The sequence below is a fragment of the Arvicanthis niloticus genome, chromosome 5 (genome assembly GCF_011762505.2).
Source record: "Arvicanthis niloticus isolate mArvNil1 chromosome 5, mArvNil1.pat.X, whole genome shotgun sequence".
NCBI classification, from domain to species: Eukaryota; Metazoa; Chordata; class Mammalia; order Rodentia; family Muridae; genus Arvicanthis; species Arvicanthis niloticus.
Window position 1 is genome coordinate 58,890,001 of NC_047662.1, and position 288,358 is coordinate 59,178,358.

A 288,358-nucleotide genomic window follows, 5' to 3' on the forward strand; every position below is an offset into this window, starting at 1 on the left:
GCAAAACAGAACAAACTCTGCTACAGTTTCTAGATGCTACCTGATGACATTCTTAACTTTTGGGTTGGCAGAAGGTATTGCTTCGCTAGTAACACATTCCAAAAATTAATAACACATTCAAAAATGACACATTCCAATAGATCAGACACAGAGGTAGGACAATGAATAACTTTTAAGCAGACTAAATGAAGCCATATAATGTTTTTTGGAGTGTTTTGTTTTGTTTTGTTTTGTTTTGTTTTGTTTTGTTTTGTTTTGTTTTGTTTGAGACAGGGTTTTTCTGTGTAGCCCTGGCTGTACTGGACCTCACTCTGTAGATCAGGTTGGCTTCAAACTCAGTGATCCACCTGCTTCTGCCTCCTGAGTGCGGGGATTAAAGGTATGGTCACATGGCATGGCTGGGTCAAGATAATTTGTCTCTGTAACTATAATATTCCAATTCTCCACAATCACAAAGTTCTAATCAATTAACCTTGTAGCCTCTTTAGCATGTACGTGTGTGTGTGTGTATTGATATATACATACATATACATATATATAAATATAATTTTGTTTTTTATGGAGGAAATGCAGTAAGGAAGAAAGTTTTTCTCCTTAGCTAAGCTGACTTCATAAGTATTAATTGCGAAACTTAGTTGACTTGGGAGCATTGGACTTGGAGATTGCTACAGTAATCTCTGCATCTATATGCTTACTGGTAGCTCATCAAGCAATGAGCTCTGGCCAGTAGCAGTCAAATTACAATGCTGCACTGTGCTTCTAAGAATTATAAAGAAAACACTGCAAGTTTTTAATTATTAATGAGCAAATTAATATTCATAATCCTGCTACAAGGACCTAAAACATTGTTAGATTCTTTTCAAGTTATTTTTTCCTGAAGTGATCCAATTAAATTACTCAAAAGTAGTCTCTTACAAGGCCCCAGTTGATCTTGATAGTGTCCTTAATACAGATTTGTGATACACACTAAAACTCCACAAAACGTTTGATATTTACCGTACAAAAATCTTAATGCATGTTTTCAGCGTGAGGTTCCACTTCCACGGAGTCTAATGAATAAATAAATTCTGTATTGACTTTGGCTCAAATGGCAGGGCTATGTGACCTGGGGAATAACCAAACGTTGGCAGAACAAAAGTGAAAAATCAATAGCGATTGATTATTTAAACTTGGAATTTCAGGGCACTCAGAGAGGATTTATTCTAAGCCAAGCCCCAGTAGGAACACTCTTTGAATCTATCTGATTTGTAAACTGTCTCCGATACTTCATCCTACACAGTTAATTTGCGATGAGAATTGCTGTTTCAACTGTGGGTACCTAATTTGTTGATGAATTTTATATAGTTCTTGTGATTTATTCTCATTGGTATGTATATCAGTGGTTACCCTGCTTCCACTACTTTTATCTTTTGAGACCTGGTATTTCTCTTCCAATCTTTCTCCATTGTGCTTTTTTTTTCTAATTAGGAGCAGCTGGACTCTAGGAACTCTGTGGTGTTATCATATTGGATCTGTGGGAAGGGATAGTCCAGCTGATTTCAGCCACCTATTCAATTGGAAAGCAGTGAACTCTACATTTTGTGTCTTACACCTGCTTTTGGAAAGGACATACTAAAAATCACAATAATCCCAGAAGCAGTAGTTGGCAGATGTTGGGGGTGATTAAAGGGGTGGTGGAAAACTGGCACATTCTCTCCATGAAAGTATGTCTGTGTTTATAACACCACACTTAGAACTTGGCAGGCTTTGGAAATCTGGTTACACAGCCAAAGCTTGTAGGACTTTTGTTACTCAGGGGTAACTTTTCCCAAGACATGTTGAATAATTAATAAGCTATTAAGTTTTCCAACATGTTACACACTTAATTTTTTAATAAATCCAAGTCCCCAAGAAAACTACCTTTATAAAAAGTTGTCGTCGTCGTCATCATCATCATCATCATCATCATCATCATCTTGTGTTGGAGAGTGTGACAAGTGAGTGAAAGCATACAAATGGCAAAGTTTATGTGTTGAGGTCAAAGTACCGCTTAGTGGAGCTGGTTCACTTTCATGTGGTTTCTGGAGATTGAACTCAGGTCCTCAGGCTTGCACTGCAAGTACCCTTACACAGCAATCTCACCATCCCTTCAGACACCAATTCTAAAAGGTAGAGACATTTGGTTTATAATACCATTATGACACCCACATTTGTAAATACTTTATGTTTAGCATAGATACTAAATGCTATGTATAAAAAAATTTGAAATTGAAAGTGCCCCTAATAAATTAGCTTCTTATAACTATGTTTATGCCTTTTCCCCCCAGAGAGAATCTGTTTATGGATATTATATTGAATGACTTATGAAATTGTAAAAAGAATGAGCATTTTTATGGACTTTATTTAGTATATCCATTAAAAAGGTTTTAACTAATTTATCCATAAGACATTTTGTTGGCTCAGGAGAGCCTGACAACCTGAATTCAATCAACCTTATTTTAATTCCCAATATCCACATGGAGGAAGGAGAGTAATTTGGCAAAGCGACCTCTGACATCACACATGCAGCAAGGCATGTGGGACACACTGGCACAAAAGCACTAAATAAGTGTGTGTTTAAAGAGACAAGTTGTGAAGACAAATGGTAAGTAAGGTATGTTCGGGCCCTCTAAAAATATAAAAGAAAATAGGTAATAAACTAAAGAATGAGCCATTCATAGATGATATTAGATTTACAATTTTTGTAAGGACTATAGGCCTGTAGAGTCTAAGCACTCTTATTTATGTGACTTTGTAAATTAATTATAAAAGTAAAATCTAGACTAATATTATAGGGAACTAGGTCTTAGAATGCAAGATTCTCTCCAGTATTTTTGAATATCTTACCCAGCATCCTTAATAAGGTAATTTAACTGAGTTTTCTCCGGTTGTATTCTCTACCATCCCTTTCATAAAATTTGTCTTTTTTGTTCTTACATTTCTGGGTGCTTGACCATACTATTTCTTCTGTGTGAATTATTTCTGCTGCTTAAAAATTTCTAAAATGTTGTTTCCAGTTTCTGGCTATTACAAACAAAGATCTTATGGACATAGTTGAACAAATGTGTTATTGGATGGTGGAGCATCTTTTGGGTATATATCTAGGAGTGGTATAGCTTGGTCTTGAAGTAGAAGTATTCCCAGTTTTCAGAGAAACTGCCAAATTGATTTCCAAAGTGGTTGTACAAGCTTGCACTCCCACCAGCAATAAAGAAGTGTTCCCCTTGCTCCACATCCTCACCACCATGCGCTATCTCTTAAGTTTTTGATCTTAGCCATTCTGATGGGTAAGATGAAACCTCAGAGTAGTTTTTTTCCTTGTTTTTTTCTTGTGAACCTTCTCCCCACCTTATTTATTTATTTATTTATTTATTTATTTATTTATTTTTATTGGATATTTTATTTATTTACATTTCCGATGCCAATTCAACCTAAACATAGTAAAAGCAATATTTACAGCAAACCAGTAGCCAACATCAAACTAAATGAAAAGAAACTTGAAGCAGTCCCTCTAAAATCAGGGACAAGACAAGGCTGCCCACTCCCAATCTATTCAATATAGTACTCAAAGTCCTAGCCAGAGCAATTAGACAACAAAAGGAGATCAAAGAGATACAAATTAGAAGGAAGAAGTCAAAAAGTATCACTATTTGCAGATGATATGATAGTATACTTAAGTGACCCCAAAACTTCCACCACAGTCGTTTTGATTTGCATTTCCCTGACGGCTAAGGATTTTGAACATTTCTTTAAGTGCTTTTCTCAGCCATTTGAGATTCCTCTGTTGAAAATTCTCTGTTTAATTCTGTATCCCATTTTTGAATTGGGTTATTTGGGTTTCTGGTGTCTAACTTCTTGAGTTCTTTGTAAACTTTAGCTATCAGCCCTCTGATGGAGGGTTGTTGAGATCCTTTCCCAGTCTGCAAGCTGCCAGTTTGTCCTATTGACAGGATCCTTTGCCTTACTAAAAGCATTGTAGTTTCATGAGGTTCCATTTATCAATTATTCATCTTAGAGGCTGAGCCACTGGTGTTCTGTTCAGGAAATCATCTCCTGTACCGAGGTGTTCAAGGGCATTTCCCACTTTCTCTTCTATAAGATTTAGTTCATCTGGTTTTATGTTGAGGTCCTTGATCTACTTGGACTTGAGTTTCATGTAGGGTGATAAGTATGGCACTACTTTCATTGTTCTACATGTAGACATCCCTCACCTGAAGAATGGATACAGAAAATGCAGTACATATGTACACAACAGAATACTATTCGGCTATTAAAATCAAAGACACCATGAATTTTGCAGGTGAATGGATGGAACTTAAGACTATCATCCTGAGTGTGGTAACTCAGTTCCAAAAATACATGCATGGCATATAGTCACTTAGAAGTCACCATGAATTTTGCAGGTGAATGGATGGAACTTAAGACTATCATCCTGAGTGTGGTAACTCAGTTCCAAAAATACATGCATGGCATATAGTCACTTAGAAGTGGATATTAACTATAAAATACAGGTCATGCTACACTCCACAGACCCATAGAAGCAAAGCAAGAAAGACAGCCCAAGCAAGGAAGCTTGACTGTGACTTAACAGGGTTCATAAGAGGTAGATGGAGGGAGATATCTTGGAGAGAGGAGAATGGGAAGAGGAATTGGGGATTCAGAATCAGGTGTGGGCAAGACAAGAGATATGGCTAGATGGCCAGGAAAATGAATGGAAATCTGCAACTCACAGAGGTGAGGTGGGGGCATCTCCACGACAAGACAGAGACCTGGGATAAGGGAGGCACCCAAGAATCAATAGGGGTGACCTTAACTGTGGAACCTAAAAAGGCCACCTCTGTAGCCAGGCAGGATCCCCAGTGGATTAATAAAGATGCCAACCCATCCACAAAACTGCCAAATAAGGTACAAAACATCCTTGGCTTCCTACCACCATTATGGCATAAACCCCACTCTGCTGCCATTACTCCCCTCCTCTGTAAAGAATTCTTGTGACTAGAAACAGAATTTATTTTTATAATTTTAGATCTTAGCAGATAGTATCCTTTCAAAAATAGTTCTTTATTTGATATGTAGATGAATGAATGCTGTTTAATTTAGCTAGAAAGAACATCCAGACCATGATATAAGCAAAAACTGAACAAGAGGTTTGTGTCTTTATTTATTTATTTATTTATTTATTTATTTATTTATTCATTTGAGATAGAATCATATATCATATAAGGAGGGGCTGACCTCAAACTTACTTGTTTTATGCTGGGGACCCAATCCAGGGCTTTGTAAATGCTTGACAAGTGCTCTACCCACTGAGCTAAGCTTTCACCCTTAAAAGGAATAGTAGGAACCTGAGCTTTTTACATAAAAAAAAATAAAAATAAAAAAACAAGTACTGATATAAATGTGCTATTACCAAAACAGCCATAATTCTCTACTTTATTAAAATAAAAATTATTAGATAATGCTAAGCCCAACTTTCCAAATGAGGACAACTTGAGGACCAGTGTGAAGAAGTAAATTTTTGCTTTGCATGAGGAGCATTGACAGGAGAATGTAAAACAAACCTTAATCTGCTCAATAACCTATGCATGATGCTGCTGCTGTTTGTGCATTTTACCAGGCTCAGAGCCTTTAAGCAAGGAATAAATATGTTTAAAATAGTAAAACTCACATTTCTTGAAAAATATTCATTGTTTACCACTGTCTATGCATCTTAATAATTGCAATAAAGCCAAGAGATTTTTTTCAGATGCCCATAAATTATTCATCTTTTTAATATAACATTAAGTGGGCAAAGGCTAAATAAAACATTTGATTTTTCATTCATTGGGATTTTATGGGAGCCTGTTCATTCTATAGTTGTTGTTTGAAAATAAACACATATGGGCCGGAGAGATGGCTCAGTGGTTAAGGGCACTTCTCGCTCTTGCAGAGGACCCAGGCTTGACTGTCAGCACCCTCATGACGGCTCACAACCACCCAGAATTCCGATTCCAGGGGATCCAAAGCCCTCTTCTGACCTCTGTGGACACCAGGCACTAAGAGACATAATGGAGACAAAACACTCAGGCACATAAAATAAAATAAATAAACCTAAAAATAAAGAGAAAGAAAGAAAGAAAGAAAGAAAGAAAGAAAGAAAGAAAGAAAGAAAGAAAGAAAGAAAGAAAGAAAGAAAGGAAGGAAGGAAAGAAGGAAGGAAAGAAGGAAGGAAGAGAAAGCTAACTGCACGTACACACAGCAGGATATGGGATGATGCACATATCCATGGGGAGGATCGTAAGGCTGATGAGATGTAGTAGGCCTGTTTATTGTAGTTTGTTCAGACCTTCTCTTTCCTGAGGGGGTGGTAGAGCAGTGGGGTGGATCTGAGGGAGAGAGAAAGTGCAGGGAGAGGCTGGGGGAGGGGAGGAAGGGGAAACTGTGGGCAGGAAATATATGAGAGAAGAATAAAAAAAATTTATTGATTTGAACTGTATTTTTTTAAATTTATTTTTTCTGAGTGAGTGGAGTCATTCTTACTTTTCACGAATTTCAGATTTGAACATCAGGCTTCTAATCACTATTCTAACAGGGTGAGTGTTTTTCCAGAACACAGTTCTCCGTAAATTTCACAGAATGAAGCTTCCGAAGGACTGTTTGGAAATACAGCCAACTGAAGAGTTTCGACAGGATAGTGATACATTTATTGTTATTCATGTTGTCTGCTAGCCAGTGCTAGATGCTTCAGTTGATGAAGTTTTCTTCAGAAACATTTAAGCATGTATTCATGTATTCAGTTCTATGTTTACACACAATCAAATAATAACTCTCTTCTGGTATTCTGAAACAGTACGAGATGCTTATGTGTGGGGCTTCAGTTCCTGATCTTTCCAAGACTTTTACCATGAAGGGGTGTTGTATTTTGTCAAAGGTTATTCAAGCATCTAGTGAGATGGTCATGTGTTTTTTTTTTCTTTGAGTTTAAGTAGTGGATTATGTTGATGCATTTCCATATATGGAACCATTGCTGCATCCCTGGGATGAAGCCTACTTACCTGATCATGGTGAGTGATCATCTTGATGTGTTTTTTAGATTTGGTTTGCAAGAATTTTATTGAATATTTTTGCATCAATATTCATAAAAGAAATTGATCTAAAGTTCTCTTTCTTTGTTGGGTCTTTGTGTGGTTTCTGTATCAGTGTAACTGTGGCTTTTTAGAAAAATTAGGTAGTATTCCTTCTATTTCTATTTTGTAGAATAGTTTGAAAAGTATTGGTATTAGGTTTTCCTTAAAGGTCTGATAGAATTCTGCACTAAAACCATCTGGTCCTGGGGTTTTTTGGTAAAGAGATTTCTTATGACTGCTTCTATTTTTTTCAGGGTTATGAGACTGTTTAGAAGGTTTATCTGATCCTGATTTAACTTTGGTACCTGATATCTGTCTAGAAAACCATCTATTTCATCTAGATTTTCCAGTTTTGTGAGTATAGGCTTTTGTAGTAGGATCTGATGATTTTTTTAATTTCTTCATTTTCTGTTGTTATATCTCCCTTTTTATTTCTGATTTTGTTAATTTGGATACTGTCTCTGTGACCTCTGGTTAGTCTAGCTAAGGGTTTATTTATCTTGTTGATTTTCTCAAAGAACCAGCTACTGGTTGTATAGCTCTCTTTGTTTCTATTTGGTTGATTCAGCCTGATTTTGATTATTTCCTGCAGTCCTACTCTTGTTGGGTGTATTTGCTTCTTTTTGTTCAAGAGCTTTCATATATGCTGTTAAGCTGCTAGTGTATGCTCTATCCAATTTCTTTATGGAGGCACTTAGAACTATGAGTTTTCATATTAGCAATGCTTTCTTGTGTCCCATAATTTTGGGTATATTGTGCCTTCATTTCGTTAAATTCTAAAAAGTCTTTAATTTCTTTCTTTCTTCCCTGACCAAGTTATCATTGAGTAGAGTGTTGTTCAGTTTCCACGTGTATGTGGGCTTTCCATTGTTTTTATTATTATTATTATTATTATTATTATTATTATTATTATTATTATTATTGAAGACCAGCCTTAGTCCATGGTGATCTGATAGAATGCATGGGAAGTTTTCTTCTGAAACATTTAAGCACATATTTATGTATTCATTTGTATGTTTACATACAACCAAACAATAACTATCTTCAGGTATTCTAAAACAGTAAGAGATGCTTATATGGTAATTGTGAATTCTAACTGAAAGGTGAAAAATTGCCTCAAGAATTTTGAAAAAAAAATCTGATTTTGGAGAAGTGTATAAAATTTCCAAGAATATTTATAACTATAATAATTAAAGTTGGGAGTTTGCAATTGTAAGGGATAGAAAGAATATTAAATAATAAAAACAAAAAACAATAAAAAAATATTCACAAATAAATAGGAAGTAACTGATATACTTGGTGAAAAGAAGTTTTGGAGACCCAGGCCTAGGACACGGTATTGTAGTCTAAGACCACTAGGTGAAGGCAGGAAAGTTACAAGTTCAAAGCCTGACTGAGATAGACAGAGTTCAAGTTCAGTTTGAGACACTTAGCTAGACCATGTCTCAAAACAAATTGAAATGCCTGAAGGTATGGGTTAGCACACAAGAGTTCCTGGATTTAATCTGCAGTATTTAAAAATATTTTAGGTAAATTTTTAAAAAAAAAAAAATCATGCATACACACAATATGCAAAGTTACATAGGGAATATTCATGAGTTACTGTTTGTTGAATCAAAATTCCAAACTCCATAAAAGTATTTATTTCTAAGAAATGTACTGATATAGTATAACCTGGAGAATTTAAAGCCAAAAGTCAAGACTAAAGGAATTACAATCTAGAACTGGAGGACGCTGTGCTGTGGGGCAGTTAAGCTTTTTTCCCCCAACACTACAAAGAGCTTTAACACACAAGATTTTTATTTATCTGCTGGTTACTGTGTGTTGTTACAAGTCAATCTGACATAGTGCTATGGAATATAGAACGTTTCTCTTTTGAAATAAAGCTAGTAAATTGGTCCTTTAGAGGTCACATTATAGACGCATTCTTTTACAATGTTTTAAAAATTGAAAATGGAATTACATCATTCCTTGGGGAAGCAGAAGGGCCTCACGTGATCGTACTGATTTCTATAGCTACTTTGGTGCCTAGCCACCTCTTTAGAAAAAGTATGCAGGAAGATGGATATTTTACTACAGCTTTGATAATAAGAAAGGCGAAAGAAAGAAAGAAAGAAAGAAAGAAAGAAAGAAAGAAAGAAAGAAAGAAAGAAAGAAAGAAAGGAGGGAGGGAGGGAGGGAGGGAGGGAGGGAGGGAGGGAGGGAGGGAGGGAGGGAGGAGGAGGAAGGAAGGAAGGAAGGAAGGAAGGAAGGAAGGAAGGAAGGAAGGAAGGAAGGAAGGAAGGAAGGAAACAGATTAAACTTTATATGGATAAGAGTGGTATTGTTGGGTCTCCAGATGGATCTATTTCCAATTTTCTGAGGAACCACCAGATTGATTTCCAGAGTGGTTGTACCAGTTTGCAGTCCCCCCAGCAATGGAGGAGTGTTCCTCTTTCTCCACATCCTCACTAGCATCTACTATCACCTGAGATTTTGTACTTCGCCATTCTGACTGGTGTGAGGTGGAATCTCATGATCGTTTTATTTGCATTTCCCTGATGACTAAGGACTTTGACCATTTCTTTTGAAATGGTCAAACTTAAGATTCTTCTGTTGTGAATTCTCTGTTTAGTCTTGTACCCATTTTTTAATTGGGTTATTTGGTTTTATGGAGGTTAATTTCTTGAGTTCTTTATATTTTCTGGATATCAACCCCCTAATGTATGTAAGGTTAGTGAAGTTTTTTCCCAATCTGTAGATTGCCGATTTGTTCTATTGACAGTGTCCTTTGCCTTACAGAAGCTTTTCAGTTTCATGAGGTCCCATTTGTCTATTGTTGATCTTAGAGTCTTAGTCGTTGATGTTCTGTTCAGAAAATTTCCCCTGTGCCAATGGGTTCGAAGCCCTTTCCCACTCTCCTTTTTATTAGATTCAGTGTATCTGGTTTTACGTTGAGGTCTTTGGTCCACTTGGACTTGAGCTTTATATAAGGTGATAGATATTGATCTATTTTCTTTTTTCTTTTTTTTATTAGATATTTTATTTACACTTCAGATGCCATCCCCTTTCCCCATCCCCCCCCTTAGAAAACCCCTATCCCATGCCCCCTTTTCCTTTTTGCGTTTATACATTTTTTTTAAAATAATGTTAATCATAGGCTTTCTAAGTTTGGAATTGGTCAATCAGAGGTGTGACCCACTGACCAACCTAGATATAACAACTATCTTTGACTGGTGGAGATACATGAATATCTGCCTCCCTGTCTCCCCCTTCTTTCTCTCTTTCATCACCTAGCTTCTCCTCTCCTTCTCCTCTTCTTACTCCTTTTCTTCCTCTCAATACTCCTCCTACCTTAGCTCCTCCTACACATCACCCTTCCTGTTAAAATGAAACTTTTCTCTCAAAATACAAGTAGAGCATAATTATGCCAATTTGTACCAGTGAGGTACAGGATAGTCCTAATACCCAGTCCATCCTTTTGTTGACTAACCAGCACCTCTGTCATCTATTCTAACTAAAATATTTAGTTCTGAACCTGGCTTTAGGATGAATGTCAGCTGCCAACCATCCACTCAAATCTTTTCTCTTAAGGTAAATAGCTATATGTTTTCAACCCTGTCAGAAATCCAGAATGACTGAGTTAACTATAATTGTGGGAAGCACAAAGCATAGCTTCTAAAACTTAGCCAATTTATAGAGACCTCTGAACCCCTGGACACTCGCTCTTTTTCATGAGAAGAATCTATTTTCATTTTTTTTTAAAAATTGAGAAAAAAATCCAATCATTTCTAAAATTGAAACTAGCCACTGTACAAGTACTTATAGCTGTCAAATCAAACTATCCAAGAGAAAAAAATACATGCAATAATAAATTATTTCAAAATCTCCAAATATTTCAAAGAATACAAATGACTCTAGACAATAATAGTCAGTCTGGTAGAAGAGGATATCTCTTATTAGTGGTGATGCTGGTTAAAGTGTTTCCCTCATCTGCTATTGTTACTTCTTGAAGACCCACTGTGTTGTTGGTTGCCTTAACTTTAGTGATAACACTCCTATTCCATGTTACATGTAAATGGCATATCAATACAGTAGATAGAAAAAGAAAAAAGCCAAACCTAGATATGAGCACTAACAGTGTTAGTATGATCCAGAGACTACTTTCCTCTTAGCTTTACGTAAACAACTACTTCACACTCTTGAAGACTGCTGTCATGCCTAGTCAGCCTCATCCTTATCAGATTCTAGGAGCAAGACTATCTAGAACTACAATACATAAACCGTTTGGCCTCTCCACTCACAAAATATGATAGCTGTCCAATAGGGGGAACTGTAAGCTGAAGTTTCCCAAACAAAGCCTCTCTTTGGTGAATGTGACACACTCACTGGCTTGTTAGAACTTTGTAAATTCAGAGGCTCAAGAGACAGCTTAGCAGGTAAGAGCACATGCTGCTCTTCCTGAGGACCTGGGTTTGATTCCCAGCATCCACACGCCTGCTCAAAACACTCTGCAACTCTCTACTTCCGAGGAATCTGATGCCGTTTTCTGGCCTCCACAGACACCAGGCATAATAGTCATGTACAAACATATATGCAGGCAAAACAATTATAAATTTAAAGGTTTATTTTGAGGAGCATGTATTCATTTTATATCTGCAAACCTTTCTGGGGTTGGCCATTAGTAGTCTACAACCTTAGAGATCCCTACTCTTACTGTGATTCTGTCAAATTTAATTCTATAAACTTTCTGTAGCTTCTATGTTTGAATTTAACCTTTTTGCATCCTGACTGCCTCTCTCCCCATGTCCACTTCATCCCTCCTCTCCTCCCAGGTCTACCCTTACAAATTCCTTTCCTCATTACCCCTTCCCCAAGAGGAAGTCCCCTTGGGTACTACCCCAGCCTGGGACTTCCAGTTGCACTAGGCCTAAGGGCATCCTCTCCCACTGAGGCCTAACTAGGTAGGCCAGTTAGGGGAAGGGGATCCAATGGCAGGCAACCGGGTCAGAGACAGCCTCTGCTCCAATTGTCAGAGGACCCATATGAAGACCAAGCTGGACATCTGCTACAAATGTTGGGGAGGGGCCTAAGTTCCAGCCCCTGCATGCTCTTTAGTTGGTGATTCAGTTGAATACAGACATTGGAGACTGTTTTCATAGTTTTAACATTTTTTCTCGTCTGTTTTCGATTCTATCCTTATGCTGGGCATTTCTTCGGTTCTTATTGTTGAAGTAACAGAAGCCAAAAGAATCAATGAAACTTCCGTGCAAAAACATCAGTTAGAAAACTCAGATTAGCACCCAGGCTGAGTGGTAAGTGACTTGCATAGCTTGCATATGGCCCTAGATTTGATTCCCAGTACTTCCCACACAAAAAGTTGAGCGCTCAGAGCTCCTACTTGAATTACTCATGACGTATGAGTTCCCACGTCAACACATTCGTTTCAAACACGGTGAATTTTATGTTATAGTGCCACTGTATTTGATATCCAAGAATTAAGTCATACATATTAATTTATTAAACTTAAAAAATGCCAAATCATAAGAACATGATTTTCTATCTCCCAAAACTGACATATTAATGTTAAATTAGACTTTCTAAAATTCACCATACATCTTATATTTCTATTGCAATTATTTTCAGAAAATTTAAGTTCAAGTGTTTGGAAAACAGATAAAATAATTAATTGCCTAGTGTTCCTTTTGATTGGCAATATATGAGTTTGCCAAAGTCAAAACCCCTCATTTCAAGACGCAGTCTTTAAAACAAGTTTAGATTATTATGGAATTTGTTCCTTTTCTTACCAACTAATTTACTTCTATATTAAGACTGACATTATGAATCACAAGATATTTTTACCAAATAAAAAATTAAATGATTGAATATCTCAACATTTCATTTTATAAATACAAAATGCGTTTTTAAATATAAATTCAACAGTGGTTTTTTTTGTAACTCTAAATGGTATTTTCTTTTTGATTTTTCAAAACAGGCAAAAAAAATTAAGTGGGGGTTTGTGTGACACACAAGTGAACACAATTAAGGAGACCCTCATTGTTGTCTTCTGAATAGACTTGTCACATAGCGATTCACAGCTTTGTCTAGTGACAGTAGAATATCAAAAAAATACTGAATACTATAGCAAAAATCTATTGTGCCTCTGAGATCTAATCTTTGTCTGAATGTAATTGCCTTATTAAAAGATTTGCAAGCTTACTCTTTCTGTGATTCTAAAATAAGCCAAGACAAACCATGCTGCAAAATTACAACTGCAGTCCCGATGCTATGACAGCAGCATGTAAGTCAAACCGAAATGAAAACCCCACTGCACAGTTCCACAGCAATGCCATGGATGAGTCTAGTCCTGCAATTATCCCTGGTGGTATGAGTGGCATTTGGAAGACTTTCTTCCCATGAACTTGGCTTAGAATGCCTGAGGAGCTGCTTATGTAAATATGAATATCTCATTTAGATTGTAATTTATGTTATGTGCCACTGTTTGCTTCTTAGTACCTGTTCATTATAGCTAATAGATTCAGGATGAGCTCTTTGGTTATCCCTACTCCCCTCACCCTCAAACATCTTGCTATAAGCCTTCCTAGGGAAACAGATTCATCATTCAGTAGGAAAAAATCATATACATACTAATGCCAATATCTCTTACCGATTGTCAGCTTTGATAGATAGAAATCTTCTGCCACTGCTACTGTGTTTGCCTTCCACCAACGCCTTTATTGAGCATATTGCAATGTTTTACTTTTATGATTTTGTGAAAGCAATGCTTTCTACTTCCCTCATTCCCTTGTTCATATATGGCAGTAAGATATGATGCCAGGCACTAATTCACTTTAGTTGGGAACTAAAGTTATTCTTTCCAAGAGAGACACAAGTAATACTCAATTTCATTTTTCCATAATTATCTTATCCTGGAAACAGTAACCAGTTCATTATAATTCTTCCAATGACAGTGTGCTTGGGTAGAAGAAGACAATGGTTTGGGCTGATAAGTCCAGATGTGTTTTAACATGTGTAAGTTACATGATTTTTTTTTTCTTCTTCCAAAACTGGTGACATTGGGCATATATTAAATCTGTGTAATATGTTATGTGTACACATTAGACAAAGGTTTCAGTAAGTACACTCTTGTCACTTCAATAACATAGGAACACTCTATTCACCTATGATGAACTTATGCCCATTTGTCTGTCAAAATGGAAGTATAACTTTGGTCTATTCAGAATTTATGACTTATTTCCATGACCACCATTAAACGTCAGGTTAATACCCAAAACTGCATTTGAAAACATCATAAAAATACATTTAATATGCCAATTACATAAGATGGGACTTGTCCAAAATGCTACTGAAATTCCAAGAAGGAAAACTTGTTTCTAAACCAAAGCTTTTCCGCATAAAACCCACTGTTGATTTTATGGTTATTCAACATTATAACTACATAATGGTCTTTAAAAGAACAATTTTACTCAAATTGTAGGAGTTGGAATTAAAAAGCCCACACACAGTTGCCAGTAATTGGCTTGTCTGTGGCCTAACAGTTAGTACTTCTCCGAAGGACATTTCGTGGTACTTTTTCCTTTATTCTTTAGTTTCTTTCCATTTCTAGGATTTTTGTAGCTTATAGGGGAAGATAGGAAATAACAAAAAACTAAATTGGATTGAGTTACACAGTGTGTGTCTGTCCAGTTAGTGCCCTTGAACAATGATGAAAATGCTGCCTGTAAATACTATTAGACCAAGACTATCAAGTGAATACACATTGTTCAAATGACACAAAATTAATGAAACAAAATATTGCAGCTCTAATTTTATAGAGTCCTAATACAATCTTCTGACTTAGCTGGAAGAGTATAAGAAAAAGAAACATTCATTCTACCTTATGTTATTTTCTCTCCATGTACCCTATCAGAATGATGCAGTCAAATGCATCACTCAATACTCTAAGGTTTCAGGTCAGGATGGGCAGAGTTCTGATCATGAAAGAAGGTGCTATTGGCAATTATAGCAAGATAAGAAGAGTGTGAAAAAAAGTGACTCATGAAAAACTACTATATATGGGTGCTACATACCTTTCTCCTAGTCTCCAGTATCTGCTTCCATGACAAAATATACTTGCTCAAGAAAGAGAAACTGGGAAAAGTGTGTAAACAGAGATAGTGTAAATCACTTCATATGACAAATTGACTGTTGAGACATCCCTTTGTTGACAAAGAGATATCTCTTTGAAGTGAAAGAAGGACTGAAAATGCAAAATAAAATTATTTCATATTTACCTAATATTACATACATGTAAGTATATGTGGATATATTTACTTATATTATATAGTGTTATATAGTGCTAAATGAAGTCTCACAACTTGGTTTGACAATGTTTCCCACAAGATACACAGACTAACAAAAACCCCAATACCAGTCATGAGAAACATACTGTCATGTTGTTGATGAAGGTAGTCCAAGAGACTTGCAAAACAGTATAGGTCATTGCTATTGCCATTACTCTTGGCTACAGCCCAAAGAATGGAGATAAGTCTCTTGCTGAAGACTTCATACACTTCAGACAAAGCACTTGAAAGATTCAAGCTGGATCTGACCTAAAAATCTCCTCCCTGAGGTCTAGCTTTTCATAACATTAGAAGATGATATGTAAGCTCCTAATGGAAGGGAGAAATCAATAGTCCTACTGAGCCGATGTTTATAACTATAACCATGACCAACATGGCAAGTTATCCCTAAAGGTACAATAGTGGCACTCAAACCTTGGCAGTAACCAACAGCTGTTTGATTGGATTTGAGGCCCACTCAATAAGAAGGAAATCATGTATGGCACTTGAAACATAGCCAGCTACCTGAATTATGGAGGTCATATGTCTTAAAAGAGAACCAACTGCCAGCATTTTACTATACCAGTATAATTCCTAAATGCATTAGACACAAGTCATAAAAGAATATGTAAAGCTAATTGCTTCTCCTAGTTCTAATTCTGTCATACATTTTTTGTTTTATCAGTGATTAAGTTCATAAAAAATATATTCAATACTGAAAATATAAAATTGAATGTGAAACCCCACAGATTCTGTTCCAAATTTTTCCTCTAGCTGTATAGAAGTTAACTGAAAAAGAAAAAGTTGTATAGGCTTTGCATCTGGTTAAGTTTGGTATGTGCTGTTTTCATTTACTTGCAAGGTTTTTTTATGCTGAAAGTTTTTGTTGTTGTTGTTGTTGTTGTTGTTGTTGTTGTTGTTGTTGTTAATCCAAAAGAATGAACACTAAAACTTACCACTTATCGTATTCTCACATATAAATGTAACTTTCACCCCTCATCACAAAAGCTTCTTGTTGCAGCAAAGACCATCACAGAAAAATCACAACTGGTCTAAATGCAAAGATCAACTAATTGTGTAGTGCTTAGCCTCAGTTGATACATCTACAGCACTACTACTATACCCAAGGATCAGGGGACATGACAGAAAAAAAAAAAAAAAGAAAAAGGACAGAAATATTGTAAGATCCAAATGATCAGGAAGGTTGTCCTTTCTCCTAGAAGTGACAAGGAAGTCCATCCACAATACCTTGATAGTATGATTGCATAATGAGACCTTGACAAGGACAACACCAATAGACATGCAATAGATGTGCCAAGATGGAAGGGAAAAAAAAAAAACTCACAGGACCCCACCCATAAAGAATCCAGTACCAAATAACTAACCCTGAAAAACATGCAAGCAACAGTAAACAGACTCAGCAGCTTATACTTACATATTTATGGATTTATATATATGTACAAATAATAACCAAAGGAAAAAAGGCAAAGGATTTAAAAGGGAGATAGGGTTGGGGCATGAGAGGACTTGGAAGGAGGGGACATAGAAAGGTTGGAGGAAGGAAAAGAAATAGGAAAATTGTAGTTATTTTTAAATTATATATTTTTTAAAAAGAGAAAGCTATAAAAATGCAATCTTTGAAGATGCTAAATTTTTCATCTTGAGGATAAAGATGTTGGAATTGATCTTTTCTACAGCCTCTTCCATATTTAGAATTTCTTTTCATAAACCTGAAGAATTGAAGTGTTAAGAAAGGGGGAAAACAGCAAATGTTGCTTCTTAATCTTAAACGGTTAGTCATATTAAACATAAGATGGTTCCCTGTTCTCTCCTCTTAAATGTGAAATATTTGAGGGTACTTTAGAGCTGGCACATAAAGTTGGTTTTTAACTACTGAGAAGGAGAAAATCATTTCTTTTACTAAAGTATATGAGCCAAAATTAAAAAATACATTGTAAGTGATATAAATATTGTCATAAACCTCTCAAGCTTTTAATATTTCAGAGGATGAGAACTGACAAGATAATTACACATGATTTTTATTTTAATCTCTTCAAAATGACACTGACATCTCTCCTCTTCTGGGCCTACTTCCTTTGGGCCTATTACACTTCCAGTGATTATTTTCTCCTCCTGGTTCTGAAATAAATTATTTTATCTTTAAGATTTTTAATATTTTTTCCTCAGCATGTCATATAGGTACCATGCAAGCAAAATCAGCTGGGTTAAAGTTTTACTTGAAGGAAGTTTTAGAAGAATATATGCGTGCCTTATAAATTAAGTCTTAAAAGATCAGTTCAATCATTCTAATTTTTTCCATTTATTGACATTTCTCCTTTTTTCAGTATTAATCTTATGCAATAAAAGTTAGCCTAAATGTCCTTAGAATTTGTTCTTATTCAAAGCACCTGTGACCACTCTCAAGGAACCCTAAACTCCTGCAAGCTGACTTTCCCTCACAGAAAGAACAAGGAAGTTATTAGACCTTCACTTGAGATTCTGGCCACTTCTTCCTGACACACATAATTCTTTTCCAGTTGCACATGGCCTCAACCTCAAGGTCTGAGGATCTTGGGATAGTCTTTCCAACATTTGCATTATTGTAAAAGCTGAAATGACTGTAGGTGCACTGTTGACATATTCTAATTCACATCTAATGTGGACACCCAGCTAATAGCCAGTGAATTCATAACAAATATATATTCTTTTAAAAATGAAAGTATGTAAAACATAAGTTGCTAATTACAATGCCTTTTTAAAAATGTATTCCTCTTTGTAATCCTGGAGCTTGCTTTTTTTTTTCATTGCTACATGATGAGTCACATTTACTTTGCCTTTGTTTTACAGAAGCAAGACGGTTGTATTACGTATTCACATGAGCTACAATGCAAAGCAGATACTTAGGGGAATGCTCCCTCACTGTAAGCTTTCTCCAGACATCACATCCTCTGACAGACTTATAATATATGTTGCTGTTGCCATAAAAATCTAATAATTTTATGTTCTCAGAAATCAATTTGAATTAAATATGAACACCACTTACATGTTTCTTAATTAACCTGATGATACTTATAATAATATTTTTAATTTTATGGTATTTTTAAATGAAAGCTATATGTAGAGCTGAGCTAAAATCACTTCTACTATGGCTTTTCCTTTTAAATGTTTTATCATTTTCATTATAAAGTTAACACACAATTATATCCCAAAATTATAAGATAGAGTGGTACAGAAATAAAATATACTACCCAGCATCATAGCTCATAAAAACAACCATAAATACCGTTTTGGCAATTTTCCTTCCAGTTTTTGTTCCATAGATTTTTTAAAGTGTATTACTTTAGAATTTTATGCATAAATATACTGCTCTTTGATAACGTCTACCACCTGCTTCCTGCCTCCATGTTCCCTCTGCCATCCCCCTTCCCAAATATACATAGCTTTTGTAACCCACTAAGCCCACTTAGTACTGCTTGTATGAGCATCAATGTCGGGAAGCAATTTGTTTTCAGATTTTTAAGAACTGCTACCAATTATATGCATAGCTGTATATCCTAAACTTAACATTCAGTAGCATGTAATGTTTCTCATGTCATACTACACTATTCACAAATGTCGGCTCTTAAGGAAACATGAAAATTACATGGACCTAGAATAGTAAGATCATAATACCAAATGACTACATGTTAGCAGATGTCTGCTAATATCTTCATCACTTCTTAATATACCCAATTATAAAGCTTTATCAATTTATAATTTTGATTATTAAAATAAATTTACCATCCCTTCTTTTAACCTTATAAATAAATAATGCTTCATTTAATAAATGTTATACATTCGGTTTTTGGTATGTCTTGCTATATTGTTAAGAAAAAGTTTCATTATTGAACCAGTGGAATGTTCATTGCACAAGACTTAATATTTTTTGAAGTTTTATCAACTTCTGCTTTTACTTAAAATGTATTGGAACATATTGAACAGTATTCTATTTGTTTTTGGTTGTTTTGGTTTTGGTTTTTCAGTTGTTTTCTTTTTTCAGACAGAATTCCATTTTTTTAAAGTTTCTTTTTTTAACTTTTTTTTTTCAACAATGTATATGCATTGGAGTGGTTTGCTTGCACATATGTCTGTGTAAGGGTGTTGAGTTCCCTGGAACTGGAGTTACAGACAGTTGTAACTGTTGTGAGCTGCCATGAAGGTGCTAGAAATTGAACCTGGGTCCTCTGGAAGAGGAGACAGTGCTCTGACCACTGAACCATCTCTCCCACCCTCCAATTTCAGTCTTTTCTTTGTACATTCTCTAATGCCATATTTTCTTTTTTTACTTTTGAAGAATATAGCTTTCGTAACTACCAGTGGTGGGAAAGAAACATTTCAAAGAATTCTGCAATACTACTTATCAGATTTTCAGAATGTTAACATGTAATTGCATTTACCTTATTTTTCCTTTCTCTGTAGACACAGCCATAATTTTTCCCTGAAATGTTTGAGAGTAAGCTGCATAAATGATACTATTGTATTTCACAAAGTGAAAGACTGTGCTTCATATTTCACACTGTTTGACAATTTGAAACCCCATTTATTCTGAATCTCTGCCAATTTAGTAGATAACAATAGCATCTTGTTTAAAATCACATTTCTCTGTTAAAAGAAATAAAGTATGCATTTCCTTATATTGACTAATTATGTCTGATCTTTGTTAATCATGAATCAGTAAGCACCACTGTCAATAAACTTTACTTACACATGTGTTCCCTTCCATGTAAGAAAAGATTAAAAAAAAACAACTCTTAAAACAATAAAGATCAAGCACTTGGTCACTGTAAAGTTATGACCAGCTGTGTGAGTAAAGGTATAAGATAGTAGATAGATATGATTCATATACATATACATATGCATATACATATACATATACATATATATATATATATATATATATATATATACTATAAAAACTGTCTGCAAATAAAAGTTTACATATAAGTACTAATAAAGAAAATAGATTTTAAAAAAGACACTGTCTCAACTCTTGGAGGGGGGACTGGTAAGGGAGACAACATTTGGACTGTAAATAAATAAAACAATTAAAAGAAGAACATTGTCTCTGGCAAAAGACAGACAAATAAAAGGATACTAATTCCTTTCCTCCACATTTCTTTTTACCTCCCGGTAGGGAAAAAACTCTACAATTAAACCAAGTGCATTAGTTTATTATTATTTATTAGTTTATTGTTATTTCTCATAGCTCTTATCAAATACCTAACAAAGAAAGCAAGTTAGAAAGAAGGGGTTTCTTTTGGCTTACAGTTTAAGCAGGGATGTAGTCTCTAATGAGGTAGTGAAGGCTTGCTGGCAGGAGCATGAAGTGACCAGTCTTGCTTTCAGAGAAAATAAGAAATAGATCTGGTCTATGAAACCTCAAAGCCTAGAGGACAGTGATGGTCCCCTGTTTAAAGTTACATAGCTGACCAAACCAGCTCCATAGCACCACCAGCAAGGGACCAACAGTTGAGACATTACATGTTCAAACCACAAACCCAAACATATTGGCACAAGCTTCCCACTGGAAGTTATTTGCAAAATATAAATAGAATCTGAGCTTTCTTTTTTGTTGTTGTTTGTTTGGTTGGTTGGTTTTTTTGTTTCTCAGATCGATTATGTAGCCTTGGCTGTAATGGAACATGCTCTGTAAACCAGACTGGCCTACATCTCACAGAGATCCTCCTGCCTCTGCCTCTCAAATCCCGGGATTAAGAGTGTGTGCCACTATACCCAGCCTGGCCTGACCTTCCTTGTTTTTATAGTGAAAATAAAAAGTATGGTTCTCTTTACCAAAATAGAATCACAAATCACACAGATTTTTTCCAATATTTTCATTTTGCTCACAATATTTCTAAGAATAAAGTTTATGGTAAATGTTAATATTTCTGAGAGAGTCATTATAGTTCTGCTTAAGAGCTGTCTTTTTTTTTTATGTTCTTACATCATGGTGTCAACCAAAATAATCTCCTATGCATATAAATTTCTATTTATGTAGATGCATATAAATGCATCTATATAAATAGAATTTCTATTTGTATGCATAACTATTTTTCCATTTTTTTCATCAAAAATGAATAAAGATAAGTAAATATTATTAGCTGGAATACCTCAGTCTTCTTCCCAAAATGGCTGAGAACTAGAGTTCACCTGGGAGTGTGAAGAGGGACATTCAAGTCACTCTTAAGCCAAGTCTGTGCTATTAGCATCTTTTTATTGAGGAAATAGTCTCAGTCTTGTGGTCTTGTCTTGGTCCAGGCAGCTTGTAACTTACCCTTCTTCCTGCCCTCCTGCCTATTCCTTCCTAAAGTAACTTTGCTATCCTATGAAGACTGTTTATTGGGGGAGAAATTCCTACCATGTGTTCAGATTACACTGGTTTTATTTTCTAGGAAATGGTTGCATTTTTCCATTTTAGTTTCTACGTTCCTCCTTCAGGGGTTGCATTAGTCTCTCTTGGAAGTTCTCTCCTAACAAAGCTAAGACATCCCCCCCAAAGTGATGTCCATTGGGTTCTGATACACTGAAAAGCTCTCCGTCATCTTCTTGATCTATTTGGTTTACACCCAGGTAGCACTTGAAATTCATCTTGTACACAAATTAATTTTCAGTTTTAATTAAATATTTTTTATATTATCTTCTTTATGGGTGTGTGTCCTAGTCTACATCTAGGTTGCTGTAATAAGACATTGTCCAACACCATCGTTGAGAGGACACAATTTATTTGGCTTATATCATCAAGTGAAATGAAAGCAGGAACAGAAACAGACCAAAAAGGAATGATCCTTACAGGTTTGCTTCCTCTGGCTCACTCAGTGACTTTCCTTCTACAACCCTGGACAACCAAGGAATGGCATCAACACCATGCACTGGGCCCTCAACATCAAGTAGCAATTAAGAAATGTCCTACAGATATGGCCACAGGTTAACCCAGTGGGGGCAATTTCTCAATTGAGGTCTCTCTCCTCTTCCCAAAAGTGTCAAGTTGTAGCTACTTATATGAAATATCTCTCCTTTGTATTTCCTAATACTACATATTTTTTATATTTATACTGACCATTCATTTACAATTATATTATTTTGTGAAGCAGCCATTTTTTGCTTGTTTCAATGTGCAGTTATATGGATTTTTTGTTTGTTTGTAGACATGTTTATATATTCTTAATATAAATTATCACATACACACATATACAGAGACCAACAAGGTGATTTTCCTCTGTGACTTTTCATTTTAATCTTATGATTTCACTAAAATCAAATTTATCACTTTTTTCTTTCATGTTTAGTAATTTTTGTTCTCTTTAAGAATCTTTGTCTGCTAGGGAGATGACTCAGTGGCTTGTCTAGAGATCTGCAGTACAGTTCCCAGCCCCCACATGGAGTGGTGTGTGTGTGTGTGTGTGTGTATACCATACATATATATGGTCTTTTATAACTCTAACTCAGGATCTGAGATGTGACATAGTCTTCTGGCCACCAGCACACATTTAGGGTTCACTCACATAGCTCATACTGGCACATATATACATAAATAAAAATAATAAAAATAAATATTTTTTAATCTCTAAAAATCATATCCTTCTCTGAGTTTATAAAGATGTGATCCTGTATTTTTTCTAGAAGCAATATATATATATATATATATATATATATATATATATATTTGTTTATTTATACTTATGTCTGTAATCCATCTGAAATAAGTACACTTTAGATTTGTGAGAAAACCAAGTTGAATACGTTGTTGTTGTTGTTGTTGTTGTTGTTGTTGTTGTTGTTGTTTCGGTTTAGTTTGGTTTGGTTTTTTTGCTGTAGGTATTTGTTCAGTTGCTTCATTAGCATATTCATTTAAAAAGTTTCTTGGTTGTGTTTGGTTCCCCAAGACCCATTGTCTAGCTGTGAGCTCACTCTTTGGTCCAGAGCACCCTTGAGGGACCCCAAGAGCATTTTGCTTCCCTATAGAAAGCTTCAAGGACCCCAAGACTAACTACCTTGGAACACAGCTCCACCAATTCCATCCCAGTCAGATGTGATGCCATCCCAGTTGGGTTGTGATACACACAGCCTGGAAAGTGAGGTCTTCCTGAGGCACAGCCATTAGAGTCGGGGAATCTGACTCATTATCTTGCCCAAAGCTCCCTTCTATTCAAACAGGTAGAGGCATTAAAAGCGAAAGCAAGTAAATAGAAAGAAATACAGAAAATTACAAACATTTAAATGATATGAATAAAACTAAGACCTAAAAATGGAAATAGATGCAATAAAGAAAACACAAATTGAAGCAATCTTGGAGGTAAAAAAACCTAGGAAAGAGAATGAGAACTACAGATGCAAGCATCACCAACAGAGTACAGGAGATGGAAGAGAGAATCTCAGGGGCTGAAGGTACAATAGAAGAAATCAATATATCAGACAGAGAAAATGCAAAACCCAAAAGGTTCATGACACAAAACATCCAGGAAATGTGGGACACTACAAAAAGACCAAACCTAAGAATAATAAGACTAGAAGAAGATTCCCAACTCAAAAGCTCAGAAAACATCTTCAACAAAATCATAGAAGAAAATTTCCCTAACCTAAAAAAAAAAAAAGAGAGATGCCTATAAACATACAAGAAACTTACAGAACACCAGATTGAAACAGAAAAAAAATCCTCCCTCCACATAATAATCAAAGCACTAAATATACAGAACAAAGAAGGAATTTTAAAAGCATCAAGAGCAAGGGCCAAGTAATATATAAAGATAGACCTATCAGAATTACACGCAATTTCTCATCTGAGGCTGTAAAAGCTAGGACACAGACAGAGGTCTTGGAGACCCTAAGAGCCCACAGATGCCAGCCCAGACTACTATGTCCACAAAAACTTTCAGTCACCATAAATGGGGAAACCAAGATATTCCAAGACAAAACCAAATTTAAACAATACCTTTCCACTAATCCAGATCTACAGAGGAAAACTAAAACCCAATGAGGCTAATGATCCTCAGGAAAACACACACACACACACACACACATACACACACACACATACACACACACACACACACCATATAGGTGGATCGATTGAATCGAATCAAGGACCCAGAAATAAACTCAAACACCTAATGACACTTGATTTTTTTGACAAAGAAGTCAAAACCATACAAAGGAAAAGGGAGAGCATTTTTACCAAATGGTGCTGGTTTAACTAGATGTCTGCATGTAGAAGAATGCAAATAGATCCATATTTATGGCCCTGCACAAAACTGGAGAAGGATCAGAGACCTCAACATAGAACCAGATATGTTAAATCTGATAAACAGAAAGTGGGGAATAGACAAATACTCATTGGTACCAGAGACAACTTCCTGAACAGTACACTAATGACTCAGGCACTAAAGTAAAAAATTAATAAATGGGACCTTGTGAAACTGAAAAGCTTCTATAACTCAAAGGATACTGTCATTAGAACAAAATAACAGCCTACAGATTGGGAAAAGATCTTCACTAACCCTATATCTGACAGAGTGCTAACATCCAAAATACATAAGTAACTCAAGAAATTTGACCCCAACAATCCAAATAACCCAATTAAAAGTTGAGGTACAGAGCTAAACAGAGAAATCTCAACAGAGAAATCTGGAATGGTTGAGAAATACCTAAAGAAATGTTCAAAGTCCTTAGTCATCAGAGAAATGCAAATCAAAATGACCTTACACCCATCTGAATGGCTAAGATCAAAAACTCAAAGGACAACACATGCTGATGAGATTCTGGAGCAAAGGGAACAAGCCTCCACTGCTGGTGGAAGTGCAAACTTGTACAACCACTCTGGAAATGAATTTGTTTTTTCAGAAGATTGGGGATAGTCCTACCCCAAGGCCCAGCAACACCACTCAGAGCCATATACCCATAAGATGTTCCTCTATCCAACAAGAACACTTGTTCAACTATGTTCATAGCAGCTTTAGAAACAGAAAACATCCTAGATGTCCCTGAACTGAAGAATGGATAAAGAAAAGGAGGTTCATTTACACAATGAAACACTATTCAGCCATTAAAACCAAGGATATCATGAATTTCCCATGCAAATAAATGGAACTAGAAAATATCATCCTGAGGTAACCTTGGTGGCTAAATAGGTTTGGCCCAAGGAGTGGTACTATTAGGAGGTGTGTCCTTGTTGGAGGAAATGTGTCACTGTGGACATAGGCATTAAGACCCTTGTCCTATAAGCTAGGTGATGAGAGAGAGAAAGAGGGGGGAGACAGGGAGGCAGATGTTCATGTATCTCCACCAGTCAAAGATAGTTGATATATCTAGGTTGGGTAGTGGGTTACACCTCTGATTGAGCAATACCAAACTTATAAAGCCTTTTATTAACATTTTTTTTTTTAAAAATGTATAAGTGCAAAAAGGAAAAGGGGGCATGGGATAGGGGTTTTCTAAGGGGGTGGGGGGATGGGGAAAGGGGATGGCATCTGAAGTGTAAATAAAATATCCAATAAAAAAAAAGACCCTTGTCCTAGCTGCCTCAAAGCCAGTTTTTGTTTGTCTTCGGAACAAAATGTAGAACTCTCAGCTCCTCCAGCTCCATGCTTGTCTGGACACTGCCATGCCTTGATGATACTGAAATAAACCTTTGAACCTGTAAGTCAGCCCCAATTAAATATCCTTGTAAGACTTACCTTGGTCATGGTGTCTGTTCACAACTGTAAAATCCTACAAGTATTCCAGACCCAAAAGAACATGCATGATATGTATTCACTTGTAAGTGGATAATAGCCATAAAACATAGTGTAACCATGCAATAATGAACAGACCCAAAGAAGCCAAATAACAAGAGAGGATGGTTGAATGTTTCTCAGAAAGGGAAACAAAATAGATATATGGAGTCAATATAAGGAGGGAAGTGAGTGGAAGAGGAGCTGCAGAGGGAAGTAGAGCAAAGAGAGGGGAGATCATATGTAGAGAAAGCAGGTGAGAGAGAAGAGAGATGGGGGTAAAATCTCTAAGAAGTATCAGAGACCTGGGAAGTGAGGAGGCCCCAGAGGGTATATGGAGGCAACTCTAGCTGAGAGACTCTTAGCAGTGGGGTATATGGATCCTAAAGTGGCCAATTCCTGTAGCCAGGCAGGACTCCCAGTAGATAGATAAGGACAGCAACCCACCCACAAACCTTGCAGCAAAAATATGTCTTGCCTATAAGATGTATAGGAACAAAAATAGAGCAGAGACTAAGGAAATGGCCAACCATTGACTGCCTCAAACTGAGATCCATGCCACTGGCAAGAACCAATCCCTGACACTATTAATGATACTCTTGCTATGCCTGCAGACAGGAACCTAGCTCCTCTGAGAGGTTCCACCTAGTAGTTAATGGAAAGAGATGCAGATACTCACAGCCAAACATTCCGTGGAGCTTGAGAAGTCTTACAGAAGTCGTACAGTTGGGAGAAGGATTGAGGGACCTGAAGAGGACAGGGACTATACAGGAAGACCAATAGAGCCAACTAACTTGAACCACTAGGGGATCCCAGAGAGACTGAGTCACCAACCAAAGAGTGAGCACAGGCTAGACCTAGGTCCCCTGCACATATGTAGCAGATTAACAGCTTGAGCTTCATGTGGGTCCTCCAACGACTGAAGCAGCGGCTGTTCCTGCGCTTGTTCCCTGTTTCCATGTGGATCCCTCACCTCAAAATGAATCGCCTTGTGTGGCTTCCAATGGAGAAGATGCACCTAGTCTCGCAGCCGCGAGATGGGGGATGAGGGCATGTTGGGGGGGAGGGGGTGACACCTAAAGGGGGAAGTTACTGGGCTACTGATTCTTCTGAAAAGGGGAAGGCAGAATGGGGGAGAATTTGCATGAGGCAGTACTGGGAGGAGAGGAAAGACTGGTGTTGAGTTGTAAAGTGAACACATAAATTTTTAAAAAGAAAAAAAATATTAAAAAGTTTATCTTTCTCCCACATGGAGGATACCTTGACACAAGACCATCCACACGTATAACTAGAGAAGCCTCCTTCCAAGTCAGAGGAAATGAAATGTCTACAGATCAAATTAAAGCATAACACAAAGAGAAAGATGGAGAAAGATGGTAGGATGAGGTGAGTATCCTAACATATCTAGTATGTAGACTTAGGCAGAATAGAAGCTCCACACTGCCTGCATCTTCATGCTCCACATCTCAGTCTCTGGGCCACATCAGAATTCTCTGTTGAAATTGAGCTACTAATTCCAAATTACATGGTTGGGAAAAAAAACTTCTAAAACCACATTTGGAAAATTAGTCTGAAGTACAGTATGTAAATTAAGTGTGTTTCTTGGAAAAGAATGCTGAAGTTATATTAGATGTCATCAGTGGGTAGCCTGTTTACATTCTCATGATGGCTGGGCATGGTGTCTCATGCCTGTAATCTCAGCATTTGTGAGAAGGTGGCTACCCTGAGCTTTGTAGTGAGTTCCAGGACAGCATGGTCTTAGACTAAGAACATGATTCAAACAAACAAATAAAAATAAAGAAAACTAAACATTTAGCATTTCAGTAGTCCCACAACTTGTGTCTGCCATGCCTACAAAAATACCACCTCCCTGTTGTCTTTTTTAGCTTTTCAATCAATAAGTTACACACAGTCAATTCCTCCATCTTTTTTATATGCATGACACACCACACACATTACAGTGTATTTATTTTATTTTAACAATCTTTGTAAGCCAAGTTGTTCTGTATTTAATTTCATCTATCCATTGTATTTTCAGTCCTTATGTTCTGATAGGCGGGATTAGCATAGCCTGCCATCTGGTTTTGTAAATAAATCTTACTACAATACAGCCGCAGTCATCCATTCCCATGTTTATAGCTGTTAGAAATGCTGAGTTAAGGAGAATCAGTAGAGACAGACTAGGTAGCAGTTCAGAATTATTTACTATATGGCACTTTAAGAAAAAGTTTCCCTAACCCTTGTTCTGTAGAGAATTGAATGCTGAGTAATCATTTGTTGCAAATCAACTTCACATCTGTGGATCCATTCTTGGACCTTCTGCTGTGTCTTGTTTCTCTGAAAGCCTACCACTCTACTGGCACCATATTGATATAATCACAGCAGCTTGAAAATAAGTCACTAAATCAAATGTGGTGAGTGACTTGCCATGGTTTTTCTTTCTACTAAATTTTTTGTGAATTCCTGAAATTTTTCATATGATGTATTTTGAATGTATTTATTCCCATCAGGTCCTCCCCTTAGTGTCCCCCAACCCTCCTATCCCTTCCCACCAACTTTGACTTTCTTTCTTTCTTTGTTTCTTTGTTTCTTTGTTTCTTTCTTTCTTTCTTTCTTTCCTTCCTTCCTTCCTTCCTTCTTCCTTCCTCTCCCCCCTCTCTCTCTTCTTCTTCTTCTTCTCCTCCTTCTCCTTTTCCCCTTTCCCCTCCCCTCCTCCTCCTTCTCCCCTTCCCCTCTCCTCCTCCTCTTCTTCCTCCTCTTCCTTTTTCTTCTTCCTTCTTTCTTCTTCTTCTTCTTCTTCTTCTTCTTCTTCTTCTTCTTCTTCTTCTTCTTCTTCTTCTTCTTCTTCTTCTTCTTCTTCTTCTTCTTCTTCTTCTTCTTCTTCTTCTTCCATCTTATTTCCCAATAAATCTAGTTTGTGTTGCCAAGCTAGTTTTGCCATTGGAGTTCATTGTAGTGTGTGATCAGCCTACTACAGACCAACTCATTATTTAATGTGTGTGAGTGTGTGTGCGTGCGCGTGTGTGTGTGTGTGTGTGTGTGTGTGTGTGTGTGTGTGTGTGTGTGTGTGTGTACTGACTCCCCATCCTCTAGAAACTACCAAATGCTAACAGTTCTACCCTCCACTAAGCTGGGATTTTGTCTGGATGGAATTTTTTGCAGATCTTATGCATGCTATCACAAACACTGTGAGTTCTCTGCCTTGTTATATCCAGAAAACAATTTCCTTGAAGTTATCCTTTCTTGCTGTTACAATTTTCCATCCCTTTTCTACAAAGCTGTCTGTGCCTTCCAGTGAGTCATGAAGGCCTGGTTTGGGCTGAAGAACACTCTGGCATCATTTCTTCTCTGCACCTTGAACAGTTGGGGTTTGTCTTAATGACTTTACTATGACTGTGAAATGACAACATGGCCAAGGCAACTCTTATAAAAGAAAGCTTCTGATGGGAGGCTCGCTTACAGTTTTACAGGGTTAGGGTTAGTCTGTGAGCATCATGACAGAAAGCAGGTAGGCATGGTGCTGGGGCTCTAGGGGGGAGGTTTACATCCCAATGTGCAGGCAGCAGAGAGAAAAACACTGGCCCTGGCATGGACTTTGAAAGGTCAACACCCATCCCCAATGACACACTTTATCCAACAAGGCCACACCTTCTAACCTTTCCTAAACAGTCCCATTCCCTAATGGCTAAGTATTCAAATATATGAGCCTATGGGAGCCATTGTCATTTAAACCATCATTTACTGGGAGCTTACAGTTTCAGAATGTGAGTCCACAAGCATCATGTGTGGAATACGGTAGCAGGCGAATAATGCTTGCAGTATATGAGAGATCCACAAGCAGGAGGCAGAAAGAACTAGAATTGCTATGAACCCATAGGGGCCCTTCTCATTCAAACCACCACAGAGGTCTCTGTGGTAATTACCATCTATTGCAATGAGAATTTTTTCTGATTAAGGCTAAGAGATGGCCTGATCCCATTGTTTTAGCCATTCTAAACATTTATCATTTTTATATGAATTTTAGAATTGATTTGTCAGTGTCTCAAAACAGGTCTTAGGCTTCTGCCTGGTACAGTATGCAATCTCTGATTAATTTATATAGAAGTATCATTCCAACACTACCAAGCCCCTTAGTATATATTATTTATGACTTGTTTATTTCCCTCATTAATGTTTCCTACATTGTCAGCATAGAAACCCTACATATATTTCATTAAATTGATTCTTACGTATTCTGTATTTTCTGATACTTTCATAAATAGAATCGGCTTTCTTTTTTATAAATCATTTAGGCCAAATGCGGAAATGCGATTGACTATGATGAACTTATACCTGCTCCCTTGTCTATTAGTTCCACTGTTTACTTTATGGATCATGTCCTCATTAGCGTTGTGTTGACATGTTCTCAGTGTCTGAAATCTTCATCTTTGGTTGTGGATTCATCTATTTTTCCCTTTGCTTCAATATTGCTTCTTTTGACTATTATTAGAAGTATACATATTTATGATTTCTGTGTCTTCTGACTGAACTCACCTTTTATCTTCTGGTGTAACTCACCTTACATTTATCTTAAAATGTATGCTTATCCCTAATAATTAAGTTTTGCAATATTCTTACCTAATATTAATATAGCTATACCAGGATGTCATAGTTATCATATACTTTTATTTATATAGTATATACTACCTTTTACCTTCAAGTAAGTAATATCCTTATAAAGAGCAACTGTTATTAATAGCATAAAGTTGGATCTTATCTTTTATCCAATAATCTCTAAGCCTAATTTTTCTATCTCAGAATTAGTATCTCTTTACTACTTTTCCTTCTAGTACTCTGTCACATTTTCTAATTTTCTTCAGAGGTAAGACAAATTTATATTGTATGCTGCACATGATGCATGATATGTTTCCAAAACTCTAAATTTTGTGATCTTCCTTTAAAGAGTTTTGAGGGGTTTGGTTTGTCTTCCTTCTGGCATAAAGTTAACTTGGTAAGAGATCCTAACATCTCCCCAGTGACAGGTGGCAGCTTCAGCATTCATTCTCTCTCAACTTCTCATTCTCAATCTTTCATTCTCCCTCTCCCTCCTCTCCCTCTCCCTCTCCCTCTCCCTCTCCCTCTCCCTCTCCCTCTCCCTCTCCCTCTCCCTCTCCCTCTCCCTCTCCCTCTCCCTCTCCCTCTCCCTCTCCCTCTCCCTCTCCCTCTCCCTCTCCCTCTCCCTCTCCCTCTCCCTCTCCCTCTCCCTCTCCCTCTCCCTCTCCCTCTCCCCTCTCCCTCCCAGTCCTCCTCTCTCTCCCTCTCTTTCTCCCTCTCCCTTTCCCCCTCTCCCTCCCTCCCTGCTCTGTGTGTGTGTGTGTGTGTGTGTGTGTCTGTGTGTCTGTGTGTCTGTGTGTCTATGTAAGTGTCTGTGTGTTTCTCCCTCTCTCCCTCCAATCGGATATCCTAACTACTTAGTTAATGCCTTCATTTAGTTCAGAAGCTGACCAAGCACATGAGATCTTTGTCACACTCTCCCTACTGCGAGCTCCAGCTCCTCTTTTTATTTCTTTGATGTCATTTAGCCCTTGTCATTTTTCTTTTTGTTTCTCAGAAAATATATCCTGATTAAAATTTCTCTTCCCTCTACTCCTCCAATTTTCTCCCCACCTCCCCTCCTGGATCCACTCCCTTTCTGTGTCTCATAAGAAGAAGAACAGGCTTCTATGAGATAATACAATAGAACAAAGTAATAAGACATAACAAAAATGATCACATCAAAGTTAGGAAGGACAAACCAACTAAAAGAATCTAGAGGATTCAGAGATACATTCATGCATATACTCAGGCATCCCATATAAATGTTAATTTTGGAAGTCATAATACATACACAAAGGACTTAGTGCAGGATTTGGCATGCTGCTTTAGTCTCGGTGTGTTCATATAAACTTTGCTCATGTTGATTAAGAGGGTCTTGTTTTCTTGGTGTCTCCCACTACCCCTTACAGTTTCAAGCTACTATGATGGCCCCATGTCCCATGTCTGACACACTAAGGAAATCAATCTATAGTTTTTTTTTACATTCTAGTTACTCAACACTGCCCAGACTAGACAGTCTGTAACAAACAGGTCGGCATAAATGTAATTGTTAAAGAATCAAGTTTCTTTGGAGTTTTGTTGTCACTACTATTCTTGTTTCTTCCTTTAACTAAACGTCATATTCTTAAATATATGTGGATTTTTAATTTGATCTATGGTTTATAATTATTACATGAAGAATGGTTTTTCTAATATTGTATCCTGGCTCTTTCTAGAACCAGAATTTAATCATTGGGTAGAGTCCATTGGAATGTAAGGCAGAATTTTCTAAAGTCTCTTTTGTAGGACACAGATAGTACTTTAAAGTAAACAACCCATAGAACACATTGCCAAATATTTCCTGCATGATGCCTCCTAGATATTTGCAATTCCCTATATACAGTGAAGGACATCCCAAGTCCATAAGTAAATAAAACCATTAAACTTCAACACAACATTTCACTGACTTAATAAATATTTATTAAGTTGGCATTTTAGTATTTTCCAAAAATACTTTATTTCTCATTTTTGTTTTGTTTTTTGTCATTTTTGATACTTCATAATCTAGTGTTCTTTGGAACACTTAATGAAATGCCACATTAAGAATATAACCTATATATGGAATCTTATTTTTTCCCCATAACTACATCTCAAAAAAAAAAAATCTCTGTTTCAGAAAACTGTGATAGTACCCCTCTGAGAAGGTAAGTAACGCAGTGACAATCATTCTAATTATTCTCTCACAACACCTAGCACTAGTGTGAGATTGCTTTTATCTCTCCCTTCAACTGTACAGGTCATTCGCCAGAGGCCACCAAATGAGTAGGTCAGAACTTACAGGTTGAAAACTCAGTGTCACAAATGGTCCCCAGTCTAAATACTAATCACAAGCCTTGGTTTGCTTTGTCTTCACTTTTTACCAACTAGCTGTAAATTATCATTCACAGGACCCCCGACTTCGAATGTCTTCATTTACTAGAGTCTCTCACAGAACTGGAAGAAATATTTTTATGTATCACATTATTATGAAGGATACCGATGAGCATTCAGATAGGAAAGAAATATGGGACAAACTATCAAAGAAGAGGCAAAAACTGCTACGCCTTTTCCCAGTATACTACCCTTTAAGAACTCCCTGTGCTCCAATACATGGAAGCATCTACACCTTTCTTTTGGAGAGAAACAACTGTACTGTTGGCTATTGGTGTTTTACTTAACTTAGACATTCTCTGTCCTACCTATGATTTATTGCTGCATCTAATCCTACAGTTGGTTTCCCCAGGTAACCAACTCATATCCTAGCTATATCTAGAGCCCCTGCCCCCAAGAGTTGTATTACTAGAACAAAGATATTCCTAGCACTTCTGTCATGTAGGAAATTACAGGAGATTTATGATCACTGGGCCAGAAATTGGGAGCAGAGATCAATATATGTATTTGTATTATTCCGATGACCATACAAATATCTGGTTTGTTTTCTACCTCCATGTTTTTGCATAGAAAGATTATATCAATCAATATATCATCTATAACCAGCAAATTTATATTTACCAATTATTTTACCACAAAGACCAATCCTTTTCATTGTTAATACTCAAACCAGCATCCTGCTAAGATCTAAGAAAGCCATAAAAATATTTTTCCCATAAGTAGAGCACATATTGAGAGAGCACGCAGAATAGCAATGAGACCAGAATTACACGGGAAATGAGCAGTCCTTTGTCTCTCTATGACTGAAATACCCTCTTAAAACTTTTGTGCCTAAATCAGAAACATTTGATCAGATGTCACAACTTTGTGACTTATCCCATGATTTGTGAGTAAAAATTTCAGGCAGAATTTGGCTGACCACTTCTTCTCCACATAACTCCAGTAAATGTTACTCAGGGATAGCCAAAAAAATGTGAAGCTCACGGCTTAAGTGAGCTCATTTTCTTCCCTTTGCACCATGACGGGTGTGACTGCAAACTGGGATCCACAGGGATTTTCTCTAACTCCAGTTTCAGAGCTTCTCTGCAAGAGGTCACTGGCCAAAGGGAGATTTTTCTTCACAATAGGTGAGAGGACCAAGGGTGAACCGCTGTTCCTCTTAGAAGCAAAGTCCAGAACCAGCCAGTACTTCTTTGACCCTGTCCTATCAAAGTTACTGTCCCAGATTACAAAAAGGGGGATGTAAACTTTACACACCACAGAGGGAATTTGGGTTCACCTGTAATCTACCACAGCATTCTCAGGTAGCTATCCAGTAGATATTTTGCAGAAAATGCCATGAAGGAAAGAGACTCCTGGTCTATTCCAGAACGAAAAAGATAGGGATATTGAACTCACAGATGCTGTTATTATCAAGAAAGAAAAAAAAAATGATTAGAGGTCATACAGGCACCAAACTTACATAAGCACATCATAGTCAAGTTCATGCCAAAATATTTGACAAGTTAGATGAAATTACTGATAATTTAAAGCAAAATTTATAAAATTGAACCAGTAAAAATGAATATACTATACTATTTAAAATGTCTGTTCAATTGCTTTTACAAAAAGATATCTGGCTACATAAAACTGTCCAGACGCAAATGGCTTCATGAATGGGACAGGCAAACAAACATTTTGGAATAGACCATTGTGATTGTGATTATATATCCAAGCCTTCCAAGGAATGGCAATAGAAAATATGACTCTATTAATGGAGTCACTTGAAAAGATTGCATTCCAGGTGTTTTTCTGTTAAAATGTTTTCTAAATATGCCAAAAAATAAAAGTTTGAATTTTGTTTCTTTAAACCCAGGGTTTTGAATATGCTAGTCCAGATCTCTCCCCTGAACTAAGCCCCAAACCCTGGAAACATAAAGATGAACTGTTTTCTTCTTTTGGGTGTTGCTATTAAAAATAATTTTTGTCACTGAATACTTGGATTCTTTCCCTTCTCATTTTCTGGTGAGAACTCAGGCTTTGCTGGAACTATTTCTTTGTGATGCAAAAGTGTATAAAGGGGAGGCCTAAAAGAGGTAAGCAAGAGGCCCAAACTACAGTAGTCGTGTTGATTTACATAACAAAGAACTGTGGAAGACAATAATGAAAGATTTGGGCTTCTGGGAAAGCTTAAAGACTTAAGTACCTTCAGCAGAGAGATTACAGGGTTAGTAAAGGCTATAGTATAGATTTCAAATTTACACTTGATTCTCCTATTTAATCCATAGAAGGAATTGTTAAAATTACTTTCTAGTGATAATCGTAGTAATAACTGCTACTACAGTGTTAGTCTTCACTGATTCTTATCACACCCCAAAAAATTAGGAATATCAAAGCATCATAACTATCATAATCTATCATTTTACAATAAGAAAATACTACTTATTAGTTAGAATATCAGCTGGAGGGCTCATTCTTGTGAACTGAGAAAAATCTGGCTTATTCTGAGTTTCAAAATTTAAGACTATCAAAAATGTAAACTAATCATTGGGGGTCATGCATTCTCAAGTACCCCACACACACACCTTCCTTGTCTTGATCGCTGCTGCTGCTGCATATATACAATGCCCATGATATATAACCTGAACCTGGATATAAAACTCAAGAAAAGTGTTGTAAAGGAATTTTAATCCAGCAGCATGGCTGCTATGGCAAGGGATCCAAAGGCCTTCTAGGTCTATGTGATCCAGATGGAATGACACACCTTTAATCCCTCTGGCTGGAATGCAGGCATGTCTTTAGTATAAACCTTTCATCCCAAACCATGAAGGTAATGTTAGTTTGTAAAGGGAAGCAGGCATGTTTGAAAAAGATATCTAATCGAAGGGCAAAGTGGTGAATCAGAGAAAGATTGACACAATTAGTCAGAGATAGGACATACCCACACTCATGAGAACAGACAGAAGAGAGAGGCTGCTTAAGAGCAGTGCAGTAAATCAGAGTGAAGGGCAGTTCAGTGAGTGAGTGAGGTTGAGTTCAGGCAATGCTGTGGAGTTCAGGGTAATTCAGTGCACTTCAGTTGAATGCCATAGAGTTCAGTTAAATTTATGCAGTATCATTCAGTTTCATTCAGTTCATGCACTCAGTGCAGTACAGGTCAGTGCTGCTCAGTTCATGGAATTCAGAGGCAATTTTTCAAGCAGAACAATTCAGTGAGAAGTTGAGAGAAGCCAGTTTGAACCAGTCAGCTTGGAAAGGAGATTTGAGTCAGAACAGAACTAGAGAGGGTGAGCTTATTCAGCAGTAAGCCTCTGAGATGAAAATTATATCTGGAAAATAAAACTTACTTTTACAGAGCATGTGCACTAGCATCAAGCAGTCATGAGTTTAGGGAACTGTATTGACTTTGGAAAGGATTTGGGAAACAGTACTCTATCTTTGAAGACTACTACCAAAGGAATCTTGATTCTGGATTATGTTTAAATACCTTTTTGCCACTTTTCTACTATAATATTTTTCTCCAAACCTCTAGAAGCCCCTGCCTGCTTCCTCTATCTGAATAGCTATATTTTAAGTTTCAAACACTGTGCTGTTTTATGGGTGTCACCATGGCAGTCAGTCAACCATTCTTAAGTCATTAACAACTAGCATTGTCATCCTATCTATAAATGAACAAATGAAAAGGTCTAATAATTTTTCCACAATCATACAGCTAATGATGATACAGCTGACATTTGAATGAATGCAGCCTGATCATAGGACCTAGCTTTTGAACCACTGTGGTCTCCTGCTTTCCACTGTAATTCCTATAACCTTAGCACCAATATAACGTATTCCAAATTAATTTTATCTAAAATCTTTTTCACTATGAAAAGAATTCTAAGTCCAATTATTAAGGTAATAAAAAAAAAAAACCCGTTTGTCATCTCATTACACTTTTTTTTGTCTGAAATTAAAAAAAAAAAAAAAAAAAACAAAAAGAAACATGGGATAAAACAGTGAGAAAAATATTACTTGATTGTCTGTTTATTACAATAATTCAAGTTATCACTCAAATCAAGATCATCTCCCTGAAAAAAATAGGGAAAGACATATGGAAAAAAGAAGAAGAGCAGAGAGGCTCTAAAGTTGTCATCAGTGAGAGGACAGAGCACAGATCTAAACTGCCACCCCCAGGGGCTTAAATAGTTTCCCTAAGATTTTAGTAATCACAACTCAGGGTTCATTGGTTTGAATGGAAAGATTTTCATGATTAGCCAGTGTCGCGCCCCGCTTGTCCAGCAAGGAAGACGCGACAAACCGGATTCTTCTCAACAGCCTTTATTGGAAGCGCTCTTTTAGGTTTCTGGGAGAGACTAACTGGAATGCTCAGAATGGGCTACTTATATACCCCCAGCCCTGGGCGTGGCAAAGCACATGGAGGTGTCCGATTGGTCAATTTGCAATGACTCATTAGCATACTCATTAGCATACCCCGCCCAGGCAGGGTGATTGGCCAGGTTCGTGGTACCCTAGTTGTACCTTATTTGCATGCCCCGTTTGGGAGGGGCTGGAGTCAAGTTCCTAAATGCACTGCGCATGCGCAGTGCACTGATGGTTTTCCCCGAAAGCCTTGAGTTAGCCGCCATCTTGGATAGTCGCCTCAGCGGCTGACGGGCGAATGTCAGCCCGTCAGCCGCTTTTGAGGCTGCGGCACTGCTTCTCTCGGCTGGCAGCCACAGCCGCTTTTAGTCTGTGGCGCCGAGAGAAAAAACGGGCAGCCGCCTTGAGTCGGCGGCTGCACCGTAAGAAAAAACAGGTAGCTGCTTTGAAGTGGCGGCAGTTCCGCCGCTTTTAGCAGCTTTGAATCGGCCCGATTTTCAAGCTGACATGACAGACCTGCGGTGCCTTCCAGCCGTCAGGTCTGTCAGGTCAGCTTCCTACAAGCCAGTTTGAATTTCTAAAATTTTACATTTTATTTTATGTACAGTAGTATTTTGCTATATTTTGGAAGCAAGGGTTTATTCTAGCTTAAATCTCAGTCACAATCTGCCATTGAGAGATGTCAGGCCAAGAACTCAAGGCAGAAACCTGGAGGAACATGGAGGAACAGCTGCCCTTTCTATATAGTTCAAGCCACCCTCCTAGAGATAGAACAACTCAGTGTGCTAGGCCTTCCTAATCAGTCAACAGTCAAAACAATTAGATTGGGCTACAACCGAATCTAATCTAGGTAATTCAATTGAAATTAACTTTTTTCAGGTGACTGTAGATTGTGTCAAGCTGATAATAAACTAATCAGCACAATTTGTGTGTGTGTACGTGTATATGTTTAATAATGATAGGCTAAAAATTATATAATATAAATGAAAAGGTGCATGTCAAAGGGCACATACAATCATAATTGAGCCATATGCACAGATTGTTGAAAGGGACATATGTACATATGCATAATCAAAATGTATATTAAAACCATACCCATGCAAATATAATTAATATGTACAAATGTACATAAAATAATCTAAAGGTTTTTTCCTTCTATTGAAAATAGATTTTTTTCCTTTATGTAGTATATCTTGAGTATGGTTTTCTTTCCCTCTACTCTTCCCAATTCCTCCCACCTCCCCCTTTATCCAGATCCACTTCTTTTTTGTCTCTCAAAAAAAGACAAACAGGCTTCTAAAGGAATTAAAATAAAATAAAACAAAAGCTAATATATCAGAATTGGACAAAACAAACATATAGGAGGAAAAGAGCTGAAGAGAAAGCTCAAGAAACAGAAACCCACTTAGTCACACAGTTATGGATCCCACAAAAAATACTAAACTGGAAGCCATGATATATACATAGAGGACATGTACAGACTAGTGTACACTGCCTCAGCCTTTGTGAGTTCATATGAGCTTTGAACATATTGATTTAAAGAGCCTTGATTTCTTGGTGTCCTCCATCCTCTCAGGCTTTACATTCTTTCTGCCTCCTTTTCTGCAGGGTTCCCTGAGCCCTGAGTGGAGGGTTTGATGCACTCTCATTCTTTACATAATGTCTAGATGTGAGTCTATTTGTTCCCATCTGCTGGAGAAAGCTTATCTGATGCTGACTGAACAAGGCACTGACCTATGAGTATAGCAGAATGTCAGTAGGAGTTGTTTTTATTGTTACTTTTATCTCTTTTTCAGAATAATAAAAATTTATTTTACCTTAGGTCCCTGGGCTATTTAGTTTCAGGTTTTTGGTGACCCAAGTAGTACTGGGTATGGGTTCCATCTCATGGACTGGGCATTAAGTAAAATCAGATATTGGTTGGTTGCTTCCACAAGCTTTATACCATGGTTGCCCTAACAGGTCTTGCAGGCTGGATACCAGTGTAGAGAAAAGGGTTTGTGGCTGTATTGGTGCTTACCTTTCTCTTTTGGTAGCATGTAATGGTACAGAAGATGCCAGCATATATGGGTTAAGGCTCTATATAGGCACTCAACTTCTCTGTGTTCAGTAGGTTATGTAGATGTTGTCTTTAACAATGTAGTCTTACTGTCAGTTTGTGGAGAGCAACCTATGGTCTTGGAAATAGCCTGGGTTGTTTGGAAATTTCAATGGGACCCCTTTGTCCAACAACTCAAGTAATGTAACCCAATCTGGGTACTGGAAGCTTCATTTGGTAACAAGAGATGGACAGTTAAGACTCTGTCTCCCCCATTCTGGGTGACATCATTTGGATCATCTTCATATATGGATATATTTTAGGAAGCTTTTACTGTATTAGTTTTCTATAGTACCCCTGTAATGGTCCTTGGTATTAACTGCCCCACCCTACATTCCTTTCCTCATCCCCCTCTCCCCTCTCCCTCTTAGCTTGACCTTCCTGTTTCACTCTCCTCCATCCATCCATAACTGTCTAATCTATTTGTAAGGCCCCCACGAAGGGAGGACCTTGGGAATTCACAGCCACCCATTAACTCACAAGACACCAAACTTGATGCGATCAGCAAGAGGTATATTTCAATCAACATGTTGAGGTCAAGACCTGTAGCCCACACAGGGGCAATGGGATCTGACCCTGGGGCTTTAGAGACAGGGAGAATTTAAAGCCAAAAACCACAACTCAGGAGGGAAACCACAACCCAGGGGGAGTAAAGGAGGGTTATTGGAGAGCACCTGTGGAAAGTCCCAGCCCATTATTCAGTTTGTGACAGGGTACAAGGAACAGTCATGGAGAACATTTTGTATGGACTATTCTCTAAGAGCCTATTTGTAACCAACCATCTATCTTGTGGTCAGCCAAGTTCCTAAAACACAGAGCTCATGACCAAACTGACCTGCACTCTTGGTTCTGTTCAGTCTGCTAGGAGGTTTTGAAAGTTTTCAACCCTTTCATATTTACCTATCCTAAGGAGATCTACCTCCACCCAAGTTATTTATTCTATACCTAAATTCTGCGTTCTATGGATTACAGCTTGGTTATCATTGATTTAACAGCTAATCTCCACAGATAAATGAATACATACTATATTCATCTTTCTGGATCTGGGATACCTCACTAGGATGATTTTTTTTTTTTTCTAGTTCTATTCAATTACCTGAGAATTTCATGATTTCATCTTTTCAATGGCTGCTGAGTCATCTATTCCACTGTATAAATGTGACTTCTTTTGGTGATGAAAAGCAATGTGGAAGTATACACTGAATAAACCCTTTCCTCTCCAAATTACTTTTTGGCCCTGGTGTTTCCTTGAAGCAATAGAAATGTTAACTAGCACAGCTGGTGGCTATGCACCTGGGTTTGGGAAAGTTGCAATGCTAGGTGCTAATTAATATCTGGTCTGGTCTTTGTTTGGTGGATGTTTTGTTCCTTGATTGTCCTCTCTAGCTCAAAGAAAAGTAAGGTGGCTGTGTGTCGCAGGAAATTCTTCTGGGATCTTGATTGGTGTGGCCACTGGAGTTTCTAGGTAAAATGTGTTTCTACATATTTGGAGCTGACACTTAAGAATTGAAATGAGCTGTGGGTGGGCTGTGGGGAGCCACGAAAGGAAGGAAAGCAGGGTGGTCCACCAGGATTTGCTTAGTGCCTTGCAATGGAGGCAGAAAATGAAGAGCTACAGAGTTGGGGATAAGACTATGGCACTGGACCTGAGGAGCAGAGAGAGAGGTGAAGATCTGCAGTTAGCCTCCCCTGCTTTTCTGTCTGGAGAAATGTGTTTGAATATTTTATCTGAATATATGTATGTACACCTCATTCATGCCTAATATGTGCAGGGTTTAGGGAAGGAACTGCAGTTATGGATGGTTATGAGTCACCATATGGGTGCTGGTGTAGAGTGAAAAGTTATAAAGGTCATTTTATGAAATATGTGTAGATTTCTTTGCCCTTAGACCTGGGCAGAAAAATGCAGGTCCCAGAACGCGGAAATGAAAATAAGATTTCAGGCCTTCACTACCCCAAGACACTTGCTGCATGGATTACATTCAAGCCTCAGGCAGTAGGCCCACCTATGGGTGGGAGAGGCCCAAGGCAGGAAGACACATTCCTGACCACAGATAAAGATGCAAGCCACCTAGGTGGGGCTATAGCTGGAAGAAGTGAAGATAGTTAATCTGAAATAGTTGGTAAATGACAGGGTGGGACACAGTGACATGGTAAACCCACATTTTTGAGAGGAATGAGTGTACTGAGTAATTTCCATGGCTATTAACCATCCAGGGTGGGTTTCTCTGGAATGTTTCCCCATTCTTATGTTATGTATCCTTGGCAAACCCTCACCCCCTCCTCACTCCCCTGGTTTTCGGTTTTCTTCTTTAAAAGATCCCTTAGCCCACCGCCACTCGAGATCAAACTCTGCTCTTGAGAGAGCTCATGGTTTGACCTTGGCCGGCCAACTTCCCTAATAAAGCCTCTGCTGATTGCATCCAGGTATGGTTTCTTGTGATCTTTGGGTTGTAGTGATTTCCTGAGACTTGAGGAAGGGTCTCCCGAGTTTGGGGGTCTTCACTGGGAACTGAATCCAGGGCTCTCCAGGAGCAACAAATGCTCTTAACTGCTGAACCATCTCTCCAGCCTTAGGACTATTGTTAAAGATGTTTAAAAATAGGCATAAGTATGAGGAGAGAGGGGATCGAGAGGGAGGGGGAGAGGAAGAGAGGGGGGATGGAGGGGAGAGGGAGAGGTAGAGGGAGAGAGAGAGGAAGAGAAGGAGGGGGAGACTCTGAAGAAAGTGAGATTCGGTGGAGTGTGTGCTTTCCAAGGGAGAATAGGAGAAAATATGACATACTGGAGTGTGAATACAGGCTCCTCCAGGGAGAGAAATGAAGTAATTAGCTTAGCATTAGCCATATGTACCATTTAGACTGCTCTCAGGTTATGTGGCAGCCACCAAATGATCTCACTAACCAACTGAGCCAAGAAGCAAGCATCAACTCAAAAGGTTGCCAGAAAACCTTCTCTCTCTCTCTCTCTCTCTCTCTCTCTCTCTCTCTCTCTCTCTCTCTCTCCCTCTCCCTCTTCCTCTCTCTCTTTCTCTCTCCCTCTCTCTGTTTGTCTCTCTATGTGTCTCAGTCTGTCTTCCTGTCTGTCTTTCTGTCTGTCTCTGATACGTGAGGTGACTCTGTGACTCTGTATGAGCCTTGGATGGAGTTACAATCTGATAAAAATAAAACTAGAAGCCATTAGGATTACACATGGAGTTTAGAGCATGTCCTTTCCCTGTAAATGGGGTTTCTGGTAAGACTCCCAGAAAATGACCAATTTGCAGTTGGGAAGGCCTTGTTAATTGTGCTGGAATTCTTGCTTCCCTTCTAGCAAGAGGCTTTGGCTGGATTCCAGGGAACTGGGCTTCTTTCCCTTTTCTTATATCCCCAAGATCTTCCCTGTCTTTCTATCCTGCCTCAAAATAATATGTGTATCTTAAAACAAATTAGATCCCAGGAAATTTGCTTTGGTTCCAAGTGGGGAACCATGGATGTAATGTTGAATTCTATCGAATATCTTTGATATGCTCAACCTGTTCAGAGGAGATCAAAACCAAAAAAAAACACAGAAGCATCCATAATTAGAGATAAGAGTGAGATGGAAGACTAGTAATATTCCGCTGTTTTATGTAAGAACAGCTGAAGAGCAGCAACTAGAAATCTGCGTTTGAACCATCAATCCAGGTGAGGCTGAAGTTCATACACACTGAACAATGACATCTGGGGAGACACTGAAGAGTGACAAATGCTTAGCGCAGCTAAAGAGAGACTAGACATTCCTAAACATAACAAGCTTCCCTCTCTGAAATGACAGAATGACCAACTAAACCTGAACCGTGTCACCCAGCAGAATGAAGACAAGCAACATAAAACAAAGCGAAATGATAGCCTAGATCTGCCAAGCAAATTTAATTTGAGAATAGCTATCTCCGAGCATACAAATGGAATCAGAACAAATGGCCACTGAAAGCCAATTCAGGATATGGCCTGGACCCACTTCCTCTCCCTGCATTTTCTTTCATTTGTTTCTGTTAATGAAATTGAAGTGTATCACAGAGAAACAGAACAAAGTAACTGCAAGGCTAAGTGAACAGTGTGTTCTCTGAACCCACTTTTCCAAAGTGCTGTTGTGGGCGGTGGGTGGGGCAGGAAGGGGGGCTGCATTCTTTTCTTTTTAACAAACGATAGGCCCATCAGTTGGAATGCCTTGTATGGAGTATAGTATCAGAATGCAAGCATTCAAGACAAGAGAAGCTTGGCGAAATTTTAATGGAATTACTGTTGATGATAGAGAAGAGGTCCAGACTTTCATCTTACAAAACAAACCAAAGAATGGCTACTGTCAGGTACCTTAAACACTTCATTTATCTACACAAGGAGGAAAATCAAAACCTCTCTCCTTTGAAAAGTCACCAATTTCATTGCTGCCTTCTTAGGACCTCCACCCAGTTTCTTACCATTTAGAATCATGAATTTTTAGAATCTTCTCTTCATAGGTGTCTTTGATATCAAATCCATTTACTCTTTCTTTATAACTGAAGCAACCCTGGTCGAATGTCTGCCAACCTGTCCTTTACAAGTATGAACAATGACAAACAGTGACCTCAAGACACTTGGCAACAGTTATTTGAGGGATCCCATGTTCTTCCCTCTAATATCCCAACATAATCCTGACCTCCATTCCATTTTACCCATTACCACGCCCACAAACAGACATAGTCGTCTACACACACAAAAGAACACATTTTTATTGGGTTTAGAGTAACGTTTTCTTCACTATGTAGAAGTAATTAACCTAACATGATGACTTATTTCAGTTTGTAACAAGAAAAGCCTGGATCGCTAGGCAGGGGGCGCATAGCTCTAATTCCAGCACTAGGGAGGAAGAAGGGAGACAAAAGTTAGAAGCCAGCCTGGGTGACATAGTAATACTTTGTCTCAAAAAAAAAAAAAAAAAAACCAGAAAGAAAAGAAAGAAGAAGGAGAAGGAAAGAGGATAAGGAGAAGTCGAGCTGAATTACATATGAAGTATGTTTTCAAGTATTATGAATTATCCCCTCCAAAAGGAGATACAGAGAGTATCCCTATCATGGCTCAGTGGTTGAGAGCATCAGCTGCTCTCGAAGAAGACCATTATTCACTTCCTGCAACTCCAGATCCAAGAAGACAACCCACCTCTGCCCTTGTTAGGCACCAGAGCCCACATGTACATACTCACACAAAGACCTGGACTCTTATTCATAATTTTAAATAAAATATTTTTTAAAATATGTTTGCTCTGTTTTCAGTGCAAGCAGGAAGGACTGAGTAAAGAATCCAGGTAAAGCCAGACATGATTGCACACATCTGTAATGATAACGTTCTTGATGAACAGCAGAGACAAGGGGATGCCTGGAAGTTCACAAGCCAAGGATGGACACCCAAAATTACCCTCTGACCTTCACACACACACACACATGCACACAGTGGCAAGTGTACACCTATGCAGACACACACACAGTGGCAAGTGTACACCTATGCAGACACACACACATACACACATACACACACACACACACACACATACACACACACACACACACTGGCAAGTGTACACCTATGCAGACACACACACACAGTGGCAAGTGTACACCTATGCAGACACACACACACACATATGCACACACACACACAGTGGCAAGTGTACACCTATGCAGACACACACACACACATATGCACACACACACACACGCAGACACACACACACAGTGGCAAGTGTACACCTATGCAGACACACACACACACACACATACACACACACACACTGGCAAGTGTACACCTATGCAGACACACACACACACACACACACACACACAATATACTCTTCTATTTTTTCCTGCTGTCTATATGTCTATATTAAAGGCATCTAAGAACATGGGAAGGAGAGGAAGGAGAAAATGCAATTTGTCATTAGAATGAGATGGATGTGTGTGGTGGATCACAGCCCAGCTTCATGGCTCCTCATTGCAAAAAGATTTTACAATAGAACCTCTCACAATTTCATTATTTAAAGTGGACATTCTGATTCTATCCCTTTCATTACCACATAAAATGTGTCATAGCCATTAGTCAAGACCTTCGGCAGTTTTCTATATATACTAATACCCCCAAATATCACAGTAGATAAGCAAAGTTAAATAAAGTTTACCATTATTTAAAAGTTTTATATCTATATTTTCAGGCTGCTCACTTACAAAACTATGGTTCCTAGAAATGTATAAGATCTTTAAGTAACGCAAAATTTTCCCCAAGTTTAATGCTATTTGCTATTATTACAAACCATTTATTTTTTTTTTTTTTACTGTTTGTTTTTCAAGATAGGGTTTCTCTGTGTAGCCTTGGAACTAGTTCTAGAGACCAGGCTGGCCTTGAACTCAGAGCTCCACCTGCCTCTGCCTCCTGAGTGCTGGGATTAAAGGCGTGCGCCACCACTCAGCTATTTTTACCAACTTTAACATGTTTCTAGTCTTACTGCCCATGGACGTTTTTAACTAAAGCATTATTCAGTACCATCTTTAAAGTTTTATTGAAAGTTAATGCAACCAAAGAATAGAGCTCATGATCTCATTTTCACACTATAATAATGTAGAGGAAATTTCCTTTGTATAAAAGAAATCTTAGCCCAGTCAAAAGAAACATGACTTGGCATCTTACCACTACTAGGGACCAGCTTTGTGAAGATGCAGAATTCACTTCTCTTAGCCTCTCTATTTTTTATAGAAACAAACCACTAACCACATCAACTATCTTATTCTATTGTTATAAACAGAAATTGTTTAGCTCAAATAATAAGTATGATTGACACACATAAGGCTCGTTAAATCATAATATTGTTATCTTTACTTTAGGAGGGGGATTTTGTAAAAATAAATAATTTTTTTTCAGGAAAAGTACAAATATTATCCACACTGGGGGTGTAGCTCAGTGGCAGAGCACTTGCATGACTGGGGCAAGAACCCGAGGTTCACATCAGAAAGGAGAAACAGAGTCGTGGAAGGGGAAGGGAGGGAGCAAGGGTTTGTTGGTTTTCAACCAGAGCTCCCAGGGTCTAAACCACCAGCCTAGGAGCACATAGGGAGGGACCCATGGCTCCAGCTGTATATGTAGGGGAGGATGGCCTTGTCAGGCATAGGTGGGAGAGGAAGTCCTTGGTCCAGTGAAGGCTGGATACCCCAATGTGGGGAAATTTGTGGGTGGGGAGGTGGGAGTGGGTAGGTGGGTGGGGGTACATCCTCATAGAAGCAGGAGGAGGAGGGATGGGATAGGGGATTCCTGGGTGGGAGGGAAATGGGGAAAGGGGATAGCATCTGAAATGTAAATAAAATATTCAAAAAAAGAGAAAGAGTTTGTTGGTTTTTATGCAGTTCTTTTAGTTATACAACATAGAAGTACAGGAGTATCACAGATTTAATTTAATATAAAATTCTTAAAATTATTACAAGTTTCCAAAGAACATTTTTTATGACAGTTACACATTTCTGTGGCCTGTGTGGCCTGTGTGTGGTAGTCAGAGTACAATTTTCTGGAGTTATTTCTTTCCTTCCATTTGGATTCTGAATTGGTGTCTGTATCCTTGGCCCATGTTACCAGGAGAGGCCATGTGAACATCCCTGGTTTGGGCTGCTGCCTGGGGTCATATTGATGTCTGAGGCTGTGTAGAGCTGGCCTGACCCTTTGTGCCTGGGCAGTGCAGGAGATTGCTGGCCCTGGTGACATGAGTGCATTGGGTGGGGGTGGAGGTGCTTCTTCCATTTGCCAGCTGCTGCAGCTGGGAGAATAGCCCTCATCCCTCACCTGGGTAAAGTGGGAGACCTGGCAGGCTGATCCACTCAGCTGCCACCCAGGCCCAGATCTAGGGCCTTGAGTTGTATCAGCCCAATGTCTACCCTATCTGAGAGGAGTCCTGGTAAGGATCTAGTAGTGATAGTGTAGCAGAAGGCAGAGACCTCAAACCAGACCAATGACTCATTATAGTGAACATTTTTAAAATAGGGTCTTACTATGTGGTCCTTCCTGGCTGTCCTGGAACCCACAATGTAGATCAGGCTGGCCTGAACTCACAGAGATCCACTGGACTCAGCTTCCCAAGTGCTAGAATTAAAGGCATGTTCCATCACACCATGCACATACAACTTTACCGTGGAGTTAAATTAATGATCTTAGAGATGTCCAGGCTAACACAGTGTTTTCTCATTCACATGTCTGAAGAAAGCAAGCCAATTGCTGACACTGTGTCAAAGATGCTATGTTAAAGAAGACCTAGTTTGGCTCACAGTTTCTGAAGAATCAGTCCTAGGACAGCTGGATCTTTGGTTTGAGGGCTGAGGTGAGTCGGAACATAAGAGTGACAAGAGTCTGTGCCTCATGGTGGCCAGGAAACAACAGAGTGAGAAAAAGCATACTTCAATCCACAAGCCTCCTTCTTCCTCTTTTGGTTCCTGAATGGCCTTTAGATGAGGCTACCCACATTCACGGTGAGTCTCCCCTCCCTCTTAATTAATCCTCTCTGGAAAAAACACCACAGGCTCACCCAGAACTGTATCTATCCCTTCTGCATCTCTCAGTCCAATCAAGTTAATGATCATGATTAACGGTCACAGATGGGTATCTTCCCTGACACCAAAATAAATTGTTATGCCTTTGTGATTCTAATGTGTATTATGTGCATTCTGCAAACTGACTCTGAAAGGTCTGGATAGAAAAGGACAAAAGAAGGTGACTCTTATCAGGCTGTCCATCTACAACTTCCAGCAAATGAAGTTTTAAATGTAGAAGCAGAGTCTTAATTTGGGAGGTAAAAAAAAAAAAAAAAAAACCTGCAATGAACAGGGCACTGTTTCATGATGTTAATATGAAATCTCATAAGTTTGCCAAGAAGAAACTCCTGGATATGCAGGTCAGACCCACTGTCTATTGAATTAGGTCATTCTTTTATGCCCACTCTGAAGAGCTCACATTCTGGACATTATTAATTAGTTAAGCTTATGAGCTTTAAAAGGTATTATCATGACACACAAAGAAAGACATGATCTTCCCTGCTCTTTGTTTTATTTCTATGAATATGCTTTTCATGTTACATATAATCAGAAAACTTGATTTCTGAGGCAAGGCTGAAAGTTAACAGCCTTGAACATTGATTTTTTTTTTTCTTCTTCTTCTTCATCTTGAAAGCATTTGTTACATTGTTCCTATTTCTTGTGCCGAACTTAAAAAAATAATAATTTATAGCAACCAGTTATAACCAAAGTCAGTTTCTTCTCAAACAAACTAGCTCTGCTTGTTGCATTTTTTAATGTTAAAGCTCAAAAAGATTTCACACCTAGTCACCAGTATATGCATTATAGTTAATAAACCATTACTCTCTGTGAACATTATGATTTTTCCACTATTATATATCCCTTAAATTAAAATATTTAAAAATCCCACTCCACTCGGTGCAAGTAAAATAGGCTTAACAGAGAGTAATTGCTGATCATTTTTGCCAGATATTTTTATTAGAATTACATGGTAACCATGAAAATGGGTTTGTGTGTGCTTCGGGAACCTTAATTTTCGGATTAAATAAAATACATGGTCTTATTTTAAACCAGGCTTGTATTGTACAATAGACCAATTTTTTAAATGAGCTACCCTACACTTAATGTCATTAGTAAACAATACATTTAGTCACAGAGGAATACCAGGCTCATACATTTAAAACACTTCAGCATCTCGTTATACCAGCTGAACCCTTACACAGTGATGTAACCTAACAATAGCTATTTACGTATCCAAATGGATACAGAAGCAAGATTTCCTAGCACAGATGTTGCCTCTTGTCTAAGAAAAAATCAAAATAGCAATTATTATTTTATATGTGAAGTCTCCTTAGCATCCTTCAGAGAAGTCAGAGATTGTTATCTTTTGTTTCCCCAGAATTCCATAGAAAGTCTTCCAAGGAAAGGTGTGCAGCTTCTTTGAGCTTCATTAAAGTATGTCACATGACTTATCCTGTTATGCATTTAAGGAAAATTCTAAACTATTAGTATAATTGTCATCAATAGCTAGGATTTATTAACCACACACAAGTCAATGTACTAAATCTTTTGCATGCTTAATTTCACTCAGAATTTGTACAAAATTTAAAATTTTATTTGTTTGTTTTTTTGTTTTTACAAGACAGAGTTTCTCTGTGTAACTAACTCACTCTGTGAACTCACTCTGTAGACCAGGCTTGGAGATCCAGCTGCCTCTGCTTCCCAAATCTAGGACTAAAGGTGTGGGCTATCACTGCAGGGATTTTTTTTTTTTTAACTTTGCCTATTCATAGGAGGGGCCTTTGTACAAGCCATGCTTTGCTTGGGCTGTGGAGCTCTGAGGACAACTTGCAGGAGTTGGTTCTTTCCTTTCATATTTGGGTTCCAGGGACCAAACTCATATTACCAGGCTTGATGACAAATGCCTTTTACCTACCAGCCCTGTACGACAAATTTTGTGTCCCCATTTTACAGGTATAAAAATTGAAACTCAAAAGAAATCACATGTAATGTGCAATAGATACACTGCTAAAAGTTGCCAAACTGGAGATTTAAACTAAATTTGTCTATAGATGTCAAATGACACCGGCCATGATTCTAGCCTTTAAAGACCCATGGATTGGTTTTTTTTTCTTATGCCTTCTAGTTTTCTCTAAAGTTTCTAAGACCTTGGCATTTGCAGACACAACAAATGCTTTGTCATTGACCCACTCTATCACACTGCAAGTATCTATGCAAGCTATCTGTTAAGTAATCTAGCTTTCAATATTTGAAACAAGCATCCAATTGTGAAGCATCCATAAGTCCTAAACAGTAGTAGATTCTAAGATTACACCACTATGATTCCTAAGTGCATTGTAAAAACTTTATATCCACAGATGAGTGTAGCTCTTGCCCCTCATCAGAGAAGGCACAACTGGTCAAAATGCAGGGATCAACTGACCATGGGGTGCCTGATTCCCATTTAAAGCATAAACCATATTTGCATATAAGCATAGGTTCACATGCAAAACCATGGTACAGTTTGCTACAAATGCAGATTTATCTTGTCTTATGAAAACAAGTAAAAGGAACACTAACCCTTTGTCCAGAACCTTTAAATAATAACTAAACTGCATATATATACATTTAACAGATAATGATTGAGTTTGTAGATTCATTATGTGGTTCAATGATAAATTAATTAATGGCATTTTGCTTGTGTTGTCATATCAAAATATATGAGGTAAAAGCAATGATATCTAAGACTTTCTTCAAAAGTATAAACATATGTAAATGATTTATATATACAATAGATATAAAATAGATATAAATGTTTTTAAATCTACATCTTTTTATTTATTTATGTATTTGTGTGTGTGTGTGTGTGTGTAAAAGAGAGGAAGAGAGTTGGTGGGGGAGGTATTAATATGCTATAGAATGAGTATGGTGGTGGGGTCAAAGGACAACTTGTGGCTGTTGGTTCTCTCCTACCCTGTGGGTCCTAGAGTTCAAACTTAGGTCATCAGACTTGCCACTAAGTGGCTTTATCTGCTGAGTTGTCTTGCAGCCTCTCATTTCAAAATCTATATTACAATAAGAGATTGCTTTCTTGTGTGCTTCTGAGAATTCTTCAGATATGAAAATGGTGAATAACTTTTTGAAATACACTTCACACTTACATAGCAGAACCTAAATGCTGCTACAGAGATAAAGGTACTTTGATAATAATAAGGCACAACTGATTTTCTGATCTCTGTTCATTTTAAATATTGGAAGACACTCATTGAAAATTCCATTAAATTATTTCAAAACCAGGAAGAACCATAAATACCAACAGTTCTATCCACATGTAATTCCACATAATTTTTCATTTGAAAACAAAAATGTACAATATCAGTAGAACAAATAGATATTAAGATATTTGTTACAAAAACATTAATATTTAAATTTTAATAACACTTCAAGTTATTCTTGATTAAACAAAACAGAAATACTAAAAATCATCAAAAAATTTACAAGGGACTTAGATGATTGCAGAGGAGCCAGGTTGGTTTCTAGTACCCATATGATGACCCCAGTCCCAGAGGATGTGACACCCTCTTCTGACCTTCACAGACACCAAGCACATATGTGGTATATAGACATACATGCAGGCAAAACACTCATAAATATAAAATAAATAAATCTTAAAAAGAGTTGATGAAAAACAAAAACTAAAAACATGAGACTTTCTGAGGTTAATGTTTTAAATAGTAGCAAAAATATAATATTTTGAAGCATTTATTTAAATTTTGATGAAAAATAATGTATAAAAATAGTTCATCAATGAATAATCCAATTTATAAGAAACTCTAAATATAATTAAATTATGTATATAAAGTACAGCTATTTCCTAAATTGTGTTAATTCCCTGACAACATGGAAAAGCATTTTCAATTAAGTGTTTTCAGCAGACACACTTAGAACTCTGAAAAATGGTGCTACACGATGCTAATTCAAATCTCTCAAATATGAAGTCACAGAAATACCATTGCAAATCACAATATTTTCTTAACATTTAACAGATGAAAGAGCCCCTGATAAACAACTTAATGTCATATTCAGAAAAAATTGAGTGTTTTCACAGTGGTGTATGGCCATAGAGCTAATGTTATCATCAAAGAAGAAGGAGTAAAAACTAAATCTAAAAGTTTTGCACTAAAAATAAAACATAGTGGAAGTAGTATGGAGACAGCAAAGTAGAAGAAAATCAACAATAGTTTCTTGAAAAGATAAATAGCTAAAAACTAAAAAAGCCCTTATCAAGATCAGTTAAGAAAAAGAGAGAAAATATAAATGAAATATATTATAATAGACTGCAATAACACACACACACACACACACACACACACACACACACACACACATCTACCAAAACTGAACCCAAAGGCAATAAAAAGGTAGTTGTAGTGGCAATATTCTGCAATCCTAGCACATAGGTGAATCATGAGCTCCTATGTAGCAACACAGTGAAACTCTGAAACAAAAGCAGGGAGAGGAAGAAAGAGAATATAGAGGAAGAGAAAGAAGAGAAGAAAGGAAGTGAGGAGGAGAAAAATGGAGTATCTGAACAGGAAGGAAGTTAAACCAATAACTAAAACTTTCACAATAACAGAAGCCCATGACCAGGTATCTCATGCTTGAATTCAAACATCTTTCCATATAAATGTCTTTCCAAAAAGTATAAGAGGACTGGAGAGATGGCTCAGAGATTGAGAGCACTGGCTACTCTACCAGAGGACACGGGTTAAATTCCCAGCACCCATGGGGCAGCTCACAACTGTCTGTAACTCTAGTTCCAGGGGATCTGATATCCTCACACAGATATATATATATAGACAAAACACCAATGCACATTAAAGTAATAAAAATAAACCAGAAAGTATAAAAAGAAATATCTCCATACTTGTTTATGAAAATTAGCATCTTCCAGCTAAAGGCAGAAAAAAGAGTTTACAAGAAAAAGAAACTGAAACACCATATATGTAATGAACACAGACCTGAAAGTCTCAGTTAAATGCTAGCAAAATAAATTCAGCTGTATTTTCAAAATATTATTCAATACAATCAAGTGAGGTCTATCCTGGAGATGCAAGGGTGGGTCATCACAACACATGGATCTACCATACTCCACCGAAAGGCTCAGTGTGTTATCATGGAAGTGGAGACATCAGCTCAGTCCATGGCATGAACAGTTCATGGCAGGGGATGTTTATGGAGTATGGACTAGGCCATAGAGAAAGTATCCAGAACCAAAAGCAGTTAGTGTCTGTACATGCCAGCCATGCCCTATCTTTTAAAAGCTTTGAATCCTTCAAAATAGTGCCACAAACCAGAGACTAAGTGTTCAGAACAGAAGCTAATGAGTGACAGTTTAGATTCAAGCATAACACACTTATCATAAAAAGACAAACCCCATATGATTATTTCAAAAGGAATATTTACAATTTTCAACATCCATATTATGATAACTCTGAAACAGAGCTAGAGGAAAACTTCCACAATGCAATTAAGGTCATACGTGAAAATAGAATAACTAACTAATAGATTAATAATAAAATAAAATAGCCAATAAAATAACTAATCATGAGTGAGTATGATCAAAATAAATTGTATGAAATATTATTATTATTTATTATTCTCACAGAATTAATAAAATATTATTTTCTTACAAAAGTTAAATGTAGCTGGGCAGTGGTGGTGCATACCTTTAATCCCAGCACCTGGGAGGCAGAGGCAGGCAAAAATCTATGAGTTCAAGGCCAGCCTGGTCTACAGAGCAAGTTCTAGGACAGCAAGGCAACAGAGAGAAAACCTGTCTCAAAATTAACAAACAAACAAACAAAAAGTAAATGTAATAATAATAATAATAAAATATAGAAAAAAATTATTTAAGCAGAAAAGCTGAAAGATTTTCCTTTAAGATATGGCACAACACCTCACTCTCAGCGTCCTTTGACCTTTTTCCTGGGGCCCTGCACGGGTCTGTACCAGCTTCTTGTGTCTATGTTATGCTGTTAGCTTGGTGTTTTTGTGAAAATTTCAACAGTAGGTGTGAGCCTGTCCCTAACACTTCTGCCTGTTCTTATACTCTTTTCCTCTGACCTATTTGCCTTGTCCAGACTTGATATGAAAGCTTCGCTCTGTTTAATTGTATCTGAGAGGCCTGCTCTCTCTGAAGGAAAATGGGGGGCGATTGGATCTAGGGGAGAAAGGAGGTAGGGGAACTGGAAGGAGTGGAAAGGAAGGGAGATTGTGGTGAGGATGTACTGTGTGAGAGAAGATTCTATTTTCAATTTTAAAATAGATATTGTACAACCCAAAGTTGTCTCTTCCGTTATCTCTACTCACCACAGCAGTGAAAATCTTCAGCCAGAAAAAAAAAATTTTTTTAAATAATAAAGCACCAGGAAAGGAGAATTCATGTCTGAGGAGAGCAAAGTAAGATCTGCAGAAAACTGGAGAACTTCAACTACAACAAAATATCAGGACTAATAAGTGAGTTCACTAAGGGCTCAGCGTATACAACTATGGAATACAAAAAACAGTGGCATTTCTATGGGCTAACAGTGACGTATCAGGAAAAAAATTAACCAAATAATCTTTGTTATAATAGAAAAATACAAAACACACTGGGATAAATTGAAGGAGAGAGGTAAAGGTCTTGGACACTGAAAATTATAAAGCACTGAGGACAAAAAATTAACAGAAGGCATGAGTAGCTTGGAGAGAGAGCTTTTGCTCATGCCCTGGAAAGATTAATATTGTTAAAACGTACAGAGTATCCAGAATGTTCTACAGACTAAACACAATCCCTATCAAAATTCCAATAATACTTTGTTTCAGAGATAAGAAAACAATCTTAAAATTCATATGAAAACACAAAGGGGCAAAGGACAAGTAGTCTCAGATATGCAAGATGAATGAGTCCTGGATATCAGATCTTCAGCACAGTGGCTGCAGTTAATACTGTTTTCTACACATAGAAATTGGGTATGAGTGTAGATAATAAATGCCTCAAGATAAAAAATGTGGTAGGTGGAAGAAGTTCTGACTGCATGTGTATTATGGACAAAGCACCCTGTGTACTTGGAGTACTGAGGCCTTGCCCTAGTCCAGGTACAGATAATAACAGTGGTGTGTGCAGAAAGTTTAACAGTGATGTGTGCAGAAAACACTACCCTAGATGACTGAGGCAATAGACTGACCCCCTCCTCCTAAATGACTGAGACAGGAGACTGAACCCCTAAGGAAAGTCCTCTGCAGAGATTAGCTAACCCACCTGCTTGTTTAGTTGAATATAATACACACAAGTATATAATAACCACACTGTGTTTCCAGTCTGCAAGTACATCTCTACCAGAAAGGACCTAGGAAGGAGAAATGTGCTGCTCTCAACTGTGGTCTGGGAAGCTTCTCTCTATGGAAAGTAGCAGTTAATGCAGAGTTTTGGAGGGAAATTGACAAAGTTCTGAGTATAAATAACTGAGTACTCAGCTGTGAATGGATGACCTCACACTCTCAGAAAGACATGGGAACACGAATGTAAAAACCAGCAATGGGAGAGGAGAGCCATGAAATGTCCACTTCTGAGCATGTTCCTGACACTAACTCCTAGCAGCTGTAGTTACCTGTATATGATCAAGCCAGCCAAAAATTCCTGCATGCAAAGGGGTGGGTCTTCTAAGGCCCTAGCCCTATTGGAGAAGCTATTGACAGTTGATAGTGATTGAGGGTGGGAGTCATGCTCCTTTCAGGATGCAGCCACTGGTAAGTTGCTCATCTCCCATTGGATAGCCACACTCCTGTGTATCGTATAAGCAGCATTAATTGCCCTGAGATGGGGGTGGGGTGTTGTATTAATAGCAAAAATAAATAAATAGAAATAAAAAGAGGACACAAAGCACGAAGGAAAAGAGGATGAATCAGCAGAGCAAGTAGGGGAGGTAATAGTGTATAGATAAGATCAATATACATTGTATAATTATATGGTATTTCAAAGGATAAAAATATTATTTGAAAATCTATAAATGAACAAAAATATAACCTAAAAATGAATTTCACGACAACTAATACTATTATCTTGATTTTACAGAGAAAAAAAAATAAAGCCCTAAAATTCAGAAAGTTTAACTAACAACTACTAACTAGCTTTTTGACTTATAAGTGAGTCACCAGCTTCTTTCTAGAATTTGTGTCTCAAATTGCAAGCCTAGACTCCTCTGTCTACTCAAAAACCAGTCTGAGGATAAATGGATGTCTCAGCTAGATCAAGGCTGTAGAAATAGCTGAGCATCAGGAAAGATGTGGAATTTTGAGAAACAATTTCCTTGGAGAGACATGTTTCACTGGTGTAAACAGGGCTTGAAGGATGGATCTCCTCTGACCCCAAGACAAAGCAGGCCCAGATGAAATGTAATATGGCCGTATTTGATGGTGAGGAATATCACTCTTGTATACATTCATGTGGGTATATTTGGGTGAATATAGTCTCATTTTTATTGAGTTATCAATGGCAACTTTAAAGTAATTATTGGTTGCTTATGCAGGCTTAGGGGATAAAAAGGGGAAGTATTTGCTAATGTAGGAGTTTTTCTGAGATTTATTTATATTTTTCCACGTATGAAAGAATGTTTTGCCTGCATGTATGTCTGTGTATCATATACATGCAATCCAATGTCCATGAAAACCAGACAGTGGCTCAGACTGTTGTGAATTGACATGTAGTTGCTGGTGACCAAGCCTGGGCCCTCTGGAAGAGCAGCAAGTGCTTTTAACCACTGAGCCATCTCTCCTCCCCTGCTAATACATTGTTTAGTGGGCTTATTAAAATGTTCTAAAATTCTGATTTTTGAGCCAGCAAGATGGTATGCATGCTTTCAGATGAGTGGGTCTAGGTTTCATCCTCTCTGAACCCAAACACTAGAAGAAAAACACAGACTCCTGCAAGTTGTCCTTTGACCCCCACACACACATAGCATGGCACACTTGTGCCTACACACCTAAGTAAGTAAATAAATAAATTTGGAAATTTAAAAGAAAAAGAAAGCGAAACATCCTTGAGAGCTGGTGTGATAGCTCAGTGGATAAAGACCTAAGTTTCATTCTTGGGATCAATATAATGAAAGGAGAGAACTTACTACACTGAGTTGTCCTCTGACCTTTACATACATGTTGCAGCATATTTACACAAACATGTGATAGGTGATAGATAGATAGATAGATAGATAGATAGATAGATAGATAGATAGATAGATGACTGATGTATAAGTAGATAATGATGGTAGATAGGTAGATAAGCCATACCATCAGACTGACAGACAGACAGACAGAGACAGTAATAAGATTCTGATAGTTAAAATTCTCAAACTGTACTAAAAGTTTAATTGTACACTTTTAATAGCTGAGTTCTATGGTGTCTGAATTATAGCTCAGTAAAGCAGTAATTGTAAAAATTCAAAGAGGTACCCCAAATATGTTAATAAAGATAAATAATAGTTTAATGCAAGAATTGTAAAAGTCAAAAATATTGTAAAAAAAAATGATGTTGAGTAAAATAGCAAAAGTTTAAATAAAAACAGTCTAGCTTATGTTTAAATTTTACCCGCCTTGCTGTACAATAGAAAAATCATTTCTACACAGTCCTGTTTTGGGGACAATACTCAACATTTTTTTACCGTGCCAAAACACCTGATAAAAACAGGTTGGGAGGAAGGAATTGTTTAGTTTGCACTTTAAGACCATTCAGTCTAAAAATGGTGGCAGTAGGATGGAGTTTAAGCAAGTTTCTTGCCTCATGACAGTCGGGGGGGGAAGAGAGATAGAGAGAGAGAGAGAGAGAGAGAGAGAGATATAGAGATAGAGAGAGATAGAGAGAGATTGATTGAGGATTAAGAGTCTGGGGACAATACAGGAGCTTCAGAGTCATACCGCAGTGACCCAATTTCTACGGACATTTACTGCTTTCTGTTTACCATCATTGCCCAGTAATGCCATCAACTTATGAACGAATTATTCTGTGCTGAGAGAGGCCATCATTCTGTAAATTTTAGGGTGAAAGATTTGAATCCATGGAGCAGTGCAAACTGAATAGAAAGACCCAAGTACTTCTCTCAGTTGTTCTAAGATGCTTGAGACCCAATCAGTGAATCTGATCATTGATGTATTTAGAGCCCCCAGGTTTCAGTCACTTTCCCCAGACCTCATCAGCTGGCAACTAAGCTCTCAGTACAGGAGTCTTGGACAAACTGCATATATAAAGCATGGTGGATATGTGTCTTTTTTATAGTGCATGGTTATATTGATTGACAAAATCATGTGAAGAGATTGACACTGTGCCTTTCTGTATAGTCATTTGATATATTTCCACGCTGAGATATTTTGACGTTTATTTATATAGTTCAAAATATGAGAAGTTGATGTTTTGTTTGGGGTTCTTTGCTTTTTGTACGTGTGTACAGGTATGCATTTTCCTTCTCCCTGGGCTGTTAATGTTGCTTACTAAGAAGGAGTTTTCCCTGGGAACCATGAGAGAGTTTACATTGTTCTATGCAGAGCAACTCTGCTCTGGATGATACTAAGTTTGGGTGGGGTGGGAGAGAAAAGTAGTAAATGCATGGATAGTAAAACTTAAAAAAAAAAAATTCTTGTGCTTGCTGAGAGAGGTCAGCATTCTGTAGATTGTAGGGCAAAAGATTTTAATTCACAGAACAGTACAAACTGAATAGAGAGGCCCAAGTACTCTCCATTGTTCTAAGAGACTTGAGAGCAATTGGCAAAAGATGAAAGGTCTCAGCCTTGAGTAAGTCCATGCCTGGGGAGAGGTAAGGTGAAATGAAGCAGAAAGAAGCCAGCTGATGGAAAACCTGGATGCTGATTTTATGTGGTAAGACTGTGGAAGGGATCTCCAAGAAACCCACTAGGGGGAGTTCACTTTAAACATATCAGCTCTACTGTGCAGGAAGGCATGACTCTTATAGGGATAAGGCAAGAGAATTACTAGTGTCAGGCCAGCCTGAGGTGTATACATGAGACCATGTCTCAAAAGGGGTGGGGTGGTATGGAATTAGGGACACTAGCCCATATGTCTTGTTTTTCTTCATCCTACTAACTATGACACTGGAAGACTTCAACACTGGAGCATTTTGAGGGGGTGCATGTGGTGGCAGGGGAGCAGCTCCACAGAGAAGGGGGGTTACTTCACACCAGAATGTTTCCACTTCCATCAACAGATTTCCAGGTTAGTTGGAGAGAAGGTAAGATTGTGTGTCAAGTCCACTTTGAATGGCTAATGTCCTGACTTTGAATAATTTGTGACATGGAAATTCTCATTTCTGAACTGAGTCTAGGTTGATAACAAAGTGACTATTGCCTCTTGTTTCCTCAAAGAGCTTAAAACAGTCACAGAAATATTCCCTATGGACAGACTATTCCACCGAGGGACAGAATAACAATATTCCAATAAGTAAATTTTAAAGGAACAGAGGGGGCAAGTAGATGGTATTTTTATTACATCTCATGAGTCAGAGTTACATATTTACATACCGACATAAAATGAAATATTAAGCACACTTGTTAAAATGTAGCAGTTGAATATGTACTTATATGTACTATCAAATATGTACTATCAAAGATAGTATTTTTAATATCATAAAACTGTGTATGCTGATGATATAATTTACATTAAAACTAAAAAGTGATATGGAAGTGGAACTGAGGGTAGAATTTGCCCAGGATAAGCAAACATAATGGATTTCTCGTTTTCCAGCTCAGAAAAAGCACCCCTTTGTAATGACTGTGATGGATGCAACCGAAGGGTGGGGTCTGGGTGGGTCAAAACTATTAATGACAGTATGTATCATTCTGTCTGTCCTGGAGATAGAAGCCCCCTGCTCGTTCTCTCTCTCTCTCTCTCTCTCTCTCTCTCTCTCTCTCTCTCTCTCTCATGCACATGCGTGTATGCGCACACACTCAGAGAGAGAGAAAGAGAGAGAGAGAGATCCAAAGAAAATCTCTATTGATGATAAACAGAAATGAGTGAAATACTTGCTTGTCACTTCATACACATTTGTATCTTTTGCATTTTTTTTTTACTGAGCACTGATCATTCAAAAAAAAAAAAAAGTGATGATTCATAGGTAAAGGCTCTTTGCACCAAGTCTAAGGACCTGAGTTCAGTCTTTGAGTTCCACATGACCAAAGGAGAGGATGGATCTTTACAACTTGACCTCTGACCTACACACACACACACATGCCATGGCATACATGTGCACACACACAAACACACAAAATAAAGTAATTTTAAATAAATAAATAAATAAATAAATAAGAAAAACTGAGTTTAACTCTACATGTAAATGTAATGAAAGTAAATTAAGAGATAACAATAAAATAGGAAAACAACCCTCGCCTAACACCCTCCTCCCTACCCAAACACATATAGGGAAAGTGGAATGAATAAATACTATTTAAAGAATATAGAAGCTTTGAGATTCATGAGATTGCTGTTGGCTGAGTGCCTGTTGCATATGCATGAGGACCTGAGTTCCTTTTGCCAGGTCCCAGATAACAAAGCAATATATGGCAGCATGTGTCTATAGGAAGGTTGCTAGAGTATCCTGGCTAGCCAGTTTAATTGATTGAACTTCAGGTTCATCTTGAGACACTGTTGGTGTTACCATTTCTTCCTAAATTGAAACATTACATCCTGCAGGAAAGCTCCTCAATCAGAAAGGTAAACAAATCTAAATAGCTTTAGGAAGTTCCTGAAACTGATCAGTTTGACTAGACTAAACAATAAAAGCTTTTCAGCCAAAAGAAGCTGAGCTGCAAAGAAGATGACAGAGGAGTAAAGCTGTAAACTCTTTAGATTACCAGGAAGAAGCAGAAATCATCCAGATTACCTGGAGATCTTAACAACAAAAGAGGCACCTGGAATGGACACTTTTCAGCCTGTTCAGCTGCCTATAGACTGTGCAGTGTGCTTCAGGTTCCCTGTTTTTGTGGGCTGTTAGCCATGCAGGGGTAAGCTTTGGTGATGTAGCTGCCTTTGAATCATTTCTTCTCCTTTAAGTAACCAAAAATTTATGGTTTACCAAGTTGGGCTTTGGTGCTGTCTCCACTTTGGTCCGTCATGGGTTTGCTATCTAGGGTGAGTAGACATGTGTTTTGCATCTCCCAAAGAAAAGATTTGGCACACAACAGACTCTGCTTCAAAAACCTAAGATGGAGAACAATATTTAACATCCACAGGCACACACACCAAGGAGCACAAAAGAGGTAGAGGAACCTAGAAACAGCATGAATGTCACACACACACACACACACACACACACACACACACACACACACTTCAAAAATAAAACAACTTGACCCAAATCTAAGGAAAAAAAGCATTATATGAGGAAATGAATCAATTCTTTACCTTTTAAAGAATGGCAACTTAAGACAAAACAAAAATTCAAAGATAAGTTGCAAAGCTGAAAATGCATTTAAAAGGGGCGGGGAATTATGGAGGGAAGGAACTAGAGGCCTGGCAGAATATTATTAAAGAATTAATAATAAACTTCAAATGCGAACCCCCCCCCAAGATAACCAGAGCTAGAGCAGATTTAGAAAAAAAAGACACTCATAAATGAAGAATGGAAAAGTTTTATGCAACATAGCAGTATCTATAGGTAGAAAACCCAGAGGAACATAGTTCAGAGAAACTCCTTTTAAATAAACTTACTCTAATTTAAATGTAAACTTAATGTTCAATGTTTGTATTGAAAGGGACAATTCAAAGTCATTTGATTGCAAATACCCATCTTGATAAGAACTGAGATCAGTCAGTCCTTATCAGGCCTTCATTCCCAGTAACACAAAGTGATTGAAGCCACTAGAAAACAGAAAAATATACTTTAAAAAAAGGAAATCTATCTCATATTATAACCTCAAAACGTGTGCTAAGTGTGACCTGAGTGGAACAGGCAAATGTCTTCACACTTCAAAGAAGCCTCAAGGACACACCAGCCTTACATTCCTCCTTCACTACAATCAAACCAAACCAATCCAGACCAAACAAGAGCAAACCGGACCAAACCAACCAAAAGCAAGCAGACACATACTGCCTGTTTGGTTAAGAAGCCCCACAAGAGAAAGTGTGCAAAAGCTGTCAGGTGAACTATGATATTGATTTTCTGTACACTTAATAACTATGTAAGATATGTTGGTAACATAGAAATACTACTAAATATAAGAGGTGGGAGGAATCAAAAGGCTAGGGTCGTTAGTGGGGTGGAGCTATTACTGACATATCAAAAGCTGTCGAGACTAAAATTATAATCTCAATATCTTCATATCTTTAATAATTTTTCTTAACTGTAGATGAGTCTACTAGAAAATAATATACCTGTTCTGAATACAACATTTATTTGAAGTTTAGCAATCCATTCCAACTTGTGCCTGCTTCATTTGTCTTCTTTCTATTTGAGTATTTATTTATAAAAATAGCATGTATAATATATTAATAGTGGTTAAAAATAAGCTTCACTGATTTTTTTATAACTTCTTAACTTTTCCGCATGACTTGAAATCATCATATGAGCAAATGTCGTATTTATAAAAATCGATGAAGTAATTTCTCATTTAGAAATGAGCGAGAAAGATAAAAACAGAGAGACATTTACTTTTTTTTCTTAACGAACTGATTTTGAGCCTAATAAGCACAGAGTTGTAATTTAATTATATCTCAGACTTAAGATTTTTCTCTGCTCTTGGACAGATCTCATCTCCAAATTCTAGACAAGAGTCTCCATTTGGAAATCCTTTGATTCTGTAGACAGACTTTAGCATGCAGAATAAGTCCCAGCATTTAAATGACTGGCTTGGCTGCTAAATCGGCAACATAGATGAGATCCGTGGTTAGAGACCAAGAAAATAATGAAGGTTTAAGACTGAGAATTATTAAACTGTTATAAAAGATTTTTAAAGGACTGCTCTAACCTTCATACACCCATCTTTCCTTTTGTTTCTTCTCTTAGTTCCACACTCTTTCATTTCAGTTGGTCCCAATTTCTTTTGGAGGTGATAGATAGATGGGCATTTAACCAATGCTTTCTTTATACATGGATGTGTGCTGATGCCTATAGGTAAAATCCAGTACCTATAGAATACAGGCTACTGAACTATGATGGTTTGTATATGCTTAGCTCAGGGAGTGTTAGAGTAGGTGTGTCACTGTGTGAGTGGTCTTAAGACCCTCACCCTAGCTGCCTGGAAGTCAGTATTCTGCTAGCAGCCTTCAGATGAAGATGTAGAACTCTCAGCTCTGCCTGCACCATTATCTGCCTAGACGCTGCCATGTTCCTGCCTTGATGTTAATGGACTGAACCTCTAAATCTGTAAGCCAGCCCCAATTAAATGTTGTCCTTTATAAGACTTGAATTGGTCGTGGTGTCTGATCACAGCAATAAAACCCTAACTAAGACATGAACTACATATGCTTTCAAAGTGGCATGCTCATACAGGCTATTATATATCAGTCTCCCCACAATCTCTTCAGAATCTTAGTATAGTTCATAGATTTCCTAAGGGCACAAGTCCAGGCACATTTTTATGGGTATGTTATACTCATGTAGCATGGGAATGGGTTTTCCTGCAATGAAAGTATGGGAAACAAATACCCTTCTCAGCAATGTCCACCTTATAATCTCATCTTTTTTGTAGATGTATTTTATGAATAAGAGTAATTTAGATCTCAGAAGGAATTAAAGTTGATGATTGATGAGATGACCTTGAGGAACAGAGATCACTGGCTTATCTGTGTGTGGTCAATGCTATTCTATTACAAGGGTCCTGTTAACATAGAAGGAAGACTGTCATGATGCAATAAAAGAGACTCAGACTTCTAGCTTTGAAGAAGAAAATGGGCATTACCCAAGCTGCCCGTTTTTAGAAGACATGAAATATCTTACCTAAAGACACCAGCAGAATCTTATCTCTAGTGAGAGCATGATGTCCTGAATGAGTGGGGTCCCAAAAGCTCATGTTTGAATGCTTAGTCCCTAGTTGATATAATTGTTTGGGAAGAATTAGGAGGTATGGCTTTGTTAGAGGAGGTGTATCACTGGGGTTGACTTTGAGGTTTCAAAAGCCCATGCCACTCCAGTTGTTTTTCTCTCTGTCTTGTGGTTGTCTCAGCATATAAGCTCTCAGCTACTTCTCCAACACCATGGCTGCCTACTCCTACACTCGCCACCATGATAGTCGTGAACTAAGCCCCTAATATTGTAATCAAGCTTTCAATGAACTCTTTCTCCAATAAGTTAGTTGCCTTGGTCATAGTGTCTTGTCAGGGTCAGAAAAGTGTTTCAGAATCCTACATTTAAAATGTGTCAAAGACAAGACACAAATGAATTCAGGACCTACACAAGAAAGTTAACAAAGTGGATGAACTAGGCAATAAATCAGAGAAACCACACAGACACACAGATACACACACACACACACACACACACACACACACACATAGAGAGAGAGAGAGAGAGAGAGAGAGAGAGAGAGAGAGAGAGAGAGAGACCCCCAAAAGTTGGCAATGAAATTGACATGCTAGAAAAGAATGAAACATTATAGAAACTGGACTAGAGAGATGGCTTAGCAGTTGAGAGCACTTGCATTTGAAGGAGCTGAGATAAAAATCAAGTGGCTCAAATAATCTTTTCAATAAAATCATAAAAGTCTACAGATTTGCAGAACCTCCCACCTATAAGAAGAAATAGACATCGAAACACAGAAGGTATTTAGTCCCCTAAATAGATCTGACCAGGGAAGAATCTCTCTGATGAGGTGCTCCACACAAAGTTAAGAGCCTTGCTGCTCTCCAAGAGTGTGGGGGTTCAGTTCCCAGCACCTACATGATGCAACAACCACCCTCAATTCCAGTTCCAGAGACTCTGACTCCCTTCTCTGGCTTCCATAGGCACTGTGTTCACATGGTATACAGACAGAGGAAAACGAAACACCCATACATATAAAAATAAAATCTTTAAAAAATAGATGAAAAATATAAAGAGCTGGAGAGATGGCTCAGTGGTTAAGAGAACCAGGTGTTTTTGCAGAGAACCCCGATTTAATTCCTAGCATACCAGTTTATAATCACCTATAATTCCAATTCCAGGGAATCTGGTGACCACTTCTGGCTCTGAGAGCACCAGGCACACATAGTACACATACATACAAACATACAGATAATACATATACAATAAACATTTTTTAAAAATTTACATACACGCCAGGCGGTGGTGGCGCACGCCTTTAATCCCAGCACTTGGGAGGCAGAGGCAGGTGGATTTCTGAGTTTGAGGCCAGACTGGTCTACAGAGTTAGTTCCAGGACAGCCAGGGCTGCACAGAGAAACCCTGTCTCGAAAAACAAAAACAAAAACAAAAACAAAAACACAAAAACAAAAAAAAAATTTTACAAACACACATGAAGCAAAGAAACAATAAATGCAAGTTGTAAGGGGAAATAGTACTAACTACTACAGTCTTATTGTTCTGTTGCTCTAGAGAACCTTGACTAATATATACACAGAGGTAGAAACATTAGAATAACATCAGCTCTGCCATCAGCAATCCTAAGAGCCTATCAATGGACTTTCAGAGATCCAGAATTTTCAAAAGTGGCTGACATTCCAGGTCATACCAATAGTCAAGGCAGATTGAATTTACAAGCAGAAAACCCTCAGCAGCAGCAGCAGACAAGTTTCAAGCTACAGACTATGCAGCTGTGTCATGAGCAAAGAAACAAAAGGATAGGCCATGCAAACACTGTACACCCATGTAGCTATCAGATACCCAGACAGTTTCTTCCTTTCCTCACCATCTTATAGAGATTAGCTTTCTTCTTATTCAAGTGCTTCATAAATGCAAGATGGCTGCACCTCCTTCAGACATCACATCACAATCCAGACAGGAAGACGGGAGTAGGGCAAACAGAAAAGCAGTAGAAACAGCCATGTTTATTCTTTCACTAGGAAGGCAGAAGTATTTCTAGGTAATCTTAGTAAATATGTATTTAACATGTCAGACTATGCTAAACAGCCACTGCAAGACACACACACACACACACACAAAAAAAAAAAAAACCTTGGGAAATTAAATATTCAATTTTGTAGACACTGAGAGTAAGACGGAGGAAGGAGAAAGTTAAGAATTCATGTTAAGTTAGCCAAATTATAATGTCTATCTCAACGGGCTGACGTTTTACTAGGCAGTGTGTTTTCACACTTCATATCATTAAATCATCACAACTGTAGGAGTTGGTCTTTGTTCTTTTAATTTTATTAAAGTGGCAAGTGTAATCTTAGAGTGGTTAAGAAAATTGCTCAGGAAACCCAGCTCATGAGCACTGGCATCAGTTTCAATAGGACTCAAGAAACACTGCAGGCTAATGTGGGTGGAGGAAACATAACAGCATGCAAACAAGTGCTTTCCCAGGGGCTGAGCACTGAGCTCCCCAGAGGCAGCATGCAGGCCTGTCTTTACATCCTTACAAACTGGTTCTGCCCTTACTTGGAGACAAACAAAGTCACTTGGGATTATCCACACTATTCCATTAGCCACCAAGCTCTTGCGACTCTCAACATTCCCCTATTGGTGAGAGATTTATAGACAGTAAATTATTGACTTAATACCTAGCTTATATATGTTCCAGACTTGATTTGCTTTTATTGATCATAATGTAGCCCTTGATATATGCCAAAGAAACTAGTTTGCCCTCTGTTTTTCCCTGCCATAGATAGAGAAGTACCTTAAATAAATATCACCAATCATGTCAGTATAAAGAGAAAATAAGACACAGATATTAAATAGATTCTTTTCAAAGTTGTTGTAATACCACAATATAGATATTACAGAATAAGCCTGGTGTTTTTGTTAGACTAAAGAATTTCATAGGATTGTAGGAGTGTTCGTTTGTTTGTTTGTTTTAAAGAAGAGATTATCTATTTTAATGTATCTGTGCTTTTTCCTTTGGTCTCAATATCACTTTTACCTCATGGAAAATTTTAAATTTGCATTCAGATGTATAATTCTTGCAAATTCAGTACAACTAAGCTCACACTATGCTCACATTCTCCTGTTAATGTGGAGTGAGTTCATAAATCTTAATAATCTCTAATTGTGTTAACGTCTCCCAGGTGCATCCTTAAGTTTCACAAAGTTAACATATTTAGTATGTATATTCAGTGAGGTTTTTTTTTAATGAAATTTAAAATTATTTAATAAAAATTCTAAATTCATTGTTCTTCTCTTTAGTCTAACTAGTCAAGATATCAAAAAAAAAAAAAAAAAAAAAGTATTCTCCCAGTAATTCCCATCCCTTCCATTTATTTATTTATTTATTTATTTCTCTCTCTCTTCACCCCAGCACTGGAACTCACTATGTAAAACAGGCTGGCCCACAAACTCACAAAGGTCTGCCTCCCTTGTCTCTGGAGTGCAGGGATTAAAGGCCTGCACAACCACACCTGGCTATTTTGGCTATTTTCTCTGTCTTAGTACCCCAAGGTTCTATATTTAAAGGACTGGGAATGGAGATTGAACAGAATGAACTTATCAAAGAGAACATTTTCCAGGAAAGCTTCAAATCTGTTGAAAAGTCAATTGCAAAATGAACAACAAAAATCATTTGCCTAAACTGATGGAACCCGAGAACATCATCTTGAGTGAGGAAACACGGAACCCATACAGACTCATATGGTAGGTACTTACTTATAACTGGGCATTAGCCATAATGTCCTCAAAGCCAAAGAAACTGGGTAATAAGGAAGGCCCAAGGGGTGGTGTGGGAATCTCACTTGGGGAAGCAAAGTAGTCATCAGAGGTGGATGGAGAGAAGGAACTGGGTGCAAGAGAGGGTGAGGAAGGGAATAGAGGTGGTGATCAAGTGAGGGGGAGCTGGGGAGAGGGCTGGGAGTGAGAATGGAGATGGTGGGGAGCATCTCTGGGACTAGCTGGAGACCTAAGATGGGGGTGGCTATCTGTAGTCTATAGGGGTGACCCTATCTGAGATTTCTACCAGGGGGAAATATGGAGACTGAAGTAGCTACCTCTTGTGGCCAGGAAGGACTTCCAGTGGGAGGAGGGATACATCAACCCACCCACAAAACCTTCCACCCAATTTTATCCTACCTATAAGATATGCAGAGATAAAGATGGAGCAGAGACTGAGGGAACTGGCCAACTAATGACTGGTCCAACTTAAGACCCATCCCAGAGGAGAGAGCCAACCCCGACACTACTGCTTTGTTATGCTTGCAGACAGCAGCCTACCATAACTGTCTCCCAAGAGGCTTCCTCCAGCAGTTGATGTGAACAGATGCAGAGACCACAGCCAAACAGAGCTCTGGAAGTCTTGTGGAAGAGTGGGAGACAGGACTGAGCCAGTCAGAGGAGTCAAGGACACCACAAGAAGACATACAGAGTCAACTAATCTGGGCCGGTGGGCATTCACAGAGACTGAACCATTAACCAAAGAGCATGCAGGAGCTAGACATACACCCCTCACACATTTGTAGCAGATGTGCAGCTTGGTCTTCATGTGGGTCCCATAACAATTAGAGCTAGGACTGTGTCTGATTCTGTTGCCTGCCACTGTATCCCTTTCCCCTTACCTGGACTGCCTAGTTGGGCATCAGTGGGAGAGAAGGTGCTTAGTTCTATAGGGACTAGATGTCCCAGGGTGGGGTGGTATCCAAGGGGGGCTTCCCCTTCTCTGAGGAGAAAGGAATAATGAGGGGAGAGATCTGAAAGGGTGGGACTTGGAAGAAAGGAGAGAGGGTTCTGTGATCGGGATATAATGTGAATTAAAAAAAAATTATGAAAAAAAAATCACTTGCAGAGTCGGCTAATGGTCAGTGTTCCAAAGATTTCTTTATAATTTTTCCTTCAGGAGACTTTGGTCTGAGAAAAATCTTTAGTATCTTGCCTAAATAGGTTTCAAGGAAATGGAGACCTTTGCTAATAACAAATCTTTCTTGTTTATTTTTATGCTTGCAATTAATAGTATCCATCCATTTCCTAGCTCTACTGCCGATTATTTTATAAATAGATATAAAATAAAATGTGAACAATGCAAGAGGAGATATTTGAAAATAAGAATTCACATATGCCCTAAAGATATGCAAGTTGGGTCTACAGAGATGGCTTGGCAGTTAAGAGTACGAGCTGTTTTATACAGGACCTGAGGTCTGTTTCCTGACATCCATGATTGATTAGGAAAAGGGGGCATTCACAACCACCTGTAACTCCAATTCTAGGGGATCAGCTCCCGCTCTTCTGGCCTTTGAATGTACCCACATACATGGACAAATGCAAACAACCGTGGGAACACACACACACACACACAGAAATGCAAATTAAGTCAAAAATTTTCAAGGGCAATTTAGTCAGGATCAGTGGCACCAACCTGAAGTTTAAGCACTTGGAGGGTGGAGGCAGGAAGATCTGGGATTGAAGTCCCACTTGGGCTCCATGAGAACTTGTCTCAAAGATAGAGGAAAGAATAATTTACATAAAAATAATTATTTTGCAAATTCCATACATTCTTAATCACCAAGGTATATCTCTAAGGATTTCTTCTAGGCAAGCTTTATTAAGTTTGTGTTACTGTTAATCAATAAATTAATTGGGCAATTTATTTTTATTTCTCAATAATTATTACTGATCTTCTTGTCCCTCCCCAAACCCTCCACTTCTCTGTTTCTGCTGCTACATTTAATTATTGGAAATACCAAAGTCTGGTACTAGTTTCAAAGCAAGAGACTCGGGGGTGGGGGGGAACTGTGAAAGTAATTGGTATCCAAAATGAGGAGAAGCCTAGCTTTAGAGATGGGTGCTGGCAGGTAATCCCAGAATTTGAGAGGCAGAAACTTCAGGTGTTCAAAATCATCTTGAGCTACAATGTAAGTCTGAGGTCAGCCAGAGCAATATGAGACACATTGACAATGAATGAATGAATGAATGGTTTTTTAAAGGGAAAGGTTTCTATGGTCTTACAGAGATGGGTGGGAAAATCACCTGCAGTCGATACCTCACCACTTCCGGAGGTTTGTCAGAATTTCTTGTTTCTGTTTTTAAAGGTGATTTCATTTTAAAGGTAATCAGTGGTATGTATCTGCAATCAGGAGACTGAGACAGGAGGATTGCGTCAGCCTAGGCTACTGACTGAGCTTGATGCTAACCTAAACTATATAGGGAACTCTTGTTTCAAACTAAGTTTTGTTTCTAAGTTTATGTTTGAAGTATTTAATTGATGTTTTCTCTTTCTGCGTGGAAGGAGGCCCTTTGAGGAGTTGCATAAATTTTTCAATGAATTTTCTGTGATCTAGAACCGACCAAAAAACCCAGGTACACAAAATTTAAATGGTTAATTAATAAATAAATAGCTGACATAAAGAAAAGGGGAGCCACCTAATTAGCCATATATGTTGTTCTCTCTGCTTCTTGCCGTCTCTGTTAAGGCATCTTAGATAAAAACAAGGAAGTCCTGTACTCAGAGGCAGAGAAGTGGAGGGGCTCCCCAAACTCTAATAACCAGGAATAGATTTTTCTCATGTGTTTCTACAGAAGGTGCTCAGGGTGCTTGGAAGGTGCTTGGAAGCCTCATCAGGAGCAGGCAGCTTCACAGTAAGTAAGAAAGTTGAGAGTAAAGCATTAAGTCTATTTGTTTACACAAGAAAATCAAAATATCACTTTGATTTTTTCCAGTGAGTGACAGCGGGTGTCTATGGACTGGGTCCTTGGGACCAGTAACCAAACTGAACGGAGAAGGAACTCTAGTCGGGATGTTTTCCACATGCCGGGGGGGGGGAGGGGTTTGGGGGGGTGGAGTGGGGGGCCGGGGGCAGATGGGAGGCTCAGAATTGCCCTGCCCTCGCGCCAGCACCTGGCAATAGTGCCTGCAGCACACCTGCGGGCCAGGGCGGTGCCCCAGGATGCACTCCCCGGCAGCTTGCGTGGGTTCCCCCTCGGGGATCGGCGGGCGGGGTGTAGAGTTGCTGGAGCAGCTTCTGAGCCCCCGCGTCTCCAGGGGGCCCGGGGCGCCTGAGTTCGCAGCGCGCGGCCAGAGCGGGCCGGCGCCTCCCGGAGGCGCGCGAAGTCTACCGAGCGCCGAGGACAAGTGCAAAGACTGGCCCGCTAACTCCGCTGTCCCCGCCCGTAGCGCCCCCCCCCCCCCTTTTAAATTTTAGAATCTTCGTTTGGATCGGGTCTCTCTTGTGTTGCGCTGAAAATGACCCGATTTGTGTGTGTGTGTGTGTGTGTGTGTGTGTGTGTGTGTGTGTGTGTGTGTGTGTGTGTGTGTGTTTTCTTTTGAACGCGGACTGAAGAAAATGCCTTAAAGGGACTTGGGTTAATAGGGAGGACAGACAGACAGACACACACACACACACATACACACACACACTGAGAAAGAGAGAGGGAGGGAGGGAGGGAGGGAAGGAGGGAGAGAAAGAGAGAGAGAGAGAGAGAGAGAGAGAGAGAGAGAGAGAGAGAGAGAGAGAGAGCGCGAGCGAGAGCGCAGGGGGTCTTCTATCTCCAGGACAGACAAAATGATACGTACTGTCATTAACAGTTTTGACCCACCCAGACCCCACCCTTCGGTTGCATCCATCACAGTCATTACAAAGGGGCCGCGCTGTCTCGCAGCTTGCCTGTTCCTGGGGCTCTCGGACTGGCTTAATGAGGTGCACCCAGCCGGGGCTATTGTGCAGCGCGACCGAGACAGGAGCGAGACTGCAAGGATCTTAGAAGCTGCTAGCAGCAGCCGGGGCTGCAGCAGCTACTAAGCCGGGACCTCAAGTGGACGGATGACTCTGGAAGTGTTTTCCTGAAGGAACCCGCCAGACTTTGGAAGACCGTGGCAGGGCTAGAGAACTTAGATGGGGCTTTCCTGTGGGGCACTTGAACTGGCTGGAGGCAAGTGCCGGTCGCTCGGGTAATCGTAGGGTACTGGGGGCGGGGGTGGTGCTGGCGGTTTAAAGCCAGTCTTCAGTCAAAAGGCGGCTAGGATCAATCTCCCCTCCAACCACTCAACTCTCTCTCTCTCTCACCTTTTGTTAGCTTGGCTTTCCCACCTCCCACCCCCCTCCTCCACCCTGGTGTGGCCTGAACCCTGCATCTTGCACAGGGGTTTGATTGTGCATTTAAATGTAATTCTGATTGGTGAATGCTCTCTCCTTTTTGTTGTGATTACTAGAGATACCTTAGTCCTGCCTTCCCAGTTCTGCGCCCAGCAAAAGCAGTTTTGAAAAATTAAGTGCAAAAAAAAGCATGACAAAGCAATATGAGGTTGCTGTGGTAAGTGAACTTTTAAACCAAAAACTATCATTCTTCTGGTGTGCTCTGTCTGTGGGTGGTGTAAAGGGATTCACACACAAAGGGTTGGGGGCTGGGAAAAGGGGGTGACTAAACGGACAGATGTAACCACTATTTCTGATTTGTTTTATTTTTTTTCTCGTTTTCTCTCTTTGCAATGGTCAGTAGACAAGTTCTGTGCTTTTTGATACTATTAGGTTGGCAATGGCCTTGATGCATTTAAAGTGAGTGAGAGTTGACAGTCAGTAGGGGTGGGGACCCAGAGAACTAGGATATTGTCAGTTTTTTAAAGACCCCTGAAACTTAACAGACTCTCTGGAGCATTCCCGATGATTCTAACAGAGAAAAGAACAATGGGGTCTTCCCCAGCCCCTGAAGCTACCTCAGACGCCTTCCCTGAGTGCACCCCCCTTTCTTCCTCAGGTAGCATCATAAGAGGCCATCATTCTTAGATTTTTAAATCCTGAATGAGAACCAAATACTGCATATAGGAAGTTGGGGAACTCAGAGGTAAGAAGAAGGTGTTTCTTACTCTCCTTGCCTTAGTAGCTTTCAGTGTTTCATTCCCAGTGATGGGGACAAAGTACAAAGATCCTTTCAACATGCTAGGTTGCTCTGTCTGTTTTAAAATTGGAGGTATATTCTGGGAAACTGTTCCTCAGTGTTACTTTTTGATCTCATTCATTTTCTGATAATAGCTATCCAATACAGTATTTGTGGTATGGCAAAGTTAGCAATTCTAAGTTGGGTGAAGGAAGGGCTCAACTTCTGTTCTGGAGGATTCTAAACTCTGGCTAGATCTTCTGGTATGGGAAAAATATAGCTCTCAGTAGTCTTGACCTACTATTATTATTATTATTATTATTATTATTATTATTATTATTATTATTTTGTGGAACTAGTTGTTCTTTTACTTATCTAGAGCTTTTGCCATAGGAATTCCTATATTGAAATGGAGCTGTACACTGTCTGATAAGGAAAAGCAATATATGAGTTTTCAAATGTGAATGATACCATAGAAACAAAGAGGCCCGTTGAAAGGAATTTGTTTTTGTTTGGTTGAGTCTCTTAACTTTAATTTCTGTGTGTGCTGAGGTGATTATTTCTATGATTCTCAAGATCCATTTTAAAGTGTTTTTTTTCAGTAATTATAAACAAAAAATACTTTTAGAGTATATTATGACACAGATGAATACATTTTTGTACACGTCTTTAATAACTATTTTAGCAAATGACCTATTCACTATTTTACACAAGTTGAGGTTACTTCTCAGTAATTCTCACAGCAGAGAGCTTTTTTCCCAAGTCAGCTTTCCAAGTGTCAAAGCTACTGTTTTCAGTAAGACCTTCCAAACTCAATAGCCAATTAAACTACTTCCTGTGTCAATAAAAAAGTCAGTTCAGTAAATTATGTTGGGGGAAAACGTCACAGAAGTTTAGAATTCAGTATTATATGTTTGGACCAGCAGACTTCAGTAGGGAAGTTCGCTTTTCTGTGAAGCTGTTCTTACACCATAGATAGCCAACTAGCAGTGTTCCAGGAACACAGGCAGCCAGCTAGCGATGTCCTATAGACATAGTTCATTTTGGCTCTTACTACTCCATTTCCTTAGCTATTTAACTCTATGATTAATCTCAAACTGTATTAGCATTACCTGGGGATTTTAAATAAATATATTGAACTGCATATATGTACACGATATTAAAGTAAGAATCTATTATTTTCCATTGTATGGGTAATTGTAATTAAATGTCTCCTGTACATAGATAAAAATAGATTTGTTTGAGACTTTAATTTAGAAAAATACCCTTAATTAACAGTTCTTTTAACCACATTCTGTCTCAAATCAGTCTCCAGCTTTACTGTGGCTTTTCATCTACACATTGAAAATAGTGTTTCAGTTAAAGATACTCACAAAAAAAATACTAACTTAAAAATTTAGGTAACTTAAATCATTTCTGGTATTTTCCCTCAATAATCCTGTAATTCTGTGTCAATGTTAAAGCTGCTAAGTATACATAGAAATTTCTTCAAAGCAGAATGTAATATTGTAGCTTTTTTTCTAAAACATTAAAATAGTTAAATTATACATAAAATATGTAAATACATACTTTAATAAAATATAATGTTCTTTTTAGGCATTGTTAGCATATTAGGCACATAGAGACCATATTCTGATATTTTCCTTGTTAGCATATTAGGCACATAGAGACCATATTCTGATATTTTCCTTCAACCTTAGTTTATGCAAATACACTTTAAAGTAGCAGAAACATCATCTCTCATAAGCAGAAACTTATTGCTCATAAGTAAAAAAATCCTTTTTTTTTTTTAGATTTGTTTATTTTATATATCTAAATGTTTTCCCTGCATGCATGTGTGTATGCTACATTTGTGGTTTGTGCCCACAGAGGTCAGAAGAGGGTGTTGGATCTCCTGGAACTGGAGGTATGAATGGATGTGAACCATCATGTGGGTGCTAGGAACTGAACCCCAGTCCTCTGCAAGTGCCACAAGTGCTCTGCACTGCTGAGCCATCTCTTCAGCCCCAAGAAGAAAACTCTTAAAAGTATCACAAATAGTCATTGCTTCCTTTAATATGGTTATTTAAGTGATTATTTATATAACGAAGAAGTAGCTAAGATGTGCGAAGTGGAGGTGGAACGGACAAGACAGACTACCTCCTGGTATGTCAAATACATAGAAGATTTGACTTCTTTATGATGCCTAGGGCATGACATGCTAGGGATTGAACCAAAGGGCTCATGCATGCTAGGCAAGAGTTCTACCACTAAGCAACACCAGCATTTTTCACACAGTTACTTTTTTCGTTTATTTACTTGTGTGTGTATGTGGATAGGGCATTCAGGAGAAAGACACAGTGTACATGTGGATGGTGATAGAGCAGCAGGCATGAGTCAGTTCTCTCCTTTCACCGTGTGGGCTCTGGGAATGGAACCCAGGTAGACAGGTTTGGCTACAAGCACCTTTAACCACTGAGCCATATCTTACTCTCCAACATTTGCATTTTTAAGGTAGAAAGGTAGTAATCTTTATGATTTCATTAGCATTAAATTCAACATTTACCTTATATATTAATTATTTAGTTTAGCTGTGAGGATCTAGTCATATGGGTGAGTGCTTTGTATATATGATCTCAGTTAACATACAATACTGTGAGTAGCAGGTTTATGTGGCTTCCACACTTGCATATTTAATGTCAGACAGGTCATAAAAATATGAGAGGATTTGAATTAAAAACTGTTATATTCTAAACTTAGGTTCAAAATGAAACAAATTGTGAATCAAATAGAAAAATATGAAGTAGTCTTCTAGACTTAAAAGACATTTAAAACCGACACACTCTCCAATAATTTTTATAGTTTGCATGACAAGAACATTTTTTCAAAAAAATAATTGAAATATTTTCAACAGCATCCTCCAGTTGCCTTTAGATGTAGTAACTTGGCTTGACTGGTGCTTTCTTCTCTGGGATATTAATTATGGAGAATTTGTCCTATCTTCTGTCCACCATTAAAACAAAACAGAACATGAGAATGACAACGCATTTATAATGGCACAGTATTTTAAAATAAATTTCCACAATTCCTATTTAAATAAAAGGAAAATGTAACTGGAAATTTAATTTTCCTTAAACTGAAACCTAAAACTAAATAAGGTATTTTGTGTTGCTAGCAACTTAAACAGGATTTAATTTTTAAGACTTGAAAATTGAATTATGATAGTGTTTTCTAAAGTAATAAAATCCCATATGATTTTATAAGTAGGAGACCAATGACTATCTCTCCTCAATCAGACTTCCTAAATTAAGCATTCACCTTGACGTGGTTGGTCTCCGAATCAGTTATTCAGTAACTCAGCATCCTCCATTTTATAAACTGTCCTTATTTCCTGAACTAAGAGAACCCTCAAAGCAGAAAGTTACACAAAAAGTTAAAAGTTTCAAATGGAACCCTAGTCAATAGTTCCTTTTTAAACAATAAAAGATGATAGATTCTTAGCCCAACATGCTGGGTTTCAAACCAGCCTGAGCTACAACAGTGTCTCAGTTCACCCCAAGGTCCTCTGTGATGAAAAACTCTTTTAACAGAAGCTTGAATATGTATAAAATTCAGTTCTTTTACATCTTGGCCATGGAGCCCATATCTTGAAAGACTGGTCAAATTTTATCCCCAAGAAATTAAGTTTGGTTGTTTGTGAGAAAACAAAAAACAAAAAATCCAATCAAACAACAATAACAACAAAACCCCACAAAACAAAACCCTCAATAAAGTTTTTTCTCTGTTTTAAATGTTAAAATGTTTTCATAATTTTACTATCATATCCATAATTTGGAAATTTATATTATGTACTAAAATAAAAACTCTGTGTCTTAGACATATTTTCTTTCTACTCAAATTCATCAAAATTAAAAAAAAATCTGTCCATATAAATAATAAATACCTATAACTGTGCATATGAAAGTCTGTGGTTATAGAAATGGATCAAGTGGAACGTAAAAGAGAAAAATTAAATTATTAAAGCCTTTTTCAACTTTAAACATAAGGGATAATAGGTATCATGAAAATTAATTTTATTAAATAATAAGACTATTTATTGTACTTAGTACTAAGTACTAACTAAAGACTGAGACTATTTTAGAGCAAGTCTATGGGACTTTTTTTTCTTAAGCTCTCCACTCCTGCATTCTCACAACTTCATCCAAAGTTATAATGTCTTGAAAACAAGAGTAGAAAAAATATTAAATATCTTTAAAGTAAAAAGAAAAAAAGCCAGAAGCATCGTAACGCCCTCCCTTAGTCCTGGGGTCCTTCAGTTATCTCTATAACTTCTTTGAAGAGGAAAGCATTACACATTGTCTTAGACGAGTTAGTTACATGTTGTGGATTTTCAATACCTCTGAGAATATGAAAGTTTTAACCAGGAACTCATGAAGTAATGCAAACTAGATGCCACTACCCTTGAAGGACACTGGGAAGGCTTGGAAAGGAAGTGGCAATGGTGGACATTCCTTGAAATAGAGATTATAAAGTTAATAAGACTGGAGATCATTTCCATTAAGAAGGAAGAGTCCAGCTTTCTTAATGTCTCCAAAAAAAGTCGTTTAAAGAGCTGATTAATATTATAAATGTTTAATACAATCTTAAAAATTAACATTATCCGTTATTAAAGATAATGAGAGCTAAGATTGCTGTAGACATTTAGGCTTGCATTTCTAACATCTCAGGGCTTAATCTATCAGCACCGAACCTGATTTTGTAGCACTGAGTTTTTGGGGGGGTATATGTTTGCCTGTTACTGTTGAGGCCACATTGGAGGCCACTGTATCTGAGGATACAAATGAATGAGAGACTTTGCTCTACAAAAATCAAGGCATGTTTCCTAATTACATGCAATGCTAGAGCATCCATGGTAATGCCCCCACTGGAAAATGAGACCATGATGTCAAACAGTGGACATCCCATCTCTGAGGTAGATATGTCACCTAATGTTTATCTGCAACGAGACCAACTACATCAGAAATTAGGTACCAGTTTCCTTTAGGGAGGCAGAGGGGGGGGGGTCTCATGAGTATGCCAACACTTGTTATTTGTGGAGGCTTCTCAGTTTTGCACATGGACTTTGTGTGTTTTCTTTCTGCTAAAAAAGTAGAATAATGGATTTTCAGATGATATTCAGAAAGATGGAAGTATACATTTCTCGTGTCATTACATGGTTATGCACTTATGAGAGAGAGCAAGCTTCCTGTATAGGATGTTGACTTTTCCAAGATTCATTAGTGTAATTCCTCAGACACACTGCCTTTGACAAATGTGCACGGCCAGGAAAGCCTTTAATATATTGATTATGTTAGTGTTTTGTTGCTGGTGGCATAATGGATTCAGCACAAGCTCCATTTTTATTCTTCTATGCTCAACCCCCCCTCCAAAAAAATAGATCTTGCAAACTGTACAAGAGACTCACAAGTGAAAGTAATTAAATACAGAAGTGCTGAGGAGACTGCCTATGAACAGGGCTCTGTAACAGGGGATGTAATAAAGAGGGTATGGGAGAGGGATTGAGCTACAAAATGGTTTAAACCAGTTTCAGTTCCTTTATGTATTATTGCATATCTGCCTGAGAAGAAGGAAGTGTTGCTCATGTGAAAGTTTCATTCCTTAGGGTTGATTTTCACTGTTGGTCAAGTTCAAACCATCCTGCTTCTCTATGAGGCTCGCAGATGTGTGTAGTTTTACTGTGGAAATTCTCTACTTCAGACTTGGTGTGCATAACATCATACAATTGCTCTCTGATACTCTTCTAACACACTGTAGCCCTTCCTTCTGGGGTTCTCTCCTGGCAACCATTTTTTTTGAATGTATTTCCCTGTGTTCCTTTTTAGGAAACCCCTCTCATCATTGTTACATGTATTACTTTACAGGCAGGAAGTATGTAAAATACTCTGCCCTCTCATCACTGTTACATGTATTATTTTATAGGAAGGAAGTATGTAAAATACTCCCAAACTCATTTTACTTGTGTGCTTGAATAGCATTCAGAGTAGACCGATTTCCCCAGAATTTTGTAGGCTTGCCCAATCCAGCTGTATATTTTATATGCTAATGTAAATTCTATTTTTGTTCCCCTTGGGGGTTTAAGTGATTATAATTGTTGCTCTTCAAAAGCCAAACAGATGATGATTGCTGCTTCAGGAGTGTACCAAAAGAAACTGGCTTTCATTAAACCTGCTCACCCACTTCATAATTATCTCCATTTTATCTAGCTAAGAAGCAGGAAAAAATGGCAAGTACAGTTCATTGAAGCCAGTTCAGTTATTTAAACATCGCTTTATTGAACTAGCAGGAGGTGTTAAAAGTAGGGGGAATGTTTTCGTTCTAACGCTGATATGTAGCCAGTGGCTCAACTCAAGAGTTAGTTAAGCATCAAAAGCCAGAGGCCACAGAGAGTGAGAGGAGTCCTCTAGTGGATACATTAAAGAGCACTGCAACGACAGCTTTTCTAAACTAATCTTTCACTTGCTCGTCTTCCAATATGTTCAAGATGAAATTATCTAGTTACTACCCAGTGAAAAGAATCCTAAAATTCATTCTAAATAATAGGAAAATGTCTTATATAATATGTAAAAAAAAAAAAAAAAAAAAAAACCGAAATTGACAGAATCTAAGAGAATGACGAGTCCTGAGCCTGACGTCAAGAATCTTGCACAGAATCCTTCCGATTCAGATCTGACAATAGGTAAGAAAAGATTGTCATCCATGGAAGGTGGTCCCCTCGGTAGGGAGGCACAGTGACTCTAAGTTATCTGCTCCTCAGTCCTTGGGTGGCCTAGGAGTTCGGTTGCCCACTGGATAACATTTTCTAACTACATATATTACTTGGCTGCTTTCCCCGTGGAACAGACAGTGTCCCGAACTCTAACCAGGAGACAATAGAGTGTCAGAGTGTACATTCAGCTGTTTAAAGCTTCCATCTGTGAGAAAACAACTCACTGCTGGTAAACTATTTCATTTCATGGGTAGGAACTGGAATATAGGCCTGTCGGCCCCTCTCATCTACAACTTAATCAGCATCTCCTTCATCTACAACAGATTGCCAATGCATGATGCTAAATTATTTCTAGACTGCAGAGTCATTCTTAAAGCCTGAAGGTAGATTGCCCTCAGGGAATAAGAATTTTCACAGTGAGCTCCTAGGTAATCTATGCAATTTGCATTCCTAAATCCAGGGATAGTATATCAATGGCCTGTCGCCTCCCCCCCCCCCCAGAAAATTTTGAATTAAAAACTGTTTGGTAGTGTGACTGCCGTGGAATTTTCCAGAATTCCTATGTATCGGTATGCCAAGATATGTATCACTTTGCATTAAAAGGCTTGAATCTGAGAATGCTCCCGCTGTACCCAGACCAGCCCTGACAAAGGCTGAAGGTTTTCTCACTTCCTCTCGGCCTTGTCATTGACCTCTAGGACCCGAGTAGCCTTTGTTCCTCTTAGGCTGTTTCCATCTTTATTAAAACCGTTAAAGCTCGAAATCTACTAGCAAAATATTTCCATTTCTTCCAAGGTCACAGGCAAGTTGCTAATCAAATTTTAAACTGCTGAAAAAGTGTTTAAGGATAGTCTTGCTGTGTTTAATAAAAAGTCACCGTGAGTCAAAAGTTACTGGTAGAAAATTCATGTCAGGCTAGCATACCGTGTGTGTGTGTGTGTGTGTGTGTGTGTGTGTGTGTGTGTGTGTGTGTATGCATGCATGTATATATTTCTTTATTGGTTGCTTTCTTAACTGAACGTCACCTTTACACCCAGAAGACTGCTTACTTATATTGAAGTAAAACAGTTATAAATGAACTAAATAAACTAACTGAACAGAAAAAAATAATTTGACTTTAAAACAATTTGGTAGTGTTGACTCATCTGCTTATGTTTATTAAATAAAAGTAAAGCTACAGACACAGCTGACACTAAAATATATCCTTGCCAGGAATGATTCTGTAATTTCCTGGGGTTATCACTCATATCTGTTCATTTTACTAGCAGGAGATGGTTCTTATTTCATACAGTCATATGATATAAATAAGACCTTAAGATATACCAACTAAATGCCCTTCAGCATTGTTAATAGCGTCACAGAGTGAGCAGAGCCAAAACTGTTCAAACAACACTTTACAATCTCCATTATAAGGGACCAGGGAGTTAAAATCTGTATTGATTTTTTAAAAAATTCTGCGTTTTTCCCTCTAAACCAATGTTTAATCATATTTTTATGAAGTTTCTCTCCTCTCCTCTCTCCTCCCTTCCCCTACTCTCCCCTCCCTTTACTTCCCTTCCCCTCCCCTCTCCTTTCATTTTCTTCTTCTTTTCTCTCTTTCTTTCTCTATCTCTCTCTCTCTTTCTTTCTTCCTTTCCTCCCTCTCTCCTTCCTTCCTTCCTTTTTTCTTTTTAAATAAACAGATGTGTTTAGAACTCACCTCACACTTACTCAGTTTCGGAATCTGCTAGGGTCAAGATCAGGAAAAAGAAAAACCCCTCCTCAAGTAGTAAGAGGTATAGATGCACAGACCTGGGAGGCACTTCAAAAAACAAATAGTTTTTGTCCCCTTTCCTTTCTTTTCTCTTCCCTTCTCTTCTCTTCTCTTCTCTTCTCCTCTCCTCTCCTCTCCTCTCCTCTCCTCTCCTCTCCTCTCCTCTCCTCTCCTCTCCTCTCCTCTTCTCTCTCTCTCTCTCTCTCTCTCTCTCTCTCTGACAGGATTTCTTCCTGTCTTAAAGCCCTGGCTGTTCTGGAACTCACTCCACAGACCAGTCTGGCCCCCAACTCAGATCCACCTGCCTCTGCCTCCCAAGTGCTGAGATTAAAGGCGTGCGCCACCATATCTGTCAAGGGAACAAGGATTTTTTTCGTTTGGTATATTCACTGCATGCCTAAAACAGTGACTCTTATTTCCAATACCCATTTTACTAATGAACAAAGCTGAGGCTTAGAACGAATAGGTAACTTGGGTCATAAAGCAAGAACTTGGGAAACGCAGGATCAGGATCCAGGTCTGCTTGAGGCTTAACTGCCACAACCCTGCACTTGAAAAGTCCTTTTAATATACAGACAGAAAATGCATCGTTCTGTTTTATAGCTGCAATTTCACACCCAGGAGCTTCAATTTTGGTGCTTTGATTATCCTAAAAATATCCAGATTGTATAGAATTGCCTTGTTTTATAGCCTTACAAGAAAGCCACTGTATTCATGTGAAAGATGGCCTGGTCTAATAGGTAAAAGATACCTTAAAATTATTCTCAAACTGTTTTGATTTCTTTGTATAAAGGTCACTTCTTATCTCAGCTCTTAATTCACAAATTCAAGAAACTGCTGTAATTTCACTGTTGACTTTATTAAGGAGGCAAGGCTGGAAGTGCATGAGCTTCCTTCCTGGTCAAATCCTCATTAAAATATTAACAATCATTTCTCATAAATGCCGTCTCCAGAGTGGACTGCACAACTTTAGGATCTTTCTGTCTTATTTTCTGATTTCAGGATGACACCAGTATTTTAAATAGTGATGACTCATGTCTAGGACTGAAATTTGTTTTTCATGAGTTTATACATTTTTTCCCCTTGAATTGCACCAAAAATGGTTTTTTAATTGGCTTTAACTCATGCCCAATAAATTGGATGAGAATTGATTGCTGCAGTCCTGTTTGGTTGAAAATTATTCAAGTCAGTTCTTCACAAAAATGAGTGCATGAATGAAGGCCAGGGCACTTCCTGTCCTCTGTTATGACAAACGCCACTTTCAAAAGACTTATAATTCATATTTAAAAATTAGTATAGATGTAGTTTATAAAACTTAATATAGTAACAGGGCACTTTAAAAATATAGTACAGAAATTTGTTTTTGCTAATTAGGAATTGTATGTTGATATAATTTTTCCCAGGCTGAACAATATCACAAATTTAGTCGACCTTCCTTAAAGATGCTTTTGTGGCTTTTGCTGAGAACCCTGCCATGGTTTTAAAATACTTCTAAATAGTGCAATGAAATAAGAGCTAAAGCAGAGACTGCGTCAGAGATACTGCATCATCCCACAAAGACAGGCCGTGAGCCACTTTTTCATTCTCTGAAGAGTGATTTTAAAGACAAAAATATTTAAACAGTATGAAAATTGAATTAACTTAGGTGACTGTTTAGGGCATTGAAATAGCAATTCACTAAATGGTGCCTGTCAGAAAGCCAGTTTTTGTTCAATCTCATAATTACTTAGGGTAATATGATTTACATTTACTTATATGCTATAGAAATATAAGCAAGTCATTTTATGGAGTTTTTTTCTGGTCAGTAAAGGTTTGTTTTATAATATTCTTTACCTATGGTAGGAAAGTGTATAATGGATAAAAGAAATTAATGAGAAAAGATATTTCCCTTGGTCATAATTTACATAGGCAGTAAATGAGGGAAATCGTTGGTTTTCTTTCTCCAGTTATTCCCAGTAAATTCCAACTAGACAGGATAATTATACATGATGCAGTCTTCAGAAAATGGGGAGCACACTTTCTTATATTGTGATTATATTGTTCTGTCATATTTGTTTCTCATCTGCATTAAATTTAAACATTTGTTTTTGTCAATAAATGTTATTTTGAATATAAAGCTCGGGGCTGCAGGTCTGACCTCTCTAAGAAACAAAGTCCTAAAGGACTTTCCTGGACCTTACCACTCCGTATATAGCAGCTGCCCCCACCTGGTGGCTATAAAGGCAGAAGCTTTCTTTTTAATTTTATTTCTTGTCAAAATCCTAAGCTATCTGTTTGTCTGCTCTGTAAAAGATAATGCCTACTTAGAATTTTTCCAAGTACAACAATGCAGAAAATGTAATGAAAGAATTAACTGTAAATCTAGTACCTTCTTGCTCAAATTAGTTTTGTTTAAGGTTGTACTGAATATCCTCTGTATAAAATTTAATAAGGTCAGTATTTCAAGAAAACCCTCATATATGATTAAGCAATAAATATATACTGTCCTTTCAATGGCTTTATAAGTTAGGGAGAAGACTCTTTAAAATTAAAACAAACAAGCAAAAAACCTAAATATTCCTTAGATTTCAAAACAATAGTACCTGAGGCTCAGAACATCCTAGGACAGCTTATAGTTTTTAAAATTCTAGTAATTTCTCTGACCCACTCTTAAAAAGCAGTTATCAATTTTGTTTCTTTCCATTTGTCAGCAATAGACAAATTATCACGAATCTGAGACATATGAGTATAATTACTTTTGATACAAAATAGCTTTTGTCTGTTCATGTTAATTAAATATTATCTATTCCTTATAATTTGCTTTCTTTCAAGTGTTATGCCACCTGTAATTTTTGCTATCTTTAAAGATGTTGCATTTTATATATAAAATTTAACGTATGGGTATTGTACTAAACTGTGCAAAAGGACTTAGGTGCTAGAGACAGACTTTCTGTTTCTATTTGTATGTCTTGGGCAAATTGCTTAACTTCCTCAACGGCATCAGAATCACCTAGCACATAGCTCATGTTACCGTTGCTATCATTGCTAAGTTAGTATGGGAATCATGATGAGGTTTACGTGGAAGGCCTTGCTGAAGGGAAGCAGCTAGTAGGAAAAACAATGCTAAATACTCGTGTTTCCTTTTGCTAAGTCCAGGAATTTTTGGTATACAATGCGATTTGTGGTTTTTATAGCCAAGTTTTTAATGACCTCCACAGGCACAAAGGTGTCCTAAGGACATCCGAAGTGAAGCTGGTTGCCAGCTACACAGGCTCCAGCTCTGTTTCTCTTTCATACAGCCACCTTTGGCTCCTTGTTGCAAACATTCTCTTCATTCACGGTCCTGTCACTTTCGAGGCAGACTTATTTGACCATCAGAACACAGATTCTTAGTAGTGCCGTGTGCCCCTCTTGTATACCTGTCACTCTTTCCCTGCCCTCTGTCCTTCTTTGATCCTGTCTCTTCATTCCAAGAAGTTTTGAATTACAGATGAACCTCAGTGTATGCCATGGGGTCACATTTCTTCCCTTCTTGTTCAGCACTTTCCCAAATTTGTGGTAGTCAATGGCATCTAACTTGTCAGGGTACTTTTGTATCTGTACTTCCTCAGTTGAATTTTATAACCGGCTTTTGATGTAGGCGTACTAAAACAACCTCGCAGCTGTACTTTCCAGCCCACTGCAAACACTGTAGGTAGTAACCTGGTCTTCACCACAGTGCTTTCATTGTTAACTCTGAAACATCTTCCATTTGTCCTGAACAACACTCTCCATCCCCTACACACATATTGGTAGATTTGTATAAAGATTCTTCAAATTGAGGCTGAACACTTGTGATGTCTATAAATGTTGTCCCCTTTATACAGACCTTATAAAGAGACTCGAACTTTCATAAATCCTTTTGATTAAAACAGAGACATGCCTCTGTTAATATTCCTTCTGCATCTAGAAAATATTAGTATTCCATAAAACACCAGTGCTCTATGAGTTAAATAATGAACACTGACATAAAAGAAAGGCTTTTTCTTTTTTATTGTCTGCACAAGGAATCCAGAAATATCAGCAAGAGAAAAAAAGAAAAACCCCTCAAAGTAAATTGTGTCAAAATAATTCAAGAAAACGTCTATTTGTTACTCAAAAACCTTAAACAGTCTGTACATCATTCATTTATGTTATAATTTCCCACATGTGTTTATAGAATCTGATATTTTAAACAACCATGTTCTCTAATTTTCTGATGCCAGGATGACAGTGACCGAAGGAATGGCACTTTATTGTTTACTGCAACAGTATCCTTGGCTTGTTCAAAAAAGCAGATTTTTTTTTTTATCTAATCAGAGCAATGTGAATCTTTAAGAAGAATTAGTATGAAAGAGCAATACGCAAGAGCATTAGCTACTCTGTGTATATATACATGTACATACGCTTTTCCTTGTGCTAATTACACCACCAGGAAATCTGTTAGTCACATGGCTAGGCTTGGCCTTGAATGGGTCAGTCTTATCAAGTTATACCCACTGAAGGGTAAAGTAAAACCACTGTGTCTGCTCTCCACTGTGACCTACAGTGAAATAAGACCTTCAGACATTTACATCCATTCTTCTTTTCAGGCTGCAGAATTTTTGCTGCCTTCTAATTAACGACTCAGAATCCACACCTGTAGCTGTATCTTCATCAATCCATAGCAAAGAAAGCTGGAAGGAAACTGAGAAGCCATGAGGCATAAGCCAGTTCTTCTGACAGTCTGGTTTACCACATCAACTTGATATCAATTCTCCACTTTGTTTTATTTAAAACAAACAAACAAACAAACAAACAAACAAAACCTTATTATTCAAAGCTGTTTATACAGTCTGCATTTATATTCCTTTGGATATTTATTTGATAGATTTTTAAAGCACAGGCTACCTAAGAAATCATAGACTAGGGTAAAAGTCCTATTAGTCCATGGAAATGGAAAAAAATATAACAGCATATAAAAACACATGTGGAAAGAGAAAGAGTCTAGAGACAGCTAGGACAAGGGCATTGAATCCAATTTTTTTTTCCATGCCATAAATAACTATTAACTTTTCAAATCATGTTTTGGAATTAACAAAGAATAGAAAATAAGCACATATCAAATATGCATATACATATATGTATATATAATTGAATAATAAAGTGTTTCCACATTCAATCAAAATATTTGAATTTGGCTAAATTTCAGTGGTGTATATTTGATTAAGTGTGATTCCATCAAGTAATTAACTGAATTATAAGCTATGCTGAATGCCAAACACTAACATGAGAGCCTAACCAAAGTAACAATAGCCATAATTAGTGCCAAAGAGAGAACAAACTGCAGGAGGATCAGCATTCAGGAACCCTGCTCTCTGTTTCTATTAACCTTAGAAATGTTACCTAAATTCCTCATGCCTCAGCAGTGCTCCTGAAAATGAGACGTAATTTATTTCCCTCTCACCTCCGGGGGTTACCATGATAAATATGTAAAAGTGCATTGAGCCTTTTGTGATAAAAGATACTATAAAAATCTAAGGTGTTTTTATTATTATATCAGTCAAATGGGATCTCAGACTCAGTTCTTTTTCGAAGACCCACAACTTTTTATGAGTGAATCAAGAAATTGTATTGGGAAATATAACAAAGTCACATAACAGGGCAGATAGAAGATTTTTATGTCTTCTGGGGGCCTTTAAAACTTGGTTACAATTAGAAATATGAGAAGATATTTATCATAGAATACGTCAGGTAAGACACTAATGAGAGCAAATGAAAAATCTTTAAGAGACCACATACAAGGTAGGAATTCTAATTCTGACTTTAAGGAAATAAACGTGCCCCTGGTTGTAGTTACGGTGTGTTGAGCACTTCTTCCAGGCAGGAATCTTGATTGTTCTGTGCTCAGGACTGTATTTAACCTCACAGTGCTATACATTGATCCTTGCTATCATTGCTTTAGAGATCAGGAAACCAAGGGGTAAGTGGACGCAAGACTCCACAGTGCCAGAGTCAAGTACAAATTGACATGTGCTGAAGCCAGGGTCCAAGCGCTTAACAGTTTGCAAAACTATCGCTCCTAAAAGGGTACTGTTATGATATCTATCTCCAGGTGAAAATGTTGACAAACATATAATAAGAAGTCAAAGAGCACCAACATTTAGAAGACTTAACAGCACCAGTAAAACACAAACGGGCATACCGTGACTGTGTTTTATATAACACATTTACTGAGCTATTTAGATTTTCTAATTTTCTGTTTTCCTAGAGTTTCCTAAAAGCTTAATCTGATTTCCATTAGACACTTACAGTCTATAACCCTGTGCTGTTACTGTGGCGCACGGTGGCCACTCAAAAAGATGCTTGAATCAAATTGAAATGAGCCTCTTGTTAAAGAAGAGGGATAAATATTTAGGCACCGGATGGAGTGTGATTTATTTGGCACTTACCGTATGATAAATGGTATAACCAGAAAGCGGTGATAGCTCCATCTGATATTTTTGGTAACAGATTCATGATCAGTTATAAACCAAAGTATTACAACGCTTGGGTGTTTTAAAAGCTTCAGGAGTTCTGCTTCTGGAGTCAAAGAAAGACTCTCAGCCTTTAACTGTACATTATTTCCTACAAGGAATTGATTCTAGAAAATCCTTAAAAAATTATTATTTTTTTCACTCGTTACTATTTTGCCACTTTTCATCACTGATAATGAATTGCTAGCCCTTTAGAAACAACAGCAGCAGCAGCAGCAACAACAACAACAACAACACACACACACACACAAACTGTTATTATTAATCAGTGGCAAAAATAAGACAGGAATGGTTTTCATACTAATTTCAACATTACAACATTTTTTCTATTCAATGAAAAAAGTTATCTTTTAGTCTTAAAATGTTATAATAATTTAAATTTATGGAATGTCTCAGCTTACAAACTTGAAATGCATCTTTTAGCTGTGATGCAAATTCTTATCTTTAAATAGTTTTACCTATATCAATAAACAATAGTTAAAAACCTCTGCTGTGTGTATATTTTCAATTTGCTTAAGAAAAACAACAAAAATAACTGTAGCATAAATAAATGTTCATTACATCTGATAATTCAAAATTGTCTTTTTTGGGACAAATAAGGCACTATTTTGTTCATATTGAAGTTAGTACCATAGTGCAGAAATGTAGGGATTTATGAAAAGAATTTTTCTTAGCATGTTTATGCATTGCCATTATGTAAAGTTCTATAAGTTTATAGAAAAACATGATATGAAAAAGAATTGTTTATATAACTATACATTTCAAATCCTTTAATCATTCATGCACAGACTTGGCTTAAAAAAAAAAACCCAAATATCTTTTGTGTTACATGATATATATATATATATATATAGTCATTTAACAAAAATGTCTGTGCGATCCCATGACTGATAATGTATTTATTTGCTTTTCACTCAGGAATCAGATCACTTCCAAGTTTAGAAGAACTCTTTTTCATAGAGGAAAAGAGTTTAATAATTCCCAAAACGTGTAATAAAATCTTAAGTTTTTTTCCTAACAAATTTATCTGTTTTTCTTCACCTCAGAAGTGATTAAAACATACTTTATATTTTCAGTCATCTGTATTCTGGCATTTGAGGGTTTTACAAAATAACAGCAGATTGACTTTCTGAATCTGGAATTAGCTATGCACTGTAGCTTGAAGGTACTTTACATAATGTGTCTCTGACAGAATATAAATACTGGCAAATGTGCCCTCTTGTAGACATCATAACTGGACACCCATGATGGGCTTACAGTTAAGACACTTAAGAAACAAAGCACAGGGTCCAGTGTCAAGCTGTTATTGAATCAAGACAATAAATTAGGGGTTTTATGTTAGTCTTTATGCATATTAAATTGTGAGGTAGCATTTATTCAAATAATAAGTTTCAAACCTCATAAACAGGCAGAGGAGTGTAGAAATAACGTGTGCTCTCTGAAAAGCTGGAATCTGTTACAACATACACCTGGAGTGGAGTTTCCCCAGTTATCCTAGTGTAATGAGCTGTGTAAAGTGGGAGGGGGATTCAAATACAACTGTTATTTCTACAGATAACTAAGTGGATTCGTTACTGTAGTTGATGACTTCTCAAACTATTCTAAAAGCAAGGCTGGTTTTCTCTGGAGCAGGGAGGAGGCCCTTTCAATTAGAGACCAAAGGTCAGGTTACCAGCTGGCTTTAGAAAGTCCTGTATCCAGGTTGATGTGTTTTTCTTACTATGGAAGAAAAACTTGGGAGCCTATTTGGAAGCCAGTCCCTCTGCCCCGCACCCCCCCCCCCCCCGTTCCCTGCTGTGAGCTAGAGCCCCTTTTCATACCAGGTTGGCTTCAGTTGTTACTTTAGCTCTTGCTCACCAACTTCATGCCTGAACACCAAGTCCCCTTTCCAGTATTCACCACATCCCTTCCCAGATAATTGTAAAACCTGTTGGGCTTTTCCCTTCCATTGCCCCCTACACAGTATAAAACAATAAGCAAAAAAACAAAACCACAATATCCCACTCTAGGCGCCCCCTCTCTGCCTGCCGAAAGCATTTTAATGTCAGTTTGCTTTCGGAGTCTATCAGCAGCCGGCTGCTTCTGCCACCTGAATTTCAATTTCTTAATTCACAGCCCAGATGAAACAGAATGGAGCAGGATCCGGGCTGCCCTCTACATTGGGCTGGGCTTATCAAGCGTGAAGTTTGGCGCTTTGCAAACCTATTCAAGCGATTATCTGTTGAGGACCTCTCTAGCCATCTCCATCTCTGCAGCAGGCTGATAAGACAGCTGTTTCACTAGCCTTGGTCTCTCCGGGCCTCAGTCTTCAGATACAAACCCCGCCTTTGTCACCGTGCCCCGGTGCTGTCGCTTGCTCTGTGGGGCAAGGGTTGATCTGAACACACGTGAGGGAAATGTGAGTGTTTGTGAGAAAGAAGGGGGGGAAAAAAAAGGAGGGAGTGGGAAGGGTGTGGGGGTTGGAGACCTGAGGGAGCTGGGGGCAGGGCCCTCGCCGGGCATAGTTGATGGCTGTGATTGACTGGTTGATCAGCCCGGCTTTATTATTTCAAATTAGACGTGGCTCGCACACAAGTGGAAACATAAATCTTCAGTGTAAGAAGGAGCCTCTGAGCATCGGAAGCAGAGCAACCGTTTCTTCCCAGGTCCGGGTAAAGGGGCGGGTGAAAAGACTGATTGCTACCATCTGAGACAAATGGTTTCCTTTAACTTTGGAAACTGCTATTTTTAATTACTTGTATTAATTTTGCATGAGCTGTATCGGCTGCAAGAGGAAGCTTAGAGAAGGCTGTTAGCATCACTGAAAGAAACGGACACCAGGCTCTGATTTGCCCTGTATCACCTCTAGTTTTTACCCTCGCTTGTTTGCGTGGATGTTCCCCTTTCCCCTAGCAGAGACGCGAGTTTATCCTCCTAAAAGTTTCTACAGAGTGAACGACGGAAGAAAGTCTGAGGATATTCGTGGGAGCGTTTCTGTAAATGATCTTTGATCGCAGGCTGAAACACAGAGGGGCACGTGCGACAGATCTTGGTCTGAAACTGGCAGCAAAGGGCTTAAAGAAGAAGGTGACTCATACAAGAATTTTTCCGGGCAGAGGGAGACAAGTGTGTGTGTGGTGGTGGGGGGTGGGGGGTGGTGTCACAATGTAGGGTCATCTCCCAAGACTTACTGGAAAAAAATATGAAATAATTCACAATTCACATACCTCTTTAGGTAAATCAGAAACCCGAGGAATTCCTCTTGAGCATATTGTATTTTATAGCCTTTCCCTTTGTAGATGAATTTAAAGATGTGAAAAGGCTGCTAGTAGTCTTGCTTTCTGCCCCACTAAACACTGTTCCTGCTCCAGTGTTTGCAATATAAAGGGTCCTCTGCAAAACAGTCTTGAGGTAGTACTCAAGGGCGAAAGACTTTGCCAGAGAGTGAAAGCATCCCAGAAAAGAACTAGGGTAGTCAAGGGTGAGCTCTTGCTGCTATTCCCACTGGAAAATTTCAAGATGAAAAACTCTGAGGTAGGCTTGCCAGACTTTTCCAAGATTACTGGGATTTGCATTTATTTTGCAAGAACACCTTGATGAAAGGATTGCTCCTCCAGGCAGTGGGGGAAGGGTGTGGAGTAGAGGAAGAGGACACATCCAGGCTCTAACTATGGGGTTTGTCACAATGGCCTGGCTATAACAAAAGGAAGCTTAATTCTAATCAAACCTGTTTCGATGGAGGACAGTCTTTGGCTCAAATCCGTGGTATAAAAGGTTTCACCAACGAGCTCTAAACCGAGTCTCAACGGGAGGAACAGGAAATACTTTGCCAATCTTGCTATGCAAACTTTACTCTGTCTGCTAGGCTGGTCTCTGTCCATGGTACTAATTCTCCTGTGTGCTCTCAGGACCTAAACTCAGAAGTGTGCAATATTTCCATAACTTTTTCTGTTTTTCAAGCTGAAAACAAAAAAGCTCATACACTCCTTTCAGAAGGGAAAGTAAAAAAGGTAGTGGGCAGGTTATATAATATCAACACTTCTTATGCAGGATTTAAATACCATACTTTCAATATTATGAACACAAAAATCTCCCCAAAGCTCGACAATCAGATAATAATTCACTTGAGAAGGAATACTATTTAGAATTTCCAAGCCAAGTTAAATAGTGATTCACGCATAGCCGAGCTGCATTATTCACTGTTTTAAAAAGTTACAAGCACTTTGCAGAGCCTTTAATTATGCTCAAGTCACCCCTTCTCCTCCTGAAGAAGGGCTTGTATAAGAGAGTTATTTATCTTAACAACACCGTCCACAATGGCTGTAAGTATTCCTGGGAGGGACATGTTCTTTTATGAGAAAACTTCAGTAATATAGCCAATTAAATTCTTTAAATTTCAGCTTTGAAAAGCACTACTTTGCAATTTTACCAACACTCAACTTGTCTCCATGCTTCTGGAAGCTCCCCAAACTCTCGTCCCTTTCTGTCTGTCCCTTTCTGTCTCCAGTCAAAGTACTGCGGAGGCTCCAGAGAGAATGGCAGACCTAACATGACTTAATCAGAATCTGAATTATCATGAAAAGACTGTATCTAATGCAAGTTCAGGTGCTGAGGATAATTCTTTTTTCTTAACTATGAATCAAGAGGTGTTGATTAAAATTTGTGCTTAATTTAGGTGAGATGTTTGCACATAGTCTTCATTAATCGCTAGAAGCGTAGTGCACCTTAACGTTTCAGGGTATGGCACGTGAATTCCACAGTGAGCTCTACATCCTGATATCACTTGTCATTTTATTTTTAAAAGTAAGAAAAGCAGATGTAGCTTATCTATTTAAAGGTTTTAAAATTTAACAACTGTATCATTTCAGGAGCAAACTACCATTTAAAGATATTTTCAACTTCCCAAGTAATCTGTGCTATCTACAAAGAAAAAAAAACAACATGTTGAATATAGCAATGTTTTAAAAATATTTTCTCCTCTGCCAAACTGAGAAAAAGCATATATACAGAATGTACAGAATTTAGTATTTTCTTTTTGCATGCGAATGAACAGTTTTACTATTTGCCATGGAATGTCTTTATTAGTTTCCACCCATAAAAGGTATTTATGCATTTACAAATGTAAGAATCCTCAACAAAGTGCTACAGTTATATGAATGTATGGAAATAATGCAATATTAAGGTGTGAACATGGCCACAAGGAGAAAATACAGTTCATTTCATGCATAAGTGAATAAATCAAACAGTAGTATACTTTTGTCAATTTTTTTCCTATACACAGAGCTGGTAGGTGAGAGGAGTTGAAGGTATTTGGCAGGAAAGCCAGTCTCCTGCTATTCATATTTCTACTTTAAACAGGGATGCAGTCTTTCTTATATTTAGGCTTCTTTTCTTCAAGCTACTGCTTTTTTTCCCTTAATTTGTTTTCAGCTTCACTAAAGACTAGTTAATAGTTTTCCATTGAAATTAAGCCCCAAGGAGAGCTATTGTTATATAAAAAGTAGGAGGTGGGAGCTATGAAATGATAATTATAAGTGGTAATTATACATATAGATTCAGGCCCTCTTTCCCAAGCCCAGTTGTTGTTATGAAAAGTAATATAACTTAGACACTGTCACACAGGTTAAATGGGAGATAAACAAGTCCCCAGTTCTTTACATTAATCATTTATCAAACTCAAGGACACGCTCAAGGGACACCGATTTCCTTTCCACTTCCAAGACACTTGCTCTCAGACCATCTTTCTCTTTCTCCTCTGACATTCCGTCTTCCTGCAATCTTTAATTCTCATCGGTGCCTTCCTTCTCTTACATTATCAAGGACAGTGACTAGTAGCAAATAAACATAGTAGTAAAATAATTTTTGAGAGAAGCTAGATTATGTAAGAAATATATGTACTCTTTAGGAAGCTGATGCCATCTGCCAAAACTGAAAAATTCCATCTGGAAAGGAACTCAGTTAGATCGATATTGTTTCTCATTATAAATAAATCGAGGCAAATTTAGTAATCTCACTTTCACTTAAAGGAAAAAGTAAATATGAATAAACCTGTACTTCAGCCTCTTGAATATTAATCAAACATGGGGCTGGAATAAAGGAATCTTCATCTATAAAGCAAACATATAGACAGCACTTGGTCTACTGATCAAACTTTTGAATACTCAAAAAACCCTGGTAAAGGCTGAACTATCTTTACTGTCAGCAATCCATGTGTGATTCAAGATCTCCATTGCAAGTAAATGCAGAGGAGTGGCTTGTTTTAATTTTATATACAGCTGTTCTTTTTACCTTCAAGTGGAGGACCTTATTTCACTTCAGTATCTTTTTTTTTTTTTTTTAAATAGGATGTTTTTGCTACCCCCTTTTTATTCTGACATAAATTGAAAGCTAGTTCAAACTGTCGAGATTCAGTTGAAACCATTTTTATTTCATTCTTATTCTAAAATGAGAGAGAGAGAGAGAGAGAGAGAGAGAGAGAGAGAGAGAGAGAGAGGTGGACATATTAAAATAGAGAAACATACACACAGTTACCTACTACCTAATACAGATGTAAAGATTACTGGAACACAAACCGAAAAAGGCATGCGGACAAGTCATGGGTGTACGTTCATCTCTCTCAAATCAAAGAGAGGCGCTCTCGATGACTCATACATACCGGACAGTTTACTATTACAAAGAAATATGCCAAAGATGCAGCCGTGAGGGCAAATAAAACGAATCTTTCGGAAGCAGAAAGACTTAAGAGGAAAATAGACGGTGCCATATCGCAAACTCTCATAGTACAGTTCCACCCTCCCACGTTGCTCTCTCTCCCATCTCCTTTTGCTTCTTGCATTTCCCTTCGCCGCCAGTGTTAAGTGTGTACCTCCCGGCACAACTTACCTTGAAACGGGACTCCATTGAGCTCTCAAGAGTGACATAAGTCCCTAGCCAATCACCTAGCAGAGCTTCGCCTGGGCGGCCTTAATAGAAGCGTCTCGCCCAATCAGAAACCTGGGGCGATGAGCATGTTGCGTTGTGGCGCAACTCGGCGTATACTTCCGCGCGTGCTGCCCGGGATAGGACTCTGGCAGAGCAGCTGCACACACGGCAGTGCGGAGGCAGAGAAGGGGTTGGTGATACGGTGCTATAAATCTGTGGTCCAGTCCACCTCCCTTTTAAGACGTCCTCCCCCCTTATTTCTGTTCTCACTTAGAGATGCGGCAGCTTACTCCTGTAGCGACCTACTAAAAAGCAACACGGAGAAAGACATCGTCTTTTTGAAAAAAACGTTCTTTCGTCTCTTTTCTTTGTTCCTTGGTTTGTTTTTCTTGCACCTTTTTGTTTAGTTGAACGGCAATAGGAGTAGTCTCTCCGTCTTTTTAAACTCTCTTTTTTAAGTTTCCCCTCCCCTTTCATATTTTTTTCATCATTTCTTTTAGCATTGGACTTTGGGGTCGAAGGCATTTCTTTTTATTTGCTTCTTTTAAGCCGAGCACAGTTTAGGTTTCGTGCTGTCTTAAGAGAACTATCCAGCAGCTTCTTGCTCATCCTTATTGGGAGAACTGCACCGTTACTTTAAAAATACACATACACAAAAACCTTAAGGGAGAAAGGTAAGTTTCGGTTTGGTTTCTTTAATCATTAGTTGCAGCGATGCGCTGGCAAACCCAGAAAACCTGTAAGTGAGCGGAATACAGAATGTGAAGTTAATTGCACATGTTTGCCTCATTTCAAAGCTCCTGCTTTGCTTTTTTTTTTTTTATTTTATTTTTTTAATTCTTTAGAGCCAGACTGGAAGACAGTGGACGCATGCTTAACGTACTGAATTTTCGAAAATGTCACTGATAGAAACTTAAGTGGTAAATGTGGTCAGGATACCGCAGGCTACAATGGGAGGCTAAGATGTTGGAGTGAGCTTCGGGGATGAGGTTGGAAGTTCATTTCGTGGGAAGAGAGGGATAACTTGAATGTTGGAGGGAATGCATGCCTCTACTTTCGCAAAGGAATCGGAGGACTGGGGAAATCAGAAGCCTGGGCTTACTTGCAGATTAGACCAGTGGGGAAAATCCTCAGCTTAATTGCATTAACCAGATAGCATGTGCTGGGGAGATGGGATTGCCAGATGGAATTTAGATGCTGCACCAGGCAGCGAGTTGTAGTTGCCTGGAAAAAGTACATACAGCCTGAGGGCTGGGGCTGGGCTGGGGCTGGGGTGGTTAGAAGCTGTCAAAACTCATCATTGCCAGAATTGAGGACTCTGATTCACAGATTTCAACGATCGTAATTCAGATTTAAAAGAAGATTGCCAATTTGGGGCCAAATCTTTGAGCCTGTACCGGATATGAGATTCCCTTTGTTCAGAAAAGCGTAAATAAGATCCTTGGAGCTGTGTGTGTGAAGTGGCGGCTGCTTGGGAGCCTCGCGGTGCTGGGCGCTGGGCAGTGGATTCCAAGCCCTGTCCTTGGTCCTACGCAGCGGAGCCCGCCTTCCGGGAAAGGGGGACCCACTGGCAGCCGCGAGGCATCACAGCTACCCAGGGAGCTGAGTCGGCTGTATAGCCCTCAGCCCCTCCTCACAACTCCCCTTCCTCGAGTAGCTATTGTTAAAACTGACGCCGGGAGAGAGATGGTTGGGGACGAGACGCTGGGCAGACAGGCACACGCTTCATTTTAACTTTTGTGATTTCTCCGGGTGCAGGGGAAAACAGCCGGCTTTCTACTGTGAAAGAGCGAATCCGGGTAGACGTGGGAAAGGGGGAGGATGCTCGCCGGGCGGTAAGGGCGGGGGAGGTGGTGGCGGACCGAGGTGCAGGCTTTGCCTGGGAGAAGTTTAAATTATTGGCACGAGGGGGTGTGGGCGAATGTGTGCGTGCGAGCTCCGAGTGGTGCTCGAGACGCAAAGTATGGGGGCAAGGTACAAAGCTGGTCGGGCTGGTTCATCTCTTTTTGCTCCTTACCCCACCCACAGGCTGATTCCAAAAGCTAGCGCTCTGCCAGCACCCCCCCCCCCCCACACACACACACAGCCTAGGGCGTGGGGGGGGGGGCAAGTAGTGATGGCAAGGTGGCAGTGCCCACCCTGTAGCTCTGTGGCAGACAGGACTTCTCGTGGCCATTGTTGCTTAATTTATGCCCAGCACGTTGCTACGTGCCCACCTATTTCACGTCTATAAAGAATTAATAGAAAAGCTGTACAACTGTGGCAGATTGGAGGGTGGATACGTTCCCCATTTTCTATTTTCAAGTATCTGTTACCAAAACAGACCTGAAGATTGGTTATCTTCTCTCCCTCCTAACTACAGCTCCAGGTTTGGTTTTATTGTGGTGAGGGTGAGAAAAATAATCAGCCATTTAGTGTTTATGCTAACACTGATGGACAGGGATGAATGTCCGAGCACGTCTTCCCTTAAATGAACGGCTTCTGCCCCTTCCCCCACTCATGTACACACATTCCATTTGGCTAAGATTCTAAACCTGCAACCTTTCTCCACATCCCTGTTTATTAGAGCGATTCCCAAGATAGTGGGAGTAGGATGTGCATATGCTTTATTTTCCGGGCCTACTATTAATTGCAACCCAAAAAGATGGGCTTAAAATAAAGGGGTTGCAACATAGACAATAGTAGTCCAACAAATTATCTTCCTAAATGACAACCACTTCCAAAAGGTCAGGAAAGGGAGCTTGTGTTTTGTGGGGAAAGGAAGGTTGAGGATGTTTGATAATCCTTGTAAAATGGCTTCTTAAATGGGACATCTGAGAGATTTATCAAAACTGAGCAAACAAGTCTGTGAAAAGGAAAAATGTTGAATGTTTCAAAGTCATCTTTTAAGAGTTTAATTAAAAAGTGGTTTCCCTCTGTTATGTCTGCCATTCCATGAACCTGTCTTAACGGACCTTTGAAGCTCCCCCCCCCCCCTTGACATCTTTTAACCAAGGGCTTGGACATTCCTTTTATAAAGCTAACCCGTTTTGCAGTTCTGTAGGAGAAGGAAGATTGTGGACTGATGTGGTTTAGCCTACTTGGAAAGTATCTGTTGAGAGAGGTCTAACTTCAAGCAGACATCTTCAGAAAGTAGAGTGAAGGGCATTGGAAGGGTTTCAGGTCTAGATTAACAAATTCAGTAGGCCCATTTCTTTCCAACATTTCAAAACTGGTATTCTTATCAATAATGCATACCTGGGATGGGCATGTTATAGCTGGTGAGAGGGAGGTCAAAGAGGCACAGGCGCTTTGAGCAGTTTTCCCAGGAACCCGCACAAAGTCAGTTAAGGTCATTCAATTCTAAGTCTGATTTGGGGTGACACAGAATGCTGCTGTTGAATCAATTAGCTATTTCTGGTGTCCCCAACCAGGGTCTCCCAAATTGAGGATGGCCTGTCTCCATTTTGACCATAATTGTTTTCCCTAATTTACTATGCCTGATTTCACTTCCCTCTAGAGGGTAAATTTGCACCCCCCCCCTCATCCCTGGGATAGAGGAATCCTCCCTCCCCGCCCGTCGCGTGGGGGCGGGGAGCTCTGGGCGCCCTTAGCGAACCTTGCTGCATCAAACCCGCATCATGTCCTTGAAGCTGTAACCTCCGTCACGTTCTTGCGGCGACTCGATCGCCCACTGTTCAGTTCTTTTCTCCTGCCTCCTGCAATTTCAGGTAGGTATGACAGGTGATGTTTTTAAATGTAGTTTTCTAGAGGGAAGGGTTAAAACCGAAACCTTTTTAATAATAGGAAAAAAAAAAAAAAAAAACCCAGTACGACAGGTGCTCTGGTAATTAAGCCGCCAAGCAGGTGTAAAAAACGTGCGCGGCTCTGTCTCCCGATCCCGGGTCTGGGTCCAGGGCAGGCGCAGGTTTTTCTGGGTAAAGGCGATTGAGCTGAGTGAGGGAGTGGGCTGGGGATGGTCAGCACTCGGACGCCCCCTCGGAACTGGGTCTTTGCCCGGCTGGCATGGGGGCATTGGGAGGATGTGGTTCGCGGCAGGTGCATGTAGGGTCGAGTGCAGGATTTCCTACTTCACATCTGAAGCAGGATACAGCACCTCGCACAGGTACTCAGGGCTTATTTAGCCCTCAGATTCTCTCTAGGGAGATGGAAAAGCGCATCGGGGCTAAGCTTTTAGTTTTCCGTCGAGGGACAGCACCTTTGGACTTTGGGTGAGGGGGAAAAAAAGAGCCTTTAAATTTTCTTGAAAAACAGGTATTCTGTGTGCATATCTAAACCTACACTTGGCACATATATATGTCCAAAGTGACCCCGGTTTGCGCCCGGGTCACTGATCACTGCCCCAATCCCTCAGTGTGCTTACAAACTTGCCCCGGCCGCCCCGGGAAGCCCAGTGGAGGAGCCCGGCGGGAGCATGTGCCCCTGAGGGTGGCGGAGCTGGGCACACGCGGGCCGGCGGGCGGCGTGGCGAGCTCTCCTGGGCCCCGCCTCCTGGCGCGCTGCCAGGCAAGCCCCGCCTCCCCGCCCTGCTACAAACCGCGGGACCGCGGCGCCCCAGCGTCACTGAGGCAGCAGCCGGCTGGCAGGGCGGGGTTCCGTCGTGTTCCAGTCCGCCTTCCCGCCGCCGCCAGCGTGACTCCTCTGAGCGGTGCTGTCGGCCGGCGGCGCGAGCCGTGGGAGCTGCAGCCGAGCCGCAGCAGGCAAGTGTAGGGGGCGTGGGTGGGGGCGGGGACGGCCGCTCCTCCGCGGGCTACAGCCAGGACTCTGGGGCCCCCGGACTCGGTGTCCGCCGCAGCGCTAGGTAGCGTCCGGCTTGCCTCCACCCGAGCCCTGGCCGGGCAGGCGACAACGCCACTGGCGACAGTGGAGGTAGTGCCCGCGAAGTTCCTGCAGGAGACCGGGCACCCGGCACCGCCCCTCCTGTGGGCACGGGTCGGCGGGGGGCGGCGGGAACCGAGTGGGCCTGGGAGCGGAGCGGGGCCGGTGGCGCCAGTCGCGTGCACGGGCGTGGACGTACTCTGCACCGCGGCGTGTAGCGCCACCGGGGAAACTGCGCCCAGACGCAGGTGAGTGCATTGGAGGGGGCGTGGGGGAGGGGGCTTCCCGCCCCAGCGCCGGCTTCCTGTGGAGCCTTCGGCCGCCTTGTGGGAGGACACGCAGCTGCTCTTCGTGCTGGAGCGCGGCGGTGGTGTCTGGCGGGTGCCCACCTGGGACGGCGCCTGGAGACTTGGAGAGGCCACGCGGTGTGCCGGGGTAGCGTGAGGCCGTGGGCGCTCGGGGCGGGAGCCGCGGTGATCCCTTTTGCGTGGTAGGCGCAGCCGCGCGAGGTTGCCGCCGGTGGCGGTCGCATCCCGGGTCTGCCTGCGCGCTAGTGGCGCGAAGCGCGGATGCTCTGCTTCGCAGGCTTCGGGTTCAGCTAGCTCGCCTGGTTTAGGTAGCTCACTGTGGTACTGCTGTATTCACTCATACATTTACCTGGCCAAAATCTCTGAGGCCTTGGTGCAAGACTGGTGAGCACACTAGGGAGACTGAAGGAGCCAGGCTGACCAACCTAACGGGATTTATCCAGCAGGTGCAGAGGTGACAATGACCAGCAGTCATCCCATGGAAAAGCTTATCCAGTTATACAGGGCCTGAGCGCAAACACGGTACCTCTAGGTGTGAGCTAAGCCTGAAGTTTTACCTGTCCAGACCGTCATTTAAAATTATGTGCATATTTAATATGCCATCTCTACGATGAAAACTTCCATCATCTATCTTCTCTTTATGTTTTCTGAAATTGTGGGAAAGGAGGAATTGCTACCAGTTATGTGCTTTCTTTTTATTCATTTCCTCAAAGAGCGGAGCTTAGCAGTGTCTAGATATAATACCTTTTGAAAGGACGAAAGAGCTTTATAAAAGAGTTTTTCCATCTTACCCTTAACCTTAATAATTCTGTTTTCACAAAAACGTAGCCCAGTGTCAAAACTTAACGTTAAAAAGTCCACTGACTTGAGTGCCAGTTGGGTATTTTCCCCATTCCCCTAAATGAAATCTTTCTGAAATACTTTTTAGTTGTGTTAGAAGGTAGCTTTCCCTAGAACCTTTTGTCCAGATTTCTCAAGTTTCATATTTTATGCTAGGTGATGATCTTTTGGTGGAAGCTGACGTGGAGTCTCCATTTTGGTGTGCAGGAGTAAAAGCTCTCCAGCATCTGTATCTTCTTTCTCATCTGGCATTCTGGGTATGCAAATAGAGACAGGTTGCTGGATGGCTCCGAGAAATCTTGTCTTTATTTTCCAGCTATCGGGGAGGTCGGCAAGTCCATAAAGAAACATATTATCACCATCCCCCTCAACCCTTTTTTGTGTTCCTGGTATTTAAACGGGCGCTTTGTTACCTGTTTGGCTGACTGTGTTGTTACAAGGCATGAGGGATTTTTGTTTGTTTGTTTTTTTTCCTTTAAAGAGTGATTCCTAGGTGTTTAAGTCTTTAGTTCGCAGCCAGGTCTGTACGTGTTTCCTCCACCTTGTAGTGCATGGTGTTGGGGATTAAGCCGGACCACACTGTTCCAACTGCTGACAGTACTCCAGTATTGACTCCTGGTCAGTATCTGCCAGCCCATCCTGTTTACCTGGTCACTGCGGAACCTGTTTGACTTACTGAGATATGCTAGTCATTGGAAGTCTGAATTGGTTTTGAGTTCCTGTTAGTTGTTTATAGGTCCCCCCCACCCCCAAAGAAACAAAGTTCAGTCTCTGTTTTTGTGATTTTAATTAAGACTCCATGCATAGTAGGTTAAGGGAGAATTGTAGCTTCTGGCCGGAAGGCACAATTCCTCCTCTATTCCCTGCTATAGTCTCCATTCTTTGCATGGACAGGTGGTTTTGGCAGAACCGTACAAACTATCCTCAGCTATTGGTGCTTTTCTTTTTAACATAATAATTTTTTTCTTTCCCATTTTCTCTTCTAGAAGCAAGTCCCAAGTTTTCTTAAAGGACACAGCAGAGCCGTCCAGAATACTCTGACTGCTAAGTTATAATCAAGTGTTTCTCTTGTCTTGAAAAAAATTTTTTTTAAAATCAGTGGTGTTTTTCTGGCATTATTAATATGGTATAAGAGCACCAGCAGCACAGTGGCGATTGTCCCTTAGGCTTTTTTTGTTTTTCTTGCCTCTGTAAAGGACCGTATACTCTGAAGTACACTGGTCGTCTTTGTTTGTTTGTCTGACTGATAGGGTCGTTTCCTTTGCTCTCATTTGAAGTCTTAAGTCTATCACATTGTCACATTCTCATGAGCACCTTTATCTCCCATGATCTTTACATGGAGTGGGGGAGGGAGGGAGGAAAGGATGCTGGAGAGCTCTTGGCCTTTAAGTGAGGTGGGGTGCCTCTGTATAGGCAGGGTTACCTTGGGCCTGACTGTTTGACTACACTGTTCCTCCTCAGTTCTTCCTGTTGCCTTGGATCTTCGCTGGACACAGCGCATTGCACATTTCTGATGGTTTCGTTTATAATTTATCATGGTGCTTTCTCAGAGTCAGAGCGGCTTCCTGTACTCTGGGATCTGAACAGTTTGTGACTTTCCCTATTTGCCTCATGTATTTTGAAATTAAGAACTTTTGAACAGAGGGACTCTGTTTTTATTTTTTGTTGAAACCTACAGATTAGCTTATCCTGGTTAGGAATTTATTTGGTCATTTTGTTGATAACTAATTGCAGGCTTCATGGACTTATTGGGGGCCACACCCTGCTCTGGAAGACACAAAATACATAGAATATTCACTTTTTCGGGCCACTTCTATTTACTGATGATACTCATAGAATCCACATGTAGTTTAATGACAAATCTGCTATTGCATATTCTAATTTTTGAACGACAAGTATGCATTTACTTTCTTTAAGATGAGAACTGGCTTATGGCTAGTTGTTTATTATTTTTAGATTTTAAGCAATACATATTGGCACAGAAATGAGAAGCTATGTAAGCTTGAAAAACAATGCTTTAAGGATTTTGCCTAAGAAAAAGTATGTTTTAAATGTAAGCTTAAATAACAACTTTCATAATCAGTACAAATTATATATTATAAAATCCCAACTCTTGACTACTGTTTAGAAAAAATTTTAGTAAGAAATTAACTTGATATTTAGCTTGGTCATGTACTTCGTAACTTTCACTGTAGTAAGGTCACTAAGAAAATTTCTCATTTCAACAGAAAATTCTGTGTGTCTCTGAGCCTATAAGGTAAAACCGAAGGCAATTCTTGTGTGGCAGCACTATCCTAGATGTATTTTCAACCCACCCCACATACTGATCCTGCATTTCTGGACATTGGTGTTTATACAAATAATCTGCTTTGACAGGGTGCTATTTTCTGAAACTGTGCGGGAGGCTGGGAATGCGTCATTTTTACTGGTGCTCTTAACTCTGTGTTTCCCTTTTGTCTGTTGCTGAATAGTTTGTGCAAAGACAGTTTTCCTGGTAAGGTATCTTCATATCTAAAGGATAAGGGTTTTGGGAAGGAATGTGACGTGGGAAGCAGTAAAGAATGTCATATGCGTAAGTGTCATGGTGTTAAAACAAAATCAGTTTATAATCTCTTTAACAATGCATTAACTGTGGTATTTAGTCTTTTTTTTTTTAAATGTAAAGTTTACTATTACACATCTATATTGTTAATTTTATAGTGTCTCTTTCTGATTGGAGGTTAATAGCCAATTTGATGACAGGCAGCTCCTATTTCTCACTTAAAAATTTTCTTAGTTTAAAAAAAGGACTTTTTCTCAGTAAAAGTATTTGTGTTTAAAGGGTAAATGATTTTTTGTTTGTTTACAAAACACGGAAGGTTTTGTTTAAGTGCCATGTCCAATTTAAGTTTGTAAGTGGAGGTATCTATTTTTTCCTAGTCCAATGTAATCATGGTAGATTAATATATGACTTTTCTCTCTAACTTAAAGAGTTTGTCTCAAAAAATAATTTATAAAATTTGAGAAAGGAAGTTAAAAAAGATAAGTTGTTTTTTTTTTTTTTCTTCCTTTGGGTTGGTTTCTCTGTAGCCCTGGCTGTCTTGGCGCTTGCTCTGTGGATCATGATGGCCTCAAACTCATAGAGATCCACCTGACTCTGCTGGGATTAAAGGTGTGTACCACCACCACTGAGTCTTTTTACATTTTTAAAAATATAATTTTTTAATAGTGTCGAAGAAAGTCTGTTATTAAAAAGAGAAAATTTGTATTCTTATTAACTGTTTTTTTTTTTTTTCTCCACAGTCCTGTTGCTGTGAGAATTTCATTATTTTAACAACTTTAAAGACTGTATTAGTGGAATATCACCAATCTATTTTGTAAACACTAGGAGGGTCATAAACTCTGTTTATTTAGAGTGCTATTTTATTCCATTTTATTTCAGCTTCGTTAGGCCATGGCCAGAGTTACTTTAAATTTTCCTTACACACTATCTTGACTGATTTTACTTAGAGCAAAGGGTGGCAGCTGCTTTGTAATGTTTTGCTTTTTTGTATCTCCTTTTTGTAGAGTGTATAAAATAGCAGTGTCTAATATTTAGGATCTGAACATCTGGGAGCATTTGATCAAGGCTTTTAGGCCCATCTTACTAGAGAAATGCATACAGAGAAAATACCATAGCATTTTTTACCTTCTTGACCTCCATAGCAAAGATGTTGAAATCCGATTATTAAAACTTGGAAAAGGGATTATTTAAAATTTAGAAACTGGAATTGCAGTACTCTGACCAGAGCTGCAACCTCTAGTTGAGGTATCTCCATGGCCCTGTAGCTTTCTTTGAAGAATGGCTCTGAGCTCGGTTGTTTTCCTCTTCCTTTGTTTTAGGGCCCATCCTGGTTTTGTCTGTCCATACATATCACACATGCAAGGCTTCCATCGCTGCCAGCTTTCTGCTGAGTTGCTTTGCCTCAGTCGGCTATTGTCACTTAGGTTCAAATTCTTTATTTAGCAGAGTTAGGTGGAAAATACTAGGCTTGAATGCAGACACTAATTTAAGTGTAGTTGCTTGTCCTGGATCTTTTAAACAACTCCTCCCCCGTCCAACCTCATTGACTTCATCTCAAGGCCCAAGAAGAGCATATTGACAGTGAATTGTGAAAGTGGCAGTAGGCAATCACTCTAAATTAGTTTTCCATACTTCTGGCATTCATTGTGTTGTTTATAAATCCTCTGTAAGTCTCTGTTTTTGGTGCTTGGGGTTGAACATGGTTTCACGTATGTTCAACCCCAAGTTATTACTTGTGACACTCGCTACATCTATAGCCACCACACCACTCATGTTCTTTTCTCACACTCCATGGGAGAAAAGAAAAATCAAAAGCTCCAGTTTGTTTATGCCTTGAATAATTTTCAATATGGGATATAATATAAAAATATATTGCTGATGAGCATGAAAGGAAAGTTTAAAATGTATTTTTCTTGAAAATATATTCCAGGAATATAAATTTTCAAATGTGAATTTCCCATCTTTCAGTGAGAAATTGATTGAACTTTTACATGAAAATGACCGTGGATATTTTCTTGGTTTGAATTTGGCTTGCTTTCTTAGTGGAGAGGGGGCAGGATCTAGTTCCTACATCACAAAGTGGAGTTTTTGGGGTACATTAGGTGTGTTTCTCTCTCCCCTACCAAATGACAAGCCATGGATGGATGCCCTGCCAAGTAAGTTACTGAAACTGCTCACTAGCTTACCTTGTAAAGATGCTTGAGGCTTTTTATCCTTCAGCATCATTTGGATCTATCAGAATTAAAAAAAAAAATTTCTCAAAGCAAATAAGTCACAGTATATTTGAAAATTGGAAAAGGTAGGGAAAAGATTCCTGTAACTGATCACACTTTGTCTTGTCTCCTTTGAACTGTTTTTCAAAATAGAATGTGTGACATTTCTGTTTCACTGGCTGCTTTACTGTGATGGCCTCTGGTGACATGGTGTGGGAGGGTCCAGGGCAGCCAGGACAGAGCAGTCCCAGCTGTGTAATATACACAGTCTATAATTGGCGCATTTGATCCTCCACACGAGGTATGTCTGTGTAAGTTTATTCAGCCCCGCTTTCCCCCACGTGCTGTTTACTGCATGTTGCCTGTTTTTTTTTTTTTTTTTTTTTTTTGCTTAGTATCTGGGTGTTCATTTAGGTCCACATCTGTGAATGACTTGACTGTCTGTCTGTACATGGCATCCATTGTAGTAAAGGAACGTGAATTAGCCACACCTTTTCTGTGCTCGTTGAGCCCTGTGCATTAGCACTTGTTCCTTATTTATAATTCTGAGCCTTGTTCTACTTTTCCTCTGAGCTTCTTAATCTCAGCCAGGGTTAGGTGACACTAATTATTAGATCCCTTATTGTTCTCTTCTTCCGGTACTGTTTCATCCTCTCTGATGGGTATTCTTACATTTCACTCCCTGAATGTCTTCTGTGAAGACATGAATCTTTGCTGTGAGAACGAGAAAGGCATGTGTATGGATGCTTGCTCCACATATGGCTCACAGGCAGTGATGACCTACGGCTATGTAATACTGCCTGAACTCTATTTTTTGTATTTTTGTTTTTTTGAGACAGGGTTTCTATGTGTAGATCTAGCTGTCCTGGAACTCTTGCTCTATAGCCCAGCTGGCCATCATCTCAGGGAATAACCTGCCCCTGCCTCCTGAGTGCTGTGATTAAAGGCCTGTGACACCACCAACCCATTGTTTGTTTTTTTTTTTTTTTTTTAAATAAGGTCTCATGTATCCCAGGCTGCTTTCAGATTTTTCTGGGTAGCCAAGGATGACCTTGAACATCTCGTCCTCATATCTTTACTTCCAGAATGCTGGAATTGTAGTTTATATGATGCTGGGGATCCAGCTTCAGGGGATGTGTGTGCTGGACAGACACTCTGCCTGCTGAATTGCACTCCTAGCCCACAAGAACTGTATATTTAAAAGTTCTTAATCATCTTCTTTGTTACTGTTTGAGTTTAGAAATTTCATGTAAAGACCCATAACCATATTTATTGCCTCATGGAAAATTGAAGGGACCCAGCAACAGAGCACACCGCTGTCCACTCTGCCCTGAAGATTAAGCATGATTTTGTTGAGTTTGGGAACACTACCTGTCCTTTGTAGATGTTTGTAATTGTGACAGACACTATAGCTTCCATTGCCATAGAGATTAGAAAGTTGACTCATATAAAGATTTTGTATTATTTTGAATTATTCTTTTGTGTATGTTTGAAAATAATCTTTGAATTATGTTAGATTCTTTAGAAATCTAGATCTTGCCTCTTTTACGTCATTTAGAGGAATGCTGTTTTAGTCTTTTCTGATAACCTTTGGTTGAAAAGCAGTTTCTCTTTTGGAAGATATGTGTCTCTTTCTCACTGTTTCCTTCTTTCCTCGAGGGCTTTTAGAACTTAGAACCTTCTTGCCTGATGCTTGCCTCTCTCTATTTTTAAAGATATTTTGGGTTCAGCAGAAGATACCTGGTGTTGGGAAAACTAATAGGATGTTACAAGCAGTTTAAAAGAGGTTCCTGGCCTCCTGCTAGTCTCATTGCTGATGGTGTCAGCTTAGAAAAGACATTCTCCTCTCAGATGGCTTCAAAAAGAGCTGATTGGACAGGCTACCAGGTGTGCGGGTTATATGTGTTTCTCTCCCTTCCTCCCCTTATTCTTTTCTGCCTTCGGCCCTGTCTCCCCCTCTTTAGAAACAGCAGGGCACCTTTAGTGAGCTCTCTCCCATGTGTGCAATAGAGCAAGCTGATGCGCCAGCAGAAATAGGAAGAGGCACCACATGTCATGTTTGGACCAATGCTGTAATTTTATTGTACAATAAGGAAGGTGGATATTATTAATCCACTCCTGAGCATAATAGCACCATTTGAATAGCAGAGAGCAACTTTGGTGTGTGTTAATGTCTAGTGCGATGAATGCAGATGAATGCTAAGTAGGTGGGAAATGTCAGTGTAGAGCCTTCCCTTCGGTGACTTTAAGCACTTAGATTTCTAGTTAACTTTTTGTTCAGCCTGGCAAACAGATATGAAGACCTATTCTATCAAGCCAGCATTAATGCAGCTCCTGAGGATGAACAATGCCCACAAAGCCCTGCTCTCCTGGCAGCCACTTGAGCTAGGCCAGTTATAACGATGAATCAGAATGTGTCCCTGTGTTGAACATCTTAGAAAAACTCTTCGGAATAATAGGAGCTTAATGCTGGCAGTTTTAAAAATTGACACAGCCTTCATGGCCCAGCTAATTTTTTGATGTTATTTTGAGTATGAACAAAAGTATAGATTTTAAAGTGACTTTTGCATTAATGCTATTTATTTTTCAATTAGTACATATACACTCTGAGCTTAAGTCTTAATTAGCTATATTCCTTGATGACCTGATTCTGGAGATGAACATGTTTGATCTTTTCTGTAGTGTATAGTTGAGATGCCTGCAGGGTGTCTTGGCCATTAGGTGCTGGTGAAGAGTTGAAAATAGGTTTAATACCCTCCCCCAAACAAAAACAAAAAGCACAGAGGGTGGTTTATCTCTCTAAAGAAGGTTGGGAGTGAGTCTCACTGCAGTAAGTGACTTGGATCCATGGGAGTGGTGGTACTTAGTACTTTTATGCAGTGTATCTGAAGTTTGTGTCTTTGTTTTTATATTGGCAGAAGCCAGGAAGGTTGTGTAATACTTTGCACCCTCACATTACCAAGTCCTTAAATACGTGAGTTTTGCAGGAACTCCTACAACATTCCTTAACTGTCTGTTTAGGTGAATACACAGAAAATGTTAGGTTATATTAACCACATAAGCATCACCTAAGGCCCCAAGAGTTTAAAAACTGATTGAGAAATTGGGAAAAGGGATTTATCTTTGTGTTCTGGGCATCAGTAAGCAGGTCAGATTCTTGCACACTTCTTTGGGGACATAAGTGTGGCCTTTTCCAGTCAGTTGTTGATGTATTTACTGTTTTTGTGCCCCCTTCTTCCACCTTTTCTATGTGTTTTGTTCTTTTGATTCTCTTTTGTGGCATGTGTGACTGTTCCCTGATTTGCCAGGTACCCAGTCATAGGTGAAAAATATTTATGCAAAACCTTCCAAGTCTTAAGTTGTGGCTGCAGAAAGATGCTGAGAATGTCTGATTCTGCTGTTGGCTGAGGGTGAGTCCAAAGCTCAACTTTTCTCCAGTTTTAGTCTCAGTAGTATTATGTATGTACCAGCAACTTTCTTTGGTAAATAAGCTTTTCTTTCCTTTTCCTGTAAAATAAAACTGGCTCTCTTCTCTCCTCACAAAATTATTCTGTTTGTGTATCTGTGTATATGTACATAACACAGCATCTATGGAAATTAGAGGACAACTTTGTGTATCTGTCTCCTCCACTTTTACATGGGTTTCTAGCTGGAATTCTAGTCACTATGCTTGCATCATTGGGTGGCTGGTTCCTTCCTCTCCTCTGATGTTGAGACATCTCACTGGCCCACAGTTTTCTCAAAACTTTCGTAAAGTTTATGTTTCTTTGGTTCTTTTTTAAGGACTTTAGTTTCAAGGTCAACTGCTCATTTGTTTTATGGGGGAGAGATTTGCATTTCCTTGTGTCTTCCTCATGCCCCATCTTCTGGGCAGCTGCTTGAAGCCTTCTCTTGTCATTTCTTGTCCTCCATTCTACAAATGCCCTTTTCATGGTAGCAGCATTTATATATGCATATTTCATTCTGAAAAGTGATTGAACAGCCTGTATGTCGTTCACCTTGATGTGTAGGGAAGGTTTATTTCCTCAGGCTGTTTTCACAGTCATCTGAGTTTGACCTCTGAGACTGTTCTGTGGATAGTAGGGGGACATTGAACTTCACAAACAACACAGTGTTTAGGGTATGAAAACAGTGCAGATACCTGGTTTGGTTTGTCTTTGCTGCTGACCTCTTGGAGCTCAGAGAAGACTCCATCAAATAGTGTGTTGAGAGACGGGTAGCAGATGCCTCGCTGTGTATGCTTGTTGACTTGATGTGTATCCCAGGAAGATAGAGCACCTGGCAGCAGAACACATGGTTGGTATGTCAATCACTGGTACAGTAACAGAAAAAAAAAACAACAAAGAAAAGCAACAACAAAAAAGGATAACATTCTGCAAGCCACAATTAAAAGGTAGTAAGCCATTGAAAGTGGAAGGTTTTTTTGTTTTTGAGTCAAAAAATAACTGGACTGTTTGCTTTTATGCAATGATGACATGGTTGGAGGAGCCTTGTCATTTGCTTCCGTGCGAATCACCTGTGAGAAGAGTGAGGCTCCAAGAAAGCAGTGCAGAAGCAGGGAGGGAAGGTTCTGACTGACTCCCAAATCCAGTGTCTTTCTCTCTGCTTGCCCCAGTGAAGTTCTCACTCCCTCTGGCAGTCCTGCTGGCTCTGATGCCTGAGGCCAGGGCCATCCACAGGCAGCTTTAAAGTCTGGAGAATATTCACTTCTGCTGTGAGCATTTGTGATAAAATGGGTCACCCAGCAGCAGTTGTGCCTTATCATCCTAATTGCTGGCTTCTTCAGCGGTGGGGCCAGCTGTACCAGCTTATGTTTTCTGCAATCTGCAGCACTTCAAAGGAGAATGACCACAACTTGTTCCTTAGGGCCGGGATTCTACCCAGGATTATGTTAGGTCTGAGACTAGGTGACTGCTGGAAAGGATTCCTTTAGCAGCCTGCTCTCGTCCTGGTGCCAGCTGGCAATCTTGACTTGCAGAATTACTTTTTGGAACTGTATGAAGTAAGGATATGGGTTGTTTTCTATAAGTGAGGGAATGAAGACATCATCTGCAGACTTATTTTTGGATGCTGTTAAGATCAAGAAAGAAGATTGAAATACTATATGTTGTATTCTCAATGAGAGTGACATTTGATAACCTGTGTTCCTTGTAGTACATATTCTGGGAGACCTAATCTCTTTAAGCTTGCTACTCTTGTGAAACAAATGTGTTCTAAATTTGGTGGGCTTTTAGAAATATCACTTGTTTTATTTCAAGAAAGAAAAAAAATCAGTTTGTTATGTTCAGTAAGATACAGGATGTCTAAACGTGAACCAAGATGGACAGCCCTAGGGTAGGAGACTCCTTGATTCTCTCCCCTCCAGGAAGGATCAAGGTCAGCTCTGCATTTCTTCAGCTTCCTGGTAGAGAAGTTGGTGCCAGTGTATGGGAAGGAATGCACATTCAACATAATGTGTTTTCACACCTTGGTCTGTGTACAGTGTAGGTTCAGGCTACCTTTGCCAAATTTGTGTAAACTCCTGGTTAAGAATGTAGACAATACAGAGACAGATGATACAGTTTTGGGGAATTATATCAAGAATGTTGTTTCAGTTGCATTTTTATCAGAATTTGATTCACTCTAGGAGAATTTTAGGAAAAATATTACTTTCACTGTAATTAAGCTGTAGCTTTACATCATACTCAAAGCTTAAAAATGTCCATAACTGTGATTTTTATACTTCCTACTCCCCAAAGCTGGGAAGCATTAAGTTCATGTTTAGAACCAAGAAGCAGTAGCTACATGCTGACATGCCTTTTGATTTCCACCTCAGTGTGGATTGTTTTACTTATACAGTATGCATGTTATCTGTGTGTGCTGTGTGAAACTAGTATAAACCAAATTAAATATGGTCATCAGATTCAACAGGGTGCCTCTGGCAAGAAATTGCCTCAATAGGCGGTGTGGGATGGCAGAGTGGAGCAGAGCCAGCAGGTGGGGTCCTGCTCAGGATACTCGACACTGCTCAGCTGTAACTTAGAGCAGGACCCGATGAAGCACAAGTTAAAACAGTTGTTGAAAATTTAAAGCTGGGAAGGGTTTTACATCTTTCTATTTTATAGGACATGGCAGCATTACTTCTTCAGTTCTCTGAATGTATTTTTATTAATTAGCGTAGACTACAACAGATTTTGAAAAAAATATTTCTCTCTCTCTCTCTCTCTTTTTTTTTTTTTTTTGTTGGTTTTTGTTTTTGAGACTTGTCTCTCATTGTGACCCCTGGCTGTCCTGGATTATTTTACTTATATAGATCAGGCTAGCCTTGAACTCACAGAGAGCCTCCTGCCTTTGCATCCAGCCTGCTGTGTTAAAGGAGTGTGCCACTACATCTGGCCTTCCTCTTCTTTAAGGTATTTTAGTTTGTTTTATTTTGGTTGGTATATTTTCCAGCTTTCTGTCACGTTGAAAGAGGACCGTGGAGCAAACAGAAGAAGAGAAACAAATCACCTAAGGGTCTCCCACACTCTCATGTCTAAGGGGCCACTCGTAGGAGCACTTCTGGAAGAAACAGGCCTTTAAGCAGTCAGCCATTCTGTGTGTTCCCCATATTTAGTGTTTGCTACTGGTTTAAAGAAACAAGGCAGATTGATTGGCACTTTATTATATAGCTTGTGAACATTTGAAAATAGCCACTGTGCTTTTTGGGCAACTAAAATTTTTACTGGTAGCTTTTACAACTCCATATTCTAGACAGAACTTAAAACAAAACCCACTTTTCTCTTGGACAAGCAAGATGGCTCAGCTGGTAAAGGCATTTGCTATCAAGTCTGCTGACCTGAATTTGATTGCAAGGGCCCACATGACAGAAGACATGGTCACAAGTTGTCTTCTCACCTCTACATACATGAGTTTGCTTATGCACCCTGTTTTCATACAAAATAAATTTAAACATTCCTTTTAAGACTCTGTTTTTGTGTTTTAAACTTTATGGTTTTCTTGTAGCTTTATGACTTCTAAGATTTTTTTTTTCTTTCTGACTGATCATCAGTTCTTTTGATTGTCGATCCAATTTTGTTTTGCTTTGTAATAGTTTAAAAATGATTTCATTGCTACTTTATACATGCAGGACTTTTGTTTGTTCCCCCTGCAATGTTAATCTGTGTAGTAAACACCTGTATTTGTACTGTGTGCTCTTAATGGTATTAAGTACTGAGGAGGTCGGATCTATGGCAGAACTCAGGTTTTATTGCAAAGGGCATGTATGGGAAAGGTCTGTAATTTATTATTTACAATTATGATTTGTGCTGTGAATGAAAAGAACCTGTGGAACTCCTAACCTGGTAAGTGGTGCTCAGGGAAGGTCATTCATTTGATGATGTTTTTGTTTTGTTTTGTTTTTTCTTCCCTGATAGCTCCTGTTTTCTGGCTGTGCGCAAAGGCAGGCTTTTAGGTACTAGGTTATCAGGTGTGATGGGATCCTGTGAGTTTTATTTTTCTTGGTAAACTGGTAAACGTTGAGGCTCAGATCTAGTCTACAACACCTGGTTTGTATCCACTGTAGACTTTGAAATCTTTAACAGCTGGGATACAGTTTTCATCTTTCCTTTAAAGACAACACAATCAGGCAGCTGTTGCTCTTGTAATGAACTATACAGCGAGTGCCAAGCCTAGCAGTCAGGTTTGTGTTCCTGTACCCTTTCTTCCCTTCACTTATAGCTTTGAAAAGAGACTGTCTGGATCTCATTTTGAAGTAAAATAAATGCTTTTCTTTCTTTCTTTCTTTCTGTCTTAGTTTCTTTCTTTCTTTCTTTCTTTCTTTCTTTCTTTCTTTTGTGACAGGGTCTCACATGTATCTATGGCTGGCCTAGAAATCCCTATGTAGACCAGGTTTGCCCCCCCACCCCCACCCCCAAATTACAAGAAATTGGTGTCCTTCTGCTTCTATAGTGCTAGGGTCAAAAGCATCTGTCACCAAAAGTGGCTCAAAATAGTGCTTCTTAATAATTGCTTGTTCAGGGTATTGAGTCAGGCAGTAACAATATAAGTATGTCTGTTGATATTTTTGCTTAGCTTAAAAGACTTCATCAAATAAGCCAGAGTTTGATTTTGCCATTGATGGAATTGTTAATTTATGAAAAAACTTTTCACAATCCCTCTTTGCCAGATCTTGCTTGGCAAACCACTTTCTTTAAAAATGTGTGTCCCTGTGCGTGCTGCCATAGTGTCTAAGTGTCTAGATGGCCTGGTTTCCTTGATGTCTTCCATCCAGGGGCCATCTTTCTGCCTCCTCTTTCAAGTGTCCCCCGGAGAAATAGCTGTGAAGCCCCCAGGCCTAACACAGAAGCTATCTCTAGTTAATAACTTCTCACAAAGGAAAAATTAGTTTTCTCCAAATGGAGTATCACTAACTATACAAAAGGGCAGGCCCATACCCAGCAGTAAATGGCCAACACACAAGGAACTCAGTGGTATCTTTGGAGGTTTCTGGCTCATAATGCTTTGTCTGGCTTTTCTTCCCCCACCCCTTGTGTATCTTTTGTTTATATATTAAGGTTTTTGATTTTGTTTTTATGGGTTTTCTATATTTGTGAAAGTTTGTGTTTCAGCATCTGTGTTTTTGTACTGTGGCTTGCTCCCCTCCCCCACATTTCATTTTGTTCTAGGTTTTTAAATTTTTTTTCTAAATCTTATTATTATATGCCTGTTTGTATGCTAATGTGAGAAAAAAGAAAGGGTGTGGCTTTGGGTGGGTGGGAAATCGGGAAAGATCTGGGGAGAGAAAACTTTAAACAGTATATATTGTAGATAGAATTTCTTTTGAGACAGGGTCTCACATGTATCCATGGCTGGCCTAGAACTCCCTATGTAGACCAGACTTGCCCCCCTCCCCAAATTACAAGGAATTGGTGTCCTGCTTCTGTAGTGCTGGGATCTATAGTGGGTAAAATCTGTTTTCAGTAATAATAAAAGTAAAATACTGTGTCCCACCCAGCATTCATTTAATGTTAAAAGGAGTATAATAATTGTCTTTAAATCCATTCTTGCAATGGAGAGACTCAGGCAGTATTATTTGCAGGAATCTTGTAAGACACACTTTTCTTCTTACTCTTGAACGTGCATGTATGCATTGGATATTGAATTCAGGACTCATACATATTAAGGACATTCTTCACCGCTCACCTACAGTCCTGTTCATACATTTGCCTTAAAATGACTAGAGTGATGTTTGTTCACTCCGTGAATCTTAAAGGATTCTTATGTATGTTTGTAAGAGCATTTCTGAGCAGTCAGGAATGACAAGCAAGAAAGGAGAACTAGAAAACAAATCCCCATCTGACTTTCTTTATCCATAGAGAGTAGAAGTAAGCAGTACAGAGTGTATAACATGGTAACTTAAAATAGTTTTCTGGTCTGCTTATTATAGTGTTACATTTACCTGAAATGCTTTTAGTTTTCTCAGAGAAGTTAAAATCTGTTTTGTCTTGTCTTGTTTTGTGTTGTTTTAAGTATTACCTGGTTGTTTTTGGAAGGAAATCAAAGCTTTGGATTCCTTTAGTTTATGCTATCTGTAACTGATATAACATGGATATGACATTTTTCTAGTTGGACTTATTTAATCAGTTCCAGGCTTGTTTTCCTTAGGAGTGCAGAAAGAAGCCACTGAAACTGTACACACTAACCTCCACTCTTCTGGAATTCTTAGAGAAGGAAAAGAGGTGCTATTTGTGGCCCGAGTAGACAAGGTGGGAATTGGGGAGCAGGTGAGGACGGAGTATCTGGGGAAGCAGGCTTTAGCTGCCTTGGATGTCTAGATTCTTTTTAATGATGAACTAAATTGATTTGTTAGGCAGGCCCTTCACCTATATTCAAAGTTTTACCATTAATTCTCCTTTGGTACGGAGGATTGAACCTATGCTTTTGCTCATGTTAGACAAGTAGACAAGGGCTCCACCTTTGAACTACATCCTAAGCCTTGGCTCTTTTATCTTTTGAGATAAAGTTTCATCCAGTTGTCTAGGCTGGTTGTGAACTTACTTTTCCCAGGTTAACCTTATACTTAGAGTCTGAATAGAGTCACAGCCCCTGAAATAGCTAGAATTCTGGTTCTGTACCACTGGGCCTTGCTTAGCCTTGTTTCTTGTACCCTGTATTTTTTTTTTTTTTTTTTTGTTAATATAGTAAGTTCTGTTTAATTTATTTTATGTGTATGGGGAATTTGCCTATATGTCTCTGAACCACATGTATGCAGTGCCCATAGAGGTCAGGTAAGGGTAGGTCTGGAATTGGAGTTATAGACTATTGTGAGCTGACATATAGATGCTGTGAATTAAAATTCTTCCTCTGAAAGAACAGCCGAAGCTCTTAATAGCTGAGCCTCTTCCAGCTCCAGTTTCTGTTTCTTAAAGTAATAAATAAATGTTATAAAGTTGCATAAATAAAGGTAAATATGTCATGTAATTTTTTAAACTGGCATATTTGACCTTGTTATTCTGCTTATTATAAAACCAGCTTTATATTACATATATTTGATTAATTACAGTTAATAAAGCCCTTGATATTTAAACTACTGAGCATTTCTATATTTTAAAGGAACATCATTTATTAGCATTCGATAATAATTAAATGCTAGTTTCTGTGTAGGTTAATATTTTAAAGTGACTTTTGTGTTAACAGCACTGTTTGTCTTATCCATCCCTGAGAATGAATAATTAAAGCTTTACTTTCTTCATTTGTAGTCTCCTAGCTAGTGAGTTTTAACAATTTACCTGAGCCACACAGGAAAAGAACTTGTGTAATGGATAAGTACTTTTTAACTTTGCCTTTTACATGAATTGATGACAGTTTATACTGCTTCAAACCATGCTATATTAAAAAAAAAAAAAAAAAACAAAAAAACGACTGCTTCATGGTTGGACTGAAGAGTTTGTGTTTGCCAGGAATACAGAGCAGGCTCCAGGGATGACATCTGGCCATTCATTTTTGTAGCTCTGTGACTGTTAGGATAATCATTCAGTAGCCCTGTGAGCATCCTTTGCTGTTAGAAGAAGGGCCACTTTCTGAACAGCACTGAGTCTGTGTGAAAGTAGGCAGGAGCAGAGGTAGGTGGTCACCAGGCTCTCTCATGGTATACATCTTGGTACACATGTGTGTACATGTGTGCACATACAGTCCACACAGCAACAGCTCTACTTGGTATGTTGTATGACTACCCTGTCATAGAACAGTGGGTTCTAAAGCACCTCATTTTTAAAGCTGTAGTATGTTACATGGGCAGCCATTTCTCTGATGGCTCTGGTGTGTTGGCAGTTTATCAGCAGCAGGGTTGTGATCCTGTCACTTCTTGTTAATGAAGGCTTTTATTTAGCTTAGCAAATCATATCTCCTGTTAACATCCACGCTTGCAAGCTGTAAACTTGAAAGAGATGTTTGTGACTTTCTATTAATTAGTAGTCACCAGGGTGTTTTGGCCCTTGCTTGTAGTAATTTAGCTGTATTTCTTCTGTTTATATGTGGTTTGTCTTAAACCAGGAAGTCCCTGAATGCCTATAAATCTTTATTTTTAAATTTTTTAAAAAAGCTTTCCAATTAGGTGGTCATCTTCTGTCTCAGTGTTACTTTCATTTTAGACTTCCAAGTGGGAACCTTTTCATTTTAACTGAGCCTTGACTCAGTGCAGCAGCTCAACTTTCTGAGTGTTTGTTTATTCCTGGCCTGGGCATCCCAGAAGTACTCATTCTCTCATCATAGTTAAAGGACATTAATTACTTCAGCAAGTTCAAGGACGTGGGAGCATATCACACAGGCCGAAGGGTCCGTATCCACAGTGTTGAGTAGCATTCACTTTTCAGTCAGTGCTGAGTATCTTATGTTGCCTAGTGTCTTAGAAATAATGATGGAGACTTCAGATAAGTAGCTAATTTACTGACTTTCTTTCAGTCCCCCAGAGCTCTCTTCCCTTGGTATTCCTGCATGCCAACTTCTTTCAAAATGTGGGCTGATGCTCCAGAGGGATTGGTTATTGGTACATTTTAAACTTTTTAGTAGCAGTGACTAGAATTTCAAAGACGAGTATGGTGGCACATGCTTTTAGTCGTACCATTCATTCCAAGGCTGAGACTTACCTAAGGTGAGTTGTCAGGTCTGGAAAGTGAGACCCTGTCCAAAATAAACACACAAACAAATAAATAAATGGTGCTGTTACTGAAACAATGATAGTTTCCATGTATATTTTTATTCTCTTGTATAAGATGTTTTTAATTGCTGGGCAGTGGTGGCGCATGCCTTTAATCCCAGCACTTGGGAGGCAGAGGCAGGTGGATTTCTGAGTTCGAGGCCAGCCTGGTCTACAGAGTGAGTTCCAGGACAGAAACCCTTGTCTCAAAAAAACAAACAAACAAACAAAAAAAGAGATATTTTTATTAAGAGAAGTATGAGATAGGAAAACACAGAGTGACTATGAGCAAAGTTGTTAATTAGGGTTTATCTGTGTTATATGGTCAACTGGAAAGAAATGGCTCTCTGTGAGGTAATGTAGAAAGCAGAAGGTGCAGCCTTGAGAAAGATCAGTGTCTGTGTGTTCAAATATTTGTATTTTCCTCACTCATATACATAGACTTAAAATTGCAAAAAAATTCTTTAGAAATTAAGTATTTAAAGCATGTCATATGTGCCTCATACTTAATCTTCTGTTCCTACAACGAAACAAAATTTCATTTACATACAGGCTTCCAGAATATGTAAAGCATATGATATATGCATATACTTGCTTTGAAATGTTCAAATCATTCATAAAAGTTATTATCTCAGATATAGAGTGGAAGAGTTACAAACTCAACTCTTTCATATAATTTTTGTTGTTGTTGTTTTGTTTTTCGAGACAGGGTTTCTCTGTGTAGCCCTGGCTGTCCTGGAACTCACTCTGTAGATCAGGCTGGCCTCCAACTCATAAATCCCCTTCTCTCTGCCTCCCAAGTGCTGGGATTAAAGGCGTGTGCCACCACTGCCTGGCTTATATAATTTTTTAATTAGGGTTTTTATAGAAAATATATATTCCTTAATGGGTAAAATAGAATTGTTAATTACTTCAAAAAATAACTTTTCTTGTAATTTTAAGGGCATTTTAGTAGATTGTTGGTTTTTCCTTGATTAGTGTTTGCCTTTGGTGAGCCTGGTGTTGGTCCAGGTTTGGAAGTGCAGAAGAAGCAGGATGTGGATGCTGTGGAGTCTAGCCCACAGGGAGTGCCTATGGGAGGGACTTTAAGGAGAGCTGCTCAACTAGTAGGGAAAAGGCTGCTGAGACTAGGTGGCTGGGTAGGTATTTCTGGAAGGCTTTATGTAAGTGCAGTTTGGTTTGGTATAAGAGCAGGTTAAGTATGGTGTACTTTTGACATACTTAACACTTGATTCTTAAAAATGTGGTTTTTATAATTTTAATTAATATATGCATTACATTTGTCTGAATGTGTGTCTGCATACCACATGGGTGTAGTGTCCAAGGAAGCCAGAAGAGGACATTGGGTCCACTTGGACTGAAGTTATAGCCAGTTGTAAGCTTCCTTGTATGTGGTGAGAATAAAATCTGAGTCTTTCTGAAAAGCAGCCAGGGCTGGTAATTGCAGAAGCATCTCCAGTCCTGTCTCCCGGTTTCTTATTTTTTTAGGTAAGGTCTCACTATACAGTCCTGCCTGGCTTGGAACTGAACTTTGTAGACCAGACTGACTTCAAACTCACAGAGATCCTCCTGCCTCTGCCTCATATGCTGAGATTAAAAGTGTGCACCACCACACACTTTTGAATCTTAAATTATATGTGTTTTTTCTAGAAGGCCTTGTAATCTGTATGGATTTCTTGTGTCAGGAGCAGACTGGAAGAGAGTTCTGTGGGGTAGCTGGGGGGAGGGAAACAGAAGAGAAGGAAATGTACTGAAAGGCTCTGTACAAAAAAGCCCTGGCAGATGACTGGGTGTCTGAATGTGGGATTCACTAAATGCATATGAAGAAGTGATTCTTGGTAGTTTGCACTTACAAGAGACCCACAAAACACTCCAGCATTTTTTTATAACCTGTGCCTGTAGCATGAGAGCTTTTGTAATGGTTCTTTGTAATGTCATTTTCTTTTCTTCATCAAAGAAGTTGAGACCATTTGGTTGATTTTTATTTTTTACTTTTAAAATTAACATTAATTAAAAATTAACAAATTACTTTATTAGTTGCTCAGGAAAGCAACAGTTAACAGCCTAAGGTTTATATGTGTTAAAGGAATTCAATATAAACAAAGAGTGTTTGGCAACAACTTATGCAAAGATTCATGAGCCATAGGATCTTTTAATATACTTAATTTATGTAGGACTGTCAAGGGTCTTTTGTTTGTGCAGGCTATATTAGTCTATATGCTAGTATTTGCTATACTAGTAATTAAGAAAAAAATGTAAAATTTTTTAAAAAATTTAGGAAAAAATAAGCTCAGTACTTAACAGATTTTTTTTAAAAATGAGGGATATATATATATATATATATATATATATATATATGTATATGTATATATATAATTTATTTTCCTAAGACAAAGTGTTAAGGATAGTACAGTTTTGCATTTTTTAAATCCCTTTAACTTTGGCTATAATAGGACTTAACTTCATTCTCCAGTGGCAGCAGACTGAATGCAGAAGCAAAGGTCACATATTTAGAACCTTCAGGAAGCTCTGTGAGAGAAATACAACTTTGTTTCTATTTCCTAGACCTTTTGAAGATGTCTCCGGAAGGCTGGTCTATACCTTTAGTCTCAGCACCCAGAAGAAGAGGTGGGTAGGGTAGATGGATGGTTTCAAGATTGAGGGCAGCCAGGACTACATTAGTGAGACTGTCTTTCAAAAAATACCACCACTACCAGTCGATTACCCTGCAAAACCCCCAGGAATCACAGGGAGGGGTTTCTGGACTGTATTTTGAGGACTGTTGGGTTAGAGTGATGGCTTCTAGTAAGAAGTAAGGCCAGGCTCACCTGAACTTTAAATGGGAACTTCGAATTAGTGTTGCAGGGCACACCTCATCTCTCCAAAGAAGAAATTGAAGGCTATGGTGTGGGGTCAGGTGGAGCTCAGTGTGGAGTGCCTGCTGGGCACAAAGCTTTGTCTGGATCTCTGTCCCGGGGCGTGTGTCAGCATGGAATTGGAATAGTTGCAGGTGAGAATGCTGGAACTTGGCTCTGTTGTTGGCAGCTTTTACATTGGTCCAAATCTTAGGTATTGCTTTCTTTACCTAAAAATTGAGGCTGTGGGCTAATCTTAAAGTGTGAATGTTCTGTGATTTATGCACATTTTTTATAGTCCTCTCAACACTTTCTTTCTATAAATACATACATGCCCACACACTGGCTTACACATACAAGGAGCACTTTGGAAGGTCACATGAGCTAAAAATGCACTTTGGAGTAGTTCACCTAAGCATTTTCTTTTTTCCTATATTGGTTTCATTGTCCTATTTTGTTTCTTAAATAGAAATTGACTAAATGGTACTGTGGGTGTATGTAGAATCTATCTCTGTTGTCAGTTGTTGAGCTTGGGTGCAATTTTTAAAAAAAGCCTTACTGTGGATCTTCCCCTCTCCCCACCCCCCATTAGTCATGGGGTTAGATGGGAAAGGAGGAGGGAAGTGAGGTGTCAGTCATCAAAACTCTGCTGTCAGACATGTGTTGATTCCTGGTCGTTGGGAGAAGAAAATGCACCCCCAAATCTTCTTCTTAAAGCAGAGAGGAGTGGGAGCCAGGGATATACACTCATTGCTTTTCTATCTGTGGCTCAATGTTTAATATTTTGGTAGAATTAATTTCTTTTACTTTTCAAAAATGTACTGGTTTAGACATTTTCTGCCTTTTGATCTGGCTACCAATCTGAACATTATGTTGTTAAGTATTAATACTGTTATGTGCTGGAACCAGATCGAGAAATGTCAATCCAGTAGCACCCAGTCCTAATGCTGTTGATTGTTATTTAAAACTGAAGGCTCTTAGTGAGGGTGCCTCTGCTAGCAGGAGGGTGAAGGGAGAATTACTGAAGGGTGCCTCTGCTAGCAGGAGGGTGGAGGGAGAATTACTGACAGCCTGGAATTTCAGATTAAAAGAAATTTACTGCCTTCAGAAAAGACACATTTTTATAGTCTGATATAGTTTGTTAGTATATATTGAACGGGTGGCAGTAAAAATGGCTTCAAAATATAAAATTCAAGGTGATAAACATTGCCACATTTTCTTTCTTTTTAGCTATAAAAGTGAGATCTTTAAACTGAAACTCCTGCCTTGGTTAAAAGAAACGAGGCAGCACTGAGTTAAGTTTTAAAAATAATAAATCTGATACTGTTTTCAGTACTGCTGCACTCTCTCTCTCTCCCTCCCTCTGTCTCTCTCTCTCTCTTTCTCCCTCTCCCTCCCTCCCTCCATTCCTCTCCCTCTCCTCTGTCCCTCGTCCCTCCCTCCCCCTCTATGTGTGTGTTGCTTTTGCTATGACATGCATGTGGAGGTCAGAGGACAACTTTGTGGAGTCGGTTTTTCCCCCCTCCCTTCACCCTATTCTCTGCCTGCCTGCCTGCCTGCCTGCCTGCCTGCCTGCCTACTTTTACATGGATTCCAGGGATTGAACTCAGTCGCCAGACTGCATGGCAAGTGCCTTTTACCCACTGATTCATCTTCCTTGACTCTATTTTGTGTTTCCTTTGGATTTAGTTTATATGTATGCACATACATGTAGAAGCCTGGGGTCAACCTTAGGTGTGTTTCCTCCGGTGTGGTCCACCTTGTTTCCTGATGGAACCTGGCTCCCTGGTTAGGCAAGGCTGGCTAGTAAGCACCAGGGTCCTTCACTCCTTATCACCAGAGCTGGGGTTACATATGTGTGCTGCTACTGCCAGCTTTATTCATGGGTGCTGGGGATTGAGCTCATACTTGTGTGGCAAGCACTTTTTTCACTGAGCTATCTCCCTAGCACCTGTTTCTGGAATTATATATTTGTTTTATACTTAAGGTGTTCCTGGGTGGTATTTTTAAAGTCAAAGAACTGTTTTGAGAAATGAAGTCTGGGGGCGGGGGTGGTTGAATCTGTTCTGGAGCCTCTAAGCTGAGAGAAGGAAAGATCAGGGGAAGAAAGACTGCCTTATGTGCAGAGCGTCTAGGCTGGACGTGTAGTTCTCTGTTGGGTCCAACTGCAAGGGTCATTGTCGTTCAGTGTGCTCTTGATAAGAACAGAATTGTTTCTCAGAAGAGCAGGAAGAGCATGTCAGTGCTGTTTCTTCATGGCTCTTGTTTAATAAATGATAGTGGGTCATCTGAGGAGATTTACAAACTATTGTCCTGAAAGTTCCCATATTGACTAAAGACAGATGGAAAGTCAGTATTTGAGTAAAAATGTCAAATCTTGTATCCCTATCCCAAAGTAGATTCAGCTTTTAAGTCTTTAGTGTAAAATTTGACTTGTCTAACTTTGTAGAATTTTATTGCCGAGGATGATTCTGTACCAATTGTTTCTTCACCGAGATCAATCATTCTGAAATAGTTGTTGCCTCTGATACTTATGCTGAAAGCTTTAATTGACTTTAGCAAAGGTGGCAACAGTATATGATTCATGCCATTTGAAGGGCTTTTTAAATGTTTATTTTAATTGTAATCAAATAAACCAGAGACTTGTGGGCATGGGCATGGTGTCACACTTCGTGTAATTCTTGTACTCTGCTGATACAGGCTAGATGACTAGAAATTTGAGGCCAGCTAGGCTCTATTGTGAGAACTTGGGTTTGAACACTTTCCCCATCTGTCTTCCCATTCCACCACATGCCCCCTCACCCCAAGAGAGAGAAAAGCTAGTGGGATTGTAGCCCCCTTGAAATTATCCTTAGATGAGAAAGATAGGGGCTGGAGCAGAAGGAGCTCCAAAGGACAGTCCCAGGACATTGAATCACAGTGTCATTTGCTCATGCTAGCTGCATTGGGCTCTGCCATCTTGGTGGGAGGGGTCACTCTTGTGAGCCAATATCCTGGCTGTAAGACTTGTTTATATTGGGTAAGTTGAATGTAAGGAATGGGAAACTCTTGGTATTGCAAAGCTTGATGTTTGGTTTCTTATTCTGTTCCTCAGCCTTGCCAAGCTGAGGATCTATTGAGGATACTGCCTGGAAGACTTGACAGTTGCATTATAGCAGTGCTTCCCAACCTATGGCTCGGGATCATTGGAAAAACACATATTTTCATTGTGAATATTGGAAAACACACATTTCCACTGGTCTTAGGAACTGAGACACTGCTCAGTAGCAAAATTACAGTTATGAAGTAGCAATGAAAATAAATTTATGGGTGGGGGTTCCTAAAACCATTGGAAATTTGTTTTCTAATGGTTGAGACCCACAGGTTAAGAACAACTGCTTTATTGGCAGGTTCTCAGAGGCAGTGCTGCGTATCCTCATTTTCAAGGAGGAATGTTTTAGAAGACTGATCGTACATCTCTTAAATGAGATTACTTATATCAGGAGACCTTGCTAACTTTAGGAGCTTGATTTATATAATAGAATTATTGGAACCTTGTATATACAAGACAAGGTGTGTCTTCTGCATCCACAGAGCCCTGGGACAATTACATTTTAAAAGCAAGTGCTTAGTTTCCACTTGCTAGAAGACTTCTAACTTTTGGGGAAGGAAAAAACAGATTGAGAAAAATGCAAGGCTTAACTTTTCTCTTTAGAGTGGTAAGAGATGCTTCAGGCTTTTCTAATTGGTAATAGTTTCTCCACCCCCAGCTGTGTGTGTCTTGTTTGGTGTAACTTGTCTGTAAAGAATCTTGGTCTGGCCGGAAGGGACTTGGGTGTGGTAAGGCAATTAAAGGCTCTCAAAAGAAGATGCTCTAATTAGTAAGAGCTGCATCTCTTTCAAAGAAGAAGAGTGTTGGCTGCTGGGAGTAGCAGGAGTTACTATTAAGGATCAGTGGCTAAGAATTAATCTTATTTAGCTGCATGTGGGGATAGATATTGTAATTAGATGTGAGAGAGGAGACTTGGTAATCAGACTTGAAAATATAGGCTATGAAAATTCTATTTCTCCTTGCCCATGGGTAGGTAGGTCTGCTTACCATATTGTTGGATGCAGGATGCTTGGGTTCTGGTTCTGGTTTTGATCCAGAGTGTCTTGGGAGAGCATTTCACTTCTCAGGGTGGTTTTCTCTCTGGAATAGGATGGGAAAAAACATAACCCTAAGGGATGCACTTTTAACTTTGATGATAGAGCCAAAAGGTGTTGATCCACACATCTTACTTTCTTGTTCTGTGAGACATTCCTCACTCCATTACATTTGTTTTAGTGACAGTTAGGAGTTTGGAGACCCAGGTTGAAAATTATAATGGAAAAAAAAAAGTGCTATGACTAAGATCATATTAGGTTTTGTTAGGCTCTTCATGCTCAGGTTATGCCTGTCATAATTAGGTAATAATTAGTACTTTAGGAAGGCTATTAAGATAAGGATTTATTAGTTTTTCTGCTCTTCACATTATATGACCACCACCTGGGAGAAAATTTTGTGCACTGATAAGGAATAAAATGATCAAGTTTTGGATTAAGACTCTAATTGTTAAATCTTGATTAAATGACGCCTATTACGTTGTAATTATATCTATCTATAAAAACGGGTAATATTAGATGTGATTGCTGGGTTTCCTAAAGCAGCATTTTAAGATAATGAATTTTAATTATATGTGTGCCTGGGAACCATTTTAAGCCATCTAGAGAGGAAAAATGGGCAAGGCTGACTGTGAAAGTGCTCATCTAGGTGTACAGCTTTCAGCTTGTGGCTTGGCAAGGGTGGAAGCTGGAAACTAGGACTCTTCTCACGTTCCTTCCTACACAGGACTTCCTCACCAAGCCTCCTGAACCAATTAATTTTATTCAGAATATCCAAATGATATTCACTGGATGTCAGTGCTATATGGAAATGCTTAGGTCTGCATCATTTAAAGGCTTTTTCTTTGTGTCGGAAGAATTTAAGAATGGAGGCAAAGTCTGTCGTGAAATTTTCATCCTAAGCACCCTGGCTCCATTTGCTCATGTTCTCACCTCTCCCCATGTAAAGATGAGCAACCCGCAGCATGTCAGACCCATTACAGGCCCAAAGGTGCAAGGATGACAGGGCTAGAGCCAGAACTCAAGCGGTCTGTCGAGTTCTGGTGTACCAGCTTGAAACTCGTCTAGAATTCTTTGTGCCCCAGTAATGTAGTTTAATTGTAGATTAATTAGTACTATTGTGCTTTGGTAGCTTTGGGTAGTAGATTTATGAATTATCTCCTAAGATAAATATGACCTTGCAGTAATTAAAGGAGACACAGGCTGCTCGCCCTTGTCTGAAGCTTTCCGAAGCTCCCTGTTGTGCATAGAGCAATTTCAAGTGCTTTTAGGCATTCACAGTTCACCATTTTTGGCTAGATATAATATTTTACCTCATGAAATACCTAAATAATTTTCCCTTTAGTAAGCCAGTCAGGTCTTACCTCATACCCTATGGTCTATCTAGTATTTAATTATGTCAGCCCTAAATTGTGCTATTTTCTCTGTCTTTTCTCAGTCTCTATCTTTCATTTTGCCACTGTCAAGCTCTCCCCACCCAGCATACTGTTTTCATTTAAAGTATTTAAACTTTTTAAAGTTATAATTATGTGTGAGAGAATTTTTGTATGAGCACCAGTACATGAATTCCGGTATGTGTGGAAGCCAGAATATGGCATTGGATACCCTGGAGCTGGAGTCACCTAATATGGATCCTGAGAATCAAACTCAGGTCTGCTGGAAGGCTAGTAACTTTTTTTTTTTTTTTTTTTTTTTTTTTTTTTTTTTATCTAAACAGCTAAGCCATCTTTCCAGCTCCCCATTTAAGATAGTTGGAATTCCCAATAGTATTTGAGGATCATAAAAGTTGTGTTACATGTGTTTTGTAACAGATGACATCGCTGTTTGTGGTTGTATTTATTTACTGTGCTCCTAGTGAACATGCATATATATAAGGGGTGATTATGTTTTATGATCTAAGAAGTTTTAGAAAATACTTCTTTTAGTAATACTCTTCTCGTTACAAATTTTGGAAAACATTTATCATTTGTTTCTTTAACAAAGGGATTTAAATTCACTTTTGGGCATTAAGTGAAAAGTAGATTCCCATTTTTGCTGAGTATGCTTTGCCCTTTTGTTCCTATTGTTAGCTTCTTGGGACTTGCCTGTGAAGATGGTAGCTCTTGTACATATCAGAATTTGAAGCTTAGAGGTCCAGTCCATTTCCACTTAGCTAAATAGGCTACCATTTCATACTTGTGAGTTGGACTCTACATCAACAAACTTTGCAGACTTCGTCCTGTTCACGTTGGTTATTACCAGCTACCTCTCAAATGACCCCAAACCATTGGCCATGTGTTAGTTGCTGAATGTTAGATAAGCAAGCCAAAATTCATTCTCCTTGAATTACATGATCCTGGGTACTGGATTGATCTGCTACTCTGTACTAAGGGCATAGGCAAATGTGCTAGAATCTCCATTGCGTGTTTGGGATCTTATGCTTTGTTTTGGAGAATCTCAGTTACAGGGCTATAATAAGTAGCTTCTTGTGCAGGTAACCAAATCTCTTGGTATTTACTTGCCATTGTCAGCTGGGGCTTCCTATAAGGCTGGTCAACCCTGGATCCCTTACAGCAAGTCACTGCCCTCCTGTGGTAATCACACATCTTTGAGCCACAGTGACTAAACAGAAGAATTATAATCTGGCAACTTTGTGGGGTTACTGTTAAGAGTGTGAAGCTGTTTTTGCCTTTTGGCAGTACTTTGCTTTCATCAAGATGATTTCAGCTTTCATTAAGTTTTCATCTAATTGAAAAGATTGATTTTTGAGTAGGTGAGAGTCCTTTTATGGAGTGTCTCAAAGGACAGAGTGTGGGTCAAATCACTCTTCAAATGGATGGTAATTGTGAGGAAGAGGCTTTGCAAATGGAGATAGCAAGTTACCAGGAGTTTATTGGAACTAAGAGCTTTTATATGTAATAAGCATCCCTGTTTGTAAATAGCAGGAACGGAAATAAGCTAGCGAAAGCCCCATAGCGAAAGCCCCAGAGTCCATGGGTGGAACCATAGTTATAAGAAGGCATTAATCACCATTGTAACCCTGGTGCTTCAGAGTAGGACCTGGACATTTGTCATTTGATGTTTGGCTTTTTGGGTCACTCCTTCTTCAGATCTCTGAATTGATTACTCTTCTAATTTTTGTGCCCTTTAAAAATGAGACACAGAAGGGAATCTGAGAACTAAATGGTTTTTTTGTTTTTGTATGATACTCCAGAATCTGGTGGAGGGAAATATTGAGATGAAGGAAGTCATTTAAGCATCCTTTTCAGTGTTTCCCCAGTTTGTAAGGAGGTGGTAACACCACAGAGCAGGCTGTGAAGAGGAGTCGATATTGAAACGATCACTTAACTCTTGGAAATACTTTCTTGGAAACACTAAATAGCAATAAATCAGCTTTCCGGGAGAAACCACATTGACATTAAACGCCCTGTTTTTCTCTCAGGTTTGTATGAACAAAGGGATGTTCTTCTTCAGTAGGAGGGATCTAGGGATTTAAATTCTCCTTACTGCCAAGTTAGCTTCATCTTGACTGAAAGCTATACTGTCTTCTAAGGGTTATTTGATGTGATAACTAATGATTCTGCATGTTGTATTTTCTGTTCTTAAAATACTTTTCTGTTTCTCATAAGTTGCTAGGATCTTGTGCTCTTAGAAAACATGTATATAAAATGTAGAGAAAGAAATGACCCATTTAATACATGTTGTCAATGATGATTGTAGGGGTTGTGTTTTTCATTGTTGACTTTCAACATACTGTTAGATAGTTGACTTGCTGTGTGTGAGTTATGTGCATGTGGTTTTTTATTTTTAATTTTTTTTAAGGAACAATGTACACTGACAAAATATAGCTCTGTTTTCCACTTATCATTGAAGTGACAGATGAGAAATTAAAGCCTCTTTGGGCATGTTTATATTTCATTGGTCAGGGCTGTTTCCTTGACTTTAGGGAGTGAGAAGGTGGTACTCTAATAAAATTACATTTTAACTGAACTGATTTAAAAATTATTTTCTTAAAAGGTTTGTCTTTGCCCATACAAGCTTCTTACAATTTTAATAATTATTCTTTTATGACTAATGTTCCTATTTAAAGATGGCTAATATTTCAGAATTCTAGGAAATTTTAAAATTGAAAGCATGTTTTTCAGCCTTAAGTTTGAGATGAAGGGCTATCTAGTGTGCATTAGAATGCATCTTTCTACCCCTTAAATATTATTGTCCTCAGAGGCTTTTAAGAACTCTGGCAGGACAGCTTGCCTTTTCTTCTGCAAGGCCTGCTGTACATGTGTTTAGCAATCAATCTGTCATAGAAGTGGGTGGTTCTTTCTCCTTCTTGATGGGAAGCTGATGGCCCAGCCCTCTTGGGCACTTAATGTTCCAGGAAATAGTCACAGAAGTCTCTGAATGTTATACTATCAGTTTGTGCCAGATTCTGGGCCCTGATGTAGATCTGCTAGCCATCATTCTCAGTTCTTTCATACCTACAATAGATGAGATACATACATTAGACAACTTAAAGGCGTTTGGCTATTCTCCATGGACCTTGGGCTACTTCTGGGTGCTACTATTGAGAGCACATTTTAATTTTGGTCAGAGGGATGGAAGAACTAAGGTTCTTAAAATTCAACTCTCATACCTAGTTGTGTCTCTACATAGAAACTGTCACAGAATTTAAGTCATTGGCAGGGTCTTACAGGTGTCTAATTGCCACAGAGCTCTTGGAGGACTCTGCCATTTGTTACAATGATGTGCCTAAGTGTGTGTGGAACTAGTAGAGAGAAGATGTCAACTGGAGAAAGCAGTTGTAAGAGTATGAAACAAAGTCCAGAGAGCAGGGCAGAGCCTCTTTTATCAACATGTAAAATTGAAAGCCTGTGTTGCTTGCTGGAAGCTGTGGTATCTTACTGTATCCTGCTACCACATGGTTTAAATACATCCGCATCCAGTGTAGGTTATGAAACTGTTACTGGCTCATTAAAAGGGCTGGAGAGGTTTGTTGTGATGTTCTTTGCAGAACTGATAGGGGAGTGATAGTTGAATACGGGAAGTCAGGCTCTGTCAGTGGAAAGTCTTATTGCTAGGATTGAGGTGATAGGTTTGGAGAGAAAACAGAGTTTGGGAAACAAAGGTGTGGATTCCTCTTATGGCCTCCAGACCTTATAGGGGATAGCAGAGCCTGTGAATGAAATCTTTCGAATTTAGATCTCTCCAGTTTTCTGTAAACATGGAGCTGAAAATTTTCTGAGCTGTTGTAAGTAGGCATTCTTTGCCCTAAGGTATAGCATGTGGTCTCTTTTCAAAAGTCAGCCAGCTAAACCCTCATGGCTTTTTTCCTCTTTCCTTTCAGAACTCATGGGTGTTCTATGAAATGTACAATTTTCTACTTCTTCTCCTCCTCCTCCTCCTCCTCCTCCTCCTCCTCCTCCTCCTCCTCCTCCTCCTCCTCCTCCTCTTCCTCCTCCTCCTTCTCTTCCTTCTCTCCTTCTCTCCTTCTCTCCTCCTTCTCCTTTTCCTTTTCCTTCTCCTGTTTTGTTTTCTAGACAGAGTTTCTCTGTGGAACATCCCTGTCTGTCTTGGAACTCACTTTATATAGACCAGGCTAGCCTTAAACTCAAGAGATCTGCCTTTCTCTGCCTCCAGAGTACCGGGATTAAAGGTGTGAGCCACCACTGCCCAGCTGATTTTCTAATTTTAAGATAATGAATAAGTTCATTTTTGCTAGATGGCTCCCTGTCTCTGCTCATCTGTAAGTCAATGGCAGTATGAATTGGTTGAGTCAAAAACGTATTTGAATAAAGTCACCAGTGTGTCAGAGAAGCCCCTGGGGAGAGTTTGCTATGGCCCCTTGTCATACTTTAATACTCCTTGGTAATGTTTCTCTTCCATCCACCATATATAAAGAAAATAAGCAGAACGGTCATTCTAAATCATGTCCTCATGAGAATAAATCACAGAAGGAGTAAATGGGAGTGATTGATAGGATGGCTAGGGGCCATTTTGACCCTGTCAGGGTTTTTGCATGAGAAGTTGGGAGAAGAATACTAGGGTGGAAAAGTTAAAATAGAAAAAGCCCCATGTAGCTGGAAAGATGGCTCAGTTTTTAAGAGCATTTGCTATTCTTTTAGACTTCCCAGCTTCGGTTCCCAGCATGCATATGGTGCCTCACAATCATCTATAACTCCAGTTCCAGAGGATCCATTGCCCTCTTTTGGCCTCCACAAGTGCCAGGCACTTGTGTACTGCACATGTACACACACACACAAACACACGCACACACACACACACACACTTATTAACAAAAACTTAAAAAATATTGAAAAAAACATACGTACATTCTTCTAGTAGTTTTGAACTGGTAACCTGAGGTACTAGGGGAGCATTGAAAGGTAGTCAGTAAGAATAGACTAAAAAGAAGAGTGGGTAAAGGGCCGGTCAGCCAGGGGTACGTATACCTAAGTAATACTTTGTTAACTTGGAGCCAGCAAAAATTGGGTGGTAGCAGTAGGAAGAAAATGGCAACTGAGAGAGAATTTGGGGATTCTATTGCTCAGCTTGGACTTCTATAACCAATACCAATGGTTAGGTTGGTTAAACCATAAAAGTGCATCCTATTGCGGTTACAGAGGGTGAAAATCCAAACTCAGTGTGCTGGGGCCTGGTAGTGAGTCTAGTCCGTTTTCTCCCGTGTGTGTGTGTGTGTGTGTGTGTGTGTGTGTGTGTGTGTGTGTGTGTATAGCAGCATCTGAGGCCTCTTGTGGGGCTTAATTTTCCCCTACTTTTTAAATTACCCTCTTTTTAAAGCTTCTGCACATATATAGTCAACTTGGGACTAAGGCTTCGGCTTAGGAATTTTGTAAAATACTGTTTACCCATATATGAATATTTTATTTCTTTAAAGATGAACAGAAATGAGCTTCTTTTTCCCGTTTCTGGTCTCTAGTCTTTCTTTCAGTTTCAAAGAGAAATGCTTTTGTGTGTTCACATATGCTCAGGGATTTTTGCTCCCACCTGGCAGGTTTTTTTTTTTTTTTTTTTTTTTTTTTTTACTTTCAATGTGTACACAGTTTCTGACCAACTCTTTTATTTAGAATTGAGTTTTGATGGTTGGTTTACAATTGATTTCTTCTTTAACTTCTTCAGTTTTATAGTGTGACCTCTTTGTTAGAAACCACTTTGAAAATCATCATGCTTATGCTTTCAAAGCGACTTAAACAGAACATACATTTAAAAGGCACCATACTTTGCCACAGGTGCTAAAGAGGGTCTTGGCAGTGTTTTTACAGAAAGTCTTCAGGCGTCTGCTTTGCTGAGATTGCTGGGCATGGAACCTGTGGTGTTTGTGTTGGAAATGCTGACACATGAGGGCAGGATGTTTCAGTATACTTAGCCAGATCATATATCTGAAAACAAAGTTCTTTAATAGGGCCCGGGTTTTCAAACTGAAGGGAAAGCCAGCAATGGGATCCTTTCATCTAAAGCCCTCATATATAAAACACAAAAGCATAGCTCTGCGTCCCATCCACTTCTGTTATTAGCTAATTAGTGCATAGTTATTGGTCCTAACCTAGTTAATGGCTACTTGGCCTGTTTCTTTGGCAACTGTGGAACATCCTTTCTACTTCTGAGGGACAGCAGTGAGTCTGGCAGCCTTTCCCCCCCAAACAATGAGTCCATATGTGTTTGTGAGGTGAGATAGCAGATGCCACTCTAGTTCTTTCCGTCAGGTTTTAGTGTGACCTCCTTTTGGTTTAAAGTGAATTCTCAGAGCAGCTGATGTGCCTTTAATTAATCTATTCCAAAGTGAAGAAATATTCCTGTTTTACCTGCAAGGCATATAGGGGTGTGTGGGTCCCTGAGAATGATTCAAATGGCTTGGCAAAAATACCCACTGTCCTTTCATCCAAGTTGGCGTTTCTGGATATTTTTGTGTTCATCCCTCTAACTCACCCTTTTCAGCCATAAAAGCTTATTTAAAGAATTCTTCTGTGATCTCTGGTGTGTATTCATTATCCCTGTTAGATCTATTTTTCCAGGACAAAACAAGTAAGCAGGAACTGGATCTATCACACCTTTTAGAGCACTTCTGTATCCAAAGAATCTCAGAGAAATGTCTCTTTTGTAGAAAAGGCTTTTAAAAATTCTGGTCTGCAGCTGCCATTTTTGTGTCTGTGTTAATGGGTTATCCTAGTGTTACAGATGTTTCCTTAAACAAACAAATAAACAAAAAAAATCCTGTTTTCTGGTATTAGAACATATGCTTCAGGTATGCTATGCCATTGATCTCAGAGTACAAAAGTTTGCACCCAAAAAGGGGTTAAATAAAAAAATTCAGGGCATGGTGGTGTAAGCCTTTAATTCCAGTAGAGGCAAGCAAATTTCTGTGGGTTCAGGGCCAACCTGGTCTACATAGCAAGTTCCCAAACAGCCAAGGCTCTGTACAGAGACCCCACCAAAGACCTCCCCATACCCTAAAAAAAAAAAAAAAAAAAAAAGAAAAAGAAAAAAAGAAAACTTTACTCACATAGCTTAAAAAATTATAAGTGATATTTTGCAAAGGCTTAAAAGATCTCAGGTAATTATTTTCATAGCTGTATAATTTTCTTCCCTTTAGAATGTTTACTTTTCATAGCGAGGGAGAGGGAGGCACATTAATGCTGACTCCGGTTTCTACCATACTGACTGGAAGCAATAGCTCATAGACTATAACAAAGTATCTAGGATGTAATTTCTTGCCATTTAAGTGTGGATCTTAAGGTCATGCAGCTAAAGATACCAACTAAGCATGAGAAATTATCTTAAGACAAAGTAAGGCACATGAAAATTAAAACAGGGAACATTGCAGGTGACCAGGCTTTATCACTTGATTGATGTCAGGTTTTCAGTTGTTGGTTTTATAAATAATACTGACCCCAATAGTTCAGCTGAGAATGTGTAATATAACCACAATATAGGATTTTACATGTGAATCTTATCTTACTATATAAATTAGTAAACTAAGAAACCATTTATGAAATGATGATTATTTTGGTTGTGGTAGAGTACATTCCAGCTGACCATTTAGGTTATGGCTACATCTTGCATCTGACACTGGACTAGGCTGTATACTGAGAAACCAGTAGGAGCAGGCTATGCTTTTACAGTTGCTGAGCCTGTAGAACCACTAGGGCTATCTCAGGTTGGAACTGTAAGTTGAAAATAAATTAAGGAGTTATTTCCTTATGCCGTATTCATTAGCATATAGAAGCTCTTGGTCCATTTTCTTTTATGTGGATTCTCCCACCTCCCCTTTCTGGTTACTAAGTAAGAGACAGGTCACAGCCCAGCTGAGCCATAGTTGTGACTGCTGTGCTGCATTTGATTGCTCCTCAAGGCCTCCTTCACTTTCAGCCTCTCATTGCTTTGCATCACCACCCGCTGACTTTAGAGTAGACAACTGCTAATTCTCCCCTTTCTTCCTATAATTTTTATACCACTTGTCACATCAGTTAAAGAGCATTTTATGCTCTCTTTACCTTTATAGTACATACCTATAGTGCTCTTGAAAGTGTAGGTTTGCCAGCCTGCACTCTGCCCTCAGTGGAATGATTCTATTCTACTTTTTCTGCCTTAATTACTGCTTATTGTTGTTTCTGTTATTGTTGTATTTGTATGCACACTCACATGTGTACCACATTACACTTGTGGAGATCAGAGGACAGCCTTTACAGAATCAGTTCTGGTGACCAACCATAGGTCATAAGACCTATGCATGGTTAGTGTTTTACCCACTGTGCCACCTTACCAGCCCCTAATTGGTGCTTTGAATCAAGCTTTGTAGTCAAACTTGTGTTGAGTTTGCTCTCAATTCTGTGCAGCAACTTTGCTCCCAATGGTTTGTTTTGTTGAGCTTGTGTGTAGACTTGAGACAGGGTCTTCCTGTATGGTGCCCATGTATTGCCCATCAGTGTACTCCAGAGTTCCAGACGTGCTTCACCACACTCAGACTTGCTGATGTTTTTGCACTCTTGCCTCCTCCTCAGAGCCAGATGCTCTCCACAGTCCCTGGTTTGACTGTCTGGTCTACTTGTCTTGTAAAGGCTTTTCCCAGTGGCTCTCATCCTTGGCTGCATGTTAGAATTAAGTTGTATGGATATAACAGTACCAGTGTCCAGGCCTTTAGGAGAGAGTCTTCCTGATTTTAGTATGGATAAAATTGGCACTGGCTATAATAACTGCTTAGCTGATAGAGCGAAATGAATATATATGTAACTTGGAGTCTGATAGGCCTGAATAAGCAATCATTTGCAGTTCTCAGCAAGTTAATCTTTTGTAAGCCCATTTTTTTTTCCATTTGAAAAACAGAGTTAAAACAACTCATCTCATTTAGTTGTTACTATCATATGAGGCTAATGCGTCCTAAATGGGCTTAGCACACTGCCTGACATATCCTGGCTTAAGCCACTAAGAGCCTTATGCCGTCTAATATTCTCTCCAATTCCAAATGTCCATGTGCTTTGACATTCCTTGTTTACTGTCCTTTACTCCTGGCTTTGAGTATTTGCCTTTTTTTTTTTTTTTTAATTTATTTACATATCCAGGGCCTTAGTGGTATTTTGGTATCCATTGCATACTGAAGTAAAAAAAGTATATTTATCTCTTAAAATCTACTAGATATAAAAAGAAGCCTCTGAAGAAAATGAGAGAAACAGCATCAAAACTTCTTTGAATAGAAAGGTAAACGGGGTTATGTGGGTGTCATTTTGGAATTTGAGTGGCTTGGATTTCTAAATTCTTAGCCCTTGGTCTTTTTTTTGCCTTCCCTCTTCCTATCCTTCTCTTCCTGCCTCTTTCCCTCTCTTTACCACTGAAGTCTCTATTCTTGAGAAACTATGTATTTGCTTCTTATGCAAATATACATATTTTCACCCTTCTAATACTTTTTTTTTTTTGTCTTAGTGAGCATTGGCACTTTGTTTATCTTGAAGTATCTTTTCCTCCACTTTTGATTCAAGGTGACCTTTTGAGTGACAGAGCATGTCTCCAGTTCTAGAGGCCAGATCAACACCAGTTGAAAACAGCTGTCTTTTGAATTGTAGAAGGTAGATTTTTATTAAAGTATATTTTTTATAGTAAAGTAGGCTGTCCCTCAGAATTTCTGTTGTTATTGTTCGGATAGTTCAGTATTTACCTTGGGGTTGACGTCATCTTTCATAGCTCAGGGTCCAGGTGCATTTCTAAATTATTCATGTCTTAGAAGTATAAGAAATCAGTATTTGCCCGATTTTTTTTCTGCCTAAAGTAGTCTGAACTTTATTGTTTCTCTCAATGTAAGTTGGATCTTGACAGATTATATCATTTTGATAAAATGAGGTTTCAGGATTTTAATTTTCTTACAGCCCCCTTGACTTTCTTGATGTATAATACACTTTTGTTGTTAAACTATTCCTTTTTCAAAGTACATGCAATATGGACTTCGACTGTTCTTTTGGAAGGTGACTTTTCTTCAGTAACAGAGATAAATGCTCAGGAACAGACACAGTTTCTGATGTCCTTGGGAAGGTTTAGAAATCTCTCAAGTACAGCGAGCTGGAGACAGTAGGTATCTAAAATAGAGTGCAGCATCAGTGAAGACCAGCCAGTTGGCCTTCCAGTAGGTCAATCAGCACCGTGGGTGACCTTCCCTCTTCATGGGTGACTTCATCTATGACTGTCAAGGGTACACTAACGTTTGAAATTCTTAGTCCTCAGGGAGTAGGGCCTAGTCTTCTCACTTGCTCTGACAGCTTCATAAACTGGGTTCCTCTCTGTGGCCTTTTCAGTTTCCACCCATTAGTATACCCAGGTTGGCACTGGTCAGTGCTTCAGAAATGCATATTTACAGGTTGAACCAGATCTTGAGACACTTTTGAGTGGCTGAATAGTTTTGGTGCTATGTGTTCTAGCTGTTTAGTACCTGGGAGTAGGAATTCTGGGAAGGGAGTCACTGGGGGTGAGTGGCAGCAGCTTCATGAGATTTCTCTCATTTTGACTATTCCTGCAAAAAACAATGCAGTGTTTGGGAAAATACGTGATTTGATTAAAAATTAATATTTTATCTTGACAATATTTGATTTTTAAGGGCAGTTGTAATTGAAAGACCCTAAGTCTGTATTTTTTGGTCCCCTGGGACAGAATTTATGAAAAATTCATAGTGTACTTTGCTCTATGCATGGGGCCTTCTTATTTTGTGGCTGTTCCAGTCTGTTTTCATTGTTTTGCTTTGAGGTACAGTGAATCTGCAAATCCCATTGGTGGCTTTCCTGATTCCCAGCCATTAGCAACAGTTGTTCCTCAATGTTCCTGTTTCTCAGGCAGGTAGCAAGAAGTATGTCATCAGTGGCATGGGAGACTGTTTGCCATGTCTGTTTTTCCAAGGAAAGGCATTTAAGATAATTTGACACCATGCATTATCACCATGATTTCCTAGATTTCAGACATACCAAAGGATGTGTGCAATGTCAGAAGAGAAATTGAATATATTTTATTTTGTGATTTTTGTGAAAAACTTAAATTTCTCATTGTACTTCAAATGTGTGAAGATTATTTTTCTGTACAGTTTAGTGAAATGTTTGGCACCTAATCTGCTTATTTTACTGGAAGAGATTGTTACTACTCTTTACCTATTTCCTGAGCTCCAACTTTTTATATGAATTATCTGACTAAAAACCTAAGTGGCAGTTGGATGTAATAAGTTGTGACAGTTAGCAACATCCTCTGCCTAAACCTACTTAAGGGATACTGTGCTAGTCTCTAGGCTTCATTTTCTTAATGTGAGCAAAGAAATGGCTGGACATGGATGGTATTCAAGCTTTCTAGCTCAAGTTTCTGTAGTTGTATGAGTTCTGTCTATAGAAGCTCACACACATGTGGCTAATCTGGGAACAGATTGCTCAGAGCTCATGGTTCATCTTGCCCCTTCCCATGGTGGCACCATGCTGTATCCCCAAAGACCAAGAATATCTTGGATGTTTCTCATTGTTAGGTTTCAGTTTAAATGTCAGTTCACCAGAGAGGCTTTCTTCTTACCACTTTTTTTTTCTTTTTTTCTTGTAGCATCCTAATTTTCTTCATGGCCTTGGAATGTAGTGAAGAGACACAAGTTGACTTTTGACTTTTTTAATACCTGTACCTTCTGCTACATATTCTGCATACCTGTCTTGCTTATATTTGTACTTGGCCCAGCCTAGTGTCTGAAACATGGTAGGCACTTACTAAGTGAGTGAGTCTATGTGGACCTCATCTCCTGTTTGAGCAGTGGACAGCACACAGCTTTCTGCATATTCACTTGTTCTGCTTGGAGTCTTCATCATGGGTTTCCCCATGTCACTGTGACATCATCCCTCTTCGCACTCCAGCTTACATCCTGTGTTGTAGCTCTATTTATGTGTCCTGTTCTTTGCTAGAAAGTAAGTAGGGACTCCTTGTCTGAGTCATCTTGAGTGTATGGTATGTTGCCCTGTGTCTTATGAAATTTGCCTATGAAATTAGAGCAAATGCAGGTGTCTAGGTCCTTCAAATGTGTTGATATTTGAAGCACATCTATTTTTTTTTTTTTTTTTAAATCTTTTTAGTTGTGACTAAAGCCCATCTCTCAGGATCTGTGATGTCTCATTTCAGTACTTACCTCATATGTGTTCAGGTTGAAGAATGGGCACTCTAGCTGCCCAGAACTGTGTTGGTTTGCTGTGTAATTTGGTCAGTTTAGGAGCTGTTGCTGTGCATGTAGCTACTCTAAGTGGTCCCAGATTTTGAATGGAGATCTTGCTGCCTTTTATTCTTGGCACTTTGAGCATTGCCTTTTATCTTTACCAGCTATTTTCTGGTTTAGGGGGCTGTAGTTTAAGAGATGAAGTAAAAGTAATTATGCCCAAGGAATCAACTGGAAGTAGGGCAAGTTTGTCTCTTGAGAGAGTAAAGGTCAGCTACCTTTTACAACTATGGAGTGATTTCTCTGTATTTTCTGCCTATGAGATGTGAGTTTGCTCATTGCCTAGATGAGGGGTGCTTTTATTCTTTGGCTAGGTTAGTTTCTTGGGCTACCTGAAAACTCAGCTGAACTCTTGAGAGGGCCTGAGAGCATTTAATGAGCAGTTGTAGAAAACGAGGAAAGAGGCTGATGTTCAAAAGCATCAGGATCATTTGACTTCCTTCTGCTTTTCTTCATAGTTATGTGGCCCAACTTCCCTGCTGCTGTCACCTCTCACACCTTGATATCGCCATCTTTGTACATTCTTTTTGTGCCCAGATTTGTTTACCAAGCCTTGGTGGTTAGATTGTCTTGCAGATCCTTTTTTATCAGTAAATATAGACAAAATTGTCTCATTAAACTATACCAAGAAGTATTTGGCTGTACAAAGTGATTTTCTCAGTGTGGGGTGGTTCAAACTAGTTTATCTTCAGAATTAATCTTAGTTCATGGCTTAGCTCTCTAAAATGGCTTAATCCCCTGAGTGACATTAAAAGTACCAGGCATGAGCATTAATCACAGCTTTCTGACAATTTGCTGACCCTTCCGAGACCCTCTGTTAAGTACTATTCTAAATTGAGCAAAAATGCCCACTATGTACTGTAGTTTTGAATTCTTACATAGTATCTATAAGGTATGCTTCTTAAAATGCCATCTGGCTCTCACTGTTAGCTGTTTAGTAATAAAGTGTTTTGATTTGGCTAGCTGCATGAATATTTTTATGTTAAAGGATTTTTTCCCTCGAATAATTGATGGTGTGTGCTATAGTGGCTTAAATATTTTGTACTTAGAACATGGCATTTGATAGATGATGAATAGTCTGCTTTCTAGTAAGTAAAAATATTCTTTTGAGTAAGTGAAGAAAATATATCCTAGTCTGTAGGTACAGTTTATGTACTTGTGTGTGTGTACATGAGTGGGTGTCATGTGCACACCATAACAATACCTTATTTTGTGTAGTACCTGGATCTTTTTTCTCTTTTGTTTTCTCTCTCTCCCTCCTTCCCTCCTTCCTTTCTTCTTCCTCCTTCTCTTCCTCCTCTTTTGGTCTTACCAGCTCTGATAGTTTTATAAGTTGTTCTTTTTATCCATTCTTGAACTTCTTTTTAAAAAAGGATTTTTAGCTTGGTATGATGGTGGAGCCTTTAGTTACCAGCACTGGGGAGGCAGAAGCAGGAGATCTAAATGAGTTCGAAGACATCCTGGTCTACAAAGCAAATTCTAGGACATCCAGAACAGCACAGAAAACCCCTGTCTTGAAAAACCAAATATATGTATTTATATAACATGTACTTATGTTATATAATATATAGTTATATATAAGTATAATATATAAATTATAACAACAATATATTGTGCATAATTATACATAACCAATATAATATTCATACTATATTTATATATATTATATATAATGACTTTTTAAAAGAATGAAAAAATACGTTACAGCTAGGAGAATTTTCCAAGGTTAAAATTTCTTCAGAGGTCACCAAAGCACTGTGAAATAGATTTGGAACTGGCCACAGTTGTCCATGGACCTTGTGTGGCCTTTCACTTAATCCTGGTCTATTGCCATAGATTTTTAGTTGTTTATTAATTTTGGGGCAGGGGATTGAGCATAGGCTGTCAGATTCTGTTGTAAATACCTACTGTCTAATCTGAAATTCTGAACTCTGATGAAGAACTGAACTGAAGCTTTCATTTTATTTTTATTATTTATTTAGCTTGGTTCCAGTGATGGAAACTAGAGCTATGTGCATGTTAAAATGCACAGTCTGTCTATCATTGAGCCATACCTTTCAGCCTTTGAAACCTTTGTTTTAATTTACATCATGCAATTACAATTTTATTTTTTAATGTTTATTTTTAAATTTTCAGTTAGGTGTATGCATGTGTGTAGGAACAGGTGCCTGAAGAGACCAGCTTGTATCCTGAGGTAGATGGTAGCTACTGCAAGAACAGCTCTTAATTTTTGGGCCATCTCTATAGCCTCAGCATCTTAGGGTTTAAATATTGTAAGTAGTATTTAGGAACTGTATTATATTCCATGTGATTAATTTGATTTTAGGTTGCTATAGTACATTTGGTTCTGTAACATTGGTACTTAATGAAGAAGTAATAAGAATCTTGTCATGGTCAATGTAGCTATGAATGTGAGTCAAAAGTTGTCCCACTGTGTGATATACACATATTATAGAATTTAACACAAAAGGATACACAGTAAGTGGAGCAAAAACAGCATGAGAAAGGGACTCTACTGAGACACATGAGGATAAACTTTATCCAGTTGGAGGTGTTCTCTGTAGATAGCTAGATCCCTTCTTAGTAGGTTAGAAGTTTATCTTGAGGGTTAATGGCCATCTTGTGTTAAAAGACAACCATGAATATGTACTGGTATTCAAATAAACATTGAGCACCTTGAGTAGTACATTATCTACTGTAGCCTTGAGTTCTGTGTTTGAATCTCTCATGCCAGGTTAGTGAACAAATACAAAAGGATTGGAGCACACAAATATTTAATGCCAATGCTGATCCTTCTTCAGTTTATATATGGCCCAGGAAGAAGAGAAAACATGTATGTATTATGTATGCCCTTTTGTAGGAGTAGAATCTTGCTCTCTTCACTGGGAACCATAGTCTTCTTCATATAGACTGGATTGAAAACATAAGATTTTTTTCTCTTTAAGGAAAATTATTATGAATTCTGGGGTGGGGGGAGGAGAGTCAATAGCTTTAAAGTAATATCATGCAACTTGAAAGATTCACAGTTGATAGAGAATAATTTAATGTGTCCCATAAAAACTTCAATTTTGGAGTTTCTCCAGCTTTTTATTTTAGGTTTATCTCTAGTGTCTGCCTAGAATTATGGAAACTTTGAATGCTGTAGAAGTTTAAGAGACTCTTGGAGACATCATTATTGCATGGTGGTATCCTTTCTTCTTTCTTCAAATCTCTATTTCTAAAGAATGGTGAATAATAGAGAGTTATTATCTTAGGATTTTAAACAAATTGTACTCTTAATAGTTGCCAAGTGAACCTAGAGATAGTATTGTTATGGTGCTTTGAAAACTTATATAGGAGATAACAGCAGATTTTGGGGAGCATAGAAAAATGTATCCATTTCCAATATTGCCCCTTCATCCTATTGGACAGCACACAGTCTTTTGGTAGGGCCTTGCCTTGGAACCACCTTGGTTCTATGGCTTGCCCATTTTGCTGTTTTGAAGTAGGTTTTCATGGAAATCTATTTAAGTAAATTAAAGGAACAGAAAAAGTATGAATTAAACTTCTTTACACTTCTACTCTGTCTTTACGTACCCTCTTTTGCATCTTGAAATATTATTTGTGGTATGTCATGAACAGCTTTGAACCTGAGACAAAGCTGTGTAGCACAGGTAGGCCTGAAACCCTGAGCCTTCTGCATCAGTCTCCCTAGTGCTGAGGTTATAGCTAGGAGCTAAAATGCCCAATTGGAAGTCTGTTGAGTGTTAATTCCAAGGCTTGCAGTATACTGTGTGATGACGATCAGTTTGTCAGGGAGTGGGTAGAGGTGGGGGTCAGATTTCCTCCTCCTACCTTCCATGCTTGGGATAGAGCATTTTATGTACTCATCTTTTTTCAGTGTTTCATTACCTCTGAGTTCACTTTCTTCTTAATCTCTAGATATCTCTGTTCTGGAACTTGCTCTGTAGACCTCTACATTAAAGAGCAATCTGCCCCTGCCTCTGCCTCTGCCTCTGCCTCTGCCTCTGCCTCTGCCTCTGCCTCTGCCTCTGCCTCTGCCTCTGCCTCTGCCTCTGCCTCTGCCTCTGCCTCTGCCTCTGCCTCTGCCTCTGCCTCTGCCTCTGCCTCTGCCTCTGCCTCTGCCTCTGCCTCTGCCTCTGCCTCTGCCTCTGCCTCTGCCTCTGCCTCTGCCTCTGCCTCTGCCTCTGCCTCTGCCTCTGCCTCTGCCTCTGCCTCTGCCTCTGCCTCTGCCTCTGAATTGCTGGGATTCAAAGCATGTGCCACCACCATACTACTGCCCTGCCCTTAGCCCCTGTCTTAGTTACTGTTTTGTTTTTTTTTTTTTTTTTTTTTTTTGTTTTTTTTTTTTTTTTTTGCTGTGAAGTGACACCATGGCCAAGGAAACTTATAAAAGAGAGCATTTATTTGGGGGCTTGCTTACAATTTCAGAGGGTGACTCTGACTAGTATGGTGGGTAGCCTGGCAGCAGAAAGACCAGCTGGAATGCTGCTAGAGCAATAGCTTAGAGCTTACATCTTATCTAACAAGAGTGACACAGAGAGAGGCTAATTGGGAACCATGTGAGCTTTTGAAACCTCAAAGCCTATCCTTTGTGACACACCTATGCTAATAAGGCCACACCTCCTAATCCTTCCAAAACAGTTCACCAGTTGTGGAAAAAGCATTCCATTCCCTATGAGCCTGTGGGGGCCATGGTTATTCAAACCACCACAGCTCCTTATAAAAGACATTTCCTAATTGTATGGACAAGATGGCTTTCTCTTAGAACCCAGGGAAGTATCAGAATGCCAAAGCAGGTCTTATTTTCAAGTGCATTTACACATGTTGTGGTCACATTGGATGTGATTAATAGAGAGTTGATGCTCCTGTTTTGCTTATTTCATGGAATATTTTGAAGATGATTTGATCTAAAAAATCTTCAGTTTAGGCAATTATGATATGTGTGAAGTTTTTTTACATCAATTTACTCTCCCCAGCTCATTGTTGAAGTATCTCTGTACTGTGTCTACAGTGAATTCCTGGGACTTTTATGCTAGGGGTACCCTTACTTGCAATTCTCTGGTTTTCTGGACCTGTCTGTCCATAATGAAGAGTAGAAAAAGCTATGCACACTTTAGATCTTTTGCCTCTAGGCTATCATATTATTTTAATTGGTGCCTATATATCAATTGGGACCTAATTAATTATCAATTATTATTTTAATTGGGACCTGTATAGCAGGAACCAGGTTGACATGGCAGTCTTGGAGAAGCTGCAGAGAACACCTCCCATTCATAAAGGATAGTGATATGTGATACCTCTATGGGACTGTGGGTTCTGTTACAGACCCTCCCTGTCTTAGTCAATGTTACATTGCTGTGAAAAGAAACCATGACCAAGGGCTGGCTTACAGTTTCAGAAGTTTTGTCCATTATCGTCAGAGTGAGGAGCATGGTGGCATATAGGCAGACATGGTGCTATAGAGATAGCTGAGATTTCTATATCTGGATTTGATTTGCCAAGTGACTCATATCCAACAAAGCTACACCTTCTAATTCCTCTCAAGTAGTTACCATACCCTAAAGACCAAGCATTGAAGTATATGAGCCTATGGGGGCCATTCTTATTCCAACAACTATACTTCCTTAGACCCAATCTGTCTCTTCTTTCTCCTTGTTAGGAGTGGGAAGTGGGTAAGAGAGACTGACACCACACCAGTGAGATGGTTTAGTGGGTAAAGGTACTTAGAACTGTTTTTCAAAGTTGTTCTTCTTTGAAGAGTAATGCTTCTCCCCACCCCCAGCTTTTCCTGCAGATATCAATTGCTAATAGTTCCTTGGTTGGTAGTGGAACTTTGTGTCTACCTCTCTGTCTCCAGGATGGAATTTTTTCCTGGTTTGAACCTGTGTAGGTCTTGTGTGTGATGCCAGTTTCTGTGTAGTCATATGTACTACTAGCTATGTTATGTTTGGAAGACATTGGAGTCATTAGTCACTGGTGGCTTTCTCAACACCTCGTCTGTCTCCCACTTAAATCTCTGATCCTTGAGGCATGGAGATTTTGATGAGGACATCCTACTTAGGGCTCAGTATGCCAAAGTCTCTTTCTCCCCATTGTCCAGATGTGGGTCTCTGTGTTCATTACCCTCTACTACGATAAGCATCTCTGATGAGGGCTAAGCATCTCTGATGAGGGCTGAGTGGTACACTGGTCTATAAGTATAGCCGTATGTCATTAGGAGTCATTTATTGTTATGTTCCTTTAGCAGAATATTGTACTAGGTTTTTCTGTAGGGCCCATGATCTATCTAGTATCAGGTTTTTGGCTTCTTTAGCAGTGTCAAGTATGAATTCTATCTGATAGACTGGGTTTTAATCCAATCAGAAAGTGGTTTTTGTTTTTTTTTTTTTAAACTCCCATAACGTTTGGGCCACCATTGTTCTTTCTGATGATTATTCTTCTCTTCCAATAAGATGTAGAGTACCTTACAGCACCACAAATTCTAGTCAGTAGGTGTCGAGTTTCTAGTGGGTATCAGCTCAATTTGTCTTTGTTTAATAACATAAGTAAGTATTGAGAGGGTAACAGGTAGCCTGTGATGTTTATGGTCACGTCTCTGGGGCCCCATTCGACCAATGACTCAACAAGGTGTAACTCATTCCTAGCACTGAGATGTATTTCAGTTCTAAGTGAAGAAAGCTACTTTTCTTTAGATCCAACAAATAAAGATGTAGTTCATTGTAGATAGAACAAAAAGGTACACTAGAGAGGTTCTGCTGAGTCCTGCACAGTGGTGCCTGCAGGCTTGGTCTTCATCCAACTATGGTGAAATTCTGACCTTTGGTGACCTTTGGTTGAAGTGTTTACCTGTCTTTGTTTACTATTCTTGCTTCCTTCTCCATCCTTTGTATGTACTTCATATTCTTGTCCTAGTAGTGAGTGTAGAATTGCTTACAGCTGAATTCCAGCACATGCAGTCTTCATGTTTTTGGAGTGAATCCTGGGTATATTCTTGACAAAGATGGGTCTAACAAGGTTATGTTGGTAGGGTAATGGATTTACAAAAATGCTATGCTCCCCCAACAGTGACTTTTAGTTAGAAGTTGTTAGTCAAAGAGTTCTTACAAAGGAGTGTGTCTCCACTGTGTTTACAAAACGGAGTGAACATTTTAAGGTGAGGTAGGAGAGATGGTTCTCTTCAGAAGAATGGTTAGGCTCTTTTTTTGTCAAGCCATCTAGATTAAAATAATAGACAATGATGAGAAATATTCCTTTTAGGCTGGCTTGGAAGAGCTTGTAGATATAATCGCTCTAGACTAGCATATTACCTGGTATGCAGTGGGCCCTTCAGAAAGGCTTGCCAGTGATGAAGACTGTTTACCACCGAGTGGTTTGCATGTTCAATCTACTGTTCTGCCAGAATTACTTTAAAGAAATATTCACTTTACATAAGATAAAATTGTATTAGGCAGTGACTACTCGGAAACCAAATCGGAAAAGGTTCAGGTAGTGTTTCTTTGTAATTTCAAACTTTGATAATAAGGCAGAAGTTTATTTAATGTTAACTGCACTGTGGATGTCATGTGCTCTCTTCTGCTACACTCTAGAGCTTTAAGCATTGGGAAGCAAATGCCTCATTTCTTTTTGTTCACATACATGTCTAAACTCAGTTGTTTTAGTTAGAGGTAGTTTCCATAGCAGCAGGTGACTTTGCCCCCCCCCCCCCCTTTTTTTTCTTGGTGATACATTCATTTGGCATAGGTCAGCCAGAATGGCTATGGGTTCTGGAAGTTTTCTTTGTATTCCTTTGACTTCTTGGGGTTCAAGCCTACTGAGGAAGTGGGGACTTGGAATGCTCATGCCTTGTATGCCCATCTGGTATAACACAGTGTATAATCATCTGGTATATCCAGTGTGTCAGAGAAACTACTTTTTGACCTTGAGTGCCTTCTATAATCTTATATATTAGACCTTAGCTGAAGGACAAGACTACACACTTTATATGTGGTCTTGGTTTTATTTATGCTTTTTTTTGTTGAGATCTGCTTATCTTGACTTGTGATGTGGGAACAGTGTAACACACATATACCTGTCTTCTCCTCCGTCCTTCTGAAACCTGTGTTCTAATGAAACATAACAGCTATATTTTTGGTGGTAATGTTGGCTTAACTAGAAGCTTGAGATTATAAAGAATAGTAATTGTATTCTGTAAAGAATATGTGTATGTTAATGATGGGCCATGGTTGCCTTTCCTATATAGACAACCTAAGATGATTTTACTCATGCAGGTACATGAGGTTGTGATGGAGAATCTTCCTATTGGCAAGGAATACAAACCCACATAGTTAAATAAGTGAGTATACACATGCTGCCTTGATTTGCCTTCATGGCTATTATTCTGCTTTGTTAGACTTTTTATGCTTATGACGAGAAGGCAAGGACATGTAAGGTGCATGCAGGGGGTGTGGACTTCTAGAAGCACTAGATGGTTATTATCTTGCCTGGCTCAGTGTTTCTCAGAATTCTGGTGAAGGCAGTGTATCTCCTCTTTGTAGATTGACACTCCTTTTAGTTAGAAGAAAGGTAATGAGGATGCAGTAGGTGAAGAGAGGTTGAGGAATAGGTGAGAGCAGATTGGGAGTGAGTGGAACTGCTGGGGATTTGGTAGGGTTCATTGTGTGTCATGGGAGCACTGGACATGTGATAAACAGATACGTGGCAACTTCTTATCTTTCAGCTTGGGGAGCTGAGGCATTGCTTTATAGGCAGCATGGAGTCAGCAAAAACCTTACAAAGAGATGGTTGTGGGATGCTGGCTATTTGGGGGAAGCTCTGTATAGTTTGGGATTGGAAAGGGGATTGCAGATGGGGTAAGCATGCAAGCAAAGAGTACTTAGGAGGCTTTCAATGGGCTCCTAACCCTCGTTTCAAATCCCAGTGTTTCTGCTTTATATGTGTGTAATGAAATCTTCATTTCATATAGCTGGGCTAGGTGGTGCAAGCCTAGGATCCTAGCTCCCTGAGAGACTGGGGCAAGAGGTTCATAAGTTCAAAGGCCTGCCTAAGGATAGCCTAAGCAACTTAGAATAGACCTTGTCTCAAAATAAAATAAGTGGCCCTTTGTGATCCTGATTGTGAATAAACATCCCTCTAGCACTACATGGTGTGTATTATCAATCTAGTGGAGTCTTTACCTCCAGAAGTAGAAGAAGATACTTGACTCATCCTTGAAACCCTTATTTGTAAAAGAAGCAGGGTGGGTGGTGAATTCTGAGTATTAAAGTTCTAAGAGGCTGAGCAGTACAGGGTGAAATACCAAGGTGAGGAGGAGGAAAGCCAAGGGCATTTTTTTTTTTTTTCTAAAGAAGGCATGCACTTTTTAAAAACCATATTTACTTTACATCTTACTCACTGTCCCTTTCCTGGTCATCTCACAATTCTTCCTCCTATTCCTCTGTCCTCTTCTCTTCTATGTGGGTAGGGTCCCCTTGGGTATCCCTACTCTGGCACATCAAGTCTCTGCAAGGCTAGGCATATCCTCTCCCACTGAGGCCAAACAAGGCAGCCCCAGTAGAAGAACGTATACAGGGACAGGCAAGAACTTTTGGGATAGCCCCTGCCTCAGTTCTGGACCCATATGAAGACCAAGCTGCATATCTGCTAAATATGGGTGAGGAGGTCTAGGTCCAGCCCATGTATGCTCTTTGGTTAATGGTTCAGTCTCTTGAGAGCCCCAAGGGTCCAGGTTAGTCTTGGTCTTCCTGTGGGGTTCCCATCCTCTCCAGGGCCCACAATCCTTCTTCTTATTCTTCCATGAGTTTCCAAGCTCCATCCACTGTTTGGCTGTGGGTGTCTGCAGCTGTCTGAGTCAGCTGCTGGATGGAGCCTCTCAGAGGATAACCTTGCTACAGGAGTCTACAATCATAACAGAGTATCATTAATGTCAGGGGTTGGTGCTTGCTTGCCCATGGGAAGGGTCTCCAGATGGACTGGTTATTGATTGGCAGTTCCCTTAGTCTCTGCTCCATTCATGTGACTGCATTTCTTATAGACAGGATAAATTTTGGATGGAAGCATTGTAGGTGGGTTGGTGTCCTTATTGCTCTGCTGGGGTTCCTGCCTGTCTACAGGAGGTGGTCTCTTCAGGTTCCATATCTTCAATGCTATGAGTCACAGGTAAAGTCACCTGTATTGATTCTTGGGTCCTCCTCTTATCCCAGGTCTCTGTCTCATCCTGGAGATGCCCCCCCCCCCCAACTCCCCTCCCCATCCCCTTTCGGTCCTGGTTCCCTGCTTTTATCTGCCTCATATGACTTAAAATTTCCCCTTTCTAAGTGAGATTCAAGCATCCTCCCATGTGCCTTTCTTAGTGTTTAGCTTCTTTGGGTCTGTGAAGTGTAGCATGGATATTTTTTATTTTATGGCTTATTTATCCACTTATAAGTGAGTACATACCATACATGTTCTTTTGGAACTGGGTTACCTCACTCAGGATAATATTCTCAAGTTCCATCCATTTGCCTGTAAAATTTATGATGTCTGTTTTTTAAATAGCTGAATAGTATCCCATAGCATCATTGTACCACATTTTCTTTATCCATTCTTCAGTTGAGGGACATCTAGGTTGTTTCCAGTTTCTGTCTATTATGAGTAAAGCTGCTATGCACATAGATGAGCAAGTGTCTTTGTGGGAAGGTGGAGTATCTTTGGGGTATATGCCCAGGAGTGGTATAGCTGCGTTTTGAGGTAGAACTATTGAGGGCATGCACTTTTAAATTTTAAAGTAAGGCAAATTAGAATAGATAAGGCTGTAATCCAGATGTGAGGCAGTGCTTGGGTTGTTGACACTGTCTATATTTAAATATATTGTTTAGAGAGCTGGGGTTAAAAATTGCAGCAATTGAAGTAAAAACTGACATCTTTCTTTGTCACTGTTTGTGACTGTGCTAAATGTAGCTTAACATAGTAGCACCTGCTTTTAGATGTCCAGGACAGGCGATGACACTAATGATTAGGAATATGGTTTCTGTCCAGTGTTCTCATTTCATATGAGAGCCTTCTGAAATTCTGCAGTGTTGTTGCCCATTTAGATGTTGGGAGCTGCAGAAGGGGTTATCCAAGCTTATCCTGAAAGACTGACAGATTTTCTATGGTAGCATTTAAAAGAAGCATTTTCCTTGTCTAATGACAGTGATACCAGCTTCATACTCATTAAGCACTTTAGTTTGTAAAGTGCTTTGACATATTTTCTGCTTGATATTTGTACATAATGAAAGCTTTTAAAGAAAGTAGGCCCTTTTCCCCCCTTCCCCTTTCTCTCTTCCGAGAAACTAGATAACAAGATAACTCATTTGTGGTTTGAGTCTCTGGAAAGTTTTTCTTAGGTTCATGGAACCTGTGATTACATCTCTACCTTCTTTCATTCCTTGTCACCAGGTGATAGGTCCTCTTTTTTCAATAACTTGGAAATATGCTTGTGTATAATTACACAGGTCTCTGCACACAGAGACTTACACATTTGTCCCACTGTTCAGTTCTAACTTAGGGAACTAGCCCTGTGAACTTGTAGCGACCTTGAAGCATGTGTTTTCAGTGTACTTTGCACTACTGATGTATGGATGGCATGGGAAGTCGGAGCCCACAGAAGTAGAGTGAGTGAAGTCTTTGCTCTGAGAGGGCAAGGGTATTCCCTGGGCTCTGAAGCACCTTCACTAGTTTACCTCTTAAGAGGGATGTCTGGATTCGTGTGAGTGGTGGGGTTAGCTTTCCCTTTCCCTTCCCCTTCCCCTTCCTTTCCCTTTTCCCTTTTTCCCCTTTTTCCCCCTTTTTCCCTTTTTTCCCCTTTTCCCTTTTCCTTTTTCCCTTTTCCCTTTTCCCTTTTCCCTTTTCCCTTTTCCCTTTTGCCTTTTGCCTTTTCCCTTTTCCCTTCCTGCTTTAACTCATGTATATTATTCTTAGGCAACCTGTCAACTAAAAACATCCTTGGGATGCTTCCTCCAAACTCTCCTCTCATTGGAATTACAAATAAAAGCAACTTGTTAATTGAATGCAAATTCTTGGAATGTAGTAAATAACTAGGAGTTTAATTACCATAGCAAGTCACAGATGTACCTAAGTCATTTTTTTCTACCTGGGATGTAGGTTTTAAATAAAACTGCCATTAGAGTAGAGATCAGGAGAGCTGGACCCAGGGAAATTAAATAATTTTCTTGGTGTGAATCTTGTTTTTAAAGGTGCCCCAACTTACTTACTATGTTTCATAGTTGTGTGTCTAAACTGAATCATTACCCCTTGGGACTTCACACAACCTAAAAGAAAACTGTTATATAGGTAAAGTCCAGTATGAAGGCGCACTGTTCAGAGATAAGCGGCATGGATTATCATGGAAAAAACAAAAGAGGGCATCACTCTACTTTCCTCGATTCCTTAATCATACGGTTTTATGTGTCCTAGGATATTATCTCTTAGTTTTCAGTTTCTTTTAAGTCCTACAGATATTTGTAATCTTGCAGCATTATGAAGAGAATATACATATCTTGTATCAGCTGACATTTTAGATGCCTTTATTTTGTTATAAACTGCTTGGGGTTAAATGCTAACTATAGCATTTGAGATTTCTTTTTTTCCCTCCCTCCCTCCCCCTTTCTTTCCTTTCTCTCTCTTTCTTTCTTTCTTTCTTTCTTTCTTTCTTTCTTTCTTTCTTTCTCCTTTTAAATGACGGTGAAAAGTAAAATGTTACCCTAAGTGTCCAGATGGAGGACTGTGGCCCTTTATAACAGTTGTGAGGTAAAGTGGTATTTCTCTCCGTAAGCCTTTCTTGTCTTTTATATTCCCTTTGAGATTAAGCATTCCTCCTGCTCTGGAGCTTAAGCATGACAGAGTATTTTAGTGTTTCTATCATACAGGGAACCATGTTTTTAACCTACCTTATGAAAACACTCAACTACTGGGATTAATTTGAGGATTTCCAATCAGCCTTTCACAAAGTGTTTTACCCTGAGGGAGTTCCTGATAGCTGTGATTTCTGTAGAAGAATGTGAAGTTAATCCAATTTCTGTGCTGATTACTATGTGAGCTGTCTTAATTTAGCAGTTCACATCTATCTGCCTATATGAAACAACCCTGCTACAGAAACAGAAGGCGAAATTGACTTGATTCTCACTATACTCCTGTTCCCTTTTAGGTTCTGTAGCCAAGTAATGGCTTGGAAATTAATTAGGCCCACTGAGGTTGGGATGAAAGAATGGGGTGGCAATGATTCATCTCCAGGAGTTAACGGATTAGTATATTCCATGCTCTAACCAAGACATAGTCAACCCACAGGCACATTTCACTATTCTACAGTAGGACAAATGGCCCCATTGAAGGAGAGTGTACTCTCACTTCAGAAAATGACATTTATTAAATGGTGTCTGTAATTTTAAAACTTTTGGGAGAAAACTGAGATTTTTCTTGTTCTTGAATGATTTAAATGGACTTGCAATACAAATCAACTTTCTTGGAAATGGTGGTGTACACATTCATTTATTCATTTTTTCCTTTGTTATTTTGAGACAGGGTTTCTCTGTGTAGCCTTGGCTGTCCTAGAACTTGCTCTGTAAACCAGACTGACCTCAAACTCGCAGAGAGCTGCCTGTTTCTGCCTCCTGAGTGCTGGGATTAAATGTGTGCACCATCGTGCCAGAAGAGGGTGGTGGTACTTTAAGACCAGGTCCCATGAAGAAGCTCAGGCTGGCTTTGAACTCATCCTGATCCTTATGCTTAGCCATACATGAGGTCTGGGATTGCAGGCATGTGAAACTGTGTTGCATGACTTTAGCTATGCCTGTAAAATTAAATGATGTTTTTTACACCTGCTATTAAATAAATGAATACTGACTTTTTTTTGAAGAATACACTGTAAAGAAATCTTGTAGAGAATAACTTGATTTAATGCCCACGTTTTATGCAAGTTAATGGATTAGTATATTCCATGCTCTAACCAAGACATAGTCAACCCACAGGCTCATTTCACTATTCTACAGTAGGACAAATGGCCCCATTGAAGGAGAGTATACTCTCACTTCAGAAAATGACATTTATTAAATGATGTCTGTAATGATGTTAGAATAAGTAGTGGCTTTTTCTGAGACTCTTTTTCCTTCTCTTTAAGGTCTAGCTCTCTGTGTGGAAACCTTTCATTTGCTTATTCATCTTGTATTCTTAGTTCCCAGCAAATATACTTCGGTGATTTTTTTTTTTTTTTTTTCCAAACACAGCAGTTGGAGTGAAAACCATTTTTTTTTTGTGGTTGTTTTGGTTGTTTTGTTTTTTGATGGTGGATTTAAGCAGTTTGCTGATATAAAGTATAGCCATTGAGCTGTGTATATCCAGAATCTCATGGTTTCCCCTGACAGCACCTTGGTCAGCCTTTGTCATCCTTATGTGCCTGGTTTATTGAGATTACTACTTGCCTGACCTAACTTCTTTCAGACTTGCTGAGCCCTCCTACACAGGAACCACATAATTGAAACCCTTTTTACCTTTCTTTTCTTCAAATAACCTTCAAGGACCTATGTGATCTGGCTTCATCACCTCTTTGACTGGTCTCTCACTCTCAGTGTAGCTCCTCATTGCTCTACACAGCAGCCTCACTTAGACCTATCTGGAATACATTTTTCTTGATAGTCCAGTGGGGACTACAATTGTTTTCTCTCACATTCCAAATTACTGTAACAGATAAGTAGCGGCTTTAGTTTTTAAACACAATACATGCCACTGTCTGACAGCACTGTAGGTCGGAAGTCCATTCAAAGTAGGTCTGAGTCAGCCGAGATGAAGTTTCCTCCTCTGCTTTACCGGCTAGAGGCTGACTGTATATGTTTACATGTGACTTCTGGACAGTGTGACTTCTTTGATGTACAGGAATCATGGGTAATTCTGTATCCTCCTGGATGATGTAGGGCAATCGAATGTTTATAAGATCTGATGATTCACAATCTTAAATTCCCCTTGCTGTGTAGCATGCATGACAGATTCACACACTAAGGGGAATAAGATGAAATATCAGCTCAAAGATTCTCTTCTCAATGACATTTGCTGTTTATTAATTGAAACTACCACCATTATCTCCACATTGACACTGCTACTTCCTCTGCTTTACAGTTTCCTTCATTTCAAAGTATGCTTTCTCTATATACTATTTTTTCTATATATGTTCCCTCTGGCTCTGCTTTATACATCTTATTCTATTGCATGCGTGCACCCTAGTACTTTCTTCTTGCAGTCAGTTCCTCCATCATGTAAAGCTTCCCATAGACCCGAGGAGATGCATGCAGATGACTGTTGAAAATGGATGAAACAGCATGGGAAGGGCAAGCAAGTCTTTTTAATTTAATTTATTTTCCCACTGACTAACATGATTGGCTGTAATAAGCACAGAATAAAGGAATGAATTTAGAGCCCTGCACTCACCTTCATCCACAAAGCTCAAAGCCTTTAATCCTGCCAGCTCAGAAACTCCAAACCTACAGACTGGCATCAGAAGAGACTTGACTTGTGTGTAGAACCTGTAACGGGACACTAGATAGTACTGTCTGCTAAAGAAAGTTTCTTGTGGTATTCCTGCATCGGGTTGGTCTGCTGTTAACCTCAAGGACAAATATCTGAGTCTGAGGTTGAGAAATTCATGGAGCTGATGAGATAAAGTGGTGTAAGGCTGACTTGACAGGAGTTTTATGATCCAGGGGTTTCTATGAGGCTTAAAGACCAATTATTGTGTAGGACCCATGAAACAAAGAGGTTTGAAGAGAACACACCAACTGTTCGTCCTTGTAATTCACAGGTTAGCTCCGATTTCAAAGCTTGGTTGAATATTCTCTTGTTTACTTCAATAAATCCAGCAGTGTATCATGAAGCTGTCATTGTAATGATTTCAGTGGGACAATAAAGTATTAACTGCAGCAGTGGTGACCCACAGACATGTGATTTCATCTGTCCTCAGGCTGATTGCTCTGCTCTCATCTTCCATGACCCTGATGACTTCATGTTCCAGTTTCTTAGCATGAGTTCACTAAAGGAAGACCGTGTCTAATCAGGATTCCACTCCCCGTACCTCCAACTTTATTTTTTAAATTTTAGAGATAGGTGCCTTCCTTCCACACTTGGTGTTTAGAGGAAGTCTTACTGTAAGGGGGAAGACATTACACCTGGAGGTGAGTGTGGAGTCCAAGGTCATTGTATTCAAACTGGATTATTTTAGTCTGAGAGAAATGCTTGTCCTTGCCTTTAGCCATGAGTCCTTTTAGAGACATCATTTGTATTTGCCTAGCGTTCCTAGCCAGTATCAAATTGAAACCAATTAAGACCTGTAACTTAAGAATAATGGGTTTCTGAATTCCTTTGTATCAGGATTTATTTTCTGTTAGCTTTCCTTTCTGTTCTCTTGGCTTTTGACCATTTAGCTAAGTGATCCCTAAATCCCACATGATCTGTCTTCATAACTGTACTGGACAGAGGCATGGAACTTACCTATGCCATGTTCCAGGATGTGTTTTGACTTTTGAGTTTTTATAGTTGGCAAACTGTTCTTGAGATAGAAATCACACACCTGGTCACTTCAGAGATAAGTGGTTTCCTTTGCTGAGCTGTGTAATAGCAATGTGGATTTCAGGGAATGATGGTGACTGGAGGAATGCTCCCAAAATGGAAAATATTCTTTTATTGTTATGTTTATTGTGAAATACTTGAGGTGGGGCACTATTGAGCTTACATGTTTTAAAGATGGTGTGATTCACTCTTTCAGTCCCTAACCTTTGAAGAAACTACTCTTGTTCTTTCCTTGTTCTGTTCTCTCGAAGGGAGACCATCAGCAAAGCAAGAGAGTAAGGCCCTGGGCTTGTTGGAGGGACAAAGAGGGCTCAGATGCCCCAGGCTGGTAATAGTAAAGGATGCAGGGTGCTCACTCAGTGGCTGTAGTGTACCTAGTGTTTGATCTGATAGGTAGCAGGTGGCTGATGATGGGTTAGAAAAAGCTTCCTGGAAAAGGTAATGTGACTTAAGATGAGGAAGGACCATCAGAGAGGCTGTAAGTCTGAGAGCCTGGATCAGTTTTACTTAATTCCCCCCACCCCCTTAATGCAGTGGTTTTCACACTCCCAGGCTTAACTCCTGATAGACCAGTGTGGCACCACTGAGCCAGATTCCCAACCTGGGAACTGGTATGAGGATGATAAACATAGCAGTGGAGTGGAATGTTAGGGAAGACTGAACTAGCCGCACTAGGAGCTTTGGAATGATCGTTTCAGCACACTGCTGTGACTCTGACTTATACAGGTCTGGTCTCTATATCCCATGGCATTTAGCTCAGTCATAACATCTGGTGAACTTAATGAGAATTCTCAAGATATTTTAAATTTTTTTTTTTTTGACTAGAATCTGTCTTACATGGTGGCTGTCTGGAAGAGGTTTTAAAATAGCAAAGCTTATCTTAGTTTACAGAATGTTTTTGCTGTTGTTTTGTTTTTCAATTATGGAGATTAGGAAGTGGAGACTTTTCATGTTTCCATATGTGGTTGGGCAACTGCTGGGCTAGTTTGACCTCTCCTATTCTTACTGTTACCAGCCATGAAGAACAAATAAAGTTCTAGTTTTGATCTCAGATTTCCACCAGTTTAATAACATGTAGATGCAGAAGTACACAGTAATGTTCACAAGAAATACACATAATTGAAAGAAAAAGTGGGGGGCATCAAACATGGAAAACTTTAGTGCCTTTGTAGCTAAATTATCCAACCATGAAAAGAAAAACTACCTTTCTCCCTCCCTCCCTCCCTCCCTCCCTCCCTCCCTCCCTCCCTCCCAGACCCATGCTCCCAACAAACTGTTTCTCACCATTATCTCTTATAGCCTAATGCAAGTATAAAATATTCTAGTTTGATCTGTGAGAGTGCCTTTTCATAAGTTATTGTGCTGAGAATAACAGGATGAAAAGCAGGTCTGAATTGGCACAATTGATGTCTAAATTAAGAGGTGAACATATATGAAACATTTTTTTAAGCCTTAAAATTAATGGCTCTGTTTCACTGCAATACAGCTTTTTTTTTTTTTTTTCCTTTCCAAAGAGCCTCAGAGCCAGTAGAGTCTATAAATAGTGCACAGCCGGGTTGTCTGTGGTAGATTGAGTGGAGCAGATCACCTGTCCTTAAGTGAAGGGGAAGTAGCTTTACATTTTTAGTAACTGAATTGTTGGCCAGCATAAAGGTAAGGGCCATGTGAGCAACTTATTTATAACTTCCCATAAAGGTGTGTGTCTGCCTCAAGCGGAGAGACTGTCTGGCTGCTGGGAATGTAAAAGTGCAGTGGAATCATTTTCCATCAGAGGCCTTCTCAGCTCAGTCGCTTCAGTAGAGACTGTTCGCATCCCTGGGGCTTGCAAAGGAGGGGTGTCAGGAGCTCAGCTCATTAGTGTGTCTCTCCTATGGAATATAGGGGATGAGGCCATTAAATCATTTTACCCAGATTTTAGGTAATGTTTGGATTAACTCCTGAGTGCATCCTGGACATACATTTTGGCTTGGTTTAACCTGTTGGGTGTGGTGGTCCTGCTCCACAGTTGGGCTCTTGACAAACTATTTCATGGCTGTAAAGCACTCTATCTCAGGTTAAGTGTAACTGTATGACCAACTGTACAATGACAGACAGCAAGCTTAGACCAAATTCTCTGGCTACAGTGGGAGAAAGGAAAAACAGCAAGGCATTTGCATGCATCCACAGAGAAGCCTTTAAGTCCTTTCATAGACGCCAGAGTCCACTCCGTGTTTACATCTTACGTGAATCATGTAGTCAGGCTTTTAACTCTGAAGCTGAAACTTGCAATTACTAAAATGTAAGGAGATTTTTCTTTTCAGCCCTTGTTCATTATTTATTTCTGAGCCTGAGTTTTCCTATTGCTGGGTTTGTCATTTTAAGCATATGGGTATATAGCTAAAAAGTAAACTTTGGCTTTTGGGCCACTATCACAGCTCTGTTTAGTTTTCAAGCAAACTGAAAGAAGGAATAAATGGCCTGTTAATGCTATTGGAGGCCTCATGGCAGGACTCATTTTAAAGCATGCTGGGTTCACAATTTACATATTATAAAAATGTTCACTTGATTTCATTCACGGACAAAGCTAACATCCTATACAATCATTACTCCAAAAATCCTATTTATTGGTCTAATTATTTCAATTGAAAGATACTGGTTTACTGCCCCTTAGTATATGTGAACAGTTCTGGGTGAGACTGGTGGGGACTAGTGTGACTGTAGAGGCAGAATAACCTCAGGGTGATTCGATTCCCTTTTAATTTGAAGTTCCAGGATTAAGGATCATTTGTAGTATAATGTAACAGTATGGGCAAATATAGCTTCACTTAATGTCCCTTTGATATTTAGGAGAGAGAATGCTTTTATGCAAAAGCAATCACTTTATGAATCGCTTGACTGCTTTTCTCACTAAAATTGCATTCACATTTCCTCCCTTTACCACATCCATTGGAGGATTGCATGTAGTATTTTCGTTTCATTTATTTATTTTTATTATTTTTGAAACGGAATTTAAGGTAGTTTTAAAAGATAGATTCCAAGACAACTAGGTAGTACTGTTTTAAAATCAGGCTCTTAATTACAAATACTTAACAATTATGCAAGAAAACTACATGTTAAAATAAATTTGGAAAGATTAGATTGGAATTGCCTCAAATTCAATTAAGCCCCACTGCATGGACGTGCTGGGAATATGAAGACAATCACTGTAAATTTGTGCAAGCTGACATGTTGCATTACCTTGCTCTACTCTAACGTATGGTACTTTTTGTGTCCATATTGCAGACGGCAACTCCAAACTAACATGGCAGTCAGACTGTGTGATGTGGCTTCTCTGCTTAGAAGCGGTTCGTGGGCAGCAGAGCCTTGGACCGGGGTCTGTGGGATTTTTCTTAAATTCTGTAGGCTACTTTTTTTTAGCATGTTGCAGAAGTGCCGAGGCCATACCAAACACTTGAACCTTTAATTTGGCATACTAATCATTCATACGTACTATGGTATGGCCATCATTAAGTATTAAAAGCACATTGCAATTTTAACTGTGGTGGTATATATAGATCAGAATGGTGCTGTTATATGTAACTGAAATAATTGAAATTAGGATTTTAGTGCAGACTCAAAAGAGTGACAAGCCTTTTTTAAAAAACAAAAACAAAAGCAAAAGTTTTGGTATGGTCTGATTACTAAGTTACCGTAATTCTTTACATTCTGTTTACTATGTATTTTTTTGGTTACTACATTTTGAAGTTATTTACAATTCCTGATTCTAAACAAATTTTTGAAATTGTAAATCTGGCTGAAAATTATTTGCCCAGTAACTGTTGAAAGACTGTGCATTCTGTGAACAGTTGTGTTGAGCCTATCAATGGAGTATGCATTATTTGGAAAATATAGCACATTAGTATCATTTTATTCAGAGCAGATGGTCCTATAGCTGAAAGATGCTGTGATTTTTTTTTTTTTTTTTCAGTGCATACAGCCTACTGCAGCTGTTCACTTGAATGTTGGCTTAGAAGCTCATTCTTGCCACCTGAACATGGAAATAAATGTGCAATTAAGTGAGAGTGTTTGTTGTCCTTGCTATAACCTGCTAATGTCGGTCAATGAACATCTGTATTTCACATGGCATCCCAATGAGCTCTATACCAAACCTCACTTTTGGGGTCTTGTACTTTGTGTACATACCCTTACTTTTGAATGATGGTTTACTTTAATAGACCTTGGCCACTTTATCTCGTAGCACATTGTTTTTACAGTTGCTGAGCAGAGGTAGCCCTATGAGAGTTTTGTGTGAGAAGAGTGATTCACAACCAGCCCACAAACTGGAACAGTCAGACTTTTACCAGAAAATCTGAAGCCTCCCTTCTCATTTTCAAGCAATATGTCAATTATAATATCTTGAAATATTTTGACTTTTTTCATACAGAAGTCCAAAGACTTATTTATTATTCTTTAAGTATTCCCTGAGAATACTTACCCAAGAAAAGTAGTTTAAATCTTGGGGTGGTGGGGGGAGTTCATTTCTTTGGAAAAGAAATGAAGCTATTGAAAGGTTACAGGTTGATTATTTCCTAACTACTCTGGCTTGAGTCCATTTTTAACTTGATTATGCTGATTCTTGTCCCTCACCAGTTTGGATATGGTCAGTTGACCAGTCTGTCTGGTGCTGCTTTCCTTTGTAAACTTCCCTTGGCAATTGAGATTTTGTATCCATAGATGTATGCTTTTATTTTTTCTTAGGCAATTTGCTTTTTAAAAGACGTTTTTCCCATTCACCTATAACCAGCCCCTTTCCCCCTCTACTTTGCTTTTTTCTTTTATCAAATTCTTTGCCTTTCCTACATTAAAGCCTCCTAAAGCTAGCATGCCATCATTTTGAGTTGTCAGGTTTGAGAAGTTCTTTGGGGAGCTGAGAGTTATATTGGATGAGACAGAGTGTAACCTTTTCAACTGATGCTTTGAGTTTTGGATTCCCCCATAGTTGTGGCTGTCCAGAGTTGGAGAGTTACTGGAAAAAGCTTTTGGAGAGTGTGGGGGCTGTGGTTTGTAACTCTTTTGTTAAAAGCCCATCAAATTACTTTTAGGAAACTACATCCAAAATTGTATAATAAATCGTTTTTAGAGTAGTTGGAACTGTTTGAGGCAATTTTCCCCAACTCTGCTGTTCATCTTTTGTTTGGTTTATGGACACCTTACTACTTGTATTTCCAATAGCCTTGAGCTGCCCTGTTTGGAGAAGTTGTGTGTTTATATTGCTGCTTTCGTGAACTGGATATATATTTTTGGTCTTGTGTCCTTAAAATTAGAGTCAAGGCAAAATATGATCCTGAATTGTTTATGGATCCTGTTTTCATGTTATAGATATTTGTTGGTGGTCATCAGCTGCCAAATTGACAAAATGGCTAAATAGAGTCTACAATCGTAGACAGAATATTCATAGTTTCACTCCCAAGTTAACCTACCCTTTCACTTCTGAACATAGAACATCTATTTTTTTTTAATTTCTTAACAATGATAGTGGTACAAAACGTTAATCAAAAACATTTCAGTGTGTAACCAAAACAGTACATGTTGACAAATTTTTGTTTTTGAAAGTACTTTTGCTCCTTTGCTCCTTGATTTTGTTAATGGATGCCTGTCCGTCTTAGATAATTGACTCTTAGGAACTGAAGAATCTTCTTCAGAATTAATATATCACTTTTTGTTTGTTTGCTTGTTTGTTTTGGCAGCATGTTAAGCATTTTTATTTTCTAGAATGATTTTTAGTCAGGACACACTCTGTGCCCTTTGCTATTAAATCACTTCCTCTGTGGATACTACAGGTGAGTGAGGGTATATGACTACACTCAGGGTATGATTCTAGAAAATGTTTCCACATTTAAACTGTGCTTATGTGCATGTATGGAATATGTATATGGAAATATAATTGTTGCCTTAAGTTGAATAGCTTAATATGGAATAAAATTAGCGTGGGTGTTACACTTTTTGTTGAAGTTTTATTGTAATCTCAGCAGAATGACTTGTGTTTAGTGACAAGTGTTTAACTCTTGGGTGGAATCTCTAATAGGTTGTGAAATATGAATTCTGACATTTCTTATTTTCTCTGTTTTTAGCAGGTAATTGCTGCCATGGAAACACAACTGTCTAATGGGCCAACTTGCAATAACACAGCCAATGGTCCAACCACTGTAAACAACAACTGCTCCTCACCAGTTGACTCCGGGAACACAGAGGACAGCAAGACCAACCTAATAGTCAACTATCTTCCTCAGAACATGACACAGGAAGAACTAAAGAGTCTTTTTGGGAGCATTGGCGAGATAGAGTCCTGTAAGCTTGTAAGAGACAAAATAACAGGTATGCAATTTATGTAGATGGTTGACATTTAAAGGACCATGGGTCAGAATATGAAAAAAAATGCTTTTGGAGGCTGTATCTGATTATTTATTTTTTAGCTGTTGTTTAAAGACCTGACTTCACTCTTTACTGCAGTTTGGCCGTGCAGTCAGGCTGGTTTTGAATTCATGACAGTCCCATATTTGGTTACTGAATGCCGAGAATGCAAGTGTGAGCTACCATACCTAGATGTATTTTAACTGAAAACTGAATTTATTCTGAGATAATGGATGCTGCTTTAGGAAAAATGCGTGTGTAGCAGTGACTTTCAGTTTAACCTTTGTTTTGTCAGTACCCCTGAGCTTGTGTAAGTGAACATTTCAACAGTTCAACAGTTAGCTATAAAGAGAATATTTTGTTTTAGAAAGTGGGGTGGTGTACCTTACAATAAAATTCTCCCATTAAGTCACTTTGGTCCTTCTGCTTATAGAACATATGATACAGTACTGGCTAACATGTCTTCAGTTATAAATAATTACAATGATAGAATTAGAGAATAATGGGAGGTTGTGTTCTGTTTCTAAGAAAGAAAGAAGCTGTAGAATATGAGCATCCTTTTTACTGTAAAGATGGAGGAAAAGAGGGGAAATTGGGCCTAAATGATTCCCCATTTGCTGAATTTCAGTAATAGGCAGTTAAAAAATAATTTTAGTATGCTGTTTTAAAAATGTGAGTAAGTTCTTATTTAAGCCCAAACTTATTTAAGGAACATGTTGTTGGAATAGGAGTTAATGGTTCCTACTGGAATTGTTTTAAAATACTAAAACCATATGACATTAAGTGTTGATAGACCCCATGGGTCTTTCATGTGAACTTCGGTGGTGCATACAATTACTTTACTTAGTTTATAAACAAGCAAATCAAAGTAAGCTTTGAATGACTAAAGTTTACTTAAAAGTGGTATGAAGGGTCCTGGCTTCACCCCGGTTACTTGAAGTTAAGAGTGGAGGTCCTACTAGGGATGGTTAGGACTCCATCTAGGTGAGACTTTGAGCAGCTCTGAAGTGAACCTCAGAGTCTCATTTTTCAAGATCTTTAACTGCCTGGAGCCGGCTGCTTGAGCCTCATTGTTTTGTTCCCTGAAGCTACAGCTGAAGACCTCAGACAGCTTATCTATTCATATCAGATTCAAAAGAAACCCATTGCCTCTAAGACATACTGATTAATCCTGTCTTTAGCTAATTGTGTTGCTTCTGTGTTCATTATCTTGTCAGGAGAATTCTTCAGTTGTTGAGTACTCAGACTCAAATGGATCAAATTTCCTTTAGTCGTGTGTGTGTGTGTGTGTGTGTGTGTGTGTGTGTGTGTGTGTGTGTGTAGAATGGTGATGGAACCAAACTCTTCATAGATCCTATAGGTGAGCTTCTATCACTGAGCTGTATTCCTGGCTATTTTCAGGAATACAAATATTTTCCTTTACAAACAGAGGACTGCCAGTGTATGAATTTAATAGAGACTTTTTTTTTTTTTTTTTAAATTGAGCAAGGTAGAAACCAATTCTGTCCTCTATATGGATTTTATCTTTAATAGTTTTAGTACAACAATTTTTTTGCATGTGTATTTTTTAGACTATTTGAAATAAGTGGTAAAGTGTGATAAATGGCATGCAGGCTAACATCAGTTCCTGTGATTTCTTGTTTAATTGCTCAGTAGTAACCCTACCAATATAGGAAGATGATGCTTGACTAGTATGTAAAAAAAAAAATCACAATTTTTTTTTATGAAAGTGGGAGTGGTAAGTGAAAATATTAAAAAGCTTATCCATCTTTCACATTAAACATTTGCCACAGAAAACATCTTAGGGAGGTTTCCACATCTTATCCAAGGGTAGATATCAGATGGCATTGTCTTTTTTTTTTTTTTTATAAACCCTTTACAAGGTTCAAGGTTATTATGAAGCATAATGGGGTAAATTTGAGTTCTCAGTCTTCATATCTATGGGCTCTTTGGCTTCAGTGTGATAAGTAGTGGTGATGGGAACATGTGTTACCTCAGACACACAGATGCTGAGATGGAATTGATTCTTGATGCCCCTTTGCATCACTATCCTTGCAGTTAGAGAGAGTTCGTGATTGTATAATTCCTATTGAAATCAGGAAAGCATATTACCTCAACAGGGGTACCCAAAACCAGTGCAAGCCCAAGCTAGATCAAATCCAGCACACACTCCTGCCTCTAATTGTGAAGTGATTTGCAGTTGTTAGCTGATGAGAAAATAAGGGTCAGTTTTCTCTTAGGAGTATAGCCCCTGAAAAGTTGACTGTACTCCACTGGAAGACCACACATTCAAGAATATTTTAGGCCACACATTCTGGTCTTGAAGGGTTTTGAAGAAAATTCTTGAATACAGGGTTGGATAAATAGAGAACTCAGGGGTCGATCTAGGAGTAGTTAGTGGGGTGAATATTAGGAAAACTCATTGTATGAAACTTGAAACTTTCCACTAATAAATCCTGAAGATTGGAGGTGGGTGAGGTGGCTCACTCCTTTAATTCGCACACTCATGAAGTAGAGGCAATCAACTCTCATGAGTTTAGACACTAGCCTAAGACACTAGACACTAGAGAACGTTTTAAGACAGCCTGGTCTACATAGAAGATCCTTGTCTCAAACTCCTTCCCCCAAATAATAATAAAAGCAGAAGACCCAAAATATTTTAGTGTGGGATAAAGTAAATATTTGCAGACAGGCATCATTCTTTACATTTGAATTCTTAATTTCTACTTGAGGTTTTTCTAAAATAGTCACTGGGAATATAAGGAAACTGGGAATATATATCCAGAAAGCCAGTAGCAAGTCCAGGAAATTCTACAGTGGGTGCCATAGTTACACTGTGTGTGTGTCATAGTCACACTGTGTGCTTTCCCCATTGATTTCCTTTGAGATAGTTTTCTGCTATGCAGTCCAGGCTGTTCTGAAACTGGCCATTATCTTAGTTCAGCTTTCCAAGAGCTGGGGATTAGAGGTATGTGGCACTCATAAAGACTTTCAAAGCTACAAAAGCCCTCAAAAATTATTTAAGCACTTACCAGTTTAGTCTGACGTTCTTGAGACTGTGGTTTGGTCAGAAACGATGATTGTGAGCATATGATGAGCATGATACTGGGAAGTGCATGAGCTAAGAAGCCTAGGAGTAGAACAGTGGCTAGGATTCTCATCTTCTCATTATTTGCCTGGGCATTTTCTCTTTGCCATTTCCTGGTGGTAAAGAACTTGCTTTGAATTTAACCACAGAACAAACTAATAAATAATTAGGTAGAATACAACTTTTACAGGGCTACCAATGGGCCATCTTATGGAGAGGGTGTTGTGTTTGGAAAGGGAATGGAAGAGTTTTGAGGTCAAGACTATAGGTTATACCACATAGATAAAAACACCCACGTTTCTCTCACAGTTGAATCAGTGGCTGTGTACTTGAGTGTTTTAGATCAGTGATTCTTACATCTGGCAACAAATTTGCCTAAGAAAAAATAGTTAGAACAAAACCAACCAACCAACAGCCCCAATGAGCCTTAGATTCTGGATGCTTTGGAAATTTGAAGCCAAAGACCTCCACAGCTGTTTGTAAAGCCTCAACAGTTGAATCATCAGAGTCTCTTGGACTGTGGATGCCCAGGCAGCTGTAAAGTTAGTACATTCTAGAAAGTACAAGGCATTAGGTCTCCTTCAGACTTCATGACTAGGAGCCTGTGCGTAACCTATGGAGTTTTCTTTAGTTCGTCAGGAAGACATCATGAGGGGCTCCTAGGTCTTCTACTTGTTTGTTATTGTAGTGGCGGAGTAAGGTGCTGAAACTGAGGTGCCTCATTCATGATTAGCTTAAGCTTAAAGGGTCCCTCCATGACCCCTGGTCTCTGATGAGTTCATTCTTAGCAACTAGGACTAGAGGTGTTATAATTCAGAATCTTGGGGTTCTGTCTTAACTGACCAACTGCCCCCATGGATATCCCTTATGTAATTTACTTTCCAAAACAGGATAGTGGTATCATAATAATCATGTTTCGTTTCTTGGAAAAGGAAGGGCTCCCAGGGTTACAGTTTGGGCCTTAGGTAATGGGGCTGCTTGTTTTATCTTGGTGTGGTGCTCCTCTTTTACTCATTATCATCCTATGAGGGCACCTTCTCTGCTGACTTTATTTGCATTCAGTTAGAAGTTTTCCAATAGACAAAAGGAAAGACCAGATGCAAAGCAAACAAACAACTTGAGGTACCCAGAGACTTTGCAGGTGTTGATCACCCTTGTTAGGTATAATTGAATGGTAACAGGCTATTTCCTCCCTTTAGGGGGCGGAGCCAAATTCTTAGCTTCCTGAGAACTCTAGAGCTGGTTTTTATTCTTGTTTACCACAACACTGTGATTTTCAGACATTTGATACCTTCCTTTTTAAATTAAATGTAATCTTAACTACTCAGGATCGAAATAGATAATGGTATTTTTTTATTATTCTAATACATATCTTCTAATTTAATAGCATTTGTTTGCTTTCAGTCATGGTGGACACAGGCTGTTTTGATGAATGTTAATTTGAAAATACAGTGCTGTCTGTCAGTTATTACTTGGAGTGGATATAGTGTCAAGTGATCAAGCATTCTGAGACAAGTAGTTAACAACAGCAGGGTGGCCTGGCATGTCGGTGGGCAGGAACTTCAAAAACACCCATTCTGAGCCTCTGTGTTGTTTCATCATTAGGTTAGTGGCAAGGATGCATGTGTTTTCAGGTCTGAAGCCCAGGATGAGCACTTTGTAGATACCTATCTAGCCTTAATAATTTAGATTTTAGAGCTAAATTAATGTAAAATAAAATTTGCATCAGATTTATGGAACTATAATGAAAATTTGAAACATCCCAAACCAGTAAACCATAGCGGCGAAACTTGTGGATTTTATCAGTATATTGTTAGACAATATTATTTTTCATGTACCTTTTTTTTTTCCCAAAGGTTATGGTTAATCAGCTCAAATTACGAGATCAACATTACAAAAATTTGTCACAAAGGTTTGGGGAAGGCTTTGGAATTTAACCCAGACTCATTTTTGTTGTGTTAATCAAACTGTGTGTGTGTGTGTGTGTGTGTGTGTGTGTGTGTGTGTGTGTGTGTGTTGAGGGGAGTATAGTATGTGCATGTGAGTGTGAATATGTATGAAGGTCAGAGCAGGACATCCACATTGTTGCCTCAAGATTGGGTCTCATTAAACTGCAAGCTTGTTCATCAGCCTTGGTGGCCTAAACAGGGAGCTCTCAGGATCTGCCTCTCTATTGCTTAAAGTGGTTTGGCTATGCCAGGCATTTAACATGGATTCTAGAGAATTTGAACTCAAATCTAAACTTCAAGTACTCTTGCTCACTGAAACATCTTTCCAGCCCTACAGTAGGTAGTTTTAAAATACTGTTTTCAAACTCATGTGTATATGTATGCCTACATGAATTTATATGCAACCATTGGCATATAGGAACTTGCAAAAGCCAAAGGACATTGGACTCCCTGGGGCTGGAGTTGTAGGCTGTTATGAGTCACCTGATGTGGGTTCTAAGAACTGAATCTCTGGGTCCTTTGCAAGAGCAGTAAGCACTGTTAACTGCTGAGCCATCTCTTCATTCCCTAAAGTGGGTATTTTTATCTAACAGTTTTTGGTGTCAGTGTTGATTAATGCCAATACAAAATTACTGAAATATGTACATATCTATGTGTACATATTTAAGAAGTTTACCAGTACTTTACCCCTTTTAGAGAGGAAAATCTTCTAATCTGTTAGGTTTACTGTATGAATACAGGAAATTAATGAAATTCAAAGTAGTAGTTAAATAAGGGAGTGAACACAATTTTGGAGGTGGGGGGGTGTTCAAGACAGGGTTTCTCTGTATAGCCCTGGCTGTCCTGAAACTCACTCTGTAGACCAGGCTGGCCTCGAACTCATAAATCTGCCTGCCTCTGCCTCCCAAGTGCTGGGGTTAAAGGCATGTGCCACCACTGACCAGCTGAACAGAATTTTTTTAAAAGGAAAAGGATGGTAAATTATTAGGACAGGTTCTAGGAAATCTATACAGAAACAAAAACAGAACAAGGGTTGTTTTAGCAAGGCATGTTTGTGTTAACTTGTCTCAGGTCTGTCATCTGTAATGACGGAGGTCATTCCTTTAGTTGATGTGGGATGAGGAACACACAGACCCTGAAGGGAATCTATGCCTTGCTTTGGGGGTCCAACAGGAGCTGGGCAGAGATCCATTCTTGCTTTTGTTGATTCTTGTCCATCTTTGTAGCTTAAATAGTGCCTTTGTAAGAGCAGACTATATTAGGGTGATATTACTGGATTTTCTGTTCAGATATGAAGCTGAATTATCTACTGTATTAGTTACTTTTCTATTAGTAAGATAAAAAATACTATGACCAAAAGCAACTTACAGAAGGAAGACTTTATTTTTGCTGATAGTTCCAGAAGGAGAGGCCATAATAGCTGAGAAGGGCGATATTGCCACAGGTAGGTGGAAAGGGAAGCTGGCTGATCACCTCTCACCTGAAAGCTGGAAGCAGAGAACCAACTGGAAGTGGGATGCGTTTATTCATATTCAAAGTATGCAAAGCTCCACATGCTAACATTTGGTAACCTCCCCAGTGCCATCAGCTGGGGACTAAGTGTTGAAATACATGAGTTTGTAAGGGACATTCTCATCTAAAGCATACCTCCCCCTCATCTCTAGTCAAGAATCAGCTTGACTTTGATGTTTTCACTCATTCATTACCTTATTGACTTGACTATCATAGCACTACAATTTATTTTTCTTAGACCTTGTCAAAAATGTGAATTTACCGGGACATTTCAAAAACCTCACTGGAACATTTTCCTTGAATACTCCTGAACGGAGTGCTTGGTCACTGAGGTTACACGTATGCTTCAGAACTTGTCAGCTTCATTTTCTGCTAATTGACTTTCACCTGAGCATGCTGCTGCTGCCACATTCTGTTGTGGAAACCCTCCTGTGAAAAGGTCAACTTGAACAAATACTTCCTGGCATTTTATTTGTGAATGTCATTTGACTTGTTAGTTCTGTATACAGAGACTTAATTTTTTTTTCTTCTTACCTTTTCTTCTCTGAAGTTTTAGAATGTTAAATTTTGACAGTGTTAGGGCCCCTCTTTATTGGACATAAACAATGCACACATTTTTTCTTTTATTAAGCTTTGAGACAAGGTCTATTAGCCCATACTTGTTTTCAACTCATTGTGTAGCCAAGGCTAGCCTCAACTAATTCTCCTGCTTCTAGCTTTTGAGTCTTGGGGTTACAAATGCACACCACCACACCCAGCTTTGTGATTGAGGGCTTTAAGAATTAGAATAGCATTGGTGGCCTTTACAAGTATTGTGATGAAACTGATTCCCAGTTAAAAAAGATATATTGGGCTTGTAGCTGCACAGTGATCTCGTAGGCAGAGTACCACCTACACGTCTGTCTCATTTGAGGGGCGACCATAACTATAATTTCAAATAAATATTTCTGTTTTGTACTTTATAATCCTCCAAGGAAAGATTTTGCAAGGTGGGTTTAAGCTGTGGTCTTTATTCTCATGTTAAATGGGTACAATGTAGATTGACCAGAACCTTCTAAACACTGGAGTTAAGCACTAGTTTTGAAAGTTGTACTCCATTTTCACAGGCTAGGGCGATGGTTTAACTGGTGAGAAGAGAGCATGAGTGAGCAAACATGTGGACCTACTATCAGTCAAACTCCTCAGTGCTTATGTGAGAAGACTGAGTGTGGCTGTGGACACCTGTAACCAGTGTGGTAGTGTGGTAGTGTGGTATGTGAGACACTTCAGGGTCTTGAGGAGTCACTGGCCACTCAGCCTACCTAAAAGGCAGCAATCTCCAAGTTCAGGGAAAGACCTTCTTCTCAAGGGATTCAGGGAGAATATGGTGTAGAGGACACCACATATCTCCTGGCTTCTATGCGTGCTTTGGGCACCCAGACACACATGTGCATACATGAGTGCACACACTCACTACTACATTTTTTATACTTGGGTTAAAGTCCATCATGGTCATTTGGCTTGTTTTTTAACCTTATTGGAATTGTTGACTCCAAACTTCATTTTGGTTTTGGAAAAATATCTCCTTTACCTATAATTGCATGGTCTGGGAAGAATACAAAGCTGATTTTACAGCCTATACATGAACTAGGAGATTAGACAAAGAAGGAATAGGAAGTTAAAGGAGCCTAGGAAGGTCATTGATGCTATTACGCCAGCCTCGGTGAGCTAGAGATCTGCTGTATAGGAAGTGTTCTATGTGGTATTGTATATACATTTGTGTGTGTGTGTGTGTGTGTGTGTGTGTGTGTGTGTGTGTGTTAGAGTGATGGTCTGACTTAAAGCATGAGTGGGATATTACTGACCTAGAAAGAGCACGTTGTTACATTAGCTGTAAGGTGTTAGTGTTGATTTGTAAAATGTTAAGAGTGACTCCCTTGCACTTTTATAGATGCCCTGTTCCTTCAGCTGACTGTCCCTTAAATGTAAATCACAAGTACACATGCTAACCTTCTGATTTCATCAACTAAGGCATTCAGATAGAGAAGTACAGAGAACAGGGGCTTGGATGTAAGGAAGCCCAGCATTTCTGCAGTGTTAGCAGATCATAGGACTTAGAAGAAGAAGAAAAAAAATGCTGTCACTTTGTTTTCTTTTCTGTTGAAACATTCATTGAAAACATTTAAAGCACTGCTTCCTTCCCTCACACAGATTTCTACAGACTTCGGTTTGTGTGGGGATGTGGGGCGATTTCCGCGAGGGCATGGTTAACTTAGCAGATGCAGTTTTACATCTTGTTTTCCTTTTTTGTTAAGTCCTTATGCATATTGTGAATTAGAGTTTATTTTTAGTTCTTAATGAGTCCTCTCATCATTGTACTTTTTGTTGCAATTCTGTTTTCAACATAGTGCTTTGATTCTGAAGGGAGAGAGCGTGTATGACTTACCAATTTTATATTTACGCCATCCTCTGCTCAATTAAAATGTTACGTTTCGCTGTGTAGGATGACAGACTTATTACCTTGCCCATGATCTCTCATAGCCTGTTTGACCTTGGACTCTACCTTTAGGAAGTCAAATCTCCCTTTTAAGAAAAACTTTAAGGGAGGTACAGATGCAGGTAAACATAAACTAGAAATACCGTTCAGTCTTCAAGGTCACTAGAAGGTTTACTTCCTCTCATGTTGATGTTTTAATGTCCAAATAAGAAAGACCTGGTCATTAACATTGGGGTCTACGATCTACTGACCTTGGGACTCATATGAGAGCTTTTCATCACACAGCTGGAATGGACGATAGTTGCTCTTAGTCTGCTTTATATTTTTTCTTTGATTAATTAATTAAGTTTACATCTGGATTGCAGCCCCTACTCCTTCTCGAAGTCCCAACCCCTCACACAGTCCCTCTCTCCATTCTCCCTCCTCTTCTCTAATGAGAAAGGTGTGGGCTGGGTACAAGTCCACCTTAGCACATCAGGTTACTACTAGGTAACTTGAGGTAGTACTAGGCACATCCTCTTCCACTGAGACCACCATACAAAGCAGACCAGTTAGGGGAACAAGATCCACAGGCAGGCAAGAGAGTCAGGGACATTCCCCGAGTCAGTTGACCAAGCTCCAAGTATGCTAAATATGTGCATGTATGCTTGTTGGTTGGTGGTTCAATCTCTGGGAGCTTCCAAGGATCCAGGTTAGTTGACTCTGTTGGTCTTATATGGAGTCCCTATACCTTCCAGGTCTCTCAATCCTTCCCCCAAATACTTCCATAAGTCTCCCTGAGGTCCATTTAATGTTTGACTGTGGGTCTGTGCGTCTGGTCGGATGCTGGTTGGAGCCTCTCAGAGGATAGTTTTGATAGGTTCCTGTCTACAGTATAACAGAATATCATTAATAGTATCAGGGATTGGTTCTTGGCCTGTGGGATAGTTCTTAAGTTTGCTCAGTCATAGGCTGGCCATTTTCTCCATCTCTGCTCCATCTTTGTCCCTGCACTTTTTTGGGTTGAAGGTTTTGTATGTGGGTTGGTGTCCTTATGCCTCTACTTAAGAGTTCTGTCTGGCTACAGGAGGTGGCCACTTCAGTCTCCATATCCCCCACTGCCAGGAGTCTCAGCTAGAGTCACCCTCATAGACTCCCTGAGGCCTCACTCATATACCAGGGATCTTCCACATCCTAGTGATGTCCCCCATCCCACCCCTATCTCTTCACTCTCTTCCTGGCTCTCCCTATATCTCATACCCCAACCCCCTCTCTATCTCCTCTTCCACCCAGATTCCTCCTTCCATCCACCTCCAGTGACTGTTTTCCCTTCTGAGTGATTAGTCAGCTTTAAAAGGATCCAAACAGTCTGAATACGGTGTCAAGCCAGGTGAACACCTCTTCCTAATAATCTCCTAATAACATCACAGGTTTTTTTCCCCTGGAGTTCTGACTTTGAGCACTGAGGCAGCCCTCCTCAAGGACAGTTCAAGATCCTTTTGCTCTGTTGATTCATATAGCACTCACCTCAAACACAGAGAATTGCTATTTAACTTGTTAAAACCTCAATGTTTCAGACCATTGTTTTAAACCTTTAAAAACCTTTACTGATGTTTCTAGGCTATTAGTGGAGGGATATGTTCATAGGTGTTAGAAAAGATGTAAATTCAGAATTCTAAATATTGATTTGTTATATATACACACATTTTCTTTTATAAAGTATTAGAAGCCAAAAGCTTTGACAGAAAGCCAAGGTGACATTTAGTAACCCCTACTTTCAGGTTCTAGAACATCTAAATCTAGACCTGGTGTTAAAAATTGATACAGACTAGAGCTAGAGGGATAGCTGAACAGTTAAGAACACTAGCTGTTCTTCAAGAGGACCTTGGTTAGATTCCTGGTACCTACATGGTATATTACAACTGTCTATTACCCCAGTTCCAGAAGAACTGACATGCTCTTCTGGACTCCAGCACTAGGCAAGTTCATAATACACAGGCAAAATATCTGTACACACAAAATGAAAATCAATCTTTAGAAAATAGATTTCAGAGTCATCTGTTGTTAGCTTCCTTCATGCAGTTGAGATTTTAATCCTCAGAGTTTTGAAAATACTCTATCTGGACCTAGTCTTCAGTACAAGGGAGCCGTATGTTCTTTCCTGGCTTTGAGCCAGATGGCTGTTTTTCCAAAACAAACAAACAGACAGACAGACAACCAACCAACCAACCAAAGGCCTTCCTTCATTTGTTGAGGGATAACGAGGTATCAGATTTCTCCAATAGGAGCTGACAAATAAGAGTGAGAATTTCCTTCTGTAGTTTGGTTTTCCCATTTATTAACCCCCTTTTCCAAGTACCCTTCCATCCACCCTTCAAGAAATTTGTCTTAAACCCTCAGAGCCATTCCCCCTGACCCCCAGATACCAGGGACGATTCTTTAGGATTCAGTATCTTCTTGAAGCTGCCTTGAGGGGTAGATGCTGATACATGTGACATTAGAAACAAGTGGTCAGTAGCTGTTTTGCAACATGTTAGCTTGTGTCACCATGTAGAGCAGTATTCCCTTTAAATCTTGGGCCTACAAGATGAACTCTGCCTTCCTGCTCAACATCAGCTGCATGCTTGCTGCTGCTGGAACATGTGACTGGGGACATCATTCTCAGTGACTGACTCTTCTTGTTTTTAGGAGTTGGCTACTGAAAGCTGAAAAGCAATTGCATGTGTTGGGGCTTAACAGAAAGCACCCTCTCCTAATTTTATGAATTTAAAATAATAAAAATGTAATATTTCTTATGGTTAAAGTCTTAAATTTTTATATTAACTCCACCTCACACTCCTCAATGTGGAGGATTGAAACCAGGGCTTGCAGATGTTAAACTTGAGTGAAGAGGAAAATGTCCTGTTGCCGAAGCTGTTATGTCTTATTTGGTCACAGTGGTGCTGCTGCTATTCAGCCCGTGTGAGAACTTTGAATATGTTTGGGAGCAGGTGCACTGTTGCATTCTTGATTCATAGAGTGATACTTGTGTGTTGAAGAAAGAGGAGAGAAGGAAGGTCATGGTTTGGGGTAAGGTAGAGAGCAGAGAACTGGTCTTAGGAGGAGGGGTATACAGAATGGTCCAGACTTCTTTTGTTGTTCTGAGCAGCAGTCTAGTGTGGTTTGCCAATGACTTGATGAGTGTATCTCCTGGTAGAGGGGATTTTGTTGTAGTCTCTTACGTAACAGCAAGAGGACTATCTCCTTTTGGTTTGATGGAAAGATTTGCAAGGAACTTTGTGAGTTTATGGAAAGTTGACTCGTTTTCTTATCTTTGGACCATTCTGCATGTGACTTCTCATTCTGTGTATAGTGTGGTGGGAGGAAAGGCAGATGGGCATTTCCTCCTGGAGACTGCTACAGAAAGCAAGGCCAGGAAAAGGACTAAGAGTCACTCAGGCAGTTTGCGGCAGGATCCAGGTTCTCTTTCTGACTTTGTTTTTTAAAGACACAGTCCCACTCTGTCATAGGCCTGAAGCTTAGTCTTCCAGCAGTTCTCCCTCAGAATGCTGGGATTAGAGGCAAGAGCTACCAGAGCTAGCTGATGTGGGCATTTGAAGAGGCAGTGGAAGGAGGAGATTGAGGCAGAGACATTTGTTTGGTTTGACATCTCATTAACCCTGGAGGCTCATCTTCCTTCCAATCACCTCTGTATCTATTTCGGTAAGTTCCTTTTTGCTAATTAGCCAGAGTAGATTTGTATTTCTCTTGATTTGTGCTGTAATGATTTGTACATGTGTAATGCATGTGTTTAATGCTTTCTGTCAGAGTTTACTTTTGAATAAACCTCAAAGGAAGTCTATTTATTTCCTCTTCTTAAGTTGAGAGTACCATTTGTGCTGTATATAGCCTATGTGTGTGTGCGCACACACACACACACACACACACTCACGTGTTTAACCTCATGTGACTCTGAGGTTCTGAACCATCTTATATTTGCTTCAGATTGCCAGCATTATAAGAAACAAATCCAGATAGTACGATGTCAAAGCAGAGGAGGCACAGTGCAGAGGCCCTTCCTCTCAGGTTACCTCATGGACTGCCTCTGTCCTCACTTGCCTGTGTGTCCTCCTCATGCTTCTCATCCTTGAATATGAGCAAAAAATAACTGTAGGAATGTGACAGAGTGGTGTCCTTGAACCTGCAGGCCACTTAGGGTGTGCACTGTTTTTTTTAGCTCAGAGGTTAGCAAAGTTTTACAATTTCTGTTGCTTATAGCAACTGTTTACCTATCTGGTAGTCAAACCAGACTCACCTGTGGATTACCTTTTTTCCTCTTACCTATTTGCTCATTTTTAATTAATGCTACTTTGTGGCCAGGTACATAAGGAAATGTGTGTACACTCAGGCATTAAATACACACACAGACACACACACACGTGCATGCAGTGATCTTACTATATGATACAATACCTAGAACCTACAAGTAAGAGAGACTACAATTCTAGTCTTCCTGTCTTCTTGGAACTGGTATAATTTATTCCTGTGCTTGTCTCCAGTTGTGCCTGTTTCTCTGCAGATGATATAATTCATCTTCTTCAACTCAGTCTGCCATAGTTGTCTCCTTCATTTAGTCAGTCCTGAGTTCTCTTGGAGGAGACCTTATGTCTTATTTTATTTGCAGTGTATTTACTCCTCCTAAGTCCCTGCTGCAGAATCATAAGTGTAATTATTTAAAAATAAATTCATTCAGTGTTACGCTGTTACGTTGCAATTTGTATAAGCTTAAAGGAATCAGATATCTGTTCTGGTGAGGTGGAACCATAGGAAGCCTGGCCAAGACTACACCAAACTTTGGGAGATGGTGAAGAGAATCTTGCAGAAACCCTTAATTAGGTGATAAATTCTTTATTTGAAAAAAAAAAAAAAAAAAAAAACCAACAAAATTTCTTTGAGAATTGAAAAAAAAAAAAATCTGTCTTAGCTCCATAGTCACCTAATGATTAGGGTTCTTAGCTGTTTGTTTTTGAAAAACTTATTTTTCAGTTTTTTTTATTCTTTTTTCCTGGTGATTTCAGTTTTTGAGGCTAGCCTTGAATTTGCCATATAGCCAAGAAAGAACTTTTTTTTAAAAGGACTTAATTCTTAAATTATGTCTGCATGTGTCTGCATGTGTCTGCATGTGTCTGCATGTTGACATGGGCTTGTGAGCCACAGGAGGAGTTTGGATCCTGTTCACTAGTTGGGAGCACCTGACCAGTGCACTCTGTTAACAGCTGAGCTGTCCTCTTCAGCCTGCTCCCCTTTTCTTTTCTTCATACTAGATCATGGTGCCAGGACAAGTTAGTTTTGATAGGTATAGTGTGGTCAAGAATTTTAGGGTAACAGTCAAGATTGAAAAGTGATTGTGTTCTTCCTAAGATTCCACATTCAACTTAGGGCAAATGTTGGATAAATTTTGATGGCCAAGATTACCTTTAGTTATTCTGTTGAGCCCAAATTCTGAAGAATGGCCAAGAAAGTGAAGAAATTCTGGGTTAATTTCCATGTTGTAATGACTGGAAGAGATAACATTCAAGTTGCTAAGTATTGTGGAATAGTTAAATAGTTGAATTTAAGTTCAATTTGTTATATTTTGGAGAGTTGAGATACCTCTTTCTTCCCAAGAATGATGTTGCTGGGCATGGCGGCTCCCACCCATGATCTCAGTGCAAAAGCAGAGGTGGGATGATTTTGAATTCAAGGCCAGCCTTGGCTATATAGTGAGACATTGTCTCAAAATAATAGATAAAACATTAATGGCTATTTAAACAATGTTTATTTTAAACTCAGCTAATTTCAAAGGTATCTGAAAATTTTTATATATGAATAAGTCACAACTGTGGATGTTTTTAGCATGGTACAAGTATTTGAGTGCTTTTATTGAATGTAATTTGAATGTGGATGTAGATAAAGAACCTTAATAATCGTATAAGTGGGTTTTTGTGTTCATATCCTTTGTGTGTGTGTGTGTGTGTGTGTGTGTGTGTGTGTGTGTGTGTTTTAATTTGCTGGGAAATTCTAGTTTGAGAAAAATGTAGTAGTCTGAATGTAAATACTTCATATTTTGCACTGATTTGAAAATAGGGCTCAAGTAATCAGAGATCTGGCAGCATCACAAAATTATTCCATTGCTCTTAAATAAAAGAGACCATTTTACAGTCTTTCCTGCTCTTTATAAATAGCAGGTAAGACTTTGTCAGTAACAAAACCAGAAAGTTGCTGGATACCAAATGCAGTTGAGTCAGGAAAGAGCAGAAAGGTTGGCATTGAGTGAACACTTTATTTGTTTGAGTTTGCTTATAATTGGACACACAATGCACTGTGTAGTGTTCTTCCCCTGTAGGAAGTTGTTTAACAAGCCTCACTCTAGCACATAGGGCTAAACGTAGTTTTGGGAAATAATTTGACAAGGATAAAGCAGATGTGGACATTGTGAATACAAGCATTAGAGAACACCCTTGGCTTAGCTTTTGTTTTTTATTTATTTATTTTTACGCAGAGTTGCTATATGATGTCATCCAAATAGTGGGACATAGAAGTTATATCGCTTATCAGATCAAGTCAATATATTTTCATCTGATTTCATAAACACGTAACACATAGAACATATAAACCACACAATTTCCCTAGTGTCAGGTAAACAGAAGCACTATATTTCACATTCTAAGATGACTTAAAATTTAGGTGATCATAAATAAGCCCCTTCTTAACTTCTATCCCGTTATAGATGATAGCATGGTAGTAAGAAAGATTAGTTCTGTATTCAGAATTTTCTTGTTTCACAGGGAATATATAACTCAAATTACCATCAGTAGTTGAGAATACGACATCTCTGGCATGAGATTAAATATTTCACTGTCACCATAGGAGTACAAAGCAAGCTTCTGCCTCTGCAGTTTAGTCAGTGATTTTCTGTAATACCAGTGCAGACAGAGCCACACTATTTCGTCATCTAGTGAATCATTTTTCTCTGCATATTAGGTTCTTTATTACAGTATCTGTGTGGAGTTTAGACTTGGAGGTTTACAATATTCCCCTCTTTCCAACTTTGAAATGAGGTGATTGTAGGGAAATGTGCATGTGTGCTATGAATGTAACAATCATCATAGGAACTGCACCACTTTTTATTTCTCTTCAGAAGCCATCTGTTAATCGATGGGCTTACAGCCATGTGGTCTGAGTGGTTTGCTTTAACATACGCTACCCCTTAGCAAAACCAAAATGTGTATTTATTTCCATCAGGGTATTTCACTGAACTCGTTCATGGTTTTCATCTGACCCACAGCCTTTTCCACTTTTGTGAGTACTGCCAGCTTCCTTGTCAGTTGGGATCCACTGGGGTTGTTCCCCTCTACTGCTTCAGAAACAGCTTTCTTGAGGTCCCAGAGGCTGTGTGTGCAGTATTTAAGTAGGTTTCCTTGTACTGAGTGTTTATGCTCCAACCTGCCCAAACACAATGCTTCTATTGGGGGAATTTCTCCTAGATATAAAATTCATTGGTTTTGAGTGATTATTTTAAATTTAAAGGAAAGAAAAATATGTTTCTTAAAATGTTAACTGTGTTTGTTCATCAGATATAAACTAAGCAAAATGTTGTACACAGGAAGGAAAATCCTATTATTTATGCCTAGATCTTTGTGCTGAGTGAGGACAGTGACAGTTCTTGGGATACTTAGTTCTTTATCTTTGCTAAAAATATCACTAATTGAATTCTGCTCTTTTTGAAAGAGAAGGAACTAAAGTGGGCACTTACTCCAGGTAGAGCTTGGCACATGTCACATTGTAGAGGTCACTTTAAGGGAAAATGAGGCTTTTGCTTCATAGCAGAATTTTTTTTCACTATATGATATTACCCATTATTTTTTCTGTAATGACTCTGTCTCTTCTCTAACCTTTCTTATCATGGTATCACCTCATTATTTATGATGAACTTAGACCTGGGTTAAGTGTAATTTCATGTATGCAATATCAAAATAATGTCTTATGATAAATTTCTTCCCACTTTCTGTCCACTTATTAGAATAGCATCTTATCTGGCTGTGGGGAACATTCACATCTATGTACTTTTACTTTTATATATAAAGGAGACTTACAGACTCTGCCCAGGGGAGCCATCTTTGGCTTTACATTTTAGAAATGTGCTCTCGATCTCTGTGGGATATGTGATGAGAATAGTTGGACAGCTAGGATGCTGTGCTAGTCTCTACTCACTTACAGGCCAGCAGGTCCCTTGTTCTTTTTCAGATGTGAGATGTTATCATGCAAGGAGGTACAGATCTGGGAAAGACTTGGCTTCCTACTTAGCCCCAATTTGAGTGGGCTGCTGCAGGACTGAGTCCAGATGTTGAATGTTGGGTGAAAGGAAGACTTGGTTTATCCGTGAGTGAGAGGTCCTTATGTGTGCTGGGAAGCTCCTGGAGACTTGTGCAAGGGTTTTAAGTGATTAATCTTGTATCAGCATTCCCCTTGCAACCACTGCAGACTGACTATTCTTAGGTCTCTTTCCTCACGGTTCCTCAGGGAGTGGGTCAGTCTGTGTGTCCTGCATGCTAACCTTCTGTAGGCCCAGCCTTAATTCTCAGGGAGAGGTAGTTCTCTTGTCTCTGCAGATGTAATGTCTCCTGAATTGTTGTCCAGATCAAATACAAATTCCTCATCTGCCTATCTTCCTCCATGTGCTTTTTTTCTTTTCCTTTCATTTCTTTGTCCAAAAAAAAAAAAAAAAAAACAAAACAAAAAACAAAACGAAAACCCTGAATTTTATCTGTCACTAGACTTCAGTTTTTTCAGGTTAGTCACTGGTTAATTAAAACTTGAGTGACCAGCCATGCATGTTCCCAGTTCATTACTGGGACTAGCTTCTCTTTTATTTATGGTGAAACTTTACAATTTTAAGCATGTTAGGGCAGAGACTGCACGGTATTGATCCCACCTTCTTTTCTATAGCTAGGAAAGCATACTCAGAGTATGAAAGCATTTTAAGCAATCTGCTGAGGGGAGAAGTATCTTGTGTGGGAGACAGTTTTGGCAGTAACAAGCATGTTTGGCTTTAGTCATAAGAATTGCTTTCTGAGCTTCTGGAAGAGGAGTATGTAAATCAAGCTTCATTTAAGATGAATCTTGTTATAATGCAGATACCTCTCATCTATCTGCTTTATAATGATGGATTTGTTTTGAGGGCTTAAGTGGTTTCTGCACCTGCAGGATGCTATTCCTTTTCTTTCTGTGTTTCTCCCCCCCCCCTTCCTTTTATATGTGGTCTTTTGGGTGGATCAAGAAAGAACTGTAAAGTTTCAGTCAGTTGATTCAAATGCAGGTGTATTTGAAGATAAGTTTTCTGGTTGGACAGCTGTGATATTTGGATGCACAGGACCGTGCTTGGATACCCAAGCTCCACTGAAGGCAGTGAATTTGGAAAAGTTAAGTTTGGGAAAGCCAGCCTTGGATATTTGAAATTAAATTTTGGCTTACTAGCTACCCGTGTGCCCTTGAGCAAGTTAATTATCATCTCTGAACCTCCACACATATCTTTAAAATGTTTATAAATGTGTATACATAGAATTAAATATGCCAAATCTATGTAAAATATGTTGCTCCATAGCAGTATTAGGCAGTATAGTATTCTTTGCTTCCAGGCAGGTAGGTAGATATATTTATGGGCTATTGGGAATGGATTCTGCCCTTCAAACTTACAGGCCTTTTCACAGTGGAAAATGTAGGATGTTGAAGCGTTTGAATAAGAAGACATTCTTTAAAAGTATGTATTCAAGAAAAAAATTTATCTACAGAAGAATCTTTTATCATATAGACCTGGTACAGTTTGCATAATCTAATGTTCCTTCCACAGTTTGTATAATCAAATGCTTCTCTCTGAAATTTCGGACAAAACAGCCTTCCTAGTAAATTGCAAGGCCTGACATAATGTCAAAAAGGCTACTCAACTAATTATAGTGCTTAGGGGCTTAACATTTTTTTGTGTGGTATCTAAATAAAAATGCTGTCTTGCAGAGAGTAAAAGCCACATTAAGAAAGCTGCATTGCTTCTTGGTAGACTGCTCACTGGTTTCTTTGTGTGAGTGTGTGCATGCACCCATGTGAAGATTGACACCAGCTGGTAGTGCAAGCAACAGCAGATGCCCTTTTTACTACCACAGTTGTTAACTGGCTTCCTGCTTTGCCACAATACTATTTTGAGGAATAAGCTCCTGTGCCCTCATCTCAAATGATATTTACTGGAACAATTTCATTGCCTTTTAAGCTGGCACAAGACAAAGCAGAGACTATAAGTATCTGTGTGAATGGAGGTCCACATATGTTAATTAAATGAAGGAGAGACTATTGCAGACTCACACTTTTAACCAGAAGTAGATCTGGCAGTAGCTTAGAGTTGTTAATGTCCTAACTGAACTTCATTTTAGGGCCTGAGTTTTTGGCTTCCTACTACCTTTAGGCTTTTGCTCCCATCAGAATAGCAGCCTTACTATTTGAAGACAGAGCTGCTGATGGCTCTTTTTGAACAGCTATCTAAACTAGTAGGTGGCAAGTGCTGGCTTTTGCCTCCCCCGACTCCCAGTCCAGGTACTCCACCATCTTAGTCTCTTTCACTCTGGAGGACCTTCTTAAGATAGGAACAAGAGGAATCCATCTATTTTTCTCTCTTCAGATTAAGCTCAGTTTTCCCAATCAAGACATTCACAGTACCTGGTGCAGCACTTGAACATTTGGAGGATTTAATATGTTCTCTCTGTTCTCGATAACCCAAGATTGACTTGTGTGGGTGTTCTTAATGCTGTCTGCAAGGGTGATGTATTAAGAACCCACACTTTTGCCAACTTAAACAAGGTCACACTGCATTGCCAGCAAATTCATAATTACTGGGACTGGAACTGTAGGAAAATATAGAGCTTTACTAGTTGTATAATCAGGACAGATATGGCCATTAAAATTAACTTACAGAGAAAATGGCCTGGTGCAGAGGACATTAGCTGTTCCCCATAGAATTAGACTGTTTAGGTAATATTTACCAAATAATCACTACTTATAACTTTGATTTCAGCAGAAAAGTTACAATTTAAACTTTTTTTTTTTTTTTAAATCTCCATATATCTGAAGTTCCAAAACCCATTTAAAGTATTAGGTCCTTTGAGTCTCAGGCCAGTGTTATTCGCATTTGGACAGAATATGAGTTTTGGAGCCACCCATCTGTTTTGTGTTTGTGTGAACATCTAGGGTGAACTCTCTGTCCTGGTGCTAATCTTGGTAATGTCCTTTGGGAAGCCACTCAAAATGCTGCGCATGTTGAGAGCTGGCCTGGACTGTAGTAACAGGATCCTGCCAGCAGCTCCCTCTCCAGTTGATCTGATTCATTAGAGGGCAGCACGGAGCTGTTTGATATGACACAAGTTAGAGGGTATTTAAATGCAATAACTCATTGCATCTGGAGGAGATTTAGGCTGAGAGAGGACTGGCCATTTGGAAAGAAACTTGGCCAGGAAGGATCCCTTTCCTCTCTTCCCTTTACCCTGCTCTGTGGCACTCATGCCGTGAGATATTAAGAAAGCTGGGAAAGTCTGGGTTGTGCCGCTCTGGTGCCAGAGTCGCAGTGCACAGCCTGTCTGAACAGACACACATGATGGGTGCCCAGGAACAGAGAGTCCATCTGAAGAAAGACAGCACATTTGCAACTTTATTGTGCATGGGGCGGAGGGAGAGAGAAGGGCAGGACAATGAGAAAACTAGGACTTTATTTAAAAAAAAAAAATCCCCCTTAGAAATCAAAATTTCCAAATCTTGTTTTTTATTTTCCTACCCCTTCTAGTTAAGGTATTCAGTTCTACACAGGGCCTGTTGGGAGACTGCAAATATTTCCTCCTTTTTTTTTTTTTTTCCCTTCTCCAAATATTTCACTGTTAGACTTCAGGTTGCAAAGAGTCTTGCTTGACAGAAGACACCATCAGCAACCTGTTTCTGATAACTCTGGGATTTAAAAGAGATCCATGCTGCTTTTATTCTGTTATTTCATAAAACATTACTACTTCTCTAAATGAAATAAGAGATACACATCAATCAGTGTACTCACCTTTTATTGTTGATTCAACTACCAGGTTTTTACAGAATTCACTCTGCATTTTATTTGACTCGTTCATGAATAGTCTCGGCAGACTTAATTATATTAGTGAAAAAGCACTTTCAACAAAATTATATGCTGACATCCCATAATTCATACTTACAGATTTGTGAAACAGATTTATGTAAATCTATCAAATTACTCTATATAACATTATTTTTTAAATTGAGATTTCATTTTAATGGTATTTATAGAAAATTTTCATATGAGAAATTTTACATGAACTATTTTAAAAAATAGTTCACATGACTCGCTTATGAAGATAGAATACTGTAACATTTGAGCATCTCATTTCCATGTTCTGTGATCCATCTGGTACAAGACAGGGGCAGGGGAACATGTTCACAAGGGCAGCTTGATTCCCTCCTTGAACACAGATACTGCTCTTAGTACCTTCATCTGTGTGTGGATGGTTCATTCATTTGGTTACTGAACATTTACTTACTAAATAGTATGTGATAGGGTCTTTGTCAGAAACTGAGGTTCGCTTCTCTTACCTTTCTTAGTACCAAAATGGAATGATCTACCTATATTTAAATTAGTCCAGCATGCATCCAAATTGGCTAGTACATACATATAGTAAAATAAGGCATAATATTAGGCCTCCAGGAGAACTACTAGGGAGAACTCTTCATCACTAGTGATGGACACTGCACATGAGGAACCAGGCATGTGATGACAGGAAGTGCTTTCAGAGATAGTCTCAGAGGTTTGTGTGAGTAAGCCACTTCTGGAAGTATGCGCTAGCACTGGCACCCACTGTGCATAGTAGGGTAAATCTGTAAGACCAGCAGAGACAGAGCCCTGGTGGAAGAAAGCAGGAAGACAGTGGTGATCTTAGAAAACAGAGCACAGTCAGCTGTATGTTTTAAGAGGACCACCTATGTAACAGTAGTGGAAGATGGCTTTTAGCTTGGATTTCAGAGCCTAGAGAAGAAGGTGATTAATCAGAAAGAGCAGAGAAGCAAGAAACCAAGTAAAAAAAAATTAATAACAAAGGATGCCCAGCTGAGGAAGAGGCAAATTTAGCTGTGTAAGTAGACAGCATGCTGATAGGAAGTCATTTTAGTCACTGGTCCAAGACCCACATCCTACTGGTTTTGGATCAGACATTATCAGGATGAGGTCCACCCTGCTGTGTTTAAAGAGCATCAGCACCCCTTCCTCTGTTTCTCACTCTTACCCATTTGATGTTTCTCCTTATTCCTTAGTTCTTTGTCTCCTCAGATTGGAGGCTTGTGATGAAGGACACTGCCTAATCTTTGCATCCTCTGAGGCCTAGCAAAATGTAGGTTTCAATAGTGAATGAATGGATACTTAAGTTTAAGGAATACTTAAGTGTAACTTTCACTCACAAATTCTTGTTGAGAAGGGTCTCATTTAATATTGGTTGGATAAGATTACAATGTCAGGTTTTTAATCAAGAACTATGGCACTCTGTTGCCTTTAGTTTTACACCTAAGGGGTTAATTTGATATTTTGTACATTGGTAGTATTTTCAAATAGGAAAGAAAAAATACCATCCTAAATAAAGTGACCTTTGAATGAAACAGGTTCAGAAGATTGTGTATTTTTAATTAAAATATGCAATTAAGTTTTTAATTAAAGTATGCTGTTAAAAGCAATGTAGGTAGCTAGGGAGTGGCTGATGCCTTGAATTACACAGTTTGGGATAAATTGGCATTTACTGTGTTTCCCACAGTGTCACTGCAACACTAAGAGATTCTTTCCCTGTTTAGCTTTTCTTCCTCTGACCCCAACACTGTTTGCATGGTCCCCTGTTCCTGCCAGGGCCTGCTGGAGTGTTTCAGTTCTGTGCTTCCAGCCATTGACCATAGTTTGAGCAGCTTGTTCATAACTGTTCTTGTATCAGAGCACTTCTATCTCTTGTGGAGGGATTCTTTTCTGTGGCATGTATGTTCAGTTAAAAAGCATGCAAATAAAGAAGACATCTACAATTTGGCTGGAGTGTGGTGTTAGTCCAGAGAGCTCACTGTTCCTGTGAGAATGGCTGCATAACTGTCCATCCACATTGCTTCCCCAGTGAGATTCTAGAATCCTTGCAGTCCTGTTAGAGCCACCACTTGGATTAGTGGTTCCTAAACTCTGAGAGCCTGTGGACACAGGTAGCTTGGGAAGGTAGCTGGGAAGCACGTGATGCTAGTTCTGCTTTTAAGAAATGTTTTCCTCTTAAGTTTACTGGCTTTCATTTATAAATTATAATTGGAATTTAAATGTGGAGCTTTGTTTTTCCAAAAGTGACCTTTGATTTGGTGGTAATTAATGTATGCATTCTAAATTCAGAGTAACTTAGAATTTGGATGACACGGGGAAGGTGATTTGGTTCCCAAGCCTTCCCTGGTAGGTCCTGCTGGTAAGTGACTAGGAAACACAGGAATAGAAAGACTAGCGCCTGCTTGGCTCAGTAGTTTTTTCGGTAGGATTTCCTTCCTTGGTGTTTGGTTAGCTATTACTTTTTAAAAAATACAAACTGGTAACCAGAAATATTGTATAAATAAGATAATTTTTAATAAGCAGCCATCTACATAAAAATAAAGAGTAAACTGTTATTTGCCAGAACTCAAAGAAATAAGACAGTAGGCAACCAACAAATTAATTAATGTTCCACACATATGTATGAAGCCTGTCAGAAAATGTTGTGATGTTATACTTTGGGCAAGTTAAAGAAGGCCTCTACAGACAGCCTCAGTCCCACAGGCAGTGCCTGGCCTTGTTGCTTTGTCACTTGCCAGTGGTTCTTCAGCTAGTGGTGGGACTTCATGCCTACCACCCCTCTTCATCTGGGATTTGTCTGACTTGAGCTTACATGTACCTGCTGTCACAAATGTGAATTTGTATGAGTAGCTACCCTGCTGTGTTTGGAAAACACTTTCCTTGTAGTTATCTACTGCCTCCAGCTCTTACACTTTGTTCCCTTTCTTCCATAATGAACCCCGAGCCTTGGAAGAAAAGGGCTGTTACAAATGTCCGACTCAGGGCAGAGAATGCTGCACTCTCTTGTTCTCTGCACTTTCACCAATTGTGGACTTCTGTGTTACTCATGGACTGTTGAAAATAGAAGCTTCTCAAATAAAGATTGTCTCTTGTTATTTTAGTTTGCTATGATAGCAGTAGTCATAAGAATGTACCCTTAAGGAGCAGACAACCCTTACATTGTTTTACTATTAATAGGAAAATCCACTTACCTTGAACACATTCTAGTTGGCAGATGACAGTCTTCTCAATAAAGCCAGATCAGAAGCTTTATTTTTTTTTTTTAACAAGAGGTTCTCTGGAGGTAAATGCGTGTTTAAGTTTAATCATTAGTAAGAATTTTACTCATTGTTGTAGCTAGCCAGATTGATTGCATTGGGTGTCAGGTCATATTTAAAGAGTGGGCTCTCTAACAATGACCTTTATATATATACATTTTTAAAATAGCACCGCGTAAGTTCTAGTTTCATTTTGCAAACCTTCCATTGCCCATAGTAAGCTAGGAGTCAGGACTCCTGCTGACCTGTGGATCAAGTCAGCAGAAACAACTGGAACAATTTTCTCCATGTATAGCTTTGGGCTTAGAAGCATGACGGCCTAAGACCCACCTCAGGAAGCCCAAAATAGTAGATAATGTAACAGCAGAGAAAAAGAGCACCATGAATCTCTTAAAAATACATTTGTAAAACTGTGTCTTCCTTGGGGAGACATTTTACATCCTCAGGCCCCTTCATAGCTTCCAGATGTTCAATGTATCCTAAGACTCAGTTTTCTTGGGTCAGTGAAATGACTCATCAAGATAGTGTGGTTTCTGCCAAACCCAATGATCTGAGTTTAATTTCTGGAACATACATATAGTGGAAGAGGAAGACAGGTTCACTCCTGTAAGTGGTACACACACACACACACACACACACACACGCACACATACACCACACACACACACAGAGAGAGAGAGAGAGAGAGAGAGAGAGAGAGAGAGAGAGCGAGCTCTATAAAGAGCAAAACCACATTTCTCAGGATTATTGTGCCCTTATAACACTGAACTTTTGGAAAACAGTTTTCATGCTTCAAACCCTACTGATACATCAGGAATTTGGAGAGCCGGAGTCAGGTTTTCCAAGATTTCTAAGCGATTCTAGCATGTCGCCCAGGTTGAAACAGTTGCTGGTATAAAACCTGACTGTAGAAAAGAAAACTGTATTCTTCTGATGCAGTTACCATTTAATTTTATCATAGAGTAGTAGAGTGATAAAACTATTCAGTACAGGGTTGTTTGTCTCTTCCTTTCTTATCAGATTTTAATATCTTCCTGATATGACCATAAGTGAATGTTTAAACTCCTTACTGTGTAGTATGAGTGCTACTTTTCTGTATGAAATCTTTGACTTGTATGTCCACTTTCTCAGTCCTGAGTGTTGTCGGCATTGTTTCAGCACACTAGCTGTGTAGGAATTATCCTCATTTTCAAGGTGAGGGAGAGAGCAGTTGCTAGGGAAGTTTACATAAGGTCTTCAAGTCACACAGTTGGTAGGTAGTAGAGACAAGATGGAAACTCACATGCCGGACTCCAAATCCCATACTCTTTTCATCATAAGGTGGTTTTTTGCTTAGATTCTGTCTTCTGCCAACTTGAATCCTGCTCAATGACAGTAGAGTTGCATTCCATACATATATAGTAGACAAGTCAGAAATGCTTCTCAAATTGGTAAAAATATGAAGGCTTGAAGTTACAGTGGTTTGACATGTGACTTTTCTTTTAGATTTATTTAATGTGCATGAATGTTTTGCTTGCATCAAAGTATACACAAGTACATCTGGTACATGTCTAAATTTGTAGTTAAATGTATGTATTTGTGCCTCTCTCTTCTCATTCTTTGTTCTCTGAAATGCTGACCTTCTGATGTAGGACCTTGGACATGTTAAGCAAGCTCTCAACTACTGCCTGATTCCCCGAGTGCTTCTCACTGTTTTCTGTTGTATTTGATTACAGGAAACATAATTCGGAAAGAGGGAATATGTTAGCTCCTGTTTTCCCAAATTCTAATCATGGTCTCTAAAGCTTGTTCCCAACTTCTCAGGCTTGACCTTCTGTGTTTATCTTATCATTAGCAAGGAAGTCACACTTTGGAGTAACCAGAGTGGCAGCACTTGAGGGACCCATTAAGAACAAATTCCCCACTTTCCTATGACATTGCTATGTTCTATGACATAGAGAGCCAGGGTTTTAAGAAAGCATTTGTACTTTTCTAGGAAATGTTTGCTGTCTAATCATTTCTTTCATTTATGTCTCCTGTCTCTTCTCCAATGGAGAAATTTTGCTTCAGTTGAACCTTTGGTCTCTGGTGGGAGCCACGGGACATAGGCCTGTGTTGCAGTACTTATTTATCCATGGTACCTCCATGTTTTTTAACAGAGTACCACTGAGTGAGAGGTTAGATGGCTAGCTGATGAGCCACCACTGTGGCAACAAGCAAGATTGTCTGGGTGTGCAATTCCTTTTTTGTTTTGTTGTTTACCTTTTTACGTTTCTCACCATCATGTATGCTATCTGTGTGATCCTTTGCTTGTTTTGCTGTATTCCATTTTTAGGTCAGAATAATACCTAGAGAAAGTTTTATTTCATTTGTCCAAAGAAATGCCTTCCTAAAATTGTGCATGTGTGTGTTTGTATGCACATTCATGTAGTCATACATCACTTAATAACAGCTCATTCTGAGATGTGCTGTTAGTCTATTTTGTCATGTATGAACATTACAGGTGGTCTTTTATGCGAGATGAGATGAGTCAGATCAATTACCTGGTATAGATCTTGATCATATCAAAAGATGTATTTGAAGGGGCTGTATACAAAAACATGGCATATTTTTATAAAGCATACGTTTTTAAATGCATATAGTGAAATGCATAACAGAAAATATATTAACCAGTAATAGCCATCATCATCAATTATTTACTGTACAAAGTATATATAACTGCATTCTCATATGACCAGTTCGGAATATTTGTTTACATCAGTACTATCATAAGCGAATGACTATGAATTGTGCTATGAGGTCACCATAGTGATGATGTCACTAGGTAATAGGAATATTTCAGTTTAATTTGACTCTAATGGGAGCACCATTGTGTATGCAACATATCTTTGACCACCATTATATAGCACATTCCTATATACACAAATCATCTTTTCTACTCTACTGTCTGTAGTAACTGTATTTGCAAAGGGTAGTTAAATGTGTCAGTCCGAGTCGTAAAGCATTGACAGATTCTTGGTTGCTGTTTCCATCTTTTGTCTCCTAGGTGAGGAAAGTGAAGTTCATGGTTTCTCTGTTTCTTGTGGAGCTCAACAGAGAGGTGCATACAGTCTGGGGGGCTGCTGCCAGGTCCTGAATTAGGCATGCGGTGTGTGATGGGATGGCCTGGGCCTGTGTGGTTTCTTAAACAGCACTGCTTGCTGAGTTCTAACGATATTTAAATTTACAAATGACAGGAACCTGTGCTGAAAGCAGTCACCTCCAGTCAGTGGGTTTGAAACTAACATGCCTTTCCCCTTCCCTCCCCTTAGGGCAGAGCTTGGGTTACGGCTTTGTGAACTACATTGACCCCAAGGATGCAGAGAAAGCTATCAACACTCTGAATGGATTGAGACTTCAAACCAAAACAATAAAAGTATGTTCACATTTTTTTTTAATTTACTTGTAGAATAAGAGTTTTTTGTTATTTATTTTTAATTAAAAGTTTATTTGTAGTTCTTTTTTCATTTGGGCCTTGTAAACCTGTCTGGGAGTTACACAGTATAATATTTTTGTGCTTATTGAACAAAGGAGCCAACTTTTATATTGTATGTAGACACTTATATTAGTAGAAAGAGCAACAGTACTCCCAGATATATACTGAATGAAGCCCCCTGAATTAAGTCCTTATAGAGAGAATCCTTGACCTATTACTGGAGGGATTATTTAACTTGTCTAAACAGCAGTAATGAGAGTTGTTTTATAAGCCAGTAAAACTCAGCCATGTCTCTTACCTCTGCCTTTGAACAGAGTATGACTGTGGCTACCATATATCTAGATGGGTCATAGAGCCATTGAATGCAGCCTTTTTTTTTTTTTTATAGATACCAAGCTTAAATTTCATATTCTATCAACAATAAAGTATTACGTTTTCCAGTTTAACATTCAAAACTATTTGTGGTTACACTGAGGCAAACTTGGGTCTGATAGTTGTGATTTTGCTTGACTCGGTCCTAGCAGCTTTCCGAGGAGATAGACTCTCTGGAAGCTTACATGCTACACAGGTCGTGTTTCCTTTGAAGATATACAATAAGTCATTCTATGGATATTTTTCTGCAAGGTTATATTTTGAAATTCTTACCTGAATTCTCTGGATAAGAAGCATAGTTTTTTGTTTTTTGTTTTATTTTTTCAAATAAAGGTGATGTTGTCTCTGGTGAATCTAGCCCATGTCATCAATTCACTCCCTCCTCCCCAGTATGGATATCTCACATCAATCATGGTGCACGTTCTTCTTGCTGAATTTAAGTGTGGCTCCCAAGTATATTTCAAAATAGTGTTCCAGACACTCTCTGTCAATTGACTAAGATCAATTGATAGAACCTATTTTCTACCCATGATTTAAGAAGCCAGCCTACACTATAGCCCAAGAGGTGAGAAGTTAGTCAAGACTGACTGGCATCCATCTTGCTTACAGACTTGTCTAGAAGATTTTTTTTTTTTTAAGGGATCTTGAAGTGCAGTGTCATCTTTGTGCTTAAAGTAACTTCTCTTAGGATTGACAGTTAAGGTGGTTTGTTAACCCTGAGTTGTTTTGACACCTCATTCTTTATATTTATTCTAAGAAAAATGTCTGTCCACGCTTCTCATCTAAAGGAAATGCATGACAGTCTCCAAATATACTTAGATGTGAGATGCCTGAGAATTTTGGGAGTTTCTAGTAATGAAAGTGTCTAAGGAGACAATGTATCCTGTAATCAGAAAACGAATTCTAGAATTCTAGAAAGAATCTTAGAAAAGTTTAAGATGATAAAGACTTAAGTTGGTTTTGGTCTGTTTTTTTTTTTTTTTTAATCTGAATTGCTTTTCCCCCTAACTCTGCACACTTGCCCGCTTAGTCTTTCCTCATGTCAAATGTTCCGTCTTTTAATAGTGATAATACAATGCCCTTAATAATGGTGCCCACTATCTAGCTCTCCTCAGGCTGTTTTATGTGTTCTGTGTCCTATGGATTTTTGTAGGCTTCCTCTTCCTTAACTAAAATGATCAGCAATCCTGGAAATCAATTGCTTTTAGTGATGACAGCCCAAGTTGTTGTTAAAAAGAAAATGAAATGTGATTGGGCTGGCTCATCTCAGCAAATGACCCTTTTCCTCACTCCAGAAATAATCACCCTCATTTCATTCTTAGTGAGTCACTTCTTTTGCCACACATACTGCCTGCTGTAAGATCCTGAAGAAGGTAGAAATGCAGAGGAAGCAGGCCAACATACGATAAATGTATTCAGCCTTTCCAGAAACCACTGATGACAGCTGCGCCCCTACTGCCAGTGGTCCAGCCTTCTCTCCTCAGGCCCAGCTGCTTGGGCTGAATATATAAGCAAGGACAGCAATGCTTTGTGGCCTTTATACTGTGACATCTGCTACTTGTGACTTTCTGAAATTTAGGAGGGGTGATGGGCAGGCAGCAGGCTACTTCTTTCCCTGCCCCCATTTGGTTCTTGTAAAAATATCAGATAACAGCTGGTATCCTCAGTTTGGCCCAGATTTCTCTTGAGAGGCAAAGCAGGCCATTTTCCAGAAGTAGATTGTACAATTTTTGCCTATATTTGTATTTCTATTTTTCTTTTTTCTTTTCTATTAGATAGGTTTTGCATTCTTATTATGAAATCTCAACTGTGTTTTTTTCTTGTATTCACTGTTTTCTGTGTGATTTAGAAGCTACACTTAAGTCTTTAATCCTGGTGGTGGTTGTCAGACTGATCTGACCAATTCTCACTTCTCAGAGAGCCTCTCTACCTTCAGCTGCTGCCCTGCTAGGTTGTTCCAACTCATGTTGGGTTATCCTGTGTTTGAACTCCATGCTCTCTACCCACAGGTAACCACAGAAAACTGAGGATCAGCATGAGCCAGTGTAGTTTAGACTCACACTACTGTCTCCAGTAAGTGTGGAGACCTTGGTGGTCATACAGGTTAGCCAAGGCTACACAGTTGCAGACAGCAGTAACTCTAGTACATCTAATACCTCACCAAAACACTTGATATTTATTACACTATGCTTTTCTTTAGAGGAAAATATCTACTTTGTATGTAGTTGCTTATATATGATGTTTAAGATTCTCAAATATTCGTTTATTGTTCTGTTTTATGAGCCACCCACCATATCAGTATGGCTTTGGTAAATTCCTGATGTTTTTTTTCTTTTCAATATTGGAGTAGTGACTGAAGTACTGTGAAAGGAGGTTTACTTAGAATTTTTTTTCCCCAGGACTTCCTGATAGCATTAGCCCAGTCGGGCTTTGTGTAATAGTTGAAATGTCAAATGACATATATTTGCTATTTCTTCAGTGAGTTAAACTCCCTCAGGACCCACAAGAATTTAAAGTATGTGTTAACATTGATGTGTGAGGAATGATTTAGATGCATGAGTTCCAGAACAAGAACTGTATTAGATAAGTGACTCTGGTGATCAGCAATCTGCATGGCAGTAAGCGTCTCTTTTTGAATGGGTGGTTATCTGCAAGAGTTGTTGCATTGCACACACAGTTTAGTCTTGTAGCCTCTACTTCAGTCATCCTTTGTGGTCAATTCTACTAGAGTAAAATGTCTGTCACCTTGAATATGTTAGGTAAGTGGTCTACGTTCGTAGCTTACAGTTCAGTTTTCACCTTCAGGAAGAGCAAGTTAGAATCAGGAAGTACAAAGATGTCATTTTAGGTGAGGATGGTATCGCTTTGTTTCAGGCAGCACTGATAACGCTTAGCCTTCAATATCGTTAATCACATTTCTGGATCCTTTTATGCCTCCTAGGGAAATGTGTTTACAACATTGCTTGCTGGTAACAAGTGATGGCTTCGTCAGCAGCATGGAGCTTGCTAACGTCTGCTCGTATTGTCCCTTATATTAAATAGTAGGTAACAGGTGACGGTTCCCAGATGTTAAAGTCTTGCTAGCAAGGTTAGGGAACAGATACAGTTTCTGTGATTCTGAGGGCAGTATAAGAAATTCCATGCTGGTGTGATGGTGTCTTTCATCAGTAGCCCGCCATTGCCTGTGAGAACTGACTGTGGTCTTCCCAGGAGCTTGGGGCTTGTTGACTGCTGGTCATCATGTGCCTTTCTGACTCATTTTAAAGGAAACTTTTGTATAGATATGATCCGAATAGTGTGCAAAACACACAGTTTAAAGCCAGTATATTTGTCCTGTTGTCTAAAGTATCACACATCAACTCATGAGTAGAAGATAAAGGATTACTTTATAAAGCAAGACCATTCATTTCAGAAGCGCCTGTATATTCTCTTCAGTGATACAAACTACTGATCCAGCTTATCTTCCACCTTCTAGATCAGTAGGTGTATGAAGCTTTATTTTTCTAAACATGAGCTCTGTCACTGGAACATAACTTTACATTATTGTTAGGTACTATACCAGAAACCAGACTCTACCTCCACAGAAATCCGTGCAAGTATGGCAGCATGAGAAAGTCCCCCTGTGTGTTCTTTCTTTTTCCATAATTATCCAAGCATGTAGCAGACTAAAAATTACTTTTGCCTAAAAATTATTAACTACCATCTAGAAATATGGAATATCTTTATTAAAATAATTAAACTACTATTTAAGTACATATAGAAAATTCTATTATAAAAATTAGAGCATTAAATATTGATAATAGACTATTCCTGAAAGTGTTCAGTTTGACAGTAATTAAGGTAATTTAATAAACTTTTATTCTGAGCCCTTATATTGCTTTTCAATGTTTTCTTAAAGATTTATACTTTTTCTTGTTTCTAAATTGTAAAATTAGAAGTGTCACCTTTTCTTTTCCCTACCTGTTTAGGCAGGAGTTGGACTCAAACATGGAGCTGCAAACCTCTGTTTCTGACATCTTTTCCTGGCTCACCTGGTTGTATCATCCTGCATAGGTCTTTCAACCTTTTAATTTGTGTCTGTAAATGGCTTGGAGCTTGACCTCCTTAAACCAGGAAATCTAAATTGATCAAAAACTTGAGTCCTTAGAATATTGACCTGATAAATCCACACCATGACACTATCCATGCACAATATTCATGGAAATAATGTATAATGTGTGCCCTTCAGCCTCCTGATATATGGTATATATAAAATGTGAATGGGCGCTACTCCTAAGGTATCTTACTGTGTATATATGGAAACATTAAGAAATCAGGGAAAGAAAGGCTCTGTGTGTGTGTGTGTGTGTGTGTGTGTGTGTGTGTGTAGGTGAGGATATGAGGAGAGAATGAAAGCATGAAACAGAGTAGAGATGTCATGCTCAATTTACTATTCCCTTTGTTTATTGAGCCAGGGTCTGTCATTGAACTCAGACCTTGATGATTTGGCTAGTCTTGCTAGCAGTGTGCCTCTTGAGTGCTGGAGTTACAGGTGGCCTTTGTACCTGCCCAGCTTTTTAGGTGGATTTTGGTCCTTATGGCATAGCCAGTCCGCATCTCCCTATTTCTCCAGTCATTTTAGGTAGGAGACAGTCAACTATAATTGATATAGTTATGTTAGTAATTCATAATGATATTTAGTTTATACTTATGTATACTGATTATATACATGTTTGGGAGAAATAATGGATCTTTTTATGGCGTGTGCCTAATAAAACATTAAGAGAAGATACAACTTTTCATTGTTCTGTTTTTTGAAACATAGTCTCTGTCTATAGCTAGCCCCCTTGCAGTCAGAATAGTCATACCCCTGCTGCCCAATCAATTTTTTGGTAAATTAATGCTTTCCTAGGGGATGATTTGGTTATGGAAATCAGTATTTCATCCTGAAGGCTTGACAGTTTTGACTTGTTCCATCCACCTTTTGTATATTTAGTGCGGCTTGTGTTGGGATACCCGTTGCTTAATGTAGCTTCTTTTTGCTACAAGACGATTGAGATGAGTTTGGATTTCATTATCATTGTAGTTTGTTTAATAAAGTTGAATTCTGACTACTGGAAAATATTCTATATATTACTAATATGATCCTAGTGTAGACTAGGTAAAGAGGGCATGGAAGCTGTGCTAACGACTTCCCAGTTGCCAGGAGCTCTGATAAAATGGCTGGTAGCATAATTCTGGGAGGTTAGGTCAAATCCTATAATGTTGATGGTTCATGAGGAGATAGGAATTTGAAGGCAGATGTTAGAGGAACCACATAGAATTTGCTAGTGCAATATACAGAGGAGCCTGAAAATGACAACAGATTCTAAAAGACGAGTCCTATGCAAAGATGATATTTTTCTCCAGGTGAGGGAGATTGACAGAGTTTGGGACATTAGCAGCCATGGGGTTGGACCTTGATGTTCGTTCCAAGAGGACATTTGTTTTGTGTTTAGACTCCATATTTGTCTGAGCATCTCAGCACACCTAGAATTTTTCTGATTGGAGAACTTTATTTTTAGTGATAGTCAACATTCATTTCAAAGCTTATCTGTAGATCATTATTTGTCCTGTTCTTGTAAAGACCACAAACCTCGGAGATAATCATTTGAAGTATAGGTCTCAAATTTGCTGGACACCTATGAGTGCTAACTTAACAAACATCACTTATTTCATCTGTTCAGATCTTTGTCCAGTTACAAAGCCAACTAAATAATAAGAAAAGAAAAGTTAGGAGGAGGAGAAAGAGTGCATTTCAGAAATAGAGCAACAATGAAAACTGAGCAAATGGACTTCTTTGCCTTTTTACATAAACAGATAGGCCTAGTATGTACTTTCCTAATTTTGGTTTTGACCATAGAATACAATAGTGTGTAGAGCTATGTTTCAACTTCTTATGGGCTGTTTGATCCATCTCATTGTAAAGTTCTTCTGTCTATATTGAACTTATTTTATAAAGCCCGTATATGAAGCAGGATAACAGGTGACCTTAATGAGTTATTTATATGAGCTATCCTTTATGTCTTTCATAGGCTTTTTTTTCATCAGTGCCCATACATGATTGCTCTGTTGTCTAGCTTTGTCCAAACCTGGTTGTCGCCCTTTTGTCTTTTGTATCCCTCTTGCTTCTCCTATCTTTTCAGCTGAGAGTTAGTTAGATGGACATTTGGGAGTCCCCAGAAGGCAATAATTTTTTGTTCTTTGAATAGATTTTTCATTGCATATCATTCTCTAGTTGCTGGAGTGGAAGTGAGCTCATATAGAAGGTGGAGTGGCGAGTAGGTCCCCAGCTCTCTTATTGTTCTTCCACCTGCCACTTAGTGGACCATGATGTGTGGTGATGGTGGCATTCTCAGTGGTGGACTGAATCTGTCTTCCTTGGGAGAAAGTTGATTGGTCATTCTGTTCCCGAGCCTGCTTTCCAGGAACATCATGGCCTTGGGAGATGGCTCTGCTTATGTGTGTGAGGTCTAGCTTAGAGAATGTTGGCAGTTCTTAACTCTGTAACCAGCCTAGAGAACTTAAAGCTGTTGTATCTACTTCCATTGGAGTAAAAGGGTTAACAAATATTTGAGTACACCTGTAAGGGAGGGTACATGAGAGTCATAGTTGAACACTGGCATTGGTTTAGGAAATCACTGTTTCGACTGTGTTTGCTGTTGTTTGTTTTGTGGTGCTGGTTTGCTTGGGAACTTAATAAGTATAGCTGACCAGAACTTTGAATCATTTGACCAACTGGCCTTTTTAATACCTAAAAGGAAGAAGCTCCTGATGAAAGCACTGGATTAATAGTCCTATGCATGTGGATCTATTTCTGTTTGGGTTTTAAACTAACAGTAAGAGAGGAAAGTCTGACTCTGGTGTACACACGGTCAGAAAATGGCATCCTGAGCAGACCTTTTGGTCCACCTTCCATGCCTTTTGCAGAAGTGTACCTCAGTAGAAGCATTTCCGTAAGGCCTTGCTAGCTCTGATTGCTCTGACTTCTGACTGCTTATGGGCAAGGTTAGGTTGTGTTTTTGTTTCTGAGCCAGGAAGGCTGACTCTCGATCTCTGTAGCCTGTTCTGAGTAGCTGGTTAGATACAGTTAGGTACTAACTTCAAGGAGTCCATCCTTCCTTCTTTGCCATGCCTGCTTTTCACCATGTCACAGATGCTAAAAACAGAACTTGTGAGTGAAGAGTACCAGTCTCTGAGAGGCAAGTCCTTATTCTCTTTCACAGATAAATTGGAGCCCAAGTTAGTTTTGGGTTTTTTATTTTGATTTTTGAGACAATAAATCTTAATTCTTGCTAGCATGAGGTTTAATCCTTCTTGCTCAGGCTCTCGGATAGCTAAAGGTGGTCCCTCAGGTGAGTCACAAGAAAGAAGCAAAACTGGACTGCATCCTGGATAATTCAAAAAGATAGTTTCCCATGAGAGTTTTAGCTATCTGTATTTAGAACCTTAGTGTTCATGCCTGTTTAATTCTTAAGGACCTTCATACATTCCTAGAAAGGTTATGGAGACAACCACTTTCTAAGGTTGAGTACAACAGGAATTTTACGATTTCAGTTTCCCAGGCTCTGGCCAGGCAGGCTGAGGGGCTCCTGGCAATCTTTAGGATCAATAGACTTACTTCAGCTTCTACAATTTTTCATTTATTGGTGATCTATATCCCTATAAATGCTTCAAAGTCGCAACATGGGAATTGTCTCATTCAGAAACTAACATTAGAAGATGGCAGGGGGACCTGGTGGCTCTGATTTTTATGAGCTATCCAGGAAACCCTAACAAACAAGGCCCAGGTTTTGAAAATTATGGATTTTAAATCTTTCTGATAGATAAGGGATTTCCAGAACTTCTGTTGTTTCATGGAATCACTAGGGTGGGGTGGTTGACAAAACACAGATTTATAGTCACCAGGAGCTACTGATCTGATCACTAGCAGACCCAGGCCAAGGAGAATGCTACTCTGACAGCTGCCAGGAGTGGTTCTTAGGTAGTTGCCCTTATCTAAGAAGCCTGGGTCAGCCTTTATAATTCATGTTTGGGTATACTCATGCTTATTTCCAAATAAATGTTGATGCAAATAACAAGACCTCTATTATGAGTTACATTACAGAATCCTCACAGTGTAGAGCAATGTGCATTCAATAAATAAAATGCTGGATTTAATGAAGAGACAATAAATATTTTCCCCTACAGAGTTAGCTCCTTTTCAGAGTATTTTTAGATTACTGGGTACTTCACAAGTAAAATAACATTGTTTCATATGTATCCTTTGTGGTTGTTTGGGGCCCATGCACTTAGGATAGGTCTTCATGGTGGTCAGTAGAGATGCTATTGTTATAAAAGATACTTTTATAATTCATTATTATAAAGTCATATCACCTGCACCTGTCCCTGGCTGTTCACCCTTTCTTAGTATTTTTTTTTTTTTTTAATCTTTTGGCCTAGGCCTCCCCTCAAATGGCAGTTTGTTAGATTATTGTGAGAACCATAACATACTATAAATAGTTTTTGAAGAAAGCATTTCTTGTCTGCAACCTTAATTTAGGAACATTTGACCTGTAAACTGAATGTTGTCCCAGAGCCACAGCTACATGAACGCAGTATATAGGCTTGCCAAAAGCCTGCTCAGATTTGGTGGTAGGGGAACAGATTTGGAAGAAATTGTCAAAACCAAACAATACTTTTGTGTTCTTCACTAAGCAGTGTCTTGAGAGAATTGTGAAGTTTGCATTGTCTGCAAACTACCCTGGTCCACAAAGTCAAGTGAACTGTGAAGGTGAAGGCCAACACTGCCTCTCACCTTTGTACTTTGTTCTCTGAGTATTAAGGAACATTGATCGACCAGCAGCAAAGGGGATACTGTTTGGAGGGTTAATTATAGCTAGTGAGTGTTATTGATGCTATCAATCAGAGAGACGGAGGAAAACGCTTGGTGCCAGAACATTCTGTGTAATTAAATACCACAGGATGGGATTCTGAAGGTGAAGTCAGGTCTGAAGAGGAGGATTTATCTCAAAACAAGATGGAGATGGTGCACTCCCTTCTCACTGCTCCCTTAAGTTTCTGGAGATGTTCCATGAATGTCTGTGATGCCATCTCTTTATTTTGTCCTGTGAAGATTGTCATGTTTTCTATAAAACCTCTCTTGTAAAATCTTTACAACTACCATGAGACAAGCTTTAGGAGTATAGTAATTATTTTTGTTAAAGCGCTTTGTGGGGAAATATGTAGCTCAGGTGGCTAATAGACATTTGGAGAATGGAGGATCTTATCTTTGAATGAAACCATTAGTCTTGCAAATAAGTTCATTTAAAGAAAGTTTTCCCATGGTTATTCTCCAATGTGTGATCATGTTGAGAGTGAGAGCATTATCTTACTGTTTCGAGTTATTCCCCATAGGCACTGAATACATTTCTCACAGTCATATAACTTCAATCATGTCTACAAAACACATGTTGGAGAGCTTCCCACAGCTCCATGGGAAGAACTGCATATTTTTATATCAATTTCCCTCTTCGTCATGGCACATGCATGTCTTCCTCACACAGATTATCATGTAATATTTAAAAGCTAAGTATTACAGGCAAGTCCAGAATGTCTTCTGCAACTGATAGGAGAGTTCTGTTTGTTCATTTGATTGTTGTTATTTTAAATGGTTATACAGTGTGTACTGATAGAGGCTTACTACAGACAGACAACCCATTGGAGGGAAAATAGTTTTGAAACTATTAGCAAGAAAATGTGTGTATATGTACCCAATAAGACCCCCAAACATTGTCTCAGATGTTGTATGATTTACTTATAATAAGGATCTAAAGTTATATTTATTTTTAAAAGTGTACTTACTACTTTTGTATATTCAGATACTTTTTAATTAAAAGAAATTAAGGTGCTTCTCCAGGATGTATATATGTCACAGCATACATATAATGGTTCGAGGACCTCAATGCTAAGAGTAATACTTGAGGTTTTCTTTCATCAATTGGGGATGTCCATACTGGTGACATTTTTACTTGCTTCTTACATGCAGAAATATTTTAAAAACTTGAAAGACATTGTCTTTATCACATACATTCTGTTTGTTGTTACTAACATGGATGGTCCTTGTTAAACTATTTGCCTATATAGTCGAGGAGAAAGAACAGTAAAGGGGCCAGGATTCTATACTATCTACCATACCTGAGAAAATAGAAATTTTGGACCCTCTTTTTAAACTGATATGCATGAATGGAATTGGTTCCACTTAACTGTGCTTAGTATCATGTTCAGAGGCTAAGTATATGCCATATGTAAAAGGAAGGCACATTTGTTATTTCTACAGTTGCTAGTTTGCTTGGCACAATCCTTACAACCAGTATGCTTTTGGATTTTTTTTTTTTTTTGGCCCTTCCATGTTCTTAGTATTATCACTAACAGTGTCTTCTGATCAGTTACTCTCATCTTTATTTTGAAGCTAAGGTCAATTGCCTTGACTTCTACTCAGTGAAATTTGAAACTGAGTAGACTCCATAGTGTAAACAACCAGCTGACTTTTAAATGGTGCATGATTCTCAAAAGAGGCAGAATCACTTAATATAGGAGAGCTTGCACTGTAGGTATATTGCAGTTGGTGTAATGTCAAGATCCTTCAATTTTCTTTTTTTATTCTGCTGGCCTGCCTCCAAAAATTAGATTATTTTTTTACATGCAACTTAAATAAATCTTGGACATTAGTAGTAGAAGAAATTTTGTACTTGTACTAACCAAGTCACCCTCTTCGGTGTGTTTCATATTTTTTAGATACTCTTGAAGCTGTGGCGCATGCCTTTAATCCCAGCACTTGGGAGGCAGAGGCAGGTGGATCTCTGAGTTCAAGGCCAGCCTGGTTACTAGATGAGTTCTAGGACAGCCAAAGCCACACAAAGAGAAACACTGTCTCAAATCTATACTCTTTAAACATCATCGTCACTATTACTCTTATGTGTGCACACACATGGAAGTCAGGGGACAACTATATGGAGTGTGTTCTCCCCTTCTGCCTTTATGTGAATGAATTTCAGTGAGTGCACTCATCAGGCCTGAGTGACAAGTGCTTACATTGAGCTCTCTCATTCATTCATGTTTCATAGTTCTTAAATATACACAAGAGAATATTTAATTTATCGAAGCAAAGTACCATAGCTTCTTAGAGTATCATCTCTTCAGGCATCTCCTTGGCAACGGCTGCTCATTCTCTTGTTGTTTGCCATTTCACTAGTTATTTGTGAGTTCAAAGGCCATGTTTCAACAACTAGTATAATGAAAAAACACACAGATAGAAAAGTCACATCTATGAATGTAGTATCTGTATCTCTTCTCTGTGTTTTGGATGAGCTACATTTTTCTTATTTCTTTTTTTTTTTTTTTTTGTTGTTGTTGTTGTTGTTGTTGTTTTTCCCCAGACAGGGTTTTGCTCTGAAGCTGTGGCTATCCTAGAACTCATACTGTAGACCAGGCTGGTCTTTAACTCAGAGATCTGCCAGCCTCAACCTCCAGAGAGCTGAGATTAAAGGCATGTGCCACCACTATAGAGTGCACAGTTGTCTTTTCTAAAGAAATTGAATTAAATGATCTCTTTTGTCTGTTTATTCCCTCACCCTAACCCCACCAGTACCATATTATTTTGTTGAGCATTCTTTCCTTCAGGTATTTAAATCCTCAATTTTAAGAGTTAAAACTTTCTATTAAGCATGTTTAATAGAAATTTTCAGTCTCTTCTGTTGATAACACTTAATTGAACTTTTGTCATTCCATATCAGATATGTGGCTTGTCCTCCCTTTAAAAAAATGTTGTATAAACTCCAAGTTAATTCATGATGATTGCATACCATCTTCACTACAACAAATGTGTGGTTGATACCAATGTATGCAAAGTAATATATTGGTAATTTCCTTATTTCAAGTAGTTATGTTACCAACAAGACAGGATGATAGTAGGTATGCCCTGTTTCTATCCAAATTTAAGAGCAACACAATCAGTGCACTGTAGGTATAAGCAGAGAGTCCTGGGAATCAGACTACAGTGGACAGGACCAGAAAGCATTGGCCTCATGGAGTAGCAAACTAGATGCCTACAAGAAGTTGGAAATGACTGAAATATAAGTGAGTTAGAGCAGCAGCTTTTATTTTAATAGAGAGAACCCGTGGAGCAGAAAGCCTAGGGAAACTCTTAAGTTATTTGAATTTATATAGAAAAAGCAGACAGTGCCCTGAGCATGAAGAAATGTTAGGTTCCTTTAAAGGCCATAGGAAGTGCTCCAGGCACTTTTAAACAGAGAATAACACCATCAAAAGTATTTCATGCTATCTCCAAACTCAGTTGAATTAAAGCAATCGTTTATTAATCAGAACACTGAGAAAATTCGTTTGAAGTAAAACTTGAAGTTCTGTTTCCCCCCCAGTAGTTGTGTTTTCTGATTTCTGTATCTTGGAATATTAAAGTTAACTACACTAATATATAAACTTTCATAAGCCTTTTGCTAGAAGAGATTGCTTCCTTTGGTCCCATTGTCTTTGCTGGAGCCAATCTTTATTCTGCACTGTTCTCACCCTCTCTCATTGGCCACCCATGGGAAAGCATGCCTTTCCTGAAAAGGGAATCTAGAACTGTGATATGCATATGGCTTGATGTGTCCGGAGACATGCTCCAGGTAGTGTTTTGCATGTGGAAGCTGATCAAAGTACACCTCTTCCCTTTGGGTACATTTTATGGTCTGTGGCCTGAATTGTGTTTGGAGGCTGAATCCCTCTGTGCTAGCTCTGAGCCCTCAGGAGGAAGCTGTGCAGCAGCCAACTGTGGAGCCATCAAGCTGTGCTGGAACCTCTGCTTCCACTGAGTGTACTGAGGGCCAACTGGTATTTAGTGGGAGTCACTTTTTCAGAGAGTAACAATCAGGCTTTTGCTTTATGATATGAATAGCAATTAACTTGCAGTGTAAATGGGCATAATTATGACCTTTCCCACTCTTTTAAGTTAGAAGAAATTGAATTAGGCTTTTAAAAAAATGTCTAAAGTGGAAAGTATCTAATTTCCAAGTTTAATGTTTGTAGTTCTGGGTCAGTAGTTGACAAATGATAAAAGTTGTTCATGAGTGATCTTGTCAGTGGGTGATTTTTCAGATGTTCATAGTTTAAAAAGAAATCGATTGCTTTGTTCATTTGTGAATCATACCACTTTAAACTGTCCGTATTAAAGTCAGTATTTCTGATATTCCCATTGATGAGTCGGAGGCAGGACAGTAGTGCTTTTGGACAGAATCATTTCAGATGGGCTTCTGTAGAATGCAATAATGTTTTAAGATATTAAGCTTCATGTTTAATGAAATACCAGTTCTTATCCCAAAGATATTAGAAGTTCCTTTTAATTTTGTGTATTTTGATGAACTTGTTTTGGTAGCATACTCTTAGTATACATGGTACTCATCCCTGCATCTTTAATGTGTAATTAGTTTTAGCTCATGATGAAGAAATGAATTTTTAATTACAAACAATATAGTGCATTTCAGAGTACTCCAACTTTGAGACCTAATTGCTTTGGTAAGCTTGTTTTGTTTTTTGTTTTCTCTGTCCAGTGTAGTCTCATTTGTGAAGAGCACTTTGGGAATGCCATTGGCTAGAGGGTTTCTCTGCCTGCTGCTTCTCACTCCCTCCTTCCCTCAAGGAGTCTCAGTATTGCTTGTCTTGGTTTATTATATCACTTGTAGGCTTGTGAGAACTTCCAGAATAAACCTGAGTTTTAAATTGCTATCTTGGAGCAGATTGGTATTCAGTTTTTGTACTCCCTGTATCATCTTTAAATATTTAAATTGCAGACGCTCTGGCTGCCTCTTAAATTAGATCCTTCGCTTAGTAGTTTTGACATTTCATAACCTTGTTCCTCAGGCATTAAATATTCACCTGTTTAAATGGCAGTGAAAATTTAAAATACAAACCCATATATTATGACTGTAGATTGGGGATCATCTCTCAATTACTGAATGAAAAAGCTATTGGCCCCACCAGGACACATACTACAGATTCATTATATTGAAGTATTCATACAGAATTCCTCATGTAAAGAAAACCCTCTTGAGTCTTCTCTGAGGGAATTCAGTTATAAAGACCCACAAGGGTATTTAACACTTTGAAGATGTGTTCCCACATCTTCAGTCCCAGTGTGGTTTTGTAGGTGAGTATTGATGCAAGGAATCCATAGAACTCCAGTTTCACAGCAAAATCAGAGTGGTGACCATTGCTGATAATTACTAGGAAAGTAGAGGAAAGGGAGGCTGCTTTAATTCTAAGAAACTTACAGATGTAGGATTCAACCTGATTTGTTATAGGAAAAGGGTCAGCCCAAGTGCCCCTTGTTACACTTCCTGGAAATTCCTAGGGGTAGTGTTCTTTATTTGTATAGATTACAGCGTAATAAAACGTATTTTAATTATGATAAGCAGTTTCTACAGTTAATCTCAACTAGGTACCACTATTTTTAAGGAAAGCTACTTTGAAATACATTAATGCATGTGACATAAAAATAGCTGGTTTAGTGACATCTTTTCTGCTGTCTTTGCTTAGTTTGTATGTGTGCTTTAAGAAACAGGCTAGAGTTACTTAAAAATTCTGAACTCTTACAATATCTTAACTGACAAGCTAGTTCCCATAGTGTGATACTGTGGAAAGCAAGCTGGACCAGGAGAAAAAGGCAGGGAGCCAGGGAGATCAGTTGGTGAATCTAGAACTCAGCACCAGCTGTACATGACCTTAGGTATGGGATTCATCTCATCTTTACCTATTCTGTTGGCCATAATCTGTTCTTTTATTTGTGTGTCCTGCCTGCCTTACAAGATAGACATAGGCACAGAACAAGAACTATTTGATAATGCTTTACAACTGGTAAAACCCAATCAAACAAACAAAAGAACATTTAAGCCTGAATGTGACTATCGTTAAGCAGTGTTTGTTATCAGTTCTTTGACAGCATTATAGGAAACACCATTTTAACATGACTAGGAGATAAAGAAATAATGTGAATTTAAGTTTGTGTATTAAGCCTGGTATGGATGTTCAAACCTCTCAAACCAAACATCCACAAGGCTGAGACAAGGAGGATTGTCTTAAGTCTGATGTGAGCCTGGACTATATAGTGAGTTCCAGGTCAACCTGAGCTAAAGAGTGAAATCTTATCTCGAAAGCCAAACCAAACAATGGCAAAAGCAAGCAAGCACACAAAAGAATGGATATTGAGGGGAGGGCTGCTGATCCCAGTATGCTTTCAGTTTTTACATAATGACTAAATATAAGCCCTTTATTCTAAATATACTTCAGGATAACTTAAAACACCTCACCCACACATGTCTGAAATGTACAAAGCAGTGAATGTCACTGCATGAGTAAATGACTCTGGAAAGCTGAGATGGACTTGGTTACTCTAAACTTGATTATGTAGGTCTTTCTGGACATACTTGGATGCACATAGAGGTGATTAATATTTATAATACAGCCACCCTAATTTCTAGACACTTAAAAATGCCATTCATGCTAAAAGATACTTATTTATTCCTAAGAACTACTTTTAAAAGGTAAAATTGTGTGGTTTATGCGGTGCAGTAAGATCAGGAACCTTGTCTCAAGTTAACAGGCTAATAAAGTGAACCTAGTTTTGAACCCAGGCTCCCTGATTGGAGAATTATCACTTTTTATCACTGTGACACTCCCAGCCTTATGCTAAGCTGGAGCCTCCTGCCTGTCTCTCCTTGCTTTATAACTCACTGAGAAGGCATAAATGTTTATGCTTGCCCTGTAGCCCATGGTGAGTGGCTCTCTCACAAAGAGAGCACTTCAGTCACATAGTCTAGAGCAAAGTGACTGCTGACTGGCTCCCTGCTACAGAAATAAAGCCATGAAATCCTCAATATGGAAATGGGCCAAGTGCTGGATTGTGTAGCTTCCTTAGATGATTGCAAATCAGTCTAGAAAAGAGCCTTGGGTATTCATGTATTCTCACCACTAGATTCAAACATGCCTCAGAGTCTATGGTGTCATAGGTACAGAAGTCCCAAGGTTAGATTTTTGATTACTTGAAGTTTTCCTCCTTTTTTATTTTGTATTTATAAGTCTTCATTACAATGTAGCTAGGTATATAGAGAAAAAATGTATGTGAATGTTTTCTTTTCACTACTGTCCCAGATTCCTTTATAGAGGACAGGACAGTGTAATGTGACTTTCAAATAAGAACTTGGAGCAGCATCTGTGTTTCCAGTTGTTAGCGAGCAAACTGATTGAATAAAAGCAGGAGTATTATAAGCCCTGTTGGGGCAAGGGTAAAAGATACCAAGAACTTCATAAATTAATATAAAAGATGGCCAGGGTTTGCTTTTTATTTTATTTCCTACAAGTATTATTAAAAAGTAATAAAAATCTGCAGGCATAAACCAAAAAGAAAGTGGTTGATGCTTTTTTTAAATACAAGTTTTGATTAAAAAAAGATTCTAAATTGTTGTAGTAAACCTGATTAAAGGTGGTTACTACTAGATAACGTGACTAGGCTGAGGTAATCACATTATGCTAGTCTTATCAGGTCAGTCCCAGAGTTGGAAGTTTTGGTTACTTTCAATAAATACGTAGAAGACAGGCTGGTGTCCATGCAGTTTGGCCAGTTCTGAAGAGATCACGGGTAAACCAAAAAAAGAGCATGATTGGAAACCACTTAGACCCACAGCTGTCTAAATAATGTTTATATGATACGGGCAAAGCAGGTGTGAATTTCAGGTCCGATGAGATGATGGACTGCATCACAAATGCTCTGGTCCAGGTTGTTGTGGATTCATGTGATCATTAAGGTACTGGATAGGCTTTGTTTATTACATATTTTTGTTTTGGCCACATGCTAGTTGTTGGCTAAACACCGAGGATCCAGTGATGAGCAAGACTTGAATAGTGAGGATGATAAACTAATACAGATGTTTTGTCTGCCATCTTGTACAATTTTGGATTCTTGCATTAAAAGACTTCTTCAGGTGTCAGGGTGGGAGAAAGATTGTAGGAGCCTGAGGAGATGAATAACTTCAAAGAAACAGTGTTTTCCATCTACCACAGGGTGATAACAGATCCAAATCACAGATCATAGACACTGCAGCAGCATACACAAGACTCTCACGTGTTCAAGCTAGACAAAATCCCAACATGGAGAAAAAGAAATAAGCACAAAGTACCACCTCCAACCAAGAGCAACAGGAAAATCCTTTTTATACAGTGGAGTGGCACTGGGTATAGCAGCCACACTCCAGGGCAGGCTTGGAAGTATTGGCCAACACAAAAAGGACTCTTTATATTTGTGGGCTTTTTTGTTTGTTTGTGTGCTAGATTTTGTTTGTTTGTGTGCTAGATTTTGTTTTGTTTTGAGAGAGAGAAAGAACTTGAAGTTGGGTGAGTAGGGAGAGGGGATATGGGAAGAATTGGGAGAGGGGAAAGAATATGATGAAAATATATGATATGAAAACTTAAAAAATAAAGTTAAAGGAGACTTTTTGAAAGCATTAAGTAGCAGATGAAGACAGTGAAACATTTAGGGTATAAAAGAGAAGGTTATGAAAACTTGTGGATGAGAAGACTATGAACTGTGACTCCTTCCTGTATGTAAATCTCAGGCTCATGAGAGAATGGCATTGGCATAAATGATAAGAATTCCTTCCCTCATAAGAGCTACACGTTGTTAAATTGATGCCACTATCTCCAGAGATGAAGAGGATAGAGAACAAGTGATAAAAATGTATTCAATGAGTTAAAAATATGTACACTTGGAGTGATTGCTCCCAAATCTCTTGCCTCTCCATTGCCCCAACTGAGGACAACTTACTTCTGTTAGTATGCTTTGTGTGCGTGCCACTGATCTGGCTCAAGACCTGACAGGGGCCATATGAGTGGATCTTCTCTTCTTCTCACACAGAGAAATGGCATTCCTCCTTTGCTGAATCCCAACCCTCAGTGAATCAACAGCACCCACTTATGTTAAGGCAGTGCTTGCTCTCTGTCCCTTATGGAGCAGTTGTGGAAGTTTCTGAAAGGAGTGAGTATACCAGTGTGCTTAACCTTATTCCCCTTTTCAGGTTTCCTATGCTCGCCCAAGTTCTGCTTCTATCAGAGATGCAAACTTATATGTCAGTGGGCTTCCAAAAACCATGACCCAGAAGGAGCTGGAGCAGCTGTTTTCACAGTATGGGCGCATCATTACTTCTCGAATTCTTGTCGACCAGGTCACTGGTAAGTAAGCAGTGGTTCTGGACAGTCTTGTGCACCCCAACGGGCAGATTGTGAAATATTCTGCCTCCTCACACAGCAGTCTTGCCTCTAGAACACATCAAAGGTATATGTGGGCCAGAAAATGCAATTTTCTGCTAGAATTGTTCATAAATATGCATGGACAGAAATAGATTGTGGAGTGGAGTGAGCGAGCTTGAGTCATTTCCACCCCGAAGGTGCAGGTTTGAAGCCTGTTTCATGGCTTGTAATAAATTTATAGATGCTATAATCTTCATTTTCAAGCCTCTATGTGAAAAAAGTCCCTATCCCCCTTATAAACAATCTTATTTTTGTGAAAAGCAAAATTTACTGCAGCAGTATGCAGCTGGTTCTCTGAGCAAGGATGAGGCTGAATCCACTCTGGTAATTGCTGTGAAGGCAGTTTTCCAGGGCTCTGCTGTGCCGTAGAGGCATACGTAAGGGCATGAAATCTTGAGTGGTAGCAATTTGTTTTATGCTTAATGTAACTTTTGACCAAATGAAATGAGAATAAGATGTTCATTAGAACTTTGAAAATAAGGACCATTTTTGCCAACACTGTTAGCTAATAGAAAGCTGGTGATATGGATTAGATTGCAGATTTTTAAAATAAGATACACATAGATTTTTTTCTATTATAAAAGCAGTTCTTGTCGTTTTCAGAACATTTTAAAACTGAAGAAACATGTAATGCAGGGAGCAGAAAGTTACCTGGGGTGCCTTATTTCCAAGCTATCCATATTGCAATATCCTGTATTACAATGTGTGAGTTTTTATTGTAAAGAAAGGAACAGATTAACTCTAGAATAAAACCAGGCCACATTTTTAATCTTCAAGTGGAGATCAGTTCAGTTGTTGTGAATTTGAGCAGAGCAGTGTAGGCTTTTCCATTCTGTGCTGCTAATTGCCTTCACAGGAAGTGCTTTTCATAGACTTCTGGAGAGAGAAGCGGCAGTGTATACACTTCCTGGGGGAGTGGCCTGTAGATTGTGCTGCTGTGAGAAAGTCTGAGAGCATATAAGACTGCATGTGCTGCAGTAACTATCCCGTAATCCTCCTGACACATTCTGCACACTGGTGTATTGCACACACTGTTTATTAATAGGGCAAAATAGAAACCCAAACGTAACAAATCAAACAGAATTTATTCTAAGCAACAGAATTAGCTTTTTGTTCATAGCATTAAATTTTTTAAGAATTTGGTTCTTAATGAGAAATTGGTGGATTGAGAGTAGACTTCATATGTAACAGGAAAATCGTGTCTCTTCCCATTAATGATTGCCCTTCCAGAGAGTGAAGGGTGATGGGTGAACATACTTAGTATTTCCTGAGTGTGGCCTATCAACAGCCTGTTGGAACTGTGCTAGAACGACAAATTCTGGGGTCCTATCCCCAATGTACTCAATCCTGAGGATAGACATTTTACACCTTCCAGTCCCTTCACAAGCCCCCACACACCTTAAGTAGCCTCACCTGTGTGGATGCCATTTTTAAACCTGTGCTTTCCTAATGGAGTAGCCAAGAATTTTGGTATTTTATTTTCCCTTGCTCTGTGTGTACATGTTTGTTTTGTTACCACCCCCCCCCTTTCTTTTTTCCTTTTCTTCTTCTTTTTTTGAAACTCAAAATCTCACTCCATGACCAACCTGCCAAGCTGGCATCTCACATTTGTAGCAAACTTCTTCCGCCTGCTGAGTGATAGAATTATTCGAACTCCAATGTTCGTTATTGATAGGAGCTTGTAGATAGAAGAAAGGGAAAGAACTGACTACAAGTCAGTTTTTTATACTTACAACTTCCAAGAAAAAAGTGGAAAAAAGTGAAGCTCAGCAGCTTTGGTATTCAGCCTTCAGGTGTTAACTGTGTACGGTGTATGTAGCTGAAGTAGAGAAGGTGAAGTGACAGCATATCAGATGATCTTTTTGAGAGGATGCTCTATGTTATGATGGTCTAGGTCTCCTCAGCAGCCCCTCCTTTCTTCATTGGTCCACTTTGAATTATCTATACTTTCCTACCTACTAGTCCAAAACGTGGTCCTGTGAGGACCTGGCTGGTTGCCCAGAAGGCATTTCTCCATGGCTGCCTACCTTGTGTTGACCAGCTGTGATGATCTACTCACCTGCCTGTGCCAATTACAAGCAATGAATTGAGATCCATGGTGCTGTTTCAAATCGTAAACTGGAAAGGCTTTGTTCATGCCCTGTTTGCCATTGTTGTCAAAGAACAGAGAATAGCCTTCCATACTTAAGAGGAATGTTGGAGGCACTAGGAAGCTTATAGTTCTACTGATTTAACTTTAGTCCATGCTGCATTTCTTCTGTAAGATAGCTAAAGGGAGGAACAGGAGAACTTCAAAGACCATGAAGACCCTCTTCAGATTCTGCTTTTTTGAGAGACCTTCATGCTATATGATATAATTTTGACTAAAGTATTACTTAGAATTTTATTTGAGATATATATGCTCTCTAGTGTTTTTGGCAAATGCCTATTTTTATTCTTATTCCAAGGAAGGGGCTGCCTGTACGATAGCATGATTCCATAAGTGGTACTTGGGCATCCAGTTAGTGCTAAAGTGCCCAGGAGGCAGGGAGGAATGTAGGGCAGAAAGCATGGGCTTATGTACTCTGTACTTTATTGGTTTCTTGACAAGCACATGATAGATAGGGAGACCTCACATTGTATAGGTTATTTCGTGCATTTTTAAAAGGTGGAAAATTGAGACTCTAAGTTGAATTGCTAAGGTAAAGTTTTCTTCCTGATGTGATTTTTGTGGCAAATGTTGTATTTGGGTGAAAAGATGTTAATGAGAAGGAAAAATTAATTTATCCTTTCTTCTCTTCTTCCCCTCTCCTACTCCCTCTTTCCCAAATCTTTACTTAAATCTACCTTAGGCATATCAAGGGGTGTAGGGTTTATTCGATTTGACAAGCGGATTGAGGCAGAAGAAGCTATCAAAGGCCTAAATGGCCAGAAACCTCCTGGTGCCACAGAGCCAATCACTGTAAAGTTTGCTAATAATCCAAGCCAAAAAACCAATCAGGCCATCCTTTCCCAGCTGTACCAGTCTCCAAACAGAAGGTACCCAGGACCGCTAGCTCAGCAGGCACAGCGTTTTAGGTAAGTCTGGTCTAGTTCTTGTGCCCAGCTACTAAACTGGAGGAGAATGTGCAGGTTTATTGTCAAGTAATTGTATCAATAAGATCTGTGCTTTGAGTTTGTCTTTACTGGTGTTTTGTTTTCTTTCTTTCTTTCTTTCTTTCTTTCTTTCTTTCTTTCTTTCTTTTCTTTCTTCTTTTTCTTTAATGGGCACAGAGAAAACATACTTGGGGAAAGAGCAACTTTTGTAGTTATTGAAAGCGAGGGCAATTAACTGTTAAGAGCAGTTCTCCTCCAGGAGCGATTCTGCCTCCAAGAGACATTTGGCAAAGTGTAGAGTCATTTGTGATGGCATAATTTGAGTGGAGATGTGACTCACATCCAGTGGGTAGAGTCCATGGATGCTGTTAAGCATCCTGAGGCTTACAGGAAACCCAGCAGCCACAGGTTACTGGGCCCAAAGAACAATTCGAGAAAAAAACAGGCCTGCAGACTGAGGTCTGATGTGCTATTTTCTTTTTATTACTCTTTTCTTGCAAAGAATTTATTTTTGTGTTTGAGCTATCAAGTCGAGCTCTTTCAGTTAGCTTTGTTTTAGAATATAGGCATCGTTAAAGATATATGACTGATATAAATGCCTTGAGTTTCTTCAAGTGGGTCCCTGTCTCCCTTTGTTGTATCTTACAGTTTAGAGGTTGACAAACTTTAGATCTCATGGTTCAGAGAGGAAATCTATTAAAATTTCTGGGCCATGGTTTTTGCAACTGTGTCTCTTCCTCCTTTCCCTTCTTACCGTCTCCCCCCTCCCCATCCTCCTCCTCTTCCTCCTTCTTTTTCTTCTTCTTTTTTCTTCTTTTTTTCTTTCTTTTCAGCTTTTTAAAAATTTAAAAGTCATTAGCTGCTGTGTCATACTGAAAGTAGTGTCAGTCTGGATCCTGCCTCTGGGTGGTAATTCACTGATGCATCAGCCCAAACCTAAAGTCACCATGTGACTGACGGGCATAAGTAGCCCAAGTTCTCAGGTTATCTAGTTGTTGAATAAACAAGCAGACCGGGAGGCATTCAGAGCATACGTATGGACTTTGTGTGAAAAAAAGAGTGACTTGAGGTTCAGTTAGGAACATTGAATGTCTGGTTTTATGAACAAGTTACTCAGTTTCTATTTACCACTCAGCCACATGGTATGATATAGCATATTGTCTCTAACTCCTAAGCTAATTTTTTATATATAAATCTATATTTTTAGATTCTATATAGATTTATATACATATAAATCTATATTCTTTCTTTTCTGAATAATTACCAAAACACATAATCATAAACTTAGTAAACTAGGGGAATTAACTTATATATTTTCTAGGCTTGGTCACGTACATTTCCCCCCATTGGTATAATAAAGTATAGAAAAGAGAAGAAAATTTTTAAAAAATCAACTTAAAATTTCTCCTTGTAAAAGCAGTTAAGTATTTTACTTAGGTGTGAAAAGAAGTTTCTGTTAATGCCAGGTTGAATACCTACTTAAGCTGGCACTGACTGAGAGAATGATCCCATTGTCAAAGACCATACTGATGAAGATGACCAGCTCCCTGGTTCATTGAGTTCAGCTGCTGTAATTTTGAGAGAAAAAAACATTGAGGAAAACAAAATGTGTATCACTTTTGACTTTGGTGACAAGTAGTGGCAACTGAATATGAGGCAAGGGTCATGAGCTACTTGATTATTTCCTTCTGCAGAAAAAAGTCTCAGAGTACCCCTTTTCAGTGCTGCATGCGTGCCCTCGCTGATGCTTCTTTTTCTAACTCTATTCACTTGTTGCTGTTTCTGAATATAGTACAGTTGAACCCCAGTGACTTTGAGCTGTGTTTCCTAGTCATCCTGCCTAGTTAGCTTTAGTTAGCTGTTAGAAGAAAGCTGTACTGCCTTGAATTGTTGCGTTAGGGTTTTCAATGAAAGCTGTATTGTTGTTTGCTGGTTGCTATTTATTAGAAAAGTGCTCTTAGATTCTCAAGACTATGTCAGAGGACGCATAGGCAGCATTAAGAGTCCTGGTCTCTGGGCAGCATGTACTGGATATTGGGTACCACAGCATCTCACTCAATCTTCTCTCCCCCTTTCATGCCTTTATTTTAGATAAGGTCAAGTTTTCCAAGGTTGTTACCACGATTTACCAGAAGATAAACCTTTTATCTTCTGTCCATCCTATATTACAGAAAGTATTAATAGTATGTATTGTCATTACTTCCGAGATTCTTTGGCCTTTACAGAGAGACGAAAACACTGTAGAAGAAGGGCATAAGGAACATTAGTTGAAAGGAAAACCCAGCATTAGTGAGGATGATTACTGCATGTGGAGGTTTGATCTTGGAGTCCCAGCTACTCTGGCTGCTGAGGCAGGAAGATCAGTTAAATTTCCTGCCTGGATTGTGAAGTGCTCTTCTTATTACACTAGGTTTGACATCAAGTAGCCCCTGAGATATAGCTGCTACCAGCTTGCCTGATGAAGGCTAAAGGAAGCAATCAGTTTCCCAGTAGGGAAGACTTTTCTTTCCTAGGATTCATAAGTGTTCTCTCTCTCACTTCAATCCTCAGCCCCACCTCTGCTTTGTTTAAGGGTAAAATGTGAATTACTGTGTGCTAGGGAATGTGTGTGATCTAGACTAAAAATGAGAGAAATGAATCTTCATTTTTACAGTGCAAATATGTCTTAATGTGTGACTAGTACTTTTTAAAAGTATTTTTAATTTGGCAGTCAATTACCTTGAATTTCTTCTCATTTTATTGAATAAAAGTTGATCTTTGAGCTTATAAGACACTTGAGATAAGGACTTGAAAGTTTTGTTGGCATCTTGCTCTTTTCTGTAGTTGAGGTATTAATTCCTCAACAATTATTTATTCGTAGTATTTATGTTTTAATGCCTTTGCTTTGAGTTTGCCACTTCCCAGCATGAATTTTAGAAAGTTCATTGTATTATTTTATGTTTATGGTGGTACCTTGGCAGCTGAGAGAGACAGAAGAATACAAGTTATAATAATGATGGAAGGACTTTCAGTATTCTTGAAGATTAAAAAGTAAAATAAAATTTCATATAATAAGGATTAACTTTAAAAGTGGGCTTATGAGGTTTATGGCTCAATCTTTATTGATAATTAGAATTATTTAAGCATGAACACTGCTAATCTGATGGACTAGTCAAAGTGTTTATAGTATACAAAGTAAGTCAGAATATTTATTTGGATGAAGGATATAATTTCAGTCCTCTAGGCATATTCTTAGTATAGGATATCCAAATTAAACTGTAAACCAAATTTCTCATTTATGTATGTGAAGTAGATTTAACTTTATTGAATATAACCTAGGCAATGGCTATGTGTCTGCTTCTGTGAGTCTTTGTGCATTTTTAAAGAGCCTCTGCAATTAGCATGGGTTGAGTTTCAGGGATGTTGCTAGTTGCGTTGGCGTGGTTTCATGTTGGAAGGCACAGATACCAAGCCTCATCAATACTTGTCCTCATTCATAGAAGATGTGATTGGATAAGGGAACATTGATGAGCTTATATTGGTTAACTTTAAGTTAACTGTTGCTCAGTGCTTTGGAGAGGTTTGTTAATTTTTCTATAGTGCGCAAAATTATGTTTTCTTATTTGTTGTCTTTTTTACATATTATGTCTGACTTTAATTGATTTTTTTAAATTCCTCTTCCCATATAGATTGCCCCCTAATCTATCAGCTGAACAGCTTGAAAACTAGGCATATATTTTAGTTTCCTGCAGTATTCCTAAACATCCTGCTTTGAAATGAAAGTGTTCTAGCTGATAGAACATTCTATTGAAAATTCTGCATAGTAATAGTCTGAGTTACATTATCCTGGTGATAGGAAACATTACCAAATGTCTTTGCTGTGCATTTGTGGTATATGCACATGGTTTGTGCCTCTATAATCAGTGAACTTTAGACTCTGAATTCTAGTCAAGTATAAAAACATAGGATAAAGATAGAATATATACTCTATCAAATATAATAATATACTAATAATGTAAAGTATCTTCAGTACATAAGATTTTGGTTTAAGCAAGATTCATAAAATGTTAACATTTATCACTTTGAATGTTTTGACTTCATGTAAGATATGTTGAATTGACTTGGGTCTAGCTTCTTGATGTGGTTTCTGTGAGAATTAGAGGAAATAACTGGTTTGTTTTTTCTTAAATTCTCCACTGGATCATCGTCAACCCAGTTTCCCTTCTCTTGGGAATCTTTCTATAAGTAAAGGATGCCTTAATTGAAGCTAAGGTTTTCTATCTAACCTTTCAGATCCATGTAATATGATTCTTGTGATTTAGATAATATCCCAGCTAAAGCTTGGGTGGGAGCCGACATTGGTCAGCCTCTCAGGAAGGCTCAGACTTCCTCAGGACAGCATGTGATACGGTAGAGTGCATGCAGATACTGCTACAGTCCAGAAGTTAAATATAATTTAAGAACATTCTGGCTTTAAATAACACAATAACATTTACTCCCCCGGGGGAGCACATTATCTGCATGTTGTCCCAAGTTACTGCAGAGAGAGGCTGCTAGCCTGTGCTCCTCTTGAATGTACTGATTTTCAGTTTTAGGTGATCATGTATAAAAGTTGTCCTGAAGCTATGGGACATGGAGTGAGGTGTGAATGGCTCTGGCAGGGGTAGTATGACATTGTCTCCTATAGCTACAGTTTACAATTTGCTGCCTGCTGATGGACAAAGGTGCTTTATGTCCATCTGAAGTACCCACTAGCTTCTTTAAATCCCAATGGGACACATAAATGTGTGGCAGCATGGCCAGCTGCCATGCCTGGACTATTTCCTGGGGCAGTATTCCACTCCCTTGCTGATGAGGGAGGACAAAAGGAGAGGTGTAGAAAACTTGGTTTAAATCCTCAGGGACTGAATTTTCCCTAAGATTGGGAGATGACTGAGGGTCAGGGGACCATATAAGACTCTACAGCTGGGACAGTTCCAAGGCCCACTGAAGGTCTTCAGAAGCCTAGTTGCAAAAGTCCCAGATGCCCTAATGACTGTAAGATGGGATAGAACTGAGAATTCCCTTGGTGCTTATAACTCACTTCCTTGGCAGGGTTGGTTTCCATTCTATCTTAAAAACACATTTTAAGGAAATTCTATGTCTGGAGTTTCATTGCTCTCTTAAGTGGATAGAGGGAAATGCAACTTCTGAATTTCGTCCTTTAACCACTTTGAACAGAGACTTCAATATGTTCATGTGTCCCACAGGTGCTGTTTGTCAAATGCATTCCATAGCTATCATTTCAGTAATTTGATGAAATTTTCTGTATCAGGTCACTTTTTGATTGGTGTTGCGAATTTGTGTTCATTTTTTCCTGATGTTTGTAACCTTGTTTTTGTATATAAAGGCATGGCATCTTTACTCATCTTCACTCTGCAGAACAGAGTCCCCTGACATTCTGTACTCTTTGCACCTGCTATGTGCTTTGTGTGTGCAAATATTCTCACCCAGTCAGCCTTCTGGGTAGTTTTCATCCTACATTAAGTGGTAGATGATGATTTTGGTAACCTTTGCTTTTACATAATCACCAGGTATGTGTTATAAAGCTGCAGTGACTGGGCCAGTGGGTCTGTGCTAAGGGCTGCCTTTGAGAAGATCGTGGAATGATAGGCGCAGACCCACATAGATGAAGGAAGACCTAGTATCACTGTGATTTGTTCTCTTGCCTTACGCTTTGCATGAGAGCAACTCAACACTTTTCATTTTTTCAAAACACATAAATGCCCAGTGGAGACTAAGATTAGGGACATGCAGGGACAGCTTTTTTCCATATCTGAAAGGCCAGAAGGAATACTTTGGCCTTTATAAATTGAGAGGAGTTGCTTTTCTTATGTGTTCTTCTCTGTGTTTGAATTTGACACAAAAAGCTGATACCCACCCGCTTCCCAAACTACTTAGCTTTTCACAGGTAATAAAAGACAAAATAATTGTACCTCACCTTTGACCTGGAGTTAAGGAGAGTAGGGAGCATTGCAGTTGGGTAGGTTATATAGCTATGCGTTACTCACGTGTAATTTATTGGTAGATGCTAGAAACTTAAGACACCCATAATAGTATTTTTGACACTGATATGACAGAATGGCCCAAATTCTATACAGCCCAGTTTGTTCATAAACAGTGTTATTGTACATCTTTGTAAATCTACATCTTTGATTTTAAAAGATCCAAACTCCTCTGAAGAACTAGCTCTGTGGGCTTAGGTTAGCTGCTTAATCCTGTGTGCTTCAGTGGCCCCAGGAGCCAGTGGAATTCTAAAAAGGAAAAGTGGGCTTTTGTAAAAGTGCTGGTCAGTTCCAGTTTCATTTTTACAACTTGCCTGGTAGGAAGTCAGATGTCAGCTGCTCTGCTCCTTCACTTTCTGTTTCTGGCTGTTTCCTCAGATGACCATTGCTTTTTTCCTTTGCTGCACTGACCTCATAGAGATAGCCAGTGTTCTACAACAGTGGGTGCCCATTCTCTCAGGAATGGTAAAAGACCCAGTGTTTTGAAACAGCAATTTTTTTTTTTTTTTTTTTTTTTTTTTTTTTTTTTTTTTTTTGCACAATTATCCCCATGGAAGGTGGCAGTAATGAGCCTAGCTTTCATGAACTGAAAGGGGAAATTAAACACTGAAGTTTGCTAAATGTGTGTTTTGCAGGTTGGACAATCTGCTCAATATGGCTTATGGAGTGAAGAGGTAATGACATAGGTTCATGATACCCATAATCCCTTCCCACAATTGATTGATTTCTTTGATTTTGGGGAGCAATATTTCCACCCTCATAAATTTATATTGGGTTTTCTTTTGCATGAATAGCCTATTGTAAAGTTGCTTTTGAAGTGCATTGGGCTCGTGGAATATCTTTATACCACTGTATGCCACCCAGTCTTTTAAAAAGTCATTATTTCAGATTGCATTGCAACATTATAGCATGTTTCTGTTATGTGTTGGTTTTCTTCCCTCTCCATCCTCATGAAGCAGATTTTTAGATTTTTTTTTCTGCCATTGTTTAATTTGTTGTTTGGTGCAGCAGATAATGGTCATTTCATAATCTATCAGTACCTGGAGTGTTTGTCTGTTACTGCGAGCCACAGATAGAGCCTCAGTTGACACATCAAGTAGCTGTATACATCTGTTGGGAAAGTGGAATTGCTAAAATTTGGGAAAAGAGAAAAGAACTTAAACCCATTGCTATAACCAATCTATGTTCCGTGTATGTGTGTGTGTGTGTATGTCTGTTTCCTGTTTTGTTTAGTAGGTTTTCACCAATGACGATTGATGGAATGACCAGTCTGGCTGGAATAAATATTCCTGGGCACCCTGGAACAGGCTGGTGCATATTTGTGTACAACCTGGCACCTGATGCAGATGAAAGTATCCTGTGGCAAATGTTTGGGCCTTTTGGAGCTGTCACCAACGTGAAGGTCATCCGTGACTTTAACACCAATAAATGCAAAGGTTTTGGATTTGTGACTATGACAAACTATGATGAGGCTGCCATGGCGATAGCTAGCCTCAATGGATACCGTCTGGGAGACAGAGTACTGCAGGTCTCCTTTAAGACAAACAAAACGCACAAAGCCTAATGAGCTCTTGTCCTCAGTCCATTTATATATGAAAACTATACAACAAAAGCAAGTTAAGAGAAACTTTATACATTAGTAAATGTCTTTGTAAGTCAGTGTTGAGATGGGGATAAATGGCTACTTAGCATCCTGAGAAATATGTGAGATTTTTTATTGCTAGTATTTGAATTAAAACTTCTTAAATATCTTTTATGTTTGAATATGGACAAGAGGTACAGGGTTTTTACCTGTCACATTGCATTCTATTGCCTTCTTTGAAGAAGGTGGACCTTTTAAAGTGTTTCAGCTAAGGGAAGACATTTCTTTTCTTTTTACATAACTGCCTTGAACCTGTGAGTAAGTACTGAGGCTTTGTGTTGTAGCCCTTCAGTTGGTTGTCTTTCCCCACCTCCTTATCTTTCCTTCTCTTTCTCTTTCTTTTGTTTCTGTTTATTTTCTTTCCATTCTCTAATTAGCTTTGTGTTTGGTTTACATTTAAAGCATTGCTGTTATGTCTCAGAAAAGTATTTTGAAGTTTACATTTTTATTTATGAAGTTACAAACAGTATTTATTTTGTAATTCTGATTTGGGCTGGGGCAGGGGGGGCGACATTATAAACGCTTATTGTAAGAATACTGGAGAACTTTTCGTAAAGCAGTACCTTGCCAAAGAGATAAGAGCCTCTTTGATGTGGGTTTAAAAAAAGCATCTATTTTTATAAAAAAGAAAATTTGGAGAAACTTTTTACTGGTCCTGGAACAAATATTTTGACTTGAATACTTTGAGAAATCTCTTCATATGACACCTAGTGAGCTTTTAAAATTTACCAGGAAATTTGCAACGGTTGGAAAATTTAGAAAGATTTATGATGTAGAAAAATACTTTTGAGATCTTTGTATGAGAGGAATTGAGTCAGTGAGGGGACACTGCTGGTTTCATTTTCGTAATCACCAGTGGGGCGTCTGATCATCCTGGTTGTTATGTGATAGATGGCTCACATTGATTTGTGATTTTGAAACAAATAAAAAAAATTTACAAAAGAATATATAAGAGCAGGCAAGAAATTTAAATTACCAAGAGATGGGGGAAAATCTGTTCTTCCTAAAGAAATCCCTTCAGATAGAGCTCATGGTGTTTAGTGATGTACTTGCAGTATCGTTTGAAGAATTGTTTTGTCTTAAGGAAGATAAGATGTTGCACACGTTTGGATTGCAGCAAGTCAGCAAAGGCGACCTGAGTTGGATATATTTGAAGGTATTTTGAGAGTTACGTTTAAGGCTAACACCTGAGCTTTGTGTGATGTAAATAAGACCTTGTGTTTATGAACCTTTCAGCTAATTTTATTTTTTTCCCTTACATATCAAGTGATGTTCAGGTTTTGAATGTTTTGTATCAGTTTTTTTCTTTGTAAATGGCATTAACATTGTTACTTGAGGTCTTGCTTATTCACTTCTGTTGTCCTGAGGACTTGAATTTACAGTGCATCAGATTCGTTGGCTAATTCTGTCTGTAGATAGTCTAGCTTCAGCTGTTTATGGTGATGCTACATTTTCGTTTATAAATATGTTTGTGGTAAAAAAAAAAAAGAAAAATGAGTATAACCATAGGTTTTGAACAAATTTCCTTACATTTTTCATACAAAAATCATAAATATCTGTATGCTATTGAAATTTAACTTTGTATGATGCTTAAACCACTATTTGGGGAAATAATAAAATAAGTCTTTACCATGTATGAAAGAAATTTTAAAAAATACAAAATATTTTCTGATTAGCATCTAGCTTATAATAAATTTTCAAAAAAGCTGAAGGCAACTGTTGCCTTCATCAGGATGCACTGAGAACTATATAGTTACGTCCTGCGTTTTGTATAAACTGAGATGCTCATATGCTTCCCCTTAGAACAGGCAATGTGCTATGCATAACATAGTTGTACATTATCTTTGCAGTTGCTTTGAGTTTTATTTTTTATTATTTAAAATTGTAGTTATAAAAATTTTCAGTATAGTACAGTACATATACTGTGAGGCGCGTGCTAAAGTGAACAAGCGAGTTTTCATGCTGACCCACTCAATGCTATTCAGAACTCAATTGGCTTAGCACTCTCTCATATCCTTAGGTGCATTTAGATTGTCAGAGTTAACCTGCGTTAAAAAAAATAAAATAAAATACATGTATATATTTAAAAAAAAAAATAAGGTTTCCCTTGTGGGAAAACAGCAGCTACACGCTTCTTTCCTGTACTACTGTAGCAAACCAAGGCATTGATGAGAAGGCATGCAAATTGTGCTTCACTTTACAGTGTTTATCAGAGCACTTAATAAAATGTAAGGCTGGTATTTATTTGAAGTTGTACAGTATGACTTAATTCACATCTGTTGGAATAGAAAATATATTCTGTTGAGTATTTAAGAGGCTGTACATGTTTTCTTTTGTGTTTGGATTCTTTGTGCTTTTTCATGTTCGGTACATCAATAAACAAAGTTGAAGGGAAAGAACTGTGGTGTATCTTTAAACATATCTGGATTGTGGGGTACCTATGATCAGTCTAGTTCAAAAAAATAAAAATAAAAACCTTACTCTTTAATTAAAAGGGATGTTCTCAGAGCTCGAGTTGAAAGCTGTGCTATCTAAAGTAATCTAGAAGGCAAATTAACTGAAGGGAGAATGTGAAGGAAAGGAAAAAACAAAAAACAAAACACAACAACAGAACACCAAACCCCTAAAAAAAAAAAAAAACCCTCCAAAACTGTGACAGAATACAGGTGATTAGTTAACTTTCAAGTGCATTACTAGGTGACTCTTAAGGGAACATGTACTTTCATCAGCTAGTTGTGAAGTCTATTACTCCAACACCGTTTCACCCTCAAGCATTTACCGTGAGTGGGAATTGCACACCCTGTGACTTGAGCCAGTGCAGGAGCACTTGGGGAAAGCATCCTGTCAGTAAGACTGCGCTCACCAGAGATGGTGTTGTGTGACCCTTGTGTTGCATGGTTGCTACCTCATTAAGAGTTTCCTCTGGAACAGAAAACTCACTTTCTGTTAGGTTAACAAAATTGTGAACTGTGCCAGCTCCTTCCATGCTTCATTTACACATTTAATCACAACACATCCCCAGAAGGTAAATGGATGGAAAAACAGTTCTTGCTGTTCCTTTTGTCTATCTGTCTGTCTCTTTAAGACCTGTCTCACAACATAATTCTGGCTAGCCTGGAACTCACAGAGATTTACCAACCTCCTGAGTGTCAGGATTAAAGATGAGTACCACTGTGCCCAGCTTCTCTTGCTGTTCGTTTCTGTAAGAATTATACTTTTATAAAACTTCAGAAAGTATGTTGAAGGGATTTTTTGTTTGTTTGGTTTTTTTTAAGTGTGCTGGATGACTTTTTTGATTGCACCGATTTGTTGTATACATCTTGCTTTGGGTAAAAACCATCTTAAAAGTATTTGTTCTGAATCTATGACCTAATAGCCAGCAGTGTCTGAGTGGCAAGGCTCTTCCTCTTCCCATAGCCTGCTATTAAACTAAACTCTTCACTCTGCCAATTTGAATTTCATGTTTCTACTTTTGTGATGTTCCAACATGCTTCCCACCCTTCTCTCCTCTCACATCCTCAGTATTTTGACTGGTGTCTGTGTCAGTGGTTCTTTTGCATTTGAACAGATAGTAGGAGAAAAGAAACCTGTAGAGGAGGGTTGTGAAGCTACTGGTGTATTTGAAGAAGTTCCATTTCCCCTTCAGATTCCTTTGCCTTGTGTGTTTGCAAATCATTTGAATTGTACTGCAACTCACTGTGGAAGTGACTGACAGCAGCTCTTAATCTTACCACCATTTTAAATTAATCTGATTTAAAGAGAAATGTTGGCAATTTCATCTTCCCTTTTAAAAACAAAAACGAATTACAAGAGTCTCCTCTTTATAAGATATTCAAAGTGGAGTGGAAATTTACAACCACTTTTTCAAAAGTGTTACCTCAAAAACAAGAAAATGCAAATATCTCAACAGTAAGTGCGTAAGAATTGTAATCTCTGGGTTTTTAAATTTACTTTCTAGTGCATTATCTGCATGTCACTTTAAAAATAGAATAAGAAAAAAGGTAGACACCAGTTTTCATACTTATGTCTCTGTTATCATATTAGAATGTTGGACAGTAGAAACAAACAGAAATGCAGATAAAACCATAGCAATTTGGATAATGGGCATGTGTAGTCTGTCATTGCAGTGAATGCTAGTTTTCTAGTTTCTTTACAGTCTTCCCTTGAAAGGTCAGAGATTCTTTTCCATTCAAAGCAGAAGAATAAAGTACATACCCCATTAATTCAGGCAGCTGATCAGTGCCAGATGGACCTTGTTTAAGTTAACTGTTACAAAGTTCCTTTTTATATAATTAGCAGGTGTGTGCGTGTGTACACATGGGTGTGTACTTCTGCTGCCTGCTATACTGTGCCCTAGTTCTGTGAGAATAAGCAAGTGCTACCCTTCCCAGTGGCCATCACCTAGAAGGGAGAAAGTAAGCTGCCAGGTCATGGCTATAGTGCCATCAGATGCAGTCACTGAGCTAATGCTGTGGCTTATAAAAACCCAGTCACTGTGTGTGCTCTGTTTATGCAGTTGCCAGTACATCCCTTTCATTCAGTGAACCTTGTAAGAAAACAAACTCTTTCAGTTGTCCAAGTCCTCTGTGAAACAAAAAGTTCTAACCCACTACATCACCCAATAGGTTGACAGAGAACTCTGGATCTTCATTTATAAATGTGTCATATATAAAAGGACAGTTTAGAATTCACTGATGATGGTAAAATAGCCTGACTATGAGAAAGATGTACTGTTTTTATTCAACATTGACGCAGAACAAAATACATATCTTGGGCCTGAAATGTGGTATTAAAGTTATATTTAGTTTAAATAGTCAAAGGTGTAGGTTAGACTTAAGCTGATAGGACATGCAGAAACACTCATGGGTGTCAGACTTTCAAATCTCTCTCATAGCCAGCCCCCTTCCAGGCATAAGTGCAAGCAGTTGTTTGTACTGATGTGATATGTGAAAAGCATACCTCACTGCTGCCCAGTGGTCACCATTTGTAGTTCAGAAGTGCGACACATCACACAGATGCACAGTTAAAGGTAAGACCAGAGTCTCATGCACAAAATCCATGATTGTAATAAAGACGACAATGAGTTTTCAGTGTGTGGGAGCCTCAGGAGTAGTATGATAAGAACATACTACTTGAAGTATGAAGAAGTGGTAGCAGTTGGCCAGGTCTTTCAAAGTAGCTAGAATTTAAAAGCTGTTGGGGGAGAGAAGTTTCAAGAAGAAAACTCTGCCAACAGGGCATATATAGGTGAACATCTGCCTGCCCATAATGTTCTGGGAACATTAGTATCTTCACTTATAAACTGTGTGACCTATGAGTTCCTTATACATTTGTTTGCATAGACTAGTTAAATTTCAGACTAACCTGAAATTTGAGAGCATGAGGAAAATAGGAAGTCCTTAAATATTCAAACATTGCCATTGGAGACCATGATACAATATAAAACACATACACATTGAAGCCTTGCCCCTTTATTCTCTTGTCTATTTCCATTGTGACCTTGCGAGTATTTGGTGTGGTAGATTATATTGATTTGGAGAGTGTGTCAAAGTCACTACTGAGGGCATTGCCTCCTTTATGAGATGTGCATTTGAAATTGGTGTGCAGAGGCACAAAACACAACCAACATTTCCCTGGTAATCGCATGCTGTGCTTATCTACTTACTGTCCAACTGTTCACCTTTCACACTAGACAGTGTGATTCCTTCTTAGCACTTACACTGTTTGGCTCTTCGTTCCCTCTTGAGAAGGAGATACATAAAACTCCACTTACATAGTCCTTCCCTGACCAAGGCTTATAGCTTTGTTTATCTTGTAGGCTTCTTGGATTTGTTTGTAGTCACATCTGTTCTCTCCCACCTAATTTCTTGATGTTTTCCTATAATTCTTTTTTCTGTATAGCTATATGTGTTTTTCAGAACCAACCAGCCTATCTGTGGACCTCACTGAAGCTCTGATGACATCAGCTGCTACTTACAAGTAACTTACTCTTTGGAATGAAGTGTGGTTGGCAAGGTAGCTGTGTAAGCTTTTTGTTGCTGGGGTGGTAAAGGTGCTGCCCTGGCTATGAGAAATGGAGAGACTGCTGCTCAGGCATCCAGTTTGGTTTCTCGGACTCTGAATTAATGCCAGCATATAAGGAAACACTGACAACACATGTTGACAACACATGCATGTATCAGGAATTAACCCTACACTTTTACATGCATGTCATAGATCCTCTCCTTTTTCAAAGGGTAATTTTGCAAACATAGATAATAATAATGAATAATATAGACGTTCATACTCCAGATGTCCAAGTCCTATCAGAAAGAAAACAACTGTTGCCTTAAAGTTGAACCAGAAATTAAGAGGTTTCCTATAATAAATACTATTTAGTAAGATTCCACCTCAAGAATGGTTGTTGCTGTGTGTTTCCTCCCTACACAATGAACTGCATGTAACGTTTCTCTCTCTCAACGTTGTTCCTTAAGATGTACCCTTTTACGTCTAGACGTAAAATATGAAATCCTCCTTAGGTAAATTACAGCTTATGTTTCTGTATTAAGATTACATGCCTCTGAGTTCTAGATAAGGCAGTAATAACCTCCCCCAACCCTCTAAAACCGGCACATTGAAAACTTTCTATCAGTTTATCCAGAGCCTTAGGGGATATGGTTTTGTTTTTGCCTTAGTTGTTGTGTATTTTCAAAGTTTTTTTTCTACTTTGTTTTTTCATTCTATTGGTCTCTGTCCTAAAGGGAATCAATCCTACTTTGCCACACAGTCAGCACGCTACTGTGGCACAGATTTTGGGAAACTTTCAAATGCATGCTTTACATTGAATTGCCATTCTTTCACTAAAAGCACATCAAGTGCCCACTCTGTACCAGTCACAGGCTGTCTCTAGACTGCAGATTTGATTTATATTTTTCACTTTTGTGAGCTAGAAGATCCTAGAAGGAGCTCCTTTAGTGCCTTGTTTTGCAGATAAGTGAGTCAGGTCTCACTTGAGACTTGGCCCTGGAAGCCAGCTCCTAGCTTCTGTAATCCCGCTGTTCATTATCATTGAGGCACTAAAACAAGTAGAATTGGTTTCTGGTGAAGTGTCCTGCAGAATCAAATTGTTGTCACCTTGAGGTAGGTGTGCATCTAGAAGTAGAACAGAGGTGAGTATGGGTACACGTTTATATTATTTATGATGTATTTGGTATATTTCACTTCAGAATCATGTTTTGTCTCCTTTGTTTTTTAAGCTGTGGCTGTGTATGTAATCTTTTCCATATACTTTTTCCAAGATTCTCTTTTTTTGATAGAATATTTTTACTTTTACATTACTATTCTTTAGCACAGTGGTTCTCAACCTTCCTTGACACAGCAACTCTTCAATCTAGTTCCTCGTATTATGGTGACCCCACCCCCAACCAAAAAATTATTTTTGTTGCTACTTCATAACTCTAATTTTGCTACTGTTATCCATGGTAATACAAATATCTAGTGAGCAGGATATCTGATGTTTTCAATGTTGTTTGAAAATAACATTTGACAGTCCTTCCCCTGCAAGTAGGGGTTATGAGGGACAGGTTGAGGACCAGTGCCTTAGCATAAGAAAACATAAAATAGTACATGTTGACTTAAGTCAGATCTAATGAAAGCTGCTTTGTGGGTTTTTTTTAAATTGTATCTATTGCTACTTAACATTAGTTCAGCAATGAATGAAAATCGAGAATTCTGCATAGTTTCCCATTAGTGTATTCCCCTAGATTTGTGTGAATGAGCTGAAGACAAATTGAAAATCCAAAACTGGAGTTCTCGCTACAAAGTAAAGCTTATAGTGGCAATTTCTAAATGCTTGCCCCAGTATTCAGTTGGCAGTTTGATTGCAGTGTTCTGTGTAGCAGGGTCCTGGATGAGACGAGGAGAATCTGCAGCCATAGAGAACAGATACATATCCCAGTACCAGTAAGTCAACTAAGAAACTGCTTTCTTCCCTAATGGGGGCCAGGAAGAGGATGTCTGGGAAGCCAATTGTAGGTGAGTAAATTTTTTTCTCCTCTTCCCCTATGTCTCTGATTGCAGTGATCTTTCCTCTTGCTAGGGTCTGTATAAATACTGGCTCCTTATTGCATGTGCTCAGACAAGCAGCTGATGGAGAAGAGCACTTTTAAAAGGATTGATGAGCTTAAAAGACACTCGTTAGAGTGCACCTGGATCCTGCCATGACATCACAGGCGAAGCATCAGCAGCTCTCTGGAAAGCATGGCAGCCTTTTTTCACCTCTTTCTTAACAATGAGACGTAGATTGGGCCTGCTCTCTATTCAAGCGTCCTTATGAGTAAATGCCTATTTTTACGATAGAGCTGCACGTTAAAAATAGCTCCAATCAGCGTGACTCTTTTCCCCCATATGTTAAAAAGTTATACACGAGTTAAAATATCTCAGATTGCTTAAATTCCTTCAAATGCAGAGCACATTCCTTTTTCACTTTAAGGGGGCTGGACTGGGTAGAGGGGAGGGTTAAATACAATACCCGTCCTGCACACATGGGGGTGTGAGGGTGGAGGACCTCCTCAACTCTGTGCTGGGTATCTGGCTTGAGACTTCCCAGTCGCAAAGCTTCTAAACTAAATTTGAAATTTCTGACTGTTAAAAAATTCATTAATATTTGGCGGGCACAGTCTTCTTCCTGGAGCGATTGTTTATTTTTGTTGCTGAGAGCAATTAGCTAGAATAGTCACAGTTGCAGCTGTTAGATACTATAAGCTCCAGTGGAGAGCACAAAGGCCTTCTGCACATTTAGAAGTCTGTATTTGGATTGTTTTTAATGGGCGATTCTTCTGGAGTCTACTGTGTTAGCAAATTTGATTGGGTGATCCTAAGCCAAGTTGAGTGTGCAGTGGGATCATCAGCATGCTGTGTTGATCAGAGTCACGTCAACACCTTGCTGGTATGTGGAAGCCAAGATGGCTGGGACTGTTTTGTGTCCTCAGATCTTTCTGTCTGCATGCTTTCCAAGTAAACCTGGATGTGAGTCATCAAAACATTATTCTGTTCTTTAAGGGAGTATTTCCTTACGTGTTTACTTCTTGACTTGTCGGAGCTTTCATGAGGTAGCCTGCATGTGCAACCATGAGAAAGATTTTCATACAGTCTGGTGCCCATTAATTTGTCTTTTTCTCAAGTAGCCTACTAGAGAATCTTGGCTCTAGTTTAATGCCTGACACTATAAAAACAGCAGCCCAAATGGAGCGACTGTTTGCTATTTTAATAGTGTCTGCATGCTTGTCTTTATTCATGTGAAGGGAAGAGTGTCTACCTACTTCATAAGCATAATGCTTTAGGATTCATACTATCCTCTTAATCTACATTTACTCCCTTGGCCCTCATGTTCCACTGTGAAGCAGGGAATTTTGCATAACCCCCTTAAGAGCCAATGACTGGCCAGGCACCTGCATATTTTCTGTGCCGCAGCCATTTGATCTTCATATGCTGTGTATCTTTCTTACTGCTGACTACAGTATCTTGAAGGACTCAAGTTTAGATTGTAAGCTGGTAGAAACTGCTGTCAGGTACAAAGCTAGTTTAGTAGTGTATTTATAGAGGAGAATCAGGGGAGATCAACCTTTTGGTGGGGGTACCACTGGGGGAATTTTGAAAGGTTTTGGTGATTATATTCCAAGTGAGAATCTTAGGCGAATACTGAAACCTTGTTTCCTGCTAGCTACCTTAAGCCAATTCAAAGTTATCAGATTTTTTAGACACTTAAATGTAGGTATTTTTAGAACAGCCTTTCAAATGGCAGTTGATTGACCAGATGACAATCTTTTTGATCAGCCAGGTTGGATCCCTTACTGAGTCAGTTGGAGTAGTTCTCTAATCATCCTTTCTCCAATAATGCCTTTCATATAATTGGGAGTTCTGAACACTGGTGAATGGAAATTTCATCTAGTTATTTTAATGAAGTTTTCTTTTCTGCAAATTGTTTCTTTTTCGATGACTTTCTACTTAAATATTATCGTAGTTTCTTACAGTATTCATATTTAAAATTATTCACATAAAAGTTTCATCAGCGTGCAGTATTTTCTTCCCTTATCCCTTCTGAGTGATAATAAATGTAGCGATATAACCTGCATATGGGTGACCTACGCTTATGGTGTGTATATGTGTGTTTGCAGGTGAGTGCATACATGTGTGTGTACATGCATCTAGAGCCCAGAGGCTGATGTTAGAGATTTCCTCTATCACTCTCCACATTGTTTTCTGAGGCAGGGTCTTTTGCAAATCAAAGAGCTTGCCCACCCAGCTTGTTTGTGGGTTGTTGTATGGCTTGCACTTTATCTACTAAGCTATCTCTCTAGCCCCATCTTGATGAGTTTCTTGTTTCTTCAGGCTCTAAATATGTCTTGGAGACCAAAAAAATATGCTTAAGCATCAGAAACATTAGGCTTAAAGAATGCATATTAGTCATTTTGAATATTGAGATTTGGCTGTAGTGTGATATTGATGATAACATCCTAAATAAATTAGTCAAGGACCCAGTAGTCCACACCATCTAAGTTGAAGTGCACACCTCTGCATGGATAAGAATGTTTTCTAAAATGAACTACACAGTATTTGGGGACAGCATTGATTAAACTTACTACCACTGCCCCAGGAGCTTCAGCATCATGTGACCTTAGTTCCCAAATTCAATTGCTAATAACTATAGCAGTATACAGAATAAAAGCACGAATTTCTGTTCCCTAAGATCCTGTTACCCTAAATATAATTTGTGGATCAACAGCATTCAGGCCACACAAGAACTTATTAAGAACAAAATACTTTGACAGGCCCACAAGTGTATATGGAAATCTCTGCTTCCCCAAAGTTTTTAGGTGGTCTGTGTGCTCACAAAATTTGAGAAATACTCAAAAGGCAGTGTGGTGGTTCTCAAGCTTGAATAAACTTGCTAGAACAAAGAGCCCTGGACCCAGATAATGGCTTTGAGGCTTGGGAAAGATACACATGCTGGGAGATATCCTTCCTGTGGACAGTTTGTAGCATTGGTTGAGCTGCCCCTAGAGCCAAGGTATTCCAACTATCATTTGGATGGTTGAGTTCAACAAGATTAAGGTCTTTATGTCCAGATCTAGAGCTTTTCATGAAGGTCTAAGGATGGAGCTTGGGAAGCTTACAAAGACTAGGGTGATGCAAAGTGTCTATAGTCATTAGGGGAAGTGCTGATCTATAGGAAGATTAAATAGGACAGGGCAGTGGCGTCTGAACAGTTTCCAACAAGCTTTTTAATGGGTTGACCAGAGTCTTTACTTATTTTATCTATCAAAAAGAAAAAAAAATGCACATCTCAGCTTTTCTAAGATTCCACTTCCTTCTAAGAAGAAACTCAGATAACTTCTCATCCCTCCCCCTGCCAAACATTGAAGAGCAAACACAGACCAGAACTCAGGAGCTGACACAGCCATCCTCCTTTCCCTTTTTAAGTTGATTTAGAACAGTTCTTGGCAGCTGGCTTGGCTGCCTACTGCTTTGCCTTTAGGCGTTTTTTGTGTGTCCAACCATCGAGAATGTAGCTACCTTTGAGGCTGTTGAACAGTCTGCTGATCAATGCCATTAGAAGTGCAGGCTTCCTGACACCACTCCTATTTCCTTGGAAGGCTGTATAGGGAATGAATTCTAGATAGGTATTTAATGGGGATTGACATGTGTTCATGTCAACATGGAATTCTTTAGGTTAAAATATATTTTTTATTTGTATTGGGAAAATATTAAACAACAGAAGAACTGGAAAATTCACATTATTTTTTCCAATGCCCCTCCCATAACATTAAAGCCATTATTTCCCTTTTGTGTTGGCATTGCGTAAATGATGTGTTTAATGGAAAACAAAACAACAGAAAACCTCTTCTCTTTGTAGTGGGCACAATGTTAACTTTTGTTCTTTGAAGAAACTTGGGTACATGAGATAGGGCATTTTGCCTTCAATTTTCAGATAAGAACTTAAAAAGGTACTCATTCATAGATGTACAGAGTACCTGCTAAGATGTGACAGGCATGGGTTTTTTTTTTTGTTTTGTTTTTAATTCCTAATAAATGTATTTTGTTTCAGTTTATATAACTGTGTTTTCTTTAGGACAATAGTCAAGATAAAGTTACAAGAATATTTTCTGAAAAGCATGTCCTAGGAATTCCTAGATTGAACATTTTAGGTGTGCACGCACGCACACACACAAGCATGCAATGGAAGTCTGGAAGTGTTAGTTTTAAAGCCATTTCTCCACTGAAGATCCTCTTTTTTATGTATTAATTCTTTGAAATTTTCATAATTCTATTTTGATCATATTTACCCCCATCTCCTCCCAGATCTCTGTGTCTTCATTTTTTAGAAACTCGATCAATTCCAGTTTGTGTTACCTGCATTCTCTTGGGTATGTGATTTAGTGAGCACCCACTAAATCACAGTCGAGCTATCAGGGGCGTCTTTTATCTTAGGCCTATGTGAAGCCCCTTAGAACAAGGTGTGGTATTCCATTCTCCGTAGCTTAGGAAACAAGAAGGTCACTTACTTGCAGAGCTGTATTTGAAATTTGAGTTTTAAACATAGGCTGCCCAAACCATTCTCAACATGAAAATGCAGAAACTTGGTACAGTGATGCATACCTATAATGCTGGCACGTGGGAGACTTAAGGCAAGAGAGAGTAGAGACAAACCTGAGCTATACACAGAACCTCTCAGAGAAGGGAGTTAATGAAAGAGAATTCTGAATGCCATGTGAAATAGATAGGTGAAGTTGCTAATGGCATATGTAGAGTGAGATGGAGGTGAGCGGGCTGAGCCTTGGGCTAAAGGATTTGCCAGAGGTACACATCTGGTGAGTGGCAGGGTGTGGGGTGGCCCCACTTGTTCGTTCCAGCATGGTGTGCTTCCTTATCCCTGACCAAACAGTTTGTTCAAATTGTGTTTGAAAGAAACTGGAAAGGAGACGAATTAGCTTATCTGAGGGTGGTAATGTTTCATAAAAAGGGTTGTGGATACAGCAGCCCACCCTTGTTTCCTTCTGCTTCCTTACCCACTCATCCTTTGAAAATGGACAGCAGGAAGCTATGTGGAGACTGAGGACCACCTACGAGTAGTTGGATTCTAATCTAATGATAATCAAAATCCATCTCTTCAAAGCTTAATTGTTAGAGGTATAAATATTTTAAGGCTCTGCCTGTTCTAAAGTTAAATATTCTTCCCAGGAGATGGATTGGTTGGTTGTGCTCATTATAAAGGATCTGTTGGCTTATGTCGCAGCTTCATGTTTGTATCATTAATTTTCGGTTGCATGGAGCAGGAGGTTTCAGTTACCGCTGAGGAATTTCTAGCCTTTTTGTTCTGGAGACCTTTGGAATCTAAAGCTTGGATCAGGTCTAATTCTGTGGCCCAATTGCTGCAGGCCTGCTCTTTTCTTTCTGGGGGGGTGACATTGCTTTTGTGGTGACCTGATGTTCTTGAATTTCTGGTTCTGTCTGGTTATGTAGGGGACTGTTCTTCCTGTCTGGTCTACCCAGGCCTTGGGAAGTGATTTGTCAACCCTTGCCCTAGAGCCTGCTGGAGAGAGTTGGCAAACTCTCCTGCCCTGCTGTGAATCCCTCAGGCTTGTGAGGGAGGACAGATGGTAGGGCTAAGCTCGGAGCCACCCCTCTACGTAATGATGAAAAATGACCAGCCTCCTGGTAAATGGAAATCAGGACCCAAGCAACTTTGAATTCTGGTAAATGACTTTGAAATCAACCCAGAGTGAAGGAAGAAATTGTTTTTTAAATTAACAGTCTGCCCTTGTTATGTTTTGCACTTGAATATAGGAAAGGTTTTCTTCATGTATGCTCACCCAGGTAGGTGCATACTATACTGGGATTGCTAAGCCCAGTAGGTAGTTCTGTGTGTTCCTTGGGGTATAAGTAATGCCCGTAAATGACAGGGATGCATGTCAGGTTCCGAGAAGGATGTAAAATTGTTCTCTGTGGGACATGAGTATCATGAGGTTCACTGTCCACCCAGCCCTCTCTAGGCTTTCCTGCCTCCCCCATCACTCTTACTAAAGCCGTGGTGCTTGTCAGCCCATGCCTCCAGGCTCCTGTGTCTGGAGTTAATAGTATCATTCAGTCTCTAGATTAGCCAGTGAGTTGTATGAATCAGTGGTGGTCTCTGTTTACATCAGCGCCTTGTGCTGTCTCCATGAAGCATGATATTGGGGCTCTTGTATCTCCCATCTTCTCCATTATTCCTATCCTTAAAATGTTCATTTGTACTCCAGGACCATGGACACAAAGGCAGTCGATCTGTGGAGCATAGCATTCTGGCTTTATCTCCGCTCTACGCATCTTGCTTCACCCATGATTTATTTGATTAAGGTTTATAATTTCTATAGGGATCCATTTTTTTTTTTCTCCTATAAGAATGACGCCTACATCAAAGTGTGGATGAAACTGTTAGCATAATTCCTGGTACTAGGTACATGATCAAAAGATGTTAGCTGTTTGGATAAAATATAGCATAGGAGATAAGAGTACTGGCTGCTCTTCCAGAGGACTTGAGTTTGATTCCTAGCATATACATGGTGGCTCACTGCCATCTCTTAACTCCAGTCCCAATGGATCCAGTGCCCTCTTTTGGCCTCCTCAAGCACTAGGAATAGACATGGTTCATAGACACACATGTGAACAAAACACCCACACACATAAAATTTTGTAAATAATTGAAAAATATGCTTGCTGCTAAATGAATAAATCTCTTTGCTGACAGAGTAAAATAAAATAAAATGGTAACCCTATGACTACCATCGTCTTGGTCCTAACCACTGGAGGTTGTATTGAGTTCAATAGACATTACAAGATGTAAGGCTTTCCTTTGCTTGGAGCTTTACTGTGGGCCTAAGCATTATCTACAAACCTGAGGCTGTCTGCTTGTCTGGGAGTGAAGAGTTTGGTCTATGAAAGGGTCTCAAGTTATTGGAGCATTGTTATATACTAGGATTAAAATCAGATGTGTCTGATAATGTTCCTAAGTAGCACTTTTTAATTGTCTCTGTTACCAACTAATTATAAATGGAAAGGGACTTTCTGGAAGACTGCTGGTAAAATCAAAAAATGAGCATGCCCCATCTCCTTTTGTTTTGTTGTAACAGAGTCTCACTGCAACCCAGGCTGATCTTGAATAAGCTGTGTAGCTTAGGTTAGCTTCAAACATCAGGTGATCCTTTCTGCCTCAGCCTCCCAAGTCCAAGAATATGGGCCTGAGCCATTGTACCCAGCTTTCATTCAGGTCACAGTCTTTTGACCATATCTTTCCTACTTTGATGACAAAGGCCATCTGGGTTCCCCCGTGCCAGCCACCAGTACTTGGAGAAGGTAACCAGAGATGGTCTTTCATCTCTGGACTCTTCCCCATGCTCAGTGCCCTACTGCTCCTTTTCAGAAAAGAGAAGTAAAAAAAGTAATTATTAAGAAAACTTCCCCACCGTTCCTGCTGCGGCTTCCTCTGACAGGCAAGTTCTTAAACAAGCATCTTGATATTTCAGCAGATGGTGCCGGGGTTTGTTAACGCAGCCTGCGGTATTCCCAGTTCGATCCTGCATTTCTGGATTCTTTGTAATTAGCTCACAACATGGGTGAAAGTGAGCTCAGTGTAATCTAAACCCAGGGAGCTTGGAAAAAGCAACATCTGGCAGAGGAGGCAGGGCAGTTTTGCATTGCTTTCAGGGGAGTGGCCCCAGAGGTAAGCTTCATGAGATTAACAGCAATGAGAAGTCATTGCAGCTGGGTTCTGTATTCTGCCCTGGCCACCCATTTGCTTCCAGGAACAATGCAACCAAGTATTAGCTTTCATTTATAAAGCCCTTTGTCCTTTTGTCCTCAGCCTAGTCTCAGGAAAATCAAATCTTACTTCCTGCTGAATAGTGTGTTCATTCTCCTTGTGATGGTTAATTTAGTTTGTCAGCTTAAGCTGTGCCTGGGACATCATTAAGCAGACCTTTGGGGATTTCTTAAGTGAAGGGGGAAAGCACATTTTGAATATGGGTGGCATTGTCTCTGGTCAGAGGTCCGATCTCAATAGGAGAAGGAAAAGGAGAACTCAAGCTGAGTTGAAAACAGCTTGTACCTTTCTCTGCTTCCTGACCTATCCCTCCGCAGTGAGCTGCACCTTCTTCACTCTTCAGTCTAAAGAAGTCTTTCCTCCCCCAGTTGCTTTTAGGTATTCCATTGCAGCAGAGAGCAAAGCAGTGGATAAAGTTCTTTTCATTATGCATGACTAGAATTCCTATATGGAAGATGACTACCATTTTAGAAAAAAAATACAGAAATGAGGTTTTATAAGCAAATAGCATTTGTAAGTTAAGTTGTGAGTCCAGATGTAAGTAAGCAAGGGGCTTTAGCACTTTTAGTTAACTATGATACTGTTCCTAGTGTTATAGCAACTGATACTTTCTTTGTAGAAGAGATTGTTTACAATCCACTGGATACTGCTGGGTATGTAAGTGATCCCTAGTGGATTGATATGATACAGCATCGTCTGTAGAGGCCTCCAGTTATCTGAGGTAGTGATGCCCTTCCCCATGATATGGGGCCTGGGAGAGGCAGTGCTGGACAGCCGTATGCTCACAACAGATCCCATACAAGGTTTTGGGATCCAAATAGGAATTCTAGTACCTCCAATTATTGGGAGAGTGGGGGTAGGATATAATCTTTCTAAACTGGATTTTTCTTTCTCTCTAAGTGCATGATACAGAAGAAAGTTGAGATACTTTTTGTGTTGTCTTTTCTATTATACCTTTGTGTCTGCTCCTAATAGCAACTGTTTTCTTAGTAGGCACGTTACTCGGTATTGATAGTTAAGTTCACATTAAGGAGTCATTGTAAATCACTATAAAAAAATGGTTAAATGACTTACACATTTCCACTCAATTCCCACAGTGATGCTACAAGGAGCTTGGTTATTTTGTTTTATAGACAAGGACTCTGAGATTACCCCAGTAGTAAATAGTGGAATGGGGGTTTCAGACCATGTCCATAACACTTCAGAAGTCTCTTGATTGAGACTAAATGAAAAGAGTCTGTCAGCACTTGCTTCCCTTACTGCCTCTGCTTCTGGTTGTCTAACTTTCCCCCTATGTATAATCTTAATTTTATCTCTTTCCTATTTATGTGCCAGTATTCCACACTGTGAAGTATTAGTAATGGAATAGAAAAAAATCTCAGACCAGAGCTCTAATTAACGCTGTAAATTTATGGTCTGTTGTTTAGGGAAAAACACCCTTTGACATAACAAGGACAGGATACCAAAGCTGAGTTGGGAGGGTTAAGGATAGGAGGCCTGCTGCCGCAAGTGGAGGAAGGAAGGCTGCTGTTTAGCAGGCCGGGCAGGAAAGGTCTGCTCCTGCTGCGTACATGGAAGACTATCAAGGTTGTTTCCTACACCCAGGAAATAGTGTCAGGAAAGTGAGGGAGTTCTCTGAAAAGGGGTCCCTAAGTGAGGGGCTCTCACTGACTTGGTGCTTACAACTAACATCATCTGAGTTTCCTGTCTCAGTGGCCAACGTGACAAGCTGTATTGATGTTTCTGTAGTAAATACCCAAAGCTTGGGCACTGGGACCCAGGATTCCCTTCCTGAATGCTAGGCAAAGTTACTCCTAAGGAATCCTCATTGGCCAGATGGACCAGGGACGAATTTCCAAAATTAGTGCTGCACAGAGAATTCTCTCTTGTGGACTAATTCTTCTCCCCCTCTCTGAGGACCATCTGTCTCAGGGGCACAAGAAAAAAATAGGCATCTGTTCAGATCTGTGGGGTTGGTGCCTGGACCTGTTCCTAGCTTCCAAGCAGAGGGCTGAGACATCTTTGGACCAACCCCCAAATTTTAAAGTACTGTGGCTTTCAGGTAGGAGTTGTAGAATCAATACAAAATAATTTGGGTGTGAGTAGGCTAAGAAGGTGGCTCTGGATGAAGCACTTGCTATACAAATGGGAGGAGCTACATGTAGCATGCCATGGTGGTATGCACCTGTAATCCCAGTGGTGGTGGTGAGGTGAGGTGCCAAAACGGGGCAGGGTGATCATTGTGACTCTCTGCCTAGCCACAATAATTAAATCAGAGAGATACAGATCCAGTGAGAGGTTTTGTCTGAAAAATAGGACACCAGACATCGGCCTTACATGTATGCACATGAAACCACTTGATACCCAAAATATACATGAACATTTATAAACTTATATACTACACATATAGACACACACGTTATTCTTTAAGAACCTGGTTTTATAGAACAAAGCATGTGATCCACTGTTCTAGAGCCAAAGATACTTTCTATAAAGAAATAGTATTTTCGGCTCTGTGGCAATGTAATTTGTGCAACAAGTACTCAGCTATTCTGCTCTTACTCAGAAGTACATCTCTGTGGATAATAAGTATAAGTAAGTAATATGGCTGTATTCCAATAGAACTTTATTTGCAAAATGGTGATGATTGGCAGAATTTGATCTGCAGGCCATACTTTGTAGCTTGAGACTACAAGTATTCAGTATATGTGGGAGATTTTTCCCATCTAAAAATCATTATTCATATAATATAATGACACATCAGCTGATGTCAAATCTATAGTCCTTAAACTTTAAACATGTATGTAGTATATTGTGTATGTGAATGTGCATTCTTGCAGCTGTGCATGGCAGATGTAGAAGTGAGTTTCTAATCTCAGGTCAGCAGGTTTATGGCAAGCACCTTTGCCTCTTTGAAAGCCTGCCTGTTCTGTCCCTTGGTTTTAAAGGTTATGTTTAAGTGGTTGCCCTCCTCCACCCTGGTGCTCTCTGATTCTTCTCAGGCCTGTTTATTTGAAACTCAGATTTCAAGGTGATGTCCAATGTAGAACCAGGTACCTTTAAGTATCAATCAGAACCATTTAGATGTGATACTTAAAAGCAAGCATGACTAGCTCAGTCTTGGGACATTGCTGAGTGAAGCAGGAGTTAATACTGTTGAATAGACTGTACTTTCCTTCTAGGCTTTTCTCGTCTGTGGGTTGGAGTTAGTTGTTCAGCATGAAACTAACAACTTCCTTCCGGAGATGCTGTGGGTGGCTCAGCATATCACAGGCACAGGGATGGATTTAGGCCCAGTACCTTTGTTCCCTTTCTTGGTTTGGCTCTGAAAGAGGATATATTGAGAGGGAATAGCTGCAGATGTGAAGACCTGAAAATTATTGCAGTTAGGACAGAGCTGACACTTCCTGTTTCTTGGTGGGCTTAATTAAATTCTTTATCTCCAGACTCATGGTTAATAGTCTCGGAGAGTGGATTAAAAGTTGTTTACGTTATAAGCTAGAGTATGACTGTCAATCAAATATTCTACATGCTTTAAGTTCATTCTTTGTGGGGAGGGGTAGTAAATGTGCCCATTTGACAGTTCTACTTTTGCTAGCCAACAAAACTGACAATGTTTTGTTAAGTCCACTATTAGCCTTTTTCTTTGTGACCAAGGATATGGGGAAAGAAGAGGTACTTTTTGTTGTTGTTGGAGGATGATTAAAAAACGATGTTAATTAACATTTCGACATCATTGCCTTCAGTCAGTGAGTCAACAAAATCCATCAATTGTATCTACTCCACTTAAATATTTCGGTATTGGATATATCAAATGCCGGTAGCACCTTTATGCATCAGAAAATTTGTGTTTGCTAGAAATCACTGCTAGGCAACAAGGAGAAGAATGAATGAAAAATGGAGAGCAACAACTCCTGTCCATCCAGTGAGCTCCAAGCCTCTGGACAGCAATTGGTAATTAATAAGAATTATGTAGAAGTCACATGAAAATAGTAATTAGAATAATTGCCTCTGAGCCTCTCAGGCTGTATTGTATTTATTCACTTACCATATTTCATATTGACAGAAGTGTATGAAATATCCTACAAAGGACCAGCAGCCAGGACCTCTATTCAAGAACAAAGGAGGAAAGTAGAAAATATTATTTATGTAGATTATTTTTTTTTTTAGTGTTCAGAATTTGAAGATTCTTTTTACTATAGTGTTATTCAGGATTACAGGGAGAGTTAAGAAATAAATGTGTGCATATGTGTGTGTGTGTATGTGTGTATATATATATATATGCGCATATACATATATATGTATATATAAAAAAAATTAGTCAATTTATTTACAACTATACAAATAAAGCAGTATTTTCTGCTTATAGGAAATGGTCATCTTTTCATGCTCCCTTAGCATAAATTATCTTATTGCAAGATGTAATAAATTCCTCACTAGCCTCTTAAGAGGAAAAGAAACATAGTCAGGAATGAATTGTCCACGTGGACTGATGAGGACAAGTCTGTCAGAGTGCTGGGGAGGACAATGGGAGTCTCCTAACTTAGACATAACGAGAGAGATCAGCCTTCCTGGTAGAAATGCTAAATAATCCAAGACTCATAAAGATGAAGGGACATAGCAGGGCGTGTCTGCCAAGCAGGGAAAGGTAGTGCAAATATCTGCAGACAGCAGAAATGAAGGAAGAACACAGAAGCTGAAGAATATTCCTGTAGTTCCTTTTCATCGTAGTATAGGGTAGTATAGGTAGTATAGCATGCAGTGGAGGATTCAGTGGTTCTGAACAAGGACCAAACACTGATGGGCCTTTACTCTGTGCAAGACAGACACTGGAAGGCTGTGTAGAGTGTCAGTTTGACTGCTATCAATGTGACAGATACCTAAGAGAAACAACTGAACAGGTCCTTCTTCATCCAACCCACCCAATAAACATGATTAACTAGATTAACTGTTACAGGCACCAAGTTAAAAAAAAAAAAAGGCCTCTGCCACCCCTAGTGGGATGCTTGAACAGTTGAAAATAGAGGAGGGATGTGATTACATTTGATCATTTGGAGAAATCTTGGGTGATAGGTTGTAAGAAAGGTAAGGTTGGTGTCAAGAAAATCAGTGGAGTGGTTGCTGGAGGTAAATGGAAGAGAATGGTGTTCATTTCTACAAATCTGCTCAGTTAAGAATCTTCTCAGATTTACTAGTGGAGAAGAGTGTGCGATGAGAAGAGATGGTGAGGCTACTGGTTTGGTTTTGCCATATGAGCTGCTTAGTTGTTGAGCCTTGGAACTCTGAAAGACATAGCAAGTGAGTAGTTTCTTATCAAGACCCATTTGATTGACTATTGGGAACAAGGAACAGTGGAACTGACTTAGATCAAGAACTGAGGCTTGGGTCAAATGGTGGAGGTCAGGGAAGGTTTTGTGGAAGGCCAAGCTTGCAGATGGGAAGGCAGACAGAGTGAGTGACCTGCACTTGAATACATGAGAGGTAGAAGAGACCTGAGTGACTGCTGTGTGCCAGCTGCAAAAAGGGGAGCTCTCTGTGGAAATGGAAATGTGGACAAAAAATTGCCTGGCTCAACAGAGTTGGAACGCAGCAGTGCTGTGGAAAACTAATTCCAGAACGGTCCTCTTGTCCTGTGGACTGTATCCCTGTTTTGTCTGTCTTTCCTCTCACGTGCTTGCGGCTCAGCATACCTGCACTGACTTCAGTTCCATCATCTCTCAGGTGGGCTGCACCTGGCTTTCATCCCACATTTCCCCTTTATTTTACTCATTCTGTCTTTCAAGCCTTGATAGGCCTGAAGAAGAGACTATTATTTAGGAAAAGCAGGGTTTTGCTCATGCTAAATTTTATCTCCAATATCTTCTCCATCATCCTCTGGACTAAGATGTAGTTGGCTTTTAGGGCCTGCACTGAAACAGGTGGCTCATACACTAAGCCTAAAATTCATTGTCAGTTTGTCTTGCTTTATCTGTGTCTATTTCCCTCCACTGTCTCTCTTAATTGCTATGTAAAAATAGACACATACTCACTAGAGTCAAACGATTGGCTTCCATACCCAGAACAGCATAGTATATTTCCTTGAGCCCCACAGTCAGCAGAGTAAAATCTATTTTGAGAAGTCAGATAAGGCAAAGCGTCTCCAGAACCTGATGTATGTAGCATATGGCTCCACAGAGACCTACTAAGAGCAATATGAATACTGGACATTGAACTTCACATAGTGATTGCTTGTGAATCAGAAAGGACAGTTCATTAGTGGCTGAGGTACCGGATGTGTAGTGTATAATGGAGAGATGTTCACATGGATTTTCTCTACTTGTAAGGGATAGGAGCGATGTGGAATTCAATAGGGAGGGAGCCTCGTGAACGAGAACCCTAGACACACCTATGTTTGTCTTAGTATTCAGGCATTCCAGAAATGATTGCCTCTTTCTTGCCCTATGAAATTTTACAATGCATCTTCTTTCCAGATCTCAGGAAATCACCTGTTTCTGTATCACAGATTACCTCAGGTCCTCCCGCCCCTCCTCCCAGTCTTGAAATGTAGGGTCACTCGGGAAGCTTTGTCGAACTACCCTAACAAAGGAGTGCTGACACTGGGGTTCATCTGGGAATGTCTTTTGTAGACATCACTTATTGCTGCTACTTTAACACTCACACATGCCTGTGCTGACTTAGTTCTGTGTGTGCATGAGCACGCGTGTCTACAAAGAAATTAATTGTATGCATCCCACAATAGCCCCCTAGGTTTTTCCCTATATGTTTTATTGAAAGAAGTGGATTCTGTCCCAGTTGAAAAACCAATAAATCTAGAATCTAGGTTCTAGAATCTAGGTTACAGAACCCACCCAGTAGATGGGACTGATTCATGGTGACCTGACACCTTATTCTTCTCATCTCCCCTGTGGACTTTTGTTTGTTGTTGTTGGTTTTTTTGTTGTTTTCTTTTGTTGTTGTTGTTTTTATTGTTATTATTTGTTGGGGGTGGGGGAAGTCTTCCATAGATGTTTTCCATATCCTGGAAGGTTGGCATCAAATACAATTATTTCAAAGTGAAATCTGTTTGTTTTTAATCCACACAGGCAGTTTCCCATTACAGCAAAGCTTTCACAGTTGAGTACCACTGATCTCTTATGTTCTTGAGAATGATTGGTGATTAAAATCACCCCTTTTGTGAGCAGCTACCCACTGCTGCACTCCACAGAGAATAATAAACTACCATCCACAGAAATATTAAGATACCACTTAGAGAATTAGAATTTTAACCACTTCATGTGGCTGAGGCACAGGGGCCTTTTCAGCCCAGTGCTAGTTATCTCAAAATTGGTAAGGCAGCCCAGCTTAACTCCCTGCTCCCCTGGGGCTGGCTGCCTCCTGCAGTGCGCTGTGAAACTTAACTGTAATTTGTTGTGACTGATCCCTAATGCAAGTGTTAACAGTGGCTACTTGCCATGAGAAGGAGAGTGAGAGTAAGTGTTGTTTATCCAGACAAGAAGTGATACCAAAATGAGACTGGAGGTGTGATTCTAATTTGCACCTCCATTTCATTTGCCTGGAGGAACTACATCTCTTTGTCATTAGTTCTGAATATATATCCTGACAGGGGAAGGCTTACCAAATGCACCGCTAACAGATGTGGCAGTCACACTTCTCTCCAGCCCCTTGGTTTTTATTCATTCATGCTTTCCTCCAATCACTTTGTGCTTGGAGGAAAGGCCCTCGCCAGAACTACTCAAGAAACCAGCCAGACAGAAGACTTGAGTGACTATGCCAGAGAGCATGTGGGGCCATGGTAAGTGTCCTGTATTTCCCTCTGACATATGATGTACCTTGCAGTGCATTATGCATGCATATCTTTGTATTAGGAGGCTAGAATTTGAAAGCTTACTCCTGAGGTTCCAAAGGTTCTTTCTGTGGAATGTCTGCCCTACAAAATGTTAATTTCAGATAAAGGAATTCAGTGAAAAAGCTTTAAAGGGTCCACAGTGCATATTAGAATGTTGAAGACTTAGAGTTCTGCAAAACATCAAGTCACTGAATGTTAATCCTGAGCATCTATGCCCATTTGTTCGTAGAAAATTTCTTCACTTAATAAATTTCACTTCTCATAATGTCATGCTGTTGAGTGTTGGTAGATGTTCCTTGTTTCAGCTTCAGTGTTTGTTATATATTCTTTATGAGGCCAGCCACTCAGGTAGAGTGCAGTGAGTTTCAACAGAGTGTTCATGGGACTCTCTTTATGTTTTGCTGTTGCAGTTGACTTTTAACAGCTTTGTCATAAAGAAAATAAAAGCTTAAGTTTAGAAAATCAAGCTGAGACCGTTGCATTTCTCAAATATGGTAGAGGAGAAAACAGAAAGTCCTGCTAGAAACCTAATCTTAGCAGCCTTGGGAGTATTCACTAAATGCTGAAGAAGGCTTTTACCCCTTCACCTTAATTACTAGAAAGTCCTGTCTGAGGTTTCTAGGGACATTAAGATTTTTCTTCAGCTCTAGCACTTGCTGTGTATTGTGGAAACAAAGCATTAGAGATGTCTGATGGATGGATGGTGTCTCCTCCCACCCTATGACTTTTAGCAATAACTACAGATACGGGCTTTGAATCCAATATCAAAAGTCCTTTATTTTTAAGATTGTGATACCTAGTGAGCTTCATTGCCTTTTGAAAATTCAGGGCCAGGGAATGTATCTGTAATAAAGCAAGAACACTGTTGACTTCACCAGCCAGCACTTGGTCATTTTAGAATGTAACCTTTCTTTACTATCCTATGACAGACACACCACCCCAACTTTCTGTCTTATTACTGAAAAATTCAACAGCCTTCATAATGGTCTGTGATGCTCCAAAGAATAATGGCTGCAGCTTGACTCTGGCTGCTCTTTTAAAGGTCACACCTCAAAGTACCACTTTGTGAAGAGCATTATATTCGAAGAAAAGTGTACAGATGTAAAGCAGAGTTAAATCAAGGACCATTTCCACAACATCTTCATGAGACATCAACACTGATTATGCCACTTGCCTATGTGAATAGAAAGCTGGAATAAAAATAAACATTGTGTTTTCTCCAAAGTTAGCTCCTTACAACAGGAAATTCATAGAGGAGAAGTGGCAGGGTTGAGCCGCTCAGTAGAACAGGTGTAAGCACTTTTCTCACTTGCTTAGGGGGGAAAAAAAAAAAAGGTTGTATGGAAAAGCACATTTCATAGCCAGTCACAGCCCATGGGTTTAAAAACTAGGTGAACAGAATCCTGGCCTAGGCATGTGTAGCCCAAAGGTCTTTTAGAGCCTGATTTTTCCCAGAGATGGAGCCATTCCAGGGAAGGAAGAGTTCCCAGGACTGGGTTTCTTGATTTGCTGGCAGGTTTCAGATAACTGTGCCTGGCCTCATTTGGGGACTCTGAGGTATAGGGAGGCAAATGCTTGTAAGTAGTGCTGACAGGTTATTTTATCTTCAATTAAGTTGTAGCAAGTTGCACCAAGATCAGATTGTTCTACCTAAATTAAAGGTGTTCTTTCTCATATTGCAGTCTGTGAAGCAGGGGAGAGAGGCTCAGCCAGGGTGGAACTGCACAGCAAGAAGCCAGGCAGCTTCACACACTGATCCACCAAGCAAGTCAGTGAATCCTGCCCTACTTTCACTTCACTTCCTGCACTGTGTGGAAGTCTGAGCCTCCCCTCACAGGCTCAGAAAGGGAGTAATCCCCCTGCATACCTCCTAAGACAGCCTTTAGTTATAAAGAAGAATTAATTTTTACATAGGAAATGGGCATTAAGCTGGCAAGCTCCCAGATTCCATTCTTCCAAGTAAAGATGCTTCTCATTAAAGTTGATTCCTGTGTCCCCAATACTGATCCTCCATTATTACCTGGGCTTGTTCTAAAGTTTATTCCTGTGTCCCCAACACTAATCTTTCATTATTACCTGGGATCTTTGACTGAGAGTAAGCCACCACATTAATGAGACATTGGTGGAGATAATCAGATTAACCTGTCAAATCCTTAAGCACCCACCATGCCCCTAGGAACTTGAGTTACTTCAATTTGTATATCAACCTTGCCCTTTCTGTGTATTATATGAGATGCTGACTAACCTGTTAATCCAACTCACCAATGACAACACAGTTTAGCAGGAAGATGCTGTTTTGTGAAAGTCAGGTCCCTGCTTCCATAAGCCCAGAGAGCAAGAACAGCATGAAAATGTCGAAGGACTTCACAGGCATCATCTGCTTTCTGCAAACATCATTTTCTAGTAAAGTCAACAGAAGGAGGAAGGTAGAGATGCAAACTGGGCTCTCCTATCACACATTTGTTAGCAGAATGTGTTGTAAAAGGCAGTGCCTTAGTGCTCGAGCTCAGGCACTGCACACTTGTGGTGTGCGGCCTACCAAAGCTCTCCTTCTAGTTGAGGGAAATAGTCACAAATAAGTAAATACTCAAAATAATTCTAGATTTAACCAGTGTTTTAAAGGGGGACAAAAATAAGAAGCTGGAATAAAGAACTGCTGGTGGAGAGTGGGAGGAGGCCGCTTTTAAAGGAAGGGCATTAAGATAGTAGAAATTCAAGCTGATGGCTATTGAGAAGATAAACTCCTGTATCAGGAAGCAGTAAAGTTCTAATGTGGAGAGGACATCCCAGGTTGTACAAATGTGAGAGTTCACAGCTATGCAAATCAGGGTTCTCTTGGTAAATGGAACCAGTCAGGTGAGTATATGAGTGTGTGCATAAGAGGAGATCTCTCAGAAGGATCCCGTTTATACATTTAGGGAGATGGGCACGCTCTGAAACTGAAGATGAATCAGCGTCTTCAGGGTCAGTCATGTAGTACAAACTGAGCCCAAATGTTTGAGAAACACAAGAGGTCCTCATATAGTTCCTGGCCAGTGGCTGGCAGGCATTAGACCCAGGAAGAGCTGATGGTTCAGTTTGAGACCAAAGGCAGGAGAAATCCTGGTTCAGAGAAATTAGGTGGGAGGAAGGGGGGCTGTTGCTACTCACAGGAGGGTGAGCTTTCATGTTCTGTAAAGGGCTCCAACTGAATGAGACAAGGGAATGCTGGGGAAAGCATATGGTGGTCAGTCAGTTTTATGTGTAAATTTGACTGGCCATCCATGAATCTGCTTAGATGTTTGGTTCAACTTGTCACCAAGTAAGTCTATGTGGGTATTTTGAATAATGGACTAAGAAAGCATCCCCCTGTCCTATCAATGGCTGGAATAAAAGAGAAAAACACATTTCCAGCCTTACTATACCTCTGCTGCCTGCCTGAGTTAAAATAGTCTCTGCTTTGCACTGAGGCTTAAATACTAACATCTTTGGTTGATTCTCAGGCCTTCACTGTCATATTGTAATGCCACCAACTTTCCTGGATCAGCTGGCTTATGGACAGCAGATAAGGTGATGTCTCAGCCTGCAATCACACAAGCCATTTCCTAAGAGTAAGTCTCAGAGTAGAAGTTGTTTCTCTAAAACATTGGTCCATTTTTCTTACGAATTCTAACTAATGCAGAAGATGGTTTCCTTTACTCAGTCTTCTGTTCAACTGCTAATCTCCTCCCAAAGCATCCCTTACAGATGGACCTAGAGCAGCCTTTGGTCACAAATCTGGGCATCCCTTAGCCCTGTCAGGTTGCCACGTAAAGTCGTCATGAAATTGGGCAGAGGCAGAGCCTTGAAGTGGTCAGGGATTTGGAGTTTATTCTAAGTCCCTTAGGTGAGGGCTTTGAAGGAGCTTACATGAAAAGCAACTCAGTCTCACCTATTTTAAAATTCACAGGGGCCCCATGAGATGGTTCAGTGAATAAACACTTGCTACTGAGCCTGGTAACCTGAGTTTAATCCTGGATGGAGGACCTACATGGTAGAATGAAAGAACTGAGTCCTGGGAGTTGTAACACACCCCTAGTTTAAAGCCAATTACTCTTTTTAGATGGGAGTTATGGAACATGAGGCAGCAACTGTTGAAGTGGTGATGGATGGAAGCAGAGACAAAGGAGATGGCATCAAGGGAAATTTGAGTAATATTTTAGACATTTAAGTTTGGGGAGCTGATAGTGTGAATCAAGTATGACAACGTTTTGTAGGGAGGCTTTTCTCTTTGTATCTGAGTGGTAGGATGCTGAATCAGACAGTGGTCTCAGCCAGCAGCCAGCAACTCTGTCCTCCCTGTTTTATTGTAGCTTGTGATATAAGAATCATCTTTTTGTTGTTGTTGTTGCTGTTTTTCCAATAGTTGGAAGTACTTTTTAAAAAGAACATGACCCACAAAACCTAAAGTATTGATTATATGGCCTATACAGAGGACACCCATTCCAGGTCACCTAACTACAGTCCACAATGGCAACTATGGAGTTTCAGTTTCTCTTTTCTCTTTGTGGACCAAAATTAGCAACCAGTAAAGGAAGATTTCATTCATCAGCACTGGAACCTCAACATGTTCTAACAGCTAAGCACTTTCTGAAACCAGTAAGATCTTGAAGGTGACCTCAAGATGACCAAAGCCATTTGTTTTGCTGCGGTTTTTTGGGTGTTTCCTTGGATGTCAGAGGGGCCAGTTGGGCAGTGCTGAAGGAGAAAGAGACTGAGTGGTGGCCTTAGCTCCAAACAAGTAGGATAGCTCACTGGGGGATGGTTGTGTCTACAGCTCAGACCTAAGTCTACCTTATTTAAAAAAAAAACAAACAAACAAAAAAAAAAAACAACAACAACAAAAAAAAAAAAACCTGTTCTCCAGAGATTGTCACCTGGATTGAATCAGTTCTTCTGGTCCTGAAATGTCATGTATAGGTGGGATTCTGTATCAGATAGCAAGCCTTGGGTCTCTATGCAGGTCTGGAGGTCATTTTTTTTTTTTTTTTTTTTTTTGATTCCTTCTTGACATAGGCAAGTTTTTGTACAGATAGAAGCCAGAGTTTGTTCTTACCCTCTAGCCAGAGGTAAGAACAAAGCAAACCTAGCCAGCTTCTCAGGCAAACAAGCATTTCAGAGTCTTTGGAGGCATTGTGTAAGTGGTTGTGGTAAATATTCTCCAATAAACATGAATTTCACACCTGGATTAATTTTTCATTGGGGGAAACACCTGAATGTTTTTGATTGGGTCATAATTTTCTGGAACTGACATTTTCTTGGAACCCATATTGCTAGAGTATATTTACACAAAGGTTTGAAGACATCATGATCTAAATCATAAAACCCTGTAACAACTTTTAAATGGGAATTTACTTCAGGATCCAGGGCCTCTGGAAGAGTCCTAGTTGGTAAGGAAGTAGAATCCAGAGTAGAACCCCTCTCTCAGAGGCCACAGACTCCTGCCATGAGCTTTACTGCCCCTAGCTAGTGAGTTGTGTTAGAGGGACATTTCAGAGCCTTTGTGCACCTCCAACTCTGTCGGTTCAGCTTGAATGACGAAAAGCAAGAGTCCAGTGCCACCACGATGATAAATGATAGATTTGAAGATGGCTGAGCTGGTGTAAAGGGGACCCAGGTTTTACATGTAGAGCCAGAATGGAGCATTCCAGGGCAGCACTCGGCATTAGCACATACTGATTCTCTGTCAGGCTCAGTAGGCTTTCTAGAGCAGCAGCATATTGCTAGTGAAAAGCATTCAGTGTTCCTTTCTCATCTTTGTTTAGTTACTGTTTCCATCATCCTGACCTAATGTTTCCTTTCATGTCTGTTTTTTAACCTCCTAGAAAAATCTGAAAAGAATCCTGAGCAGGAAGTGTTCTTTAACCAGAGAGAAAAAAAATCTGCTGCTCCAGCATTATTTTTTCATACTATGCTAATCATTTTTGAATACATTGTACAGATGGTAGGTTGTATTTTTATGGAGGGCTTTTTTTTTTCAAGCCAAGTTCATAGACATGATCTTGAATTTGTAATGCTGTATTCTGAAGTGTCTTTTTTGGCTGTCAAAATAGTACCAGCTTTAAAAAGTACATAGACACTCTGGGCAAGGCTGATTATTTCTGCTTGCTTTCTTTATACAAAATAAGTATTTTCCCTTATTGAAAAAAACTACCATATTCGTTGTAGAAGACTAGCAAATGAGAAGGAAAAAGGAAGAACAATCCATTGGTTCAAGCACTACCCCATAAAACCTCTCCTTATCTTTACCCTCCTTGCTGTTTGGGTCATAGAATAAGCAACATCATTCAGATCCGTTCTGTTCTGCCTCCTGTCTACATGTCAGATATGCAGGAACAAACAGCTGGCTTGGAGAACACATTAATTGAGGTTGTCCCTGTGTGGAGTTTGCATGATAGAATGGGAGATCTTGGGGTGGGAGGCATGGAGTTCTGGGTTTTGGTTGCAGAACTGGTTGAGTTGTATATTCCCAGGAAGTTCCTTGCCTGGATTGTAGCTGTAAATTAGGGAGATTTACATAGAGCCTCAAACTCCTTTGAGGGCAGATGGCAGTCACAGTGCTTACCTCTTGAGCACCTGTGTATATGGTCACATGGTTCATAGTTTAGGTTTTGCAGAATGAAGCAAAATCAAAGGGGAGATAGCTAGCACAGAGCCCGTTAACATGTGAGCATTTAAGGTGAAAAGAGAAGACCATCACCTAAAATAGGCAACAGACTGGATTTTGCTAGCTCTTGTATTATAATCCTCACAATCCTATGTGCAAGTCACTGTTCTGATGAATGATGGACATGTCCAAGCTGAGTGGCCAAAGCCTTGAGCCTATTCTCACCACTAATCTTCAGGTCATATGATTTCAGTCTCCTGTCTAAAGGTTAGTCTTAATTGTATGTAAACCATGAACTATTCTTTGTGTAAAAGGATGCAACTGCCTACTCTCTCCCTTTTATCATGACCTAGACCACCCTGATCCCTGTTTGTATCTCTTCTTCTTCCACAAGTCTGTTCCTGTCCTGGAACCCACTAAGCTCTGTTCCTCCTCAGGATCTTTCTGTTCCTGATCTCTCTGCATGATACTGATTCGTCCCTCTTTGTTTGGTTGGCTTCTTATTCTTCAGATCTAAGTCCAAGGTGTACCTCATTTGGAGAGTCCTTCCCAAAATACTTCTCCCTATGCCCTGGGTATTCTAACACATCATTCATTTTTTCCAACATCTTTATTCCTTCCTTCTTCCCCTTCCTTTCCCCTTCCCCTTCAGCTTCCCCTTTGAGGATTCTGTAGTTGAGTTGTCTGCATATGTGTGTGTATCTGCTTCTGCTCTATAGAAAACAAGCTCCCTTTGAAGGGAAAGGAAGGGAATCCTTCTGAGTTTCTTAAAGCATTCCCATTGCTCTGTGGCTCTAAGGCCTCCTGTTATTGGTGAGCTCAACATCCAAGGAGAAGACTCATTGTCTATGATGTGGAAAGACAAGGGACACACATGTGAGCTCAGGAACCCACAGCAGCTGGGTTGTCTGCATGAGGCAGAAGCTAGTCTGCAGTATAAGAAGAAATGGCATGAAACATGCCTGGCAGAGACATAGCCTCACTGTGGGCAGTACTCTCCCAAGGGTTAAAGGTACCCAGGATCTTGGTGTGGCTTGGATTTAAATACCAGAGTCGGGTCATCATGAACCTCTGACCTACTTTTAGGAGCTGTTTAAAGCTGTTGGTCATCAGACCACCCTACCACAGGTAGGACCAGGATTTCTACACTTTAGGTGTATTGGCTGTATAGAATGTATAGGACCAAATTATGCACTGTTGTCTATGCTTGTTGTACCCTTTCTTAAATGTTAAGCACCATCCCATCCCTGGCCTTTATTCCTAGATGCCTCTAGCACTCCTAAAGTAAGACAATTGGATCTGTCATCTGCCATTTTCTGAGGTTCTACAATGATCTCCATCCACTGCCCTTAGGGTACTCTTCAACCCTTTGGAATCTCTGAGCCAGAGTTGTCCTTTTGCCTAAACTATCTTTGTTGCATATTTATGTCTTGTAATTAAGCCCTGCAGCTTACATTCATGTACTTCTGTATCTGTGTGCTTTTGTCCGTTCTATCTTTGTGCTCTGCCAAGCTCTATAGAAGTATCTTCTGAATGTCTTCATTTTAATGCTGTGTTTTAATACTTACCAGGTAGTCTCATCTGTAGGAGGTGGTTGATAAATGCTGTCTGAATGAAATTCTACAAGGAATGTGGTTAAATGCTTTCCTTTCACTTTTGAGCAAATGATCCTTTTTGTAAAAAGAAGTTTTGTTGAAGTATAATATATATAGTTCCAGAAAAGTGAAGTGAATCTGTGGCTCAATGAATTTTCATACTTTGGGCATTGCCTTGTTCAGGCTAACATCAAGAACACAGCATGACCAGCATCTCCAAAGCTTCCCCTATGTCCCACTTCTACTTTATAATCTTTTAAATTTTTCCTGCTTTTCAATAATGAAAAGGAATCCATGTTCACTGTTAAAAAATTTAAGAGTAGAGAAAAGCAAAAGGGAAAAACATACTCCTTTTTAATGCACGCGTTTTAACATTTTCACATTCTTTCAGTGTTCTCAATACCTGTATGTGCATATAAATATATTTTTAAAACTGAAACAAGATGGGAAGATACATAGTTTCTGTGTCTAGCCTTTCAAGTCTCTCTGTGAATGCATGTATACATTGTTAACACATATCCCTGTAAATATATGTATCTGTATGTATACATATATGCATTCACTAACATACACACATGCACATCCATAACACACATACCTAATTTGGTACATCAATGACAATGTAACATTCACAGGTTGTATAAGTCATGCCCTTTGATTGGGAAACTTGACATTTAGGTAGTTTCTATTTTTTTCTTTGATAAACATTTTTTCAGTACTTACTTATGATTTTTTTTTGCCATTATAATTGCTGAATCAAATAAAAATGAACCCTAATAAACTTATAATTTACATATTTTTAGTTCCTAGCACCATCTTCTAATAAACAAGTTTAAAAAAGATATACATGAATCATGAAACAGAGAAATGGAGTTTAAGATTCACTCTGAATAAAATAATGAATATGGACAGAATAGAATGAAGATGAGCTTTTCTTCAAATCTTTAGGTACCTAGACTCAGAATAGGTGTCATTAACATTTTCATGTTTCACTATACTTACGTAGGGACAATAGTCAATAGACAAGGCCTTTGAAATAAAGGCAGGCCTTTAAAACTTGGCTTTCCTCAGAGCAACAGAAGTACTTGTTGGATGACCAGCACTAGGGCCAGCAAACATTCTCTTGTATAAAGAAGCAGATCAATGTGACAGCCTTTATGAACTACATGGTCTCCACTGCAGCCCTTCAGCTCTGTGGTAGCCCTAAAGCTGACATAGCTAACATGGATGTGTGTCCTGTGCTCCAAGGGAAATGTGTTTACCCCAGTGGCTGGAACTGGACAGCACACTCTAGTTTGAGATCTACTCAGTCTATATCCGATATCTTAAAATTCAAATACTGAATATGAAAAAAGATATACATGAATCATGAAACAGAGAAATGGAGTTTAAGATTCACTCTGAATAAAATAATGAATATGGACAGAATAGAATGAAGATGAGCTTTTCTTCAAATCTTTAGGTACCTAGACTCAGAATAGGTGTCATTAACATTTTCATGTTTCACTATACTTACGTAGGGACAATAGTCAATAGACAAGGCCTTTGAAATAAAGGCAGGCCTTTAAAACTTGGCTTTCCTCAGAGCAACAGAAGTACTTGTTGGATGACCAGCACTAGGGCCAGCAAACATTCTCTTGTATAAAGAAGCAGATCAATGTGACAGCCTTTATGAACTACATGGTCTCCACTGCAGCCCTTCAGCTCTGTGGTAGCCCTAAAGCTGACATAGCTAACATGGATGTGTGTCCTGTGCTCCAAGGGAAATGTGTTTACCCCAGTGGCTGGAACTGGACAGCACACTCTAGTTTGAGATCTACTCAGTCTATATCCGATATCTTAAAATTCAAATACTGAATATGAATGCTAACTTTATAGTTCTGAGAATGGAGAACTGGGCATATGAAAAGATCTGTTGTTCTTCGGGAATTAGAAACTAAAGCAAGGAGATAATTTGTTCACACCTGTTAGAATGGCCAAAAGCCAAAGACATAGTCAACACCAAGTCCTGGTAAGAAATGCACCCATCTCTGGCAGGAATGCATGTAGTAGCCATTTTGGAAGACAGGTTAACAGATTTTACAATGCTAAGCATGGCAGGAGCACAAAGTCCAATGATCACTGTTCTAGTTATTTGCCCAAATGAGGTGAAAACTTAAATATCCACCCAGGAAAACAGTACATGTTTGTAATAGCTTTTTAAATAATTGGCAAGATTTGGAAGAAATCAAGATGCTCTTCAGTAGTTGAATTGGTAAACAAACTGATAAATACATACCTTGGGATATTATTCAGTGCTAAGGAGAAATGAGCTATCTAGCCATAAAAGACACAGGGAGCCTTCAGTACGTATTGTTAAATGCAGAAGCATGTTTGAAAGGCTGCACAGTTGATGGGACGTTCTGGAAAAAGCAAACTGTAGACGCAGTAGACAGAGCAGCAGTTGCCAACTGTTCTGACAAAAGAGAATGAACTGGTGGGAGTCAGATGAGAGGGTCTGAATCGCCATGTTATAGTATGAAGGCAAACATGGCTTTGTGATTTGCTAAAATTCACAGCATAAACAACTCAGATTAAACCCTGAGGCAAACCATGGAGTTCATCAATATTAGCAGAATACATTCATGGTATCCATTAATCTAATAAATATATCACACTGATTTAAGATTAATAATATGGGTGGTACTGCCTATGCAGGCAGCTGCTGAGAGAGCTCTGCATGTTCTATACAGTCTTAATATTTCTGTGTAATCTCTATAGTCTCTAAAAGAAAAAGGCTACTAATTTTGAAAAAGTTTCATATGCTACCTTTGCTGTATAGTTTTGCTTCCATACAACTTGAACTGCAGAGATAATATTTTGAGGTTCTTCCCTATGGGAAATGTATCGTGTCTCGTTATCATTGGCATGACATCTCTCTCTGCTTCTCACAGGCCTTTTTACATTTTGATGGCTCTCATGGGTATGATTGCTTGACAGCCAAGCTCTGAAGAGATGTTATGTTACTGTGTATTTATTCTCTATCCTCTCTATTTTCTTCTTTCCTCTCCCTTCTGCCTCTGTCTTCCTCTCCCCTCCCCTCTCCTCCTTTTCTTCTGTCTGCCTCTCTTTCTATTAATGTGATATTAGACAGATTTTAGAAATTTCCTATAAATATATAATACAAATAAAATGTAAAACAGCTGTTAGATTTATAAAGGAGTGATTTGCCTCAGTAAATGTACCTTTTAGAAAAGACTGTCTTTGATATGGTTTTAGAATGCAGATTAAAAATCAAGTACAGAACCTTTGATTTGTAATGCAAGGACTCAGGTTGCTTGTAAATCTACCAGTTGCCCAGTCCTTGCCTTCCTTGCCTCCTCCCAAAGCTTGCCTTCTTTTTTTTTCATTCATTCTATTATTTATTCATCTATTTAATTAATTATTATATTTATTTTCATCCTCAGTGTTGCCCACTCTCCTGGTACGCCCTCCTAGAGTTCTTCATCCTCTTGCCCTCTGAAAGGGTACTCCCTCTTCCCCCAAACCCCCCAGCATCCCACTCCTGTGGTACATCAAGTCTCTAGCAGATTAGGTGCATCCTCTCCCACTAAGGCCAGACAAATCAGTCCTCTGTTACATATGTGCCTGGGGCCTGGGACCAGCCCATGTATGTTCTTTGGTTGGCGGCTTAGACTCTGGAAGCTCCCAGGGGTCTGGATTAGTTGACATTGTTGGTCTTCCTATGGGGATCCTTCAGCTTCTTTAGTCCTTCCTCTAACTCTTCTATAGGGTTTCTGACCTCAGTCCAGTGGTTGGCTGTAAGTATCTGCATCTGTCTCAGTCAGCTGCTCGTAAAGCCTCTCAGAGGACAGCCATGACCTTTCTTCAAGTACAACATGGCGTCAGTAATAGTGTCAGGGATTGGTGCCTGTCCATGGGATGGATCCCCAGTTGGGCTGGTCACTGTATGCTTGCCTTCTTCTTAATGTGGGGATGTTTTCCCAGTTCATAGCTGAACTCCCTGTGTGATTTCAAAACCGTCAGTGGCTTCCCGTTACCTTGTAATACCAGTAATGATACCAGTAATACCAGACAGTGAATACTAATGTGAAGATTATTGCTGCACATGCCGAGCCTGTGCTGGCCACCCTCCTGCCTGTACACAAAGACTCAGCGTGTGCTGTGGGCCCCATGCCAGCCCAAAGGGGCCTACAGTTTCTGGCATCTGGCAACATTTGCATAAAATTTTTGGAATCTGTGTTTGGAACCTCTCCTGCTGCCTCTGTGCCTCAGTAATCAACTTAGGTGTCATGTTCCATAATGGTTCTTTGAATCACTGTTTCCACAGAATCTTCCAGAACTCTGCACACATTTCACCTATAGGATATAGGACCATATATTATTTTATTTTTGACACTTGATTTGCTGTTTTACATTTGGGCAGCTTTCTAGGATTTCATGTGTTTCCTGAGTCTCTAGTTCATGTTGAGTCCCTGATGCATTGTTGCTTTAACTGACTGAACATAAGTAAATGAGTCAGGCAGAGCTACTGAGTTAGTGATGCTCATGTCAACTGCTTCAATAAGGAGATGTCAGTAGTTTCTTTTTATTCCTGCAGGCCCTTTCCTTCCAGTAGCTTTGCCAGCCTTCTGTAGCATGAAGCTTCCATGGCTGGTGCTGGACAGGTAGAAGTGGGCAGACTGTTTCCTTAGGAATCGTGGGCCTTGTGGAAGAGAGTAGACATCACTGTACCTGCACTTGTGTGGCCCTAGCTGTATGTTCAACTCTAGATGAGGCTCAGAAATCTCTAGTCCATCTACGCATCCACAGAGAAAATACAACAGTTCATACATTCTCTATTATGTTTCCTGCTATTGAACTACTCTGTATTTGTATTTTGAGTTTGCATCACTTTCCATTAAGACACCAAACCACTTTTATGGAGAGGGTGCTATAGAAAGCAGTGATTGAAAGGGTAAAGCCCTTGTGGAAAGTGAGTTGCATAGAATCTGCCTTCTAGTACTTACATATCATTCCTTCCATGTTAATCTAGCTGTACTTCACAATGTTACAAAAGCAGACTTTGCAGAAGTCTACCTACCACCCCAGGGTTATGGCTGAGGGTCCCTTTCCTTATACTGCCATGACAGCTACATGCCTTCAGCTCATGCAGTTACCCTAACCCTGCGTGCTTGCTTAGAGAATTAAGGCATCCCTACATGTGTAGCATGTGTCTAAGTGTTGTAATTTTTAAATGGAATGGAATTTTGGAATTTAGCATAGTGAGAGAATTAGAATTCAAGTCAGTGTGATAAATTACCAAACACTCCACTGAAAGGCCTGAAATTTAAATTAAACCTTTAAAAGCAATAACCTCTTTTCAATTCTGGTATTACCAGGAGATAATGGAGCTGTTAAGTGGAATGGATTTGATTTACAAGTACTGCAATTCTTTCTTCAATTGTCAATGTTTTCCACAGTGTATGTTCTGTCCTTTAAGAGTGTGATCAATAACTAAGGTAAGTGATCTGTCTCATTCTCCCATCCATCCTATTTAAAATGCCCTCTGATATACAGATCTGACATAGATCTGTGTGTATACAATCATGCTCAGTGCACGGTAAAATAATAACCTGACCAAAGAGGGGCTTTTTGCTTTGTTTTTTACATAAATTAACAATCAGAAAATTAGTCATTAGTAAGAAGTGGACATTATTCTGGATCATTTTCATATGTTCACAGTCCCATGCAGAGCCCCCAAGAGAGCAGCTCTGAGGTTCTGCATCTGGAAGCTATAGCCAGTAGCCTGGTACATGATACCCACTTTCAGAACTTAGAAGATTATGTTAATTTTCCTTGCCTTCATGAATCACCACTGACTTTAGCAAATGAAATGTGTACTGTCCGAGTTCTGAAAGACTGTCAGTTCAGAATTAGTGTTACTGTTCTAAAATCAAAGTATTCTCAGAGCTGTCATCCACTCTAGAATTACAAAGGGAGAATGGAGATCCTATCTCTTTCATATTTCCGGGCTCTCATCTGTCCTTAGAACGTGACCACATCTCTCTAGTTTCTGACTCTGTGGCCAGAAGCCATCTTTTCTGTTGCCTGTTTTCTCACATCCTTCTGCCTCTTAGGTAGGATTACATTTAGGGTGCACCTGAGTAACCAAAAATAATCTTTCCATTTCAAGATCCTTAAATAATCACATCTGCAAAATCTCTTTGTACCAAATAAACTAGCTTTCATGGACTCCATAGATTAGATTCTCCTCCCGCCCATCACCCTCTCTGTGTCTCTGTCACTCTGCTCTGCCCCCCGCCGTGTGTGTGTGTGTGTGTGTGTGTGTGTGTGTGTGTGTTGTGTTGTGTTGACCAGGCTAGCCTTGAACTCATAGTGATCTACCTTCCTGTGCCTGCTGGATGCTGGGATTAGAAGTCTCTGCCACCAGTCAGCTCCACCTTATCTCTGGAAACAACATGGCATCTCTCACTGAACCTAGAGGTTTTTGACTTATGTAGACTAGTTGGTAAGGAAGCTCTGCAGATTCTCCTGTGTCTGCCTCCCCAGAACTGGGGTTATAGGAACACTCCACGACCATAAAAGTGTTGGAGAGCCGAACTCAGGTCCATGTACTTGGGTAGTGAACATTAATCCATCACTCCAGCCCCATAGTTAGCATCATCATCATCATCATATTTCCAAAATATTTTTTTAATTCTTTGGAAATCCACACTGTTTCCTGCCTCTATCTCCTACTGCATGCCAACAAGTCCCCTCTCAGTGTCATGTTGTCTTTTTTTTTATAACTCACTGAGACCACTTAACTTTGCCTGTGTACACACAGCAAATGAATGGGCCTGGAGCATGGGCAACCCTACCAGGCAACCCACCTCCCCTCCCAAAAAAAGGGACTGTCCCTCTTCCTTAGCCATTAGCTGCTAACAGCTCTTCAGCTAGGGGTAAAGCCTTGTGAGCTCTCTCCTGTTCATGCTCTTTAGTGAAGAGTAGCTCAGACACTATGAAAAGAGAGAGCAAAGGCAGTCAGAGCTTGTTGGTCAGTTTTGTGTGTTAGTTTGACTTTGTGACCCAGGCTTTCTGTTTCTTTATTCTGACCTGGATATGAAGATGAAAACAATCTTGTATGTTTACATGAGAAAAGTTCCCCTTAGGAAAAAAATGCACCAGAGCACCTTTTAAAATCATTTTTATGTACTTTATCATTTAAAAAGATATGCCTCTTTTTAAAAAAAGAAATTTAAAATACCTGGACCAGCCTGAAGAAAAACCCCTTCTCTCATATGTTTATCCATATAGAAATGAGTACTGTTTTTGATTGGCTCTTTTAGTCATATCATATGAGCATCCTCCTTGGAGTATGGAAGAGTTGTATACATCATCTGTCCAATGGACTTGAAACATCTTTGCTATTATAGAGTATGCAGCACACTGAAGAATCAGAACTATCATTAAGGCTTAGATGCTGTTTTCTTCCTCAGTTAAGATTTGAACTCCGTGACCTGAATTGGGTTAGGTATAAAAAGAGCTTAGTACATATTAGCATTGACTTAGAAGGAGGCCCGTCACTTGTTAGCATCTGCTCTGGCTCTGTCAGTATGTTTGTAAGCCACTTCCTAGCATGTTTAGTAAGTAAACACAGAACCTCGGATATTTCTCAGAGAAATATCATTCATGTACAGTGAAGTTCAGGACTTAATGACTACTTAATGCTCAATCTCTCCTGTGCGTGCGTGCGTGTATATGTGTATACATATCTGTGCTTATATACCACAACTCCCATGTTGTCAAATGTCAACTTTCAAGAATCATTTTTTTTTCTTAGTGGGTTCTGTGGTTTCAACTCAGGTCATCTGGTTTACAAGTGAAGCACTGTTACCCTCTGGGCATCTCGATGGCCACTAGCTTGTGTTTTAAAGGTCACAGTGCAAATTATCACTTTAAAGTGTCAGATTTGCTAAACTAAGAAGTTGGTTGAACCCAGAATGGTTTTTTCCCTTAAAACCTATTACAAGAAAGTTTGTAGTGTATAATTTGTAGAACACAGTAATGTAAATATGGGTCAGGGGCTTCCAGATGTTTGGAGTATTTTAGGACTTTCCTTGGTGGAGAAGACACCTGTGCATCCTCCACACCTCAGGGCTATGGTCACCCAGGTCTGTAGCTGAAAAGCAGTAGATGAGATGCTGGCATCAGAAAGGCCTCATTCCATGTATCTCACATCCTCATACATTCAGTGGCTTTCCTCTCAAGGGAGCTGCGAATTGAAATCAAATAATAGTATCAAGCAGAGTGAAAGTTCAAGAGAAGAGTGAAAGAGATTTGTGGTTTTTTAGAATGTAGCGTGAAACCCTCCCAACCTCTCCTACCAAGTGTCATTTTGGCCTGAAGCTGAATTAGTTCTCATCTGATTAAATCAGAACCAAATTCAGCTATTTCCTAACTGCTGTGAAATGCAGATTTTAAAGATGTGTCAAAAAAGCAAGAGCATAATCCTAGTAGGAAATGGCTCTCTTATAAAAGAGAATAATTAGCATTTCATTTATATCATCTTTTTACGTCTCAACATACAAAAGTACTGATCATGTTTGTGTAACGTGATTATTAAATGCCTGGCCAGAGTATGCAAATTGACGTTGAAATTTAGTATTCTGAATGAATCCCACGAAGATTTCCACGAAGGAATCTTAGGGGTGGTTTGCAAACTATGTTAGCATGCTTGAGTGTCTAACAGTTTTGAGGATGGGGATCTCAGGGTCATCTCTAGGACTATAAACACTTGATACTTAATAGGTGCCATGATAGAGTGGTTTATCTAGAAACTACTTGTTTGAATTTAGGCATCAAACACAGGTGTGCATTTTTATATATTCTCTGTACACAGTATTTATCCATGAAATACTAAGATGCCAAAAAAAAAAGAAAGAAAAGAAAAGAAAGAAAGAAAGAAAGAAAGAAAGAAAGAAAGAAAGAAAGAAAGAAAGAAAATAGGTTTTTCTAATTGATTGAAGCTTTAAAGGCAGCTGGGTCTAGTGGCCCAAGCCTGTAATCCCAGTACTAAGGCTGAAACAAGAGAATTGCAAATTTAAAGCCCGTTTGGACTATATATAATAGGGAGTTGCTGTCTCAGAATACACACACACACACACACATGCACACTCTCACACACACTCATACAGGGGCAGGGGGAGAGAGAGAGCAAGCACACCACTCTTAACTGAAAGCCCTTTGTTACTAGGTGATTTTATTTCCTTAGCTAACTTGTTTCGAAATCCTTTAAGATAGTGTCTCTCAGAGGACTGTGAGAACTTCAGCACTGTCCTGCATGGTGATTTAGGTGTCAATTTTGCTGGACTGTGACACTCAAATGTTTATGTAAAGGCTGGTTTAAATGTTACTGTGGAGGTAGACTATGAAATAGATCATTGTTCATAAGCTGACGTCTCATTTTTTCAGCTGAAAGCCTCAACAAAACAAGCTCTCCAGACGAAGAGGGGAGGAGGGTTCTGTTCTGGGCCACCTCAGACTCAACTCTGCAATGTTAACTGCTGCCAAATTGCCAGCTTGCTGGCCTGCTCCTCACACCTGAGACTTAGCAGACCTCCGCTTCTGGAAGCAAGTGACTAAAAAGTCAAATGAAGTTCAATCTCATGAATTCTGCTCTGCTCTCTCTATGCTCATTTGGTTCTGTTTCCAGTAGAGTCCTTTATTATCAGCATTTGTTAGAAAGGTGGGACTAGGGCTCCCCCTTAGACCTGGTGAATGAATGCATGTCTCCAGGTAGTGACACAGATCTGCTTGAACAACCCCTACTTCCATTTGATGTGATGAACAGCCAGGCTCCAGAGCTACTGCAGGTGAATACTGCAGGTAGTCCCTACCTGAAGCTGAGGAGATAAAGGTTTCACTAGCTGGTTACTAACCTGCTCTAGATTCATTCTTGTTGCTTTGAAATAGATGAAGTGGTAGTCCTGAGGGTCTTGATGACTTTTGGACAGATTATCCCAATTTCTTAAGAAAAAGAAATTCCTGGAACAGTTGTAGGCATTTGTATGTGGTTCAGAATCTTAGTACTAGCAGTCATCTCATCTGTTATATTATCTAAGAAAAGATCACACTGAGTAATTTAAAATTAATAGCTATTTTGCCATAACTGTAGCTCAGAGCTCTGGCTTATCTTGACACTGTCAGTTTTTCTATGGTAAGGTGACACATCCAAGTCAAAAGCAGAGACACTTGATGTTTTAATCAGCCTATAACAAATGCACAGGCCCCTTGAGGCATTTTGAATATTGAAAATAGTTAGTCTTTCCTTATTTGATTATAGTTTTTCAAAGCATCTCAGAGACCCCTTGTTAGATGTCTTTGCACTGAAGGGAAATTTCATATATAGTTGCTTAATGCTGCCAGATAAGTTACTAGAATATAGTAGAATGAATATACTAGTTATATCTCAGAAAAACATAATGCTCAAACAGCACATCCTGATTTCAGTTAGCACAGTGGATCTTCTGTTGCAGATGGCGCCTCTCCTGTGTGTCCAGGATCTGAACCAGAGAATCCCCATTGCTAGACTGTGATGACAAGGCTTCTGCCAGAGGGATGGCCCACAGAGGTTTGCAATAACTAGGCTTGTAAGTCAGTCACAGGAGCACACCTAGAGTAAGGGATGCTGCCCTGTCACTGTGCCTAGGAACACAATATGAATTTGGTGTTGGTGATTAGCCTGCTCTCTATGCCACCAGGAGCTCAAGTGGGAGGTCGTGTTTCTTCCTGTGATTGACTTATGGCCTGATGCAAAGCATGCTGGGTATAAGGGCTGGAAATAGATACATTAGTGACTGGTGCCATCTGACTCTGGATTCTTATTAGCTCATGGGAACAGAGTCACAGAAATACTTTTCCTGGCCCTTGATACCTTCAAGAGGAATCTCCCACTGCCCCTCAGTTCTCTTGTACTTATGTCCAAGCCAGCCAGATGTTGTCTACCATCTTTGGCCTCACTCTGATGCATACCTCTTTTCCCAAGGCTTACAAATTCACTGCCTGCTTGACCACCTAAGGGCATCCTGGTGCCACTGCTGTGCCAGTAATCCTGCCCCTCGGCTTCCTCTAAAGAGCTAGAGGGTAATGTTCTTATTACTCAGGGCAGTAACAAGAAGACCTGCTGTCTCTTACTTGCTTGCTCTTCTTCACAGTCTTTGTTGGTTTGATTCATCTGCCTGTTTGTTCTGCCCCATATACTACTAACTGTGGTTACTCCGGTGGCTAATGCAGATCAAACCATTAGCACAGATTAGTCCCTAACAGCCCACAGGACCTCAATACCTGTGGCCTTTTATCCTTCTGTAGATTTTCGTGGACTTCTTAAGCTCTTTCAAGTCTCACCTGGTCATCAGACTCTACAAGTCTTAAAGCCAGCCCAGATGGAAGCTGTATATTCAGAGGGGAAGAAGTGTTAGTGCCTTCCTTCCTAACATGTGTTTTCACTTTGTCGCTTGTGTCTTACAGATGTGTCATCTGTCCTACTACCAGAGTCAACACTCAATTCACCTTCCCCTCATCACCAGAGTGACCTTGCTCTAGGAAGGTGGAAGGTACACAGATGATGTAATGAATGAGGAAATCTGGCTGGAGAATAATGAATTTGAAGAATTAAGCAACACTCTGAATCTTAACTAAAGAGCCAGTGAGCCTTGAACCAGTGGTGATAAGTGGGAATTGTATATAAGCAAGATGAAACTTACCATGGGTCACAAAAAGAATTGACTGATGACTACAGTAACCAAGAACTCATTGGATACTTGAAGTCTACTGAAAGTAATGGAGGGTGTATGATAGAAATATATTCATGTATGAAGATATTATATGTTAATAAAATACAACTGGAAATCATAAGACTTGGATTTGGGCTTTTTTGTTTTGTTTGTCTCAAGATTTTTCTGTATTCAAATGTGTTTCTTTTTATTGCTAAGTAGTATTTCCCAGTACGAATATAACCCAATTTGTATAACCATTCACCTATTCTGGTTTAATTCTAGTTTTTTTGTTATTTTAAATAAAGCTATTAATAAAAGTACTTAAAAGTAGATTTTTTTTTAAGATTAATTTGTGTCTGTGTGTGTGCCTGTGTGAGGGTATGTGCGTGTGAGTGTAGTTACCCAAGGAGCCCAGATATGTTGGATTTCCCCATGGAGGAGTACTGGGAACTGAACTCTGGAAGAGCAATATGCACTCTAAAACAGTGAACCATCAATCCTGTCCCAGGAGTAGGTTTTACATGATTTCAACAGACAAAAATATATGTGAAGTGACAAGTTTATTGTTTTATGCCTACAATGTATGTTTAACACATTGAAACACCACATGATACCCTGTATCATCACATGTTAGACTTATTTGTCATATTTGTTTAGAAAGGTTGAAGAGGGTGTCCTTGTTCATGGTTACCAGAGGCTGGTGTGCAATGAACTAGCCTGGAGTACAGAGGAGGAGGGCAGTGGGACCTGAAAGACAAAGGCAGAGGAGTAATAAGCTGGAATTGGTCTCATGTCCTTGCCATGTTGCTGCCTAGGGTGGAGAAGCAGTTCTTTCTAGGCAATGCCTCTCAGGGGAGAAAATATGAGACCTTGTGAAAGCACAGGATTAGCTGTCAAAGTCCCTTCTGTCCAGTTTGTTTTTATCAATGTATGGCTCAGAGTTTAACCCTGGTATCTATCAGGACAAGAAAAATACCCTTCCCATAAAAAGAGACTACTAGGAATAGCAGATATTTTTAGAATAATACAATCAGCCACATTTGCATTTTCTCTTTTTGTTATACAAATAATGAAAAAACAGAAAATTCTTAAAAAGAACATGGAAACGTGTCCAATCACTTAAAATTTCTCTCACTAGAAATAACTCCTGATATTAGCATTTTGATGTATCTCACAGATACCTCTGAGAATTTTTATAAGGAAACTGTTGAGCTTTGTAATCTAGTGCTGAGTTAGTGATCCACGTGGAACATACACTTAGCTTCTCTCAGGCCCTGGGATCCCAAGGTATGACTGCCAAAATTTAGTCAACACCGAATCCTCAGATACTTTCAAATTGACTGTGTACAGAGGTCACAAACGCATCTCATGTATACTTGCTCACTTATCAGACTGTTAGACAATTGCTATGGGTGAAAACATTAAGCAGAATCTCTTTAGAGCCCTTTTGGATTCATACTCATTGACAAATCTTATAGCTGATTTCTAAGACCTGTCCTCCTAAAATGGAGTCCTGTTACTATAGCAATAGGGAAGAATAAAAGATCAGTGCTCTTAGAAGTTCCCAGTTGGTCTTTGTCTTCATTTTAACTCAGTAGGTTAAATTTTATGCCACGGTTAGTGCACGCATGCACTAACACACAATACCTGCGCAGAGCTTCTCGGGGTTAGGAGGTTGGTGGCCTCTGACAAGCAACCTTTCCCTTCTCTGGTTACCCTGTTTTCTAAACTGACTTTGCAGCTGTCTGCTGGGACATACCTTATCAGGCACCCTTGGTCAAAGACATGGCACTGAATAGAAAGAGCAGCTGATGAGTGTCCTGGAAATCTGTCCTTCATAATAAGAATATTTATGAAGAGATCATTAACTTTTAACATTTATGGTAGGCTTATGTTAGAATCTAATATGTCACTCAAAATGGTTAGAAGAGAAAGAGTAAGCCAACTATCACTTAATTTTTGTGAATGAAGAAAACTTGAGGCTTAAAGAATGGTTCGTTTTACATCTGAAATGTAAATAAAATATCAAAAAAAAAGTGGTTCATTTTTACACTTTCCTCTTTGGGCCATGTTCTCAGGGAAGGTTGCTGCTGAGAAAACTAAGTGTGACACTGATCAGAAAAGGGTAGTTAAATTAAGGGATGAGTAAAAAATGGTCACGAGTGGTGGAATGTCTGCACTGGTGGCACATGTGGAGGTGCTGCTTATGGGGTAAAGAGTTTAGAATAGGTTGAATGCAGAGAGGACCAGAAGCAAACCACCTTGGTTGGGCAGCTGCCTGGCCAGGCAACCTTAAGTGTTATTGGACACTTTGAGAGTAGTAATTAAATTAATCTACCTAGTTATAGAGTAAGAGTAGACTAGCACGAGTACATTTACACAATGGAGTATTACTCAGCTATTAAAAACAATGAATTTGAGAAATTCTTAGGTAAATGGATGGAACTAGAAAATACCATCCTGAATGAGGTAACCCAATCACAAAAAAAAAAAAAAAAAAACCCACATGGTATTCACTCAAGATAATTGGATATTAGCCCAGAAGCTTGAAATACCCAAGATTCAACTCACAGACCACATGAAGCTAATGAAGAAGGAAGATCAAGTGCTTCGGTCCTTCTTAGAAGGAATAACAAAATACTCAAGGGAGTAAATATGGAGACAAAGTGTGGGACATAATCTGAAGGAAGGGCCGTCTGGAGACCATTCTACCTGGGTATCCATCCCATGTGCAGTCACCAAAGGTCGATGCTGATGTGGATGTCAGGAAGTACATGCTGACAGGAGCCTGATATAGCTGTCTCCTTAGAGGTCTGCCAGAGTCTGACATATTTAGTGGCGGATGCTTACAACTAACCATTGAACTGATCAAGGGATTCCCATTGGAGGAGTTAGAGAGAAGGAGCTGAAAGGGTTTGTGGCCCCGTGAGGATAGCAATAATACCAATAAACCTGAGCTCCCAGGGTCTATATACCACCAACCTGGGAGCACATAGGGAGGGACCCATGGCTCCAGCTGTATATGTAGGGGAGGATGGCTTTGTTGGGCATAGGTGGGAGAGGAGATCCTTGGTCACATGAAGGCTAGACTCTGAGTGTGGGGGAATTTGAGAGTGGGGAGGTGGGAGTGTGTGTGTGGTTGGGGACACATCCTCATGGAAGCAGAGGGAGGGGGGATGGGATAGGGGGTTCCTGGGCAGGGGGGTGGATGGGGAAAGAGAATAACATCTGAAATGTAAATAAAATTTCCAATAAAGGAGTAAAAAGAAAAAAGGGGGTGGGGGAACCACCTTAGTTGGACAGATACCTGGGCAGGCAACCTTAAGTGTTATTGGACATTCTGGGAGTAGTAATTAAAATAAGCTGTCTAGTTAAGAGTAAGTAGAGTAAGAGTTGGAATTGAGAGTAAAAGCCATAGGAGAACACTCACCCACCTGCTTATTTCCTTTAAGGAAGGCAGGGTGGTTGTAGTGTGACAAAAACTCGTCCCAGGGAGACACAGGACAACAGCATACATGTCTACTCATCCCAGATAGGGAATCCATGACAGACCAAAGTACGGATACCACCAAAGTTCCCTTTGGTAAACCAGTGAGTTTGGGTTTGGGAGGATTTTTTTTTTGGGGGGGGGGGTGAGTTACTTATACAAATATTGGTGAGAAATTACAGGATCAGAAATGACTCAAAGACACCAAAACCCACCTCAGCATGGGTGACACTGACACAAAGTTGGAACCTTTCCAGATTTAAGCCTCAGGGTTAACCCTCTTCCAGGTAGCTTAGCTGGTTTCTGCTTCTTCTATGTAGCAGGTCTGGTCTTTGTAACTTTCTTCCTCTTAGAGTCTTATTTGCAGCTCAGCTTATCTTTCATTTTTGTCTCAGCTTCCTCCTCTGAGGAGAAATCTCAGCTTTTATTGTTTACTGTGATGTGGGGGTGAGAGGTAGTGGATCTGGTCAGTTTCAGGAACTTCCAGAAGCTATTTTGAGTTGTTTACCTTCCTGCTTAAGAAAATTTATTTTGACAGGGAAGGGCTTAGTGAATCAAGCTATTTTAAGTTGTTTACCCAGGCTGGCCCCAAACTCGTGATCCTCCTGCCTCTGCCTCCTTCAGCAAATCCTACCTGCGTGTGCCACCACAACCGGTTGTTTACCTTCCTGCTTCAAACTTTCCTGTTACAACAGTGACAAGTTTTGTGGCTGCCAGCAAAGAAGAGGGCCTTGTCATAAAGATGTCCACAGGCTGGTCCTACCTGAAGCACATTTGCTGTCTACTCATGTTCTGTGGGTTACAAGTGTCACCAGCATATTGCTTTCCAGGATCTGGTATATACTCTACAAATGTGCTGTGGGCCTGGAGAGTGGCTGGCCAGCTCTGTAATCACTTTGATTCCAGAGCAGGGAAAGTTTAAGTATGCTTCTGTGGATAATGTTGAAGGGAAGACCTGATGTGATTGGTGAGGGAGCAGATGACGGGGAGTAGAGAGCTTTTAACCAAGGAGTCTAGGGGAACCATCACAATCTTGTAGGAAATGGTGTTATGAAGAAGCAACAGCTCATTGAAAGGAATTTGGGGCTTTAGCACTTCGAGCCACTGTGAACCACCGTGAAATACCCTAGAAAAACCTTCCTCTGACACCTGGAAGAACAAACTTAAGAGTGTAATCAGGTCCAGGAAGGAAGGCCAGGCTATCCAATGTTTAAATTTTCCATCTCCATTTTAGGCATTAAACAACAGAAGATGATTCTTAGGGTTCGCCTTTTCTTCATTACATCTTGATAGACAAAGGTGGAGTGCCACAGGGATGGGCTTCTCTCAGACGTTTTGGCATGTGCATTTTTTTTTTTTTCAAGATAAGCATGCCTAGGAAACATTGCTACTTAAACCATTACATGCTTACTCACTTGTGATGCTGTTGCCTGGGGAGAGTGAGCCACCCATGAGTTCAAGGGAGCTCTGAAGAACAAGGATCTAAAAAGCCTGCAAGCCAATGAGTGGTTTGTGTATCATCGTAGGTCTGGTGGCTACACACTTTTAATATTCTTCTGAAATTGGCCTCACGTGGAGCAGGATAACTGGCTGTGATTCTTTCAAAAGACTTCATCAACCTCACACTTTATGGGAGAGATTCCTACAGCCCTCTCGTTATGTAAGGAAGTGTTTATTGCCTGCGGCAGTTTCCTTTATAGTTTTGCATGTAGGTGCCTCACTTAATAATCCAACCAGAGGGAGCATGTCTTCCAGGCTAATGTTTGCTTCCTAGCTGTGTATATTGTAGTGGGTATTGCCTTTGGGGCAAAGCATTTGCAAATTTTCTGTCCTCAAGAATCTCCCATCCTGGTGAAACTAGGCCATCTTCATCTTAGCAAATCATTTGATATGTGTTACAGTCAATTCACCTTTACCAAGCAATACCTTTCGCTCTATATAGAAATGTAGTTGGTGGAACTCAAGATTTTCTTTAGATTTCACATAGACGAAAAAAGAGGTCCAGATTGATTCATGTTACGGCACTCTTTTCTTGTCATGATTAATATTCTACACACTTATTCCTTACGTATGAATGACAAATTTAGTTTACCTTTTCATGAGCTCAGTGACAAGGATGCAAGGATTTTGCCAATCTGGTTAGTAACCTCAGATTGCTTGTGATTTAGGGGAAAAAAAAAACCTCAAGGGGAGGAGTTTATCATCAAGCACCTATACACAGCCAGTAAGTTATCTGATGTTGTAGGACTTAGCAAAGGGTATGTGGGACCTCAACCGCTGTGGCTCATTCTGCCTACAAAAAGGATCAAAAAAGAACTTACTTCTAGAAAAGCTTTTGTGAGCTAATGATGCAATTTAGAGTCCACACCTATTTCCACAAAGAATTAGTGTGAGCAAATCTACACCATTCTCATTTCCCTAATACATGTGGGAAACTATGTAGGTGTGCTGGCCACAGCATGGAATGGGGGCTCAGCTGGAGATGCAATGAGAAGTGGAAGCAGCACCCCTCCACTCTGAATCCCATACTCTCTTTCAGGAAACAGGAAGCCATTGATGGGTGATAAGGAAAGGAATGGAATTACTGACTTCTGCATTTTTAGAAAAGAACATTGTGCAAGTCGCAGAGAAATGAACCCAGGATTTTATGTTATATTTTATTCTGGACTGCAAGGGTTGAGGCATTTAGTTCTATGGCTTTTAAGTGTTCTCAAACATCTTTTGAGGGTCGCTGAGACTCCAGTCTACCAGGTTATTCATGAGAAAGTACAAAACAGTCATGAATTCCTCTGCTCAGCATCTCTGTGTTAAACACTGACCTGAAGAAGATTGAGATCACCAGCATCTCATCCCAGGGCACTTAAACTCACCTGCGAAGGTCATTGGTAAAACTGCAGAAAACTGTCCTCAGGTTCTGCTTTGACCTCATACTGTCAAATGATGTATCTTAAATGAGAAATGCACCACTGGTCCCAAAAAAGGGGATGGGGGTCTCCTTTTTGATTTTCAGAGAAATGTGAGCAAGCTGCTTCATATTTCCAAGTTAGCTTTCTTGTGTGTAAAAGTAGTGATGTTCCCTGTCAAGATGATATAGTCAGTTCTTAAAACATATTTAAAAATCAGTGACTATTTCCAATCTGACTAATCTATGAGGAAACATAGTGTTACAGCTGTCCCTCCAGTTTCAGATGACTAGCCATTTTGCCCCTGTTTTGTAATAAATACTCAAAGGTTTCAGCCCATCTCTCACCTGCTTCCACAAGCAAAGGTGGGCATTCTTCAAGGTGACATGTGTGTTTCCTGCAGTTGTTACGTGTTTATTAATCACTTCATATGTATGAAATTTTGCTATTGTTCCTACTGCATTGCTCTGGCTTACTAAAACAACAACAACAACCCCCAAGCACTGTGAGTGCCCTTTGCCTAGCTCAAGTTTTCCCATAGTTCCTGGAGCTTTTGCAGACCATAGTGGTGTTTAGGACACCTGTCCTGCATGATAACAAAGCTGCTGCTATTTATAGATAAAATGTTAGGATATGTATGATAAAATTCTGCAGACAGGATTCATACACTCTAGGCATCTATCCATGTAGTCACTCAGTAGGGATCGGATCACACAGGAATGATTTTTGGTTTGTTTGTTTATTTGTTTTCTTGCTTGCTTGTTTTCAGTTTGTATTATTATGGGTCACACTTCTTATTGGACTCAGGGACAGATGATCAATGAAGAGCTCCTGAGCCTGCTCTGTCACTCCATTTTTCACTGTGCCCACATGCAATGTGTGCCCGATAGTATTTTCATATTTTATCTCCAGCTTCATATCGAGCTTTCTGCTGGGCTCTGGGTTGAACCCTGAGCTGGCTTCATAGAGTGTGTTCCACGGTGTGAACTAGAGCAGGGCTTAGGGCTTAGCCCAACTAGGGTTGGGCTGTTGTAAGAATGAAAGTGTTTGCTTCTTCCTGTGTTTACTATTACTGCTTCCACTCCATCTATTGATTAGCTTTGTTTTCATCACAAACAAAGGACACTCACCTAGACAGCATCTCCTCTACATTAATCTGATTCCTTCTCCAGATTTCTGGAATCTAATTACATTTCTTTCTATGTCTACTAAAGGCTATTGCTATTTCCTTTTGTGTGTGTTGTCTCTGTCTCCTGGTAACCTTTAATTCAACAATGCCTATCTAATTTCTCATATCAAAATCTCTCCCCTCACTTGGTCCTTTTGGCTGGAGCAGACACCTAGTTGGTATGCTCCCATGGAGACACCATATCCTGAGACATCCTAGTGGAGCACTGCAATCAGAGCAGAGGACACCTAGCTGGTCTGCTCCCATGAAGACACCATATCCTGAGACATCCTAGAGGAGCAACTGCACTCAGAGCAGCGGGAGCTCAGGATCACAGCACCACAGAGACATCTGGACTCTGAGGAGTTCTGACACAAGCAAGACAACTGGAAAGACAGGCTCTAGTCAGAGACAGGGAGTGCAGGTAGCACTAGAGTTAAGCAGATGGTGAAGGGAAATGCAAGAATATAAGCAACAGAAACCAAAGTTCCCTGGCATCATCAGAACCCAGTTCTCCCACTGTAGCAAGACCTGGACACCCCATTAAACTGGAAAAACAGGATTCAGATTTAAAACCATTTCTCATGGGGAGGATATAGGATTTTAAGAAGGACATAAACAACTCCCTTAAAAAAAAATACAGGAGAACACAGGTAAACAGGTAGAAGCCCTTAAAGAGGAAACACAAAAATCCCTTAAGGAATTGCAAGAAAACACACCAAACAGGTGAAGTAATTAAACAAAACCATCCAGGATCTAAAAATGGAAGTAGAAACAATAAAGAAATCTCAAAGGGAGACTACCCTGGAGATAGAAAACCTAGGACAGAAATCAGGAGTCATGGATGCAAGCATCACCAACAGAATACAGGAGATAGAAGAGAGAATCTCATGTGCAGAAGATACCATGGAAAACATTGACACAACTATCAAAGAAAATGCAAAAAGCTCCTAACCCAAAACATCCAGGAAATCCAGAACACAATGAGAAGACCAAACCTAAGGATAGTAGGTATAGATGAGAGTGAAGATTCCCAACTTAAAGGACCAGTAAATATCTTCAACAAAATTATAGAGGAAAACTTCCCTAACCTAAAGAAAGAGATGTCCATGAGCACACAAGAAGCCTACAGAATGCCAAATAGACTAGACCAGAAAAGAAATACCTCCTGTCATATAATAATCAAAACATCAAATATACAAAACAAAGAAAAAATACTAAAAGCAGTAAGGAAAAAAGATAAATTAACATATAAAGGAAGACCTATAAGAATTACACCAGACTTCTCACCAGAGACCATAAAAGCCAGAAGATCCTGGACTGATATTATACAGACCCTAAGAGAACAAAAATACCAGCCCAGACTACTATACTCAGCAAAACTCTCAATGACTATAGATGGAGAAACCAAGATATTCCATGAAAAAAACAAATTTCCACAATCCAGCCCTACAAAGGATAATAGATGGAAAATTCCAACACAAAGAGAAACTACAACCTAGAAAAAGCAAGGAAGTAATCTTCCAACAATCCCAAAAGAAGATAGCTACACAAACATAATTCCATCTCTAATAACAAAAATAACAGGAAGCAATAATCATTTTCTTCAATATCTCTTAATATCAATGGACTCAATTCTCTAATAAAAAAAACCTAGACTATCAGACTGGATACATAAACAGGACCCAGCATTTTGCTGCATATAGGAAATGCACCTCAGTGACAAAGACAGACATTACCTCAGAGTAAATGGATGGAAGACAATTTTCCAGGCAAATGGTCCCAAGAAGCAAGCTGGAGTAGCCATTCTAATATCAAATAAAATTGACTTTCAACAAAAAGTAATCAAAAAAGATAAGGAAGGACACTTCGAACTCATCAAAGGAAAAATCTACCAAGATGAACTCTCAATTCTGAACATCTATGCTCCAAATGCAAGGGCACCCACATACATAAAGGAAACTTTACTAAAGCTCAAAGCACACATTGCACCTCACACAATGATAGTGGGGGATTTGAACACCCCACTCTCAGCAATGGACAGATCATGGACACAGAAACTAAACAGAGACACAATGAAACTAACAGAGGTTATGAACCAAATGGATTTAACAGATATTTATAGAACATTTTATCCTAAAACAAAAGAATATACCTTTTTCTCAGCATCTCATGGTACCTTCTCCAAAATAGACCCTATAACTGGTTACAAAACAGGCCTCAACAGATAGAAAAAGATTAAAATAATCCCTTACATCCTATCAGATCATCGGACTAAGGCTGGTCTTCAATAATGACAAAAACAACGGAAAGCCCACATACACGTGGAAACTGAACAATTCTCTACTCAATGATGACTTGGTCAAGGAAGAAATAAAGAAAGAAATTAATTAAAATTCAAAAATTTCATTAAATTTTTCGAATTTAATGAAAATAAGGACACATCATACCAAAACTTGTGGGACTCCATGAAAGCAGTGCTAAGAGGAAAACTCATAACTTTAAGTGCCTATAAAAAGAAACTGGAGAGAGCATACACTAACAACTTGACAGTGCACCTGAAATCTCTAGAACAAAAAGAAGCAAATATACCCAAGAGGAGTAGATGGCAGGAAATAATCAAACTCAGGGCTGAAATCATCCAAGTTGAAACAGAAAGAACTATACAAAATATCAACAAAACCAGGAGCTGGTTCTTTGAGAAAATCAACAAGGTAGATAAACCCTTAGCCAGACTAACCTGAGGGCACAGCAACAGTATCCAAATTAATAAAATCAGAACTGAAAAGGGAGACATAACAACAGAAACTGAGGAAATTTTTAAAAATCATCAGATCCTACTACAAAGGCCTGTACTCAACAAAACTAGAAAATCTGGATGAAATGGGCAATTTTCTAGACAGATACCAGGTACCAAAGTTAAATCAGGAGCAAATAAACCATCTAAACAGTCCCATAACCCCTAAAGAAATAGCAGCAGGCATTAACAGTATCCTCACCAAAAAGTCCAGGACCAGATGGTTTTAGTGCAGACCTTCAAGGAAGACCTAATACCAATTCTCTTCAAACTATTTCACAGAATAGAAACAGAAGAAAAACTACACAATTCTTTCTATGAAGTTACAATTATACTCATACCTAAACCACACAAAGACAGAACAAAGAAAGAAAACTTCAGACCAATCTCCCTTATGAATATTGATGCAATAATACTCAATACAACCACTCTGGAAATCAGTCTGGTGGTTCCTCAGAAAATTGGATATAGCATTACCTGTGGACCCAGCTATACCACTCCTGGGCATATACTCAGAAGATGCTCCAACATATAATAAGGACACATGCTCCACTATGTTCATAGCAACCTTATTTATAATAACCAGAAGCTGGAAAGAACCCAGACATCCTTCAACAGAGGAATGAATACAAAAAAATGTGGTACATTTACACAATGGAGTATTACTCAGCTATTAAAAACAATGAATTCGAGAAATTCTTAGGTAAATGGATGGAACTAGAAAATATCATCCCGAGTGAGGTAACCCAATCACAAACATGAACACATATGGTATGTACTCACTGATAATTGCATATTAGCCCAGAAGCTTGAAATACCCAAGATTCAACTCACAGACCACATGAAGCTCATGAAGAAGGAAGACCAAGTGTGGGTGCTTCAGTCCTTCTTACTGGGTCCCATGAAAGCTAGATGCCGAGTGTGGGGGAATTTGAGGGTGGGGAGGTAGGAGTTGGGGGTGTGAGTGAGAGTACATCTCATAGGGGCAGGGGAAGTGGGGATGGGATGGGGGTTCCTGGCCTGGGGGGGTAATATGGTGTAGGAGGATAACATCTGAAATGCAAATAAAATATCCCCCAAAAAGAAAAAAAAACTCTCGTGTAAGAGTTTGGTGTGATTTTTGATCCCCACCCCCTCTCCCAGGATTGGAATTGGTATAGAATAGTAATAACAGCATAATTAGCAAAATGATTAAGATCGAAGGCCAGAGTGAACTCACAGATTATTCAGATGTAACAGACCTACCATGAGTTGTAGCCTAGAGATGCCCTAGCAAGGATGCGGGGGGGGGGGGGGAGATTCCTACAACAAAGAACATGGGTGCTGGGGTCTCTACTCAGCCATTCGCTAAGTGGTTCTTCAACAGCTTATTCAACTTCTGTCAAAATCAAGTTTCTTTATCTGGGAAAGTATCCTATATTAGTGGTTTGTGGTTATCACTCAGGGAGATGGTGCTTACAAGTGGTTCATGATAAGCATCACAGGAAAGCACTCATGGTTAAATACTGACATTTCTTCTTTCACTTGTGTATGTGCATATGTGCTTGTGTATGTGCATATATGCATATGAATGTGCACATATGCATGTCTGTGTAGCCAGAAGTCAACATTTCAGGAAGAATTTAGCTTTTCTCAATTTTTACTTTAATTAAAATATAATTACATAATGCCCCTCTCTCTCCTTCAACCCCTACCATGTATTCCCCTGCTATAGTCACTCCCAAATTCATGGAGCTTTCTCTCCTTTAATTATTGCTATTACATATGCATACAAATAAATAACTATATGAATAAAATTTGCTTACTCTTTCAGTGTTACATATATATATATATATATATATATATATATATATATGTGTGTGTGTGTGTGTGTGTGTGTGTGTGTGTGTGTGTGTGTGTGTGTGTATTTCTAGGGCTGGATAACCAATCAGGAGACTCCTCCATGAAAAGACTAATTCTCTCTCTGTCTCTCTCTGTCTCTCTTTCTGTCTCTCTTTCCCTCTCTCTCTCTCAGCAGTTGTTAATTGCTTGTAGCTCTTCATCTGGGGTGGACCCTGTGAGATTTCTCCCATCTATATTGGGATGTCAACTCTTGTTCGAGGAATTCAAGTTTTGTTTAGGCAACCATGTTATTGAGATTTCCTTGGTGTAGCTTCCTTGTTTTAGCTAGAAGGCACAATCGCACAGCTGACATCCTGGTTCACTGGCTCTTAGAGTCTTTCTACCCCTCTTCTAGGATGTTCCCTGTGCCTTAGCTGCAGGTGTCGTGCTATAGATGTATAAATTGGGGCAGGGTGTTCTGTGGTGAGTTGTTCTCTGTATTCTGAGTAGTTGTGGCTTTCTGTAATGGTCTTCTTCTAATGCAAAAAGAAGCTTTTTAGATGAGGGGTAAGGCCTACATTTACCTGTGGGTGTAAAGATAAATATTTAGATCACACTTGAGAAATTATGTTGGTTTTAGTTAGAGACCATTTACTGTTTTCCTGTTGAAACACGACTCTTGTTGGCCTTTAGCTCAGGGATCATTGGCTCAACTTCTCTGGTACTGGGATTAAAAGTGTGCACCAACATGCCTTGTTGTTTTGACCTCAGGTCTTTATACTTGCATAGCAATCAGTTTATCCACTGAGATATCTGTCCCACGTAGGTTTTTCCTGTCCATGATGATAGTGATGGTGATAATGTTTATCTCTCTGTAGTCATCCTTGAGCCTGCCTTTTGATATCTACAGCTGCCATTACTGAAAGCTTTTTATTGTGAAAGACACTGAAACATGGTTTATAGCCCATATTATCAGAATTGAAGCATACAAAAACTATTCCTTTCCTTTCTACCTATGGGAAAATTGTTGACTGAAAATGAGTGGCCTCCCTCTCTGAAGCTAATATTAAGTAGATAATGTTCTACAATGACTTAGAATGGAGGCAAGTTGTTTTGCCATTGCCTAGAAGTTGACATACAAGGAAGAATTCTTGATTTCTCCAGTGAGGGAGGACAATTCCATCTTCCCTTACCCAAGGAGAAAGGCCCTCCAGGGAGTCAGTGCAGATCCTCCTTTGGAATGATGAGAATGAGTTTGTAACATCTTGGGGCATGAATGTTATACTCTTTCATTATCCAAAGCTCAAATCTGAATCAAATTCATTACTTGTCAAAGCAGAGGAACACACTATGCTTTTCTTTGTTAGTGAACTTTCATGGTTAGTAGGATCAAATGCCTGACAAGAAGCAATTGAAGGGAGGAAAGATTTGTTTGCAGCCTGTCATGAAGAAAAAGGGAGGCATGGTTGCATGTGACTCATGGGTGACAGGAGTAGGGAACTTGGCCCTATCTTTCTCTAGGTAGCAGAAAGCAGGCAAGAAAATGAGGCCTGCCTATGAAAATACAAGACCCACCATTAGTGATGCCTCCTTTGGCATCCTAAAGGTTGTACACTCTTCTATATCATCACGAGCTCAAATACATAAGCCCATGGGGGAACATTCCACATTCAAACCACACTATCTTTCTGGACATTTGCAGGCAGCCCAGAGACCTTACACAGTTTTACATATTTACATATTGACATTCAACAATATGTCTTTTGTTCTTAGCAACCTTGGTTGCCATTGACAAGTTATTATTTAAGTCGACCTGATCCATTTTAAAGGCAAGATCACAAAGAACACTGGTCAAGGCTATAAGCTGCAGGAACTGGATTGGCCTTTGCAGGCACGTTGGAGTCTTACTTGAGAAATTCTTTTGGGCAAGTAAGGAAGCCAGACAGACTCTTTCAACTCCCAAATAAAATCATCTATTCTCTTCCTCCCAAACTTGGGTGGTAAGAGGGCGTTAGCCCTACTTTTTTCCCTTAGTACCTGGTGTCCCATTTAGCCCCTACTAAGGCCCCAGAATGCTGTTCACTAAGGCAGGGCTGTGTTATTGTAACATAAAAATGTTACTCAGGATTTTGTTTCTCATGGTTGGCAATAAGGTTTAAATCATTGACTCAATAGATGTATTGGAATCTCAGATTGAGACTTTGTAATTGGATAATTAGTCCACACCTTCCACTTGTGTGTGTCATTTAATTTGTCTGAAAGATAAGCAAATTGAGACCCCTAACCATAAACATGTCCCAAGACATGCAGCCGGTAAATTACGGGGCTCAGATCAGAGGGTCATGTTTATTTTGTATGGTTTTGCCTTTCTTTTTAGGAAAATAGTTGATAGGTTGGTTGATTTAAAACAAGACAGAAGAGGCACTTGGGCATTTATCTGGAAGAGAACTTTGTACACTAAAATTATATTAATGCTTGAGAATGTTCAGTTAAGTATTGTGTTATTTCGCCATTAAAGAAAAAAATGAGGTGATTTTAAAGATAGACAGTATCGTCAGTGTGGCCAGGTGAGTTCTCTAAGCTGAGAGGCTGTCACTCATAGGAAGCATGATTCTTGTACTGATGTTGTAATGGCATGGTTTTAATTTGTAGATCATGCTTAAGTGTCTGCGACTGCAGTATGGTATTCTAAACCTAGAGTTGTTTTGATGGTGTGAGAGACATTTCTATGAACTTTTTTTATCTTCTGCCCTTATACCTCATGAGTTTACTACCTTTTATTTTTCTTCTGTCTTGTTTTAAGAGCACCTGGCGGAGAAAAATATGACTTCATAAATTAGAAACAAATATATATTTAAAATATATTGATATATGTAATATATACTGTAATACAATGTAATGCATATATATATTATTTATATATTTTTAAATACATATATTGATAATATATATTTTTAAATAGAGGAAAACTTATTTACCAGCATATTCAAACAACGTGTGTTTATTGAAAGCCTACTGTAAGCTAGTAGAGGAGGCACATGCCTTCAATCTCAGAATTTGGGAGACTGAGGGAGGCTAATCTCTGACAATTTGAGGCTAGCCTGGTTTACAGAGAGAGTTCCACGACAGCCAGAACTACAGTCTCCAAAAGTGAGAGGGTAAAAGAGAGAAAGCAAGCAAACAAGCAAGCAAGCAAGGCTACTGTATTCTGAGCCCTCTTCTAAACATTCTTAGCACATTATCAAACACAACAAAGATTTCTGCTCTCTTAGACCATACCGTGTCTTTAGCAATAGAGATTTACTTTGAGAAATGCATTATGAAGCAATGTGATCACTGTGTGAATATGATAGCATCCAGGGACAGATAGAGAGAAATATAATCTTAAAAGGTATATACTTTCCTCCACACTGCTTCCTGGTTTTGCTGGCTTAGCAGTTCAAGAAGGTATCTTGGAAGAAGAGCTGTGTCCTCCATGATATCTTCCTGTTACTTTAGGGTTTGAACAGTGTGTGCTCAGATCTATTTGGACTCCTAGGGTGCTCACTATGCCGTGTCCTTGTGACCTGTTTCAGTTTATAATATACATATTTGCACCCCTTCCAAGCAAGAGTTGTTCTATCTTTAAAAGTCTTGAAACTTGGCATTGACTTTGTGTTTTTACAGGGAAAGGTCACTTCAAGATCTAATTCCTGAACAGAGCAGTATTATGTATATGGAAGATCTGCTCTGTTAAATAACTTCTCTCCACATTCAGATTGTCTTAAGGTTCAAAGAAACAAACAGAAAATAAACAAAAATTGTTCAGCTGCCTTCATGCCAGCCTTTATAGACTAAGCAGTCACTCCACACTATGAAACAATAATGATGTTTGAATTGTTGAAACCATCAGAACTGAGGATGAGTTCAACATCACAGTCAGCTCCAGCCTTTTCATTCAACGTCCTCTCAGATACACGTTCGTGTTAACCATGATCCTGGTTCTGAAAAGGATGATTTCTTCAAATGGTCTTTAAGCCCCATTATCATTAGCGATCTCCCATGTCAGACACAGCACTTCTCAAGGCTTCTCCTTTAGCATACGTTACCACTTTGACCTTCAGGATCATAGAGTGGGACATGCCTGACTGCTGAGTGAGACCCTCACTAACTTCACCTTTGTAATCCTAATCACTGTAAATTTGGTTTCCCCACCAGTCGTTCAACACACGTCTTGCAGGCAATGCTACCAGTGGATTATAAGCAAAACAATATGAGATTAAGCCAAGCACCAGGCAAAATAATGCATTCAAGAAACACAGGGAATGGAAGCTATGTGAGACAGCTGGTGTTGAAGCACAGCGTACTGTTGCATAGTACACTTTTGAAAAGATTTTATTTGTATGTTTTAGATTCTTTGGATCTATGGGTGTGTGCATGCACACGAGTGCACGTGCCCACAGAAGCTGGAAGAAGGTGTCAGATACTCTAGAGCTGCTGTAACAACTAGTTGTGAGTTGCTCAACCCAACCTGGATCCTCTGCAAGGGCAGTGTGCAGTTGGAGCTGCTGAGCTACCTCTCTAGTCCCCTTCCTGCTAACTTTTAAAAAATAAGTTGATATACATACTAACATAAAAGAAACTCTGCAGCTAACATGTGACCAGTAATGTAATATATTTAATATTGTTATCAAGTATTATATACCGAACCCAATTACATGTGCTGTATTCCTATGTGGTAGTACAGATTGAATGCAGAGCCTGGCACACATTAGGCAATCATTCCACCCTTGGGTTACCTCTCCACCCCTGCTGACCTATTTCTGTGACTGATGGTACAGGAGGTATGTTTACATCAGGACTACCACAAACTTGCGTGTAATTCTTTGGGCTATGTCTTAGTTAGGATTTACTGTTGTGAATAGACATCATGACCAAGACAAGTCTTATAACAGTTAATTGGGGCTGGCTTACAGGTTCAGAGGTTCAGTCCATTATCATCAAGGCAGGAACATGGCCACATCCAGGCAGGCATGGTACAGGTGGAACTGAAAGTTCAACATCTTCATCTGAAGGCTGCTAATGGAAGATTGACTTCCAGACAGCTAGGGTAAGGGTCTTAGGCCACGCCCACAATGACACACCTATTCCAACAAGGCCACACTTCCTAAGAGTGCCACTCCCTGAGCCAAGCCTATACAAACCCATCACAGGCCATAATTTAAAGAAGGCTGTGATATCAGAGCAATAGGAGTTCTTTAGCTCTGTCATCATCTCATACAATTATAACTTATACTTTGTCATTGGCCAAATACTATACAGTGAATGATAGTGTAGCTGTGAATATGTGCACAGAAGAAAGGAGCTGTGGATATAAAAAGAGACTAAAGTGTGTGACATCAAGAATTTGAATAAGGAGTATATTTTATCTTTAAATACAGTGATGGATGGGATTATATTTACCTGAAGCTGTGCTGGATTTGCATAGAACTCAACAGTTTTCTGAATGTATTTAAGGGCAGAAACTCATTATTTGGGGGCAGTGCTGACCTGATATTTCTATACTGGAGAGTGTGAACTGATTTGGCAATGCAGGTTCATCATTTAAGTCAAAGACATGGCAGTCTTGCTTCTGTATGTCTGTGATACTTCATGTAAATTAACTGGCATGGTTTCTCCACAGATAGTTAAGTCTAGAAATAAACATTAATTTTTATAATATATTGTGATTTATTCAGCTCCTGATTCAATACATTAACTGGAAGGGGCTAAAATAAATCTGGTAATAAACTGGCTATATGCTGTTCTGGACATCTGTACATTGTTCTTCACAAATTAATGGTTTCTTATTTTTTTTATTATTGTTCAAATAGGTTACCTAGAGGCATTTTTTTTTGTACAGAAACAGTATATATTCTCTTTTTAAGGGAAAGTAGAAAACTATTAAATCCATATTTGGTCAAATATAAGTAAGCAGCTGTGGGACTTGGTTTGTGAATTTAATTTGAAATCAATTTTCTTACTTTTCTCTCACCTGCATTGCCAAAGGGACTCATTTTCAACAACCTTTGCAAAAATTTGGCAGTCATTCTTCAATTAGTGTTCAAATTTATTCATCAAATGTATATCTAGAGCATTTTTATCATTTCACAAGAGTTATTATTTTTGAATTGGAAAATTTATTCAACTTTTTGGCAGTCATCAGCCTATATAAATCAAAGTCAACCTTCGTTCTAGGAAAACCATTTTAAAGAAGGAAAAAAAAAACCCACCACACTTTAACAATGTAATTTTTTGGTTGCATTTTAAATTAAAAGAGAAGGTATTTACTTGAACCATGAAAAAAAATTCTTTGAATAAAATTACACAGTCCATTTTGAGAGAGAGACAGCAAGAGAGAGAGAGAGAAAGAGAGAAAGAGAGAGAGAGAGAGAGAGAGAGAGAGAGAGAGAGAAAACCAGCGGGTGAGTAAGGAGGGTTAAAGAGAGCAATGGGGTGATTCTGTACGAAATATAGTCTGTGCATAGATGAAAATATCACAAGGAGGCCCTGAATTTCATATAATTAATAAACACTAAATAACAATAATGCATATTATTGTTGCTAAAAAAAAGAGTATAGCCCATCAATGTCTGAGAGAGTTACTGTCTATTTTTTCTGTTAAGTGTGACGTCTAGCCATGAATTGGGAGGAAGGAAGGCATTCACTGAATTCTCCTTGGTTCTGAAAGAGCTTCTGGCTTCCTTTGGGCCTAGCTCAATATAAGACTCTGTGCAAAGCGGCTCTTGAAACACCCGTGCATGTTGATAGATGCTACTCTGTCACCCTAAGGAAGGTGGAGGAAGAAGCCTAGTGACTGGAGGTTGGAGCAGTGCTGGCAGCAGCAGAGATGCTGTCAGCTCCAAGCTCTCAGCACTGCTCAGTTTATAGTTAACCCTTCACACTGGGCACCCAGTGTGTCCTCACTGCACAGGTGAGCTGTTTCAGACACAGGAGGTCTAAGTACCTTGAGGGCACATGTTTTACCCAGTTTGGATAGATTACAAAATGCTGCATTCTTTTTCTTCTCTATGGTGAAATATGTGAATACATTACGGCGACCATGGTTATCCTTTTTTTCCTTTGTTCAAGAGAAGCTTTCTGTAACTGAAGGCAATTTTTAAAAAGCAGCCCTATTATTCTATCATGCTAATCACTGATTCATTTCTCTTTCCTTTCGTATAAGAGTGGAAAACTTGGACTTAAGATTTTTTTTTTTGAGAGAAGGGAAAAAACATGAAATACTTATACCCAAAGCTGGCTGTGCCATGCTCTTAAAATACCCTTGGGTTAAAAAGCAGCACAATGCACTTACGTTACTTTAGAAGGATTTCTATTTTATACTTTTGGTACCAAGATGATCTCTAGACTCTTGTCTTGATGTTCTTAGCAAATGATACAGACTGCTAGTCTGTAAGCTGTATTTACCACCAGATGTATTTTGTGTGACCTGGATGAGTATTATGTCATTCTAAATATCTCAATATTAGATGAATCGGTGTGTGTATGTGTGTGTGTGTGTATGTCTGTCTGTGTGTGTGTGTGTGTTATGCAGCTAAGGTAGGCTTCCGTCATACTATGTAGTAGATGATGGCACGGAATTTATGATACTTCTGCCTCCACCTCTTGAGTGCTAAAATTATGGGCATGTATCTCTCACCACATTCAGTTTATAAGGTACTAGGAATCAAACTGAGGGCTTTGTGTGTGGTTGCACAAGCACTCTATACAATGAACTACATCCCCAGCTCTCACACTAATGCGTTTGTAGATCCTCTTTATTCTTAAGTGTGTGTGTGTGTGTGTGTGTGTGTGTGTGTATAGGGAACAGAGCTCAGCTTGTCTGCAGGAATAGCAAGCACTCTAAACTGCGGAGCTCCAGCCCCCCTCACATTAAATTTTATCTTGCTGTTTCTCTTGACATATCTGGCCACTCTAGACCTGCACACCATAACGGTAAAACTCCGGGCTAGGGTTGATCTGCCCTTTATGGGGTCTGGAGACTCTGTCTCATTCTTCTTTAGTGGTATCCACCTTGCTTCCCAGAAAATGCTTGTCTGGCTCCCATAGGACTGAGGTATTTTCTAGTTCAGAGTAGACAGAGAAAAACAAAGCACATGTTCATCAACTCATGCCCTTTCTCTCTCCTCTCAAAGTGCTGACTACTTTGAGGCTATATATATTTTATAGAAATTCCTATCTTCCATGAAGTTAACCAAATTGAAGTGATGCTCATGGGAAAAGCTCAATGATGCAATGGAGGGGATAGGCTTCTCCTGTGTCTACTAAAATAGGAATACTTGATTCAGAATCTGAGATAAAAAAAATATAGACTGTTGGTGTCTCCTTCTTCCTAAGCTTTTCCCAACAGGCGGAGGCCCAGTGGAAACTCTCAGCAGACCGCCATCATGCTGAGCTAATAACTGGAGCCAGCACAAGTTCTTCTGTCGGTACAGGGTGAGTGAGCCCATTGTCAGGCTCCTCTCTTCCCTCCCACTCCTTACATTCAACAGTCTCTCTCTCGCTTGCAGCTCATTTCAGATGGCTTTTATGTGACCCAGTGGATAAAAACCTTAATGTCAGTGCCATTAAATCACTACCTATGAAAAAAATTTGCAAATGCTAAACCCTGGCAGGAAGTATGTTCTGATACTGATAAAAGTACAGTTAGCTAAAACGAGGGATTTCAGCAAGGAAGAAGAATGAAGGTACAACTCCTTTGGTTCACTCGGAATGGTCACAAAGCCTCATAAATTAATATTCTGTATTAAGTGTATTTGTAACTATTTTTAAAGATAGTTTATCCATTAGAAATTAATTCATTGGTGGAAACGGACATGAATGTCTCTTTGTAAGAATAGGTCTTTAAGGTTTTGGAACTCTTAAGGGAGATGATGTGCGTGTGAGTGTGTGTGTGTGTGTGTGTGTGTGTGTGTGTGTGTGTGTGTGTGTGCAGGCGTGCACACACATGCATGTGTGTGTGCCTGTGTGTGTCTGTGTCTATACCGGGAAGAAAGCAGAGGCATTTAAACAACTCTCCTCTCTCTTAACTACCTTTGTGTAAGATTTCATAGGTCACACTGTACCTCTATTGTGCCATCAGTGGAGGCAGGGAGCCTGTATGAGGAAAACTCATGCCAATTTCCGAAGAGCTTCAGAAAGATAATTTTGTTGGCTATGTTCTGATCAGATCTGAGTCTTGCACAGATATAATAGACTTGGAAAACTTTCACACTACAAACGTGCTCTGTTGTTATGTGTGAAAAATAAAACCTACAAACTTGAAAATATGATTCTCTTTTTCGTCCAGCTATTTCTCACTTATTCGTTATTCAAGCAAGCTTTAGCATTCTGACTGTCTTCTTTATCTCAACGAGATAGGCCTTCTGCTTGCTGCCAGAACATCATATGGAACATTCTGCGTCAGTGACTCCCAACCTTCCCAATGCTGTGACCCTTCAGTAGTTCCTCACATTGTAATGACCCCAACCTTTTGTTGCCACTTCATAACTGTAATTAACTACTGTTATGAATAGCAATGTAAATATGCAATATACAGGCTATTTAGTATGTGACCTCCAGAGGGATCACGACCCACAGGTTGAGAAACACTGCTCCACATCATCTTGTGATTAATCAATCTTCTCTTTGCCAGGTTCCAGACAATGCCTGCTTGAATGAAGCATGTCCTCCATCTCCATCCTCAGTGCCTAATATTTAATGTGAGCTCCTCACAGAATGGATGAGCATGAGAACAAATGGATGAAGAAATGAGTAATAAGTGAATGAGTGAATGAGAGATGAACAGCTGACTTCTTAGTAGTTACTGAGTTAGACTCATCCCTAGCTTTGATATATGCTGTTGAGCTAAGTATACGTGCTGGGGGTCACTGATCAGTTGGTTTTCATCGTACATCACAGTGACTTTAGCACACGAATTTAGAGTCTAACATGAATACAGAGTGGGTTTTCCGGGTGCTATTTGGAATAGCCTGGGAAAAAGGCTATGCTGAAAGAAGGGACTTGGCTCTAAGGAAAGTAAGAGAGCAAATGGGAACACTTGCTAAGATGCTGACAGGTCTGCCCTGCCCCAGCATGGAGGAAGTTTGTAGAATGTGTGTTTACCTTTCTGCCACTTCAGTAAGAAGATGAATGGACCTGTGTGGCTCCTCAGTGATTGATACCCACTTGCAAAGGAAAAACTTGTCTTGTGTGTATTAACTGGGTATTTACCACATTTGAGATAGGCCCTATACCCGGAAACAGTTGACCAACACAAAGTGAAGTTAAGAACTAATAGTATTTTTTCTTTTAGATGTTTAATCTCATATTACCTTGTATGGGAATTTTTGTCTTATTGGTCTTTCATTTGAATATTTTGGGTTGTGTGTGTGCGTGTCTTTTCCTTTTTCATTTCTTTTTTGCTATTCATATATATATATGTATGTGTGTGTTAATACACATATAGAGAGAGAGAGGGAGAGAGAGAAAGAGAGAGAGAGAGAGAGAGAGAAAGAGAGAGAGACCTTGGAGTTGAGTAGTTGAGTGGGTAGAGAGCTGGTAAAGATTTAGGAGGGGTTAGGGAAGGGGAATAGTATTTGTAGAATATATTGAATAAAAACATTTTTTCTATAAACAAATATGCAGAAAGAATATGGATAATATTTGCAAACCTCTGTAAACATCCGGCTCACACTGTGGGAGAGAATGAAGTGCTGCAGATTAATCTTCTAGCTTGATTCTTCCACATTGATGTTTTTGCTTCTGCGTTACTTAGATTCTGTTTGGTTGCCTGCAGAAGAGGCCTGCATTAACCAAAGACATGTTTTTATGGTGTTGACGTGAAAGATGGGGTACCTGCCCAGTGCTTGAAGACACTTACCTGTTCCTGTCTCCTATTCTGTCTGCTTTATGTGTCACTCCTACTTCCTCTGCATCAGAGGTTAGGGGAAGTTCCTTAAGTCACAAAACTCAAGACTCCTGTTTCTGTTGGCATCTTCCAGATTCCTGCCCTTAGCAACACCAAGAAAAAGCATTAAAAAGAAAAAAAAAAAAAAAAAAACCCACATGATTGAAAAGGGGAGATTTTTGAGTGAAAAAGTCTCAGAAAGCAAAAAGGCTTTTTACTGCAAGGGTAACAGCCAGTGAACTGTAGCTTTAAAGGAAGCTCATTGCTTTTGTGCACAGCCTCCTATATCAGAGCCTTGTGGGGTTTTGTTGCTCTAAGAGCCAGGCAGCTAAAACCCAAGCCTTAAATGTGTTTAGTGCAGGAGCCTGGCTCTGGGCCCTCTGCAGATAAAATCATTTCAAAGCCCACCACACCTCCAAAAATACTCCAGAAAGGAAACCACATTAGAAGTTTGCCTTTAGCTTTTAGCACAAAGAAGACAGAATGAATCTAAAGTAAGGTTAGCTCTTCCTTTAAATCTGTGTTGTCAATAGGGAATCCAAATTCAACAGAATTGACATTACTAGATAAAGTATATCCGCTCGAAAATACAGCCAAGAATTCTATCCTAGTTACTAAATATTAAGGCTTAGAATGTGTGATGGAAAACCAGGGTCTGCTCTGGCGTGCGATGACGTGTTTTTAGGGAATACTGAACGATCATGCATTCATCCTTCCATTCATTCACAAGTACGATACTTGTGCTTTTAGTGGTTCTTAATTACCCTGGAGACAGATGGTCTGCTTCAGGTCACGACTTCCAGAGAAGGTGTTCTGTGTTATCTTCAGTAACATCCCAAATAACTAACAAACAAAAGAGAACTTCACATAATTTGAAAGTATATTTTACTTTGTTATTGTTTTGCTTTGTGACAGGTCTCATGAGACAGATAGCCCAGGTTGGCATGACCTCACGATCTCTCTGCCTCAGTCTCCCAAGTGCAAAAGTATCTTTTATCTTCAATAAAGATGGAGAATATGCCTATAACTTTCCATTGCAGAAGAGTCCTTTAACTATTTGGAAGAATAATTATAATTTGTTTCTTCAGTGCTTCTTTTGAAGGTTAGATAAATTTAATATTGAACATATAGACTAATTTTTCACTGTAGCCCAATTCTGACATACACATTCAATGGAAACAGGACAGAGTTCAGTTTTTAAGAAAGAAGGGAAGACAGAAAGAAAGACAGACAGACTTTATTTGATTTTCATTGAACTATTTTCCACTTTAATTATAACAAAATTTCCATCAAGGCCTAGGTTTTGTTTTGTATTTAGTTTGATATTTATTGGTGAATGTCAGAGAAACATAAATTACTGAACCTTACAAACTACAGTGTTTGTACAGAGTTTATGTGTTAATGTATATATATATATATAGATAGATAGATAGATAGATAGAGAGAGAGAGAGAGAGAACAGAGACAGAAAGAAAAAGACAAATAGATAAAGATGAACAGAAAGGAACAGAGGGAGACTGAGACACACACACACACACACACACACACACACACACACACACACGGAATCCTTATAACCAAAACATATATAATTCATCAAGCAATATGAGCACTTGAGTGGCAGTGCTCTAGTCTTCTCTATAATGATGAGGCCTAAGTCTGGAGCCTGGTGTGTGACCATCCATTTTGGTCCTTATAGACCAGGCACATGGCATCAAATCTTCTACCAGTTTTATCATTAAGCATCCAGTAAGATAATCAAACCCAACAGCTGTTCATTAATTAGAAAGCCTTTTTATCAGCAAAACATTGTTTTAAATTAAACATGGCAGCATTTAAGAGGATTGGGTGTTTTGTGTTAAAAAGAAATCTATTTATGTGAAATTCAAAGTTTTGTAGTGCTTGAGATTGAACAGATCAGTCTCATAATTCCAATATAAAATGCGTAATTGACTAATTGATTTATACTTGTAGTTTCAGGTTGAAATATTACTAAATTGATCTACAGTGTTGGAATATTTAAAAGACTTTGATTTGTCATATTTATAAATTTAATTCATTTGATTTAAAAGGTTTATTTAATTACTCAGGAAGGTTTTAAGTCAGACAATTGAGGTACTTAAAGAAAATCAGATACATTAAATTTATAAGTGAATTTTAAAATGTCTGAAGAGGTTTAATTATCTGTTTGTAAATGAAGCTAAATATTTCTCTAAGTACCCTTAAAAGCAATCTCTAGAATTTCCTGGATCATAAACAGAATAGAATTTATAAGCTGAAATGAGAAGCTGAAGGATAAACTAGGTTTTTAAAATTTGTACCATGAAAATACAAAATATTAATATTAAAAAAGTATCATCAGCCTGATATTTTCTGAGCATAAAGGCCACCTTTTAGAACTCAGGTTTCAGATGTGGAGGGCTGGGACTACCCAAGCCCTTAAAGCCTCAAGGAATACATCCTGAGTTCCAGATATTAGACTCAGAGCTAGAGGATTTGCTATTTGCCTTACTGGTTTTGATCTTGCTTTTGTCTGATCATTCATGACTGTGCCCCAATTCTTTCATGTTTAAATGAGCATATTTGTTGTGTATTATTGTGTGCTAGAAGTATATAACTTGGGTTTTGACGTTATGAAGGCTTATAGTTTGGGAAATTCCTTGAGTCTTGGATGCGACTTAGATTTTGGATCCCAGTACACTTCTAACTGCATTATTCCGCTGCTTGCATGAACTTTTAAAGGGTGTTGGAATTACTAAGAACTATGGAAAATTAAAGCT

General features: G+C 39.2%; 1 protein-coding gene across 16 annotated transcripts; it reads left to right on the forward strand.

Moving 5' to 3' along the window:
* Positions 1-95,116: 95,116 nt before the first annotated feature.
* On the forward strand, positions 95,117-220,309 carry Elavl2 (ELAV like RNA binding protein 2). 16 transcript variants are annotated; one of them, XM_034503313.2, is made up of 8 exons: positions 95,117-95,656; positions 158,367-158,457; positions 161,195-161,438; positions 189,189-189,292; positions 207,844-207,997; positions 210,907-211,132; positions 217,809-217,847; positions 218,410-220,309. In XM_034503313.2, the coding sequence occupies exons 2-8, from the start codon at positions 158,386-158,388 to the stop codon at positions 218,735-218,737; spliced, it is 1,167 nt and encodes a 388-aa protein (XP_034359204.1). In that variant the 5' UTR covers positions 95,117-95,656; positions 158,367-158,385; the 3' UTR covers positions 218,738-220,309. The 16 variants fall into 16 exon arrangements, with proteins under 16 accessions (XP_034359204.1, XP_076790789.1, XP_034359203.1 ...); XM_034503312.2 differs by having other exon boundaries at positions 95,153-95,656; positions 218,407-220,309; XM_034503314.2 differs by having other exon boundaries at positions 95,153-95,656; positions 161,198-161,438; positions 218,407-220,309.
* The last annotated feature ends 68,049 nt before the right edge of the window (positions 220,310-288,358 follow it).

Excerpts from the sequence above, each read along its gene's own strand:
- Elavl2 (XM_034503312.2), top strand. The coding sequence starts at position 158,386 with ATGGCAGTCAGACTGTGTGATGTGGCTTCTCTGCTTAGAAGCGGTTCG. Across the intron at positions 207,998-210,906 it reads TCTTGTCGACCAGGTCACTG|GCATATCAAGGGGTGTAGGG; the intron begins GTAAGTAAGCAG and ends AATCTACCTTAG. Across the intron at positions 211,133-217,808 it reads CAGCAGGCACAGCGTTTTAG|GTTGGACAATCTGCTCAATA; the intron begins GTAAGTCTGGTC and ends TGTGTTTTGCAG.